The sequence below is a fragment of the Lytechinus pictus genome, unplaced genomic scaffold (assembly GCF_037042905.1).
Source record: "Lytechinus pictus isolate F3 Inbred unplaced genomic scaffold, Lp3.0 scaffold_19, whole genome shotgun sequence".
NCBI classification, from domain to species: Eukaryota; Metazoa; Echinodermata; class Echinoidea; order Temnopleuroida; family Toxopneustidae; genus Lytechinus; species Lytechinus pictus.
The window spans coordinates 11,303,319-11,567,608 of record NW_026974140.1 but is presented as its reverse complement, the minus strand read 5'-3'; the positions used below and the strand labels follow the sequence as shown (position 1 = coordinate 11,567,608).

The 264,290-nt window shown below is 36.5% G+C and overlaps 5 protein-coding genes and 1 long non-coding RNA gene across 9 annotated transcripts; 5 read left to right on the top strand and 1 right to left on the bottom strand.

The window, feature by feature from the left end:
• Positions 1-40,020: 40,020 nt before the first annotated feature.
• Positions 40,021-44,906, top strand: LOC129259964 (uncharacterized). 2 transcript variants are annotated; one of them, XR_010296689.1, is made up of 3 exons: positions 40,021-40,186; positions 40,889-41,119; positions 43,128-44,906. It is a non-coding gene; the product is annotated as an uncharacterized LOC129259964 (long non-coding RNA). The 2 variants fall into 2 exon arrangements; XR_010296690.1 differs by lacking the exon at positions 40,021-40,186 and adding an exon at positions 40,400-40,421.
• Positions 44,907-57,074: 12,168 nt separating this feature from the next.
• On the top strand, positions 57,075-99,625 carry LOC129260661 (sodium- and chloride-dependent glycine transporter 1-like). The gene is made up of 11 exons (XM_064114293.1): positions 57,075-57,455; positions 66,812-66,944; positions 74,647-74,781; positions 77,788-77,891; positions 80,551-80,675; positions 84,243-84,355; positions 84,805-84,945; positions 86,863-86,962; positions 91,870-91,970; positions 94,986-95,159; positions 95,702-99,625. The coding sequence occupies exons 1-11, from the start codon at positions 57,163-57,165 to the stop codon at positions 95,825-95,827; spliced, it is 1,545 nt and encodes a 514-aa protein (XP_063970363.1). The 5' UTR covers positions 57,075-57,162; the 3' UTR covers positions 95,828-99,625.
• An 8,228-nt stretch (positions 99,626-107,853) lies between these two features.
• LOC135157707 (uncharacterized) lies at positions 107,854-118,839 on the top strand. Of its 3 annotated transcripts, none has more exons than XM_064114369.1 (8): positions 107,854-108,039; positions 110,759-110,901; positions 111,515-111,599; positions 111,976-112,159; positions 113,863-114,056; positions 114,408-114,531; positions 115,112-115,248; positions 116,117-118,839. In XM_064114369.1, exons 2-8 carry the CDS (start codon positions 110,855-110,857, stop codon positions 116,396-116,398), a joined length of 1,053 nt encoding a protein of 350 aa, XP_063970439.1. In that variant the 5' UTR covers positions 107,854-108,039; positions 110,759-110,854; the 3' UTR covers positions 116,399-118,839. The 3 variants fall into 3 exon arrangements, with proteins under 3 accessions (XP_063970439.1, XP_063970440.1, XP_063970441.1); XM_064114370.1 differs by having other exon boundaries at positions 115,118-115,248; positions 116,117-118,163; XM_064114371.1 differs by having other exon boundaries at positions 107,927-108,039; positions 110,759-110,857.
• Positions 118,840-136,263: 17,424 nt separating this feature from the next.
• LOC129260662 (glycine receptor subunit alpha-2-like) lies at positions 136,264-162,691 on the top strand. The gene is made up of 8 exons (XM_054898616.2): positions 136,264-136,344; positions 137,032-137,099; positions 144,013-144,230; positions 153,733-153,815; positions 154,450-154,581; positions 155,265-155,516; positions 157,602-157,759; positions 160,059-162,691. Exons 2-8 carry the CDS (start codon positions 137,058-137,060, stop codon positions 160,437-160,439), a joined length of 1,266 nt encoding a protein of 421 aa, XP_054754591.2. The 5' UTR covers positions 136,264-136,344; positions 137,032-137,057; the 3' UTR covers positions 160,440-162,691.
• An 8,418-nt stretch (positions 162,692-171,109) lies between these two features.
• LOC129259965 (glutamate receptor 2-like) lies at positions 171,110-207,633 on the top strand. The gene is made up of 18 exons (XM_054898076.2): positions 171,110-171,633; positions 176,562-176,729; positions 180,220-180,474; positions 181,513-181,688; positions 191,969-192,022; positions 194,110-194,274; positions 194,731-194,931; positions 196,681-196,785; positions 197,321-197,437; positions 198,150-198,344; positions 198,826-199,041; positions 199,408-199,589; positions 200,102-200,300; positions 201,876-202,126; positions 202,936-203,047; positions 203,599-203,787; positions 204,712-204,843; positions 206,259-207,633. Exons 1-18 carry the CDS (start codon positions 171,543-171,545, stop codon positions 206,346-206,348), a joined length of 2,898 nt encoding a protein of 965 aa, XP_054754051.2. The 5' UTR covers positions 171,110-171,542; the 3' UTR covers positions 206,349-207,633.
• A 5,440-nt stretch (positions 207,634-213,073) lies between these two features.
• On the bottom strand, positions 213,074-247,386 carry LOC129260663 (gamma-aminobutyric acid receptor subunit beta-2-like). Its single transcript, XM_064114415.1, has 7 exons — positions 247,171-247,386; positions 242,493-242,575; positions 235,206-235,343; positions 232,681-232,746; positions 223,078-223,230; positions 216,534-216,793; positions 213,074-215,479 (listed from the first exon to the last, which is right to left on the bottom strand). The coding sequence occupies exons 1-7, from the start codon at positions 247,374-247,376 to the stop codon at positions 215,069-215,071; spliced, it is 1,317 nt and encodes a 438-aa protein (XP_063970485.1). The 5' UTR covers positions 247,377-247,386; the 3' UTR covers positions 213,074-215,068.
• Between the last annotated feature and the right edge of the window lie 16,904 nt (positions 247,387-264,290).

The window sequence follows — 264,290 nt, the reverse complement described above, 5'->3', positions numbered from 1 at the left end:
CTCGTATCAAAGGCATCTAAGGATATTGAATATTTTTGGCGAAAAAATGGTAGATTACCTGTAAATTAAAAAAAAAATGGAGATTTGATATTTTATTTGTCTTATGTATCTGTCTCTTCAAACTTATGTATACTTAAATGCTGCTCAGATTTTATTTGATTTATATTGTAATTTGTACGTTGATCAATCGAGTGGGGTTTATTTTTGCTTTAGCCCCTCACTTTTACTTTCGAAACCACAACCTCTCAAAACCGTTCAGCGGCCCTTAAACAACGAAAAGAAATGATTTATCCCTAAAAGAAAAATGAAAAATAATAGTTTATCCCAAATCATGGTGATCGATGAGTATCCCATTCAGTATCAAATCAGTTATGTTATGTTGTATGTTATGTTATACCGAGGTTTTTTACCTGACTGCTAAGAAAGCACGAATGCCTGTGAGCAAGCAACCAGGGGACCAACGGCTTAAGGTCCTCTCCGAGGGACCTGGTAATGAGGATAAATGCCTTACCAAAGGGCACTAGCGCACCACTTGGGAATCGAACCCGGGTCACCGGAATCCGAAACCCCCGCGCTCTACAGACTGATACAGTGATACAGTGATTTTTATTTCTTATACGGCCCCTTCAGGGGCATGCTGGAAGAAATACAATAGTGTAACAACAAATATAGATATACATTAAAAAAAATTAAAAGATAACAAAAGCTTAAAATATCAGACTCTTACAACAAACAGGTAAAAGGCAAGAATCGAAAATAAAATATATGGACTAATAACATGGCATAAAAATAGTCTGAACTAACTACGAACATGTACATTAATTTTAAAAACACCAATTCAACAACTGGAAGTGCATGAAAAAAAGGAAAGACAACAAAATTATTTGAACTTCGACATGATGACTTTACAAAATTTTGATAGATTCTTTAAGTGCTTAATAGATTTACATTGAATAGCTAATTAAACTTAATGACATTAGGTCTACGGTAATAATAAGTCTTAACATACTTTTTACGCTCATCATTGAAAAACGGACATACTAAAACATAATGAAATTCATCACCCTGAACTTCAAGGTTACACAATGGACATATTTCAAGAGGTTGATCAGATGAATAACGACATTTAGCAATTGGCAGATTATGGTTACCACATCGAAATTTACATAAAGATATTCTATCTCCTACATCCAACTTCAACAAATATTTTTCTAAAACTGTTTCTTTTTTAAAAATTCTATAGTTGAAACACAACCGATTTCTATTAACTTCTTCATTCCAGTTTTGATAATCAATATCACGTAATCTACGTTCCATAGCTAACTTAACCCGATTCAGATTTAAAAGATGGTCTTCTTCCCACAAGCTTGACATTCCACAATTGTCCAAAATACTTTTAATTTTTAAGATCCATCTTGAATGAAAATCAGAATTTACATGAAGTTTTCGTAACAAACTGTAGACGGTGTAAGAGAGTTTAGATTTGTTACCTTGACTAATCCTTGCCCAAAAATTGACCATTATACGCATCTCTATTCTACTTGCGAGGGCACTTCTACCAAGTTCACCATAATATATATACACCATGCATTTGGCAGTGCCACGATTTAGTTTAAGCAAACTTTTAAGAAATTTCCTATGAAATATTTCAATACAATCGAGTTTCTGGAAGCCCCACACCTCACTACCATACAACAAAATCGGAACAACAAGCTGATCAAAAAGCTCATACTGAATATCCACAGGTAAGCACAATTGTTTTGCTTTGCAAATTAAAGCAAACATAGCTCTCCTCGCCTGATTAACCTGCTTAGTGATAGCTTTATTAAAGAACCATTATAATTGAAAGTCGTTCCGAGGTGTATATAATCATCAACAACATTGAGGGTACTATCACCAAAAGTAAATTTGGGGTATTTACGCACTTTTCCACGAGAAAATATAACAATCTTTGTTTTGCTTGTGTTAACAGACAATTTCCAAAGATCACAGTACTGGTGTACAGCTGATAAAGCATTTTGCAGTTCATCAGCAGACTCCTATGGCGCGCCATTTGTTTCATAAAGGCGATAAACTCAGTTTATCGCCGAAAAACCTAGTTTATCAATCGAAAAACCTAGTTTTTCAATTGAAAAACTAAGTTTTTCGCCGATAAACTAAGTTTATCACTTGAAAAACTAAGATTATCAAGAAAAACTAAGTTTATCGCCGAAAAACTTAGTTTTTCGATTGAAAAACTTAGTTTTTCATTGAAAAACTTAGTTTATCGGTGAAAAACTTAGTTTTTCGCCGATAAACTTAGTTTTTCAATTGATAAACTAGGTTTATCAAAAAAACCTAGTTTTTCAATTGAAAAACTAAGTTTTTCGGCGATAAACTTAGTTTTTCTTGATAAACTTAGTTTTTCAAGTGATAAACTTAGTTTATCGGCGAAAAACTAAGTTTATCGGCGAAAAACTTAGTTTTTCAATTGAAAAACTAGGTTTTTCGATTGATAAACTAGGTTTTTCGGCGATAAACTGAGTTTATCGCCTTTATGAAACAGATGGCGCGCCATAGACTCTGCCATAACAATCGTATCGTCCGCATACAGCAACACATAAAGACGTAAAATACTTCAACATCATCATTACTGAGATTTTTCCTAATCTCTGAAGCACACATATCAAGACCTTTATAACGCCTACTAACAAAATATTCAAAATCATTCAAATACATTGCAAACAGTAAAGGGGACAAATTTTCTCCCTGCCTTACTCCTATATTCACTGGCGTAAATCCCGGGGGGGATGGGGGGGATATATCCCCCCCACTTTTCGAGGAGGGGGGGATGGCCTGTACAAACATCCCCCCCACTTTTTACGAAAGAAATGAAAAAAAAAATCACAAGAGATAATCGTTTTATTTGTGAAAATTCTTCCAAAAATACCGCTTAACAAATAAAATAATATTATTGAATCATAAAATGCAAATAAAGAGCCATTTCACCATTTCCAAACGAAATACTTCCAATTCATCAATGTTGGGGTCTTTGGGAAGGGATTAAGATGGAATGTCAAAAAACTTAAAATGTAATCTCTAATAAACCATTAAACCATCATGGGGTAAAAAAGATAATAATATTGGAGGGGTATTTGCCATATGGACATACAGTGGCGTAACTACGGGGGACATGGGGGGCACATCCCCCCCATCGGCTGACCAAAAAAAAAAACGGGGAAAGGGGGAAAAGGAGAAAAGAGGGAGAAAGGAAGAGAAACGTAGTGGGAAAGAAGAAAATATTATTCATTATAATGTTATATCATATTATAATTATGTTAAGTTACATTACATAAGAAACATTTTTATCATAACTTTATGAAACATAATTTGCCCAGGGCCTACGTCTCAATTGTTCCTGGTGCTCGCATTGTCTGTTTGACGAGATATATAATCCTGTTGTACCAAAACATCCCGTTTTCAAGTCAATATAAACCAAATATTTCCTAGCACTTGAGTTATCATTGTTTTATGTAGTGACATGTGCTTTTTTTTCATGACTCAAAAGTGATTGCCCCATGTTAAGGTCTTCGTATATATGAAACATTTCCTGTCCGTGATTACGTTCGCATTTTTCATGGATTGGTGAGATATGTCTGCTCTTCATGAATTCCTAAAATCAGTCCTTAAAATTTCCCTTCTTCTGATCTGAATATCAAAAATTTTCAGCTCGCGCTTCGCGCTCGCATCATTTGGTTAATGAAATACGTATGGTCCTGGTTAATTCCTACAAAGAAAACTTAGAATGCCCCACTTCAGGTCTGAATTATCTAAGTTTTCAGCTCGCGCTTCGCGCTCGCATTGTTAAAGGTCAAGTCCACCCCAGAAAATTGTTGATTTGAATGGATAGATAAAAATCAAACGAACATAACACTGAAAATTTGATCAAAATCGGATGTAAAATAAGAAAGTTATGACATTTTTAAGTTTTGCTTATTTTTCACAAAACAGTTATATGCACAACTCATTTATATGCAAATGAGAGAGTCGATGATGTCACTCACTCACTATTTCTTTTGTTTTTGATTGTTTGAATTATACAATATTTCAATTTTTACAGATTTGACAATTGGGACCAACTTGATTCAACCACAAACTGTTAAAATAATGGTAATTGCACATGTTCAGGGAGGAATAAAAATTTGTTCCACATGACAATGAGGAGAAAATTCGAATTTTTCATATTTCATATAACAAAATACAAAAGAAATAGTGAGTGGGTGACGTCATCTGTCTGCTCATTTGCATACCGACCCGGATGTGCATATACCTGTTTTGTGAAATTAAGCAAAACTTTAAAATGTCATAACTTTCTTATTTTACAACCGATTTTTATGAAATTTTCAGTGTCGTGTTTGTTGGATTTTTCTCCTTTTATTCAAACCAACTTTTTATTGGGGTGGACTTGTCCTTTAAGCGAGACAGGTGCCTATCATGATTACACAAATTTGATTATAATGTCCCTTTTTAGGTGTGAATATAAAAAATTTCAGCTCGCGCTTCGCGCTCGCATTATTTGATGAGTGAGATACATATCCGTTTAATTACATTGTCCTTAAAATTTCTCTATTAGGTCACTCACTCAGTCATTCAAAAAGTTTGCTGGTGCCCGGCCCCCCAATGCCGTGACCCACGGTACGCCACTGTGGACATATCAATGACAATTCCTTGCATATCTAAAAACATGATTGCAAAAAAATGCCAAAATATTTCAGTCATCCCCCCCACCCATCAACACGGATTTACGCCAGTGCCTATATTACAAGCAAAAGAATTGGACAAGCTGTAACCAAGTTTTATACACGATTTTGCATTTAGATACATATTATATATAACCCTAATGATGTTACCATTGATACCATTAGAAATGAGTTTATACCACAAGGATGACCTATCAACTAAATCAAAAGCTTTCCGATAGTCTATAAAAGCACAATAAATTATCTTACTCCGGTGTAAATATAAATCAATTAAACCAGCATGTAAAGTGAAAATATGATCCATTGTGCTATAGCTTCCTCTAAATCCAGCTTGTTCTTCACCAATAATCCCGGCACAATTAAAAAATTCAGTAAGTCTAGTGTTTATGCAAGATGTAAATAACTTTCCCAAACAACTTAAGAGTGTAATACCCCTATAATTGTCTGGGTCATTGATCGAGCCCTTGTTTTTATACAAAGGCTTTATTATACATATATACTCCATAACGAAGGAACTAAACCAGATGACAAAGTAATGTTAAATAGTTTCACAATAAGTGATATCATTACATTTGGACAGTTTTTCAAGTATTCATTTAAAATATTATCTATACCACATGCTTTATTATTTCGCAATTTACCAATCATCTTTACAACTTCTTCTTTGGTAAAATCATTATTAATAAACTCATTGAGCTATCGCGCCTCTAATTGGAACCCGCGGGGGCCACTTACATTGACGAATGATACCATGCGCGACCAAAAAAACACGTAAATGGGATGTCTTTTTCAAGTCAGGGCACGTTACGTACGTAACGTGATAAGGGTGTCAAAAACACAAAAATAATGAAAAAGGGTATCTATTTCGCTAGGAAAGCTACGTGTTTAGGGTCAAATTGCGGGGATGATAAAACAAACTAAAATGTTTTATAAAGATGTCCTTTTTGCCCCAACACTACGATGTGTAAAGGTAAAACCGACGACCGACGGACCCGTGACGTAACAATAAAATATCGCTGTATTTGTTTAGGGGTTCATTTCAGGGAATACTTGCCAAGAGTATCGTTTTGTTTCCAATACTTGTTAAGGGTAGGGGTTCACGCCAATACTTGTTAATGGGTGCATTTTCAGAATATGGAAAATACGTGTTTAGTGTGCTTTTCGAGACCCATGGTCGCGCATGGTATCCACTCGATCGCCAATGGAGGCGGCCGGGCCGGTCCTCCGTTCTGGGGTCCGTTGCAGAGAGAGTTGCGTTTTAAGGCAAGTCAAAAAATCAATCCCAAGTCCCAAATGCGCGCTGTTGATTGGTTGAAAATCACGTTGCGCATGATTTTTAGAGTTGCGATCGATTACAACTCTTTCTGCAACGGGCCCCTGATTGACACGGTAAGTCGACCAATCGGAATCGAGAGCGAGGGAGACTGGGCTCAGTGGGCGGAATATCAGTTCCCTTGAATCTGACGGGAATTGCCTATAGATTCACTGGACTGTTGTTTCATGTGACTATGCAGGGGGTGTGTGTATGTAGTCTGCTGGGCACACCCTTCACTCGAGTTAAGGGTCTGAATGTGCAGCCTATACTCATGCCTTGTGTACTGAAGGTCGTATTGGAACAGCAAGCTTTGTATGTGCTAGTCTTTGCGTGGAGGCACACTTATTGATCAAAGTTCCAATCAGGGTCTGTGCCTGCAGACTAGTGTGTATGCGTGTTCTGGGGCCCGTTGCAGAAAGAGTCGCAATCAATCGAAAGTCAAAAAATCAGGCGCAACTTGATTTTCAACCAATCAACAGCGCGCATTTTGGACTTGCGATTGATTTTTTGACTTGCGTTTAAACGTAACTCTTTCTGCAACAGACCCCTGGGGATGTAGTGTGTTATGTGTTTGGTAGTCGTACTGTACCAAATAACAACAGTCCTGGGTGGTGTTTCATAAAGCTGTTCGTAAAGTTACACACAACTTTACGCACGACTGAAATCTGTTCTTTGGTGCGAAATCGGTTACACAGGGATATCATCTAGCACAAGAAAGGATCCCCAGTCGTGCGTAAAGTCATTCGTAACTTACGAACAGCTTTATGAAATGGGCCCCTGGGGCCCGTTGCAGAAAGAGTTGCGTTTAAACGCAAGCCAAAAAATCAATCGCAAGTCCCAAATGCGCGCTGTTGATTGGTTGAAAATCAAGTTGCGCATGATTTTTTGAGTTTCGATTGATTGCAATTCTTTCTGCAACGGGCCCCTGGTGGGTGTTTCATAAAGCTGTTTGTAAGTTAAGAGCGACTTTAAGAACGACTGGTGATCCTTTCTTACTGCACATTCAAACAGAATTAGATTAGTGGTTGATGCAGCCAAGCGATGCTTAGACATCAACGAGGTGTCTCCAGAGATGATCCACGATCGTCTTCAGTAATAAAGACAGCTCAAAGACTATCAACGCTCGGACTTTCAATATTTTACAATGGAATGCCCAAAGCATGAATGCTCACGGTCCAGACTTTTACAAAGAGCTAATAGAAAGTGTAGAATTAAACTCACTCCCTGCCTTGATATGTTTACAAGAAACATGGTTCACTGATTTCAATATATATTAGCAATTCCAGATTTCATCCCAGTAATAAAAAATAGAGGCCAAGGAGGAAGAGGAGGAATTGCAATATATGTGCATAAAACAGTTACTTTCAAAGAAGTTATTTTCCCTCGAATCAAGGAATATCAAAGAATTGACATTTTCACTTATGACAAGGTCATTTCATTAATCAATTATTATAATCCCTGTCAAAAGATAGAATATTGCGCGATTTAGAAGATTTGATTGAAAATTGTTCAAAAAACATAATAATTACAGGTGATTTCAATTCACACAACCCTCTGTGGGGTAGCATAAGGCGAGATAGCAATGGGACATTAGTTGAAAACTTTATAACAAAACATGATTTAGTAGTATTGAATGATGGGACACCTACAAGAATGGACATCCATACAGGGACAAGGTCTTGCCTAGACTTAACAATTGCTTCGAAGGAAATTGCCAGCAAACTAAAATGGAACGTGCTAGGAAATTTCGGGAGTGATCACAATGTCATCAAGTGCTCACTGCACGAAATAGAATATGTAGATCATAATATCAATCCTCATGAAAAGAATTGGTCTTTCAAGCATGTAAACTGGGAAATATATCGGGAAAAAATTAAACATAAATTTAGTAAAATAAAGATATTACAATTTTCACACGATCTGAATATTCCAGATAAATACAATTTGATTTTGCAGATAATTAACGAAGTGGCAGAAGAAACCCTTCGCAAAGCAGGCCGAAGTCGAAAAGCCAAAAACCCAGTTCCTTGGTGGACACTAGAATACCAAGAAGCAATTAAAGAAATAAATAAATATAGAAATCGATTAAATAGACATTTTAGAAAGGAGGACTTTGAAATGTATAGGAAAAAGAAAGCATATGCCAAAAAAATAAAGAGACGAACACAAAAGGAATACTGGTTAAATTACTGTCAGTCTTTGAGGAGAACATCCAACTTAGGAAAAGTATGGGAAATGGTAAAAGGACTACAAAATGGTTCTGTCTCAAAACATATATTTCCCAATTTATCAACAGAAAACAATACACCAGTAGCTAATGCTCAAGAAAAGGCAGAATTGGTTGCTAAGGCTTTTAAAACGATAGACAATCGATTAGACAATGACGAGATTATTAGAAGAAATTCATTTGAAAATTTAATACAAAATACGAGCAAAGAAAGCTGCTCCTCTGAATCACCTCTTGATGATGAATTTACATATGATGAATTAACAAGCGCTGTTAAAGAAATGAAAAATTCTGCAGCAGGAACAGATGGTATCAAATCAATTATGATACAACACCTACCGAAAATAGCTCTTCAGTTCATATTAGTTTTAGTAAACAATATTTGGAATTCCTCAATTCTACCCTCAGATTTGGCATTATTCTACCCAGATCCCTGTACTTAAACCATGCAGGTAAAGACCCAACAAACCCTTCTTCATATCGACCTATTTCCTTGACATCAACTTTCTCCAAAACTGATGGAAAGAATGGTTAAAAATAGACTTGTATGGTTCATGGAGCGATGCAGTATCCTGACACCAACACAGGCAGGATTTAGAAAAAATAGAAGTTCTTTAGATCAGCTCCTTAGATTAGAAACGGACATACAGAAAGGATTAGCTAACAAGGAGTATGTCCTAGTTATTTTCATTGACCTTGAAAAGGCATACGACCTTTTATGGAGAAAGGGAATAGTATTTAAATGTCATCAAGCTGGTATAAAAGGAAAAATGTTACAGTGGATTAATTCATTTTTACAAGATCGATATTGCAAGGTAAAAATTAATGGCCAGTTATCTTCACAATTTGTTCTGGAAAATGGAACGCCCCAAGATAGTGTTATTAGTCCAATTTTGTTCAATTTAATGTTGAATGATCTAAAACTGATAGAAAAATCTGTAAAAATCTCTATGTATGCCGATGATAATGCCGTATGGTGCTCAGGCAGAAATTTTGACTTTTTACAAAAGAAAATGCAGAAAGCTATAAAAGAAATTGAACAGTGGTGCTCAACCTGGAGTATGATTATTTCACCTCAAAAGTCTGCTGTTATGATTTTTACCAATAGGCAGCATATAGAGGTAAATATTAAGGTTAAAGATAACTCTATACCACAATACAAAGAATATAAGTTTCTGGGTATTTGGTTTGATGTGAAACTCACCTGGAAAAAGCACATCGATTATATAAAACTCAAATGTTAAAAAAGAATCAATTTGTTACGGTGTATAGCAGGAACAAGTTGGGGAAATAATAAAACGATTCTTTATATAATATACAAAGGTCTTATTAGATCCATATTAGACTACGAATGTGAGTTATACGACTCGGCTAGCCTTTCGCTAAAACAAGAATTAGATTCAATCCAATATCAGTCACTGAAAATAATAACTGGTGCAGTATATAACCCTGCCCTTGAAGCACTACAGGTAGAATGTGGTGAAAGACCTTTACAACTAAGAAGAGAACTGTCTGTTGACAAATACATGTTTTATCTTTTAACAAACAGAGATAGTCATCATCCTACTTTAGAAATTATTGAACCTTCCTGGTATATTGATCAATTTACTTGGAAATCAGGTCGTGGACCCTTTGTAGTCAGAGCATGTAAGCCAAATGAAGAGATCCAAATTGAACAACTTAGCCAAAGAATATTACGAGAACCTTTTTGGTCATATGAAATACCTAATATATCTTACTATGTCCATAAGATTATCAATAAACAACGTAACTTAGTACAAGATATGAAAAACTGTGTCTCAGAAAGGATACATACAAGATGGAAAGGTTACTAAAATATCTACACTGATGGATCAAAACAAGAAGACAAGAGAACCGGCTCTGCTTTTTATATACCAGAACTGGATATTAAAAGATTCTATAGATTGAATTATGTAAGTATAATGAGAGCCGAATTAACAGCAATGGTAATGGCACTTGATTGGCTAGGAGATAACAGAGGTATGTCCGTTGTAATTTTTACAGATTCGTTGTCTGCTCTTCAAGCACTTGAAAACAATCGTATTCAAAACAATCTTATTGTTGATATCTTGTATGAAATCAAAGTTTTACAATCATCAGATATTTATGTCAATTTGAATGGATACCATCCCATTGTCGTATTCACGGGAACGATGTGGCAGACCTTTTAGCAAAAAAGGGATCATCAAAAGAACAAGTTGAATTAAACATTCCATATATCAAAGAGGAATGGAAAACCCACATGTCTTAATTGATTTATAAAGAAATCTGGCAGGCTCAATGGGTATCCTCATCATCTAAAGGAAGACATTTATTTAGCATCCAACCCAACGTGGCAGATACAATTGGTTATCAAGGTCTCATTCGGTTTGAAGAGACTATGATACACCGTTTAAGACTCGGAAAATGTAAATTGAATTATTATCTGTATAAATTTAATCAACATGAAAATGGTCTTGTCAGGTTCCTGAGACAATTAAACATTTTTTACTACAATATAAGAAATATGAAAGAGAAAGAAGAATTATGCAAAGAAGCCTGAAGTTAAACAAGCCAATATCAGATCTAGCAACATTATTGGGAAGAAATGCAGATTATAAAGTCATCCTGAATTACGTGAAAAAACAAAGAGATTCGAATAAGAATATTCCACTGATCTCTCTCCATCTCTTTCTCTCTCTCTCTCTTCCTTTTGTTCTGATGATTAGTGATGATTCTTAGACTATACTAAAATTGAAACCTTGAAACCTTGAAACCTAGCTTCTAATATAAGTTTGCATACTATGAAGTACAAAAACGCACAATTTAATGGTGGTGGTAACTAATCATAATTATATTGCACCTCGCTATATGACAGGTCAGACTAGTCTAACGCCGAGGACATTGATGCGGGAAACTAACTCGGAAACGACCTGGCGCCATAGAGATGTATACTAATCTTTATGCCTGGCGCAGATCATCTACCAGATTGAAGAGCGCCAACTTAACTCCAACACCAACCAACCAACCCGCCTGAGGTATACTAGGTGCATGCAGTGGACTACATGTACAAAATTCAGCGTTTCATTGCTTTGCATGCTGACTTGAGTGTCTGATCTTCCCCCATGTAGTACCGGTACCGGTACGGTATCTCTGATAATTCACGTGCAGCTAGTAGTAGCTAGTCAAGCTCTGGTCAGTTTTCCTTCCAAGTGTTGCATTAGTTCAGTAAGTTCAGTTCCCGTTACATTATAACGTTTGGGTTTTTTTAATGAGGAATTGAAGATTGTATCTGCTGGCTAGTTCATGTACCGGTAGTTACGGTATAGTCGGTAGGCCTACCAATTATGATTAACGTTCATCGCCAAGACCAAGTCGTATTTCGGCGAGTGAAGCCTACCGTGAAGTATTGACTTGAACTTGAAGTAGACAGCTGGCAGCCGTCTGTTTCGAGGAGTTTTTAACATTTTTTTATTTTTAAATTTCTCTGTATTTGGTGAGTGAAGCCAACGCCGGAGTTCAGCTGAACAACCAACATAACAGAGACCGAAGCTTTTGTGGTCTAGACTTGAACTTTGAAGATGCTTTATTTTCCTCATGCAGGCCCATGGCCATGCCCATGCTAGACCAAAAGCTTCAGTCTCTGTATTTTGGTTGTTCCGCTGAACTACGTTGGCTCCACTCACCATACATAGACTGAAGGGGATGGGGCCCCGTACCTACAGCCAACGTATAGTGAACTAGCGTTTTATAGATCGCGATTTAAAACTGTTTTTTAAGCAAAATTGAAAGTTTCATGGTTTCCATTATCAGGGAAATAGGCTTAACTGCAGAATACCCCGACACTGCTCACTACCCAATCGTTGGTCAGCCAACACAACGATGTCAAGACCTATAGCTATATACTAATTCAATGGTATATAGCCTAGATATATCCATACTATTATATACGTACATGCATTACTGGTACTACTACTACTACTATACTACGTACGTACGTACGTATGACGGTACGTACGAGCAATGCATCCAGGCCATACGTAATGACCTTTGCCCTTTGACTACTACTAGAGCTATAATTAAACATCGTTGGGTGCGCTGCTAGCCAACGACCCACGTTGTGACGGTACGGACGGTGCAATATAATATTCAAAACATCGTTGGCTAACCAACGACCCACGATGTGAAACTGTTATATTATAAAATAAGATTAATACACTCTTTTAAATTACCTACTAGAGCTATATACATCGTTGGGTGCGCCGCTAGCCAACGACCAACGATGTGACGGTGCCATGTAACATTTAAAACATCGTTGGCTAACCAACGACCCACGATGTGAAGGTGCAATAGTACAAGATTAATACACTCTTTTAAATTACCTACTACTACTAGCTATTGCTATACATCGTTGGGTGCGCCGCTAGCCAACGACCAACGATGTGACCGTGCAATGCAACATTCAAAACATCGTTGGCAAGCGTTTCAAAGTATGGTTTCACAAAACAGTTTAATATATGCATATCCTGGTTAGTGAGGTGATCGATGTCATTCACTCTCTATTTCTTTTGTATTTTTTATACATGAAATATTTTCATTTTTTCTTCATTAAAATATGAAATAAAGTTTTAATTCCCATTGAAGGAATTCAATGGGAATTGAATTCAATGGGAATTGAATTCAATTAGGGTTAGGGTTAGGGTTAGGGTTAGGGGTTAGGGTTAGGGTTAGGGTTAGGGTTTAGGGTTAGGGTTAGGGTTTAGGGTTAGGGTTAGGGTTAGGGTTAGGGTTAGGGTTTAGGGTTAGGGTTAGGGTTAGGGTTAGGGTTAGGGTTAGGGTTAGGGTTAGGGTTAGGGTTAGGGTTAGGGTTAGGGTTATATTCACATCGTTGGCATCGCCGGCAATGTTGGCCTCTACAACAGGCATATTCACATCGTTGGCATCGCCGGCAATGTTGGCCTATGTAAGATACATTCACATCGTTGGCACTGTTGGCATCTACTACAGGCACCAACACATCGTTGGCATCGCGGGCGCTGTTGGTATATACATACTAAACATACATTCACATCGTTGGCATCGCCGGCAAAGTTGGCCTATACTTACTAAAGATACATTCACATCGTTGGCATCGCCGGCAATGTTGGCCTCTACTACAGGCATATTCACATCGTTGGCATCGCCGGCAATGTTGGCCTCTACTACAGGCATATTCACATCGTTGGCATCGCCGGCAATGTTGGCTTATGTAAGATACATTCACATCGTTGGCACTGTTGGCATCTACTACAGGCACCAACACATCGTTGGCATCGCGGGCGCTGTTGGTATATACATACTAAACATACGTTCACATCGTTGGCATCGCCGGCAAAGTTGGCCTATACTTACTAAAGATACATTCACATCGTTGGCATCGATGGCAAGGTTGGCCTGTACTACAGACACCAACACATCGTTGGCATCCTGGCCGGCGCTGTTGGCCTATACGTACTAAAGATACATTTACATTGTTGGCATCGTTGGCACTGTTGGCATCTACTACAGGCACCAACACATCGTTGGCATCGCGGGCGCTGTTGGCCTATACATACAAAAGATACATTCACATCGTTGGCATCGCGGGCAAGGTTGGCCTATACTACAGACACCAACACATCGTTGGCATCCTGGCCGGCGCTGTTGGCCTATACGTACTAAAGATACATTTACATTGTTGGCATCGTTGGCACTGTTGGCATCTACTACAGGCACCAACACATCGTTGGCATCGCGGGCGCTGTTGGCCTATACCTACTAAAGATACATTCACATCGTTGGCATCGAGGGCAATGTTAGCCTGTACTCTACAGTACAGACACCAATACATCGTTGGCATCGCGGGCAATGTTGGTCTACATAGGAAACTACAGATATGATCGCATCGTTGGCATCGCGGGCACTGTTGGCATGTACTACAGACACCAACACATCGTTGCCATGGCGGGCAATGTTGGTTTACATAGGCAACTACAGATATGATCGCATCGTTGGCATCGAGGGCAATGTTGGCCTGTACTACAGACACCAACACATCGTTGGCATCGCGGGCAATGTTGGTCTACACATACTACGGAAATATACACATCGTTGGCATCGCGGACACTGTTGGTCTACATACTACAGAACACAGATATAGATCGTTGGCATCGAGGGCAGTGTTGGCCTGTACCGACTACAGACACCAACACACCGCTACCATCGCGGACTGTGTTGGCCTACACGTACTACGAAAATATACACATCGTTGGCATCGCGGGCAATGTCGGCCTACATACTACAGATGCACACAGATATATATATAGATCGTTGGCATCGCGGGCAGTGTTGGCCTGTACTACGGACACCAACGCACCGCTAGCATCGCGGACTGTGTTGGCCTACACGTACTACGAAAATATACACATCGTTGGCATCGCGGACACTGTTGGTCTACATACTAATCGCGCGCGCTCGCATCGTTAGCGTTACAGTGCAGTCTGAACACTTAGAATCTATTCAAAAAATACTTGTAAGTTGTAAATCATTCAATTATTTATTATAGCTGATTTTCTGATTTGATAGCTTAAGTACATCGTTGTGCGTTGGCTCTCCAACGATAAGGTAACGCAGTGTCCGGGTATTCTGCAGTTGTTCCGGGAAATATAAATAAATTAAGTACCTAATTGCATACCTTGGGCCGGAGTTATTGAAAAAAATCCTCTGGATGATTGAGAAATCTGTCATCTAAGACATTTTCACCTGACCTGACGGTTTTTCTTGCAAGTTGCCATCTTGAATGACGTCATTATCGTTATTAACTTAATGTCTCGAATCGATATATCGCGATTATAACTAGAACTAGTACTAGTATAACTAGTATCGTTTATCTTCGGTTTCGTTCGCATATGGAGCAGATCGTATAATATCGAAAGCAATATCGATATCACATTCGTGATTGTTGACGTTCGTTTGTAAATATTTTATAGTTTGGCTGCCATTTTGACCATTTTTATCGTGTTCAACCCAATTAAACATCGGTAAAGTATATTTTTCATGCCTTTTTCATCTATATCGTTTAAAGTATTCAAATGTTGGAATATCATGAATTAAAAGTTTGTTGTTTATACATCCTTAGATTGTAAATTCGATGTGTAAAATTACATCAAACTTTGGACTGTGAATTGACAAAAGGGAGGGAATGAGAACACATGCGAGCCCACACGTACACCCTACCGTCGGTAAATGGGGATTACAGTAAAATGTCAGAAATTGTTGAATAAATCCCCAGAAACGACGGTTATTCCTGTCTATGCCCATGCCTACCTCGAGTGAAGTTCGTGCAGGCTCCACCCTACTTCACCACCGGTACCGTACGCTGCCCAATCGTCGCTCAGTTTACGTATTTTCCTTTATGTTTCATTTAATTAGCTATGATACCCTTACTTCTATATGTCACCTGGAAGAGAAAATACTGGAAAATTGTTTCATAGGATTTTTTAGGTTTTTGGCACCCCTTGCGCTAACCCAGGGAGCCCAGGGGCTTACCATGTATTTGACCATACTCACGGGACTAGGGTGATTTATGGTCTAAATATTTCTCAAAATGAATTGTGAAAACAGAAATTATGCACTTACCACGATTATATGGATGAAGGCCTAACGAGTGGCAGTTTCCTGACATCTGGGTACAGACTGGAACCTCAAAAAACGAAAAGTTCTCTCCTTCTACCCCCGTCTCGATCGGCCATTTTTGTTATGAATTGTAACAAAATGGCCGATCGAAACTGGGGTAGAAGGAGAGAACTTTTCGTTTTTTTGAGGTTTTGGGTTACCTTTGCGCCTGTCCCATTCGCCGCTCACCACTGCCCTAACTCCGCTCACTTGCGCGCATTCATACATGTAGTTTATAAGGCCTACTACTGTCTAACTCTTTTTTCTGCCCTTTTTTCTTGCACTTTTGAGTGAGAAAGTGTGTAATTTTGCTGTGATTAAATGTATTGTTTACAAGTTTTATAGTACTATACACTGTATAAAATGTTCCTTTCGCCAAGTGCAATTATTTTTAGGGCCTCAAACTTTTTGTTACTGATCTACGCCTATATAATTTTTTTTAATCCTCCAAACTTTATTCCATATTTTTTATAAAATATATATTTTCAAAAAACCTTTCCCGACAAACTTTTAACTGATTTCAATTGTCTAATAATATGAATATGATTCTAATCCATTCATGAATTTTTTCGGAAATGAAAAGTAAATGAAATTGGAACAATGTAATACAACATTAACAGAGTATAGATTGAGCACCCACTGGGTCAAATAAATGACTGTTGTCAATAAAGACCATGACCCTAACCAGTGCTATAACGGTGCTTGGAAACATAAAATCGGAAGCGGATAAAAGAGTCAGCATGAACAAAAAGGTTTAAAGAACAATATATATAATAGAATAACATGCTTGATATAGAACTTAATTAACTTAAAATATCAATATTGATGAATTTACATCTTATAAATAAAATGCTATAAAGCTCTTTTAGCACATTCGCCATTCAAAGTAATCATTTTCGCCACTCATCCAACTTGAATGCCCCCCCTTGTCCCTTCCGCTCATTGCCCCCTGATGCCATTGACCATTGATTTAATTTCCATTATTATTATTTTTTTACTATTAGAAATGATTATTTGCATCCTCCAGGTTCTAATTCAAATTTGTTGCTTTTACACTGTCTTGACTCATTATTTACAAGTATGTATTCGTGTATCCCACTTTTTTGTTTACTCTTTATTTATTCCCCTACTTTTTCTTGTCGTATTGATATTTTATGGGATTCTCACTGCATATTCTTTGGAGCCTTCAACCAACAAGCTTTGCTTTTCCTTTCAGCTCCCTCATATCCACATCTCTCATTTTCTTTCTTTGTCATTATTTTAGAACCAATTACAAGAATACATTCTAGTACTTTTTTCTATTGTTATAATTATGTATACATTTCATATTTTTACGATGTTTATTTAAATGCTTATCTATGAAAACTTGTATTGTATAATATTATTGTTTGTATTGAATTGTTGATTTTTTGAAAATGTGAAATGTTGATGTGAATAGACCTTGAACCCTAAACTCCGATATTATTTTTGGGGGATTCCCTTATATTGACTTTCATGAAAAAAAGCTCATCTTGAAAAACAACAAATATTTAATCACCTCGCTGGTTTAAGTTCATATTCGAACTCCCGTCAATAATAGGAGAGGGGAAAAGGCACTCAAGAAAATTCTATTTGTTCAAAATAAATTGGTCAATTTAAATCCTGTTCCGTTTTAAAACAAAACATAATTAAAAAAAGGAAATCTCCAGAAACATGACAAAGTTTCATCTATTCAAATCAATCAGGAAACTACTGACCGAGTTCAAAAGGCCTATATAGGCCCATTAGTGGCAAAATTTTTACTTATTTAAATTCTTTATTTTATTTATATTTATAGATATGAATCAGATAGGCATGCAGATAATGGGCCTAATATAAAATATATGTATCATTAGGCTCATAAGTTATCACCTAATTACACATCTATTTGAGGTGACGTGTATAAAATCCTTGTTTCATTCCAATTAAATTATCCCTAAATTTCATACTCAGAGTAAATAATATTGGTGTGATCAAAATATGAATAGGCCGCATAAAAAACAGCATTACGATCGATAATAGCCTAGAACACATGCCAGGGGCCGCGGAACCGGAGGAGGGGCTTCACCCCAGAACAAAAAAATACCTATCCCTATAAATTATCTCCAAGTTGTTTGTACGTCGGTATTGATAAACATCGAAGTCTCATTTTTAGCATTGATGACTCTACGATTCGTTATAGAGCAAGATAATTTTTGTAAAACTTTTTCCCAAACACTTTGGGCCGGGACAATGATTACAATTAAATCTCGAAATATTTCTGGTGAACAGTGACAAACTCTTTTGATCATCTTTCAACATTTCTGTAAACGTCAGCTTATCTGCCTGCTCCATGATAAATCGTTGACGACCGAGGGGCTTTTATTTACCGTCACCCTCAGCTAAAGGGAGAGCGGCGGAGAGAGGGGGAGATAGAGAAGAAATCGAAGGACAAGTGAGAGAGGAAAATGTAAAAGAGTATAAAGAAGAAAAAATGACCGTGTCGCAAAAAAGACAGCAACGGAAGAGATATCAATCAAGGTCGGAATAGGAAAATAATGAAATGAAAAAAAAGATTAAGAGGAAGGAAAATAAAAGGATGAAGACAAGACGAAAATGAGAGTTGGGGGACCGACAAATACCTGTACCCTTCATTTAGAACAAAATAACTATTCAGCCTGCGCTTCGCGCCCACATTGCCCGTTTGTTTCATTATTCATGTCTTGTTTTCAAGTCATTCTCGGTTTGTAAGATAAAACATCATTACAAAAGTGCTTAAAATGTCTCGTTTTTGTCTCACCTGCACTGCAGAGTGAGACTATAGGCGCCGCTTTTCCGACGGCGGCGGCGGCGTCAACACCAAATCTTAACCTGAGGTTAAGTTTTTGAAATGACAGCATAACTTAGAAAGTATATGGACCTAGTTCATGAAACTTGGCCATAAGGTTAATCAAGTATTACTGAACATCCTGCCTGAGTTTCATGTCACATGACCAAGGTCAAAGGTCATTTAGGGTCAATGAACTTAGACCATGTTGGGGGAATCAACATCAAAATCTTAACCTAAGGTTAAGTTTTTGAAATGTCATCATAACTTAGAAAATATATGGACCTAGTTCATGAAACTTATACATAAGGTTAATCAAGTATCACTGAACATCCTGCATGAGTTTCACGTCACATGACCAAGGTCAAAGGTCATTTAGGGTCAATGAACTTTGGCCGAATTGGGGGTATTTGTTGAATTGCCATCATATCTCTATAAGTGTATTGGTCTAGTTCATAAAACGTGGAAATAAGAGTAACCAAGTATCACTGAACATCTTGTGCGAGTTATAGTAGTTTTCAAAATCAGCACTGCTGCTATATTGAATCGCGTGATGCAGGTGAGACGGCCAGAGGCATTCCACTTGTTTCTCTGAATCGGGGGCGGAAATCTCTCCCAAAAAGTAGGGTGGGGGGGCAAGGGGCTGAAAAATTTGACAAGCAAATAAAAATTTGTTCATGAATTCATCTCTTTTAAGACTTACTTTATTATTCATGCATTACAGTTATAATCTGCCCAAGCTAACATAATGAGCATAATATTATAGGCTGATCAATCGAGCTGATTTTTCTTAGAAAGTTGTACTTTTAAGCAAATATTACCACTATTCTTATTGAAGCAATGTTTCTTATGAGGTATAGGCCTACATGTATACTGAATTATGACCTGAAATAAATTCAGACATTCCTACATTGTTTACACTTAATTTTCATCTCATATTAAATTCACGAGTTGAATAAGTAGAGTAATCAGGCGTTACCATGGCAACATACCATTACCATGCATTCAAATGAACTTATCCATGCAGAACACTGTTGTTTTCGAAATTTTATTTAGATGAGTTGGTCAAACCTATGTAGATTTTGGCATTTTCATTGTCATTTTCCACCACTCATCTTTTCCCACCATAATGTTGGTTTATGATGGCAATTCAATAAATGCCCCCAACGTACATGGCCAAAGTTCATTGACCTTAAATTACCTTTGACCGTGGCATGACATGAAACTCACTATATGATTTTCACTGACTCCCTTATTTCTAAGCAACCAAAAAATTACTTTTTTTCTTTCCAGGGCTCTTTTTGGAGAAACTTAAAAATTTTCCAGGGCTACTTTTTCATTTTCCAGGGCTCTTTTTCATTTTCCAGGGCTCTTTTTCCACTTTCCAGGGCTACAATTTCTGGAGCTATTTCGCGGCTTTTTTGCGTTTGTGTGTGTGTGTGTCTGTGTGTGTGTGAGGGTGTGTGTGTGTGTGTGCCACATTGAAGGGATGCTGGTCAGCAGTGCAGGGCTGCTCTGCTGCAGGCTCTGCTTTAACAAGATGTACTGTACATGCGGTGCGTTCAACGCTAGCGGGCGTGTATATTTTGCTTATTACATGACGTCATCCAGCCACTGCCGAGAGCCAATTTATGAATGAAAATATAGTAAGCATGCGCAGTGCAAGCCTTCCATAGCCCCACACAGTATTCCACCAAAACAAGTGTGCAATACTCTATCACCTCGTACCAAAATCGACCTAGAATTTCACTTTCCTATAATTTATATGAATTATGAAAGGTATTCTCGGAGGTTCTATTTTCTCACCGATACCGAACAGGTAAGCGAATTTCGATTATAAGCGAATTTCGATTACTTCTTGATTTTCGGTCAAAATCTTACGAATTAGCGTTGATATAGCATCGTGTTCGTTGGAGTTTGTAGAGTCTATCGCAACGTGTACAAAGTCAATTGATTTCCGGGTTTCGGAGCGTCGCGTGAATATGCATGAAATTGCCGAGTCTCGATAATTTTCGATCGATACTGGAGCGATCCGATCACGAACCAAGACCATTTCTCGCGTAGACAATGTGACCGGATATCGTTATCGCTATCGATACTTTCGCACGCAGTCCGAAGGAATTATTTTGGCGACCACGTAGTCATGACGTGATCTGCGCGATTGGCCAATCAGCGGTCTCCGATTCGCTGAGCCGAGACGGTCTATTCGTTGTACACAGTCTATGGACAATTTGCCACTGTGAAATATACAGTGTTGACGGGGGCGATTATGAGTTTTGCAGTCGCCCTCGTGTGAATGTTTTTAGCCCTTTTCCGGGGCTCTTTTTGGACTTTCCGGGGCGAATTCGCCTGCCGCCCCCGTGTAATTTTTTGGTTGTTTCTAAGTTTCATAATAGCTATAGAAACCTATAGGCCTATTTCAAACTTATGATTACATTTCACAAACTTGTCCTGTTTTAAGATTTCAATGTTTACGACGCCGTCGGAAAAAGCGGCGCCCTGTCTCTGCAGGCAATCAAGACAATTGTATTTTTCTGCGGGAAAGATAAGCCGTTACCATGGCAATGGATCTTTTGCAAATACTTTGATGACTTGATAGGCCTATATCTAGAAATTGAATTTGGAAGGCTTAAAGGTCAAGTCCACCCCAGAAAAATGTTGATTTGAATAAATAGAGAAAAATCAAACGAGCATAACGCTGAAAATTTCATAAAAATCGGATGTAAAATAAGGAAGTTATGGCATTTTAAAGTATCACTTATTTTTCACGAAACAGTGATATGTCCAACTCAGTGTCATGCAAATGAGTCAGTCGATGATGTCCATCACTCACTATTTCTTTTGTTTTTTATTGTTTCAATTATACAATATTTCATTATTTTACAGATTTGACAATAAGGACCAAGTTGACTGAAACATATAGTATTAACCAATGCTAATTTCACATGTTCAAGGAAGAATTAATTGTTGTTTCACTTGACAATGAGAAGAAAATTAGAATATTTCGTATTTCATGTAATAAAATACAAAAGAAATAGTGAGTGGATGACGTCATCAGTCTCCTCATTTGCATACCGCCCAGGATGTGCATATAACTGTTTTGTGAAATTAAGCGAAACTTTAAGATGTCATAACTTTCTTATTTTACATTCGATTTTGATGAAATTTTCAGTGTTATACTTGTTGGACTTTTCTCTTTTTATTTAAATCAACTTTTTGTTGGGGTGGACTTGTCCTTTAAGAATGATAGATTGGACCTTTTAAATTGACAGGGTAATATGCCATATATAGGCTCAATATGTTATTTTTTAAAAACATATTAATCAGTTACCATGGCAACGGCGGAAGGAGGCATTTATGAAACTGGCAAGTTAAGCGGATTAATGTTCAGCACCATCAAAATAGAGGAAATGACACAAAAATCAGATTCTAAAGAAAAATCTACGGTACTTGAAAAATTATGACAATTCCGTTTAGGCCCTATACTCTTACAATGATTATCATACTACAATCAGGGTGAGCGAAGTTAGGGCAGGCTGCTATCTCAAGGTATGCCCTCGCTAATTCATTCACACAACAAATATTCATTCTAGAAAAATTTGTCATGAGGACATATCAGGACCTCCCGCACCTGCGACTCTCACATTTTCATTCATCATATAAGAATATAACGTGGAGTGGAGCCTGCACGAACATCACTTGAGGTGATGCCATGCCTGGCCCTGACGCTTGCATATATCAATCATAAGTTGGTTGCCCGATTCAGGCTTTCTTATTTTAACCATGTCCAAATTTGATGAAATTTTTTGTGTAATAATAATATGCTTGTTAGATTTTTCTCCTTTTATTCAAATGAACTTTTTGTAGGGATTAGACAGGATTAACCGTTGTTTCTGGGGATTTATTCAACAATTTCTGACATTTTACTATCCCCATTCACCGACGGTAGTGTGTTAGTGTGAGCTCGCATGTGTTATCTCATCCTCCCTTTTGCCGATTAACTGTCCACGTACACTTCGATATGCTTTTTTACATCGAATTTACACTCTAAGGATTAATAAACTACAAGATATCAATCTTTCATTTATAATCAATGAATAATTTTCAACGAAATAGATTAAAAGGTACGAAAATGGTACTTTACCGATGTTTACTTGCGACTTGGACACCAGAATCACTCCTAAAATGGCAGCCAAAATATGAGATATTTACATGTACAAACGAACGGAGAGTGCATCAACAATTTACGATGTGATGTGATATCGATATTGCTTTAGATATTAATTATTATGCAATCTGCTCCACATGCGAGCTAAACCGCTACGATCACAGGTAGCAGACGACATTCGATATATCGAGACATTAAAAAGTTAATAACGATGATGATGTCATTCAAGATGGCAACTTGCAAGAAAAACTGTCAGCTCAGGTGAAAATGTCTTAGATGAAAGATTTCTCGATCATCCAGAGGATTTTTATCAATAACTCCGGTCCAAGGTACGCAATTACTTACATTTGTACGCAATTACTTATACTTAAAGTGATTTATATTTCCCTGATAATGGAAACCATGAAAATGTAAATTTCGCTTAAAAACAGTTTTAAATCGCGACCTATAAAACGTTAGTTCACTTATACGTTGGCTATACGTACGGGCCAACAACTCTTCAATCTATGTATTGGTGAGTGGAGCCAACGTAGTTCAGCGGAACAAGCAAAATACAGAGACTGAAGCTTTTGGTCTACATGTAGTTGGGATGGACTTAATACGGTGGACTAGGCCTACTGCCAAAAGCAGTAGAGTTGGCAACTATGAAAATGAACTATGCATGTTTGTCGTTGGCATCAGAATTTGGAAGGGTTCAGTGTTTGGCTATTCATATTGTAGAAATTGTTTATGGCATTTTCTCTACATGTATTTCTGTTTAATTGATGATGCAGCTGATGATTTCAACTGTTTACCAGTTATATTTGTTGTTGTTGGTCAATTCTGCAATTTACCTTGCAGGGCATTAATTAATCGTGATGCCCTTACAAAAAATCATCAATTCACGGCCAAAAAGGGTGTGCCCTGGCCAACGTGCCTTTTTTTCTAAACTGGTCATGCCCTTTCTCAGTGTAAGATTAAAGTTTACAAAGTTCTCCCATATTTCACAAGCAAAAATACAGAAGAGAGAGAGAAAAAACAAAGTTTACAACTTCCCTCAATTCAAACTGCAAGCCATTTTCTGTGATTTTCAATGATCTACACACACGCAAAGTCTATGGCGAGCCAAGTGTCTGCCAGTCAATTCCGTCCAATTCACGGCATTCCGTACACAAAATATGTTTTTATTCAGACTAATTATTCAGACGAAAATCATTTCGTCGTGACACAGTTTTATTTCGTCTATGAAAGTTATTTTTTGTCACACAAAATGAATTTCGTCGAGACGAAATGTAATTGCGTCTACAAAATTTATTTCGTACTATACGAAATGAATTTCGTCGAGACGAAATGTAATTGCGTCTACAAAATTTATTTCGTACCATACGAAATGAATTTTCGTCGAGACGAAATGTAATTGCATCTACAAAATTCATTTCGTACCATACGAAATGAATTTTTACTATAACGAAATGTAATTTCGTGTACAAAATAGGTGCGCCAAGTGTCATGTGGAAAATTCCGTCGAATTACGCCATTCTGTACATAAAATTTGTTTTTCTCATGCGAAAAACATTTCGTCATTACGCAGTGTGATAGCATTAACAAATTTTATTTCGTACCGTACGAAATGAATTTTGCTACAACGAAATGGATTGCGCCGACGAAATGAACTTCCTGTGGTACGAAAAGTCTTTCGTTGCGATGCGAAGATTCTGTAAACGAAATGATTCCATCGAACACTTGGCGTGCTACATGTAAGTGTCCGATGGAAAAGTCTGCCAAGGGTAAAAAAAAATTATTTCGTGTCCGAAACGGCATTTACGTTCTGTCAAGTAGGGGTATAAGAAGGGCACTGATTGGCTGCCTTGCTCAAGCCCTTTTTGTCCACCTCAACTTACTTTGATTTTAATTGATTGATTGAATTCATTGTCATGCACAAACAAAAGTTGCATAAAAATCGTCTTGTGGCTCCCATTTCATAATACAGAATTAATAAAATATAACAAAAATACAAAGTAATCACAAACAAATAAATACAAATTGAAAACATAACAATAAACATTTCATATTTCTGTTGAGGGCTAGAGGAGAGTAACCTACTAGGTTTGATTTATTTATTTACCAACAATATTCACATGTTTACAGGTTATAAAACAAATTGCATAACAGTTACACATACATAAAAATACGCTGGTAAATGGGACCAGAAAAAAGAACAAGTGCTAATTGAGCCTGGTCAGCAAAAAAAATACACGGGGGCGGCGGGCGAATTCGCCCCGGAAATGCCTACAGTCGCCCTCTAAATCACCCAAAATCATGCTTTCGGGGGCGACATAAAATCTTAATGTCGCCCCCCGAAATTATTGCCGAGCGATAACAACTCAGCGGCCCACGAGCGCCATATGCTCGAGCTCCGCTTACCATTGAAAAATCAAAAGTCCGCACTCAAAATCATGAACAAGCCTTGAAAATAGCGAGGAGCACAGTTTCAAATTCCAAAGTTGCGTCATTTTTTCTGTACCACATTTTCCCATACACATGGTATGAAAAAAAAATCAACGCAACGGTCGGGAAACGGTTGCATGTATAGGGGTCCTTTATGACTACCACCATGTGCAATTTCTAATGCACACTGAACTCTGTCTCTCTGCCAGAGCTCTGGGGGACAATTCGCTCAGTAAAGGCCTCAATGATGGTGATTTTCTGTTTCAGACAGAGTTTACATTTCGGGTATATTATTAAAAACTGCCAATAAAGTTTGATGATTTCTTCATTGTCATGTATATTTAAGTTATCAATGAGTTCATTCTCACCAAATTTAGACTCCCCATAGAGAAATGCAATTTTCATGGAGATCTGCGTTTTCAAAGAACTTTAGGAAAAGTTAGGGTATGTGGGCCTTTATTATAATATAACATGGCCAAGTACAGGTTATTGTACTGGAATAGGTAAAGTAGAAATTAGATATTGAATTCATTTATATCTAAGTTCAGCTCACAGTCACACCCACACAAACACACACACACCCACATCCAAGATTCTAAGCATGAAATAAATAACTTTAAAAATCATAAAATATTAGCAATAAGTAATAATTCATTAATAAGTGAACAGGTATTCCTCAAAATACAAAAAAGTAGCATTTGAAAAGAGCCCCCGAAATGCAAAAAGTAGCCCCCGAAAGGTAGAAATGGAGCCCCCAAAATTTTACAAAAAATTGAAATGGAGCCCCCGAAAAACAATAATTATTTTTTTCCCTGAGCCTGGCCCCTAGGTTAATGTCCCATGCCCCCCCCCCCCCAGTAAAACTAACTTAAATGACAAGTCCACCCCAACAAAAAGTTGATATGAATAAAAAGAGAAAAAAATCCAACACTAAGTATAACAGGGGGGGGGGGGGGGGGCGACCTAATTTTTGCGACTCTGAACTTTTGGAAAATTGCGCCCCCACCTCCCGCCTGACACACATTGGTGCCTTAAATGCGTGTTGAATTATCTTATTTCATAATGACGTGAAAAAGAAGGGACAATCGAAGACCACTTTTTTAATGTGTTCATTAAAAAAATATCCATGAATATGTTGTCATGCCACTTTTTGAAAAGAATAAATGCAACAGGGTGGGTGTTTCATAAAGCTCAACGTAAGTTTAGAGCGACTTTTAGATTGACCGGTTAACCCTTTTTTTGAGTTCTAAATGATCACCGATGAAAATTAAATGTTCAATATCATTTACCACAAAGGATCACCAGTGGTTCTTAAAGTCACGCTGTTAACGTGCGATCAGCTTTATGAAACGGCACACTAAAGACATAGATTTTTATTAAAAATCTAAAGCACTTCGGGGTTTCAACTTTTCATCAGAGTAGGCCCTTCTAAAATTATGTGGTGAGATCGAGCTGACATTTCTTTTCCAGGGGCGGATCCAGCTTTCGCTAATGGGAGGGGGGGTGGAAAAAATTCCATCTATTATGTTTCCCGATCAGAAATTCTAAGCACTTTTTGTTACCGTGATTATGACAGGTAGACGTATATGCGAGTGCGATACGCGACCGGAAAATTGTTGATATTTTGACCTCAAATATGGAACGTCTGTAAGCACTTTTGGTAATCGAGAACTGGATGGGTATCTTTATATCTCAACATTAATGCAAGCGCAAAACGCGAGCTGATAATTTTTGTCTCACCTGCATAGCAGAGTGAGACTATAGGCGCCGCTTTTCCGACGGCGGCGGCGGCGGCGTCAACACCAAATCTTAACCTGAGGTTAAGTTTTTGAAATGACAGCATAACTTAGAAAGTATATGGACCTAGTTCATGAAACTTGGCCATAAGGTTAATCAAGTATTACTAAACATCCTGCCTGAGTTTCATGTCACATGACCAAGGTCAAAGGTCATTTAGGGTCAATGAACTTAGACCATGTTGGGGGAATCAACATCAAAATCTTAACCTAAGGTTAAGTTTTTGAAATGTCATCATAACTTAGAAAATATATGGACCTAGTTCATGAAACTTATACATAAGGTTAATCAAGTATCACTGAACATCCTGCATGAGTTTCACGTCACATGACCAAGGTCAAAGGTCATTTAGGGTCAATGAACTTTGGCCGAATTGGGGGTATCTGTTGAATTACCATCATAACTTTGAAAGTTTATGGATCTGATTCATGAAACTTGGACATAATAGTAATCAAGTATTACTGAACATCCTGTGCAAGTTTCAGGTCACATGATCAAGGTCAAAGGTCATTTAGGGTCAATGAACTTTGGCCAAATTGGGGTATTTGTTGAATTACAGCCATAAATTTGAAAGTGTGTTGGTCTAGTTCATAAAACTTGGACATAATAGTAATCAAGTATCACTGAACATCCTGTGCGAGTTTCAGGTCACATGATCAAGGTCAAAGGTCATGTAAGGTCAAAGAACTTTGGCCACGTTGGGGGTATTTGTTGAATTGCCATCATATCTCTATAAGTGTATTGGTCTAGTTCATAAAACGTTGAAATAAGAGTAACCAAGTATCACTGAACATCTTGTGCGAGTTATAGTAGTTTTCAAAATCAGCACTGCTGCTATATTGAATCGCGTGATGCAGGTGAGACGGCCAGAGGCATTCCACTTGTTTAATGTAAGACCTAAAACTGAACATTCTAAGCACTTCTGGGTTAGCTTTATCAAATAATTGATGCGAGCGCGTGTGAAGCGCGAGCAGAAAATTTATGATATAACCTAACATTTGGACATTCTATGCACTATTGGTAATCATGAAGAAGAAGGATGGGTATCTAACAAAATCATTTGCGCTCGCATTAAAATTTTTGATATTCCGACTAAACTGGACATTCTAAGCACATTTTGTAAATATGAATAGTATGGTATCTATCTAAAAAAAACTGATACAGGTTGTGAATATTCTAACCTAAAATTTGGACATTCTAAGCACTCTTGGTAATCATGAACAGAATGGGCATCTAACGAATAATTTTATGCGAGCGCATAGCGCGGGCTTAAAATTTTATGTATTACGACCCAAAGAAGCTGGACATTCTAAGCAAATTTGTTAACCATGAACAGGGTGCGTATCTATCTAAACAATTGTGAGAACGCGAACCATGAGCTAAAAAATGTGATATTCTGACCAAAAATTTTGACAATCGAAGCACTTATCTAACCATGAACAGGATCGATCTTCACTTTTATACTAAACAATGCATAGTTTTCGCCAGATCAGACGTATCGCTTACGTTCAGCATAACAGCAAAGACAATAACTGCAGCCTCCGCCTAGATTATAGGCTCCATTTAACGATGCATTTGATGCGAGTGCGAGCGCCAATCTCATGACTTGGTAACATGAATTTTGCACCTCCCGGTCAAACATCAAATTGGCGTCTCCAAAGGTCGAATATAGGCGCCCCCTGCCCAGGCTAAATATCAATTCGGGGCGCCCCTCCCCCCATGTTGAAGATCAAATCGGCGCCCCTATGTCGAATTTCTATTCGGCGCCCCCAAGTTCGAACATCAATTCGGCGCACCTCTTACCTCTTATTTTTCTCTCTCTCTTTCTTTCCCCTTTTCTCTCTTTCTCTCCTTTTTCTTCCCCTTTTCTTTTCCTCTCTTTTCTTCTTTTTGGCGCCCCCCTTTTCGCCTACCCGGGGGCCCCGAAAGCCCCCCCCCCAGAATATGCGCATGCATAACAATGAAAATTTTATCAAAATTCGATGTGAGTGAGGGACATCATCGACTGTCTCAATTCCATCTCACAGAGTTGTGCATAACTGTCTTGTGAAAAATAAGTGAAACTTTAAAATGTCACAACTTTCTTATTTTACATCTGATTTTTGATGAAATTTTCAGCGTTATGCTCGTCTGAATTGTTTCTATTTATTCAAATCAACATTTTTCTGGGGTATACCTGACCTCTAAATGTACATGTATGTATTAATCGGGTAATGGAAATAACTATGTGGATAGACAGTAGAAGAGCGACCATATCATCAGGGGGAGGCAAGAAAGAAACAACACAAACGAAATGAAAATAGAAGAAGGGAAGATTAAAAAGAAAGAGAAATAAAATAAAGTGATAAAGAGAGACAGAGAAAGAGGACGATTAAAGAACCACAAAGGAAAGAAAAGGACAAAAAGTAAAAAAACAAACATGAAATGACATTTCAAAGCGATATTAAATATTTCACTACAATGTGTCTCATCGCTTTGCCTGTCCCACAAATGACACTACCCTTGACACCCACTCGACAGAACGGGTGTAAATGCTGTTTCTTACACGAAATGAATTTTTTGGACACTTGGCGGACTTGGCGTGCCAAGTGTCCGATTCTGTAAACGAAATGAATTTTCCATCGGACACTTGGCGCGCCAAGTGTCCGATGGAAAATCATTTCATTTACAGAATAAATCTTCGCATCGCAACGAAAGACTTTTCATACCATAGGAAGTACATTTCGTCAGCGCAATCCATTTCGTTATAGCAAAATTCATTTCGTAGGGTACGAAATGAATTTCGTCTCTACGAAATTCATTTCGTGTGGTACAAAATACACTGCGTAATGACGAAATGTTTTTTGTATGAGAAAAACAAATTTTATGTACAGAATGGCGTAAATTCGACGGAATTTTCCACATGACACATGGTGCGCCTATTTTGTACACGGAATTACATTTCGTTATAGCTAATTCATTTCGTATGGTCCGAAATTAATTTTGTAGACGCAATTACATTTCGTCTCGACGGAATTCATTTTGTATGGTACGAAATAAATTTTGTAGACCCAAGTACATTTCGTCTCGACGAAATTTATTTCGTATGGTACGAAATAAATTATGTAGACGCAATTACATTTCGTCTCGACGACATTCATTTCGTGTGACAAAAAATAACTTTGTCATGACGAAATTATTTTCGTCTGAATAAAAACATATTTTGTGTACGGAATGGCTTGAATTGGACGGAATTGACTGGCGGACATTTGGCCCGCCATACAGTGTACATGTACTAGCTGCTGCACGTGAGCTGGCCTGCCTGCCTTTGTGGTGTGTGGCAGGCATGCATGGTCAGAGGAGATTTGCAAACTCTGAATCAAAGTGAACAATCTCACCTGATTAACAGTTTTTCCAACAAAATAATCACAAGATCGGCAGGAATTTTTTATAATTACATGTATATGGATTCTTAGATTAATGATTTGGTGATGTAATCGGAGGAGCAAGTTATTGAGTTTTCATTACTAGATCGATCTACCAGGTAGTTGTTTCAGCTTTTGTTGAGTCTTCTTGTTATCAGTGCGAACAGACAATGGGAAGAGAGATGCCTAGCATGTGTACGTTTTATGCCGCGATGTTTAATTTTTAAAGTTAGACAATGTTTCAGTTTGAAATTTTATTCGTTTCTAAAACATTTTAGTTTTCTAACAATTTTTTAATTATATTATAAAAAAACAAATATCAGTAAGATTTTTGTTAGATGATTACATTTTTTTTGTTTTCTTGAAGTTTGATCTTTTTTCCTCTTTAATTTCTTCTTCATTTCTTTCTTTCTTTTCTATCATTTTTTCTTCATCCTTTCTTCTATCCTTCCTGCTTGCCTTTTTTTGTTCTATCTTATTTCAAATCTTTCCTAGCTTTCTTTCTGGATCCTTTCTCTCTGTTCATTTCTTGTTCTTTCCTTCCTAATTTTCTTACTTTCCTTTAATTTCCTTTCTTCTTTCTTTCCTTATTTTTTTTGCTCCCTTCCTCTCCTTTATTTCTTTTCATTCTTTCTGTCATTCCCTCTTTCTTCTTTCCTACTTTTATTATTTTCTTGCTTTCACTCTCTTTTCGCTTTCCTGCCTTTCATTCCTTTTCCTCTTCCTTTCCCTTATTCTTTATCTTCCTTCCTGATTTTTTTTCCATTCCTTTCTTCATCCTATCTTTTCTGAATTCCCTTTTCCATGCTATCAATCTTTATTTCTTATTATTTCCTAGCTTTCCTTCCTTTCTGTGTTCATTTATGTTCTTCATTCTTTCCTTCTTCACATGTCCCTCATTGTTTTTTTTTTCTTTCTTTCTCTTACTTTCCTTCTTTTTTTTATTTCATTCTTTCTTTCCTTAAATTTCTCTTTGCTTTCTGTCCCTTTCTTTCCTTCCATTATTTCTTTTTTTTCATTCTCTCCCTTTCTTTCATCCTCTATTTCATTCTTTATTTTCTTTTTCCCCTTTTTGCTATTCCCTCCCTCCCTTCCTGTTTTTCTTCTTTCTTTTCTCAAAGAATGCAGGAAACATTTTTCTTTCCTTCATTCATTCTCCGTTTTTTTTTCTTACTCTTTTTTTTCTTTCTCTCCTTTTTTTTTTTCAAACATTCTTCCATCATCCATTTCTTTTTCTTTCTTTTTTTCTTTATTTATTTCAAAGAATGAAGGAAACCTTTTTTCTTTCCTTTATTATTTCTTTCATCCTTCTTTTATTCTAACTTTCTTTCTTTTCACTGTCTACTTTTTTTCCTCATTTTCTTACGTCATTTTTCCCCTTCATTTTTTTCTTCTCCATTCATCTCTTTTCTTTCTCTCCTTCATTCTTTATTTCACCTATTTGTTCACCCTCCCTTCCTTTCCTTTTCTATCTTTTTCTTTCTTTCTTTATATTTTTCTTTCTTTCTTCTTATATAATTATTTTCAGTTATTCCCTTTTTTATTTTGTGCCACGATGACAAAAGTACATGAAAATATATGAGAGAGGAAATAATTCAAATGGCATATCAACACACTAATTTTGGTCATGGCCGGTAAGATAAAATCACTTTAAAAAAAAAATTAAATTTTATAAAATTAATACAAAGTACATCAGTTCATACATGTATGTTTAAGAGAGGAAAGGGGCAATGGTACATGTACATGTTCATAGAACAGCACTTCTTTCCTTTAAATGGTAAAATCTTGTTTTGAAATATTTTTTTGGGGGGCAAGTGAAATATATATTCGGGCAAGTATTTTCCAACTATTTAGATATTATACAAAAAGTTATGTAACACCCTGTACAAGATTAAGTACATTTGACATCTAAAATAAGGATACCGAAAAAAACAGCATTTGATGCCCTTCTTGGAAAAAGATTTTGGCCTTGGTGCCCTTTGTAGTGGCATTGGTGCCCTAAAAAATACGAGGTATTTTAAGGACAAACTGGCCTTGCCCTAAAAATGATGAATTTAAGGCCTGACCTTGGAGCTACACTGCAGACACAGAACTATTTTTTGACTCTTAACTTCTTATCAATTTATTTAGGTAATCTATTTAATAAAGGGATGGCCTGGGCTGAAATTATTTATAGCTTAATAAATAGAGTAGAATTCAATGAGCAAAATGCCACAAATTTCATCAAAATCGGATAACAAATAACAAAGTTATTGAATTTTAAAGTTTAGCAATATTTGGGGAAAACAGTCGTCATGAATATTCATTAGGTGATGATGTCACATCTCCACTTGTTCTTTTGTATTTTATTATATGAAATGAGGTTCAAATTTTTTCCTCCAAGAAGTAGAAAAATTGGAATGACAACTGATTTAGTGTATTATATATTTATTGCTGCAACTTATTTCATTATAAGGGAGACATATTATTCACACAAGTATGAAATAATGAAAAAATTATGATTTTATGTAAGAAAACGGAAAGTGGAGATGTCAGCCCATCTAATGAATATTCATAACGACTGTTTTCACAAAATATTGCTAAACTTTAAACTTCAATAACTTTATTATTTGTTATCCGATTTTGATGAAATTTACGGCATTTTGCTCAGTGAATTCTACTCTATGAATAAAGATATAAATATTTTCAGCCCGGACCATCCCTTTAATGTTTATTAAACTTTATTTACACATGTAGTTGCTTTAAGTGTAACAAATGTTAAGTGGCTCACCTTCAGTATCATTAAATCAATTTGAGAAGAATGATAGGCCAAAGAACTGTAAACAAATTGTTTGAATGACTCTTGATTGAGTACCTGGTACATTCTCATTACAGCAGAATTTTGTGATGATAAAGCGGTTTCAGTGGGGATTGGCATGGCAGTTCATCCAAACTCATTGATACTCTCATTTGCATCACTGAGTTGTCATATACTGTTTTGTGAAAAATAAGCAAAACTTTAGAATGTCATATTAAACTTTCTTATTTTACATCCGATTTTGATGAAATTTTCAGGGTTATGCTTGTTTGATATTTCTCTATTTATTCAAATCAAAATTTTTCTGGGGTGGACTTGGCCTTTATTATTGTTTTGACCTACTAGTTCATACCAGCCAAATGTGAAAAAAGTTTAAAATATGAAGCAATGAATGCTTTTTAGCTGAAAACAGATCATGGTGAAAAATAACAGAAGGGTGAAATAAGAATTCATCACAGATACACTACATACTGTAGGCCTATATTTGTGTCTTCATGAATATGGAATGAGCAAGCTGATGATGTCACATTCCTGCATTTTGTACTTAAATTGTATTTCACATGTATTAGGCTTATGAAACTATACAAATTTCGTCCAAGAATGAACAAAATTTGAATGACAGCTGAAAGATACTAACTGCTGCAACTGATTTTGTTATTAGGAAGACATCAATCATACTCACATGTACTCTGTATGAACATATAGATGGGGTCAATATACGACCAAAAATAGCCTTACCCGGAACAAATTGCAACAAATGATTTTTCAACGGTATTTTGTACTATTTGACTTCAGGAATAACATACTAAAAATCTACCAAAATCCGCATCCGGGAAAGTGGTTATTTTCAAGATGGCGTCCAAGATGGCCGCCATTCATTGAAAATGGATACAACTGACACATTATCCACCCTAGAATACTATTTCGGTTCATATTCCATGGTCTGATGGTACAAAAATTGATTTAGGCTAGAACGCATTATAAGCCCTCCAGTGTACCAGGCAAATCCAAGATGGCGCCCAAAATGGCTGCCGTAGGCTGAAAATCCACAATTCATCTAAATTTGTTTTTTATTTAATGGTTTTAAGGGTGAAATTAGAGTACATTGAAACAAGTTACAAGGACAGCCAATGGTCTGGTGTGTCCAAAAATCCAAGATGGCTTCCAAAAATGGAGTTTAAAATGGCTGTTGATAATTAAAATGGACATAGTTCATTTCATATCCGCCTGGGACGTAATGATTTTGGTGTCTAGACCATGATTTCAATGGTCAAATAAGACATTGGGATAAGTTACAAGGACAGTCAGTGGTCCAGTATGTTCAAAAATCGAAGATGGCTTCCAAAAATGGAGTCGAAATTTGCTGTTGCTACTTAAAAAAGCCGACATAGTTTGCTCAATGTCCAGAAATATGATTTTTGTGTCTATACTAATGTTGTAACCCGCACCTGTTGCGGTACGGGTTAACCTGCCGGTATGCCCCCGATCGCGGGTTGCGGGCCGGGCCGAGTTCATTCTCAAACCTGCAGACCGTCATGCGAAAAAAAAGGGAGAAGTAACGACGCATAATAAAAACATTAACAATGAAAATTGAGTTAGGATCATGTGCTTCTTACGTGGCGGATTCTTTTAGAGACGTAGATATTTCCTTTTAAAAAAATGCTGGCGTATTTTTGTCTTGTGAACAGTGAACAGGACTGAGACAGTTCGACATAAATACATCGAGTTGCTCTTTCGAAGAAGGAGCGCGCGCCAGTGCAGCGCAGCACAGTCTAGTCAAAAGCAATCGCATAGGCCAATGAAACTCGATGTCGAGTTTCCCGTCCCATTTTTTCCAGCTCATAATGAGGATTTCATTATTCATTATTTTCCAGAAGATTTGACCTTTTGTACCTTTGAACGCACTTTTATTCTGTGGAACTGTCTTGAAGCCAGGGAGCAAATCAATCATTTTTTTTGGGGGGTTCCATTTTCATTTTTTTGTAATATTTCAGGGTCTCCATTTCTACCGTTTTGGAGGCTACTTTTTTCATTTCGGGGGCTCTTTTCAAATGCTACGTTTTTGTATTTTGAGGAATCCCTGTTCACTTATTAAATTAATTATTACTTATTGTTTAATATTGCATGATTTTAAAGTTATTTTTTTCATGCTTACTATCTTGGATGTGGGTGTGTTTGTGTGGGTGTGACTATGAGTTGAACTTGGATATAAATGAATTCAATATCTAATTTCTACTCCATCTAATTCCAGTACTTGGCCATGTAATAAAGGCCCACATACCCTAACTTTTCCTGATGTTCTTTGAAAACGCAGATCTCCACGAAAACTGCATTTCTCTATGGGGGAGTCTAAATTTGGTGAGAATGAACTCATTAATAACTTAAATATACATGACAATGAAGAAATCATCTAACTTTATTGGCAGTTTTGAATAATATTCCCGAAATATAAACTCTGTCTGAAACATAAAATCACCATCATTGAGGCCTTTACAGAGCGAATTGTCCCCCAGAGCTCTGGCAGAGAGACAGAGCTCAGACTGGCTAGCTAGTACAAGCGCTAATGCGTACGTGCGTGAGCCTCCGTCGGCCTTGTAAGTTGTAAAACAGATTGAGTTTTGTTTGATGATTTTTTTTGTCTGATATGCCGTATGACAACTCACCAATGCGAGGTTACTAGACTATGGGATTTATTGAGGTAGCTCGACCAAACCTCGAGCGATGTTCGTGCAGGCTCCACTCCACTTCACTACCGCTACATGACATCGGGTAGGTAGAGCGTAGTGTAGCAGAAGTGAAGTTGAGTGGAGCCTGCACGAACATCGCTCGAGGTGTGGTTGAGCATGCAGTGTCATTCCATTCACAAGAAAAAAACAAGAAAAGAATTACAGGTATTTACATGATATACAAGTAATTGTGACTGAAAAGCTTATATTAATGTTTTATATCAGTTCTGAATCTAGATCTATGTCAAAATAGTAAAATAATGAATTATTTTCAGAATTTGATTTTTAAACGCGGTCCAAATTTCATAACGCGGGCGGGCGACGGGAAACTGAACATCGAATTTGCTGGGCAGCCTGGGCTACATGTAGCTAGCGCGCGCTGAGCTGCGGCTCCGATCCGGCCGAGGAGTTAATTGCGCAATGCTTTCGATTACGAGATCAGAGCCGATCCATTTCGGGTACAAAGTAACCCCCAAAAACATTTTCTCTCCGGAATAAAAGGCGAATTTGCAAATTGTAAGTAAATTCACTCTAGGCTAGGTTAGTAGTTGGCATATATTTTCGTGATTTAAGCCTGTATAGTGTGGGGATTGCAGAAATAATTTTCATTTTTCAAAGATAAATTTACTTGCGGGTTAAAACCCGACGGGTCAGCGGGTCCCGCTTGCAAATTATTGGATTATACGGGACGGTACGGTTCGGGTTTTCACTTGCGGGTTACAACATTAGTCTATACCATGGTTAAATGGGTGAAATAATACATTGGGACAAGTTAAAAGGAAAGTCAGTGGTCTGGTATGTGCAAAAATCCTCGATGGATTCTGAAATGGCTGCTAATACTTAAAGCGGACAAAGCTCATTTCATTTTGGCCTGGGATATGTGATTTTGATGTCTAAACCACTGGTTTCAAGGGTCAAATAATATATTAGGATAAGTTACAAGGACAGTCAATGGTCTGGTATGTCAAAAAATCGAAGATGGCGTCCAAAAATTGGTCTTAAAAATATGCTGCTGATACTTAAAGCGGACAAAGCTCCTTTCATATCCGCCTGGAAATGTGATTTTGGTGTTTAAACAACTAGTTTCAAGGATCAATTAATACGTTAGGGCAAGTTACAAGGACAGTCAGTGGCCTGGTCGGTCAAAAAATCTAAGTTGGCTTCCAAAAATTGATACTAAATTGACTGCTGCTACTTAAAGCGGACATAGCTTATTTCATATCGGCATGGGAGATGCGATTTTGGTGTCTAAACCACTGGTTTAAGGGCCAAAATAATACATTAGGACAGGTTTTAAGGCCAGTCAATGGTCTGGTATGACCAAAAATCCAATATGGCTTCCAAAACTTGATTCTAAAATGGCTGTTGATACTTAAAAGTGGCATAGCTCATTTTAAATCCGCTGTGAGATATGATTTCGGTGTCTAAACTATGGTTTCAAGTGTCAAATTATATATAAGGACAAGACAATGGCAGTCAGTGGTCTAGTATGTCCAAAATTACAAGATGGCTTCCAAAAATGGAGTAAAAATATGTCTGATGTTACTTATAAAAGGACATAGTTTGTTTAATATCTGTCTGGGGAATATGAGTTTGGTGTTAAAAGCATGGTTTAAAAGGGTCAAGTAATACACTAGGGTAAGTTACAAGACCAGTCAGTTGTCTGTATGTTAAAAAACCAAGATTACTTCAAAAAAATTGGGTGTAAATTGACTGTTGCTACTTAAAAGTATGCATAGTTTATTATAAATACACCTTGGAGGTATGATTTTGCTGTCTATACTAGAGTTTACAGGGTCAAACAATACATTGGGTTAAATTGAAAGGACAGTCAGGTGTCAGGTATGTCCAAAAATCAAAGATTTAAATGCATGGGGACAAGTTATCATATTGTTTCATGAGTTGGTAACAGCACCCATTTTGATGAAATTTTAGGATCCATCATGGATTATTTGACAAAATGGAGTACTTACCATCCTTGTTACTTGTCCAAATGTATTATTTGACCCTTCATACCACAATTTGGACACCAACATTATTTCTTGCAGATGAATATTGTAGAACTCTGACCACTATTGAATGATATGAGTTGTTTTAGATTCCTTTTTTAAAAACCCTCTTGTGTTTTAGGCGAACTGGACAACTGCATATCAATGTAACCAGTCCAAACGTATGATTTTAACCATGAAACCATAGTGCGGACACCGAAATCATATCTCCTAGGTGGATTTTAAATGAACTATGTCCATTTTTAAAGTAGCAGCAGTCATTTTAGACTCTGATTTTTGGAAGTTCTTAGATTTTCGACATAGTGGACCACTGACTGTCCTTGTAACTAATTTGCTGCCTTTTGAAACCATGATATAGGCAACAAAATCATATGCCCTTGACGAATAAAACATGAACTATGTCCATTTTTAAATACCATCGCGGCTAATTGATACTATTTTTTAAGCCACCGTGGACTTTTGGACATACTTGACCACCAATCGTCCTTGTAACTTATCCCAATTTATTATTTGACCCATTTAACCATGGTATAGGCACAAAAAATCCTATTCCCGGATATTGAACAAACTGTTTTTTTTTTAAGTAGCAACAGCATTTTTTACTCCATTTTTGGAAGCCATCTTGGATTTTTGAACATACCTGACCACTGACTGTCCTTGTAACTTGTCCCAATGTATTATTTGACCATTGAAACCATGGTCTAGACACCAAAATCATATCTCTCAGGTGGATGTGATATGAGCTATGTCCATTTTAAGGATTAACAGCCATTTTAAAGTTTTAAACTCAATTTTTGGAAGCCATCTTGAATTTTCGGACACACCAGACCACTGGCTGTCCTTGTAACTTGTCCGGACGTACTTTTTCATCATTAAAACAATCGGATGGAAACCAAATTAAAGCCACTTAAGTAATAGATGAATTGTGGATATTTTAGACTACGGCAGCCATTTTGGGAGCCATCTTGGATTTTCCTGGTACCCTGGAGTGCTAATGTTCACTCTAACTTGTATAAATAAATTCTTTTACCAATTGGACCATGGAATATGAACCCAAATAGGATTCTAGGGTGGATAATGAGTGAGTTATATCCATTTTTAGTGAATGGCGGCCATCTTGGACGCCATCTTGAAAATAACCTTTTTCCCGGATGCAGATTTCGGTAGATTTTTAGTGTGTTATTCCTGAGGTCAAATAGTACAAAATACCGTTGAAAAATCATTTGTTGCAATTTGTTCCGGGTCAAACCATATATTGACCCGTCTAATATGACAAGAGAAAGTGGTGATGTGGCATGACCATCAGCCCACCTTATTGCATAGGCATGCATATTGCCAAACTTTAAAAGTCATTTGTTATCAGATTTTGTTGAAATTTTCAGCTTTTTGCTTGGTGAATTTTACTCTATTTATAGCCCAGTTCCCCACAGGGTCCAGAATACCCTTGAAAACATGCATGTGTATGCCAACTCCACCATGACTTCTCAGGCACATGCTTCGTTACACTTCACAAAGTTCTTATTTGCTCAGTAAACTGTATGGACAATTGTCCTGTAATGAGGACTATCTAATATAATGTCATTGAATTGTCTCTTTATGAAGGATCTGGAGTGTATTACCTCCTTTAAATTCAATGATTTCTGGTGTTTACTTCATTCATACAGTGCATTCTTTAGGCAAAGCTTCCCAACAAAAAAAGAAAGAAAAAATCCTTTCTTGCCTTTTGTGGCCAAAAGAAAAGAAAAAATCTTTGTCCACGGTTCAATGGAGCATACATGTATGTACATGTAGATGCTTGTGAAGGCTATATATGTCCATATAGTGCTTCTCAGCTCTCATAGATGTATCATTACATGATTCTCAATTGTTGTTATGTTGTATGACCTTTAAAAATAATAGTAGTGCCGTCATAATAAAATTATAAAACAAATTGGGCAAGCAGTTTTTTCTATCGGGCAAGCAAATTTTTTCATCACTTGCCCGACAGGGCAAGTGACAGAATTTTTTTTTGTAGAGGCCTGGATGTATGGACCACTTTTTGAGTCTCTGGTTTTTTAAAAGGTGCTACATGGTACTTGTATGTATTATCACTGAAATTGACTGCTTGCATTTATTTTTTTTTAGATGAATATTGGAAGTTTTCGTCTTAGAAGCCAAAATGTTATTGTAGGGCATACATGTAGGATTGCCAATGTTCACATGAATTCAGCTTTGTGACTTAAAGGGTTGTGCAAAATGATTCTTCGTTGCAAAGGAAATGTACATTGCTAAAAGCCATCAGAAGTGACAGAATACAGTATGGGCATGTTTAATAATACCAAACTACATGTACCACTATTTGTATTAAAGCTCTTGTGATTGAAGTTGGAAAGTTAAAAACCAATTTTCACTTGTTCTTGTCTACGGTACATACATTTACATGTACACTGCACATGTACATGTAGAATGCATTTAAATTGCAAGCATGTTACAGTGATTTTGAATTAATAACGTGAAATTTTATTTTTAAAACCTTGTTTATATTTATATGTACATCTGCAATAAAGACCACTTTGAATTGGGGACATCTGGTAATGTACATTATTCAATAATCATTTATAGTGAAAATATTGTCTAGAGTGCTTCCCTTCCAGAATGTCCATGTCTACATGTACATGACTTGAAGAATGGCAACATGTGAAATCCTTCAATGTACAAACTTTTATCCAAATTCGCCATTGACTGTTAAAAAAACTACTTAATTGTTTTCTTGTTTGTCTATAGGCAACCCTAAAACAATCATGAATGGAAAAGAAATGGAGGAAGTGAAGTATGATCTGTCAAAGAGCGCAGAGAAGACGGTTGATGGGAGCTTACCTGAGAAAGAGGGTAAGGCTACCGTTAAAAGGGAACATTGGAGTAATAAAATGGACTTCATTCTCTCCTGTCTTGGATGGGCGGTAGGTCTTGGTAATGTCTGGAGATTCCCCTATCTTTGCTACAGGAATGGAGGAGGTAAGCAATTGTCATGAATATGAATCATTTTTTCCATGCCCCTAATTTTAACTATAAAATCCTTCCCATTTCACTCTTTTGATAATTTAAAAACACACATCAATTTAAAACTTGGTTTAGATAGTCTTCAAAAGTCAATTATTCAAGTCAAAGTGATTGTTCAGACCTGGTGTGATGGGTTGAAAGTTGACTTTCAGCCCAGGTGGAATATATATCCCAAGACAATACACCTGTATGTATGCAGAATCATCAGTAGTACATGTACATGTAAATTGGCCTTTTGACAACTTTGGGCAGGGGACTCTACATTGCATTGTACATAAACAAACTTTTGTTTTCATTGTTTTATTTTTTCATTCTGGAGTTTTACCATAATGAGTGCAAGACATTTTGATATACCAAACATCTTTTCATTTTGGTTTACATTTGATATGTTGCTAACACTTAAAACATAAAAATGTTCAGGTCATGATACATTGTCTTTATTGTTTTGTATGTTTCGTGTGATTGGGAAAACCTGTGGGTTCAACAAAAATCTCAGATGGCAGCCATCTTGAAAAAAAATTAAATAAAAAGCCCCTCTCTAAAAAGAAAGAAAAGAACTGGATGAGAACATCAATATTATTACACCTGGCTTTTAATTCATGTGTGAAAGAATCATTGAATATTCACACTAGAATATAAAGGAGCATTGTCTTTTTTTTTTTATTGATGCTTAATATACAGTACCACTGATAACATGCATGGGTAAATAAATAAAGACACGACTAGATTCTATTTTTACCAAGCTTTGCTTTTGGTGAAATGAATTGAAACTGATCAGTCAGTAATACCCCGGTCACATTTGCTCTACGGCGGCCGTACGGCGAGTCAAAAACAGCCGTTTTAACAGTTTTTGTTCCAGCTACATATAGGTGGTTTGAATAAAAATAAATAAAACAGCTGTTTTCGACTCGCCGTAGAGCAAATGTGACCATGGTATAAGCCTAAATAAGGAATAGAAACCTATTCAGCCTTGTGTTCATTAACATAGCTAACAAAAGGGGTATATACAAACTAATCATGGCCATTAACAGAACATTATTGAAAGGTATTTCTCTTACAACCAGAAATGCTGATAAAATTTGTGAAGTAAAGTTATTTACTGAAATCACTCAGATGAGGCATTGATCAGTCAAAATTTCATCTTTAGCCCTGGGAACAAATTGAATTTTCCCTGATGTTTTCATCATCTAGGTGATAGATGAGTGGTGTAATAGAGACCTGTACAAGTAGGGCATTATCAAAAATCTGAAGAGTTGCTCTTTCATATTTTGGTAATTACTATTTAGATGTAGGGTTTTAGAGGTGCAGATATTTATTGACGTCTTGCGAGGTTGTTTCAAGAGACAAAATATTAAACCTGATTCTTAACGTGTTTGCCTATGAAAACCATCCAATATTTTCCGTATTGGATGAAATGAATATTTTGCCCCACCCACAAGATTATAATTGGTTAAGAAATGATTGTGCGTATGAAGCGATTGTTACGTCACAATGAAAATGCATTGCATAATAATTGTTGCCAGGCGGTGTGGCAAAGGAGCGAGATTGCGTAAATTTATTGAATTCAAATGCGCTTGCAGTGCACTGTACGCTAGCGCAACTTTACAGAGATTTCTTTTTTTTTTAAAGGACAGTACTCAGTCGCCATGCTCATGATTTACAGGATTGACATAAAATGAACATTTTTTTTGCTTAATTAATTTATGTTAAGCTTTGTGTGGGTATCTAAATAATAATAATAATATTGGATGATCAATTTTCGTGGGATGCGTAGAAATATTGTTACTCGCTGAAGAAACAATATTGGATTCGTCTCCGACTCATCCAATATTGTTCTTCAGCTCGTACATTATTTCCACGCATCCCACTTAAGGCCATCCAATATTCCCTAAATATTATATATCTTGAAAGCTGGATTACATTTTTTGTATGCACTGTACATATGATTTCTACCCCATTACAGGTGCTTTTCTTGTACCTTATTTCCTCATGTTGGCATTGAGTGGACTCCCTTTGTTCTTAATGGAACTTGGTCTTGGACAGTTTGCTAGTCGGGGTGTCATTCAGATATGGTGTATGGCTCCAGCGTTTAAAGGTATGTGTTAACACACAGTCATCAACCACACCAGTTATAAAATTGATAGGGTACATGTATTTAATTGTTTTATGCAAAATTCAAGGGTAAATTTGCAACTTTGATAACATGGAATGGTCAAACAGTCAGAAAAAATACACAGTGACAAGATTAGCCAAATCACAGTGTATGAGCTCTATCTGACTTGATCGCGCAAGCACAAAACTAACCGCACATAGAGTTGAATGACACTACTGTAGACACACTGTAGCTTTGTTGTCTTCCAAATAAAAAAAATATTTTGTTTTAATTATTGCAGCTATATGCAGAGTAAAATTATGTACTTTTAGTAGGACTGTTGTCGATAACCTCTTTATCGCTAGTCTTGTCGTTAATCGCTTGTTTTTTGCCACTTAGCGATATTGATAACCTTTCTCTCGTTGTCGATAATACCCATTATTATGTACATATAGGGACATGACAGGGATTTTCCGCGATTTCACGGAAACGGCCTTTTGAAAGTGGCTTTTCAAGCGGAAAATGTATTTTTCCTAAAAATGCACAGAATAGCAACGGATATTACTCCACAATCTCAACAAAATATGAATATTTACTAGCCACAAAACACGATCTCACTTAGCTATATAGCAATCCAAACATCGTGACTGCACTCGACTCCATTCGATCGTATAAAAAAAAATTCACAAGCGCGAGCTCAATTTTATCGAAGTACCAACGTAGAAGGCAGCACAGATGTACAGCACAATATCAAAATGGCGGATAGGCGAAAGACGTTGACTGCTCAGAACAATGTCCAAAAAGCCCCAAAATCGATATCGGTAAGATATTTTTAGCGATTTTAGCACAATTATAATGTTGTACAGAACTACACGCCAAGCCTTAATATGTAAAGGGGGAAATTCACTCTAACTTCATAAAAGCATGGTTTTGATAAAAGCAAAAAAATTGGAGGAATGAATTAGGATTTGGCAAAAATTCATGAAAAAATATTAGTTTTTGTTTATGACGTGATATGGGACCAGCTCCCCAAATGTTGAGTGATTATAATTTTGATAAAGTGATATCGTCAGAAAACTGAAAATGATTTTCCCTGTTAGTTCAATCTGTCACCAGACAACTGATATCAGACACACTTGCATGATCATTTTTTTTTTTAGATATCCTGAGCCATCAGAAATTTGAATTTATCATAATTATATCACATGATATAAGGGGTAGCTGCTCACAGGTACATGTAACATCACAGTATAAACATTTAAATACAATTCTAAAAAAGAGTATTTTCTTTTCAAACCAGGCAGTCAGTAATACATGTTTCCATCATTGTGTTTTCCACCCAAATATGCATCCTAAAGTTATTCAGTTACTAAAAAAAATGAGTAAGATCCACAGCAGACATCGTGAGTACCATCACGCTCCAGTTGGGTGGGGGGGAACAATGTGTATTCCTATTCTTTAGGCCTATACATTGTTATTCTCCTTTCACAAGGGGTTCACTTCCATTGACAAGTGATATCATGCGTGTCCGAAAAAACGCTTCAAAAGTGTATCAGTGGAAGATACAGCACGTTACCGTAATACAGGTGTCCAAAACATAACAAATTCTTTTTGTGTGGCAATTATGTGATTGGGGTTTGATTTCAAGGGTATACAAATAACCAGAATTTGAAAAAAGGGTTAAACTTTGTTGTGGTCGTAGGGTGTGATTTACCCCACAACCGATAGGTATCATCTGAGACTCATTGCAAGTGAAAGGGTAAAATATAAGGTTAATTTTTTTTCTTGTTTTAAAAAGGTTACGTTTCCTACCCAGTACTTAGGGTGAGGTTCAGTAGCAAGTACTTATAAGGGCAAGATTTTTTGGTCCAATGCTTTATTAAGGGCAAGTTTTCACTTTAAGATCTTGTTAAAGCGACCTTTCAATAGGTAGTTTTAAACCGCCTCGATCACAAGAATCCCGTTAAATTACGAGAACATTTACATGCTCAAAAATACCAGATAATTATTTTTGCATTCAGACCGCCCCGAAACACACTCTTTGCGGAAATTTCTCGAAGTTATGAGCATGCGCAGTACTGTCTGGTAGCAGACGACGAAGCGCGCGCTTTTAGCGGTACGATTGGGGGACGGCTGGGGAGGGAAATCCGCCTGCGGCCGGCCTAGCTCTAGCACGTACAAACTATACTCGATCGTATGCGCAAATCATTTATTCCCTTGATCATCTGCAATTGCACTAGATTTCTCTCCACATTGAAATTAAGGCCTTGGTGGCCTCCTCACTCCAGTGCGATGTCATCTGGTATGAAAATTTATAATACCGGTAAATATCACCCTTAATTCGTAAAACTATATTTTAAAGAAGAAGAATCAACCGCCTAGTTAAAGTCGAACCCCGAGTCAGGTCGCATGAAAAGTGTACGTATGTTTATCGCTGCATGCACTGGCGCTAGCTTGCTCGCTCGGTAGGCCTCGCATATCCATGCATATCGAACAGCGCGGGCTATGAACCGGAAATTCACTTATCGCGGTGATCGATGGGATACAAGTTCCCGTAGTTTGCTTTCAGATTGCCAAAATACCCACAACCTTGGAAAAATCGCCGCGAAAGTTCTCTTAATTTCGCCAAGTACCTACTATTTTAATTAGCGGGTATTTTCTTTCGGGGATATTATGCGTAGTTTGCTTTCACATTACCAAAATACCTGGTATTTTCTGATCGGGGTAAATTTCCCGATCAGAGAATACCTGGAACTGACGAACATCGAGGCGGTCTGAAACCACCTATTGACAAATCATGGGGAAATCAAGGCTTATATCAGAACAGAGAAGGGATTCAAGTCTTTCACTCGGCTGCATGCCTGGGGGTGTTATGTAATAGACGCGGGCATGTCTGGGAGGTCTTTAGGAGAGCATTAGTTAGTAGACTAACCAACCAGAAGTAAACTGCATGTTTTCACTTTGAAACATGTAACTTCACAGAGGTTATTTATTTTTGTTTAGCAATCAAGAGACCTGTTATGAGTCTAGGAATTGGGATTGTTGGAAACTGGAACTGCCACGATCCGAAGTAAATAACCATCATGAGTTCGGTCAAATTCGTGCTTTCCAAACTTTTATCGCAAATTTCGTATTGATTCAATTTCCCCATGATTTGTCAGTGGCTGGGCCCTTTAAGGGGTGCATTTTCAGATAATTGAAAATGTGTTTAGGGTGCCTTTTGAAACCCCTCGGACAAACCAGACAACCTCTAGACAATAGAAGTGCTCCCTAACCTCCCAAACATTTTCTTCTTATAAAGGATGAGAAGAATGCTGTCCCCTTTGCTTGGTTTGTATTTATATTTTATTGATTACTGACTGAGTAAACAGGTAAGTAGTTTGATCCACTTAAAAGCAAAGTATATTGAGCTCCTGTTGATACTGCTCAGTGAGTTGAGGCCTGGCCAGGGGACTACTTTATTCTTGGTTTCTGTTTTAAAGAGCAAATGTCATTAAAAAGGGAATCTTTATCATTTCTTTCCATAATTAATCCCACTTTTGGCTTTACAGATTTGTTTTTAGGAATTCTTTATTGTTTGATTTTTTTGTCTGTATGAATTTATCTTTTCTATCCTACACAGTGGTTATATTCATCCCACTGATTCAATCAAAGCTATATTAAACAAATATATGAGGCTTTGAGAAAGTATAGTGGAATTATTTATCCGAGGTTGGTCTGGTAATTACTATTTTTCCCGAGGGGCAAAGCCCCGAGGGAAATATAGTAGTTTTGCCAGTCCAACAGAGGATTAATAATTCCCACTATGCTTTCAAATGAAATGCCTGGTACATGTATATTTGTTTTATATCCTACTTTTGATAATTTACAACCAAAATCTATGTGTTGAGCTTGCAAAGTCCGGTTACTTGAGTTGAATTACCTACTTTTCTCCGAGCCACCGCGCTCAGCGGAATGCAGATTAGTGCCTGCGCTGACGCATCGCTGGACTTGCCCGGGAGAGAGCGCGCGCTGGTCGGTGCGCCCGAGAGTTTTGCTAGATATCCAGTTTTGCGAAATAATGACGTCAGACCTCGATATATCCAAAAATATATTGAGGTCTGACGTCACGCAACATCATAGTTGAAATATATTAGGTCACATGATGCTACTTGAACCAATCACTATGCAGGATTTACTCTATGTAGGATATAAAAGGTATTATAGAATGGATGGGAAAATCCCTGCAATCTGATTGGTTTAGAGCTATGCAAGAATTTTTACTGGGCTGCATGAACGATATCCACTGTAAACAAGCTATCGTCCGAAAAGGTCATTGTGATGTCATTGCGCATGTACTGTTACGCTTGTTTACGTCAAAATTTTGAATTTTCGATCAAGGCAGCATGAATCAAATAAAGGATGCAAAATGATCTGTAAGTACAAAAACGGTACCGTATTTGTCATAGGGATTAAAACTGCCTGCATATACTCGTTAGTTGAGAAGTCCAGACATACGATCTAACGTTATAGATCTACTGCCCTGCGCTGGCTGTGCACAGCCAAATCTCCACTGCAGGCCCAGGCAGCCGTAGGCACTGGCCCCCGGCGGCCCGGGCATACACACACAGCTATTGGAGGTCTGAGGCTGCCTCATAGATCTAGTCAATGCAAAGCTGTATCTGGCATTTTGGGTATAATAATGCCTTTGTGCCAACATATTATCAAGTTAGGCATACATATTTATGTTGTCCAGGGTTATCAAAGGGTCTGCATTACATTTTAGAATTTTCATGCATCCGGTAATAAATCATGCGTCCGGTAAAAAAAATCATGCGTCCGGTAAATTAAATTTACCGGACGCATGAAATAATCATGCATCCGGTAAATCATTAATTTTTGTGGTTTATTCAATAAATGTTTTCCATTCTATAAAACAGATGATGCATGGGTTTCTTTCGTGGGTCAGTGGAACTGTGTGCACGCGGTAACTTTGGCATTATGGTCTAAACCATGCCAAAGTTACCTTGTGCACACAGTTCCTACTGACCCACTCTAACCCATGCATCATTTGTATAATATAAGTTTGCAGTCTGTTTATTTAATGTTTGCATGAATTTGAAGCATTACAAACAGCAATTCAGCTTGTTCTCACAGGGTTCTCAGTCCATCAGGGAAAATAATTTTACTTTTTTTCCAGTTGGAAAAAGCAGGAAATTTGATTAAAAATACCTCATATCAGGGGAAAATGCCTCAAATGAGGGAAAAATCAGGGAAGTTTGATCAGCCCAAAAGTCAAAAGCAGGTAGTATGTCAGACTGTGATATTTTGTTGCATATCAAAGAACATCCATGGAATGACTGGTTGTGGTGGTACTAATTAGTTTTACATTGTTTTTATACTGAAAATACATGTAATTCACTGCAACAACTTAGAAAACATGTGAAACTGGGAATGGGTTTGAATAATTATCAGGGAATTTTAAAACTTCATCAGGGAAAAATAAGGGAATTTTGTTTTCTTGAAAAGCTGGGAACCCTGTTTCAGTTGAGAGCAGTTTTTGTTTTGCCTTCCGGAGGTGACGGCAAGACTTCAAAGTGCCGTCCGTCCATCACAAATGTCTTATGATTCATACATGTTTAAACTTGGGCAACTGCTTGTTCAATTTCAACCAGACTTTGGTAGTTACATAAGGGCTAGCATGATGTGCTGTCAGGGACCTCTTTTTTCTGCAGGACTCTCATTCCCACCCATTGCTCCTGTGATAACTGCACTTGGTACATGTACTGTGTGCCATTAGTGCAATGAAATGGCATGAGTCTAACCGGGCGGTCCACCAGTGCCCACCAGACAATTATGGCCACCGTTGCAATTTTGTCTAGACTGAACATAAGGTTAATCAAGTATTAGTGAACATCCTGCCTGAGTTTCAGGTCACATGACCAAGGTCAAAGGTCATTTAGGGTCAATGAACTTTGGCCAAGTTGGGGGTATTTGTTGAATTACCATCATAACTTTAAAAATTTATGGATCTAGTTCATGAAACTTGAACATAAGGTTAATCAAGTATTAGTGAACATCCTGCCTGATTTTCAGGTCACATGACCAAGGTCAAAGGTCATTTAGGGTCAATGAACTTTGACCATGTTGGGAGAATTATTTTCAAAATCTTAACCGAAGGTTAAGTTTTTGAAATGACATCATAACTTAAAAAGTATATGGACCTAGTTCATGAAACTTAAGCATAAGGTTAATCAAGTATTAGTGAACATCCTGCTCGAGTTTCAGGTCATGTGACCAAGGTCAAAGGTCATTTAGGGTCAATGAACTTTGGCCAAGTTGGGGGTATTTGTTGAATTACCATAACTTTGAAAATTTATGGATCTAGTTCATGAAACTTGGACATTAGGTTAATCAAGTACCACTGCATATCCTGTGCGAGTTTCAGGTCACATGACCATGGTCAATGGTCATTTAAGGTCAATGAACTTTGGCCGTGTTGGGGGTATTTGTTGAATTACCATCCTAACTCTGAAAGTTTACGGATCTAGTTCATAAAACTTGGACATAAGAGTAATCAAGTATCACTGAACATCCTGTACGAGTTTCAGGTCACATTACCATGGTCAAAGGTCATTAAAGGTCAATGAACTTTGGCCGTGTTGGGGGTATTTGTTGAATTACCATCCTAACTCTGAAAGTTTATGGATCTAGTTCATAAAACTTGGGATATAAGAGTAATCAAGTATCACTGAACATCCCCTGTGAGTTTCAGGTCACAAAACCAAGGTCAAAGGTCAGTTAAGGTCAATAAATTAGGCCATGTTGGGGTAATTGTTGAATTGCCATCATAACTTTGAAAGTTTATAGATAGAGTGAATGAAATGTGGACATGGGTGTAGTTGACAAGTCTTAAGTCACCGTTCAAATGTCATTTATGGTCAATGAACGTGGTATTATGTCATTATATGAATGGTGTTTTCTCCACTGCAGGCCCAGGCAGCCGTAGGCACTGGCCCCCGGCGGCCCGGGCATACACACACAGCTATTGGAGGTCTGAGGCTGCCTCATAGATCTAGTCAATGCAAAGCTGTATCTGGCATTTTGGGTATAATAATGCCTTTGTGCCAACATATTATCAAGTTAGGCATACATATTTATGTTGTCCAGGGTTATCAAAGGGTCTGCATTACATTTTAGAATTTTCATGCATCCGGTAATAAATCATGCGTCCGGTAAAAAAAATCATGCATCCGGTAAATCATTAATTTTTGTGGTTTATTCAATAAATGTTTTCCATTCTATAAAACAGATGATGCATGGGTTTCTTTCGTGGGTCAGTGGAACTGTGTGCACGCGGTAACTTTGGCATTATGGTCTAAACCATGCCAAAGTTACCTTGTGCACACAGTTCCTACTGACCCACTCTAACCCATGCATCATTTGTATAATATAAGTTTGCAGTCTGTTTATTTAATGTTTGCATGAATTTGAAGCATTACAAACAGCAATTCAGCTTGTTCTCACAGGGTTCTCAGTCCATCAGGGAAAATAATTTTACTTTTTTTCCAGTTGGAAAAAGCAGGAAATTTGATTAAAAATACCTCATATCAGGGGAAAATGCCTCAAATGAGGGAAAAATCAGGGAAGTTTGATCAGCCCAAAAGTCAAAAGCAGGTAGTATGTCAGACTGTGATATTTTGTTGCATATCAAAGAACATCCATGGAATGACTGGTTGTGGTGGTACTAATTAGTTTTACATTGTTTTTATACTGAAAATACATGTAATTCACTGCAACAACTTAGAAAACATGTGAAACTGGGAATGGGTTTGAATAATTATCAGGGAATTTTAAAACTTCATCAGGGAAAAATAAGGGAATTTTGTTTTCTTGAAAAGCTGGGAACCCTGTTTCAGTTGAGAGCAGTTTTTGTTTTGCCTTCCGGAGGTGACGGCAAGACTTCAAAGTGCCGTCCGTCCATCACAAATGTCTTATGATTCATACATGTTTAAACTTGGGCAACTGCTTGTTCAATTTCAACCAGACTTTGGTAGTTACATAAGGGCTAGCATGATGTGCTGTCAGAGACCTCTTTTTTCTGCAGGACTCTCATTCCCACCCATTGCTCCTGTGATAACTGCACTTGGTACATGTACTGTGTGCCATTAGTGCAATGAAATGGCATGAGTCTAACCGGGCGGTCCACCAGTGCCCACCAGACAATTGTGGCCACCGTTGCAATTTTGTCTAGACTGGTGCGCCGCTATTAAAATAAGAAATTCAGTGTCGCTATCAACCACTTGAGTTAAGGCCTATATTATTGTGATCAATAAAAATATTTTCACCGATACTATCATTTATAAACCTTGGTCAACCAAGTATAGTAATGAAATATTTATAGAACGAAGCAGGATTTTTCAATTTTATTGCTTAAATTCATTGGCCTGAAGCGTAATACATGTAATCTTGTTGCTTATGTGCGCGCAGCCATATTGTTCTTTGTTACCAATGAACGTAGAGGGTGTCAACACTTTATAGCGTAAATGCAAAAAAAAAAACAGAATCAAAATGGCTGCATGCACAAAAAATGCTTGGGGCTAATTATATTCAAGAAAGAAAATTGAGAAATCCTGCTTTAACTATACTTCATCAACCAAGGTTTGTGAATAGTTTCGTGTAACATTTTTATACATTGATCAAGATAGGGAAATATAGGCCTAAACTTGGTTGATCATTCATCCATTGGTGACTCTGAATTTCTTATTTATTTAAACGACCCACCAGTGACCAGTCTCTGCCGGAAAAAATCTGGGCAGGTACCGGTAAAAAAAAAAAAGACCTTGCTAAAAATTGTTTCACAGAGGAAACACAATGAAGTGGTACCACAGGCATTGCTGTTTGATTAATGATTGTTATCACCTATAGTATCTTCTTATCGGAATTGATAAAGAATCATTAGGTCATTGATCTTGTAAGGTCATAGCCATGCAACTCAATCATTCCAATTATAAAACTGTTTTTCACAATTGAAACAGGGAATTTATACCAACCTCTACACAGCTGGTACAATTCATCTTCCACACATATGGAATATCTTTTCAATAACGGTTTTAAGATGAACTGTCAGTTTATTCATTTGGCTCAAGAAAGATTTGAATCAAACATAGTGATTTTGGCCTTTAGGTGTGCAGTACCATTTTACTCAATAATGGTTAATATTCAAAACATCAATTACTCAGGGCCAAGAAGGTACAGAGAATTCCTCTCAGTTATTGTGATATCAAAATGACCATATCAAACAAACTTTGGGAGACATTTTCAATATGTACATGTATGTGAACCAGTATAATGACAGTTTTGTGGATGTTTCATGTTTCAATAAGAAAAAACAAAACCTGATAAAGACAATTGCAATGCATTGCTATACATACTCATTGTAATCAATAATAATCATATCTGAAATAATAGTTTATCTGGGCAATTCCAAGCAAAAATTGACATTTTCCAAAAATGTATATTGGCTCTATTTCAAATCTGGATCATATTTTTTCAAAACTCACATGGGATTTCATGAATACAAAAAGGGAAAATAATTAGCCACAATTTTTTTTTGTCTCGCCCACCAGAGGCGAAGGCGAGACTTACATGTACATGTAGGGATCCAAGTGTCGTCCGTCCGTCACAAACCTTATGACACATAACTCCACAACCGTAAGTCACTTTTCAACCAAACTTAGATGGTAGATGGGCTTGGGGGACCTGCATGTTATGCTGCTGTCGGAGGTCACATGGTAAGGTCAAAGGTCATTTTCAGGTCAACATTAAAGTTTACATGCAAGACTCTTATGACACCTAACTCCGCAACCGTAAGTCACTTTCCAACCAAACTTGGATGGTAGATGGACTTGGGGGACCTGCGTGTTATGCTGCAGTCAGAGGTCACATGGTAAGGTCAAAGGTCATTTTCAGGTCAACGTTAAAGTTTACATGCAAGACTCTTATGACACCTAACTCTGCAACCGTAAGTCACTTTTCAAACCAAACTTGGATGGTAGATGGACTTGGGGGACCTGCATGTTAGGCTGCAGTCGGAGGTCACATGGTAAGGTCAAAGGTCATTTTTAGGTCAACGTTAAAGTTTACATGCAAGACTCTCTTATGACACCTAACTCCGCAACCGTAAGTCACTTTTCAACCAAACTTGGATGGTAGATGGGCTTGGGGGACCTGCATGTTATGCTGCTGTCGGAGGTCACATGGTAAGGTCATAGGTCATTTTCAGGTCAGTGTTAAAGTTTACATGCAAGACTCTTATTACACCTAACTCCACAACCGTAAGTCACTTTTCAACCAAACTTGGATGGTATATGGACTTGGGGGATCTGCGTGTTATGCTGCAGTCAGAGGTCACATGGTAAGGTCAAAGGTCATTTTCAGGTCAACGATAAAGTTTACATGCAAGACTCTCTTATGACACCTAACTCTGCAACCGTAAGTCACTTTTCAACCAAACTTGGATGGTAGATGGACCTGGGGGACCTGCATGTGATGCTGCAGTTGGAGGTCACATGGTTAGGTCAAAGGTAATTTTCAGGTCAATGTCAAAGTTTACATGCAAGACTCTCTTATGACACCTGACTCCGCAACTGCAGGTCACTTTTCAACCAAACTTGGATGGTAGATGGACCTGGGTTAGGTCAAAGGTCATTTTCAGGTCAATGTTAAAGTTTACATGTAAGACTCTCTTATGACACCTTCACAACCGTAAGTCACTTTTCAACAAAACTTGGATGGTAGATGTACTTAGGCGACCTGCATGTTATGCTTCAGTCGGAGGTCACATGGTTAGGTCAAAGGTCATTTTCAGGTCAATGTTAAAGTTTACAGTATGCAAGACTCTCTTATGACACCTAACTCCGCAACCGTAAGTCACTTTTCAACAAAACTTGGACGGTAGATGTACTTAGGCGACCTGCATGTTATGCTGCAGTCGGAGGTCACATGGTAAGGTCAAAGGTCATTTTCAGGTCAACATTACAGTTTACATGCAAGGCTCTTATGACAAGTGTTATTCCATCTCAGTCATTTCACAGTAAAGTTTCAATACAATTCTGTTGCGTGCCCTCGCAAATCATGATATATCTGGTTATTTTCATAAGTGGGCGAGACACAAAATCGCTTTTGCCTTGTTTTCATAAGTGGGCGAGACACAAAATCGCTTTTGCCTTGTTTTCATAAGTGGGCGAGATACAAAACCGCTTTTGCCTTGTTCATACGCATTTCCTTATAGGAGAATCTAAACCATACAAAAAATTCTATACATGGGACTACATATATTTTTTTTACTTAATTTCAATTTCAATTTCTTTTTTGCCTCCGACGAAGATTCTGCTAGGATCGAAAGCTTAGGCCCCTTTTGACTTTCTAATTTACTCCATTGGCTCTCTTTTATTAGATAAGCAGTTTTCAGCAGCTTCCTTTAGCCATTAATTTCAACTTAACAGAAAACTATTGCTTGTTTTTGTCTCGCCTGCATAGCAGAGCGAGACTATAGGCGCCGCTTTTCCGACGGCGGCGGCGGCGTGAACATCAAATCTTAACCTAAGGTTAAGTTTTTGAAATGACATCATAACTTAAAAAGTATATGGACCTAGTTCATGAAACTTGAACATAAGGTTAATCAAGTATTACTGAACATCCTGCCTGAGTTTCAGGTCACATGACCAAGGTCAAAGGTCATATAGGGTCAATGAACTTTGGTCAAGTTGGGGGTATTTGTTGAATTACTTTCATAACTTTAAAAATTTATGGATCTAGTTCATGAAACTTGAACATAAGGTTAATCAAGTATTAGTGAACATCCTGCCTGAGTTTCAGGTCACATGACCAAGGTCAAAGGTCATTTAGGGTCAATGAACTTTGACCATGTTGGGAGAATTATTTTCAAAATCTTAACCGAAGGTTAAGTTTTTGAAATGACATCATAACTTAAAAAGTATATGGACCTAGTTCATGAAACTTAAGCATAAGGTTAATCAAGTATTAGTGAACATCCTGCTCGAGTTTCAGGTCATGTGACCAAGGTCAAAGGTCATTTAGGGTCAATGAACTTTGGCCAAGTTGGGGGTATTTGTTGAATTACCATAACTTTGAAAATTTATGGATCTAGTTCATGAAACTTGGACATTAGGTTAATCAAGTACCACTGCATATCCTGTGCGAGTTTCAGGTCACATGACCATGGTCAATGGTCATTTAAGGTCAATGAACTTTGGCCGTGTTGGGGGTATTTGTTGAATTACCATCCTAACTCTGAAAGTTTACGGATCTAGTTCATAAAACTTGGACATAAGAGTAATCAAGTATCACTGAACATCCTGTACGAGTTTCAGGTCACATGACCATGGTCAAAGGTCATTAAAGGTCAATGAACTTTGGCCGTGTTGGGGGTATTTGTTGAATTACCATCCTAACTCTGAAAGTTTATGGATCTAGTTCATAAAACTTGGGATATAAGAGTAATCAAGTATCACTGAACATCCCCTGTGAGTTTCAGGTCACAAAACCAAGGTCAAAGGTCAGTTAAGGTCAATAAATTAGGCCATGTTGGGGTAATTGTTGAATTGCCATCATAACTTTGAAAGTTTATAGATAGAGTGAATGAAATGTGGACATGGGTGTAGTTGACAAGTCTTAAGTCACCGTTCAAATGTCATTTATGGTCAATGAACGTGGTATTATGTCATTATATGAATGGTGTTTTTGTGAATGATTATTTTATAGTAGTTTTCAAAGTTAGCACTGCTGCTATATTAAATCGCGTAATGCAGGCGAGACTGCCAGAGGCGTTCCACTTGTTTATAATTTTCTTTTGGATAATCTGAAGGTCATCATTTTACATCATATCAAAAGAAAATTGTAAAAATATAAGTTCATTTCACGTTGCCTGTGTGTGAATATTTTAGATGTCACTCTGTAACCGGGTATGGGTTTATGTTTTAAGTTGTAAATAATGAAAACATACACCAATTTTTTATTGTAATGCAGCGTATTAAAGCTAGAACAACATATAATCCAATCAATAATTCAACATTGTGATAGCCATTTTAAAGTTCACAGAGTTTGAGCAATATGTTTTCTCCTCAAATATGCATGTCCATTTTACGTCACTCCGTAACCATGTTTATGAATATTTATATCTCATTAATTCAGTGGATCAAAATAACACATGTTATTATTTTGAAAAGTGGATTTCAGCAACTACTGTCAGGTACCATTTCTTTGCAAGTAACTATTGAATATCTGGGTGATATCTTTGTTTGAATGCTAAAACTTTTATCTGAATGTCACTCTGTAACCTTGGAACTGCCCATCTGTTTTTTCCCATTCTACGTCTACCCTCATTCCCTATTAAAACTGAATTTGTTAATACTTATGGAATCCCTCACATGTATTAAATAAAAAACAACAAAAAACTTTGATGTTGAAATGGCAACTCCACTGATTGAATTTACCCAGTATGTTTATGTTAAATGGTAGAAGAGATTGGGTGGGTGAGGGGGGGGGGGGTGGATGGGTGTAGGGATGGAGGAAGGCGCAAGAAAGGGGTTGTTTGGTGAAATGGAATTCACAATAGCATGCCCACTACGATTAATAGCACACAACCCAATTCCTTTTTGTATTTCTTGGTGCAATAGACATGCTTCAGAATCTTGTCCAGCACTTTTTCAAGAGCAAATACAAGTATGGAAAACAAGGAAATAATAAGTGGAGTGGAATTTAATATGAAGGAAAATGGTGTGAAAGATAATGAGCTTTGATTATAGTTTCTGTTTATTTGTGATTAATGCTACATGTATGACTGTTTGGATATGATTGTGCATTAATTGTAACTGTTTCGTTGTGTTCAGGTATTGGCTTAGCCATGTGCATGATTAACAGCTTAGTAAATATCTACTATCCTGTCATCATTGCCTACATCTTCTACTACTTCTTCATCTCCTTTGCGAGAGAGTTACCGTGGAAATACTGCGACCCTGCCTGGGCCACCGAAAACTGTACCGACCAACGCACTCGGGCCACGATGAATGAAACCCTTAACGAAACCGTTGGAGAGTACAGTGTTAGCACGTGGTCAATGACCACCATGCTTCCAAATGCCACCAACGGCTCCGATGTTGAGGATTATGCCACACGACCTGCTCAAGAGTTTTGGGAGTATGTTTTTTTTTTTTCATTATTTTTTTATTGAGCTTGGTGTGTGTGAGAGGGGTTGCCGTGTTAAGAAGCCTCTTTTACCTGTTCATGGTGATTAGGGGATACCCACACCTTACCCTCTCACATACATGTCGCTCTACTGTTGAAGGAAAGGCACTCAGAAGATTTGGACAAATTTGAGCTACTTTTGACGATATGACTTTTATCATGGCAATTACATGTATATTGCCATTTAATAAGTTAAATATAATGTTTTGAGGAGGACACTCTCCTATGAAAATTTAATGTGTGCAGTCTAGCATAACCCTTTTTTCACTTTTGTCTATTAGAAACTACAGTAGAATCAGCACATGATCAGTTGCATACATCACTAAAATTAAGTAAAAAGGTTTACAAAGGGTTTTTTGTGAATATTAATATTTAAATGTATTTGTCTACTTTAAAAGGAGGCTATGTTTGTGTTTATAGTGCAAACACACTGTATTGTGTGATGCACATTTTATTCTTCTAATAATCAATTTCAGAAGGTAAAGGACCCTGGTGTCCCATTACATGGTTTTATTGTCATTCATTCTCATATATTTGTTTTATGAATACTCATGGATGACAAGTTCAAAGTTGGAGAATGTATTTGCTCTATGGTCTACGCTACCAAACATTTTGGCAATTGTATTTTATATGAAAAAAAAAAAAAAAATCAGACTGTGTAAAAGAGTTATTTTTTTTCTTGGCCAAACAATAGTTCTTTATCATTACACGATTGAAAAGTTAGAAAATATTGTTTGAATTAGACCATGAAATTTGGGTAGAATACATAGAACATTGATGAGTTTCCCCAAACTCATCTTGTGTTTTTGCTCCATGGTATGTTTGTGTACTCATGTTTGTGGATCAATGGTGGAGGTATTGTTTGATATTTTTAGGCAAAGACACAAAATAATTTGTTTAATTTGGACCTAAATCCAGAGCTTGTGTTACATGCCTGGTGAGAGAAGGATATTGAAATTACATATGGGGATTTAAAAGAGCAAGTCTATAATCAGTAAGTTTGATTTTCCATTAAAAAAAATTAGAAAAAGAAAACATGCTCACAAAACCCCCCAGAACATTCTATTTACTTAAAAGTCTTGAACAATACCTATGTGTGATTGAATATGTGTAAAACTGTCATTACATGAGTTGCTTCATATTTCATATGCAAATGATGCAACCATAAAACCATGTACAATTTAGAAACTTATAGCAATTAAAAACAAAAAAACGATCTTCCCAATTTTCCTCCAATACTGTTTGTAAATTCATAAATATTACACTTTTATTTTGTCTTGGAAGACTTCAACGCCTTCAGAACAAATGTGCACGATTAATCTGTCAAAAACCAAAATGTCATGCTGCCCCTCTTCTAAATGAACTACATTGGCTACCTGTTTCTGATAGAATACATTATCGAATACTTGTTCAAACCTATAAATCTCTGTCAACCACACTACCTTCTTACATTTCTTCATTATTTCAGCAACAAAGATCTACATACTCCCTTCGTTCTGCAGCTGCTCCTTCCTATGTCTTTCCAAAATCCAGAAAACAGGCCGGTTTCAACTCCTTTCAATCTCTTGCCCCCCGTCTTTGGAACAAACTCCCTCCATCTCTTCGAAACCTCTTCAAAAAACATCTCAAAACACACTTATATAACCATAAACCTTAACTTGTCTTATGCAATCAACAGCGCTTTGTATCCTCTGGAAAAAGCGCTATATAAATCCAATTATTATTATTATTATTTTATTTAATTTTGATATTTTTTACAAATTAATAGTAGCATTTGTTTATTTCAGACAATCATGTAACAGGCAAATACATGTATGCCTGTATGAAATGTTTGGATGGTTATTGCCTATTGTGTATAATTGGCAAAAAATACAGTGAATGTTCCTTATGATTCTTGAAAATGTTAACAAACATGAAATTTGTCTTGTATTTATCATTTGATTTAGTTTTTAAAATGATTCTGTTAGGTTTTTCATCTGATTATACTCTGATTGCACAATACATACAATGTGCTTGATGAATCACCATGTTTTCATTAGCAAATAAAGAGGATTGTCGGGAAGAACAAAATCAATTAAGTTTGGTATCGCGTTGAAACATTAAAGTGATGTATGCATGTAATATCTGATCAATGTATGCTTAGTTTGAACAAAATGACAAGTATGAACTCCCTTTTGTTTAAACTACTCTGGGTAGCCTTTTCTTAACAGTGTTTCATTTCATGCCATATCATCTGAAGAGAACTGGAAGCAATACTCCTATCATGTATCCATCCTATAAAAGTCTCCATTAGATGTGGCTCAGAATAATAAATAGAAATTGCATTCAGGAATTCAGAAATGGTTTGCATTATTTTATCAGAGTGCAGCTAATCGTCATGATGTATTGCAGTGCCTGCATGTGGAAAACGGTAGCATTCATGTAGGTTGCAGAAAACCGCATTATTGGAGAATTCTGTTGATAGGATGCAGATTGAGTGCGACTGGAGTCCTCATAAAGGACTGAAAGTAATAGTTCTGGTCTTCATCCTTTCATGAATATAAATATTCTGAGCTGCATCTATGGATTTATGAAAGGGGTACATTATAATATCAATAGGTTACACCTATCCGGTTGTTTCCAGACAGTATTGGTGCTAATAATATTTTTCTCTATTTTTCTTACGTGTACCTTCAATATAATATTGGGTACAACATGTCCAGTATGAAAGATTAATTGAGTTATCAATTACAGACCTAATCTGGGTGGAGAAATTAACTTTAATTTCATAATTATATTTAACCATGTATACATATTTTGCACAAATGATAATTGAATTGTTAGGAATTCAGTCAGGAAATATTTCTTGAAAAAGTCTGTTATAGACGGCACATTATGCTCTGTGTGATACATGAAGGAGGCCTTAATTTGACAAATCATTTAAATATTTACCAAGTATAAAAGTTTATTAGTGAGATTATAATACACTGTACCTTTAAATCATTTTTTGCATGATTGACAAAATCACTGACAAATTATTGACAAAATACAATGATACATTTTTTAAAATGCAATATAATTGTTCAGCAGAAGGTAATATTTATCTTGTGAAATAAAAACAAGGTACCTCACAATATGAATTTTTTAAAGTAATACATTTGGAATCATTAGATGCTATTATATCTGCCTGACTCTTACATGTATACAATGGCTACATGTTCTCCTTCCCTCACATCTAAACATTCACACTGCCGAAATACCAGTGACTTTGATGATGTCCCTTTCAAAAGTTGTCATGATTTTCAAAAGTATTTTCAAAAGTACCTTCTATAAACTTATGGATACTTTGGGGATTTTTTTTAGGGAGGGCGGGATATTACAAGTACCGGTAGTGTGAAAGATTTCTTTGGTTTCATGCTGGCAACACATTTGATTTTGGTGGAATCTCTGATTGGAAAACCCTTTTCTGTGATAGGGAGGGTATAAAATCACCTAATAATTTCATCCTGATAACTGTCACAACTCTATATATACATGTATACAACAACAGCATATGGCTTGAGAATCACACCATGCTTCATGCAATCCATACCTACTTCAAAGTATGATACAGACATTCATCATCGATCTCTCTCTATTGAAGCATGTATGAAAAAGAGTATACTTGAAAATGGACCTTACATATTCTTGTGATGATTGTAGAAAGGGTATAACTCCTTTTCGGTCATATTGAGGAAAATAACCTCTTACTAAATTAGTAATCAGATCCTCTTGAGTAGCTAGCCATACATGTTGTCAACTTTTGGCTGACCGATATCTTGATATGAAAATGTTTTGTCTACATCTACATGAAAGTGATATTTTGAGTCTGATCAAGATGGGCTAATGAGAAAGGTTTCACAGAGCTTCAGCCAGCCTAACAAAAGTCATGTCTTGCATCAGGTAATTTAACACTAGCGGTGCCCTGACTGGTCTGAATTTTGACAGTATTGAGAAGTGTTTGGCAGACCTAAAGCTTGGCATTTTGAAGAAACCTGTGCCAAATAGATTTTGGCCATCCAAAATAATCTTTTTTGCTGAACGTTTTTGTTTTAATTTAACCTGATAGGAAAGGGGTATGAGGGTAGGAAAACAAAGAGCCGGAAGGGAGATAAAATCAAGAATGAAACAACAAAGGATGTCCAAACCAGGTCATGTAGTCATACTGGTAAAGCTGGTAAAGTCCCTGAGAAAAATTATATCACATAGTGGAATAATATGATGCTTCTCGAACATTGAATTTTTCTAATTTTCAAAAGTACATGCAGAACATTATGTATGTATTTATGCATATTTGTTTATACATTTTAATTTATTTAATAGTTTCGTTATCTTCAGTGGCGTACCGTGGGTCGTGGCATTGGGGGGGCACCAGCAAAATTTTAGAGTCACTTAGTGAGCGCGCGAAGTGCGCTCAGTTGCCAGGTATACCGACCTAATAGAGACATTTTAAGGACAGTGCCATTAAACGGATATGTATCTCACTGATCAAATAATGCGAGCGCAAAGCGCGGGCTGAAAATTTTTGATATTCAGACCTAAAAAGTGACATTATAAGCAAATTTTTGTAATCATGATACGTATACGGTACCTGTCTCGCTAAACAAACAATACGAAGCGCGAGTTGAATTTTTTGTATAGACCCCAAACGGATATTTTAAGGACTGTTTAGGAATCCATTAAGAGTACATACATCTCTCACCATAGTCATCTAATGCCAGTGCCAAACACTTGCTGATTTTGTTAGAATTACTTTTAAACACATGAAGCACTTGTGGTCATTGTAATCATGATTAACATACGCATCTCACTAATGAAATATTGCGAGCGTGAAGCACGAGCTGAAAATTTAGGAAATTCAGACTTGAAGAGCATTCTAAGGCTTGTTTGTAGGAATTCACTATAAGACAACACATATTTCACTAACCAAATGATGCGCGCGTGAAGCGCGAGCTGAAAATTTTTGACATTCAGACCTGAAGAGCATTCTAAGGCTTGTTTGTAGGAATTCACTTTAAGACCACACATATTTCACTAACCATGATGCGAGCGCGAAGCGCGAGCTGAAATATTTTGATATTCAGATCAGAAAAAGGGACATTTTTAAGGACTGATTTTAGGAAATTCATGAAGAGCAGACATATCTCACCAACCCACTAATGCGAACGTAAGCACGGACAGGAAATGTTTTGAATTAAGACCTTAAATTGGGACAATCACTATTTTTAGGTAGTCATGAAAAAGAAGCAAATGTCGCTACATAAAACAATAATAACTCGAAGTGCGAGGAAATATATTTGGTGTGTATTGACTTGTAAACGGGAGGTTTTAGTACAACAGGATTATATATCTCGTTAAACAGACATTGCGAGCACTAGGAACAATGAAAAGAGGCCCTGAGGCCCTGAGCAAATTATCTTTCGTAAAGTTATGAAAAAAAATGTCTCTTATGTAATATAATTATAATATAATATAACATTATAATGAACAATAAATTCCTCTTTCTCCTTTTTCTCCTTTTCCCTGTTTTTTTTTAAATTTTTATTGCCATGCCCCCCCCCCCCCCGTAGTTATGCCACTGGCTATCTTGAATGAAAATGAAGGTTAGATCCATTCAAAAAGCATGCTTGACAAGGGAATCCGGCTGACTTAAATACAAGTAATCATCTATAAAAATGATGTTTAAAATGAATTGGATTACCACTTTTGAGGATCTGATAGGCTTACAAAACCAAAAAAGGGGCCCACATAACCCCCCCAAAAAGAAAAAAAGAAATCATTCTGGCTGTACTTCTTGTCCTTTTAAGTCTGTCTGGATCATACATGCTTCATGTTTGCTATGGTTCATACTCTCTACTGACAGCATGCATTGACCCTTCCTTTGTGACAGAAACAAATGAATTTGTTATTTTGGCAATTGTGGATTTATTGGTCTCCTTATTAACATTCTTCTTTGAGGGGAAGGGAATTACTAACGGATAGAGAGAACTCCAATAGATCTTTTATTCTGAATGAAGGGCCTGGGGAGTAAGACCATGGAGGAGAAAGATCATCTCTTTCCCCTCATATAAACCTAGAGAATCACCAGGCACCATTTCAAACGAGTGTTATCAATTTCACAAGGCATTATTTACATGCGTCACCTTTTACATTCACATAATCCTCAAGATTATACACCATATATCATTGAGTGAACTAAATCTGTTGACTCCCAGTATTTGCATCCTTGATCTTTATATTCAGGATCTCTTTGTGTACAGTAAAATATTTATAGTTAATATTGCAATTTAGGAATACACAGGCATACGAGACAGTACATTGAAAATGTTTTTTTTTTCAATCAACTTCTCTAATAGTTCATGCGTATCCCCCAGCCCCCCCCCCCCAAAAAAAAGGTTTGAAAAAAAAAATTTATTAACAAAGTTGGAGCACATGCATGTTTTAATATGACATGTTGCTTCAGTCATTATTGGTGAATAGAATCTTTCAAATCCAGGCAACTTAGAAATTGAATGTTAGAGAAATCAAATAATGTCACAGAGTTTTGGTCTCTATTGAAATGGAACTCTTTTTATAGTTCAAATGGTTGTTTTTAGAGAAGGATGTCATTCCTCATTATCTACTAGCAAAGAAAGAAGAAAAATCATGATTGCTATTTATAAAAAAATGAATAAAGAAAAGCTGAGCCAAAGCTCATTAATGTGATTACTGGATAGAAATACCCTATTGTATCAATTTCCTCAAGGGCAGGGCGTGACAAACCCGCTTGCCCGGGGCAAGTGAAAATGACGTGCGGGCAAGCATTTCTCAAAGTCACTCCACTTTTGATGATTTTTTTTTTTTTACAACATAAAACGATCTTTTTCAGAGTCAATAAAGAGCTGAATATTTTTCACTGGCTTTCTTTATAGTTTCTAACTAAATCAAAAAAATTCTAAGGAAATATGGCAAACAGATGACCATTTCGTGGATTTAAAATGCAAAATATAAATTTTAGCAACTTTTGGTGAAGGTTTTTTTTAAACCTTAAACGCCCATTTATAAATAGCGAAAAGTTTTCTTCAAAATAAACATGACTTAGGCCTACGTTGCTGAAAATAAACTTTTAAATGTGTGTTCTTTTATACTGTACATGATTCTCAATCGTTGTTTTGTATGACCTTTAAAAATCATAGTGCCGTCATGATAAAAAATTATAAAACAAATTGGGCAAGCATTTTTTTCTATCGGGCAAGCAAATTTTTTCATCACTTGCCCTGTCGGGCAAGTGATGAAAAAAATTTATGTAGAGGCCTGCTCAAGGGCCCAAGATTTTAATCTGATTCATGTATGTGACAAAAAAATTTATCTAGTATAGTAATATTATATTTGTCGTCAACCAATTTAGACTACTTCCACTTTTATATTGCTTCTTTTTGTTTGAATCCCTTTTTCTGAACAATCTGAGCACACATTTAATGGCAATGTTGATAGAAGAAAAGCTTTTAAAACACCAACCACACTCCAAAATATGCGAAAATACAAGTTATGATAATTGAACTTTTCTTGTTGAGAACTTTCAAACATACGCCATTGAAAATTAACATTAATTAACCAATATCAGCTGTCATAATGTACATGTAATTAAGTTTTCTACCAATTGTTATGGGTAATTCAATGTCAGTTGTATCCCAAGGCAATTTGCGAATTCAATGAAATAGCATTTACAAGAGAATTTATCCAAATATGTGTATGTCACTCTTGTTTTCAGAATGAAATATGCTGGAATTTTTATCATTCATCATCTTCTATCAAGACGGCCACATTGTCACACTCACACAACCTGGCAACATTTCATTATTCAAGGGGGAAGGGTTTGTTACATACTACTAATCATATGAATCGTTGTTTCTTTCTTCATAATCGCAGTAAACTCAAATCACCTTTACTTGCAGCAGCGGTTCCAGGTACTTGTGAAGCCGTTGTCTCTGTGGTGAGATTATCAATGAAATAATGGAAGAGCTGATACTGTGTGCTCTCGGGTGTTCATAGTTGTGGGAATATGTATCATGAGTTTGCTGTGGTGTGTGTGTGTTTGTGGGAGGTTGTGATGCAGTGTTTGGTGTGTTTTCATGTGTTCAAGTCCTGTGTTTGATGGTGATGGCAATTTTCACTTATTTTACATTCATGCGGAAGTCATTGCCTCATGACAAGCTTATTGCAATTCAAAGTGTCACTAATTATGCATTATGGTATCTTTCAATTTAATCTTCTTTAATGAATACTGATATACTCCTGATATCCATCTTTGCATACTTAACGTTAACATTTTTTATATCTTCAATCTATTTCTCCCAATCAGTTCTATCTTACAAATCATTTGGTCAGGATTGTTATATATGATTGGAAAGTATGCTTGAAAATAGATTTGCAGATTATTTTCTCCCCATGAAATATTTTATTGTGCTTGTGATAAAAGAATAAAACAGGGGTTGCAATTATTTCAAATAGACTTATAGTTTTATAAGATTTTTTTCAAACTTTGGTGCAGTATTCTTAAAACAATATATCAGGGGGAAGCTATGATTTAGGCCTACATTTTTAAAGTTAATAAGCTCAGTTTTTGTACGATAATTTTTTTTTACTTTAATGTATATACAATTTCTTTTTGGCCCCCCCCCCATTTTTAAATATGAACAACCTTGGCCAGATATTCTGAATGTAGAATATTCTAAAAGCCTTTGAACTTGCTAATTACCTTTTTTTAGGAATCGAATGAGTACGCCATGGAATGTAATTACAAATTTCCCAAAAATTTCCAACATGTATGAATTTTCTTTAAATAATAATGAAAAGCGAGGCTATATCTGCTTGATTTTTTTTTTTTTTTTAAATCTTATTTCTCCTTATTCTCTAAAATGTTGATTGTCCCAGATGCTTTTTTCCTTCTATCATCACCGAGCACTCTTTCTCTCTCTTTCTCTTGTTCTTTTCCCCATCTTCTTCTTTTTTCTTTTTTTTCCTCATTTCATTTTTTATGTCTTTCACTTCTCTTGGATTTTTTGTCTCTTTAAAATTTGTTTTTAACCCTACATGTAGGTCCTTTATAGTAATTATTGTGTCCCCAAGTTATATCTGCATAATAATTTTTTTTGGCTGACCTGAGGCAATATTCTTGCATTCTCTTTTGTCAATATTTTATAGCCCCTTTCACACTCTTACTTTAATCCCATGCTAATGCTGGAACGTTTTCATCTTCTTTTTCTCCAAACTCTTGTGGGTTGTGTGTGCATGATGTGTGGGTGAAACAGCAACTTTGTTCTGCAGCGTAGCTCTGGCCTTCATGAGACCGGGATCGTCCGATGGCAGCTTTTTCTCTGTTTGGCTCTGGTCTGGATTCTGACTTTTCTTGCTCTTGTCAGGGGTGTCAAAAGTGTTGGAAAGGTAAGATATTCATTTGTACATAGCACTATTTTATATGCCTCATTTACACTGAACTTAGTTCCTGCTACCTTGTTTAGATTCAGAAAAGTTTGTGCAGGGCCTAGTACAACATTCATTGCTTTTCCAAGGAAATCCTGTTGCATGCTAAACGGATAAACGGATTTATCTTTCAAAGTAGTTGTACCATTCAAGTAATTAATAAAAAGTTTTGAAATTATATACTGTTTTTTATAGACTGTTGCTGATATACTTTTCTTTAGCAAAATGCAGCTTTTGTTAAAAATTTTGCACTGCATTGTGCCCCATGCCAAAGATTACATGAGGTTGATGGGAAACATGTTATCCTGGAAGTAATTTAGTTTAATGACATTTGCTCCAGGGATAATTGCTCTGCTATGAATTCCACAAACTCAACGAATTATCAACTTCAACCCTCAATTATATCCTACTATAAAACTAACCTAAATCCCACATAAAACCCTATTGCAACCCTAACCCTAAGTTATACAATCTCCAAGACCAAATAAAGCCTAGAGTAATTTTGGCCGGAGCAAATGTTGTGTCACCAGCAAATCACCCAAAGAGACGATTAGACATCCCTGGTTTACATGTTGGTTCTCTTGCGCGTGCCCCTGAAGTTTGATGCAATCAGCCGTTTATTACAGAGTTTGGCCAATTTGTTTTAGTGGCTTTAATACAACAAGGCATTTTATGCTATGGTAGGCATGCACAATTTAAACGATATTGAAAGCGAATAGGCCAAATTTATAATAATGGTATCTGATTGTATCCATCTTCGGAATTCAACTATGATGAACCACATCTTAACAGGTTATGTGTGATTGTCCCTAAGAAGAGAAGCTAGGCTTTAAACTAGAGATTTTAACATCATTGTAATAACTAGTTCTTTTATATTGGAGGTGGAACCTTGTACCTAACAACAGTATGACTTTCGTGTATGCTCACAAAAACAGGAAATCTGATTAGGTGAGAAGTCTGATCCTGGGTAGATTCTTTTAAAAGAGATGGGGAGACAGTATTTAGATGACTAGCTGTTTGTCATCATTTTGATAGTTACTATGGTTTTTTTTAAAACAAAACAGATAAAATTTAACAGGAGATCTAATCCTTACATCCTCTTGGCAATTAACAGTTTTATAATTATGAGAAGAAAAATAAAAAACCCAATTATATTACCTTAGAACCAATATGCAATTGCCAAATATATGTAGAATTTTATCTACATGTATTAATTGTATTTAGTGTTATTTTTCAGGGAAAAGTGACACTAAGGATTTTCCCTAGAAATAAGATATTTTTCAAACTTGCAAGATTGATGATTTTTTTTGTATGTTTTTAATTTTTTTAGGATTCTAGGCTTGAAAATAGGATAAAAAGAAAACATTTTTTTTTGCAATTGATGTTGGCAGTTCTAAAAATGTAGAATTGTGTCGAAAGTTGTTATTCTAGTGACCCTCTATTACCAAACTCGTAGGATTGTATGGCTAGATAATCTACTAGTAATGTCTCCTTTCCATATTTATGCTTTTGCCAACTCATTTTAGCCAAGTAAATCAGTTTAAGCCTGCATTGAAAAAAGTACGCTAAAAAATGTTTTGTATTAAAATGAGAAGAAACAAATCATGTGAGTAGGATAACCGATATCGAATGAAGATGAAGTGTACATGTACAAATAATTGTTTTGACAAAAATCTGTTGGTGAATAAAAGGACCTAATTTTCTGAACGTCAGTAAAATAATTCAATAGATCACCGATATGATTTGGTACACTGTTCGAAGTTCACTATATACTTCTATTATATATGGATATCTTGGTCACTGTTTAAGTCACTGAGTTGAACCTGTTATGGTATGAGTACTTGTAGATAAACTTTGATGTGGTTTAAAGATAAATGATTACAATTTCAAAATGAATTACCAGTAGTACAGAATCCATTAATATCACCACCCAAGTGTCTATATGTATTAATAAAAATGTGTGCCAAAGAAATTTGGAAGAAATTATGTAATTGCTGAGAAAGTACTGAGAAATATATAGCAAAATAAGCATGATCAATTTCAAATATGTTCTAAAGGCATTTCTCAGTTCCGCTTAAAAATGTTTTACAAACAAAACAGAAAAGATCAACATTTAAAACTGTATAATCACTACAGTATGTTTATACTTTATGTTCTTTCAGATTATTTCATTTTTATAGCTTCTTTTATAAAATAAAGAGCTCCTCAGCCCTCACTTGTTCACAATAAATCATTTAAGTTTTTCATTTTCTATGAGGAAATAATACACCAAAGTTAACATTATTGGATGAAAAATTAAAATGTTACATTTGTAACAGGTTGGTTACATGTGTGTTTTAAATAATATACAAAGTACAATGTAGATAGTAAGTTTGTGACATCATAACTTCTCTCATTTACATACTGCTCATAATGTGCATGTTACTGTGTTGTGAAAATGAGCAAGAATTGACAATCTTTAGCCTCCTTCTTATCTGATTTTTACACTATTTTCATGGTTGCTTTGGTTGTATTATTCAATTCAATATCATTTTGTTTGTGTGGACTTGACCTTTAACTTATTTAATACCCCTCAAGGTTTTGAGTGGAATTAAAGCAAACAAAGTTTGAACCAAGGATAGTCTACCAACCAAATACAGTTGAAGTCCTAGAGTTGGTAGGCAAAGATCTGTATCGGCCGCACAGAAACGCTGTTAGCGTAACATTTCGCTAACACTGCGCTAACAAAGGGCCCTGTTACAACCGGTAATGTCGCTGCAATGACTATAATGCATTATTTACATCTGGGATCAATGCTTGACATCACAATCTGTATTGTATTAGCCATTAACAAATCGGCTCCTAACAACATGGGTTAAAACAGAAGGCACAGAAAGCTGTTGTTAGGGGATTAGAGTTAGGTAAAATCTATAATTTGTGCATAGTGATCTAGATTTACATGTAGTTATGATCATTTGCACATCCTACAAGTTTAACATCTTGTCTAGGAAAGGGTAAAGGAATGTAATTCATTATCATGTAGGCCTACAAAATTGAATTATTATTACATTTTAAACATGAAATGGCAGCAGGTAGTAAATATATTTTTACTATTTAAAAAATGTCAAATAAGCTTAAAAAAGATCAAGAAAATTAGCCTATCATGATATTACGATGGAGATTCTGTAAAAAAAAAATGCAATCCCACTTTTCATCAGTTTCTTGTTTGAAAATGCTCTTCACAGACTTCACTCAGCATGCTCATGATAGAGTACATGTATGTATTTGCAAATGATGGTTATCATGCGATAAATTTCATCAGCTATTGTTGTTCTTTCTAATGTAGGGTCTATTCATAAAAATGTCTTCAAACACCTAAATAAATGATATATCTTGGAAGAAAAAAAATCTTTGAAAAGGATCATATCTTGGCACTAATCAACACCCCCGCTATATACTTAAGAATAAAGGGGTACTCCAGGCTGAAGAAAATAATACGGTTTGAACAGTAAAGTGAGACAAACAAAACACTGACAAATTGATAAAAATTGGAAATTAATACAAAAAATTATGGTATCTTAAAATTTTACATTACATGTAGGCCCTATTTCGGTGAAATTCATATTCATGTCTTCAGGAATATGCAATGAGGGTCTGTTGTATGATATGAAATTAGGTTTATTTAAATTTTGTCCACCCAGAATATTGCTTCAAAGATCATCATTTTGTTACTCGGGCGACATACACACATTTGAGACAATCACGAGTTCATTTCAATAAAATCAGAAAAAGGGGAAAGAGCTAGAGGAAATGGCATCATCGTTCCATTTATTGCATATTCATGGCCACATGCTGCTCAGTAATATCATTTGCAAAATACAGTGTTTAATTTTTAATGTTCAAGAATTTTGTTATTTTTTATCAGATTTTTAATGAAATTTTCAGCAATTTGCTCATCTAATTTTTCTCAATTTATTCATATATTGTTGTTTGGGCCCAGAATACCCCTTTAATTTGGTCGAGGTATATTTTAAATTACTTGGTATAAGAAAGGGAGACAAGTTTTAAAGAGAGAAATTATTCACTAACATCGTCACTATTAGCGCCGCTGTTAGCTTCTGCTAAGCCTTTTATTGTTAGATTATTAGGAATTCGGCTAAGCTTCTGTGAGTTCATCATACTTTTAGTGCTCTGTTAGTGAAAACAATGCGTCAAGGCGGTGGTCACCTGTGAAAGGTGTGACTGGCCCTAATGTTAGCGTCCTGTTACGCTATATAACAACACTTCTGTGCGGTCGCCACAGGTCAATTGTTAAGTGTAAGGAATCCTATAGAAAGCTCCTCATTCATGGCTTTCAGCATTCTTTCCCTGATCCCATTAAAAGGGTATGAACAAGATAATGACCTGCTATTGAAGTTTAGAGTATACAAAAATACAATGGATGCTTTGTCTAGATGACTTAACCCATCAAATATGGGTTGCTGTGTGTATTGAAGCATCATTGGTTTATTGAAGATTCATGGATGTGTTTACTGATTTTCTATATATCGTTATTATTTTATTAATAATTGATTCAGTTATAAGTATCATACATTATTTCAATTACAAGCGGATTTACATGTAGTATTGATCTTTCATCTCTTATATGTCACTGTTATAGTCGATGTATGATTATCCAAAATGTTCAGAGAGAACATAAATCAAGGTGTTGAAGGATTTACAAGAGCGATAAGCATGAACTCCCATATAGGGAAATTTGAATGCATTGATGAAAATAATGCTAACATGCATTAAAAGTTTGATTTAATCTTCTCATATGACTTATGTTTCATTTGACTTTATAATTCAGAACAAAATTACATTTTGCAGGGGTATTTTCAAACGAGATATTACTGATCAGTAACTTATGTATTTCATTCAAATCTATATGTCAAATGTAAAATGCTGGTTAACATATAAAGCAAAGTAATTTTTTCCAGTGAGAATGATACTGGACTACACTATTAATGTGTAAGGAATACCAAAATTACATTGTGCGCTCCAATGTTAGAGTAATTCACCGCTTTGTGTATAGCATGAATATAAAACAAGTTTGAAAATACTTGAAGTGACCGATATAAGACATCCAAGCAAATTTGGAGTGAAACTCATACAGAGTAGGATGATTTGGTTAGTGCGTAAACTATTGTTTATATACTTCAGAATTGGAAGTGGAAATAGATGCACATCTCCCTAAGATATGAGGATGCCCGCAGCTCGAAAAATTATTGATTTATATGATATTATAATTGTTGAGTAACACTTAGCTGTAACATATCATAATGTATACTGTTCTGAGACATCTCAAATTGCCCAAATCTTATTGACGAAATAGTGTAATTGTACTTTGTAAGAACAAAATATTGTTTTATAAACTTTGTTGAACATTTGTTCCAATTAGTAATCAAACATTTCATTGATTATAATCTGAATTCAAATTCAAAGATATTTAGGTTTATTAAGGTAAAAATTGATGTGACTAAAGTTATTTTTGTGTGTAATATTTTACATCTTGTATTTTTGTCTCGCCTGCATAGCAGAGCGAGACTATACATGTAGGCGCCGCTTTTCTGACGGCGACGGCGGCGTCGTCAACATTGAAATCTTAACCAAGGTTAAGTTTTTGAAATGTCAAATCGCGTAATGCCGACTGCCAGTGCCGTTCCACTTGTTAATCTCTTGTTTTGTCTGATTGTCCGTTCCCCAAAACTGTAATGCTATATCACTCACATCGCATTCAGTATTCCATTATTTTTTGGTCTGCACCAGGCCTGCACTGAAATAGTCCGCGTGTACCACAATCGTTTGGTAACTATTGCAGAGCCACGCTACTTCTACGATCACCTATTCAAGAACTGAGTTACACAAGGGATAACTGTAATGATAACCGTTGTTACCTTTGTCCGTGCGAGGAATTTTGGCTGGGCATGTTCATGCTATCATTTATAAACTCTTTGGTCGGAGCACGGAAATAAAAGGAAGGGGAAGGCTTATACCCGTCCACAATGCATGCACCGGTCTGTCGCCAATTCAATAGCCCTACTCTTCGCTTGAGTGCACTGGGCGCCATCTTGCTAGTCCCTCAGTTTGTTGGATAGTACGGTGCATGCACGTAGCTCGGAATTCAGCGCAGAATTAGAAAACATTCTCCAGCGAAGATTTCTTATTTCATACATTTTCGAAAGTTAAAATATTTTATTTATCACTGATATCACTATTATATCGTTTATGTTTTCTTCTTTGTCTAATATCAAGCTGTAGGCCTTTTATATTTTGCAGGATATGAAAATAAACCAAACTGAAACACAAACAGTCAATTCCCAACACTTTCTGCAGTATGCGGGACTACACTTTTTAAAATAGTTTTTCTGAATGACATTCTAAGAAAATCCGTCTTATTTATAGAAAAGTTGACTACATGTATAAACACTTGTGGAAAGTCTTTCCACATCATTTCCGTTGTATATTAATGCAGTTAAATGCAGAAAAACATGACATTTCCGTTTCGTGTAGTAATTTCATGGAGCAAATGACACGGAAATCGCACTCGTTTGCATTGCAAATGAACGGTAAAGGGACTAGCAAGATGGCGGCAGTCACGTGACTACATACGATCGCGGGCGACACTTCTTCACGCACGATCAGCTTTCCCCTTCCTTTTATTGCGTGGTATTGGGTGCTGAAAAAAGCAACACCAAAATGGCCGGGCCTGGCTTGGGCCATTTTAGCCCACGTCATTTATAAACTCAATATTTTACACTTAGCCCAGGCCTGGTCCAGACCAGAGAGTTACTAAAAGCAGTAATAGTGATTTGATGGCTTAGAACATAATCTGATTACGTTGAACGGAGTGCAAGCTTTTAATAACGGAAGGTCAGTCATTCAGCAAACACAAACCAACACTGAAAGATTAGTGTGGAGTTTTGTTTACAGTAGTTTCCTTTTTGCTGAAATGGGCAGTTCACGGTTACGGAGTGACATTCAGAAACAATTTTTTGCATTCAAACAAAGATATCACCCATATTTGAAAAGTTATTTGCAAAGAAATTTATTTGAAATTTTTTGTTTGATATGATGTAAAATGATGACCTTCAGATTATCCAAAAGAAAATTTTACAAAACAAGCAATAGTTTTCTGTTAAATTGAAATTAGGTAAAAACAATATACACTGTATGTAGTCCCATGTATAGAATTTCTTGTATGGTTTTGATTCTCTTTCTCTTTCAGTACTATCAATTATTGAGTTGTAATTGTAAAGTGAGAAAAACTCTCTGTCGTGTCCGTCTTCTGGAGTGAAGACGGACAGTCAACCTGCCTGAAACATTGAGTCTTGCCTCCTGCTCCTGCTATACAACTCCATTCGCTGACTCAAGCCAACCCTCTCTCATCTTCTCAAGCATCTCTCACCTACATGCACACTCATTCTAAAAAGAATATTCTACTTCCTAACCTCCACTTCTTGCCTTTCCATTTTATTTTACTTCTACCTCTATCCCTGTATTATCTAAGTCCTTCTAGGACTTACATGGGGTACCGTAAACCACTTCCATGAAGTAGAACTACGGAAAAAAGGACTGACCAGTACGACTCGTGCCTCGTAAAGCAAAAATAATTCTCCTTTTCCTACTTGTCTATGTTGTTTAGGTGGTATACTTCACTGCTACCTTTCCCTACGTTGTGTTGACAATTCTTCTGATCCGTGGATGTACATTACCAGGATCTCTAGATGGTGTCCTTTACTACATCAAACCTGATTTCACCAGACTACGAGATCCAAGGGTAAGTCTAAAACCTTGCTTGCATTCAAGCACCAATCCCTATAATCATGTTTTCACAAAGTTTCTTTTGAACGGAGAGCTCTGCATTCCAATCCAATGTAATAATGATACAGGAATTGTAATTTGTAGTTTTCTAAAAGCACTGTTATAATTGTTTCAAACGATGGCTATTCCAAAAATAGCAGTGCAATTAATCCAATGTTCTGAGTTGTTACTTAAAAAAAAAAACATATAAAAGGTAGATCATAGTGAAAATACATGTATATACAATAATGCTATGTTATTATTTCATATTGCTGTAGATGACTTGAAATAGATGTTTTAATTGGATAAAAATCTTTTGGTACATTCATACAATAGAAATCAATGAAAATATTTATAGGGCCCCAATATCAAAGATGTTCACGTTAGGAAAAAAAACAGGAAAAATGTCTTAATGATTTTAACAAAATTATTGACTAAGATGTACTGACTGATCGAAGTTGGCTCAGTCGGTAAAGCGTCTGTCTGACGAACCATAGTTCGTGATTTCTAGTCCATCCCAGGCGGATGACTGAAGCGTGCTTGGATAGGACGTTAAATGGATGCCCCGTGTAGAGGAGAGTCACCGCCTTAGCCCTTAAAAAACCCACTGCACCATTCATATAAGAGTAGAGAGAAACCCTGTATGTACATGTAGGAGTCTACCTGCACTCCCCCAATCAGTTATTTTGGAAGGAGAGACCTGGTCATTGTGATTCATTTCGCTTTTGCTTGCCAGGAACAGGTGACGCCAAACAAATAATGCTAATAATAAAAATACAATTACATTATAGCAAAGGTGAATATTTTAGGTGGGCTGCTTTTTCATGTTTTGAGAGAAAGAATCACCATTGATGAGAACTAGCTTAAGCACTCTCCACTCCATGGCATGATTATCTCTTGGTATTTGTGATTTTATTTGGCTAAAATTGAATTTATCTTTTTACCCTCTCACTCCCCTCTTGAAGAAAAATATGATACGAATGATTTGAAGAATGAAAGAAATTATTTAAATTTAGGTATTTTATGGGGTAAGACAAGGTGATTCCTTTCTTATGTTTTTTTATAATCTCAGCTTCCTTTGTTTACTTAATGGCCCCATTATAAGAAGGAAATTCCAACTAGATACATTTCTTTCCTGAAAAAAACATACCTGACATCTTAAGCACCAATTTATTTCAGTTTGTGTACCGATAATCTTATTCTAAGAAGAGAACCCTTACATCCGACCTATCAGATGATATTTATTTTTATTTCTTTCGGTTTGTTATCTTACTTTTCCAGTGTTGCCAACTCTTCAGTTATTGAATTTTTTATTTCCCTAAAAACTGCACGTTCAGATTTGGGTGCATATATTAGTACATGTATGTCAATAATACAAAAAACTTTCATCAGTTGGGGATGATTAATTAAATAAACTTTAAGCTTCAACCAAGAAATAAGGAGAGACAGACCACCACAGGCAGCAAACTTTGTGACTGATCAATTGGCTTGAGAAAGTCCACAAGAGTGGACGAAAGCTTGCCCCATATAAATGAAAGTTTGGTTGAAGCTTAAGAATTATTTAATTTGTGTGTCAATTATTATTATTATTATTGTTTAAAAAAAATGATAATACATAACATTTATAAGGCGCTTACTACTGGTGTTTCTAAGCGCACTGTGTTCTGTGCGTGGTTTGTACTTGGGATTAAAAGAAAAGAAAGAAATAAAAAATGTGGCAGGTGAAAATGACACAGCAAATGCAATTATACTACTAATAAAAAATCAAAACTGGTGTGCACCACCAATTGACCCACCCACAACTGTGAATCATCTATTAAACGGGTAGGTTTTGAGTAGGGTTTTGAACTGATTCACAGACTTGGCATTATGAATGTAAGATGGTACATGTAGTTTATTCCAAAGGAAGGGGCAATTAAGAAAAAGCGTGGTCACCATACTTTGTGGAGGTTCGAGGTCTAGGAGTTAACTGGACTTAGAATATATTAAATTATCAATTTCTGCATCCTGGTTTAATAGCAAATCATAATCCACCCAGATTCTTGAGACAAAACTTACTCTCACGGCATGCACCAGAATGTATAATTCGTCGGTCATTCTAACCGTCGTATCACACATACGACGGTGCAAACACATTGCAGAGAAATCAACTTTAAAGTTTACTATAATTTTCATACTTGGTTCCCCAGCCTCACAACATGTTTCTTTTTGTTACATGTAGATTATGCAGTACTTAAACAAATAGCGAAAGCAAACATTCATGTATGACCTCTTAAAACAACAAATTTTGAAGCTGATTTCAAATTATATGTTGATCTATCCCCCATTAGCTACCCTGTTTATTGTTTTTACAAGCTATGATGTGAAAAAATCCTATCAATCTTATAATGAATTGCAATTGTATGGGCGAGACTCAAAGTGATATCATTCAGTTGAAATATTAATTGAATTTTTTTCAGTCTCGAGATAATTTCCTTTTAATAGGCTATTGTCATTCAGGAAGCTTGAATGCAACCCCCTAGAATCCCATTCACATATAAACATAGATCCTCAAGGATTGATACAGCAATGCTTGCACGATCCGGGGAGGTCTGGCATACATGTAGTTGTGCCATGGATTGAATATCAGTGAGCATTGATGACTGTATTTAGGGCATCTATACAGTATTTACAATGTACACACGGACATGCCGACAGAGCACATCGTCAACACGAACCAACATTGCAGCTACACGGACACCTCAATTACCACGGATGATGCCGGATGTTTTTGACCTCCCAAAACTGCCGTGTTGGCCTCCAGATGTTCGTGGACCTGCATGGACCTCCAAGGAAGTGCAAGATGTCTACACAGATTTCTCTCTAGACCACGCTTGATCTGATCCATGTGGTCCTGCTTTGACTGGCGCTATAAATTTGTCAATTAAGTGCAACTTTAAACTGTTTTGAAATTTGATTGTTTTTCTCATATGTGATCACTAAGGTATGGAAGGATGCTGCAGCTCAAATCTTCTACTCTCTTGGACCGTCCTGGGGTGGTCTTCTCACAATGGCAAGTTACAACAAGTTCCACAACAACTTCTACAGGTAATATTGTGCCTCTCCAATCTGTGAACTTTTTTTTTTTTTTAGAATTTCTGATGATAATTCTCATAATAATGATAATGATGATGTTGATGAAGGAGGAGAAGGAGGAATGGTAGGAATATTGTAATAATAATAGAATTAATAATTAAAGTAACAAACTACATTTAAACAATAATGCAAATTACATTGCACCAAATCCACTTGCTAGAGTGCTTGAATTGCCTACAAAGTATTGAATATGGAATGTATAGTTAAAAATACAAATCGGAAGAACTTATCAAGCATTTTGTTTTGAGAGTACTAGTAGGGAAAATTGGGATTAGTTGGAACGCGGGGTAAGTTGAAACATTGTAATTTTATTTAACTCCTTTAAATAAATTTATGCAATACTGCCCTCTGTTTGTTGCCATAAGCAACAGCCATTCACCATATTACAAACAACACATGTTCCACAAGCCTGGTGGAGTTAGAAAGGAATGTTTATTTTTTTCACCTTCTGAGTAATTTTTTTTCTTCAGAAATGTTTTATTATCTCAGAGAAGCTTATAAATCAGTTGGCCAGTTCGGGGGTATAATAGACACTTGTACCAAGCTACAAAATAAGAATATCAATATGCCATGGTGATGTCCCTTTTTTGTGCTGTAAGCTTGTAAATGTCACATGGGCCTCTGGGGTTAGTTGGAACAAAATTGAAGGAGATATTTGGAACAGCAAATGTGTTGGTTTAAAATCTTAAATGCAATATATTTAGTAATTAGTTCCCAAATTAATTACCCAATGTATTTTTGTTTTACATGCTAGGTGCATTTTATAGGGTACGGTACCACACATTTTTTGAATCTCATGTTTGACAACAATGTTCATTAGTTCTTTCATTCATTCAGTTCTGACCTTTGATTGTTATTGTATGGTACAGTTAAATAGTTCAAAGTTCAAAGTACAGTTAAAGGTGTGCGTTCCTATAATCATCCCCAACCTAATGAGTAATGAGATTTTGGCATCATACATTTGCCATGAAAGCCACTATTTATATTTCATATATATACATGTACAGTGTCAGCCTCCTTATCCATTTTATTGTCTCGCCCACCAGAGGTGAAGGCGAGACTTAGAGATCCAAATGTCGTCCGTCAGTCACAAACCTAATGACACATAACTCCACAACCGTAAGTCGCTTTTCAACCAAACTTGGATGGTAGATGGACTGGGGGACCTGCATGTTATGCTCCAGTCGGAGGTCACATGTTAAGGTCAAAGGTCATTTTCAGGTCAACGTTAACGTTTACATGCAGGTCAACGTTAAAGTTTACATGCAAGACTCTTTTATGACACCTACATGTAACTCCGCAACCGTAAGTCACTTTTCAACCAAACTTGGATGGTAGATGGACTTGGGGGACCTGCATATTATGCTGCAGTCGGAGGTCACATGGTAAGGTCAAAGGTCATTTTCAAGTCAACGTTAAAGTTTACATGCAAGACTCTCTTATGACACCTTCGCAACTGTAAGTCACTTTTCAACCAAACTTGGATGGTAGATGGACTTGGGGGACCTGCATGTTATGCTGCAGTCGGAGGTCACATGGTACGGTCAAAAGTCATTTTCAGGTCAACGTTAAAGTTTACATGCAAGACTCTTATGACACCTAACTCCGCAACTGTAAGTTGCTTTTCAACCAAACTTGGATGGTAGATGGACTTGGGGGACCTGCATGTTATGCTGCAGTCAGAGGTCACATGGTACGGTCAAAAGTCATTTTCAAGTCAATGTTAGAGTTTACATGCAAGACTCTCTTATGACACCTAACTCCGCAACCGTAAGTCACTTTTCAACCAAACTTGGATGGTAGATGGACTTGGGGGACCTGCATGTTAGGCTGCAGTCGGAGGTCACATGGTTAGGTCAAAGGTCATTTTCAAGTCAACGTTAAAGTTTACATGCAAGGCTCTTATGACAAGTGTTATTCCATCCCAGTCATTTCACAATGAAGTTTTGATACAATTCTGTTGCGTGCCCTCGCAAATCACGATATTTCTGGTTATTTTCATAAGTGGGCGAGACACAAAATCGCTTTTGCCTTGTTAGTGAGTTACAGTTGAAAAATAAACAATTGTCCGATCAATGTCATGTAAATTTGGTTCAGAAGTACATGAAATTTCTGATACATTCAATTGCTTGTAAAATCAAACGCACACAAATATGCAGAATTCTACTACACAGTCGGCTTGCATGAGTGGCTGTTTATCATGTGTAATAGAAAACATACAGTTCAACAAATCAGAATACACACCTTTAATATTTTGAACTTGAAAAAGTAAGCAAATAAGCTATAACAATGTAGTCCTTTTACTAATATTCTTGATTGACCATGCAGTGTTCCAACTTACCCCGTATATGGGGGTAAGTTGGAACACTTGAGATGGTCTTATTCAAGGTAGATTTATTTCAGTAACAATCATAGAGTTTAAGAATGTTATGGGTACATTTGTAGCCCTTAGATATATACTTTAAGCTGATATATTGATTGAATGATTGTGTCTTGAATAAAATCAATTTGGACTTAACAGCCATTTTTATCAAAATGTTCCAACTAACTCCAATCTCCAAAACAGAAATGACTAACTGAATGATTTATAATTATTTCTTGTTTTCTATAGAGATGGTATCATCATCGCCATTCTCAATTGCAGCACTAGCATCTTTGCAGGGTTTGTCATTTTCTCAGTCGTTGGTTTTATGTCATATGACTCTGGACTCCCGATTGAGAAGGTTGCTACTTCAGGTCTGTACCAAATTAAACTTTCTTTTTTTTTCATTTTGCTTTATTGTAAGTCAGATTTGTTAATTAAATTTCCTTTTTTCAGGGTTCCCACAGTCATGAAAAATCCTTGAAAATTTTTTGGTTATGGAAAGTCAGGTAATTTGGAAAATTTGTGATAAGTCATGGAATTGCATTTACCTCTTGGCTATGGCAGATTTACAGTTTGTCTTGTCTTGCAACTCTCATACTCTGTGATCATACTCTGCTACAGTAATTGGTGTTCATGATTTCCATTTTTCCCAGTTTTGTGACATCCCAAATTCTACTTAACTCCTGTCACAAAAAGTCATGGAATTCTGTTTTCAAATTTCTGTGGAAACCATGTTTTCTGTACATAGTGCTATGAGAATCATGCCGTGACATGTCATGTGCCCGCTAGAAGGGTCCACCATTATTATCATTTTATTGATAATTTCAGTCATTTCAATTCTTATGTATATTATTTATTTACTTGTTCATGATTTTGCTTAGTATTAGAAAAGAAATTCGAGTATAATTTTTATGATTTTCATCACATTTTGTGGAATTTTTTAAAAGAAAACTTTGCTTGAATATCATCCAAAATATTTACCTAAAACAAGTACTAACAGTATTTCGAACTATATTTTCAGAATAAACTGCCTACATTTTTTTTTTGCATAATTATTTCTTTGAAAATATAAAATGTAACAGAGTTTGAAATCTCAAGGGATTTTGTATTTTAATACAATTGTTGAAATAATGTTGATTAGTTCTAAGAAAAGTTTGAAAGAATCACAGTTTTATCAGGTAAAGGTGCCTTGTACCTCAGAATTCGATTACAATTGGTTATCAAATATTTGCTCACTGGGCTATAATTAGCGCAAGGTTTCTCTCTCAGTTTCATTTTGATAATGTTCATACAATTCAATAAGCCAGTTCGTAGTTCCATTCTGCGCATGATCAGAGGAAGGTCATTTGTACAAAAGTGACATGGTGGTTTAAAATCTAATGAGATAAGCACCATCTTGGATGTCTTGATTATTCATATATTCTTTTGAATTGTGTTTTTCATTTACATCCACAAAAAACAATGCGTCCACGAACGACTGGTATTTCACAGTTTGCCAAGTACATTGTACAACATGCTCTAATATGCATTCAAAGTAGAAATGCAACAAATACCTTCATAGAGTGTTCAATGGTGTGCTATTCTAGTCACCTGGTCTATTCAATTTCTTCAACCTGCTATGTAAGGCATCCTTACATAATATCTTGCTTTGAAATATGCCTATCTCAATGAAAGAAATTAAAGGTCATTTGACCAAAGTTGTCCATGAAGTAACTACGAACTGGTCTATACTATACAGTGCGTATCAAAAAAAAGTTTACACTTTGAAAAAATCCTGTAAAATTATACATTTGTAATATCCTGAAGATTTTTCCATATTGTAACATTGGTAAAGATCCATTTAAGCATATGAAGATATAACTATCGAAAAATATTTCCGCTTGAGTGAGCATTACTTACTTTTGAAAAGTTAGTGAAAAATTATTTGCGCAGTTATGCGAAAAAAAGTAGACCTTAATCATGAAGAACACGTGGAATTTAGCTAGTAAAATTGATTTGAAGATATCTTTTACCTTTTTAACTTATTTCCTTGCCCAAAACACTTCGAAGAGTGCATTGCGCCCCACCCCACCCCACTCCCCCACAATCCGAGGCCATCAAGACGATATTTGCTTTACACTGAGCTGTGATTTACATGAAATGGCTTAGGCTTGATTTTCATTTTGTTAATCATTGTCAAGCTTGGGAAAAGTGTGGAGAAACAAGTATTATATGAAAAATGAAATGTAAACCCACTTTAAATGATAAAAACTTAGTGAAAAAATGCTGGACATGTCTGATGTAAACTTTTGTTCAGATGCAGTTATGTCCTCAGATCCAGCTGACACAAAAAGGGTAAAGGTTGTGCTTACTAAGTGTTGAAATCTTGATTTGGGTGGCAAAATTGTTACAAAATGCTTGAATGTATCCGTTTTATCTAAATTGACTAAAAGTGCAAGGGAAATGTATGAAAAATGTTTCGCAGGGTAAGTTTGATTTTGCCCGTTCCCCTTGACACAGCGTGCAAACGAGCGTTTCTGCGCAAACAGATTTCTGCAAGCTTTACAAAAATGGACAGTGCTCACTCAAGTGTAACATTCTGTCAAAACTTTTACTTTCATTTGATAGATGAGACCCAAACCCAAGATTATATGTGAAAAAATTACCCACATGTTGTATATTTTTTAATTTCCAGGGCTTTTTCAAAGTGTAAACTTTTTTTTGATACGCACTGTAGAAGATGAGATATAACAGAGTGAATAGTTTGAGAGAATATGAACCACTTGACTAGTTTTGAAAGCTGAATGGTGAATATAACCTGTGAAGCATACCATTCTGCCCTAAATGGCACTTGCCCGTGTACTTTGATATATAAGCCAGTTCGTAGTTCCACTCTGCGCATGATCAGAAGATTCTGCGCATGATCAGAGGAAGGTCATTTGTACTAAAGTGACATGGTGGTTTAAAATTTACAATGTAGTGAGAAAAGCACCAAATTCGATGTCTTGATTATTCATTATATTGTTTTGAATTGTGTTTTTCAATCTTATCCACAAAAAAATGCGTCCACGAATGACTGGTATATTTCACAGTTTGTCAAGTACATTGTACAACATCCTCTAGTATGCATTCAAAGTAGAAATGCAACAAATAACTTCATAGAGTGTTCATTAATGTGCTATTCTAGTCACCAGTCCTGGTCTATTCAATTTCTTCATCCCGCTATGTAAGGCATGCATACGTAATATCTTGCTTTGAAATCTACCTATCTTAATGAAAGAAATGAAAGGTCATTTGACCAAAATTGTCCCAGAAGTAACTACGAACTGGTCTATTGTCAAAATATTTTACAACTGACAAAAAAAAACCAACCATAATCCCCATTGTGAGAATATAAACCAATTGGATAGCTTTGAAAGCACTGAATTGAAAGCAAATCATCATGCACTAGATGTGTGCTGAACCTAACACTTCTATACATTGTCAAAATTTTTAATATACCTGATGAAAAAACCTAAAGATTTTGTGAAAATAGAAATGATTTGCAGTTCTGAAAGCACTGAAAATCAATGCAAAAATTTGATCAATGAAAGGGATATGTGGTATGAACTATTTGGATAGTTTTGAAAGCACCATACTTAAAGCAAATTATTTAACTGATCCATTCTGCTGTGTACATACCGTATTAAAGAAAAAAACAGCTCATTGTAAAAAGAGAGATTTTTAAAAGATTATTTTAGATTTTTTTTTGGAAATTATAGTATTATATAGAATAGACATCCATGAATAAACCATGTATTCTTGAAATAGCTGACCATTAAAGTTTGGTAATTTTTATTTTAGAAACACCCTTTATACATGTATATATATGCATGAATATCAAAATCACTGTCCACTTTGATACAGACATTGAAATATTTGAAAAGATTTAAGGTATTGAACGTAATTTGTTTTTACAGGGCCTGGTTTGGTGTTTGTTGTCTATCCTGAAGCATTAGCTCGTATGCCTATTGCTCCACTGTGGTCTGTCTTGTTCTTCTTTATGTTTATCACTATTGGTATGGACAGTCAGGTATGTTATAACACACTCAATTGGAATAACATTTTATTTCAATTTTAATTCCAACCCCACTTCCAGTTTCAGATCCGATTTCAAATTCAAATATGTTCAAATTCTCTCTTTCTCCTTCCCCCCCCCTCTTTTTCTATCCCTTCTCCTTTCTCCATCTTTTCCAATTCAATTTCTTTTTATTTTTGTTTTCATGTTTCATTTTTTCCCTTTCCCCTTTCCTAATACCTTCAAACATTTTGTTTTTCTCCTTTCTTTTTTTCCTTTTCCATCCTTATTTTTATTTTTATTTCATATACCAGTATGATTTATTACTTTTGCCTATAAATGACCTTTCTATTTTGTATTGGAAACACGTAATATCAGCGTATTGACTGTTTATCGGTTTTAGATACTCAAGAAACTATTGATTACTTATGTAGTTAATTTTTTTTTCATTGTATCCATTCTAGTTTGTTGATTTAGAGACTGTCATATCTGGTCTGTATGACATAGTAGAAGAGAACATCCCGTTCATGAGAGGAAGAAAGACGTTATTGACTGGAATTGTCTCCTTTATCACTTTCCTCATTGGCATCCTCCTCGTAACACAGGTACAACATACATACATACATTCATTTTGATAACCATTTCCATAACATCTGCAAAGCCATGTATTGAAACAGAATTTCTGCTAGCTTCATGTAAAGGAGCAAATTTGCTGAAGATAGGCTCATCTTGCAATCCATAAATATTATTTGGGGGGGGGGGGCTTACTATTCATGGTTGATTGTAATAAATACAATTTAAATCAGTGAATAACTAGGCATGCGATGTTCAGAGTTACGAGAAAAAAACAATGAATTGGCATTTATAAAAAAGGAAAACTGGGATCTCTCAACTTGACTCTTTAATTGCATTCATATAGTAGAATTGTAGAATCAAGGTTAATGACTGATAGATTTGTCACATAACGGAACTATTGCTTCCTTTTGCCCTTTCCCATGACCCAAATTATGTATTCCATTGTCAGATTCGTTTTAGGGGAATCAGGTCCATGTTTCTTGAGTGGAAACCTTTTCTTGTAAAGCATTTCCCTGGGACAAATACGATCAGTTCCAGGTACATGTAGATAGAATCCTTTCTTTTGGTCAAAGAATTTTGAAAAGAAATATGTTCAACTTTCTGGAGCTATCTTTTTAATGAAATGCTGGATCTGCTTCAGAAAAAAATGCAGTTAAATTCCAATTTGATTGCCACATGCACAGTAGATTTTGAAGTTTGCTAGCTCAGCAAATTCATATTTAGTAATTGTGAGATGATTTATCTTTATTGATTCATAAATGAGAGATTGATAGCGTCTCCCAACAAATAAAGTTTACATTGATATCAACATTAGGCACTTCAATATGGCTGTGCTAAATATTTGCCAAATTTATTAGGGGGTTTCATAAAATAAATGTACTTAACCTTAAAATGATTGCACTATTTTGATTGCAAACAAGGATGGCTGAATCAGCCTACTCTATTATAGATAATGTAATAATGATGATAATGTTCAACATTTATATAGCACTTTTTAATACAATGTTTCTAAACACTTCATATTGCTATCCTGGATCTAGATCTAGCGTAGATGATTAAAAAAAACACACCTTATCTGTGATGAGAGGGGAGCTTGAAAGATTTTGAAGAGTACTTTAAAGAAATGTTTCTCATTTTCAGATCTATTTAGTCAACTCTTTGGCAAAGGATGTTCTATACCTCCACCCAGATGCATTATATATCCTTGCTGTTATTCATGTCTGATGGTCTATCTTGGGGGGGGGTGTTCTTGTGATAGCTTAAAGAACTGTTTGAGGGATCAATTTAAAATTTGGTTTATGTCTATTTATAGGGACAATAATCTATTAAGATTTTGGGTCACAAGGTTCAAATGTTACAGATGACGTAAGGGACAAACTTCAGACTTATATTCATAGCCGGGATCTGATAAGATTACAGGTCATGTGAAGGCCAAAGGTTCACAATATTTTTTTTTTTTACAATTTCAGAAAGTGGATTAGGTGTGAAGTGTATCTGGCAATGGTGGAGGCATTAAGTTTGACTGCATAGTGTAAATTGCATCTACTTTAGTCTGATATGTTAATACTGCAGTACAAATCACCCAAGATACTTTCTAATCTTTCCTATTGGTCTGCACTATGGCTAACATTGGGCTGTGTATTGACATAGTTTTAGTGGAACACCAGCCATTTCCATAAAAAAATAGCAGTGCAGATTATTGAATTACAATGATACGTTTCTTTTGATAAGAAGAGATCATACATGATGTATGTAATAGAATAAACAAATTCTATTGCAAAATAAGATTGAGTAAAGGAAGATGGAGCTGGCTAAATGACACTGCTAGTTGATAGAGTAATCTGTACAGTTAAAGATGGCCAGTTGGACAGTTGCTATTTACATGTAGTTTTATATTTCATAATTATGGCTGTGATGCTATTAAAGTAAATGATTTGTTTTTACAGAGTGGAATCTATTGGCTTACATTGATTGACAATTTTGCAAGTACCTTTACCACGCTATTAGTTGCTGTGTCAGAGTGTGTCGTTATATCTTATGTGTACGGTAAGTACATGTAATAATGATGTGATATCCTCACTAGTATGTAAGCTTGCTTGTATACATGGTGACAAATTTTGTAAATTTAATCATCAGGGGTTTTTTATCCTCTGATTATGATTTTATCTTAAGTCTGTTTACTGGTGCATTTTAAAAATAGAATTATTGTCTGGAGTTATTATTGAACAAGTGTCAAAAGCAAATTAATCACTCTTGTTATATTCCTTTTTGGCTGAGCTTTAATCTGCCATCATTTAGAGTAGTAGGTATAGTTAAGGAAATAAAAATGATCATGTAGTATAAGGGAGAACGTTCAAATTATCATCAGTGGCGCGCCCCGGGATCCCGCGGCGATCCTGCTTGATCCCGATTGCGCGATAGGCAGCCAACGCGTATCACAAAAGTGGTTCAGGGTCCTGCCGGAAGACGCTTTTGTGTTCTCGGACACTCTCAGCGTCGGGGGAAGCTGCTAGTGGGATCCCACCGGATCCTGAATCTGCCTCGTGGACCATGCTAGATGTGCGCGCATTAAAGTAAAATGTGCGCTCGTTCATGCCTATAGCTAGCCTGTCGGTCTTGGCCTCCTGAATAGCCACTTCGACCTACCTGAAAACGATGTCTTGTTTTCGATATATGCAATTGATTTTCTTCTCTCATATTCTTTATTTCCCGAACATGAATGCATCTATATTTGTCTTTTATCTTTGCACTGTATACTGTATCGTGAATTTCGCTTCCCTCATTATTTTTAATATTCCCTAAACAGGAATAAAATACGTGATTTATATTGGCAATCGTATCTTTTTGTTTTACTAATGTATTATATCGTGAATTTCGTTTCCCCTCATTATTTTCTGTGTTCCCCGAACATTGAGTATCTATAATTGTGTTTTATGTGTGCAATGTTATTTTTGTTTTTACTTTATGTTAAGATCCGCATATCGTAAAAATATGATATTTGATTTTTTTTTTAATGTAAGTTTATATCTTCACTCATCTTCAATGATTTGTATTACCTTAAAGGGGAATCCAACCCAAATAAAAACTTGTTTTTATAAGGAAAAGAAAAATCAGATAAGTTGATGGGTGAAAGTTTGAACAATATTGGACAAACAACAAGAAAGTTATGAATTTTTAAAAGTTGCAAATAATGGTAATCACTATACCCATGGAGACTTCAAATTGGCCGCATGTGGGATGTCATAGTGATGTAAGGCAAGGACTACTCTTCCACGTACTCCAATACATATTATGGCTAAAATGTCATTTTTCCCAAAAGTTTTATTTCAAATTATATTTTTCTTTCATGAGGACATAACAAAATATACTACCTGGGTTATAATTAGATTAATGCCCCAGGGGAATAGGTACTTAGGAGAAAACCACAAATCCCTGATGATAAAGTACATGGCCTATGGGAAAGTTGTCCTTGCCCCTTGTCATAATTTACTTACACAGTTGCCAATTTGAAATCTACATAGTATTAGTGATCTCAATTTTAAAGCAGCTATAACTTTCTAATTGCTTGTCCGATTTCTTTCAAACTTTCACCATTCTGTTTGATTTATTTTTCTCCTTCCCAACACAACATTTTATTGCCAAGGCTGGATTCCCCTTTAAAAGGTATTAATCGTGAAGAAATATTAAAATGGGGTGAAATAATCCCTCCTTACCTTTTTCTTATTTTATGATATTCAGTATATTTCTTTTTTTATATCGTTAATTTAGAAATCCTTAACCAAAGTTATTAAATTTTATTTGAACCCTTTTTTCAGATTTCGCGGGTTAACTAATTTTATATTTCCCAGAAATGTTACATTTGCAAATGTTTGTTTTCTTTTCAGATGCATTTATTTTCCTTTCATTCATATGGGAGGTCTAATCAAATTTGTGTGTTTTTTCAGTATTTTTTTTCATATTTCGTTTATTTGAAATGCCTTTAACTGAAGTTGTTAAATATGCTTTTAACTTTTTTAAAAATTTGTATGCAGAGATAGTTTTATCTCCACTCTTACTCAGGTCTGCTCTTACTCCCTCCGTTCTTCATCGTCTCATTTTTTCACCTTTTGATTTGAATTTGTTCAGCAAATATTTCATACATTTGTGCCTGTATGTTGTTCAGCGTGTTCCTGGTTTATTTTGTTAATTGGAATGCCTTGAAAAACTGAAATTATTTGATTTTACTTCCAACTTTTCTATTAAAAAAAGACAGACATGGTTAACTCTTGCCTGGGCACCAGGAACGTTTTTTTTTTTTTTTGTGTACTGGTGTTGCTGAAGTAAATTTGACAATCAAAATGTCATTTTTTGGTAACATTTCTGTCATTTGTCATACATGTACCTACCAGATTTCCAGGGAGTGCTGCTGTTGGAAAAAATACAAACACACGAAGCACCCCCGAGGAAAATCTTGCTTTAGCACCCTTGCTTCCTTTGGCCATGAGTCTTTCCCTCTTACTCCATCAGTTCCTCATCATCATTGTCTCATTCGATCTCCATCTCATTCTCTTTCCCTATAAATGTTGTGGGGTTTTCCAGATGCATGTATCTTCCTTTAATACATTTGGAAGGTGTAATATAGACCTAAATGAATTTTATTCACTGAAATGTATTTTTAAAATGCTCATTTAGTCTTTCTTCCCTTTCCTCTTTGCCACATCCCGCCCTTGTTAATTTGGACGCTTTCCCGAAGTTCATGACAAATCAAGGTGTGAATCATGTCTTGCACAGGGGATGAGATTTTCCTTGCACCCACAGTAATATTGTTCCTACCTCTCTTTCTAATGTACCCTATTCAATGCATCCTCCTTCAACAATGTTACTCTAATCTACTTCTTCCATGTCTTACATGTACTTCCCTCTGACTGACTGACCATCATTCAACCCAACCCTCCTACTTTCCTCTGACCATTCAAACCAACCCTACTACTTTCCTCTGACCAACTGACCATCATTCAACCCAACCCTCCTACTTTTCTCTGACCAACTGACCATCATTCAAAACCAACCCTCCTACTTTCCTCTGACCAACTGACCATCATTCAAACCAACCCTCCTACTTTCCTCTGACCATCATTCAAACCAACCCTTCTAATTTCCTCTGACTGACTGACCATCATTTAAGCTAACCCTACTTTCCTCTGACCGACTGACCATCATTCAACCCAACCCTCTACTTCCCTTTGACCAACTAACCATCATTCAAACCAACCCTCCTAATTTCCTCTGACCAACTGACCATTTTCAAGCCAACCCTCCTACTTCCCTCTGACCGTCATTCAAACCAAACCTCAACTTCCCTCTGACCAACTGATCATCATTCAACCCAACCATCCTTTCCTCTGACCGATCAACCATCATTTAAACCAACTTTCCTTTGACCAACTCACCATCATTCAAACCAACCCTTCTAATTTCCTCTGACCGACTGACCATCATTTAAACCAACCCTACTTTCCTCTGACCGACTGACCATCATTCAACCAACCCTCCTAATTCCCTCTGACCAACTGACCATTTTCAAGCCAACCCTCCTACTTCCCTCTGACCGACCGACCATCATTCAAACCACCCATCCTTTCCTCTGACCGACTGACCATCATTCAACCCAACCCTCCTACTTTCCTCTGACCATCGTTCAAACCAACCCTCCTACTTTCCTCTGTCCAACTGACCATCATTCAAACCAACCCTCCTAATTTCCTCTGACCGACTGACCATCATTTCAACCAACCCTACTTTCCTCTGACCGACTGACCATCATTCAAACCAACCTTCCTTTCCTCTGACCGACTGACCATCATTTAAACCATCCCTACTTTCCTCTGACCGACTGACCATCATTCAAACCAACCCTCCTTATTTCCTCTGACCAACTGACCATTTCGAGCCAACCCTCCTACTTCCCTCTGACCGACCGACCATGATTCAAACCAACCTTCCTTTCCTCTGACCGACTGGCCATCATTTAAACCAACCCTCCAACTTTCCTCTGACCAACTCACCATCATTCAAACCAACCCTTCTAATTTCCTCTGACCGACTGACCATCATTTCAACCAACCCTACTTTCCTCTGACCGACTGACCATCATTCAAACCAACCCTCTTAATTTCCTCTGACCAACTGACCATTTTCGAGCCAACCCTCCTACTTCCCTCTGACCGACCGACCATCATTCAAACCAACCATCCTTTCCTCTGACCATCATTCAAACCAACCCTCCTACTTCTGACCAACTGACCATCATTCAAACCAACCCTCCTACTTCCCTCTGACCGACTGACCATCATTCAACCAACCATCCTTTCCTCTGACCAACTGACCATCATTCAACCCAACCCTCTACTTCTTTTTGACCAACTGACCATCATTCAACCCAACCCTCCAACTTTCCTCTGACCAACTGACCATCATTCAAACCAACCCTCCTACTTCCCTTTGACCAACTAACCATCCTTCTCAACCCTCCTTTCCTCTGACTGACTGACCATCATTCAAACCGACCATCCTACTTCCCTCTGACCGACCGACCATTAATCAACCCAACCCTCCTTTCCTCTGACCGACCGACCATCAATCAAACCAACCCTCTACTTCCCTTTGACCGACTGACCATCGTTCAACCCAACCCTCCTACTTTCCTCTGACCAACTGACCATCATTCAAACCAACCCTACTAATTTCCTCTGACCAACTGACCATTTTCAAGCCTTCCCTCTGACCGACCGACCATCATTCAACCCAACCCTCTACTTCCCTTTGACAACTGACCATCATTTAACCCAACGCTGACCAACTGACCATCATTCAACCCAACCCTCCTACTTCCCTCTGATTTTCTGACCATCATTCAACCCAACCATCCTACTTTCCTCCATTAAACATTTATCTTCCATGTCTTATTGTTGAAGGTGCTGGACGATTTGTGTCAGATTTGAAGGTAATGCTTGGCTATGGCATCCCTATTTACTGGAAGATTGCATGGATGTTCATTGCTCCATTTGTCATCGTGGTAAGAAAAATAACCCCAAAGCTCTCTTCATACGTAATAATGATAGTAATAATAGTGATATTAATATTAATGATGATTATATTGACGACGATGCTGATGGTTATAATGCTTGAGATTTATGTAGGCATTTTTCAACCTAATTAAATACTTGAGGCACTTCTAAACAAATCGGGGGGTGTGTAATGAAAATGAATAAGTGACTTAACAAATGTAAGAAATAAAATAAGCTCAGCAGGCAGTTTGTAAGAAAAATGATTAGCTCACTTAATATGTTGTGTTTCATCAACGCTTTTGTTTGAAAAGTTGTCAGATCTGACACCTTTCCTTGATGTTGATTTGATGAGAAGCACTGTAACTATGGTATAGCAGACTTTTAGCAGTAGATGAAACAGGACTTGTCGGATTAAACATCTAACAAGTCCTTTCATGAATGGTTCTTTCAGCGGTCTTCGTGGTCTTCATGGGCTCCAAAACTTTTTGAAACGGTTCAAAACAGTCTTACAACGGTCTTACAAGAAAATGGTCTTTCAGTGGTCTTTCAGCGGTCTTTCAGCAGTCTTTCGATGAACTTTCAAAGGTCTTAATAGTCTTTTAATGATCTTTCGGCAGTCTCTCAAGATTTTTGCGGAGATGACTAAGACTCCTGAGAGATCATTGAAAGACCATTGAAAGACCAGGCAAAGTCCATGGAAAGAATTCTGAAAGATCACTTGTTGCATAAAAGATCTCTGAAAGACCATTGAAAGATCTCTGTAAGACTACTCTAAGACCAGTAAGACAAGAAATATCCATCAGTCTTTCAGAGTTCTTTGAGGGGTCTTTCTGAGCCATTCCACAGAGCTGACAAATTTCAGTGATCTTGAAGACCGCTGTAAGACCTCATCAATTTTAAGTCTTTCAGTGGTCTTTCAACCGTCTCCGTTCTGTGGAATGGGGGCCTAAGCAACACTTGTTAGTTATGCAAGTAAGCGTATGAAATTTTCCCTCAATTTTTTGTTTGTTTGTATGTTTTTGCCTTTAACTCAATTTATATAGCTAGTAGAATGCTAATTTTTGGTGAGAGTATCAATTTTTACATTTCTAACAAATATCTACAAAAAATTGCAAAAATATGATTTCTTATGTATTTACTGTTTTTTAAATTCTTGTAACATGTATTTCTCTGTTTTTTCAAACCTTTGTTTTTTATTGTCTTTTCCGATGAAATTTGTCGGGGACCCTTTTGCGATCATAAATAGCATAAAATAAATCCATTTAAACCAACAAAAGTAAAAATAATCAAATATTTATATTTTTTGTTGAAAAACACAATTTGCATTGACTTAGTACATAGAATCCTGTTTTTTAGCAATTTTTGGTCTGACATGCACTTACAAAATGTTGCGTAATTTCAGAACCGCGTACACGGGTGTCACAAATTTGGTCTCAAAAGATGTGCAAGGCATGAAAGTAAAAAGTCAGTGAGCAGCGCGGTCAAGAAAATTTGCGTGACGGCGCAGTGACGAAATTTGTCAAGGGGGGGGGTCAAATTGACCCCTCCCCCCAGTTTATCAAGGGTTAATGAATGAAAACAGTATAGGATACAATGAAAATAAAATGTCTTTTAAATCTGAATACATTTTTTATATCATGTACTTTCCTCTAGACTAATATAAAGTTTATTAAGATTGTACTATAGTTTTAAGGGACATGAATTTTATTGTTTTGCTAACCATTAGAAGTAAACTCCAGGAAGGGACTTTGGAGGTGGTGGGGGATAGTATTGTGACTTTTTACTTTCCTTTTCTTTTCTCATTCCATAATCAGATCAGGGGGTGTTTCACAAAGATATAAGTGTAACATACTGCCCTTTAACACAGTAAAAAAATTGTAATTTGATTATTTGAATGATGATTCCAGTGAAAAATAAGGTTCATAACAAATTTTTAGCATGTGTGAAACCAAACTAGAACATGATTAGAATCATGAGTGCCTGCAATCATCATTACAATGATGACTCAAGTGTGAAAAGGCCCTCTGTTAGGTGATATGAAGAGAAAAGTAAGCTAGTTCAGAGTTCATTTAGGGGATAAAACAGTTCACACAGACTGAACTAGGTTAATGGTTTTTTAAATTATCTGTGATGAGCATTGATTAGGCTGGGCAAAAATAATTAAGATACTTTTTGATAATTAAGAAAAGCCAAATGATAGCCAACTTGCTTATATGCCCTCTTTTCCTACTTATAACTATTTTTTATTGTGTATAAGAAGATATCTCTCATTCTTTTCATTGGAAAGTATTCTTTTTGATGTAATGCCTGCCGTGTAGGAGTAAAAGTTGTTCATAAAGTTAATTTCCTGAGGTATATCCTTTATTGAGTTTGTACAGCTTGGAAAGTTTAATTTGTTTGCTTTCCTGTTTACAGTATTTACCCAGAGAGATTTTCCTGAAGGTCATTATTCCAAAGATCTTCTACTGTCATACCTTAAATGGGCAACCATATCACTATTTTTTCTTCACCAACATTTTTTTATTTATTTTTTATCTACATTATATTACTAGTAGTCCAAATAAATAAATGCAAGGCTTTAATTAAAATTTCCAATATAATTGATGTTGGGCCTTCTCCTTCAAAGGAAAATGGGATATTTATCATTAATAAACCAATCCTATTCTTTTTTTTTTCTTTTTTTCATTTCCAGGAATACAACTGTGGCAATAGCAAAGATGTATTCAGTAAATTGATATTATGATTAATACAATATGCAGAATAAAGTAACAGAAGAGAAAGATAACTGACACACAAACACAGTGAGAGAAAGGAACACCATCTAATGCCCGTGGATTATCAAAATAAATCAAGGTTCTATTTAAAGACTCCCCCTTATTATCTGGATCAATATTAATAGAACATAAAACTGTTTGATGAAGTAGCCAAACTGGAATACCATATTCTATACCATATTCTATACAGAACTTCCAAGAGGTGCAATAGCAAAACATTTGATGAAATTTTGTTTGAATTCCTTGCAGTTTATTTTCATCTTCTTCTGTGTTGTGTATCAACCATTGATCTATGATGCAAGCTATACATACCCTCAGTGGGGTGAGACCCTAGGATGGCTAATGGCTCTCTCTGTTATGATCTTCATCCCGGGATACTTCGCCTTCTACTTCCTATTCAAAGCAGAGGGATCAGTTCGTCAGGTAAATAAACTCATCTTTAACATTTTAATTTATTTATTTTTTACAGAGTTCTTCACTTGATTCTTTGTGGTCTCTTTTTTGCTTGTAGATCAATGATATTGTCTTTGATAATAAAGTTTCAACTTCAAGAACTGCCCTTTTGTAGTAAGACAATGAAATTCTTGAAACAAGTTAGCTTGTGTGAAAAAAAAAATCTAAGAATTAAGATCAGTGAAAGTTTGTGAAAAATTGAAGTAGCGATAAGAAAATTATAGCCATTTGAATGTCAAGAATCCATCTGATGTGTAAGAGATCTATTAATGAGATGAATAAATACGACCAAGTCATGTGTTGTCACACATGCATAACTCTTCACTTTGATGGAAAAAGAATAACCCATGCTCATTCTAATGATAGCACAAACTCTTGATCCAAGATTACTTTATGAAACCTGTATTCCATGTTATCCCATAAACCTGATATACATTTGATAAAAGAGACATTTCAAGTGAATAAATGTACAAATGTAATGTAGAATGTTTAATTTGATTGTTTGTGAACAGAGATTGAAGGCATGCACCTCACCATCAGAGAAATGGGGACCGTTACGTAACGAGGATCGGTTGAAAGCAGGTTATCCACTCCTTGAGGGTCATGATGCTGAGGATATCAACCAAGCTAATATTTAACAACCTCTGCCTACACTTTCAGCAGTGTGTTCACATTGTATTGCACTGGATGTAAAACAGAGTACAATTATGGTTTCAGCTATCTGTGACTTTGGTCTGCATTTTATATGATAGCTGTGTAGACATGTTGCTGTAGTTCCCTTACAATTTTTCTCAAATGACAAGACCAACAATATCACAATGAGGTATTTCCATTATCATATTTTAATTCTTTCCTCTCCAGCAAAACAATCATTCTTGATGGATAGATTATACCTTTCATCTATAGAGATGGAAACTACAATTGTAACACCCTATGACTTCTGGTCAAATTCATATTGGACACCCTTTGACTTCTGGTCAAATCAATATTTTGATTGTACTTAAAATAGACTTCAGTATAATCTTCTTAAATCACTCAAGGTCATTTTGATATGGCATATCCTTTAAAATTCATTCTCAGGACTATAACCCTTTAACCTTTTTAAGATGGGGTCAAGAGAGCTTGAATAATTTAGCACAAATATGTATATTTATTTTCTTTAAAGTTTAATGTGTCATAAGAGGAGGCTGATTTAGTTCTTATACTGGACGACTTAATCCATCACCTTCAAAGTCTTTTTTTTTCTTCAGAGTGTCCATCTTCTTTTTGTTTTGGCGATACCTAAAGAATTGTTTACCAGACCAACTTCAGACTTGGTCAAGTATACATATCAGAGTGATGATCCTTTTTTTTGGGGGGGGGGGGGCAGAGCTGCCAACCAGTACGTTTTTGGCGTGTTTAGTATGTTTTTGCAACCAAAATATGACAGTACGTTTTTTCTTTAAAAAATATGATTTTGTAAAAAAAAAAAAGGTGAAAAAAAAACACAATATGGTTATTGGATCAATGTAATTTCAGGTTACTTGTTTTTTTTTTCAATCATTTTGTTAAAACCAGTGCTCATTATAGCTTGCCTGCAGCTTGGGCGCCGCGATGAGCGTGCGCACAATGTATTTTATTATGAAATACAGTTTTTTGGGGGAAAATTCAGTTTTTTTAATCACAGAATACAATTTTTTCATTCCCAGAGGTTGGCAGGTCTGGGGGGGGGGGGGGGGTGTCATGGTTATGGGTCATTATGATTGGGTATCTAAAGAACCAAAATGCATGCTAAGCAATAAACTATTTTCAGTAGGACTTATTCACACTATTATTCTATAGCTTGGTTTGTACAATGGCAATAAACCCAAATAATGTAGAATGATGAAAGTTCTGAAGTGCAATTCTTCCATTCATAAAGCATTTGTAGGCCACTGCTTTTTCAATGGTAAGCAGTTTTACTCATTCTTCAACAATTATTTGGACCAATGGATAAATGATTCCAAATTAGTGATATGAGACCTTAGTAGTTCTATTGCCTCTTGGTGCTTTGTGCTTTTTTTTCTTATTTATAAAACCTTTGCTTCGTCCAAGGTATTGGCAAATGTGATTCTTAATACCATCTTCTAAAAAAAAATTGTTAATGTCAAATGATAATGTATTATCTTTCAAACAAAACAAGTGCTCTAATATTATGTGCTTTTGAATACCATATGTGGTCTTTCATGGTGAATTAATTGAATCAGTGTAATTATTCAGTTCATGTGATGCAACAGTTACTTACTTCACCAAAGCTAAGCCTGAGTCATATCGATTATTTTGAAAACCGGTGTTCGACAGCTTTAATTCGATCGAACATCGATGAATCGAATTTTGAAGGCGCGGCGGGGAAAATCGAGTCAATATTTTTTTTGCTCCGGCGCCGTCGCGTCGATGCAATATATGCACGCATTGCATGCACTGACGGTATGCGCTGGCTGGGTACCGGGTGAGCGTTGCACAAGCAGATGACAGAGCAAAGTTCGTTTGTATTTTCCATGATCACAAAACACAAAAAAGCCGGGACCAATGCAGAATTCTTCCCAAAATATCATCAACAATTATATTTGCAGATGACAATGTATAAGTTTAAAATGAAACAATATCAAAGACATGAATCACGCAGAGTCGATCCGAACGATTTTCGGTCAACTAGCATTCGCGGTCCAGACTCGCACACACCACCCCCGCCCGCAGCCCCGGCCAGCGCCAGCAAAAAAGTGCAACCAGCGGGAGCACTGTAACTTGCCTTAGATTGTGTAGTTAGATCCAAAATGAGCTCCAAATTGACGGGAATAAATACGTAATTTTCTCTGGATGGTCATTTGAATTGGTATTCAATGCTGATATAACGATTGTGAGGAAAGATTGTGGAATATGAGTAATGACGATGTTCGATAATTAATCCTGATATGATAATCCATATTTTTTAAATTTTAGACACGTCAAGACAAGAGCATGCAATCGAAATAAATATGTCTCGGATCGAGCACTAAATTCATATGAATTATTATTGGATGTTAAATAATTACGATTTAATAAGATTTTATGGCCATATTAAAGATAATGACAATGTCAGCAAAGCATGTCATTTTATAGTATTTAATATACTGGCATTATTTTTTATTTTAATTCCATCTCTGGCCTGGACGTCTCCGGAGCTAGCTAGCTAGCTCCGAGAAAAAGAAGCACAATGCGCATGCGCGTTCGTTGACGTAGGACATATTTTCCATTAATGAAAATCAGAGCTCGAAGTTGGGCACAAATTAGCTTCAAATTGATGGAAAAAAAATATCACGCAATTTACTCTGTTTTGTCATGTTACATGATTTAAAATTTTATTATATGGAGATATTACGATCTTGAAAAAGTTTCTGCATGTTGACAATTATGTTCGAGAATCAATCCTGACGTGATAATTTTTTTTTGACAAGTGTTCTCGCTCAAGTCGATCGTCATGTGATGTCCGTCATTGAAAATTGAAACGAAATACAAACGTTTCACATCAAGCTCTAAATTCATATTAATGATTATCATATGCAAATTATTGTCAAATATTACGATTAAATAATGTTCTATGGTCATGATATTAATATTGTTCATGATAGCAAGGTTTATTTTATGTTGATTGCGTCAATTTTCCGGCCATTTTCTGTTTTGATTAAAGCACAGTACAGCGCATGCGCTGCACAATCGATGATTTCCATTCATGAATTCATCGTGCATAAATTATCTCGGCATGCACGAGCAGACGAGTAAGACTCGAACTATGATCGAAATAAACTTCAAATTAATGGTGAATAGGCATCATAATTACACAATCGGTTTCATTTTGGGGGGAATACAAATCAAGTAAGTAGTACTAGTAGTCAAGTTGGACATTTCTGTTTATTTTGATGATTGATTGTGTGAATCAAACGAATCTGCCGGCCGATGTATTTTTTTTCTTTTTTTTTTCGATGCACCGATTTTGCAAAATCTGCACCGGCGCTCGATGACATCGATCGAACACCGATTTTAAAATCGATTCGACTCAGGCTTATTGGCTATTGATAAAAAAAACAATTTCTTTCACCAGTTTGAATAGCAGATCTTGAGCTTCAAAGTGTTGAGTCATAACTCACCACCATCTACTTACACCATATAATAATTTGATGGAACATTCAATTTCAGGGGGATATTCAAAGCTCAAAGAGAAGAAAAAATTATCTTCAAGAAATTCTTGTATCCAGTGTTTGGTTGTATTTCTCAGCTTCACATTTTAAGGGAAAGTAGAGGAAGAGTTCCTCCTTCAAATCAACATATTTCTGAATTTTTACAAACTTAAAAAACATCCAAAAATGATATGTCTATTCTCGTGAAGCCTGTGCTTTCATCTAGGTGGTCCCAAATGTCGATATATTAAATCATTATGCAATGAAAACTTGTATATTTTGACAGATCTATTAAGATACCTTTTATTATTTAACGTGTACTTATCATCTTGTACTTGCCCTTCATCCACTACCTGATATAATATGTTTTGGTCTTGTTTGACATTGGCATATTTTCATATTTTTTCCCAGATATTTTTATAGATCTTTATCCCCTTATTTCCATTAATCAAAAGGGGCATGTAATCAAATTGTTTATTATATAATTGAAGTGGGTATAGGGGGGGGGGTTATGATTACTGGGTAGTATACGATTATTAATCTGCTTTTTATTTTTCTATTATGCTTCATATTCATATGTAATATAATGTATTGACATGCTCCATGTATTATTTTCTATGTTATGCCTTTTTGTTAATTTAACAAAGATTGAGTGCAATGGATGAGATAATTTATGAAGGTTCCAGCACTAGTGAAGATGACCTTGGCATATTTCATGAAATATTATACAAATATATCAGGCTTTGTGAAAGTATAGTGGGAAATATTTTTCCAAGGTTGGTCTGGCAATTACTATTTTTCCTGAGGTATATTGCCAGTCCAACCGAGGATTAATAATTCCCACTATGCTTTCGAAGGAAACGCCTGATATATTTGTTTTATATCCCTTCTTTAAGTGAGAACTGTTGTGTAACCTATCTGGACCAAAACGTTAGATCGTCCCGGCTAAAAAACAGACGGTCTGGACCTAGCGCCTGACCTAATGCTATCCAGCTCCTGGCTGGGTAGGCTGCGCGCGGCTTCTACCAGACTCCGGTTAATGAGAGGTCCGCTGCGCTGCGCTCCTGATGCTTTTTTCAATCAAGTCAAATTGCAATGCGCTGGCCGGCTAACGTTATCGGATCTTCATTGACTCACCTTGTTATGCTTCTTCACAATTTAATTATCCTGTATTGAGTTGCAGAATAGAGCGATCTAAAACTCTTGGTCAAAAGATGGCATTTTCTGCAAGCGCCAGTGCATACGTACCGTCCCAGCGCAGCTCACCAAAAGCAGCGGGTACCGGTCTGGTACTAGCGCTAGCTAGCCAGCAGCTATAGCGCGTCACACAGCTCGGAATTGAGGGGGGGGGGGTAAAAAAAAATGTATTGTTCATTTTTTCCCTAGGGAAAAAAAAATTGTACACTCTCAATGCAACAATCTTAGGTAAGGGATATAATTTCTATTATTCAATTGTTGGAAATTTGGACCCATAGCATTCTTGTTATTTTGAAATTGGAGGGAGGGAGGCCATCATTGGCATTTGGCATCAGAATTAATTATAGATTGCTATTTAATGATTGATTGATTGTATCAATGTGGTCAATCGTAATTAGTCACTACTATGATTAAGTGTTGATATGCATTTCTGTTGGTGAGCTGATGGTATATTTGCACCTGCAATAACTCATATGATATATATATCTTTATCTCTTTTCTTGATCATGATTAACCATGGTGGGGTGCTACTGACTAAAATCAACTCAACTGGTCATGGTGATTTATTCAATAGCTGAAAGGAAATTTTAATTGGAATACTTTCTAGAATACATGTTCTCACCACAACATGATGTTCATTTGACAGGAAACTGAAATTTTGCTGTATGTTAGTGGCTGATATAAGGGTATATCTTGCTAATACATGGAACGATTACCGGTAATATATTCGCAAATCAAGGCAAAAGGCTGATGTTTTGGGAAATTTGGTTCTTTGATTTTGATTGGGGCAGGTGGTGCTGCTTCGTATATGTATGAAATTGAATACGGTAATACATTAGAAAAGTCATTGATTTTAGTTATGCTTGTAATGAGGTTCTATTTGCTGTCAAGTCTAGTATGATATCGCATGTACTGAAGTATTTATTTGGTTAATAGTTTTCCTGTATACAACATGCATTTCCCATAATTGACATCTTTGATTTGCTCAATTTGAATTATACACAGAACAATTGAGATTGTAGAGTATTATTTCAAAATGATAATTCAGATAAAATGCAAGCATTTCCAGTAAAGTTAATTGATTGAGAATATAGTGAAGCATTTGTGTAGTATATTGTTTAATTGTGAAGGAATAAAGCCCTTGATATAATCAGCTATTTAATAGCCCCAAAACATTGATAAGCATGTATTTGATATTTATTTCACTATTATGAAGCCATCAATAACTTTTTTTTTTTAAATAGCTGATTATTAAGTTATAAGGCAGTCCTTGCGCCAGTTAAAATGAAACTTTAAAATCAAATGAAAATTATAAAATTTCAAACTAAATAAGAATAATTGCAGGTTTACAATCATTGCATGTTGATTTAAAGGGCATGAGTTTAGAGTGAATGTTATCAAATCAATAGAATTTGGTAACTTGTCAAAAGTCACGTCTGCTATCAGTTATCTTGCAGGTAACACATCACATCATTCCTATACTCAGTTAGTTTTATCTGGGGTATTGTGTATGGAAAGTTGCTTGTGAGACAGACTCATTTCTGTCTTATGGCAAGTTGACTTAATTCTCCATTTTAGTCAGATTTGTATAACTTTAAGTGTACTCTTTAAAACCAAATGTAATGATGAAAATGTGATAGCAATTGTAAATTCATTTTTTTTTACTTGATGGTAGTTGCAGTTTAAGGAAAAACATGAGAAAACATGTAAGCTCTTGATATGGATATGTAGTCTACTGCAGTGCTGTATTGTGATACTCATTTCTTTGAACCGTCTTCATGTGGATTTAAGCTGGGACCAAATATAGATTATGATTACCATGCACACCCAGTTATTTAGTATGTTCTGCTCTCATCAAAACTCTGGATATTCTGGGCATTCAATGCAATTTTATTAAAGATGTCTGGTAAATTTTTGATAACTGATTCAAGTTATAAATTCAGAGGGCCTTTCCATCATATTATTATAGGACAAGTCCACCCCAACAAAAAGTTGATTTGAATAAAAAGTGAAAAATCCAGCAAGCATAATGCTGAAAATTTCATCAAAATTGGATGTAAAATAAGAAAGTTATGACATTTTAAAGTTTTGCTTAATTTCACAAAACAGTTATATGCACATCCTGGTTGGTATGCAAATGATGAGACTGATGACATCATTCACTCACTGTTTCTGTTGTTTTTTATTATAAGAAATATTCTAATTTCTCATTGTCAAGCGAAACAATGATCAATACCTCCATGAACATGTGAAATTAGAATTAATACTACATGGTTCAGTCAAGTTGGTCCTTATTGTCAAATATGTAAGAAATGAAATATTGTATAATTAAAACAAAACACAAAAGAAATAGTGAGTGAAGGACATCACCGACTGCCTCTTTTGCATGTCACTGAATTGTGCATATCACTGTTTTCTGAAAAATAAGCAAAACTTTAAAATGTCATAACTTTCTTATTTTACATCCGATTTTGATGAAATTTTCAGCGTCATGCTAGTTTGATTTTTCTCTATTATATTCAAATTAAAATTTTTCTGGGGTGGACTTGACCTTTAATTAGTCAAAGGGCTGTAAATGGATTATAGCTGAAGCGTAAATGGTAAACTGTGCAGTAGCTATGTTGATTGTTGGTAATTGGAACTGGTGAATGATAATTAGTGAATGCATGGACTAGAGAATTAGGAAGTTTAGGTAGGAACATATTGTTGCCTTCGTTGGTCAATTTGATACCATGTATGAAATAACTCGATGAATACAAGGCATTTCAAGTCTTACAACTTTTTTATGCATGTGCATGTAGTAGTAAAATTACCAAAGAAAATCCCTATAGTTGTCTACATGTGCTCAGTATAATGCAACTTTGATGTCAACAAAGATTTGTAATATGTGAGAACAATGTTTTACAGCCAGTTTAATGGTGGAATAAATACTGGCTTCAATGAAGCTTGATTAACTAATCAGTCGCAGTTTATTTTGCTTCCAAATAATCCACTCAGGGAAAATAGGACTATTGACCCTTATCTGTCAGAATTGCTTGTAAGAAAAGGTGACATGGTTTATACATGGACCTATTGTAATAGGTTCATGGTTCATACGCGAGTGGGTAATTTTGAATCATTGCGACATTTTGAATTTAGATGAATGAGATTTAAAGGCGTTAGTGTTATACTTAATCTCAATCAACCATAGTAAATGTAAAATTATGAATATTGACAACCATCAAGTAATAGTATATTTTGTAATACCACAGGATCTTGAATTACAATGATTTATATCCATTCCTACAATTCAAAATCTTCATTTCTTGGACGTTGCAGACCTGGGGGAGGTTTCACAAAGAGTTAAATGTTTCATACAGTCATGCCTAAAGGCTAAATGCATGCATAATACTTAACAAATGATCTGATTGATGGATGCACAGTGCGCACTTAACCTTTGTGAAACACTCCCCCCCAGAGACAGTTAAATATTACCTGCAAAGTATGTTTCCATATGAATCAAATGGAAACACACAGTAAGCAAATAAAATTAACTTTAAATTTGAACCTTTTAAGATATCAAAATGAGGTAAAGATTAATGTATTAAACCAAAGTAAACAAATCATCTATGCTTTAAATTTGTTCCGATCCATAAACCGAAGTTGAATGTACATAATTTTTTTTTAGATGTTTGTTGTGATTTGCAATGGCATCCTTAATTTAATGTTGCTTTTTTTAATAGCAAAGATGGTCAAATATAAAAGTCAAATATGTGCCCTTTGATACACACTTGTAACTAAGTTATCATTTTGCATTTTCTTTTGTATACAGCTAGGCAGATCTTGATTTAACTTTCAGTTGTGCTTGTCACTTGATCTTAACTCATTAACTCATCAGTAAAATATTTAGCAATAGGAAAAAATGAAATATTGTGCTCTTAAAATCTGTAAGTTGTTTTCATTTTGAGTCTTCTCAGTTTTGTTATTTGGCATGCTGTTGTCATGTATATAGTCATGTAGGTGCCATTGTTTCTATCTGCTTTATATATTATTTGTGTATCACGGATATAAAGCGGTAAACTAGTCAAGAAACATGTTTGTGTGCTGGAATAGTGATTATTCTGCGTTAATAGAGTGGGTTATTTGTAAGGAGAGCTGTGTGTGTGTGTGTGTGTGTGGGGGGTGTGGGTGGGTGTGTGTGTGTGTTAGTGGGAGGGGGTGGTTATGGAGATGAGTGTATCTTAGGTAGCAATTATATCAAACCTGGGACACTTTTTTAGCCTCTCAAATGGCTCCAAATCCAAATAGATGGTACTACATGTTAATTTTTTTTAATGTTGCAAAATTTGTATGCACCACAAAACATTCTTGGTTACCGTAAACTTTCACAGCACACTTCTCCCCCCCCCCCCCCCCCGGATCGCCGCCCCTGACTGATGATGACATATTTCCACTTTTTCTTTTGTATTTTATTACATGAAATTGTTTAATCAACTTTTTTTCCTCCAAGAACTAAAAATATTGGATTGGCAACTCATGTAATACATTAGATATTCATTGTGCCAACTTATTTTATTATCAGGGAGGCATATTCACAAGTATGAAAAGTGAAATAATTATCATTTCATGTAATAACATACGAAAAAGGAAAGTGGGGATGTGACGTGTATGTAACTTTTTTTTTATACTAAATATTGCTTTACTTTAAAATTCAACAACTTCATTAACAGATTTTGATGAAATCAGCATTTTGCTTGGTGAATTTTACTCTTATTTTCAGCCCGGACTACCCATTTGATCTCAGACAAAGGTCCCTTTTTATGAAGAGATTATGGGGCTGTCAAAAAAAGGGGGTTATGACACAATACAGTACATATTATGCAGCAGTTCGTATAGCTAGTGACGTAAAAACGGCATTACCCCTTTTCTGCTGATTAATTTTAGTTATTTCTTCTTATAATTATTTTCCCCCTTATCGCATGCTCTTTCGTCGAAAGACAAAATTAGTCATGGTGGTCTCTCTATGCATGCACCCCCCACGGTGACCTTGACTTAGGTTGATCTCTGGTCGGACCTTTTGATGTAGAAGAAGATGTGAATTACATATTCGTTCACGATTATCCATCAAGATATTTTTATACCTTGAATATCTCATGTTGGAAATTGTCACAGGTTAAGTAGACGTTGTCTATTCATTACCAATACATGTACCGCAATGGATGATCGGGCAGCTAGGTAACAGGCCCGATTGTCTGTTGTATCAAACTCATAAGTGATGCGCTGGCCGGAGTGTGCGAGGATTATTTTGTATCCCTTAAAATCACACCTTTCATGGTGTTTATGGCTTAGGTCTGCTCCCGAATCTTCTCAAATTTGCAACCCTAAACGGCGTAGATCTATTCATATTTGCACCCCTCAATGGCGTCATCTTCATGACCAAATTAGCAACCCTAAATGGCGTGATGAGAAAGAAAAGGCTACCCTAATCGGCGATTTACCAGCGAATGGTGCTGAAATGCAACCCTTTTTGCCAAAGACGTCGACGACGCCTAAGTGCCTGAAATGGGACCCTTTTCGACGCTTTTTCTGGACGCGGGTGCGTAGCAGGCCATGTGGAGAGTGACCCCCCCCCCCCCCCCCGGTACAAACATCATCTCTAAGGCCGCAGTGATGTATTGATACACAGTAAAAAAAAATATACAACGCTGTTTACTATATGAACCTTACAGTAATTGTTTAAACAGTTTAAACAAGTGTTTAAATCTTAAACAACAAAGTTTAATTTTCAATATCTAATCTTCAATAAATTAAACACGATTGTTTAAACGAATACAAATACTGTAAGGCTCATATAGTAAACAGCGTTGTATAAAATCTTGAACAGCCTTTTTACTGTGTAGAATATGATAGATTTTTCTCTCTCTCTATTAAACAAAAAAATACCTTTGTGTAAGAGTCTTGGCGACAAAATGCTACGACTGCGTGCATGCCCTTAAAAAAAAGAAAGAAACTTTAATATACTACGTGCCCAAGCAGAAAACAACGTCAAACTAAAACTGAAACAAAATACGTACTGGTGGAATTTGATAATTTTACTTTTCCAGTCAGACACGTTATAAGCTTAAACGAAATGTTAAGTTTGATAAATCATATCATATAAATCATGGGCGTCGATTCCAGGACGGGGTGAGAAGGAGGGGAAGTGGAGGGCGGAGGTCCCTTCGACGAATTCAAAATATAACGAAATCGCCGCTAACTGTCTAAACCACTTGCCCAAAATATTATGTCAAATAGGTTCTGTAATGCTTATTAAAAAATGAAGATCAACGATGCTGAATGTTGCTCTTAACAGAAAATGTTGTTGATGTTGTGCCATTAAATAGAAAGTTTTCGTATCGCGACGTACAACGCTTTCACTCTAAATTCGAAGGATTTAAATTAAATCCAGATCGGCTGTGATTAATGACCAGCCGAATATTAGATTTAGATTTAAACCTTGCAAGATTTAGATATAAATCTAAAAGATTTGAATTTAAATCTTTTTATATTTAAAAGTCAATCCTTAAGATTTAGAATAAATTCAAATTTCGGCTGGTCACATTTCACAGCCGATCTGGATTTATTTTAAATCCTTAGAATTTAGAGTGTTCAAAAACATAGAAAATGTATTGTCAAAATTCCTTCATGATAAAGAGCAACCGAGCAGTCTTTGTCTAAAATTTGTGAATCAGAACATCAGTTTCGTTCTGGAATCTGGGCAGACGACGTATTCGATTTTTTTTTTCGTCAGTTCCGAAACTTACGAAACTGCTGTTCTGGTTCACAAATTATCGACAAAGACCTCCCAGCTGTTCATTGTCATTTGACGAGCATTCCCAATACATTAACTGTGTTCTTGAATCCGTTCTGCGTACACACTTAAAAATAGGTAGTCAAAATTTGACTAGTTTGGGTGGTCATTTCAAAATAACCCTGGATGTAGTCAAATTTGACTGCATATGGGGTCAACCTTTCACTGTTTACTTTGCCTTTTGGCTTTTTGACTGCGCCGGAAGTTAAAAATGACTAGGTGTATGAAGTGGAAAAATAACTTGCCTAAAGAGTCATCATCAAAATGACTGCAATGCAAGTTGAACGGCGGAGGGATATATTACTGTGTGCAGTGTTCAATAATCAATAGTTATTTTGCTAATACTTGTAATGTTGTAATAGCAAACAAATTTAATCAGTGTGAAAGAAACAACATTTTAAAACTTTCCATGTATTTCACTTCATTTGCGTTGTGATATATATTATTTTTATCAAAGAACTATTTTACTTCAGGTCGAATCACTCAATGTATGGTGAGTATGATTTCGAATTTCCCGCCGCGCCGCGTCGCGTCGTCTCGATCAAGTTGCGAATATTTTACTGCAGTCTGCATGCGACCGCTTAGTTGGTGTTGATGATGGAGAGGCTCCTAAACAAGTGGGGATTAGGTGGTTTAGTTGCTGTGTTTGAAGGTAAGAAATTTGTCTTGAGTGTCAAACATATTTGTGTCTTTACTATGTAAACTTACATGATTGTAGTATTTCGTTAAGCTTAAGTAATTTCACAAAATAACACGTTGACATTGGCATTGCCATTGCAGTGCATGGCATCATGTAACCCAGAGAGCTCCCGCCCGCTGCGCGGGCGGGAGCCCAGAATCTAAGACTTAGTAACACTTAACATAACAGACATTAATGCTAAGTCAATCGTATTTCAACACTGATTATTCTGAAGTAAAGCGTTCCTGAATAAAATAAACTGCTGAGAATTATACTTATTCATATGAAGATGAAATAGAGGGGACGGACTAGGCCTAAACTTCAACTTTCAAGCTTGAAGTTTGGGCCTAGTCCGTCCCCGCTATTTTCATACCCCATGACTACATCGACAATCTTGCTAGCCGGCTAGCACCGGCGATATCAAAGGCCGGATCCCGCTCTGACCATATCCCTACATTGACCTAAATTTGAATAGGCCTAAAATCGTTTGTCGTTACTAAAAAACAGGAGGTCGGAAACAAGTCCACATCTACCCCTGATAATTGTCTAATCACAATAAAAGTAAAACTGAAATAAAGGTTTACTTTGGACCTACATCACATGAAGCATTCCGATGAATGTCTAGATCTACGACAAACTATATAGACCCCTAGATATAGTATTTTTTGAGAAACTCAATGATCACACTTATTTGGAAGTCAGGCAAAAGAAATATTGAAATTGAGGTTTACATAGTGCGTAATACAGGATGAGCCCCGAACCCCGGCAAACACATTACAATTTGCAAGTGAGATCAAAACATGAAAATGAGCGTAACTTACTTTTATTCCTATGGAATGTCATTAGAATAGTATTGATGTTCCCTCCAAGATTTTCCGCTCCAATGAAGTTCACTCAGAAACCATGATTTCGAACATCAATTCTATAAACAGATAATTAGTCTAGCTATTTCGTTTCAGAAACTTCAAATTCGCAGAGTCCAAAAGAACGACACTTCGCACAGATATCGTAGGGAATTGTGGGACGGAAAAAAATGTTTAATGCATGAGTACATGAATAAAACATTAGCGTTTAATCCAATCATACAAGCGCATTATGCGTATTTTGACGTCATTCTCATGAATAAAACATTGACCCTCCAAAATCATCCTTCAAATTGTCCGCCGGCAGCCATGTTGGCTATGTACAAAACCTATGGGAAATAAAAACACGCGGAAAGAGTTCCCTCTCTAGTATACGTAAGATCGTATCTCTGTGCCTACAACACACAGTACAATGTCCCATGCAATGTCTATGTGCTTGTGTGCTTTACGCATACACACAACCCAGTGTGTAAGCACTGCGCGCATATCATATGCAAATAGGTAGACAGGCCAGTCTATTCTCAAGCAGGGTAGAGTAAGTTACTTACAAAGATAATCAAAGAGTTGCCTAAATTTTAGCAATATCAGTTTTAGGAAGAAAACAAACTGAATAATCATGCCTTTAGAATCTATTATAATGCAATGAAAATGATATTTAGCCACTGTATCTTCTGTTTGACATATTTCCCCATTATGTTGATACCCCTATTCCGAAATTGATGAACCTATATGGTATGATAAGTTTATTGAACTTTATTGAACCCTGTATGTCTAGACTATTCCATTTTCAGTTAGGTATGTGGTGCATCATAAATGACTTGGAAGTACTAACAATTGTTTTTCTCACAAGTAAAATGTATTCTTATAACTGCAGGAATTTATTTTTTCATAAAGATGTTATTTCTTAAGATTTATGTCTATCATTCATCCCATGTAAAGCTCCTACAGGTTGCATAGGGCCAATGTCTTATTACTCTGAAATCATATATCCCCATAAGTAAGGGCTGTATTCCACACTAAGTATAGATTAGACTCTCAAGTTGCCAATGGGAAGAGTGGTCATTGAAATCCTCTCTGACAGGCCCTCTGTCGCGAATGAGAATAAATCGTAAGCACAGCTTACATCGCAAAATTGGATGTTCAGTTGAATTTTTGGACAGTTGAAAACTAACGCAAAAAATTGCATTTTGAAAATGAATAGAGTTTTGTGTCTGATATGAAGACAAATATTGGATTTTGGACCCTGAAATTTTTTTTTGATGTTAAGCCGGCATGTACAATTTTGTACGCCAATGTTAGAAAAGACGCGCAAGCGTCATTTTAAATCGTAAGCACAGCTTACATCGCAAAATTGGACGTTCGGTCAGATTTTTGGACAGTTGAAAATTAACGCAAAAAATTGCATTTTGAAAATGAATAGAGTTTTGACAAATAGACAAATATTGGATTTGGGACCCTGAAATTTTTAGAATTGGATGTTTAGAATTGCAAAATTGGACGTTCATTTAAATTTTCGAGAGGACTGCCTTTCAATAAAAAAAAATACTAATCAATAATAAAAACCCAATATTTTGAGCAAAATAGGAGTCATGCTGAATAATAGGCCTACAAAATCAGAAAACTTTTGATAACAAAAAGTATTTTTGTCAAATCTCAAGAAAATGCCTCACATGGTATAAATTTAAACAGTTCTGACAAGAAGTAAATTCTAATTCCCATGTACTTTAACGAGTAACAAATAATTTTTTTCTGGCCTAACTGAAAAAAAAATACTGGTATAATAAAAATAACCGTTCAAATATTTGTTTTTTTTCTTTACCAAATTCTAGGACATAAGTGCTATTCTGGAAAAGGCTGCTGGTGGCCAGTCCATTCTCGGTGAACTTGAAGAAGGTGGACCACAGAGTGCCTCTAACAGACAAAGAATGGTGAGAATAGTTGTATTCCACCTCATGGAGAAATATGGAAACAAGTAAGAAAATACTCAAAAATTTCCAAACAACTAACAAAATCAATAGACCAGGGTTGGAGCTTAGACCAGTCAAAAGCTATTTTTCACAAAAGTGGTGAAATGCAGGTTTGCTGCCAGCTTATGCATGCCCTGTCTGGGGATATATGAGGGATGGATATAAGTTCTCAACCTTCAGGTAGAAGGAGAAAAGATAAATTGATGATTTTCATATCCCTGATATGACTCAACAACTCTTAAAATTGGGGGGGGGGGGAAGTTTCATTATAAAAATTAACTGAAATATTTGCTTTGTTACAAAACTTTGACTGTTTCAGGTTTCTGAAGATAACTTTTGAATAGAAAATGAAAAGACAGTTACAATCAATATTCATCTCCAAACTTGTTCAGATGCATGAGGGTCATGGTGCAGTGACATCACTGGAAGATGATTGCCCTTGCTGTGCTGCTAAAAAGTATGCAGCATAGTTTAAAGGCAGCAGGGAGCATCTGGAAGATGAATGAGTGCAAAATCTATTTACTAATAAAAGACAAATTTGTTCTTATATATTATCTTATAGGTATCTGTAGTAGATCATTATTTTTTTCCTTTCTTCTTCGATCTTTATAATAATAGACCATCTGCTGAACAGAAGGTGGGCATGGCAATATCCATGATTCAACAATTTCCAGCACTGAAAGATGTTGAAGGACCTGGTTATGTAAGTATAAGTTTAATCACGTTAAAAGAACATCATTTGAAGCAGAAAATTGTGTTGTTATCAACAAGTTGTTTTTGTCCCATTGTACCATATGGCTTTCCCCATGAACAATAACTTTGAACAGAAGAGAAAATACCGGACTCATCTAACGCTTATTGGTGGCATTTCGGTTTCTCTCGTGCCATATTCTTTCTGTTGTTCGATAACAACAATATGCGTTGTCAACTATTTTGCACCATCATAAGTGTTTAAATACTGAATTGAACAAAACTTTTACACTTAAATGTTACACTTTTTTAGGTTGTACTGTAAAGTAGGTGCTGTATATTCACTCATTGCTGTTACATGTATTTCTTTGTATAAATTTCGCACATAGGAAGCATGGTATACACCAGCAGTAGAGGGTGAACATGCAAAGGGCTTCATCGAAGAAAGGTTGAAAAATGTGAGAAAGAGAATGCCAAAGCAAGGGTGGACATCTTTGGAACCTTCAAGTTCAAGTGAGGAGAACCAGAAAGAACCATCAACCAAGGAAAAAATTGAAGAACTAAAATCTAAAGGTATGTTAATGTGCCTAGTTTAAGTTTTGTTGCATGCTTTGTGAACATTGAATGTTTAATTATTACTGGCTCATCTTCAAGTTCAAGTTGGGTTTGGTAGGCTTACTTGATTACAATCTTCAGAATTATCAGATGATTTATAATGTTCCACATTCCACAGGGACCAGTCTTTGGTCTACCAATTTTCACCTCATGATGCTCAGCAGATTGCTTGTGATCAAGTTAGCTCAATCGGTAGGGCATTGTACTCCAGATCTTAAGGTTGTGTGTTCAAGTCCCAGCGCAGCCATGATTTGTATGTTTGATTGAAATTCCCTTGGCCACGGAACTAATTGCTTATTGTCTCAGCTACCGGTATAATATTCGGGGACTCCGAGAGCTGGTCCCAGTTGCAATATTGTTCTTCTAGATGTAGGCTGAATAGGGTTCTGTGCCCAATAGCAGCTGCATCCCTGGATGATGCTAAATGGAGTGTCTTTTGGGTGAAAGTGATCAATGCCATTTCTCTCAAAGTGTGTTGAGGCTGTGAGTTTACGCTTTAAATTTGTAGAGCGCACTTTAAAATCATCTGCATGTTTTTTTGTTTGTTGTTGTTGCTTGTAACACTTAATCAACTTGCATCAAAGGCATGTTCCAACCTCTTACAAGAAACCTATAACTAGTTTAGATGAATTTTTACAGGAAGCTTAGTCTGATTCCTGCAGTGCATCTGGTCAGGAACTTACATCCCAGGGGGGGTCTGTCCTCATTGAAAGGGGGGTATCATGCATGACCAAGGACTTGCCAAAAGCATCCTAAACAAGTATTTACAAATGCAAAAATATACACCCTAAATAAGTATGATTATCGGTAATTTGCTACCCTAAGTAAGTAATCCCCAAAGCAAGTAATAACTATTTTCAAACCAAGCAAATAGTGATATATGTTTTGCTTTCCGTGCATGAGGTCGGGCTAATTCAAGTGTTTGCGGGCATGTGCAAAGTGTTTTTGGCTGGGATTTGGGTATATTCCATCATTGTGATAAACTGTAGTGTTAAATGAACATGCAATTAGCCCTAAGTACACAGGTAAGGTGACTTTTTTTTAAAGACACTGAATGCGTAACTCATCGGTTTAAAAAAAGTGACCCTTTTTCTTGATTTTTTTGTGATTTTGAGACCCTATTTAAGTTACGCACGTAACGTGCATGATTGTAAAAAACACCCTTTTTACGTGAATTCTTGGTCAAGCATGATACCCCCCCTTTCAATGAGGACAGACCCCCCCCCCCCCCGGGACTTACATCAGTGCACTAGATCTTAGGATTGATTGCCGTCAAATTTTAGAGCCTTAAACAGGTGTCACCGGCATGGTGGCCTAGTGGTTAGAGCGTCCGCCTCATGATCGGGGGGCTGTGGGTTTGAACCCCAGCCGGGCCATACCAAAGGCTTTAAAAATGGTACCTACTGCTTTCTTGTCAGGCACTCGACATTAGAAGAATGGAGTAGGGAAGTTAAACACATGGCTACCAGTGGACTAACCCCCTGCTGTAGTTTCTCTACTTTCCAGTAGACATGTGGCCTAGGTTTATTGAAATGGAGATAGGCGCCGCTCTATGGGCCGAAAGGCTTGAGAAGGACTTTAACTTTTTGTAAAAGGTAGTTTAGGGTTTGCTGTAGGTAGCCTACTATTGATTTTGTTTTTTATCACCTTGTCTTTTTCAGAAAAAGATATGGAGCCGGAGAACTTGGAAGAAATGAAGCAATGGCTTCAACGTAATAATAGCCCTATCCCTAAAGTGGTGGAATTCATGAAGAAGACTGCACTGAAAAGACAAGAAGAAATTCACTCAGAGAAGAAATCTACCGTGCATGACATCGAGTTGCAATGGCCTCGACTCTTTGATGTCCCTAACATGGTATGGGGTAACTTTTGTTTTCTTGGTTTATGTCAAAAGTACAGTAAAGCATTAATTCTTGTGGTGTGCTTCTCAAAAACCCAAATAAAATTCCTCATTGATCTTTTTTGCCTGCCAGGACCAGTAATAAAAGTCTACCAAATTCTGCCTGATTTTATTTGGTACTACTGATAATAATATACTTCCCTACATGTATCTTTTGCCAGGTGTCATTAACATAATCAAGGCCTAGCTCCTTGGTTGCTGGATATTCATTTTGCAATTAGACATTACACATGTGCCCACCCCAAAATTACCATACTGAATCAAGGTTTTACAATCCTTCTTTATGCATTTTAATTTGCATCACAGATAGATGGTGATTTCAGAGCAGTTCATGGGGATGTGTCTGACAGATTAATCATGAAATGGACTCAAGAACTGGCAAAAAAACTACTGCAGTATGGAGAAAAGCAAAGTCCACAAGTGCAAGCCGGTACATATTTTCCCCGGGGGGAGGGGCACTCAATATGAAAGTGACGTACGAGTAAGATCACACATCTCGAACATAGGGGTCTTTCGGTGATGCGTTCAAATGAACAATAGGGGGTCTTTGGGTGACAAATGAAAAATAGGGGGTCTTTGGGTGACAAGTAAAAAAATAGGGTGTCTTTCAGTGACAGTCTAAAATCTGGGTTTTTCGGTGACACCAAGCTAAAAAATGGGCTCTTTTTTTAGTGTGATTAAATGGCATTTTTCTGAAAATCAAAAATTTGGGCAATTTTTGGGTCAGAGAGTGCAAAATTCATGGGTCTTTGGGTGACAGAAAAAAATTGGGTCATCAAATGGAAAAAACGGGGGTCTTTGGGTGACAGCAGTCCAAAAAAGGGGGTCTTTTTGATCGCACATGGTGCGAACTTCAATATTGAGTGCCCCCACCACCCCCACCCGGGGTATTTTCTGTAATATTTTGCTTTTCAATAATTTTGTATACTGTTGTAAAAAAGATGCGATTCAGTGTTAAAATATTTACCATGGAATTGCTCTATTTTAATTGAAGTTTGTTTTCCTTTCAGATATAGATGATCAAAGTGCACAGGATGCAGGTCTGACAGCACTGCCCTTGATACTGCCTACAGGAAAACTGTCAAACGCAAAGAAATCCAGGGCTACGGTGAAAGAAGCAATGGAGTCCTTCATTGATTTTCAGCCGGTAAGTATGGAGTAAATTTTAGTGCCTACTAAATGAAATGTTTGGGTATAGAGGTGGGATGCAGATGGGATATATCCAATTGGAGGATGTTTTTGTATATCTTCTTGCACATAAAATGAAAGAAATGCCTCAAGTACTCCATTTGGTTGAAAGTGATATGTAAAGAATGGGACACGTTCATCAAGACAACAACAGTTTGGCTGATGTGATGCTCACACAGTTTGTATTGCATAGATCTGTTTTACTTAATTGTTATCATCGGAGATGCCAGACTTCAGGAAAAAAATTTCAGCATCTCCAGTACAAAACAAGATTAAAAATTCATATTTTCAAGAAATTTTATTAGCGTTTCAGGAAAATGTGACCAAAGTCACTGGCATCTCTGTATCATTTTGATTATGGTTCGATTAACTGCAGAATTTGCATGCTTGTCGCACTACAACATTTGTAGCACATCCCACATGCAGCCCAAACTTTCCATGTTTGCTAATTGAAGTTCAGCTGACAGGTCCCTAATAGAACTCGACTCTCACTCTACACCTAGATCTGTGATAGATCTTTAGAACTGTGATATAAAGAAAGGTTAAGTTTATATGACAACTTCTATCATGATCATGGTCAAGTTACAGTAGTTACCCTCACTATATAGATTTGACAGACTGACCCATGATGTCAAACGCCAGGCAGTATAGTCAAATATTGTTCCTCGACCAGCAAAGTGTGTGCACACAATGTACATCAGGACCATGCTAAAGCTATATCTATCTACAACCCACTTACCAGTAAGAATTAAGTACGCAGACAGAAAATATCTAGATTTATTTTTTAAATGTAAATTAATCAGTAGATTTATTTTCTCTTTTTACAGATAGGGACAAACCTCCCTCAATACTTGGATGGACTCGTGTCAAAGAGGCGGCAACCATTTGTCCTGGCCCTTGGCCCACAGAAAGCGCCAGCACAATATTTTGCTGTGGTTGAGGGCCGTGCCCTTAAGCAAGACAGCCTTCTGAAGGCTGTTGATGTGTGTTTCAAGTTGTTTTATGTACTTGACCTGGAGTATCCATCTGCGTGCTATACTACATGGGAGTTTATTCAAAAAGTTCTGTACCAGTTAATGCCAAAGACAGGAACACCTCCTCCTGTGTGAGGTCATTAAGGACATATGTCCTTCATACTTAATTTTCAACCATTTAATGGTCAATGTCAGTTCAGCAGAACTCAAAATTCTGATATGTCTCCTAATTTGGATATGTCTGTATGCCATGTATGAAATTCAATACTAAAATGGATTTTACAAGTTCAGGTATCGAGATACGTCAATTCCTCAAGGCAGCAGCTCCACGTGCGTACTTAAGCAGCATCTTCAATTGCTTGCGTGTGTACGCATGCGCCTTTAGGGTTCCTTTGTGACATCAGATAAATGCGTATCAATTTCACTGCCTATCCTTTTCAAATCTATTTTAGTCATTCGTATAAAGGGGGGTACAAAGGGTATCCAAATTCCAATACCACATTTTGATTTTAAATATTGCAAGCAACAAAACAAACAAAATTGCAAAGTGGCAAGTATGCCAACATTTTCATTTTGTCTGCTAAATACCTCTGCGTTTTAAATTGTATCTCTGCAAATTAATGCTAGTGGCTTTAGAAGATGGGTTTGTGACAAAAAGCTCAAACTTGTCATTTTTGTGGCAAATTATGGTTTTTCGATCAGTTAAATTTATAGACTAGGTTTAAGCCAAAATGTTTGCACAGATAACATTTAATGTACATAAGTTAATATATAGCAGACACATTAAGCAAGTTTTGACATAATTACCACTGTGTGATATTGTTTTCTTGACATTAATATTCTGGTAGCAGAATTCAAAGACCTTAGCCCTCATTCATTATACTATGCCATTTATTATACTATGCCATAACCAAGGCGCATATCCAAATTGTGATTCGTATTTTGAGTTCCGCGAGTTGATGTTATTTATACCACTGGATGTACTGAACTACATAGGCCCTTCAAACTAGAATTTAATGAAAATGAAAATAATATGCTGAACTGCACTAACCTTGGTGTGATTGTGAGAGGAGAGGGTGGCCACTCATGTGTATACTTTCAAAAATGACCCCAAGCTAGGATTCACCAAAAGTGGTCAAATTTACCCCAAACAAGGATTTTAATTGACAAAAAACACCCCAAACAAGGGGTAAAATACCATGTGATCACAAGGTGTGATTGCGCCAGTGAAATGACTAGAATCTATGAATAAGTGATGTAATGTGTGGTAATTGAGTTGTATTGCCTTTTTACAATTGAAGTGTTACAAATAGCAAGTTTTACTTTTACTGATGGAATTATAATACACGGCAAGTTTAAATTTAACTGATATTACTGCAAATAGCAAGTTTGAATTTAACTGATACATTATTAGAATTTGATTGATTTCAACTTTGAATTTAACTGATAGAATGACAACTATTAACTGATTAAAAAAAATGATGTAACTGATAGAATTGTAAATTATAGCAAGTTTCAGTTTAAGAATTGGTGTGACCCTTGGTACATTGCTGTTTGCTGACAAAGCATTTTTCAGATGTTGGACTTGCAGCTACTGCTCCCGAGTTGCAATAGAGTTACATAGAATGTGTAGAAGTATTTCTTTGAAATAGTTACAAATAGAATTTTATAGAGGGAATTTTCCAAAAGGTCCTTCCTGTTCAAAAACCCAATGTAAATACATTAATATGACTTTAAAATGGTACATGTGTAAAACCCATTGAAATGAGCCCGATACATAGTGTTTATGGATCGATCAGCAATACAGCTTGATTGGTGGCGAACACAAGTGAAGAAATTCATGTTTTAATTCGTACTTTTTCGATATGAACTGAAATTGAATTTGTTTTAAATTAATTAAGCAAATTGACTTCCATGTTATCCTGTAACTTATTCAGTATTAATGTACATCAGTGTAAAAAAATTGGGTAAACAGGAATGCAGATGATATGCAGCTTTTCTTGGGGACAATTCATGTAATAACATCTAGGTGTCAGATGTGGTGTATCATATGCGTGTGTAAATGCCATCATTCCATGTGAATCTGATGTAGACACTTTGTAGATGGCATACAGATCTTCAATAGAGAAGATTCATCTTGACAAAACCAATATCAATTACTGACCTGACAGTTTCGGCCATCCTGGTCGAAAGCCATCTTCTCTAGAGGGCGTTCCGACGAGAATTGGATCATAACTGTCAGGTCAGTAATTGATAATTGGTTTTGTCAAGATGAATCTTCTCTATTTATGATGTCAATGCAGTCAAACCAGATGAATTTATTCAAGAAAAAAGCATACAGATCAGATATTTGGCCTACTACCACATCATTGATCAATCAAGGTCAATTATTTGAAAAGCAAATTATAAAATCTGTAATGTCTTAATAATGTTAGAAAATGCTTCAGTGCTTTTCAATTTGACAGTGTACTTTTTAGGATCAAATTTTAAATGTTACCACTCTTGTATTGCTATTTAGTGTTTTGGAAGCATCTAATATGTTCTTTATAAATAAATTATTTGTTTATGCACAATAATCTTTTAGTTTTTGTGTCTAATTAATGTGTTAGCTTACAAGTAGTCGGATACAACTAACCACTGAAGTCAAAATCTGACTACATTGAAGTTGAAATTGACTACATTGAAGTGAAAGGATGGAGGAATGAAATGACCCTACTGTCTATTGCATTTGACCCCTTTTCATTTAAATGTAGTCAAATTTTGACCTTTTTGTAGTAATTTTTTACTTCATTTGGGTCATTTGTTGACTACCATTGTAGTCAAAATCATTTGACTACATCTAGTGGGTCATAAATGACCCCAATGGGTTCGGTGTATAGTTGACCCTGAGAATGGGGTCAAAAATGACTGTTATAGGGTCATTTTTGACTACCTATTTTTAAGTGTGTAGTAGTGTGAAACTCTAATGTATGTGTCACAAGACGGACGGAAGTAGGATATACAACGCTCTTCACTCTTGAATTATATATCAGAATTATATATAGTGCAAGGTGTTTGAGTGCATAAATGGCATTCTCAGAAGACGAACAGAATCAATAAATGGATATAATCTAATAATAGGGATACTTTGGTATTGATTTTGCTTCTTTCTCCCTGTATCTCTCTCACTTATCTTGCAGCTGTAAAAACAAACAAGTTGCAAACTTGAAAATTCAGGGAGGGAGGGGGTGACAAAATTATTGTGGATATTCAGAAGGGGGGGGGGGTGTAATACAATGTTTATTCGACTACGCTAATGCGGCTTGGTAAGGTAGTCTGGGTGTGATGGACAAGAACAAGTTAAGAATAATTCAAAATAAGATTGTAAGATTCATTAAATGTTTTAGGCCCAAGAACACACGTTGAATGTAATGAACTTGAAAATGCAGGATTACTCCATCTAGATCAAACATCTAAACAACTAGTATTGCACCATGTGCATATAAAGAATATTCTATTCAGATACATTAGATCGTTACATAGCCGATAATTTCACCCGTTTCTCAAATATCCATAGGTACGATGTAGTAGTTATAGTAATTTTGATTTTGTATTACCAAATCGTGAAGGTCTAGGGAACTTTTTTTTGGTCAGTGGCATCCATTTCTTTTATTTTCTTCCTAATCAAGTTTAAAATGTTAAATATTTTCTTCACTTTAAGAGTGCGTTAAAGAAATACCTTAACTGGATTATACTCGAGAATAGTATTCCCAATACTAACACACACACACACACACACACATTTTGTACAGTGTTGGTTTTCGATATTGTAGATAACTTAGGGTGCGTTAAAATATAATCCTAATAAAGTAGATAATTGTTGTTTGCTTCAGGCTTTTGCAATTTAATTAATTGATTGGTGGATATGCCATCTTTTAACCATGTTCTTGTACTTATTGTAGTCAATACATTTTGATGTTATGATAATAATGTTTTTTATATTATAATAGGACCCCATCGAAAATAAGCCTTCCGGCTTTCATGAGTTATCCTGTTAGGTATTATTTCCATTTATTCTTATATCTTGTGATATTCTTGACGAATGAAATCAACCAATCAATCAATAAAAAACAGACAATGAAAAAATATTACAATAATCCGTATGACAGTAATGGTTACTAATTAGTTGTTAATTATCATTCTTCAGTAGATCTTCTCTCCTCTCCCCCTAATTATGCTAAATCATGAAGTAAGAAATAGGTGTAGAGAGAGAAGGGAAGGGGGTCGTGGTTGGAAAAAAGAGAGCGTAAGAGATGAAAATGGAGAGCTAATAGGTGTCGGGTTCGGGCGAAGCAAGGGGAGAAGGGACGAGAATGGGAGGGGGAGGGGGGCCGCGGGTTGGAGCAAGTAAGGAGGCTGAAGGGGCGTATCTAGCCTTTTTCCAAGGTTTCAAGGGGGTTGACCAGAAGGATCGTCACGCACGAGCCGCGAAGCGACGAGCCGATTTTTTTTTCTATTTTCAGGGGCGGATCCAGCTTTCGCAAAAAGAAAAATTTTGAAATCTTTATAAAATACACGAAGTGGATAGGTACTTTACAAATCAAATAATGCGAGCCCGCAGCGCGAGCTGAAAATTTTGAATATTCAGATAACAAAACGAGACATTTCTCAGAGCACTTCTTTTTAAATCAAACGAAATTATGAAAGGTCAATGTCCGAGCTGAAATATGTTTTGTGTTTTGACTTCAAAACCGGATATTTTACGTTTCATGTCAGCCTATTGAGTAAGATCTGTATCTCATTGAACAGGCAATGCAAGCGCGAAGCGCGAGAGAAAAATTCACATCGTGGCATGAAAGATTTTTTTTCAAAGTCTTTCCCTCACATGTTTTATTGTTTTCCTCCTCTTTTCATCTTCTCTTTTTTTCTTCTCCTTTCCCTCCTGGTTTTTTTTTCTTCTTCCCCTTTTTTTTGTACTTGGCAGCCCAAGGGGGGGGGGGGTGTTAAACCCCCTACCCCAGTAGATCCGCCACTGGGCAGGGAGGGAGGGGAGGGTGGAGTCATGATTATAGTCGAACTTGTCGATGCTTATCGAACCACCCTTCTCATTGATTTTCCTTTGTTTTCCGTTCTTCAACTGATTACGTCTTAGATGGGATTCTCTACACAGTTCTTATTGATTTTACAAACCGTCTTTTGTAATAAAACCTATATGGTTCAGTATGGGTTCAGATGACAGTCTTTTGTAAAATCGATTGGGTTTTCACTAACTACAGAAATGGCCTTAAAATAAGCACGAGCTGTATTATGACGTTATTACTGCAGCTCTATATGCAATCCATTTTCTGAACACACTACTGGTGGAGGATTGTAACTATGAAGTTTGAATAAATTTTTTTCTTCATAAATTTGCCATTATTATCATGGGCCCCGGTATGGTTATCAAAGTGGTGGTGGTGGTGGTGGTGGCGGCCGGGAAGCTAAATAATGTTTTCCTACATTTCTCACCGGCGTCAGAATCAGGTTTATTTAGGCAAAGACTGCACATTTTCATGAACACGAATCTACAAATCATAGGCAGTTGGCAACGATCTGAGGCAATGCGCCAGCATGTCCAAATGGGGTAATCCTTGTGCTTACAATGACAAGGTTGTGGGTTCGAGTCCCAATAGGCAAGGACTTAATGAAATATTTCTACTTTTTCAAATAATATTGAACAAAAAACAAGCCAAAGTCTTGTATAACCTAATTCAAAGCGGATTCAAAGACTCCAATACCATGAATACGGCTTGATACTTATCTTCTGATATACGGAGAGATAAAAAGGCCGAAAGGTTTAAAGATTTAAGAAGATGAAATGAATGACTGACTGAATGCATCATGAATAATCATTGATCAATGTGTTTGTCAAACTACCCATGATTCGGGTTTTATTCTGGTATGGTCAGGGTTGAGGTTTACTGTCTGAACACGAACCCCTTGCAATTAATAACTGAATGAACTTAAGTCCCGCTAAAGAAAGGGGGCAGGGATCAATACTATTCTTGTATACCGTTATATACGTAGATGTTACACTGAGGTTAAATCCAGTTTCTGAAACATGTCAAATAACGAAATATAGGAAGGCGATTTTTAATGTGCAAGTCGATCGCATGTATACTAAACACAAATTATAGTTCGAACAACTATACTATAGTTGATGATTGTCTACGATATCGCCTCTATGCTGTAGCCGCCTTTTGTTGCCGACATCCTTAAATATCGGAGCCCTCCTTCGAAAAGGTCATTTGAGACACTTCTAATTGTTTGTGTTGGAAACTCCCGCCTGATTCATCGATTTAGACGTGTGATTACATTGTGACACATTGACTACAGAGAGCGATATAGTCATATACCAATTCAGTCTCATCACAAGCTAGTCAAATATTCTAGTTAAGGAATGAACTGTTGCAATCATTTATAGGAAGAGTTAGCATTCGAAACATCGAACCCGACGATGAAATACGGAGGGGTGACGTATGTCTTCTTATTTCTCGTCGTCGTGCCCCTGATCGAACAATGCCAAGCAGCTTCGAAAGCAAACGATGACGAGTAAGTATATCATCAGAGTCATTTTATTTCACTGGTGAATACATTTTGTAGGCTTATATAATATGCAAAAAACAAACAAACAATCCCTCAATCGCTCTGTCATTTAGACATCGGATACTTTTTGGAGTGGAGACAAGTCAATAAAACCATGGTTCGACCCATAAGCAATACTTTTGAGTATATCGGACTTCACTCATGGAGTCCAAAAATGTAGGCGCCTCATTCACGTTCATGCTAAATCTTAGCATATTGAAGATATGACATTAATACATGAGATATGACATTCATTTTACGATTTATGTCAGTATTGGGCAAAAGTTAAATGGATATAGTAAGATAATAATGATGAGCGTTGCTTGTATAGCACACATATTGTATCAAAAGTGTTTCTAGGCGCCTACAGCTTATATATAAAGGTTAAAAATTTGGAAAGCATGTTTGGTATATGGAGATTAGAATGAAAATAACATTCACAGAGATATTTTATTTGAATTGAGATTGATTGTATATCTTTAGGTTTACTTAGCACTGTGAAAGTGACATCTATCATGCATCTATATAATCATAATCTGTTGATATAAGCATGACACAAAGACAACGTGCGAGCTCATCTAAAAAAAAATTGGAGATGATTATAATCTTTTATCTATAAAATATTGGTTCGTTTATCATATTAATTCAAAATTTTGTTAAAATGAATACGGTGTGAAACAGAAGACAATTAGGTGAAGAGGATAAGTACACAAAAAAATGAAAAGATTTAGTATTGCTTGGCACTGGCATATTTTGTGAGGGGGATGGGAGGGGATTTCTTAAAACCTTTTCAACAGGATAAAACATTAATATATTATATTAAAAATAAAACATAATGGTCCTGTATAAAGAGGGAAATACACAAATTGAAAAGTAAGATTATACAAAATAATAATAATTACAACACAACAAAAGAAAAGCCAAGAAAATAATTACAAAAAATAAATCACAAGGAAGAAAAAAAGTGAACAAACAGTAAGATTTAGCTTAGTGTGAGATAAAGGCGTGAGGTGAAAAGAAAGAAAATTTATTCATCGAGGTTCGTATGATATCATGAAAGAATTGGGTATTCTTTCTTTGACTTTACCAACGTGGGTATATATCTGGAATTACTGAGGAATTGAGAAGAGAGAAAGAGAGGAGAAAGAAAGGGAGAGAGAGGGGGAGGGTGGTGGGGGGGGGGGGGCGTTTAAACTAGTCTATACAAATGCTCCTCGTGCTACTTTCATTCTGGCAGTATTAAACATTATCAAACAAAGACCGAATATGTACTAATAAGAAAAATAAATCAAACCTCAATAAATGTAAATATGGTAAAATAATGTAGAGAATGAAAAACAAGGCATCATCCAGTCAAAATTTCTTGAATAAAAAAATGGTTGTTTAATTTTTTTTTTAAGTACTACAACTCATAGTAACACTGACACTAAACCAGTGTCTCGCCCAACATTTCATTATTGTTGAAGATCAATATGTGAGAAGCCTAAAATGAAAAGGACACATATGCATGAATTCGCCAAGAATTTCCAGTTAAAATTCACGTAAGTGAGGAGATTCTCAGATTTAACCTGCTACAATTGGACCATCCTAACTCACTAACGAGAAAGTAATAACTTTCACTACCATAAAATGTTTTATCTTTGAACATGATAAATAGAATATTCTATTAGGGGAAAACTTCCACATACCCTATACTGCTGTGTAAGGGAGACAAAATGAGAACTAGGAATCAAAAGAGTTACTGAAAAGGACTCGAAATCAGTCATCAAATTGCTTCCAAAGTTGGCATACTAAATAATCACACGATTATGAAGGAGAACGAATGTAATAACATATACTCAACTAACAGAAGTTCAGAATTGGTGGGTAGTTTGGACATACATAAAATAAACAAAATTTGCGTCTTACCAAACACAGTAAAGAATAGTACATTGTGTTTTATTGGAACATCTAATTATGCACAGTATGTACATAAAAGAAAGTATAACCCTATAAGAAAATATTGGAATCCGAAACTGATCAAAACCACTCTTGGTGGCCTCTAATGCAAATCATATATTTGGTTGCAGTCTGGTCACGTGACATTACATAGATCACGTGACAGAGTCCAACATGAATTGATGGATATCCCGCTATGTTTGAAAGCTTATTCATGTTTCTATCCGTATCTCATGAACACGTTTAATAATGGGGAAGGTTGGATTCCTTAGTGGACGGGTAAGACGAGGACCCCCCCCCCCCCGTATAGAAACTGACGTGTGCAAACTTTGTGACTTTTAAGCTGTAGCATTCATAAAAATCGTCAATATATAAAAGTATTGTATTTTTATGTAATTTGTCACCATAACCACCGGCATCAAATCAAATCATCATCATCACCATTATCATCATCACCATCAGCATCATCATCACGACCACCACCACCACCATCACCACCATCATCATCATCACCATCATCACCATCATCACCACCATCATCATCACCACCATCATCATCACCACCATCATCATCACCACCATCATCATCATCATCATCACCACCATCATCATCACCATCATCATCGATATCATCTTCTTCTTCATCCTTACCACCACCTCCACCACAATACTTTTGTAATAATAATTTTGCACGACCATTTTATTGCTTTGTAGTAAGGGATGATGAATTAAGCCAGTGACGCTTCCAATACCATCTACGCTACCTCATAAAGCTTTATTCACCATGGATATACCCAAAATAAGACCCCATGGATTGTTCTACCCTTCATCATGTGATGTGTTAATTAAGACATCCAGCGATCATCATGCACCAAGCTTGCTTGAGGTAGCACCACACATTGGTTTGTTCATGCTTTCCCGAGGCAATATTATAATTTCCATCTCCAACATTCTCGCATAATGACCTTTGAAAATAAAGGCCATGTGCAAAGTAAAACAACTGCTTTCGAGGTATTATGATCTTTGGCTTTATTTTGCCATGTCAATCCACAATACATTTCTGTTTTTTTTAAAGAATAATGAGTAAAAAAAAAGCACATTTCCTTCATCATAATAATGAACTAAACACCCTGTAATCCGATATCTTAAAAATACAAAATGCCAGTAATTCTTATTTTTATATCATTTATTCCTTTCCATTTTCAATATTATGTACAGATTATTAATAAAGGACAATATGAAGTTTGTTAAACCGATTCATATTATGCGATATTGTAATACTGCCTAGAATTAATAAAGTGAAAATGAGCAAAACAACAATATGAAAGATGGACTGGTAAAAACCAATGGTACAAGGCAAATACAAAAGACGCATTGCAGGGATTGTATAATAAGACCGTTCTCCCAATTCAGAATCTATGTACTGTCCACGAAAATGCAAAATGAATATTTCGAACATGATAAAAATTATTGCAAATGTCAAATCATTGTGGGTTCTCTATCCTTTTATTTTTAAGTTGAATGTTGGAAATCGGTTTGCATGAATATGTTATTTCAAATGTTATGAATGTGTAATTGATGACGATGATGATGATGATGATGATGATGGTGATGAGGATGATGATGATGCTGATGATGACGATGATGATGATGGTGATGATGATGATGATGATGATGATGATGACGATGATGATGATGATGATGGTGATGATGATGATGATGATGGTGATGATGATGATGATGGTGATGATGATGATGATGATGATGATGGTGGTGGTGGTGATGATGATGATGATGATGATGATGATGACCTTGATGATTATCATGACAGCAACTATGGATATAATGGTTGATCAATCAGCAAACAGCACCCTGGAATTGATGATGACGATAATCGTGACGATGAAGACAATGATCTGGACGACGACAAAGATAATGATGAAGCCAATCAACAACCTACAATACATGCGTTGTGTTCTCAGAGCTATAACATATATGTTATAGCGCTTGTGGAAAGAATAAACTGCTAAGACAATGTTTCATAAAAACAATATGCTAACCCTGACCCGTCACTTTGATACACAACCATCAAAACAAACGAGATAATCGTCTCCTTCATGTCCTTAGACAAGACACCTGTTTAAGAAACATGTTTGTGTCATTTCTTATTTACGACATCATAATAGGCTTAGCATCATTAAGCCTACAAACATACAGGGATTTTCGTTCCTGATCAGATATTTAAAAAAGAAAGAAAATTTAAATGAAAAAAAATCATTTAAAATACATGCAAGTGAAATTGTCACAAAATGTAAGTAAGGAATTTGTAAAATAAGACATATGAATAAATAAGATTTAGGGTAAAAAAAAAAAGTAGACGAACGGCCTCTCATATTGAATTATTTATGTTGATAAGTTGAAATAAATATTGAATACTGAGAATTGTTATCGAATAGGAGTGAATGGATGGATGAATGAATGAATGAATGAACGAACGAACGAATGAATGAATGAACGAACGAACGAATGAATGAATGAATGAACGAACGAATGAATGAATGAACGAATGAATGAATGAATGAATGAATGAATGAATGAATGAATGAATGAATGAATGAATGAATGAATGAATGAATGAATGAATGAATGATTGAATGAATGAATGGATGAACGAATGAACGAATGAATTAATGAATTAATGGACGAATTAATTAAAGAATTGATGGATGAGCGAATAAATGAATGAATGAATGATTCAGTAAGTGATTAGTATTATATTACACATAATACGCCTACAGGAATATGTATAAAACTCACTCATGCTAAATTACTTAAAGGTATAAAACGATTTGATTTAGAAAATCTAAAAAGCATAATAAAATGTTGCCGCTAGTATTGGAGGACGGGTTTCACTTTCAGTACTTCGGGTCCCTATACTGTTTAATATAAAGATCGTATACCATCGCCCTGGGAAGCAGTGGTGCTGGGGACACCCTCTAAGATTTTTTCAGGGGGCAGTGTGTGTCACCATAGCCAGCACTCCCTGAAAAACAGATTGAAAAGCAAAAAATGAATGAATGAATAAATAAATAAATAAATAAAAAACAAATAAAAAGGAGAGTATTGTTCCAAAATATTCGTCATTTGGGAGCAATAACTTTTTTTTTTGCTTTTCAATTATTTTTTTTTATACCAAATTTATAAGCATCTTGGAGTGAAATTTTTTTGCTTTCATTTTTTTTCTGAACAAATATCCAGTACCTCTATTTTGAAAAAATCGCCCCCAGGGCCATACATTATGAGCACTGTGATTTAGATTTAGTGGGTCAGGAATCCAATTTTAAACACGTATATCAAGGCAGTCTTTCATTTTATCTCTAACATTCCAAAGAGATCGATTAGACACCGGTTGATTTTTCCCCTTAAACGAACGTGTTGGCAGCTTATGTATTATGTGTTCAGTGCCACTTACTGAATGCAGTTACTAACAATAATATTTTACACTTTTACTTTAGATTTAGTTCATTAAATTGCATTTTGTACAGCATCCACTCCCAGCGGAGCATTTTTTTCCATACGATTACCGTCAGGGTTTGTGTCATGCATCCATTGTAGATCCGAATTTCCCACAGTAAAAGTAATATGATAATTATGATATCATCATTTAAAGAAATTCATCTTTGGAAACAGACACGCGCGCTCTTTAATTTCTCACTTATATCTACATTTACGATCTTGAGATGACTCTTCATATATATAGAGAAGATGTTATTTACGATTTTTAACCGATGCATTCTGACAATGACTGCAAAAGGAATCCATGTTTATACATTTCATTCTGATATCCTTTAAAACCCTTCCACAAAACAACATTAACAGCAAAACATATTTTATTGAAAAATTTAGGCCTATATAAAAAAGAGGACCTTTTCCTTCAATCATACTCTCAAATGGCTCTGTTGCTTGCAGGCCGTTTATGAAGGAAATCAACTGCTTCATAACTGTACTTAACAAAATGGTCCAGGCTGGAGATATTTGTATCTCAATAAATATAGTAAAATTCACAAAGCAAAATGCTGAAAATTTGATCAAAATCGGATAACAAATAAGATATTGAATTTTAAAGATTTACATTATTCCGGGGAAACAGTTCTCGGCATGCCTTCATGAATATTCATTAGGTGGGCTGATGATGTCATATCCCAACTCGTTCTTTTGTATTTTATTATATAAAATTAGGTTTATTCAAAAATTTTCCACCAAGATAAAAAAACAATTGGATTGACAATTGATTAAGTGCATTAGTTATTTATTGCCGTAATTTATTTCATCATAATGGAGACACATCATTCACACATGTATGAAAAAAATGAATCAATTATGATTTCATGTAATAACAGAAAAGGGAAAGTGGGGATATGACATCATCAGCCAACCTAATGAATATTCATGGCGATGTGCATATAAAGGTTTTCACAAAATATTGATAAATTTTAAAATTCAATAATTTCGTTATTTGTTGTCCGATTTTGATGAAATTTTCAGCATTTTGCTCTGTGAATTTCACTTATTTGTTATTTATTTAGATATAAATATTTTCAGCCTAGACCATCCCTTTGACAAATTCGTTGAAATGTCTCTTATTTTTCTATCGGTAAGCTTTTCACATGAATAATTATTAATTGATCGATAAAAATAGTATAACGATAAAACGAATATTAAACAGGAAATCATAGTTTATAAAAACTAAAACGACACCTATTAGGTTTCATTTGTGCATAGTCATTGTGTAGATCTACTCATAAGGTCATTTTTAATACTACGTTGGAGGCGTTCATTATATAAAATGAGTTAGCCGGCGCATAAAGAGACAATTATGATTTGATAAGATATGGCATGGTAAGAGAGTCTGGGAGACTTCTGTGAGATTATCAGTGAAAGGTTAAATGGATATCATTTGGAAGCCGTGTGTTATTTTTTGCAAACTTTATTACCCAGTTCATATCAGCGTGACAAGATAATATCTTTACATCTTCAATAATTAATGAAATACGATTCGTTGAAAATCAGGCATGATAAACAATGTTTTCTTGCTTTAAATTGTCAGTATTCATTAAAGGTCAAGTCCACCCCAGAAAAATGTTGATTTGAATAAATAGAGAAAAATCAAACTAGCAAAACGCTGAAGATTTCATCAAAATCGGATGTAACCTAAAAAAGTTATGACATTTTAAAGTTTTGCTTATTTTTCACAAAACAGTGATATGCACAACTCAAATGAGACAGTCGATGATGTCCCCCACTCACTATTTCTTTTATTTGTTATTGTTTGAATTATACAATATTTCATTTTTTTAAAGATTTGACAATAAGAACCAACTTGACTGAATCATATAGTATTAAACAATACTCATTCCACATGTTCAGGGAGGAATTAATCGTTGTTCACTTGACAATGAGGAGAAAAATAGAATATTCCCTATTTCATGTAATAAAATACAAAAGAAATAGTGAGTGGATGACGTCATCAGTCTCCTCATTTGCATATCCACCAGGATGTGCATATAACTATTTTGTGAAATTAAGCAAAACTTTAAAATGTCATAACTTTCTTATTTTACATCCGATTTTGATGAAATTTTCAGTGTTATGCTTGTTGGATTTTTCTCTTTTTATTCAAGTCAACTTTTTGTTGGGGTGGACTTGTCCTTTAAGCATGTTTAGATGATTATAAGAAAAAAAAATGATGAAGAAAGACATGAACAGATGAAAGAAAAGGAAAGAAGGAAGATGGGGAATAGTGAAATACGATAATGACTATTTATTTATTTATTCATTTATTTACTTATTTATCTATTTATTTTCATTTTTGTTTTATTTTATTTATTATTTTTTTAATGTTTTATTTATTGTATACTCCCGGGTAGGCCTATTCAGTTTTGAAAAACTGCTTTACAAAAGCGCCCCAACACAACAACATCAGTCATATATGATATTGATGGAAAAATACTTTGAGGAAACAATTTATTCGGCTCCTTTTTGAATGTTTCTTTCTTGATTCATAAACTGTCTGGGGTTCTTTATGAATTAAAGTCAGACTGGTGTACACACATATCTCCTAAGTTCGACTGCTGAAATCCATTAATCCTCGTGAATTTAGTTTTTGATTTATGTAAATAGATATTTATCCATTAAAGTACCAAATTTCGCAAGTTTTATTCTCCTCTGCAAACTGTAAAAAAATGAATCTGTAATCTATAAATCACGAGAATATTATGTTCTTATCCACTTGCAAATGTATGAAACAAAAACCCCACCTGGCATAATTATTATACCGCATAAATTGAGACTGTTAACAGTTAAGATTCAAAATAAAGCCGATTTTTAAAACCAGCTAATTTGAGTTTTTCATAAGCAATTAGATAGTTGGCAAGCGACTAGCATACATAAAGCTTTTGCATTATTGTGTTTTTGTAAATAATTGGTTTTCGATCGGTCAATTTCACTTCTAACTTCCTTATACGAAGAATATTTTGTCAACGTTTTTTTCAAGGGCACTGGGAACGATTTTTTTTAGCAGGGGGTGCCGATTTCAATTTGACAAGGAAATTCAAGTTTTCACTACAAAATGAGAGTAATTTTACCTCTCACCTCCCTCGCTCCTTCCCCATCCATTATTTGAAAATTCATGGATCTGCCACTGCCAAACATCTATTTAAAAATTGATTACAGTTTGATATGTCAAGCCTTTATTTTATATGTTTAGATCAGATCGAATGAAATTTCGCATTACGCCCAGCCCTCTCTTCCCCTTTATTAAAGTATTTGTTGACTGGATTCGTCCTGTAAACAGCAATTGACAGAGAAAACAAATCAAATTTGACTAGCAGATAAAACATTCTCTTGACAACATTAATAAATTACGCAGTTTGATGAAGAACATAGCCCCGCTGGAATACTTACGTTAATTGTACTCTATCTCTCTCTCTTATTTTATTCCATTCGTTTATTGGTTTTATTTACCTATTTGTTCATTTTGCTTAAGGCAACCAATAAATCATTTTACCCCCCCCCCTTCTCCACAGACGCTCGATATAAAATCATAATAAATTATTTCAACAAAATATAATGTTATCTGTCATGCCGTGAATGGCTCATAAAGTGTGTGGGAGATGAAATTCATAAAAGGGTGATTATTTCTTGTTCTAATTGGTCTGGTTAATTAATATAGGTTATAATTTCGTTGTTTAATGGTCTGTAATAATTTTCATTGAAAAAACAATGAAAAAAATATGAAAAAACAAAGAAATACTAAAGAAAATCTAAAAGCAAAGAAAATAGAAGAAAATGTGGCTTTCCCAGTTTTTTTCTGATCTCGACCGCCGTTCGCACGATCGCGATCTCGACCGCCGTTCGCGCGATCGCGCCAAATTTTGGCGCGATCGCGCGAACGGCGGTCGAGATCAGAAGGGGGGCCATCATGCCCCCCCCCCCAGTCCTCAGTACATCTCAAATAACCCAGTCCTTTTAGGGTTAAGTGAACATGGCATATTCACGTAAAATTCGTTTTCAATCAAGAATCATAAGAATTTAAAAAACACGATACAATGATTTTAAATGTCAATTAGACATGTTAGTCACCCCAGTGGCGTAACAGGCGGGGGGGGGGGGGGGGGGGGGGCAAGCTGCCCCCGTGGCGGATTTCACCGGGAAAATAAATAAAAAACGGGAAAAAGAGAAAAAGGAGGGAGAAAGAAAGGGAAATGGGAAGGAAGGGGGAAAAGAAAAGGAGGAAAGGAAAGGGAAAAGTTAAAAGAAAACGAAGATTTTTTTTTAATGAAAAAGGAAGGAATTAAGCGGGAAGAGGAACGAAAGAAGAACATTTGAGAAAGAACGAATCTTTCCGAAATAGGCCTATGTAATGCAATAGCATGATGGGTGGCAAACAATAGCGGGAAACGAAGGTAGAATGGAATTAGTCAAAAGCTAAATTTGAAAACAAAGAAATGGGACAAGAAAAAAAAACCTTAATAACACGACCGGGCTGCCGAGGATTGAAAGTAAAGAGCGGGAAGAAAGATGGACAGTATACAACATTGTGGTATAAGCTTGATAAAAATTATATAAATAAGCTACCGGGGCTTTGCCCCAGACCCCACGCAGTAGGGGCTCTTCATCTATAACATTCTAGTGGCTCTATAACTCCCCCCCCCCTGTAGAGACCCTTCCTACATGAAGCTTTACGTTCAATCACTGGCATATAGGCGCGGGGGGTCGTAGTTCCACACCCAAGAGGAAATAATTGTAAAAGACAACGTATAATGAAATTAATGAAAATAATGAAATGTGTTATTTGCTAAATATAATGGAAAAATCTATCATATAATTATAATTTAATTTCAATAGGTACTTTTTTGCAGCTTGCTTTGCTCGCTGGCGACTTGTTACAAATTTTCCCGCATTGCTTTGTTTTGCCCCCTCAAAATGTATAATTCATTACGCAACTGGGTTGAATAAATGTGTTGTGTAAAAGCTATATTCTGTACCCGCGATTTGATTAAAGATAGCAGCAATCTGCGAGGCTTAAATGGCTTTGATATCAAGACCCCAACCGCATTGCACTGCCGTATATAAGGGTTGGGCCATGGCCCCAAAAGTTCTACAACCAAGAGAAAAAAAAAAGGAGGAAAGAAAAGCAAAGGAAAAATGAAGGATATGATTTTCTTTACTGAATATAATGTCAAAAAAATATCTCAAAGTTAGATTCTAATGAAAAGGCGATTTTTTTTCCTCGCTCGCTTCGCTCGCTCGGGACTTATATTAGATATTAAGCAGCTTCTTAGCGCATGCGCCATACTGTGCCCCTAGTTTTTTTTTGTACTCTTCATGCTACTGTCGCAAAGAATCCTGTACACAGCTGGGTACAGACCACAAAAAAGGAATGGAAAGAGAGAAGAATGAAATATATTATTCTCTGTATATCATGTCAAAATCTATCACAAAATTTGATTTTTGTATTAAAGATATCAAAATTTTTGCTCACTCGCTTCGCTCGCTCGCAACTTTTCTTCAAAGATAAATTTTGCCCGATACGCAATATCTGACCCTCTCAAATTCGTCGCCTCATTACACCATTATGCCTGTTCATACCATGATATGACCGGGAAAATGTTTGCTCTTGCCCCCCCCCCCCCTGGCCACCGAACCCTGTTGCGCCGCTGAGTCACCCCAATCACTTTTTCTTATGGTGATACAAACTCTGTATCCATACCACCACGCGCCACTATATGCAGGCTTATCTTATGACACCAACTTTTCATTTTGAATGAAGAGATTGAGTAAGAGTCAAATTATAACGTGTTGGGAACCCTTCAGGGTTGAGAAGCGTTGACTTAATTGCAGACTGAAAAGCTCTTTGCACTGCCCAATATCATACTAAATGGATTTTTCAATTAAAGTGGTGAATGGATTTTTACTGGGATTGAGTAAATTCACTATCAGGTTAAATACAATATCAAGGGATTAATAGTCATTGCCGTATTCTTGAAAAGCAGAGTTATACGAAACATGCTAAAAGTGGTTGGATTGCTTGCTTTGAGACAACCTGGGGGCCGTTTCATAAAGCTGTTCGTAAGTAAAGAGCGACTTTAAGAACGACTGGTGATCCTTTCTTACACGCTAAACCATCGCCAATGAATATACCATTTACCACAAGAAAGGATCACCAGTCGTTCTTAAAGTCGCTCTTAACTTACGAACAGCTGCCCACCAGGAAGTGGAACTAAATAACGAATTGTTTTTTTTTATATTTATTTCTGATATTTTGACAGGGTAGCTCATTCACCAATAAGTAGTGGTCTTCCATAGGGCCCTGAATAACAATAAACATATTTACAAAATGCATAACGTATGTACAGAATGTTACAGCATTAAGATTCACATTAGGATTTGAATGTAAAACGAAACATTAACAAACTTAGCAGCAAACAAAACGCAGACGGGCACTCGTTTGACGTATAATAAAATATCAATAAATCAAATTAATTAAGAAGGACATCTTGAAAATACTGATAATATACACCAAATCATCAAGGTCATGCTAACACAAAATAAGCACAACAGTGGATGTTCCGCAAGTTATTTATAAATTACAAGTTCTTTTAAACATTCTCTTAAATGAAATGACAGAAGGAGCTGTTCTAATTGAATTATCAAGCTTATTCCATTCAAATATTGAAGATACGATTGGACTACACTTATAACAATCAGTGCGAAACTTGGGCACGCGTAAATATCCACTGTCTCTCTGTCTGGTATGATGTTCATGTACATCATTTGGATTGGTTAAGTTTACCTGAAGGTAAGAAGGTGCTAAATTATGAACACATTTAAATATCATCAAAACGCGACTGAGCTCAAATCGTTTGTCTAGTGTCATCCATTTAAGACTTGTGAACAAATCAGCCGACGGTGTGTCGTATGTCTTGTCCGCAATGTATTTCAATTTAGAAAAGATTTCATCGTGTTGAAAATTATTTGGATTGTCTTCCTTTCAAAGATCCCTACAAACATTATTATGTCTTAGAATGTCACTATAAATTTACAGAAAATGATATTAAAGGAAACAAAAGGGGGAAGGGACAGTGAATTAAAGAGCGAGAGAGGTAGACAGATAATGAGGAATAAAAGAGAGGTATGGGGCATGGGGAGGGAGTTAGAGAGAGGGGGAGGGGAGGGGTGAAGAGGAGAAGAAGAGAGTATGAAGAGAGAGAGAGAGAGAGAGAGTGGCAAAGAGAAGTAAAGAGGGGGTATTGCATTTATAGGGGCTTCTAATCGGGTTATACATATTCACATTCCAACATCACGAACAATGCCCTCATAGTAATTGCAATTATTTTAAAACAATAATATATGCAAAATATTTGCACATCTTGTCTTGTAGAATATTTTCTATAATATTTTGTACAACGTGGGAAAGAAATATTTCGAAAAAAATCGAAAGTTTAGTAATTTTCAAAATTAGATAATTATTTTTGTGTCGTTGATTACATAAGTACAATAAAGGCCAACTTCATCCTTCTAGAAAATCTGTATATATAATTTTGGATTGCAACTTAATATTACTTAATATTTGTTTACTTACTTATGTACCGATCTCGGTTTCTTTCAGCGTTACAATATATATTACCTTTGAATAGCATTAAGTTACAATGATTAATTATCTGTCTCATGAGAAATAAAATCATTTACTTTAGGAAAAGTTGAAATGTTTCGAATTTGATATGATTAAAAAACACATTTTTGACATCCGACTTTAGTTGAATTCTCAGAATCATGCTTAATATCTATTGTCTATTTATTCAAGTCAAATTTTCGTTTTTGTTAACTTGACCTATATTCTTTTTTGCGGTATTTTCAATTTTATTTTTACTCTAATTTTCTTCCATTTTCTAGCGTAAGAGAATTACAGAACCAAACGGTCACAGTTTTAAACGGGATACTAAATGGTTATGATAAAAGGTTACGGCCTGGGTTCGGAGGTAAGTCAACTTTGCTAAAGAAAAATAGATTCGTTTAATAATCACAAAATGTTCGGCTTTAATTCAATGTTGGAAATGTATTTTTAATGAAAAATAAATTCCCACCACAAATTTTACAAATGACTGAAATATATAAGGCAATCTAAATGTGATTTTAGTATAAACATTATAAAACAATAAGTTGATTTTTTAATATATTAATAGTCCTACTGTAATTTTCATAAGGTTTTTATTGGTTTTCCCCTTTGCAACTAATGCTTTGAGTGTATGCATCATTTTCAAACAATTATTGATCACCTAATTATGCTTAGTATGATTGACGTACAAACGTACATTTGCTTATTTTCCAACATTAAAAGTCAACATCTAAAACCCATTTAAAATCACAAACTGACAAAGATGTACCAACAAATTTAGCCAGGACCTCCAATCAGCAACTTATGCTTGTGGATGAGTTATTATTACCTTTGTATAGTTTGTTGATGTTTCATTAATGTGCTGAATTTCATTGTCTATTAATTTGTTTATATTGGAACTATTGGAAATAAATATTGAATGGAACATGACAAGTGCAATTATAAAGCTAATTTCTCCAGCTCATTTTGTAGGAAGAAATGACATAGACTGAAGCAAAAGTGAATTATAAATTTGAACATTCTGTTTAATGTAGTACGTTTTCTTCTACAGGACCACCTATTACTGTTCGTGTTAGCATGTATGTTTACAGCATGGGACCAGTGACAGAATCCAAAATGGTAAGAATAGGGTCTACACATCACATTACTAAATACTAAATTAACAACACGGAATTGACTAATTGTAATCCTCCTTTATTCGTTGTCTAACTTTAATAATCCTATTTGCCCATGAAGATGGAACAGCATAAACAAGATTGCAACGTTGCTAAGATGAAGTGATCTAAAAAAGAATATTTTTGGGTTTGTTTGCTGTGGTGAGGGGCAGCACAACGGGGTTCCATTTTAAGGGCATATATAATAATACATTTGATGACTACAGTTAAGTTTAAAAAATCACTCATCATGATTTGGGTAAATAATTTGCGGAGGTATTATCAGCTGTATTATTTTTGTGGAAAATATAGAAGCATAATTTAATTCAGTTAATAGTTTATTGAAAAGACATGCTTCAAATTGCGATAAATAAATAGGGTTTTAAAATCAATTATAAAATTACCAAGAATGTAGAGTTAACATTAAAGATTTTTCAAACTAGTTAATTTGACTTTATGTTATTCATTGTCATCATTGGCCACATGCGCAGTGTTTGGGAGGACACTGTTTCGTAATCTTTGAATCTTGAATTGAATTTTAGGGGACATCCCGATAGACCGCGGGTCCGATAGACCGCGGGTCCGATAGACCGCGGGTCCGTTAGACCGCGGGTCCGATAGACCGCGGGTCCGATAGTCCGCGGGTCCGATAGACCGCGGGTCCGATAGTCCGCGGGTCCGATAGACCGCGGGTCCGATAGTCCGCAGTGTGTGTAAAATTATGATCAGATATATCAAATGTCATCGAGAGGTCCAAAGGTAAAATGATACGAGGCCATGGGGTTCTATCAGGTGCGGATCCATGGGGGGCCAAGGGGGAACTGCCTCACACCCCCCCACCCCCAGCTCAAAAAAGAGGGGGGAAGAGGGGAAAAGGGAGAGAATAAAAAAAGAGGAAGATGGGAAAAGAAGAGAATAGAAAAGAGAGTAAGAAGGAGAAAGGAAGAGAAGAAAAAAAGAGAAGAAAAAGGGGAAAGGAAAGACAAAGAAAAAAATGGAGAAGAAAAGGGGAAAGAAGAGTAAAAAAAGAGGAGGGAAAAGGAAAAGAAGAAAAGAAAGGAGAAAGGAAAAGGAGGAAAAAGAAGAAAAAAAAGAGGAAGGAAGAGAAGAATATTTAAATAGAGAGGAAGATGGGAAGAAAGATAAGAAAAAAGAGAGAGAGAGGAAGAGGGGAAAAGAAGAGAAGAAAGAGAGAGAGAGGGAGGAAGGGGAGGGAGAGAAGAAAAAGATTAAAAGAGAAAAAAGAGGGAAAGGAAAAAAAAAGAAAAAGGGAGAAGTAAAGGGGGAAAGAAAAGATGGGGGGAAAGAGAAGAAAAGGGGGAAAAGAAGAGGGGGAAAGAAAGAGAGAAAAAAAGAGAAAGGAAGGAAGGGGAATGAGGATAAGAGAAAGAAAAAAGAAAGAAAAGAAGATGGGAAACGGAAGAGGGAGATGTTGACCCGGACGTCGATTTGATGGCGCCAAAATGACGTTCGAACTATGGGGCGCCGAATTGCTGTTCGATCTAGCGGGGCACCAAATTGATGTTCGAACTTGGGGAGCGCTAATTTGAATTTTGACCAATACATGTTTCAGAGAGGGGGAAGGAGGACAAAGTTATATTTCACATGGGGGCGCCAAGTTTATGTTCAACCGAGGGCGCCAAATTGACCTTGAACTTAGGGGGCTTCATGCAAATTCATTTTCGACCGGGGGTGCAACATTGCTCGTATTGCCTGTTTATAGTGATATATATGTCCTGCCCAAAAAACTTAAATTAATACGGCTGAATTAAAATATCCCGTTTTTACGATAACAGAAAAAAACAATGTTTTCGAGTTTTAAGTCTGTTTAGCGAGATAGATACACTGTTGAGGGTCACAAAAAAGTTTATGTTCAACCGAGGGCGCCAAATTGACCTTGAACTTAGGGGGCTTCATGCAAATTCATTTTCGACCGGGGGTGCAACATTGCTCGTATTGCCTGTTTATAGTGATATATATGTCCTGCCCAAAAAACTTAAATTAATACGGCTGAATTAAAATATCCCGTTTTTACGATAACAGAAAAAAACAATGTTTTCGAGTTTTAAGTCTGTTTAGCGAGATAGATACACTGTTGAGGGTCACAAAAAAGTTTATGTTCAACCGAGGGCGCCAAATTGACCTTGAACTTAGGGGGCTTCATGCAAATTCATTTTCGACCGGGGGTGCAACATTGCTCGTATTGCCTGTTTATAGTGATATATATGTCCTGCCCAAAAAACTTAAATTAATACGGCTGAATTAAAATATCCCGTTTTTACGATAACAGAAAAAAACAATGTTTTCGAGTTTTAAGTCTGTTTAGCGAGATAGATACACTGTTGAGGGTCACAAAAAAAGGTTATTATCAAATTCAGCTCGCGCTACGCGCTCGCAATATTTGATTAATAAGGTATTCATCCTCTGCTTCAATCCCACATGAAAGTGTTAGTGTTTTTCAAGTCAACATACATAGGCCGATCCAGGGGGCAAAGATTTTGCCCCCCCCCCCATGGTGGCGCAAAAAAGGGGTAAGAAACAGAAAAAAAGGAAGAGAAAAAGGACAAGCAATTAGAATAGGAATTATACCTTAGTCCTTCTTAAGTCAGTATATAAAAAATTGAGCTCGCGCTTCGCGCTGGCATCAATAAATTGTTTAGTTATATACGCATCCCGACCTTACAGTTTTTTATGCGAACGAGAAGCACAAGTTGAAAATATTTGATATTCTAACCTGACAACTGAAAATGTATTTTTCATTTCATCATTATAAAAGTTTTCAGCTAGCGCTTCGCGGTCGCATTCATTTCTTAATAGATATGCATCGTGTTCATCATAAAAACTACTAACATAGGCGGATTGAGGCGGCCCGAGGGTAACCTCCCCCCCCCCACCCCTATTGACAGAGCAAATAAATTGTGAAAAAGGGGGAAAGAAAGGAGAAAAAAGAAGACAAAACATAAAAGGAGGAAGACGAGTGAATAAAATAAGGTCAGGAGAAGACTTGGAAAACAATTTTTAAAAATATTTAATGTCACTATATTAAAGTTTCGCTCGCGCATCGCGCTCGCATTGCCTGTTCAATGAAATACATATCTTGCTCAATAGGCTGATATGTAGTTTAAAATATCAAGTTTTGATATCAATATACAAAAAAAAATTCAGCTCGGACATCGATCTTTCATTATTTTGTTTTATTTACCAATTTATGTTTTTAAGTGCTCTGGAAAATGTCCGTTTTATGGTTTGAATCAACATTTGCAACATTTTGTGCGCTCGCGCTATTTGCCAAGTAGGCCTACCTATTGTCTTTTTATATTTCATATAAGATTCTCTAAATATACCTTTTCAGGTGTCTCGATTGTAAAAAAAATAATAAAGGCCTATGAGCTAGCGCTGTGCGCTCGCATTTTGATTGGTGAGTTATGTATACCTATATATTAATTCTATAACAAACTACTTAAATCCCACCATTTAAAAATTCCGGATCGCAATTTGCGCTCGCATTATTTGCTAGAAATATATCAACCAATGAATCCTATTCATGATTACAAAAATACTTAAAATATCCAGTTTTCAGGCCTCATGCACTGTCAACAAATTTCACACATTCATTAGGCTTAACAGATTAATAAATATGAAATAAAATTTGTATGAATTCATAATAACTAAATTGTCCCTTTTTCAGAAATAAATATCAACGAGTTTTAGGAAAAGAAATAGAAGATAGTCATCATTCTTATATGATGACAAAATGTCCTTAGGCCTAAAATTTCTCGATCTCTAGGTCAAATAAATAATAAAATATCAGCTCGCGCTTCGCGCTCGCATTATTTATATAGTGCTATCAAATTTCCCTATATACACAGTGCTGTAAACAGTGCTTAAATTGACCCTTTTCATATCGGAATTTCAAATATTATTTTGAGCTCGGGCTCTGCGCTCGCATTATTGATTTTTATGATGAAGAATGAAATGTATTCAGATTGCCAGGATTCTGCCTAACTCTAAAACACGCGCACGCATGTTTTTTGAGATACAAAGCTTGATCTTATTCAAAACGTGCTAAAATTATCCAGTTTCGAATCAGAATATCAAAAATGTTCAGCTCGCGCTTTGCGCTCGCATTGTTATTGTAGGGAGATACCAAAAATTACCCATCCTTTTTCATGATTTACAAACATGAATCGAATGTCCCATTGGGGGATTTGAAATCTCATCTTTTTAGGTTGGAATATAAAAAATGTTCAGCTCGCGCTTCGCGCTCGCATTATTTAATCGTTGAAATGTGTATCGTCTTAATGGCTAACTGCAAAACATCCTTAACTGGTCCCTTTTCGACCAGGCCAGAACGAATATTTAACATTTCTGCTCGCGCTTCGCGCTCGTGGTAATCATACGCGTCCTGTTCAGGTTCACAAACATTGCCCAAAACGTTCAATTTTCAGGACAAAATACATGAAATTTCATTTTTAGATTACATAGGGCTTAAGAGATTATTACACATTTATGTTGATTATAAAGTAAAGCTAGGAAATGACTGTTAAAAAAATAGAGAGAATCAAGACTAAGAAAAATAGAGAGAAAAGGAAAGGGATTAGGATGAAATATAATATTATTTTCCAAATATTATGTCAAAATCTATCACAACCTTGTATTTTTGTAATAAAAATGTCAGGATATTTGCTTGCTCGCTTCGCTCACTGGCAACTTCTTATTAATTTTATGCGATACACCATGTCGAGCCCCCTCGAAATTGTTGGCTCATTACGGCACTGGGACAACCCCTTCAAAGAAACAAAAAAAAAATCAACTTTGAGCGGCCGATCGGGGAAAATATGGGTGAAAAAATGGCCCCTCACCCTATTGGCGGAAGCTGGGTCCGCCCCTGCCTTAGGCTTTCAGGATATAATACATGAAAAATCTATAAAAAAAAAAAGATCGCGCTTCGCGTTCTCATTATTTATTTAGGCCTTGTGAGATACCTCAATTTGTTTTTAAGAATGAAATCTCAGATTTTCTTTGACGTCTACCACCCCATTTCATTTATTTTTTTTAACTTGGTGCCCTCGCCACCCCCCCCCTCCGTGCACCCATGCTGAATAAATACGTCATGATGAGGAGAATTAGTCGATTGCTTCGAGATTGCATTATTCCCAAGAGGTTATCATTAATATTATTGAAGGGTATTCTAACACAACAGTACAGAAACTACAGCTCCCGTTCACACAATATTCTGACTAGTAGGGCCTACTCTGGTTAGAAGTTAAACCAAATTGAACCCCCCAAAAAAATCACTCGTGCTTCGCGCTCCCATTGATATTACATTATATATTTATGGATTTTTTTTTCAAGAACACATGAAAAAGTGGTCTTTATTTTTTTTATTGTGATTATAAGATAATTCAAAATCCATTTAAGGCACTTAAGTTAGCCTTGCCGGGAGTCCACCTCAATTTAGGGGGGGGGGGCGTAGAAAACAAATTGACAAGCAAAAAAAAAGGTTCTCAACTAAAAATCTAGGGGGGACCGTCCCCCACCTCAAATTTAGGGGGAAAGGTCCCCCCCCCGCTTCCGCCGCCTAAGTAATTAATACGCTTATTATTTCGACATAGCGATATATTCAATCTTGTCAAGTCGATATGTCCACATGGCGAGATATGAAGTGTACAAGTCCCGGCGAGAATCCCGATATATCGCTATGTTGACATGTAACTTATTTAAGTCGACTTGGCAAGGTAAAATATCTCGCCATGTTGACATATAACTTTTTATAAGTGGCAGGATAACGTATCGCGCCATGCGGACATAATAAGCTTATTTAGTCGACATGGCAAGATAAAGTATCTCGCCATGTCGTCAAGTCGATGGCATTTTAGAGGCTCCGTTGGGCGTCTAGAGGGTAAATTTCCGGGGGGGGGGTAACAGTCCCTGACGATAAAAATATGGGGATAATATTTTCCTTGAAGTAGATGTCAGGGGGCGATTGTCCTTTGGGTCATCGTTATAGAACCCCATGGACTCGTATCATTGGCCTTTTGACCTCTTGATGGCATTGGATCTCACTATATCCTTATCATAATTTTACACACACCGCGGACTATCGGACCCGCGGTCTATCGGACCCGCGGTCTATCGGACCCGCGGACTATCGGACCCGCGGTCTATCGGACCCGCGGTCTATCGGACCCGCGGTCTATCGGACCCGCGGTCTATCGGACCCGCGGACTATCGGACCCGCGGTCTATCGGGCTGTAACCGAATTTTACTATAGTTGGATTGTAATTCGTAGAACTAGCAATTCTTTTTCAAATTCTGATCAGTGGCTGTTGATTCAGATAAATATATTATAATTTGTATGTTCAATAAGATAGCTTGGGGCTTAATAATCCAGTGTTCAAGTCAATATGTACAAATTCTTAAGGACCCTTCACCTTCAGATGAGGTCTCAAGTCATATCCCCAAAGACCACTTTTAAGATCGATCTTTTGAACGACTTCGCTAAATCACAACCAAACGGTTTGGACTATATTTGTTATATTCCGACTGGACAATCATGGTAATTAACATGATAAATGCGAATTAAGACACTGGCTTGCTTTCATGTTGCTGATGGCAGGGCCAAGTATTTAATTTCATTTTAGTTTATCTATTACCATAACTAAAAAGGAAACGAAATTTAATAAGAGTATATGCAGCAACATTTTTGCACTCGAGAAGACAGGTGGTGGGGATTTGGGTATTTCTATCTGATTGCTAAGAGGGCATGAATGTTTACAATAAAGCAACCAGAGGATAACATCTTAAATATTATTAATAATAGAAATAATAATATTAGGTGATCACTATCATTATTGTCATTTTCATCCATCCTTCAGGAGTACACAATGGACCTTTACTTCCGTCAACAATGGCGTGATGAGAGATTACAATTCAATGCTGACTTTGGTTTGGCTCTAAATGCAGAGATCCTCGATAGTTTCTGGATACCTGATATCTATATTATAAATGAGAAATCGGCCAATTATCATACCATCCTTTATAAGAATTCTCTCCTTCGTATTGAACCCAACGGAGACATGCTATTCAGTACAAGGTAAATATATACATCCCTGCTCCCTCCCCCTCTCCATTTACATTTTATTAACCTCTTTCTGCCTCTTTGTCTCTCTCTCTCTCCCCCTCCCGACCCTCCTCTTGCGCTTTCCTCAATCTCCTTTCCGCATCCCCCTCCCCCTCCTACTCTCTCTTATTTGCAGTTTCTATCTCTCTTACTTTCTCTTTCTTCTCCTCTCTAAACTACCTCTTTATTTTTTATCATTGATAATTGTCTACTTTGATATCTCTGGAGTCTTATATGATTACACTCATCTGTCATTTTTACCTCTTCCTATCAAGTTTCTCCTGCCTTTGTGTCATTGTTGTTTATGTTTTCATTCCCATCCACTTCATTCTTCATGTAAATCAAAGTTAATTTATCATGTATTCTCAGACACTTTTTTTGTAGCATTTCATTCCAACGGTCACATCAACAAAACGACCCTCAACCTATCAAAGCTATAATACCATTGATGAGTCTGACTGGAACATTAATCTTCATTTGATCTAAATATCATTAGATGAAACGATGTAACTATCGTTATGGTTAATATGGTAATGATATATGGATGAATCATTATTTTGGTTTGATAAATAGCAAGTGCATGTGATATTACAAGTGAATAAAATCAACATCTTCTGGGGACTTTCACACGTCGAGCTAGTCTCTTTTTTTAAGCACATGCACTTTCATCGTTTACACTGGGCAAAGATCGTCAGGATCTAAACCCCTCAAAAAAGTTTGGAAATTTGAGTTTGGCCATTAATTTCTCTCAACTCCCAATATTATTCAAAAGATCATTTAATTTTCTTTAAAATGATACCATGCTTGTTATGATCATGCCATTACGAAAAGAGCAGGATTTAAAAGTTTTGGATGAGGTCTGAATTGAAAAGCTGCAAAACGAGCAGAAATCATTTTGAAGGGTAAATAAAGAACGTGATTCTTTTTTTTTTTGTCAATAGAGATGAAAATCCATTCAAATCAAGCCCCTGCTTCTTCAGTTTCGATGTGATTGTTGTGATTTATGTAGTGAAGGTTCTGTGAGATAACATGGTATGAAATACCCATGTACATAGGCGGATCCAGGGGGGGGGGGGCCGAGGGGCCGAGGGGCCCGGGCCCCCCCCCCCTATTGGCGGAGCAAAAAAAAAGAAAAAGGGGAAAAGAAAGGAAAAAGAAAAAGAAGGGAAAAGAGAGGAGAAAAGAAAAAGGCAAACATAAGAGGAGAAAGATGAGTTAATAAAATAAGATGAGGGGAAGACTTGGAAATTTTTTTTTTTAAATCTTTCATGTCGGGATATAAAATGGAGCTTAATAAATCAAATTTTGAAGTCAATATACAAAACATATTTCAGCTGGGAAATGTAACTTTCATTATTTTGTTTGATTTACAAATTGATTTTTAAAAAGTGCTCTGTAAAAAATTCTGTTTTATGGTCTGAATATTAACATTTTCTGCTTGCGCTGCGCGCTCGCAAAATTTGATTTGTCAGGTACCTATTATTTTCCTGTATTCCATAAAATTCTCAAAATATCCCTATTCAGGTCAGATTGTTAAAACGTATCGGCTAGCGCTGCATGCTCGCATTTTGATTAGTGACTTATGTATATATCAATATTAATTCTAAAACAAACTACTTAAAATCACCATTTGATGACATTTTATCAAAAATTTCGGCTCGCGATTTCCGCTCGCATTGATAGATATTAATTCATGCATCTAAAGCAAGGTTTCCACTTTGGCGAGTTGGAGTTGCGAGTCATACGCGAGCTGCGCGAGCTCTAACTCGCCTTAGCTCGCACAAGCTCGCGCGAAATTTACATTTTTTCCTGGAATTTGCTTCAGTGACAAAAGACTTAACATCGAGTTCACTACGCTCGCTGTACGAGTGAACCGAGCGCGAAACGAGTCAGGCCGAGCTTAGTACGAGTTGCGGTGACCTTTATACGACTTAAAGCGAGCTATGAACGAGTTATAAAGATTTTGTTACGAGTGATAAGAGTTTCATACGACCAAGGGGCGGGATATGCACATTTTTGGCACTCAAAGATGGATGCCGGCGGCGGCGTCAACACCAAATCTTAACCGAAGGTTAAGTTTTTTAAATGGCATCATAACTTAGAAAGTATATAGACCTAGTTCATGAAACTTGACCATAAGGTTTATCAAGCATTACTAAACATCTTTCTTGAGTTTCAGGTCACAAGACTAAGGTCAGAGGTCATTTATGGTCAATGAACTTAGACCATGTTTAGGGAATCAACATCAAAATCTTAACCTACGGTTAAGTTTTTGAAATGTCATCATAACTTAGAAAATATATGAACCTAGTTCATGGAACGTGGACATAAGGTTATTAAAGTATATAAACATCCTGCTTGAGTTTCAAGTCACATGACTGAGGTCAAAGGTCAATTAGGGTCAATGGACTTTGGCCGATTGGAGTATTTGTTAAATTAACATTATAACTTTGAAAGTTTATGAATCTGATTCATGAAACTTGAACATAATAGTAATCAGGTATCACTAAACATCCTGTGCGATTTTCAGGTCACATGTCCAATGTCAAAGGTCAATGAACTTTAGTGATGTTCGGGTGATCTGTTGAATTACCATCATAACTTTGAAAGTTTATAGATCTGATTCATGAAACTTGGATATAAGAGTAATCAAATATTACTGAACATCCTGTGCGAGTTTCAGGTCACATGACGAAGGTAAAAGGTCATTTAAGGTCAATGAACTTTGGCCATGTTGGGGGTTTTGTTGAATTACCATCATAACTTTGAAAGCTTATGGATATGATTCATCAACTTTGATATTATAGTAGTCAAGTAACACCGAAAATCTCATGCCAGTTTCAGGTCACATGACCAAAGTCAAAGGTCATTCAAGGTTATTGAACTTTGGCCATTTTGGAGATTAATACTTTATTGCTGTCATAACTTTCAAAGTTTAGATACAGTTTATAAAATGTGGATATAGGGGTAATCAAGTCTTAGGTCACATGATCAAGGTCAAATGTCATTTATTGTCAATGAACGTAGTATTGTATCATTGTATGAATGGTGTTTTTGTGAATAATTATTTTATAGTAGTTTTCAAAGTCACCACTGCTACTATATTGGATATCGTGATGCAGGTTAGACTGCCAGAGGCGCTCCACTTGGACCTTATCTAGTTTGATGTCTTGTTCTTTTACCTTGGCTCTGCTCGTCATTGACCTCCTCTTCCGTTTCAATTGTCTCTTCCTGCACTTCTTCTACCCTTGTTTGAATGTCATCTTCTTTCGCTGTTTCCCTACCTGAATGGCCACAACTCTTGGATCTTTTGGATCGAGGCATATTTCTCTCCTTATTTCTTGAAAGTTGTAATAATGCAGTGGCAACAGCCTTTTTAAAAGTACGTGTACATTGCGTGGGTCAGTTAAAATGTGCTCTCACTTTAAAATAAACTCCTCAAAAAAAGTTTGGAAATCCGACTTTAATCAAAACTCCCTCCTCGGTTTTAGTAAATATCAATGGTTATTGATATCAATGAATAGATCATTTAACTTTCTTTAAAATGATACCCTATATGATATGATTATGGTTCACATGGAGGTGCAGTGCCGTGAAATGTGGGGCAAGGTCAAAATTCACAATTAAGTTGCAAAGTGACACAATATTGAAAGTCACTGTTCCTTTTTCCGTGGTGATGAAAGAGTTTTTTAAGCGGTTTCTAGATAATAAAATAAATAAATCCATAATTTATTGTTCGAAATAGACATGAAATGAAATACTCCGAAAATTTGCTTTGCCCAATTGGTCGTGGGCCCGGCAGCCACTGTGCAGCGCCAGATCGACGAGGCTCTATCCCTTTAATCGTTGAACGCCAAACAGGGTAGCAGCAACTCCCATCTTTTAACGTCTTTTGGTCTGACGCGGCCGGGGTTTGAACCCCCGACCTCCCGGTTGTGAGACGGACGCTCTACCAACTGAGCCAACACACCGGTTCTTTTGAGTTTGATCGATAATCCCGCCTCGGTTTTAGTAAATATCAATGTTAAATTAATATCAATGAATAGATCATTTTATTTTCTTTAAAATGATACTTTCCATGATATGATTTTGGCTCACATGGAGGTGCAGTGCCTTGAAATGTGGGGCAAAATCAAAATTCAAAAGTTGCAAAATGACACAATATTGAAAGTCACTGTTTTTTTTTCTTCCATGATGATGAGTGAGATTCTCAGCAATTGTTTTCATGCACCTTAACATCAACATTCAAATGGAATCATACAGACCTCTCCACAAGCAAACACACAACAAACAAACATAAACCACAACAAAACATTATAAAATGAAAAAGCAGGGGTTTGATTTGAATGGATTTTCATCTTTATTGACTCAGACAAAACAATCATGTTCTGTATACCCTTCATGATTATTTCTGCTCGTTTTGCAGCTTTTCACTTCAGACTTCATCCAACACTTTTCAATTTTGCTCTTATTTGATGGCATCATCATAACAAGCATGTGATCATTTTAAAGGGAATCAAATGATCTTTTGAAAGATATCAAATATGCATTGACTTTTTGTGTAAAATTTGGAGTCGGGAGAAATTAATGGCCAAACTCAGATTTCCAAACTTTTTTGCTCGTTTTGCAGCTTTTCAATTCAGACTTCATCCAGCACTTTTGAATCCTGCTCTTTCGTGATGGCATGATCATAACAAGCATTGTAGCATTTTAAAGAAAATTGAATGACCTTTTAAATGATGTCACAATGCAATGTGTAAATTTTGGAATTGGGAGAAATTAATGGCCAAACTCAGATTTCCAAACTTTTTTTGAGGGGTTTATATGTGGGGAAAATATAGATCACTGGACATTTATCATTCAGCTGGCATGCCTCTGAGCACTTGCAACGCACTCGGAATAAACTCATACGAAACTCGCTGTAACTCGGGGTGCTCGATCTAAAGTCACGCTAATCTCGTGGGCACCTCCACTTGACTCGTAAAACGATCGCAATGCTCGTATCTCGCTCTTGAAAACTCGGAACGCACTCGCGTATACTCAGATGTGGCTAGTTATTACGAGTTATTGCGAGTTTATCTCGAGCTTCTTACGAGTTATTGCGAGTACTGAGAGTATATAACGAGTTTAGGTGAGTTCAGCACGAGTTACAGCGAGTTAGCAAAATTTTTGAACATGTTCAAAAATTTTGAAACTGCTCACGACTTCAAGGAGAGTTGTCCCGAGCTTGAACGAGCTCCGCCGAGCCATGTCGAGTTGTCGCGAGTTATCCCGAGTTTCATGGTGAGCTTAATGCGAGTTATCGCGAGTGCCTCATTTTGGCAACTCGCTATAACTCGCCATAACTCGCGATGTTAACTCGCCAAAGTGGAAACCTTGCTTATAATTACAAATTTAGTGCTTTAAATGTCCAGTTTTCAGGCCATAATATTAACATATTTCGCGCTCTCATGCTTAGGAAGAGAAATAGGAAGAGAGTCATCATTTTCATATGATGACATAAGGTCCTTATAGAATGTCCCGGTCGCGAAATTATTTTTCCCACCGAGTTCTGGACCAACATATGAATATTCATGACTTGCGTCTTCGGATTGAGAGAACGCATGCGCCTCGACCAGTGCCGATCGTAAGCATTCACGTTGCTCAGAATGAATTAACATCGTCAAATTACCGGTACCCTTACATCGTTACATAGGCCTTATAGGCTTAGATCTATATATACATCCAATTCTTAAACACTTATCAAACTAGCTGCCATTAATGACAAGACATGTGCTAGGGTAGGGCTAGCTTAGGCTAGCGCATTAACTTTACCTCAAATCTGGACCTGTCTAATGCCTAATACTAATAGGAATAGCCGACTAATGCCATGGTTAACTTCGAACTTGTTAATTCCGAACTTTACGTTTGATTAGGTTTGGACCAATATTAGCTTATTTACCATGGTTTAATATGTCTAGTCCGTATACAGAACCAGTCCTAGATCTAAAATAAATATCTTAGTTCTAGTCTAGTGTCTAGATCTAGACTCTGATCTACGCGCTATCAGCATGGAACCACTAGTGTACCAAAGGGGGGGGGGCAGACTGCCCCCCTGACGAGTCACAACTGATCCAGGGGACGTGCCCCCCCCCCTTGAGAAGCCAAATTAATAATTTGTAATGTCAAAATGCAACGAAAAAAGACGTATGTCCCCTCTTTTGAACGTGAAGATCTTTTTTTTTCTTGTCAAATTTTTTTCAGCTACGAAATCCTTAATTTTGGGTGAAGACGGGGATCAAGATCACTGACGTTAATTTGTGCCTGACGTTAGAATACGTTCTGATTAGATTCCTATCCTGTTCATATTCTTTATAAGGCGCTATGAATGTCCAGTTGTTAGGTTGGAAAATAAAATCTTTCAGCTCGCGCTTCGCGCTCGCATTCTTTGTTTAGATTCCTATTCCGTTCATTATTAAGTGCTAAGAATTTCCAGTTTTTAGGTTGGAAATCAAAAACTTTCAGCTCGCGCTTCACGCTCGCATTAATTGTTTAGATTTCTATCTTGTTCATATTCTTTTTAAAGTGCTATGAATGTCCAGTATTTAGGTTGGAAAAAAAAGTCAGCTCGCGCTCGCATCTATTATTTATTTAAATTCCTATCCTGTTCATGATTTGAAAAATGTGTTACGAATGTCCAGTTTTTAGGTTGGAATATCAAAAACTATCAGCTTGCGCTTCGCGCTCACATTAATTGATTAGATTCCTATACTGTTCATATTCTTTTTAAAGTGCTATGAATGTCCAGTATTTAGGCTGGAAAATCAAAAACTTTCAGCTCGCGCTCGCATCTATTATCTAGTTAAATTCCTATTCTGTTCATGATTTGAAAAAGTGTTACAAATGTTCAGTTCTTAGGTACTTCCTATCCTGTTCTAAATTTGAAAAATTGTTACGAATGTCCAGTTTTTAGGTTGGAAAATAAATATTAGCTTATTTGCCATGGTTTAATATGTCTAGTCCGTATACAAAACCATTCCTAGATCTAAAAAAAATTTATCTTAGTTCTAGTCTAGTCTCTATATCTAGACTCTGATCTACGCTGTATCAGCATGGAACCACTAGTGTACCAAGGGGGGGGGGGGAAGACTGTCCCTCTGACGAGTCACAACTGATTCAGGGGACGTGCCCCCTTTGAGAAGCCAAATTAATAATTTGTAATGTAAAAATGCAATGAAAAAGACGTATGTCCCCTTTTTTTAACGTGAAGATCTTCTTTTTTTTTTTTTGCTTGTCAATTTTTTTTTCAGCTAAGAAATCCATAATTTGGGGTGAAGACCCTTTTTTTTTGGGGGGGGGGCGCTTGTCACATTTTTTCGCGGACGAAATATCCTCTAAAATATTTGCCCCCCTTTTGGAAAATCCTAGGTACACCAGTGCGTGCATGGAACGTATTCTAACGTCAGGCACAAATTAACGTCAGTGATCTTGATCCCCGTCTTCACCCAAAATTAAGGATTTCGTAGCTGAAAAAAATTTGACAAGAAAAAAAAAGATCTTCACGTTCAAAAGAGGGGACATACGTCTTTTTTCGTTGCATTTTGACATTACAAATTATTAATTTGGCTTCTCAAGGGGGGGGCACGTCCCCTGGATCAGTTGTGACTCGTCCTACCCTAGCCCTACCCTAGCACATGTCTTGCCATTAATGGCAGCTAGTTTGATAAGTGTTTAAGAATTGGATGTATACATAGATCTAAGCCTATAAGGCCTATGTAACTATGTAAGGGTACCGGTAATTTGACGATGCTAATTCATTCTGAGCAACGTGAATGCTTACGATCGGCACTGGTCGAGGCAGTCCACGCGCATGCCTACTCTCAATCCGAAGACGCAAGTCATGAATATTCATATGTCGGTCCAGAACTCGGTGGGAAAAATAATTTTGCGTCCCGGTCCTATATGATAATAATAAAACAAATATCAGCTCTTTTTTAACTGTGATCCATATCCACCTCACAATTTTCCCACAAAGTGCTTGCAATACAAAGCTTAAATTGACCCTTTTTCAGATCGGAATATAATATATTTTTAGCTCGCGCTTTGCGCTCGCTTTATTGATTTTCATGATAAGAAAGGTATTTAGAATACCCAAATTCTAGGTCGCAATCTGAAACACACGTTCATTCAGATCCGCAGCTTGTTCTCTATTTAAATCATTATCCAGTTTCAGATCACAATATCAAAAATTGTCTGCTCGCGCTTTGCGCTCGCATTATTAATGTATGAAAATTTCCAACTTATCCTTTTCATGATTTACAAAATATGAATAGAGTGTCCAGAATTTTTCCGCTCGCGCTTCGCGCTCGCATCAATAATGTTTAGTTTATATATCCTTTCCACGATTACAAAAAGTGCTTAGAATTTCCATTATTCAGGTAGAAATGTCAAAATTTTTCAGCTCGCGCTTCGCACTCGCAATATTTGAATGTTGAAATATGTAACGTCTTCATGGCTAAGTGCAAGCAGTCCATAACAGGTACGTTTTCGATCAGTTCAAAACGTTAAAAAGAATTTCTGCTCGCGCTCTGCGCTCGCATTATTAATGTAAGGAAGATCCCCACTTACTCATCCTTTTCATGATTTACAAAACTTGAATAGAGTGTCTCGTTCAGTAGGTCTAAATCTCGAAAATTTTTGCTCACGCTTCGCGCTCGTATCAATTGTTTAGTTATATACCTATTCTGTTAAGTTACAAAAAGTGCTTAGAATTTCCATTCCTTAGGTAAAAATGTCAAAAAATTTCAGCTCGCGCTTCGCGCTCGCATTATTTGATTTTTAAAAACATGTAACGTCTTCATGGCTGACTGCAAGCAAGTCTTCAACAGTACTTTTTCCATCACTTCATTTCTGCTCGCGCTTCACGTTCGTAGTAATTATTTACTTGCATACACGTCTTTTTCAGGATAACAAACATTGGCCAGAATGGTCAAAATTTTAGGAAAAAGTACATAAGATTTCGAGCGGCCGATCGGGGAAAATATGGCTGAAAAAAAAAATTCCGGGCCACCCCCCCCCCTATTGGTGAAGGCTGGATCCGCCCCTGCATGTATATTTGTTTGTCGTTATGTGTTTGCTTGTGCAGAAGTGTGTTTGATTCCATGTTAATCTTGATGTTAAGGTGCTTGAAAACAAAAGAAACCGCTGAGAAACTCACTCATCACTACGGAAAAAAGAACAGTGACTTTCAATATTGTGTCGTTTTGCAACTTTTGAATTATGACATTGCCCTACATTTCAAGACAGATCACCTCTACGTGAACTGTCAATCACCTATCAATATTCACCAGAACCGAGGAGGGATTATCGATCAAAGTCAGATTTCCAAACCTTTTTTAGGAGTTTATTAATATTACATTTCTTTGGTTTTCAAAACGGCATAAGTTTGGTATATTGTTTTCCAGTTCCTTATTGTCAATTTTTATTTCTGGTTTAGATTGACTATCACGGCTAGCTGTAACATGGATCTTTCAAACTTTCCCTTTGATAAACAACGCTGTTCTCTTGACATGGAAAGTTGTAAGTATATTTTCTAGTAAATTCCCTCATAGGGCTTCGCTTAAAGAGGTACTCCCGACTGAAAATACTTATATCTAGGCAAATAGAGTAATATTCATCGGAGAAAAATTTATCGAGCAAAATGCTGAAAATTTCATCAAGATCTAACACCAAACAACAAGGTTATGTAATATTAAAGTTTAGTAATATTTCGAGAAAACTGTTATATGCACACCGTCATGAACATGGACTGATGATGCTATGTCCCCACTTTCCCTTTCTCATGTAATTACATAAAATCATGTAAAACAAAAAATAAGTTGCAGCACTGATTATCATACACATTCAGCCAATCCATTTTCTTTCATTCTTGGAGGATTGAATTAATGAAATTTCATATAATAAAAAAAACGATACGTTTCGTTTTTTTCTGGGACGCACTGTATATTGGACACTATTATATAACTATTCATATTCTTATTAGAAATGTATTAACCACTTTGCTTGTACTTGGAAACTGACCCGGTAGAATGCCTTAGAAAACGAATGTAGTTTCAAGGTTAATAAGTTATTGCAGATCCTTAAAAAAATATATTTTAGTAACAGTAAATCATTTTTCTTCATCATTATCATTCCCCCTTATTGTTTGTTTCAGATGCATATAGCGAGAATGATGTTAAATTCATTTGGCTTGAAAATAGTCCAGTCTACGTTGATCCTGCTATTTCACTACCTCAATTTAAATTCCTAGCCTCGAGTACCCGTTCAAGAATCGCTGAATACTTTGGTAAGCATTCTACTTCGTGGAGGGGGGGGGGGGGTGGAAGGTGAGGAGGGGTCTTAAAGGTGACACATGATGAGGGGGGAAATGTTTTATTCTAACCAAGTAGCCGAGGAACCCCCCCCCCTCCCCCTACCAAAGTGTAATTGGGTGTTCGCTCAATCCCTGGTTAATGCATGTCCAGCAGATCAAATTTCCAATGACTATACGAAGTGTTGCATTTGGGTGGCTCGAGCCACTATGTTGGTTGATCAGAGATAAATTAATTCCATTAATGAATTTTCATTTTTTTTTCTACAGATTTCCTTTTTCTCCCTTCGTTCATTTGATTTTCTCGATCGAGCCGCCCGAGGAAAACTCGTTCTATTATAATATTGGATAATTTTGGTCTCATGGATAGAGCGTACATCAGTCGCTTTTTCCTTGTGTTTTCCGAATTTTCGTTTACTGATATTGTATACCATAATCGTTTTACCCCATAAAATATAATATTGGATAATTTTGGTCTCATGGACTGAGCGTACATCAGTCGCTTTTTCCTTGTGTTTTCCGAATTTTCGTTTACTGATATTGTATACCATAATCGTTTTACCCCAGTCACAGTTATTCAGATGTAATACTCGTCAAATATAATTTATGTATTAAGTAACAAGGCAATCCTATATCTTGACACTTCTTACAACCTGCAGTTGGGAACTACACGGTCGTCAGCGCCGACTTCTTCCTCGGGCGTGACATCACCTATTACGTCATTCAGACATACATTCCGTCATCAATGATCACGTGTTTATCATGGCTATCATTTTGGATCAACCGCAATGCCGTACCGGCTCGTGTTGCTCTTGGTATTACTACGGTACTGACGATGACCACGCTGGTTGGCAATGCAGGCAACTCCCTCCCAAAGTTATCTTATATTAAAGCTATCGACTTGTTTCTTGGTAGGTTTCTTGAATTTTTTTGTCGCATAACTATACTAGCAATTTAATTGGCACTCGGATTGTCTAATTTGTCACTGGTTTTGATTTGGACTTAATAGGTTAAATTGAATTGAGTTTCTTGGCCACACCCTCATCCATATACCCTGATCTTATTATTTCTAATAGAAACTTTATCACTTAGTTTAATTATATATTAAATTCATTTTCTTTAACATCTATAACCAGTTTCTATATTTCATAACTACATCTGTACCCTTTCTTCCTGCTACCCATTTTGTTTTGTATTCTCTTGACTCGCACTCCTTCGTACATAACATTAATGTATCATACTAGCCATCCCGAGTTGACGCTGAACTACAACATTATACTGCACAATAAAACAATAATTGGATTAAGCGATCAGCAGGAGTGTAAATTATGTAACTTTTAAACAACAGAGCATTTAATTAGGATTACAGTTGGACTCTACATGTGGTACCAGCAGGATCATTAGTTTATTTAGATAAATGAGCAGTTGCAATTTATGCACCGGTACGATTTGACCTTTATGAAGTCTATTAGAATAATTGGATTATACTGCATAAGGTTCATAATAGTCAGAGAAGTGCAATGTTGTGCAACTATTTTAAACAGCGTTTTACTGTGTATGAATAAATTGATTAAAAAGTCAATGAATATATATAGAAAATCGATTAAATAAATGAATAAAATAAAAGATTAATGAATCTATCAGAACAATAAAATGAGCAAACAAACGAATGATATATAAATAAGTAAATAAATACACAGATAAATCGATATATTATGTAAATGTACTTATGGCTTTAGTCTAAGCATTTATTATGCTAATATATAAATGGACACGGAACTAAAGGTTTCTCTAAAATATTAATAACCATGCTTATTATCGGTTTATAGAAAGGGGCCTAAATTGTTCCCTTTTCTCATACAGAGTATGGAATGCAAGCGTTGTATAACATTAACGCAGCGCTGTGAATTGTTTCAACCATATTGTGTGTCGCAAAAATTAGGGTTTGAACAATGTTTATAGGGTTTCTCTTCTACATCTCCAACGATGTGCTTGTTATGGGTAGGAGAAATTAAAGGAGAATGAAACTCTTGGAGCAAGTTAGCTTTTGTGAAAGCAGAAAAATCAAAGAATAAGATCAACAAAAGTTTGAGTAAAATAGGACTAGCAATAGAAGAGTTATGAGCATTTGAATGTCGAGATCACTAATGCTATGGAGATTCTCCCATTGGCAATGCGACCAAGATCTATGATGTCACAGATGAACAACTCTCCCCTTTTGGACACTGAAAATATACCCCAAAACATCTCTTTTTGCTCATTCTAATCATATGACAAACGATTCATCAATGATATAATGTTGTGAAACCTCTGCACTTGTCCTCTCATATAAAGAGAACACCTCACCTTGTGATAGACTCTATAAAAGTGAGAATATAAGTGAAATAAGTACTAAAGTAATGAGGGAGTTGTACGTGTGTGACATCACATATCTTGGTCGCATTGCCAATAGGAAGATCTACATGGCATTAGTGATCTCAATATTCAAATGCTCATAACTTTCTTATTATTCATTCAATCTTCCTCAAACTTTCAACAATATGTTTCTTAGATTTTTCTCTTTGATATGGATTCAGCTGGTTTCAAGGGTTTCATTCTCCTTTAACAGCCGATTAATAAATGGAAATAATGAAAGACATGAAAATTTGTTTAATCATAAAAATTTGATTTCTTTCACTTATTCTAATACATCTTAATATTTTCTAAAATTACATTTACATATAATAATTGTCTTTTTAATTTGGCTACCCTTATTTGTCAATGAATTATCGTTATTTTTTCTATTTCATGTTTACTTTATATCTATTTATGTTATATTCTTTCAGTTTTTTTTTTTTTTTTTTTTTTTTTTGGGGGGGGGGGGGGGGGGGTCGGGATTCTGATTTCGGGCATTGTCTGCACTCGGATTTGTAATTCTATTAAAAAGGAAATGAAACTCAATCCTGGACTGAAACTCATGTTCTTGCATTCATCTTTTTTAATCAATCTCTCTACAGGAATGTGTTATATTTTCGTGTTTGCTGCCCTCTTGGAGTACGTAGTGGTCATTTATTATGATCAACCTCGTTACCAGAAAGCTCGTCAACTCATGAAAGAGTTCTTAGAGAATGGACAAGCTGCAGCAAAAGAAGATGCAGCCAAGACAAATGACGTGGTAAGTCACTGTGATTTCAGGGGAGATGCAGTAAAACAATAGAGAAAGACATCCAGTGAGAGAGAGGGGGGGGGGAGGGGGGGGGAGATAGAAAGAGGGGAGAGTGTGAAATGGCAGTCCCTCTGAAATAAATTGCTAAAATGCATTGAAAAATAATAAGGGGCTCACATCATATTGCATTTTCAGATATATCATATCTATTTGACCCTACGAAATAGCTAGGACACCGTCAACCTACTCCGCAATTATTTTTTCATTCAACTCACACATTTATTTTCTTCAATTTCATAAATTTATACATTTTTGTAAACATCATATCATACAAGTATCAGTTTGTCGTGAAGAATAGAAAATATGTACATGCTATGTTAACATATACCCTGAAAGCAAAGGCTTGTGGCGGTTGGTTGGGTGGTTGGTTTTAGAGATGATGGCGCTATTCCATCGATATCGATGATTTACGCCAGGCTATGTCTATATAGGCGGGATACGCCTGTAGACATAAATACAATACAGTAAACAATACAATATATATTTTTTAATGTTAAAAGAGAAAGATAAGTTGTTTACATTACATAAACTTCCCAAGCTTTGTGCGAAGCGCAGAAAATGAAAGAAAAGTACAATTAAAAATCGGAAAAATCAAAGCAAATGAAAAACATAAAAACAAAATAAAACAAAATATACCCATCATCAAAGTTGATCACTTTGTTGAAACTGTTTACCATGTGCCTCCTAGCTTCATCACTGTACATTAGAAACTGGTAAATATATTTATGTAAATAAAAAATCACTATTCTAGGCTAAACCTGCATCATTGTGTTTTAGTTTTTGTCACCGAAAAACGTAGAATGAGGTTCAGAGTACCAAAGAACACGAAATTGGCATTTTGGAAAACAGAAAACTGGGATCTGCATCATTGTGTATTGTTTAGCGTTCATCTGAACATCATTCCATGTTCTTCGGTGACAAAAAAAACGATGATGCACTACAACATACTTCTTCCCATTTGTTGTTTTTAGTAATGTCCTACAATTTGAGATAAACACTAAATCATTAGTCATGTCATGAATTTTCGGCAAGCTCAATGTAACCGCATTTTTTGGTAATTCTATTAAGTGTTTCAAGCTCACAAAGGCTGGTTTTCTTGCAGCGCTATGAGTACTAAAAGGTGGACCTCTGTGATAAATGAGTAGCCACTATTATTATTATTATCATTATTATTAATAGTATTAGTATTATTATTAGTAGTAGTAGTATTATTTTCATCATCATCGTCATCATCATCATTACTATTATTATCATTATTATTATTATTACTATTATATTATCATTATCATTATTATTATCATTATTACTGTTATTATTATTAATATTATCATTATCATTATCATCATCATGTTCATCATCATCATCATCATCACCATCATCATGATCATCATCATCATCATCATCGTCATCATCATCATCATCATCATCATCATCGTCATCACCATCATCATCATCATCATCATTATCATCATCGTTATCATCATCATCATCGTCGTCGTCGTCACCATCCTCATCATCATCATCATCAACTAACCCTGCATGGCTCCTCAAATATATATAGTTTTCCTAAAGCAGATGGATAGATCATTGTAGATGGCGTTTATCCAATCTTATTTACGTATTGATAAATTATTTTCATCATCATCGTCATCATCATCATTATTATTATCATTATCATTATTATTATTATTACTATTATTATTATTATCATTATTATTATTATCATTATTACTGTTATTATTATTAATATTATCATTATTATCATTATCATCATCATGTTCATCATCATCATCATCATCATCACCATCATCATCATCACCATCATCATCATCATCATCATCGTCATCATCATCATCGTCATCATCATCATCATCATCATCATCACCATCATCATCATCACCATCATCATCATCATCATCATCGTCATCATCATCATCGTCATCACCATCATCATCATCATTATCATCATCGTTATCATCATCATCGTCGTCGTCGTCGTCATCATCATCGTCGTCGTCATCATCCTCATCATCATCATCATCAACTAACCCAGCATGGCTCCTCAAATATATACAGTTTTCCTAAAGCAGATGGATAGATCATTGTAGATGGCGTTTATCCAATCTTATTTACGTATTGATAGTTTGAATATTCCCCCAAAGTACTTAAATATTTCTTTGTTTATGATTTTTAAGAACTATGTATTATTTTCTTCCTTGTATTTTATCCTCCGACTATTGAACTTTAGGCTATTGATATAGAAGACGAAGGAAACTCACGATTACGATCTGAACAAAATGGACGAACGTCGAGTCGACCTCCTACATCACAGGACATCTCCCGGAGCCTGCAGGCGGATGCCAAGCGAAAATCGGGCGACGATTACGGGTTCATTGAGGGCAAGGTATCTAAAGAAGAGCCAGATTGCATGGAAGAGACTCTGTGCTCGTACACGCAGTCGTTCAGGGAAAAGATCTGCGTGTTTGGGTTCAACCCGTACTCCGTCGATAGGGTATCTCGTATCATCTTCCCGCTTGTCTTTTTCATCCTCAATCTAATATACTGGTTGGTCTATCTAGTCTTTGATAACATTACAGTTGAAGATCTTAAACACGCCGACACATTATGATAATAATTGATTGGATTACAAGAAAAAGGGATGAATATTCCCGTTGCTTTGACTGTGATTTGAACCAGGAACCCTGGCTCGCGCTACCAGTACTTGCTGAGTTATTTTGTTTACCCGTCGATTGAGCTACAGTCAACAGAGCTGCTTATCATGCAAGCCAGGATCCCTGGGTTCAAATCTCGGTCGGCGCGGTGGAATTTTCTAGAAGCCTGACTTTAGCTTTGGTAATAAATCAGTCACATTTGCTCTACCATGTCTACGGCAGCCGTACGACGAGTTGGAAACAGCCGGTTTTTGTTTACATTTTTTGCAATACAGGTAGCTACATATACATGTAGGTGGTTTGAATTCAATTGAGTAAGACGACTGTTTTCGACTCGGCGTACGGCCGCGGCGCACCGTCGAGCAAATGTGAACTACAATCGCGTATCATCGAACATTACAATATTACATTAGCGTATACTCAATGAATACATTTTTTTTTACCTACTGGAATTTGAAATATGGCATTTTCCAGCGATTAGGATTGGAATATCTGCCCCCTCTGTCAGTTATGTTTTTATTTTTTTATTTTAGATAGCCGTTTGAGATCTTACTTTACATATTTATTAATCGGATATCAGAAAGCTACTGACAAAGATTGTATCCTGTTATTTCCATCTCATCCTATGGTTGAGAAGGTGTTTTATATAAACAAACGCAGAATGATATTCTTTTATGATCGGGCGCCCGCTCAAATGAAAATCTGACGTGAAATCGGTAAATTTATCAGATGAAACATATTTTTAGTTTTTATCCTTCACAACCGTTTTGGGGCACATGCATTGATGAAATGGAATAGTGACATTCACTTTTTGGGGATACGCCAAACCTAAATATACGCCAAACCTAAATATAGGCTTTAAATGTTCCTACTTCTAGAATAAGTTCATTAAAAAAAATCCAGACCCATTTACACTCGGTTGTCACCAATTGCAAGATGTCCTTCTCTTAAAAAATGACAGTGAATCCCTTGCATTTGATTGACTGACTTTTTAAAGGGAATTATCATTGAAATAAAAGGGTTATTATTACACTTGTTTGAAAAGTGTTTTTTCATTAATCTCTTTAATTAAAACACACAGCATGCATTTCTTCGACTAAATGAAGTCCTTGGTAATATCCATCGACTAAAGCTTAAATCTAATCGTTTATTTGAGATTTCGTTGTTTGCCGATCCTAGCTCGATAAGGCATAGAATTCTCGTTTGTATCCCTCATTTTTAAACAAGTGCACGCGTTGGTATCAATAATGTATAAAGCCTTTTCATTTATTTGATACAAGATAAAATAGCAATACCCCGGACTTTAATGGTGTAGTCGGGCGCCTTAGACCTCCGCTCAGACCACTCGGCCACGGCAATTCTGCCAATAATAATGAAGTCAATAATAGTTCTAGAGCGATAAGATTATTTGATCATTTGACAGTTCTCTGGTCATTGTATTATTCTTTGTACTAGAAAGACTTTTTTCTCTGTTGAAAATAATGCATTTGAAATGATATTGCATGTATTTGGGTCATTGATTAACAAAATCTATGATTGTTTTGTTTCATCAGTTTTCTACACATTAATTACATTTGCAATCGGAATTAGTCATGATAGTCAAACACGTTTTTATTGACCTGCTAAAAGAATGATAATATTCGATATTCAAGACAAAGGCCTATATACGTATGAATAAAATACAAGTATTTTACACTCATTTATGTTATTCAAGCAATATTATTTTTCCACTGCTGCATGAATGCAATTATCAATATAACTGAGATAAAACATGAAAAAATAAGGTCTATACTATGAGAAACCTTATGAATGGGTGCATGTATTTTTATGTTTCATGCTGGACTATTTTTATTCGTAGAATATAAGCGCTTAGATGAATCTGCTTTTAATGATAAACGCTATATTGTCAATTAGTATGATTATTATTATTATAATTATCTTTGTAGTGTAAATAAGTCAATGATGATAATTATGTCTGCATTGAACAATCAGGGGTCCGTTTCACAAAACTTGTTAGAATAACAAATAACAGTTCAAAGCTACTGAAATCCTTCAATCTGATTGGCTGATAGTAAATTTTTCATAGAACTTGAGCATTTGTTATTGTGAAAAGTCTTTGTGAAACTTGTAGTAGAGTTATTTAGAACATCTTTCAAAACAAGTTTATACATTGTACTTTTAAAAAACATGACCTTTCATAAGAAAAATACATGTTTCATTGTTGTGTCTTGTTTTTCTGTGTCTGCTTGAAAAGAAGTAGTAGAGAATAGACTCTGTAATCTGAGAACAAAAGTTCTTTCCAAGGTAGACGATATTTTGAACTGAGGATAAATTATGCAGATCACTGCAAGTGACGTATTCATTACCCGGGCGTCGCATTTTATTTGATCTTAAACGTTCAGCGAGACTTTCAGGAGACGTGATGGAAAAATCTTTTCGCGGGTTGGACTTGCCACGCTAAACATGGAGGGGTGGGAGCTAGGGCTACTCGGGCTAATACACATTTCCCACTTGTAAATACGATAGAGAAATCCAACTTAGAACTCTTGACAGAAAGAAAGAATCTTACTGATGGGCAAAATAGCGCTCTCCTGCTGTCTGCCTCAATTTAAAGGCAGGGGGCTCCCCCAAAAAGGCAAAAGGGAAAAAAGGCTTAAGCTCCCCTACTGTGAGCCACTTACAACCCCCCCCCCATTTCACATTGTCCGTGATACAGGAAATATATACCCTCGCTCGAATTTTAACTATCCCAACCAACATGACCAATGACAAATGTATTTTTCAAGAAATATAGCATTTTGCACAGCTCGCTTAGCCCTCTCGCAAAATGGCGCGGTTACAACTTTAAAGTGCCCCATTATTCTTTTTCAAGTAAAAATTTCCTCTGCATTATTTGAAGCAAAATTGTGTACGGTTGAAATTGCCTAGATATGAGCAGTAAAAATAATGTCCCTCCCTACCATCCTGCTTATTGAGTCTTTAATTCAGGATTGAATTTCTACACCCTTTCCCCGCAGTCGGTGATATTCCTCATCAGTCATTCATTATACAAAACTCATTCATATACAAAAGAAAATATATATAACAAATATAAGTTTGATGTCTTTACAAATTGATAAATACCTTGACAACTCATAAATTTAACACCATTTTTTTTCTTGAGTGTTACAATAAAACACAATGTCAGACATCTTCCAATACATAATTATAAAAACATTGATGATATTAATATGCATTAAGAATAAACTTCTACAATAAATTCAACATATTGAATTTTTTTCCAGTGTCAAATGTAAACATAAAAAAGAGATTTTCCAAATACACAAAAATAAATCATTAATAAAACCTAAACGAATTGAAGCCATCAGCATATTTTTTAAACCCATCGCCTCGGCCTCTTCACTCAAATAAATTCAATCTCAACAACAAACTCAGCCCTTGACCCTACCCCCACCCTCCCTAAAACACCCCCATCCCCTATCCGGTGGAAAACGGGCTCTGGGCTCCAATAAATGGTCCAATGTTTAAGTTTTCCCATTTAGAGAAATGGATTGTAAGAGTTGCTCTTTGTTGCTAATTTCTTTTCTTCTCTATGATCCCCCCAAATACTATTTTTTATTTCATTCAATGAAGGTAGTTTTTTTTAATTCTCGGTTTTTGTAAATAAGATATTTAACTAAAATCAAGACATGAATAATTAATTGATATTTACCTTTACTTCTCTCCTGCTTCCCGAAAAGAATTTCCTGCCAACTAAATTTATTTATTTCAAAATTTAAAATTCTTGCACACAGATCCCAAAGTGATTTTGAAAATTCACAAGTATAAAATAGATGTTCATACGTTTCTTCTTCCTTTTCACAAAATGAGCATAAATTGGTCGAAACAAGACCAAAACGGAAAAGGTGGTGGTTAGTGTATATAATATTATGCAAGAGTTTAAACTGAAACTCCCTTAATCGACTATTCAGTGTGCTATATCTTAGTCTTAAAAATATACTTCCTATTTCCTTATTAGTAAGATCATAATTCGTTCTAATTCTGTCGAAAATAGAAGGTTTAATTTCATTTTTATTCAACAGCTGTTCGTATATTTCTTTTGATTTTAAAAACATTTAATTAGTTGTTTTCTTACCCAAATTGAAATCGATTCCAGAGTTATGCTTTGCATTTATTTCGATATTGTTCTTCCAACTAACTGGTAAACAGGCATATATATACTTGATCTTTTCAACATCATTTGCATCTTAATTCAAATTAAGAAAATATCTATCAAATTAACAGCGGAATGTATCGATCAACAAAATACCAGATCGGTTTTCAGGCCAGAATGGGGGAAAAAAATCGAAAAAAAAATCGCATAATATTTCTGTGCCTCTGATTGTTTTTTTCAATGAAAGTGCATTTTTTGTCTCCCTTAAACCAAATAATATTGAATTGCTTGAGTAAGGGCACACCTTCTTCGATGTGATAAGTAATACTGCTTTCACGATTTTTCAAAGGCGCCGTCAATACGTTAAAACATGGGCGCCGATCACCCGCACCCCCCCCCTCCCTGCCAAAACCTGGCTCCCTCTATGCCCTGGATGATCCATGGAGAGGAAGAGATATTGAGGTTCGGAAAGTGAAGCTCATCATTCACGGCTCGTTTCATCTCATCTCTTATGATCCGCTGGAGATAGGAAGAGAAAATTATAAGGTGATGGAGATCGAATGTGAGAGCAAGTGACTGGAATGATTCACTTTCAACGCGCTCGTTGTTTAGGAAAGAGGGAAGCAGGGAACTCATGAACTACCCCAGTATTTTTTACCAAGTGCAAATGAATATCTAAATTTTGCGCATCATTTTCATCACCACCATTTTCTAGTTGTTACACCATCACATCCATTTCAATACCCGATTCACGGTGAATATTCCTTGGGTCTTCATGAAATATACCAGGCACGGATTGGGCGCACCCCGCTTAATTTGAAAATGCAGTGGTCCACCAAAGGATACCATCATTGCGCACCTCGTATCGTTTTTGTTTTTATTTATATATTTATTTTTTGTTTTTTATTTACTTTTTTGTTGTTGTTGCTTTTTTGCTTTTTTTGTTTGCTTGTCAAATATTTCAGGAGACGATATTATGTCCTTCATTTGACTGATGACCTTTTTCTTTTTTCCTTTTTTTTTCTTTTCGGACAAAATTCTTACCCTGTAACCCCCCCCCCCCCCCGATCCGCGCCTGAATATACCAATTACTGTAAACTGAAATATTGCTGCAGGTTTTATCGATTATGGTACAGTATAAGTTCTTTCTTTCTGCCGAACACAATTCATCAATACACGTATTGATGCAACCTCGAATTCAAAGCTATATATCACAAAGTAAGAACGATATTCGCAACATTTTTAACTTGCTGACGTTCTTACTTGTCTGTACAAGTCAGATCGTTACAAAGTTAAAGAAAAGTTCCTTTTCCAAACGAAAGTACGTTCCGAGAAGGAAGGAGGCAATGCCAAAAAGGCACGGGCGGCGATCCTGGGGGGCCGGGGGCACAGTGCCCCCCACTTTTTGAAGCACTGAAAAAGTGCCCTTTTTAAGCAAGAAAATGCCCCCTCACGAACGTGTACTGTGCCCCTTTCACCTGAGAAGGACCCGTTATAGGTGTTACCAAGTGCCCTTTCTTGCATATAAGTGCCAATTTCTATAGCAAAAATGCCCCCTCTCGATCGTGCTCTGTGCCCCTTTCACCTGAGAAGGACCCGTTTTATGTGTTAACGAGTGCCCCTTTGAAACAAGCAAACAATATTCACATATTTATATGTTACAACAGATAAAAGAGGCGTACAGATGGGGGCTCTTGCCCCCTCCCCAAATTTTTCACGACCAAGAAAAAGAAGAGAAAAGGAAAGAGAGAATAGTGAAATATAATAGTATTTTTTTAATATAAGTTGTCAAAATGTATCACAAAATTGGATTTTTCGTTACAAAAATGTCAAAATTTTTGCTCGCTTGCAGCTTCTAATAAATTAACGTGATACGACATATAGCCCCCCAAAATTTTTGCTCCATTACGACACTTTAGATAAGCAATTATTTAGATAAGTAATTAGATAAGTAATTATAAGATAGTGTCCTTTTCAAAAGAAAAGGTGCCCTTTTCCCCCTGTGCCCCCACTTTCAACTTCGCTCCGCCGCCCCTGCAAAAAGGGAACTTATGTGTCAAAAGGACTTTTGCTTCAAACAGGTATTATCATTATTAGATTAAGTAACAGTGTGTTTCATTGTAATTTACGTCGAGCAAACATTTTAGGAGATTTTTTTATTATATAAATCTGAAATATCAGGCCCGTAGCCGAGGGTTCCGGTGGTTTCGCAAGCCCCCGCCATTTGCCAACAGCCAAAAGAGGGGGAAAGGAAAAAAAGTTAGGAGTGGAGAAAAATAAGAAAAGGAAGAAAAGTAATAAAACAAGGGAAAGGTATAATCATTGAAAAATCTCCACGGTGCCCCAGTGCCTAGTGTCTACCCACAGCGGACAATTGCCCCACCCCCCCCCCCATTGATGAACTATAGAGAACAATTATCGCCCAAACTAAGTAGAAAAATAATAAAATGTATTTAAACTCAAATTTGTGTGACAACCGTGTTATGAATTCGACACAAGTCAAAGTGTCAAGTTTTCCATAATGTATTGTGTAAAACAAGCTTGATATTGCCTCAAGTAGCTGAATATCAGTTGTTTATAATTTATGACCAGTTGTCTTCTAGTGCTGCTTCGAGCAGAAATAAACAGCTAGCGATGGCAAACTTGTGTCCAAGCAATTTTTTCTTCAAAAATTCTCCTACGAATGGCCTTGTATTGTACGAAGAGAACATAAACATAGGGCCTGTATCACGGACAATGTGAAATGGGGGGGGGGGGGGCTTGAAAGTGACTCACAATAGGGGAGCTTTATATAAGCCTTTTTTTTGGGGGGGGGGTGCCCCCTGCCTTTAACGTGAGGCAAACAACAGGAGAGCGCTATGTTGCTACTCATCAGTAAGACCTGGGTTCCGTTTCATAAAGACCTGTCATAAAAACAAATCCCCAATTCCTATAACAAGTTTACTATCAGCCAATCAAATCGAAGAATTTCCGTAGCTTTAAATTTGTTATTATAACGTTTTTTTATGAAACGGGCCCCAGATGATAGATTACCCTTTTATGTTCTTTGAAAAATTGAATGAAAAAGACGGAAATGTTTCGTGATGAATTACATAAGATAATGAGAATCAACTTCACGGACAAAAAGCACATATTTCAATAGTTTTACTTAAAAAAGGGCACATTTCATTTTGAAAAACAAGACATTGAACTGGCAATTGTCACTGTTTGCAAAGGGTGCATTTACTTGCAGCTTGATACATAGGGAGGTACGTGTTAGGAAGGATCGAAAACTCAAGCACAATGCATTTGATAATCTATTGGCAGGCGTAACCACGGGGGGGGGGGGGGCACGTCCCCCCACCAATCGACTGGCCAAAAAAAAAACCGAAGATAGGAAGAAAAAGATGGAGAAAAAAGAAAAATCGTAGTGGGGGAAGAATAAATTATCATGAAATATTTATTATATAACATATTTATGTAGATTATAAGAAATATTTTTTCATTACTTTATGAAACATAATTTGATTAGGGCCTCCGCGTTCATCATTCCTGGTGCTCGCATTATCTGTTTAATGAGATATATAATCATGTGGCACTACAACATCCCATTTTCAAGTCAATATTTACCAAATATCTTTCCTCGCACTTCGAGTTATTATTGTTTTATGGAGTGACATATGCTCCTTTTCCATGACTACTTAAAATGATTGCTACCTTAAAAGGTGTGAATATAAAGCATTTCCAGTCCGTGCTTACTTTCCATTTAGTGGATTGGTCAGATAAGTCAGCTCTTCATGAATTCATAAAATCAGTCTTTAAATTGTCTCTTTTTCTGGTCTGAATATCAAAAATTTTCAGCTCTCGCTTCGCGCTCGCATCATTTGGTAAGTGAAATACGTATGATCTTAGTGAATTCCTACAAACAAGCCTTGAAATCCCCTCTTCAGGTATGAATTTCAGAAAGTTTCAGCTCGCGCTCGCAATATTTGATTAGTGAGATACGTATCATGTTCATGATTCTAATGACTATAAAAAGTGTTGTATGTGCTTAGGTGTAATTCTAACAAAATCGGCAAGCGCATTAGATGGCTATGGTGAGATATATATGCTCTTCATGAATTCCTAAAAAATAATCCTTTAAATATCCTTAGTTGAGGTCAATATATACACAAAATTCAGGATAGAAGAAAGAACGATAGAAATAGAAAAAATGAAAGAAAGAAAGAGGGGGAAAAAGTTCAAACTTCAAGCAAAAAAAGAAAAATGTAATCATCTAACAATAATCTTACTGATATTTTTTTGGTTATATATTTCTAAAATTGTTAGTAAACTAAAATGTTTTAGAAATGAATAAAATTTGAAAGTGAAACATTATCAAACTTAAAAATTAGGTGAAAAATTGCAGCATCATAATGATCGTTTAGTGAGACAGGTACTATCATGATTACAAAATCTGCTTATAATGTCCCTTTGTTTAGGTCTCGATATCAAAAATTTTCATCTCGCGCTCGCATTATCTGATCAGTGAGATACATATCCGTTTAATGACTCAGTCCTTAAAATGTCTCTTCTACCTGGCAATTGAGCGCGCTTTGCGCGCGCCCACTAAGTGACTCAAAATTTTTGCTGGTGCCCCCCCAATGCCACGAAAGCCTTTACCAACGGATATCTATAGGAATACAAAAGCATCCCAATCATTGACAAAGCAGGGGGTTTGATATTTCATGTGGCATGCCGATGTTAACCCTTCGGAGCCGACTTGCTACTGCAGAAGTGAAATCTAGAAGCATTGTCTTTGATCCGTTTCTTTTGCAAATTCCAAATTAGTTATGGAAAAAATGGTAAACCCTTTTAATATTTTTATGTCAATTTAGAACAATCGTGAAAAAGATATACAATTTTATGACTTCTTACAAAATTGACTAAATTCTGCATTTTCCGATAATTTGCGCTATTTTAGAGCCCACACATTATGAAACATGTATAAATATTTTATGCGTGTTCTTGCATAAATCTGAGGTAATTAACTTTTTGATATTACTCGATTTATGGTTGTTTCTGTTCGCTGATATTTGTTATGCCCACAAAACGTACTATCATTAAGAACTTGATAAGCCAACTTAAGTTAGAATCTATGGTGGCCCTGAAGGGACATCGCAAATAGACCAAATCGCGAATATTCACGACGAAATTGGCGACGAAATTCACGACGTCACCAATTTCGTCGTGAATTTCGTCGTCAATATGAATATTCACGAAGAAATTGGCGACTAAATTCACGACATTGTGAATTTCGTCGCGAATTATTTACGACGAAATTGACGACGTCGCCAATTTGAATATTTTCAATGGTTTATTTTCAATTGGTCTAATGCCAACTCGTCTGCTATCATTTGGTCTACCAATAGTTCGTCCACCATCCACATGGTCTAACTGCCATTTCATCTAATAGCCAGTTGGTCCAATTGCCATTTATTCCATATGCCATTTGGTCTAATTGAACTAAGTGTTAATTGGGCGAAATTAAGGAAAATAAAATTGATATTAGACTTACTAGTTATGAGACGAAATGGTCATAGACGAACTGGTGATTAGACGAAGTGATGGCTGGACCAAATGGTTATTTGACCATATGGTTGTTAGGCGAAAAGGTAATGGACAGAATTGCATTAGACTAAATGAATGTAGACCCTGTTGTGAGTGGAGGAATTAGCAGCAGACGAATTGGTTTCAACCCGCATACCGCCCAGGCAAGCAAAACAAATTCACGACGAAATTGGCGACGTCGTGAATAATTCGCGACGAAATTGGCGACGAAATTCACGATGTCGTGAATTTCGTCGTCAATATTCAAATTGGCGACGAAATTGGCGACGTCGTGAATTTCGTCGTGAATATTCAAATTGACAACGAAATTCACGACGTCGTGAATTTCGTCGCCAATTTCCTCGTGAATATTCGCGATTTGGTCTATTTGTGATGTCCCTTCAGGGCCACCATAAGAATCTGACTTTATCTCGTTGTTCCGAGAAAATGTCGCCAAATAAAAATGTCTGTATTATTGAAACACCTGAAACGAATTGTTAAAACACCTGTCGTCGGCTCGTCACATGGGGTTAAAGCAGCCAGGTACTAAGCAGGTACATTCCTATTATTCTTAACACATCCCTGATAGGCTCTATGACATTTTCTCCGGTGACAATTGCTCCACTCTAAATTCCATACACAAATCGAATGACTAACTTTTACCCTGGGTTTAACAATATATACCCTATACCCTAATCTTTACATAAAACCTTATTGCAACCCTAACCCTACATCTTCGACGAAATCAAGCCAGGAGCAATTGTCGCAGGAGCAAATGTCGTTTCACCCCTGATGTGACTAAGTTTGATGAAACTGTGTCAACGAATGTCAAGCATACTGATATTGAGTATGTTAGAATTCCGACCTGAGTACGCCTTGTAGTTCGCCTTGCTCGGTGTTCAGTTTGCTATAAGTTTGATCATATTCACGTCATTAACTCCGTTGATAAAACGTGCTGTGGTATGTACATTTATCAGAAGGCCAAATAAAGAAGTAACGGTGTTGGCTGAGAGTAAAAGGGACATTGTTTCTCACCAATCGATTCACTTCAAGAACAATAAAATATTAATATGCATATTGCATACTCTACAGATTACCTGAACGATTTGGAAACATTGGCAAATATAATTGACAACTAACAATTTTCACTGGTGGCGTGCACCAATTCAACTTGAGACTGCGGAGATTCGCATTGCATCTTTCCTGGAGAAGCCGCCGACGCAGCATCCAAAGTTTACGTTCATTGCAGGATCTAGATAATACAAATTGATTGATTCAATACTGCATTTTAGGAACATTTCTAAAGAGATTGATTCTAGAAGAAGAAACATCGAAGAGTATGGCAAATCAAGCAAGAAAGCTTCATTTTATGATGTGTGTTATATTGAGTCTAGTCTACGTGACATCTGCAGGTTACCAGATTACAATATGTAAGTATTTTATTTTGGGATTAATTTCATTACTTTCTTCATTCATGATCAAAATCAATAGTTAATGGTTAACTGTTCGACGGAGTCCATCCAATCCACAGAAAGTTATTATAGCACTGAAAATAATATAAAAGCTGATTTAACAGTTTAAGCAGGACATTTTTGGGCGTTACCGTTTTTTGTATATAAACATTGATGAACATATATATTTCGTGTCTAGTATGCACGAGGAATCCAAAATATGTCGTTTTTTCAATTAACACTAACTTACATTATGATCATCAATAACAACCTCCCCCAATGACATTATAAGTTACCTGATTAATTGCGATTTTAGTGGCATAATCCATTAAGAGTTGAATCATATTTTAAAGGCCACCGCACACCTTACGACTGGTCCACGACCAGTGGCGTACCTAGGATTTTCCACAGGGGGGGCAAAACCGTCCGCCCAAAAATTTGACAAGCAAAAAAAAAAAAAAAAAAAAAGGTCTTCGATCACAAATAAAGGATTTCGTTCCAGAAAAAAATTTGACAAGCAAAAAAAAAAAAAAAAAAAAAAAAAAAAAGGTCTTCAAGCTCGTCAGGGGGGCATTACAGGTCTTAAAGCTCGTCAGGGGGGGCAAAAAAAATTTTTCAAGCCCGTCAGGGGGGGCAAAGATACGTTTTTGCATGGGTTGTGACTCGTCAGGGGGGGCAGAGTGCCCCCCCTGCCCCCCCCCGTAGGTACGCTAGTGTCCACGACCCGATTTTGGAACTAATCACATTTTGCTAGTTTTCTGAAAATGAGAATGAAAAGTACTTTTTTAAATTTAGGATCAAATTAACTGAAAGGATACTAATATAACGATTTTCGATGACTGCAAGCTTTTATTTTGGAGTATGGCCAAATTAGTTTCAAATAGTAGCGAATCGTCCGATTGCTATGATGTCATCACGACTAGATATTATTCGCTTTTATTCTAATAAGGATGATAGCATAGTCACATATTTGAACATATGTATTCGTACGATGATTTAGAACATTACACAGTAAGATATTCCATGTCTCAATATTAGCATCAAATTCTACTACGTTTTATTTCCAAAATCGTGTCGCATAGCAATCGTAAGGCGTGCGGTGGCCTTTACATATTTCAAAATCACAAATGAACAGAGGCGTCGATCCGGGGGGGGGGGGGGCGATCGCCCCACCAATGAATATATAGGGGGCAAACATATCGTTTTGCCCCCCAAATAATTCCGCATGTGCAAAAATAAACAAGATTGTAATGTTACACAGAAATCAGCAAGCGAGATTGAGATACACAACTCATTCTTTATTTAAAATTGTGCTCAAAATGTCCGCTTTTTCAGATTGGAATATAAAAATATTCAGCTCGTGCTTCGCGCTCGCATCATTTCTGTAGCAAAAACCCATACTTTTCATGATTAAATTTGGAATAGAATGTCCCGTTTTCAGTTCTAAACCTCAAAAGAACCCGCTTCGATTTGCAATATATCTTGTTCTTTATTAAAAACGTCCATTAAACTGTCAATTTTTTTCAGATCGAAATATCAAAATTTTCAGCTCGCGTTTAGCGCTCGCATCTATTGTTTTAGGGTGCGTTTATCCGCCACTTTTTCACCCTAGAATCATGATCTGAATCATGATTCAAATCATGATTCTGCAGAATCACGATTGCGTTTAGTCGAAATTGAATATAATCATGATTAGAATCACAAACATGAAACACGAAAAAAGGGGCGTTTGGAAAGACGTTTCTGCAGAATCACGTACGAAAATGTTCGAATAAACGATATCGTGATTTGAATCATGATTATATGACCTCACTGTGTCGGGCTACGGCTTTCGGTTTGACTCTTGCCAAGCTAAGGCTCTCTATATGTTCATTGTATGTACATGATTACTCTGCATGCATTTCTTGTCATGTTCAAGTTCTGTGTTGGTCTTCGCATCGTCCACTACTTTTCATTTTTTGGTCATGTCTTCAACTTCAAGTTCTAGTAAATGAATTAACTGGACAGACAATGATGAGTATAGAGTGTCAATATTAAATTGGATCTACGCTGAAATTCACTTCCGAACACCATTTTGGATTAACTAACAAGATGAATAGAAGCATATGGACCCTATATGATAGAAGTAAACAAATAAGGTTGAATTCTGGAAGCAAAAGATTTTTCGAGAGCCGAAACACGTGCGAAAAACTTCCTCTGTCAAACTGCGCACTAGTGATGCGCTTTGGATTGGCCCGAATCTGAGGAGAAACAGCATTGGAATGACGGTCGTCTAAACGCTGATTCTGTGATGTCGTGATTCATGTTTGTGTTTTGAATCATGATTCAAATCATGATTCAAATCATGATTCTGGCTTGAGGTCGCATAAACGCAGCCTTAGATACCCATCTTAATCATTGGTACCAAAAATGCTTAGAATATCAAGCTTTCAGGTCAGAATGTAAAGAAATTTAAGCTCGCTTCGGCACTCGCATTATCTGTGTAGTGAGAGTGTTTCCTCCTCATGAGTTACTACAAACAGTCCTATACCTTTTTCCGGTTTTCAGGTCAGTATACTAATAAAATTCAGCTCGCGTTTCGCCCTCGCATTAATTTGTTGGTGAGATGTGTCTCTTTCTCATGAGTTATATATATATATATATAGACATATATATATACACATTTATACAGGCCTATGTGTGTGTGGGGGTGTGTTTTGTGTGATCGAGCGCCTTTGGAACGGGAACGTTGATTCATGATTTTGCCCCCCCCCCCATCTGAAAAATGGATCGACGCCCCTGCAAATGAAATACCATATTCATGATATTTCCACCAAGGTGTACGGAGCCATTGATGTCGTCGAACCCATTATTCACTAGCGCATATCACTTTAAAAGCACAACATTACAATTTTCATAAAATCATTACATTAAGTTCTTTCTTTAAATCGTTCTTTTCTTTCTTTAGATTATAAATGTTTTCATAAATATTATTTATACCTTAATGATTTCCAATATTTTCCCAATCAATAGGATATTTATTTAGCGAAGGGGCCGGGGAGAGAAAAACGACCACTATGAGTTTTTTAGTGGAGGGGGAGAAGGAGAAAGAGTACAAGCCGTGGAAACGCAATAATATTTTTATGATAAAAGAAAAAATATGCCATGAACTTAAGAATATATTGCCCACTCCTATCAAAACATATTTATAAAACAAATGTAGGAGAAAAAAAAGGAAGGAAGAAAGACAGTGAGGAAGAGAAAGTATTAGCAGGGGAGAAAAAGATAAAGAGACGAGGTCTGGGAAAGAGGAGAAATCGAAGGGTCGGGAAATAACAAGTGATATAAGTAAGGGAGTGAAGCGTAATATGATTTATAATATGCTACCATTCTAGTCAATCTGCAGTTAAGTCACGTTGAGACAGTGGGAATAAACCCTTGATTAGTTCATGAATAGTTAATGTTCCCGTGGGAAATCATAAATCTTTGCCAATGCCTACCGAATATCAATTTACCCGAATATAATTTGCAAACAATAATGATACAGCGGATATAGGAAGAGTAAGCTCGTAAGGAACTGTATTTAGAATGTTCGAAAATATACTCATATAAGAGCAATCTTTCTTGATCTCGCTCTCTTGTAGACTTGTAACCTTCCATTTTAATATGATAAGAACTTCATTTGAAAAGTATTCGTTAAAGGGGGTGCTCACATATCTGTATAAAATCTGTTAAAGATCTAAAAGAATACATACTTTATTATTTACCTGTTTATTGTATTTTTCATGATTGCCTATGATCACTCATATAAATAGGGCAAATCAGGTCGTAACAAAATGAGGTGGTCAAATTAATTTGAACAAGGTTGAATTATTTTCTATTCTCTATTCCCATTTCTTTCACAGTATTCCAGCCTATTCAAATAAAAGAGATTTCAAAGCAGAACTGTGATTACTTAGGTATAAGTAATCACATGTTTTGGCATAACATTTTCTGTCTTGTAATGTGGCGTATGGTTTCACCAAACCTTGACCATGTTGATTAGCCATTATAATGTTTTATGATTCAATCTAGATCGGTTTAATTTAAGTTTTCCCAAATCAATAACATACAAAGGAAATCGTACTAATCTGGAATCCGCTCTTTCGTTGCATAACATGCATAATGAACCATGATCTGCAGTTTTCTGTTTTTATTATTCTAAAATAAGTGAAACTTTCAATTTAACAGATGCCATTCCTTTCTTATTTGATATCCCATTTTCAATATTTTAAAATGTTATGCCAGTTTGATTTTCTCTCTTCACTTAACCCAATTTATTTTGGCTCATGGTGGGAGGGGTGGGGTACTTACATGTTCATTGCTTTAATTCTTCAAATTATGTTAAGGTTGGAAGTTTGAGGCCTAATAAACAATGCTCCTGATTATAGATCTTAGCTGCACGATTGATAGTTCTTCCGCATTTTACCAAACACAACATAAGCAATTTCACTATATTTGAAAATCAATGTACATGTACATAAACAAGAACGTTTTGAATGGAAAACGAAAAATTATGATATATGCATCGATGTTAACGGCATTTGATAATGACCACTAAAACTTCAAATGTTGCATTTTTTATGAATTTATTTACCTCACTTTTCAAACAGCCACAAGTCTTTCATTCATTGCTTGATATTTTCAAACGACCTTTATCCAGTTTCTGTTTCTGTTCTTTTTCTCTATGTTTATATCTACATTAGATGTCCCATCATTATATTTCCAATATTGGATTTACTTTGATATAGGAAAACGAACATGGAGCTTGAAATAAAGTTCAATATTTTTTTTGCATAAGCCTGCATGACGCTTATGTTGGAGAAGGAATGTTTCCGCTTAAATTAAGTGTCATTGAAAATGATTATTTGGGTTTTTTATTCAAACAGTCGGGATATTTGATGAGGATGTGACGGAGCATGACCCGAAGAGTGTTGGCTTCAGAAGGGGTATGATCAAGTACAACATTCAAAGTAATAGCACCGGAAGTCCTTTCCAACTGATGGGGTTTGAAGTTCGAATCCCAGTCAACAACAGTTTTATTCTCACCAATCTAAGTAAGTAAAAGTAAAAAAAACTAAACACTGCAGATGAAACTTATCCATGCATGGTAATTATTTATTCAGTAAGACCAGTCCTAGTAATAGGCCTACATGAAATTGTGTTCAGTTTTGAAAATGCCACACAGTAAAACAATCTTCAAAATTTTATACAACGGTGTATACTATGTACACTTTTTTCATTATGTATAGTAGTTGATTAACGGTTAAAAGAATAATTATTGAAGATTAAATATGTAACAATTAAGCTTCGTTATTTAAATTTTTTTAAACTGTGAAATAACTACTGTTGAGTTTATAATTTGTAGTACACAAAGTTGTATAATTTTTTTTAAACAATGTTATCCATTCAGACTCAGAATTTACATCTGTCAGTAGAGGCGGCACCAGGGGGGGGGGGGCAAACGAATTTAATGTTGTAAATGGTACATAATCAATTATTAAGCAGTAATGTGTGATCAATACTTAATATTGAGTTGATTTGATGGAACAAAGAAACAAAGTTGGATTTCCATTTTAAGTTTCTTTAAAAACAAGTTGGACCTGACGTGAATGTGTTCAGAAAAAGGGGTATAGGCCTATGTGCATAATTATAATCAACCGGTCTGGTACTACTATAGTCACTGATATATTGGACACAATCATATTTATTACTGTAAGTAAAGGCTATATTCAACAGCACATAATCTTCATCTTGCAATTTTTGAAACTTTGAAACTCTTAAGCTAAAATGATTGGGTTCATGTGTACTAGACCTAAAAACGACACATTTTAAACACCTTTGAATTTATGAAATTAAGAACGCGAAGCGCGAGATAAATTCATTTGATAAATTGACATAAAATGATAGGCATACAGCGGAGTTTTTGCTCAACATTAGTTCAAATGAAGTGGAATATAAAACATTGCAGGGAACTCACAGGAACAGTTGTAAATGGATATTATAGAACCCATTATACTTTTAGTGTGCGAGAGGGGGAAAAACTCGGGGAATATGATCACTTAAAATGAAATAAAATCATGTTAGATCTCCCTCCTTCAAAATTAACTTGACCATTGTTTTATTTCACATTTTAAAACATTTTATATTGCACAGTACTTGAGTACATTTTGACTCAAGAATAGACATGCACATGTATATAAAAAAATCAAGTACCTTCAAGATCGATTATAGGGGTCGAAGTCATTGTAAATTCCTCTTTGGGTATTATTTTATTTTGTTCACCCATTGATAGTGCAGTTAAAATTAGCATACAGTCATGAAAATTCATGTTTCCAAACTGCGGGTATAATAAGTCGTTAACAGTATGTCTCTTCAAAATTCCATAAACGAAACAGTATTGATGAAAAATAAAAAAGTCTGTAAGCAAGAAATGTTTAGATGGTATATATACTTTGCTTACAAGCAATGCCTTTTCTAGAGAACTTTAGTCGTGTTTTCAAGGTTTTGCAAAATTATATCGTTCAAAATATACCTCACTACTAAAGCATTCTTAAAGAATGTGAAGTTATCCGACCCCTCACAATTATGCAGTCGACAATTTAACAGTTAACAGTGTGCACAAGAAATGTGATAAGAAAAGGATGTGCATACTTATTAACAGATCAGTGATTCGATGGTAATGTTAATATCAATGGTATTTCTATTTGTAGTTTTGTTTTTCTATAATAATTATCTAAGTATCTCTAAATGATGTAATTGATATTTTGATGAGAGCACGAAAATTGTAATATCTGTATATAGTAAGGTCCCAAGAACGTGTTAAGGAAGAGCAATGTTAATTTTTGCATAATTTATAAGAGGCCGCGGAAACTGGGGGGGGGGGGGAGCTGGGTGAACTTTAACCCCAACTTTTTTTCCCAAAACCATGTACAGAAACGTAAAAATGACCATCTGATTGCGATTTTTTGCATGGACAGCCCACTCCCTACTTTTGGCTCAGCCACCCCCCCCCCCCGCCCTCCACTTTCAAAACCGTTCCCCGGCCCCTGTTTATGACGTGTTTTTTTAAAGGTAATTTGCAATAACATTCAACATTTCAAAGCTGGCAACTTTATAAGAAAGTACTGAGAAAAAAAGTGTTCATAAAACATGATCATGTATAGGACACAGCACCCAAGTTGCATACCGGACGAGGGATCATGTTGGATAGGGTTATTATTCAGAGAGACAGAGTGATACACCGCAAATCTCAAGTGGTTTAGAACCGCTCGAAATGTCACACCATCAGTGCTGTGACACCATTCATTATTCAGACCGTGCCCCGTGTGTCATGGAAGACTTGATGAGACAGATCAGTGAATACAAAACAAAACAAAACAAGCAGAGGTATAATAACACAGTCAGACGGATAAAACTGACTCCAAACAGATCAAAGATAAAACGTTAATTCCAATGACATCCTATCGATCGGTGTGGAGTCGGTTTCGTTGGTGTGACTATAGGAATAAAACAGATTGAGAGGTATATGTTCATGTTGTTATTATGGACACATTAATTAATATCTTTCACGTATATCCCTGCTGGATAGAACAGTACACTGCAGTTTCACACAGTGTGATCACAGTGTGTTCACATAGTTGACTATGTGAAAATATTATACATACTGTTAAAATGTTCAAGTTCAAAACAGTGTGTGACTGTTCACATCATGTTCATATGGAAACTTTGTGAATATGTGATTCACAATGTGTGAAGGTGATTTCACATATTATGTTCCACACCGTGGCACACAATAACTGTGGGACACTTTATTCTAAATGCGCTGTCGAAATATCAAAACCCGACAATACCTATTACGTGATGAATGTAATCATTACGATAAAAAATCTTAATAATCATGCAAATGGCTGGCTTGCCATTTTTTCATCGTTTTCTTATATAATAGTCAGTATAGGCAAAGAAATTTGCATTCCTGTTTTACTAACTATCATCAATTTTTATCAACAATGACTCTCTTTCCATATACATGTAGGCCTATTCATTGAAATAAAACACAAAAATCACAATATTTAAACAGGATTTACATGATTGAAAACATAAAATCAAGAAACATAACGACTCTTGGTCGATAGCAACTATTATGGAAGTTATTCGATTCTCCAGAGCTTAATATTTCAATATCTATCAAATATTTTTTTACTGGTCAAATTTTTGCTCACTTGCTCTCATTTTTTAATCTATCGCTCCATCCGCCTTGCCCTTCAAAATTTCGGTTCATGATAATGGGTGGGTATTTTAAGGGGTCGAGACAAACAGGTGACCTCATGGTTATTTTCTATTCAACATATAGATTTATACGACTCAGACCTTTTAGATTCCCTTCTCCTTTTGTCAATTTTGTTACAATTTGATTCTTTCTCCTTTTATTAGAACCTGAATATCAGCCACCTCGCTTGCTTTCTAGCGCCGTCCATGTTAACGGTTGAATTTTAGAAAATAAAAGATATATTGGCTCACATTATTCATAATTTTCATTTTCTTTAGTCTGTGGTGCATTGAGTGATAACCGAATGCTAATAGCCGGTGATGCTGACGTGAATACTATCTACAACGCAGCTTACGCCAGCCGAGAGGTAAAGATCCCATACTTCGTTACTAGTTTTGCCCCTCGGGACGTCTACCCGGACTTCTCCGCTGAGTATCTACTAGCCATGCAGCCTCAAGTCTTGCAGCCTTTAGTTGATTACATTGGATATTTTCATTGGTCCAGTTTGGCATATATTTACGAGGGTCAAACAGGTTAGTATAGGCTTAGGACAAAGCCATACCAACAGAATTGAACCCACAGCGTCCCACGGTGCGTCATTGGAAATAGCACAGGTCGGTCTTGGGTCGACTGAAGCATATTTGAGTAATACTAAAATAAATAAATACCTGCAACTCAGTTGGAACCAGGGCAAGAGGGAGTCCAAACAAGAAACATAATGTTTTGCTGACAAAGCAGTCTTTGTCGAAAATCGGTGATTCAAAACAGCAGTTTCATCTTGGGGAGCGTTTCCTTGATTTTGATTGGCTGGGTGTTGATATACAAAACAGGACTTGTCGTTTAAATCGTCTGACAAGTCCTTTCATTAAACGCTTATTTGCAATATTTCGTCAGCTGAGAATCTTACGACGTTCGGCTGTCCCGGTTCACCAATATTCGACAAAGACCTCTCAGCTGTGTGATTTGACGAGCATTTTCAATAGAATTTCTATGTTGTCGAACCCGTCCTCGTTGCTATTGCGAAAACTCGATATTATAAACCTCTTTGTCCTAAATTGTGCAAGACATAGTTGGCTCTTCGTAAGGTGCCTATAATAAAGGAACCAATGAATACAGGTTATATTATTTCCAAGGGATAAGGGAATTAAACCTCTTAGTAGCCCTGCATAATTTGTATCAATCACTAATCTTGTTTGGCAATGCAGTGTATGAAAGGAAATGGCATTCTTATATTTCAACAAAGTCAGTAACATATTTTGTGCTATTGATTCTCAGATTAATAAAGTATAAATCCCAAGAACGACACATGATATTAAAGACAAAGTAGAGGCTAGCCTCCTAACATCTTAGTTTCCCTTGATAAGTTGATATCACTGGCATATATTGCTCAAAGATGTAAGATATAAGTCGAGTATGAAACCTCGACAAACCTATGGGTCGGTCACATTAACGACACTGACTTTGATCAACTAATAGTCTGTCTTTCAAAATAACCTTATATAATATATCGGCCTGAAGTTGGTTTAGCCAACAACGCATCATTGAGTTCATGATTTCCTCTTCCAATCTAGGGTTTCTCCGGCTTCATAACTTCTTGGATTTGATACGACCTCTGGGTATCGAAGTGACCCATCGACGTATCGACATTGATTCGGTAAACGAGACCCTGAACGAACTCAAGGATACCGGTAAACATAGAATCATCTGTGATGCCAATCTACCATTGACCGATGCTGTTCTTCGAAATGTAACTATTAGTTTTGATTATTGCTTCACATCACTGATTGATGGTAACCAGTGAAACCGACTCCATAGACAAGATGCAGACCATCGACCAGCATATGGAGTCGGTTTCACTGTAGTGACTGTAGACTGATAACGACAAAGTACTGTAACAAGGTCAATACGGGTACATACTAAGAAATTCGGGTTCATTTTTACACCCCTAGGGGTGCACAGGCTTGTCCCTACACGAGTACCCCTAGCGGTGCACACGTACACCCCGAATGGGGGTGTACAGTGTGCACCCCTCTTTGGGGGTGTCCATCTGCACCTAAGATGGTGTACACGTCTACCCCTTACATGCCTTAGGGTGCATAATGTACCACCACCTAAAATAACAAGATTGTCGAGACTTCCGGTCCAATCACTTTCCGTATCGATTTTTTAGTTACCTTAGTTGGGACTCGAACTCACCTCGTTTTTTCTGTAGTCAAGATTCTTCCCGCTATGCCAGCGAGAAGCGCTGAGACCGGATGAGGTATCTTGCGACATGATCCGATTCTTTTTTGACTTGTGCTGATGGTTGTAATTCAAATCATTAGCTCTATTTACTTTTTCTCAAAATGTATACGTAATCAAATGTGTTTTTGAAACAATTATTATCATCACATAAACATTAAATATTTAAAAAATCATTTCACTTAGGTTAAGTGTGGCGTTAGTGCATTGTTATTTCGGGTAATCTTCGATCACAAATCAACTTTATCTATACCATATACGTCTATCAGCGAGACTGGTGAGGTGCACACAAAGAGTACAGGGGTGTACAACAGACACGCACTCTCGCATAAGAGCTAACTTGCACCAATGGTTTTGCGAGGTGTATGCACGTATCGTACACCCCATTTGCACCGGGATTTCTTAGTGTGTACAGTGAGAAATATTGATTTAAAAAATAGACAAGACTCGCGATATGAATTTTACATAGCAAGTTGGATATGGTATAACAGGGATTATTCTCGGCAAACAAAATGACAAAACAAAATAATATGCGATTATGTCGTGGCTTTATTCAATAGAGATGAACGCTTCCCGAAATTGGTGTCACAATCACATAAGTATAAAACATAGATATGAATACCTCTGATTAGAGACTTACATTCATGTATATCTGAAACCAACCGATAGCCTCGAATTAGCTCCCCGAAGGGGGGTTAAACCCCCGGCTAGAAGGCCCCCCTCCCAGAAAATTCAACGTTAAATTTCGCGGCTGCTTTCCCACTGGTTCTCTGCTAGCCGGACAGGAATACCAGCACAGCTATGAACTACATTTATGAGCTACCGGCAAATCGGTGGATTACAGATGTCATACTTATATCATATAATATACATATATATATATACCAGCCTTCCCGCATGAGAACTTGGGTGAGGCCTAAATTTCACGAAAAATATAAATGTATACAGAATACCAGCCTCCCCGCCTATGAGATCAGGTGAGGCCTAAACTGAAAGTTCGAGCGTGACACCCTTACATAAAATATAAATGTATACAGAATACCAGCCTCCCCGCCTATGAGATCAGGTGAGGCCTAAACTGAAAGTTCGAGCGTGACACCCTTACATTCAAATCTACAATTGCGTTCTTAAAGTACTATGTAAAGTTATAAATAAATCCCCTTCGTCTAGGTACCGAATGAGGACCCGATTCAATATGAAATATTAATCAACGTACATGGCATCAAAGTGGAAAATCTAATAACTAGAGGCGAAAATATAATTCACTGCTTTAAACACCTTGCAAAAGTGACCATTGTGGATTAAAGAACATATGCCATGACAATAATATGACAATACAATTCATGTGAATTACCAATATATAACGAACACCCAGCCACAAAAACGGGTAAGGGCGAAAACCCACCTGACCACAGTCCAAAATAGATCAGAAGGATAAAATTCCCTTACGGCCCACATTTCTAAATGCACGACGATCTTGGTATTGTTTTGGTGTGCGACCAGGCAAACTGCCTCCGGATTTGAATTCGTGTTTCGTTATATAAATCAATATTATATTCATGTAAGTAAACTAATTCAAATGTCCATTATCGACAGTTCTACATCCCGTTATTCCATCCTGAACGAGCTGTACATTCCAATAAAACACAAATCAACTCTGAATGATACGTATTGCGTATCTTCATTCTCGACCTTCTCCAACGCATCTGTTTAAACAATATTCCAACATCGTTTGACCCAAACGTACCGTTTACATGGGTGGTTGTTGGGGAGGAGGTGGGAAAATTACAAGCGAATATTTTGGACGTTCATCTCCGTTGAAAGCCAAGACTAAAATGAAGGATTTTTCGCGCCTTCACACCTAGGCGCGCGCGCGCGCCAAAACATGCGCGCTCCTTGCGCCCAGTACAAATTATTGTCATTGTGGGCATAAACCAAACAGGCTGGCGCGCCATTGTGACGTATCACCTCGTCAACCGCGCCATTCCAAATTACAAATACCTTCATGACCTGGCATTGTTCACCGACTAATAAATCATTTTAAATCGCCGAGTCGTCTTTAAAATACATTATTCTCGGCAAACAAAATGACAAAACAAAATAATATGCGATTATGTCGTGGCTTTATTCAATAGAGATGAACGCTTCCCGAAATTGGTGTCACAATCACATAAGTATAAAACATAGATATGAATACCTCTGATTAGAGACTTACATTCATGTATATCTGAAACCAACCGATAGCCTCGAATTAGCTCCCCGAAGGGGGGTTAAACCCCCGGCTAGAAGGCCCCCCTCCCAGAAAATTCAACGTTAAATTTCGCGGCTGCTTTCCCACTGGTTCTCTGCTAGCCGGACAGGAATACCAGCACAGCTATGAACTACATTTATGAGCTACCGGCAAATCGGTGGATTACAGATGTCATACTTATATCATATAATATACATATATATATATACCAGCCTTCCCGCATGAGAACTTGGGTGAGGCCTAAATTTCACGAAAAATATAAATGTATACAGAATACCAGCCTCCCCGCCTATGAGATCAGGTGAGGCCTAAACTGAAAGTTCGAGCGTGACACCCTTACATAAAATATAAATGTATACAGAATACCAGCCTCCCCGCCTATGAGATCAGGTGAGGCCTAAACTGAAAGTTCGAGCGTGACACCCTTACATTCAAATCTACAATTGCGTTCTTAAAGTACTATGTAAAGTTATAAATAAATCCCCTTCGTCTAGGTACCGAATGAGGACCCGATTCAATATGAAATATTAATCAACGTACATGGCATCAAAGTGGAAAATCTAATAACTAGAGGCGAAAATATAATTCACTGCTTTAAACACCTTGCAAAAGTGACCATTGTGGATTAAAGAACATATGCCATGCCAATATATCTTATGTCAACAGTGTTTAGGCGGCATAATTTGACAAATTACCGCCAAACGAGAATATATTTTATATATATGATCGGCCGCCAAACACTTCATTCATTTTTTAAGCCTTCGTTCATAATTTAGTCTAGTTTTGCATTAGCTGGCCAAGCTAAATCAGTTATCATGCATATGTAGTCAAGTAGGCCTCCAAGCCCTCCAATAATTTTAAATGAATTTAAAATATATCATCTTTGCATAAAATCTTTGTACAGCCTTGACGTCGCTGTCTTACATGACACAGTTACCTGAAGGCTGGCATTCTTTGCCTCTAGCTATTCTGGCTGATATAAGAGTGATCATTTTATACGCAGTATACCTGTTTTCTATTCTTGACCAACATACCAGCCCGTTTTAAACCAGCATGAAATGACAAATACTTTGCACCTGAATATTTCACTTATTGCATTCCAAAACCAGATAGAAAAATTCAATTCAAGTATATGAACAAATATCCATCTCAAGTATAATGAGAGCATGAAAAACACTTCAATGTATTCAGCTGTTGGAAAAATCTCCCAATAGAAATACATTAAAACATAACCGTGTCAGAACTTCATTCACAATTAAAATCTGATTACCATGCGCAAAACTAAACAAAACATATGAAGGAAGACAAGATAATATGCCATTTGAAGTATCATGATTTTGATACAAATCTATTGCAATCTTCAAAATTGAAATTCATTGCATCACCAATTTTGATAAGTTATCAATGGTGGCTGAACGCCTTCAGCTTGACCATATAATTAACAAATACTGGCATCCCAACATTGCTAAACTAGCAATGCATGCCGCACTGAGGTACTGCCTCTGTCTTGTTGTCCCATTTGCCATATGTATAACAGTGCATAATCTAACCCTATGCACACAAATAATTCAATTGTGTACAATCGATCGATAAAAACCAAACACGGCATTTAGCTAGTCACTTCACACTTAATTCCAACAAATACGGTACATACCATACTTTATTTTATTCATTTTTTCATTATTAGTATTTTTTTTTTTTAAAGATAAAATAAGATAAAATCTGAAACTGAAAACTTGAGTAACATCCACAGAACAACCCCATATAACCTATGGGGTATAACCATGTTAACTGAAGGCACTAAAACCAATTAGATGGCCGAAAGCCATCAGTTTGACCATATAGTTAACACATACTAGCATCCCAACATAGCTAAACCAACAATGCATGCCGCACTGAGGTACTGCCACTTTCTTGTTGTCCCATTTGCCATATAATTATACCAGTGCATGACTTAACTCCATGCACCCATATGATTCAATTGTGGACAATCGATCAATTAAAATCCAACCACAGCATTTAGTTAGTCACCTCACTCTTAATGCCAACAAACAGACATCATACCATTCCTGAGTTATAATGGATTTTGAAAACTGTTCTGTTGGAAATGAGATAAAATAAAAACTGAAACTGAAAACTAGAGTAACATCCACAGAATAACCCCATATAACCAATAGAGTATAACCATGATAATTGAAGCACTAAAACCAATTTGAACATGAACCCTTCCCGTCAGAACTACTCCGTTTATAGAGCTACACCCCTCATGCAGCTAAACTAAGAACCAGTGAACATAAACTGGAATTTTACCGGGGATGTTTCATTTTTTGATTATGTATTCACATATCGACGTGAAACATGACTGACTTTTTGTCTTATCATCTTCACCACATCCATGAAATAATTGTTTATTTCAAAAATAAAATAACATCCGACGAGTAGTCCTTCAAAGGATAATGAATAAAATTGAAGTGCCTTATACATTTATACATGCACATATATATATATTTGTCCTGAACAATATGTTACATTCTTGTTGGCAAAAGCACAAAGAGGCAAAGGGCTTTCTTCATATGTTCAAGTTCCAATCCCTTCCAAGTGAACAATATGGAGGACCTCATAAAAAGTCTGAAAATGAAATCATAATGAACTCATCCTCATATCATGGACTCATTATTCAAGATAGCCCACTGTATCATGATGTTTCAAACATGAAATTGTTTTCCCTGCTGCAATACTGTTCCTTGAAGGCTAAGATGTTTGTTCACCAGTTTTTTTTACTGAAGAAAACCTCTATTCCTTGGACTACGTATTATAAATCCACACCTGTCGGTAAATTATTTATATGAAGATGAAGACGTTGACCACTGCTCCAATTAGGGTGATTTCCGGCAGCATAGTTCTCAGGCTATACCCAGTTCATTTCTATTTATTACAAGAGCGTATTAACGCCACAATTGACATCCATTACCATGGACTCTAGGCTATCTGGTCAGGAACTAGATCCAACCAAAGGGAAACTCTTTGGCAGCCAGACTTGGAGCGTTCTAGGTTATACTATAGTAGGTCCAATTGTCATCAAACTTTCCTGCCAGCCTACCTTGCCTCGCAGTAGTCAGCTTGAATCCATTTTATCCAAAGAGCCGGCTCTGCAAAAGAAAACAAGAAAAAAGCCTGGGCAGAACACCTAAATCTGTATCTCGTACCAAAACGGGTTTGTCCCTCTGCTTTCCCTTTCAATTTATCACTCAATGAATTATGAGCTTAACACGAAAGGAGCAGCTTCCCGAAACATCTGAAAACCGCCTTCACGGAATAATCAGTAGTCCTGCTCCTTATGTTTCATTTTTAACTTTAATTTTCCAATTCCCTACAGTACAACCCCAACCAGCGATGCAATATCATCTGCATACATGTGCGTGTCGCAACTTAGAATATATTTCAAAACCAGATTAAGCTTCAAATAATCTGTTCCAAATGACTATAACTTGTATTATTTTGAAATATATTATCATTATTATATCAGTATTCAGTTTACCTCATATCACTGCAGAAATAATCGAGCCAAATTATTGCATCCAGCCCATTGGAAACATTTTCATACTCAACGGGCCACCAACAAAATATTTCACACGCTGTACAATTCCAAAAAAGAAGATGTACTTTTGTAACCTGGTTCCTGATTGTGCAATCGGTAAATTTCGTTTGATTGGCCATCCAGTTTACCTACATGGCTCATTGCATTAAAGGCATCCGTATTGTGTCCCCCGAAAGCAAAGGGGGGGGGGATGACAGCATGGTGCATCTACAAGATTTCAGACTTTCCCACACATGCCCCTTTACATAATTACATAATTATCATTCTTTTTAAAATGATATTATCTCAGTTCAAATCATTGACCAGCCAAATAGGCCTATTTGATAAATACCTTGAACCATGAGGTGTAACTAGGTTCAATTGTGAAGCGCTTTGAGCAGTTCGACTTCGAGGTTGATATAAAGCGCTATATAACAACCAGTAATTAAATTCAATTCCAATAGGGCCTAAGCATTTCTACTTTTTTTTTTTTTTTTTTTTTTTACACAAAATAAAATCCACACAAAATCATCGCACATAAACGACTCCTATTACATAAAGGTTTCTTATTGGGAGGCCTATAATATTATAACAAACTGCTCGTTGACCCCTTGACTTCAATCTAAACTAATTTGGGGATTCCAAGCTAGTTTGAAATTACATCCGACTATTATGTGCATGGTAAGTCCACTTTTACGTGTACCATGTTTCCTCGAAATGTGAAGCTCACATTTCCACCAAGCATCGGCATTCAATTCATGCAAAGTGAATTCCAAAAACCAACCCGTTTCAAGGCGTAAATGTATAAACAGAACTGCTTGGTGCAAGGTGGAGGTATTTATATTTAATGTATAATCATTATCACACTGTATCATCAACATCAGCAATAAATAGTATTATTTTCAATACTATAAACTCTAGTTATTTTCCTTTAAAAGACTGTAAGAAATCCATACAATCGCATGTCATAATGCTAAGCCACATCCGCTACTTTTCAAGTGACTGATTCAACAATAATATCATGCCCGTCGCAGTCTGTAGATGTTCATTTAAAAACTGAGTAGACGTATAAATATCTAGTATAAGCTCTTCCACTACCGGTCTATCCACATAATTTTTAGACCGAGAACACAGCTCATGCTGGCCCATATCCAGAAAAAGTCACAGAGGTCAAATACTACTTTTATAGGCCTAACTGAACCAGCTGATTTATCCCCAAAACAGACATGTAAAACCGCGTCTACTGTTAGTAGATCTAACGTTGGACTTAGCCTAATTTCCTCTGTGGTGTCACCATTAAATTGTAGTCCGAGTACCTGTACTAGTAGTAGACTACTTGTAAATTTATAACAAAGACAAAGTGACATTTCTCACTCAGTTATTTATCAGCACCGAAAAAGTTCGAACTTTTTGCCAATCACTAGTAGACCCTCTGCTATTCTCACCATTTTTGCCAAAAACGGCGGCTTAAAATTAATCATGGTCTTAAATACATCTTAGCCTAGCCCATCACTAGGCCTAGAATAAGCTGTAATGGCTGCTAAAAACAATTTCATATCGGCCTCTATAGACTTCATTTTTCTTTGATTTTCCATCGTAAATATACATCGATTCTGGCCGAAGCTTTAGAACCTCAATGTAGGCATATACTGAGGAGACTAACCCCAATTTCCAAACCACCGGCTGTGAAAATGTATTTACATCCATATTAACCACAGCCATGAACTAGGGCCTACACCTAATACGATACGGTAATTAACGTTAATAAAATTGTTGAACTCATTTTAAAAATCACCATGACACACCTAGTGACCTAGTTCAGACTCTAAAACAAGTCAAGTAGGAACAGGCCTAGCTAGGCCCGTGTTTGAATTATGACGACAACCCCTCCCTTTTCCATCATGATCGTATAAACCGCTTGGACCAAATTAAAATTAATTCCAGGCCAAGTCTAAGCTATGTCTTATTATGGCTTGACATATGATTATGACCTACATTCAAATCTAAACATTGTGTTGACAAGCCAAATAGCCCCCCCCCCCCCATCGAACCATGTTTGCCTGACTACCTTAACTAGTCTTATGCCTGGCCTATGGTTGGTAATACTAATAGGATCTTCGCGTTCTAACGTGAAAACCGGGGGGGGGGGTTGACGGGCCATGAAATTGAAATGAAAAGGACTCAGAGCCTATTAACTCCTGACCCATAAGAACATGATTTTGTTCGAAATCTAAAGCCAGGCCTAGACAGGCCTACCTGCTCGTTACAAAGCAGGCCTCTTCTACGATTCATTTAAGCCTAACTTCTACTCTAAGTTAGCACTACAGTATACTAGGCTTAACGTTAGGCCTAACGTAGACCTAGTACTAGGCCTAGGCCTAGGTCTAGGATACTATTTGACACTAAACCGTAGACCTAAATCTAGACTGAGTCTAGCCTAGATCTATTCCTGCTTCGTACTCACCGGATAGGCTAGGTCTTGTAGAGACTGGAACTTGTGAATTCTCTGGTAATGGTCCGACCACGAGTACCCCGTTCCCCGTTCCGTCTGCCAATCCAGACCGTCGCCTCACCTCCCACAAGCAGACTCGAGAGCTCGGACTCAGGAGTAGGACCTCTGACTTCCGACAAACATTAAATACTCATAGTCATACTCATAGTCATATCATTGGGTGATCATGATGAATCATAGTCGACTGTATCATGGCGTCGCCGACAATGTCTAACTTATGCATGATTTTGTTGCCAATGTAGGCCTAACTTAGGCCTAGTCTCTAACCTTGTGCCAGGGTCCGTGCTCAAATGTTTTGTTGGCTGGGTTGGCTGTTGCCAGTCCCAAATCCTGCACGTTAACGACAAGACTCTCAGACTCAATAAAAATTCCAGGCTTATGAAAAGCCGAATGAACTGAATTCCACCTAGCAGCTTGAGTCACATTCTCATCATTCGTTCCCATCGTTGCTGAAACCAAACAGCTCAAAAGTTAGGGCCCAGCCGATCTGCTGACTGCTGTAATCGATACAGTCGCTCCCCGTCGTATTAAACTTGGTTCAAAGTCAAAGCAGACGAGTTGTTGTTAATGTTAGGCCAGGCAAGAAATAGAGTATCATCAAGTAATTCGGACTGCATTTTCAGCTTCATAAGCGAAATTGTTGTGAGTCCCGATCGATGATGGTTTCAACAAAAAATTCTTGTAGATTTCGTTGCTCTTTGTAGATTACGACGTCTTCAAAAATGCAAGGTCGTAAGAAAAATTACAAGCGAATATTTTGGACGTTCATCTCCGTTGAAAGCCAAGACTAAAATGAAGGATTTTTCGCGCCTTCACACCTAGGCGCGCGCGCGCGCCAAAACATGCGCGCTCCTTGCGCCCAGTACAAATTATTGTCATTGTGGGCATAAACCAAACAGGCTGGCGCGCCATTGTGACGTATCACCTCGTCAACCGCGCCATTCCAAATTACAAATACCTTCATGACCTGGCATTGTTCACCGACTAATAAATCATTTTAAATCGCCGAGTCGTCTTTAAAATACATTATGTTTAATGTAGGATAGAATACCGTAGCCTGTGTAGAAAATGCTATTATATTTTGGGAATATGCGGAGAATTGTAAGGGGCGATACTATTCGAACTTTAAACTGACATTGCATTTCAAAGCATCATTCTCAGGACCCCCTCCAAGTGGTACATGTATTTTTAAAATCCTGAAATGGTTACCAAAATCATATTTGAAAAACTGCAAACTGATCTAATTATTATCTATTGGTTTGAGCTATTGCCTGACTTTGGGGTGTAAAAAAACAGTACTGATGCTAGGGTGTACTTTAAAACTGATATGTATAAAGTTGTCCCTGTGACTAATGTAATGGTGTAACAATCTATAGAAGTAATTGTTGTGTTAAATGATTGCAATTGTGACTTGGTTTGCATCGTTTTCTTATCTTTATTCAACAGTCTATAGATCTGGAAATGACAACTGCATCTTATCACATGGTTTATCTGAATTTGGTAAGATGTCATTTATTTTAATTTGTTGTTCCAATACGATGAATTCAAAGCAAGTCTAAAGTACTTCACCAGAATGAGGAAAACTAGAGGACACATATAGTACACTCTTAAAAATGTTGGGCAACATACGGTCCACACAACAATTGGTTAAAACTTTATCCAATTCTGGGTAGTTTTACACCAATAATGTGTGCTTTGGGTGAAAACTACACAGTATTGGTGTAAAACTACCCAGAATTGGATAAAGTTTTAACCAATTGTTGTGTGGACCGTATGTTGCCCAACATTTTTAAGAGTGTATAAGGAAAATTATTTTGGACGGAAAACGTACGCAATGTTATTCTTTATAGTACCAAATACTAACAATAATTATTAGTGATGATTTTTCATGAGCTATTTACTCTGCTATATCAGAAAATTAAATAATGATGATGATAATGATAATAAGTTGCAAAGCGCTATTTACATTTAAATTTTGAACAATTGACATGTTGAATTATAATTGTGAATATTGGAAAAATCTATTGATATATACATGCGTGTCACATGCGACTTCAGAACAACTTATGACAGCCCTAACTATATAATAGGGGCTCCCAAAAAGAACAAAACAGTCCCATCGGTTATGCAATAACAAGATGTCTTGCTATTTCAGTTAATGAATTATATTTTGATAGGGAGGCTTACCAGAAGGTTCATGTTCATTATCATTAAAAGACATCCTTGTAATCAAAGAGGAAGCACACTGAGTTGTCAAAACAACGATGAATGTAGAGTATGCATTATTTCCTAAAAAATAAACCCCTCAAAAAAAGTTTGGAAATATGAGTTTGGCCATTAATTTCTCCCAACTCCCAATTTTACACAATGCATATTTGATATCATTCAAAAGATCATTTAATTCTCTTTAAAATTATACCATACTTGTTACGATCATACCATCACGAAAAGAGCAGGATTCAAAAGTATTGGATGAGGTCTGAATTGAAAAGCTGCAAAACGAGCAGAAATAGTCATGAAGGGTCAATTATACAAAACGTGATTCTTTTGCCTGTGTCAATAGAAATGAAAAATCCATTCAAATCAAGCCCATGCTTCTTCATTTTCTTATGTTTTGTTATGGTTTATGTAGTGATGGTTCTGTGAGATAACATGGTTTGAAATACCCATGCATGTTTGTTTGTTTGTTTGTTTGTTATGTGTTTGCTTGTGCAGTGGTGTGTTTGATTCCATGTTAATGTTATGTTAAGGTGCATGGAAATAATTAAAAGAAACCGCTGAGAAACTCATCACCACGGAAAAAAGAACAGTGACTTTCAATATTGTGTCATTTTGCAACTTTTGAATTTTGACCTTGCCCCGCATTTCAAGGCACTGCACCTCCATGTGAACCATAATCAGATCATAGGTATCATTATAAAGATAATTAAATGATCTTTTCATTGATATTAATTACACATTGATATTTACTAAAGCCGAGGAGGGATTATCGATCAAAGTCAGATTTCCAAACTTTTTTGAGGAGTTTATTTTGAACAAACATGCGTTCTAGATTACAACGTTGCTGGCGCTCTGTAGTCTTGGTTGCACAGAGACACGATCTTACGTATACGTAAAGGCCATCGCACACCTTACGACTGTTCGCGATCCGATTTTGGAACAAATCGCATTTTGCTCATTTTCTGAAAATGTGAATGGAACATATCATTTTATTTGAGATTAAGATTAATTGAAAGAATACTAATATAACCATTTTGAAAAATTGCAAGCCTTTATTTTGGAGTAAAGGCCAAATTAGTTTCAAATCGTAGCCAATCTTTCGACTCCTATGACGTCATTATGACTAGATATTAAATTCGCTTTTATTCTAAGAAGGATGATAGCATAGTCACAGATTTGAACAAAAGTATTCGTACGATGATTTAGAACATTACACAATAAGTTATTCCAAGTGTCAATATTAGCATCAAATTCTACTACATGTTATTCTGAAATAAAAATCGTAAGGTGTGCGGTCGCCTTAAGCTCCCGAAGGGAGCGCTTGGTTGATCGGATCAATCGCTGTTAAGACGGGCCTTGTTTTTCAGGATTTCGACACGATAGATACAAGTAACATGTCTTTTGGAGGAATGAACCTGACTGGATTCTCATTGATCACCAACAAGAGCAGTGAAGCATATCAAGAGCTATTCGGTGATTGGTCAGACAAGTTTAGATACTCTCATCCAACGCTAGCAAATACAGAAGTAGGGGTAAGCAAAGAAATAGCAAGGAGGGGTAAGGAAGTGGCTGCGTCAACAGTCATGGTCAAGCTGTTTTCCTCTTACGCCAAATTATTTTCAACTGTAAAAATACTGAAAACACATACGGAAACACGCAAAAACAAAATAACTTATATCGAAGATTGTCAATCATTGATTAAATGACAGGACATGAAAATGTGAGCAAATGATCTGAACTTCACTACTGAAATGTTGAATTTTGTAAGAATCTTTTGATCGACTCTGATACACAATTTATGAAATGGGCATGATGCTAAATTTGATTAACTTGCTCGATGTCCATTTAATTATACATCATCATTTAAGTGTTAAAAAGGGAGCAGGCGAAAGGAAAAAATAGTTAAATACACTTTAACGAGTTATCGATTACTTTTGTAATTACCAATTTTATGCATTATTTATTTTTCCTTTCTTTTGATATAATAGTACGAGGCGATCCTTGCCCATGATCTGTGTCGAGTAGCCGTAGCTGCAGCTCGTTCAATACATGAAAGTGGTAAACAATTACCGCTTCCAAAGGTCAACACCTTTCACACTTGTTTTAAGCATGTCAGGGATGGCACAGACATCATGACAGAGACAGTATCCTCAACGGTCGGACCGGAACTTCTTGATGCTATCAAAAGGGTATGAACTAAAATCTTTCTTTGAACCAAAAGATAATGTATTATGGGTGAATCGGAAGTTCAGTGGTAAGGAAATAATTGTAGTTTAAAACTAAAAAGGAGCATGCCTGAGAAAGGACGAGGAGAATTAAGAGATGGAGTTACAACAAAATGTAGACATGGTACATTAATTCATATAGCTCATACTTTCTAAAGACGTACAAAACAATGCACAGGTGCACTGTAGCCTTTGGTGGCGACCTATGCTGCCAGTTTCAAGGAAGAACTAAAAAGTGAATCGTGTAGAAAATAGATAATTTGTGAATGAATTATTTCCAATTTTATTTGATAACAAAACATGTATATTAAACACATGACGAAACATATCTCAAAGCCTTATTTTCTCCTGAAAATGGGCGAAATATTATATGATAACAGTTTACAAATGAGAAAAACTCTCAGAATTTGAAAATTTTCAATCATCGTTTTATAGATTTCCACACACTTCCACATTACCCAAATCATTTTAGTTTGTAGGAATATGTCTATATGTGATGTGGTGTGTCACAGATGCCGTCACATGCCGCCAGTCGAGTGATTTGTATATTATATTTCAAGATGTAATGCCACATTTATTTTTGCTTTCCCCAGTAAAAGTTAGCAGTGTGGCTGCTCATAACATGTGCTAGGGGCAGTGAGAAGTAATTATTATTTTACAATAGCATATTCCCCTTTGTAGCTGGTCAGTAAGTCCGTTAAAAGGCAGGAATCTTTGTCTAAAATCGGACAGTAAAAATCAAATAGAGCCTGACATATTCTATCCTCGTGGCGTCAAACTGGCTTTAAAGGGACCGCATTGGATGGTTCTCTATCTTTTAAAGCTACTTAGGACTGACTATTAAAATATAATATAAATTGTTTTCCATCTTGTTTGACGTGTTCAGTCAGAGCTGGGTGGAAGAGCGTTAAAAACGTTCGACTGTTGCAAGCCCTTTCTAGAAAATAAAATATGGTGTGAAAAAGATGTGAAACCGCTTTAAGCGATAAGTGGTCATTTTATCCATCTAAGGATGATGTGAACTTATTTTTTTATTTTCTATTTTTGGGGGATCGACTACCAGAAGTTGCTATGGTAACTTCGGTCGCTGTCACGTGACTATGTATCTTATTTATCAGATTCCGGCAAACCTTCTTCCGAAATATCAATGATCGGCTTATTGCGATAATATTATTTTATCCATCTAAGCATGATATGAACTGATTTTTTGTTGTTGATCGACTACTGAGTGGATATTCGTTTTCATAATATTCGGGAAGACAATTCGTATATAAAAGGCCAAACAATTCTTGCAATTATATTAGTCTTTAGATTTTCTAGGATTTCTGTAGAAAGTGTTCATGAATGACCTTTGTCATGTGACCTGAAACTCAAGCAGGATGTCCAGATACACTTGATTACCCGTATTTCCATGTTTCAAAAACTAGGTCTACGACATTTCAAAATTTTAACCATAGGTTCAGATTTCCATGTTGACGACGCCGCGGCGTCGGCAAAATGGCGACTTGGTCTCGCTTCTGTTATGGAGGAGAGAATAAAAGCAACTGAATATATATAATTCAGTACCAAGGTAGATAATGTTACTCTTTTATTCACTGGGTGTATATTCAGGAGAACATAATTCATATCGTACTGGATGGACAGCGGCAACAGGTCAATTCCTAAACTTGCAAAAAAAAAAAAAAAAAAAAACATTTTTTTTTGTTTTACCAGACTGCAACAGATCAGTTGAGTGGACGGATACAATTCGATGAAAATGGATCGAGGACCAACTATTCTCTTCAGATACTTGGTCTTCATAATGGCGTCCTGGACCAAGTAAGATACACAATTCCCTTTATACGATACAATCACCAATGCAATCGACTCCAACCCGAGTAATGATATGTCATTGGAAATAATGTAATACTTTAAGAATATCTGGAATCGGTTTAGCCGGTGAAACTGTGGTAACTTTAATTCAATTTTACATAATTTGCACTTCACATCTCTGTTTATAATAATGGAGTGAAGCCCCCCCCCCCCCTTGATACGTTTTTCTGCAGTGCTTTCGGAATTTCAAGCTGTCATACACGGAAAAAGCCGGTAACGTTAGAGGTTAACCGGTGTACACAGAGGATTACACCATTCATTTTACTCTATAGTGTTAAATTTACAGTATTAGTTCAACACTAAAGGTGTTATTTTTATATGGATGTAGCTGTATCTCCTTTTTGTTATGTCCAATCTTTAATATTTTTTCTAAGATGTAATAATGGTGACACCTTAGGGAGGTGTCCTTTGGAGACACGTTTTAACACCCCGTTTTAACGGTGTTAATCTTTGCATCCCTCGCTCCGTCGTTTTACTCCAGGTTGGCACATGGAATCAGAAAAACGATCCTCCAATATCCTTCTTTGATAGTGACACCCACGGCCGAAAAGGAAGTCATGATTACGAGAACCGAACTTTCACTATTACATCAGTTTTGGTAAGTGGACAGATTAAAGAAGTAATTCTACCAGGGGCAATAATATTTTTCTGGAGTTTGCTGTAAACATAGTGATTCTGTTGGTAAATATCGCATTTAAATTTTATGTGTTATTTATTGAGCGATGGAGAGTTTCTTAGTGACACAGTCTCCGGACTTTGAAACAGAGGGTCGTGGGGTCGAATCCAAGCTATGGCATAATTTCCCTAAGCAAGAAATTAGTTTACCTTGTGCTGCATTCAATTTAGGTAAATGGGTAAAAAAGAAAGAAAGATGTATTTTGACTGGAGACCTAAAAAAGGGTGAGTGATTCCAGGTGGCTCCTGAAAGACTCTGTTGACAGAGCCAAAACCACTGTTGCGGGCAGGACATTCCATAAGCAGATGGTACTTGACTCTCATCTTTCAGTCACAGGCATCTGGTTTCGAATCCCTGCCAAAGCGTATTTTACTTCAGCAAGAAATATACCCACATTGCCGGTGCTGCACTCAACCCAGGTGAGGTTCATGGGTACCCGGCAGGATTAATTCCTTTAATGCATCAAGCGCCTTTAGCAGCTGAAGCTACAGCCGGAGTGACATATAATGCGCCATTGAATAGGGAACTAGATAATCAGCACCTCATAATTACTATATATTGCTCATTAAGTTTGAGAAGCAATTAATGTACATTTTCTTTTATTCTCTCGATGTAAATTCTTATATCACCCTAGGATGATCCTTTCTTGATGAACGTGACCCTACCGGACGGAACGAGTCGCTATGAAGGATTCTGCGTTGATCTTCTTAAGAAGATTGTTGAGATCTATCCATTCAAATACCGTATACAGCTAGTCAAAGATGGAAACTATGGAACACAGCAGAAGAATGGAAAATGGGACGGAATGATTGGGGAGCTCATGTATGGGGTAAGTACTGGAATGAATTCCGCTACCCCCTGTCTCTTCCCCATCACACACTCCCCCTCCTTTTCTCTTTGGTGTGTGTTGTGGAATCTCGGGGAGGGGGTGTTTCGTCAACACTGGTCATCTGAAAATAAAAATCGAATCTGATAACTTCCTTGGTTTCGATTGGCTGAAAAGCACAGATGACTGATTATCACTGTCGAGTGAAAGATTAAAGATATGACGAGTTATTTTGCATGAAATGCTCTCATGTCCTGATCACATTGACTTACTCTGCCTTATTAATAAAAGCTCTTTGCCAAAGATCTATTGTTATTTGTCGTTATTACATGTATTATGAGTGTAGATGATTTATTATTTCAGAAAACGATTGCAAGCGAACGCCCATAATTCAAAAATGAGATATAATTGTGCTTTCCGCCCCTAAATGAATACACTAAATAATTATTGAAGTGATAACATACTGAATATTTTGCTTTTATAGAGTGCTGATATATCGGTTGCTCCTCTAACAATCAACACCGACCGTGAGCGTGTGGTCGCTTTCACCAAACCGTATATGAGTTTCGGCATTAGTATCATGATCAAGAAAATGAAGTCACCTCGACCATCGGGTTTCTCATTCTTTCAGCCGTTTACCAATGAGATATGGATTTGCCTTGCCTTAGCTACATGTGGTGTCAGTATGATAATGTTCCAGGTAATCATTAACACAATGTGGTTTTATTTTAAGTTTTGGTATTATGTCCCCAAATTGAATGCCACAATAAGAGCCAAACAAAGATTGTTTTAAGGGTAAATAGTTGTATCCATCAATCTGAGCACTGCGTTATTGTTAGTGCCATTTTCTTCTGCAAATCGAAAAAAAGCACTTCATAATCCGAATCTTACAATCTACTGCAAATTATATCATTTATTGGCTGAAAGAAAACTTGTCATTTTGTTAGTGTTAAAGCATCCATGTAAATGATCTCTTTGAAAAGTCAAATTCACTCATGTCAATGGGTTAATTACTTTATGACGTTTCCTTTCGTAGGTTTATTCTATCTTTTTTTGTGTCACATAGATATGTCGCTTTAGCTCATCAGAATGGCGTATCGAAACAGATAATTCTGATGACGTCTCTAACGGCAACAGAGTAGCAGGTGCCGGTAAGGGAGTGAAGTGGACGAACGACTTCTACATCTTGAATAGTCTCTGGTTTGCTTTGGGCGCCCTCATGCAACAAGGGAGTGATATTCTACCAAGGTAACTATCATCATCATTTTACGTTTTATTTCGGAGCTCCTTATCATAAAATTCAATGCCTGAGAATCTGTTTTCATCCTCAATAATAATGATAACTTGATTTATTAAGCGCTTTTTGTCTGAGGATACAAAGCGCTGATATTATTACCCCGGCTTTAGCCGTGCTACGCCATATAGGCGCTAAAGCATTCAAGGAATTTCTTCCTCCCAGGTATCCATTCACCTCACCTGGGTTGAGTGTATAGCACAATGTTGGTAAATTTCTTGCTAAAGGAAAAAACGCCATGGCGTGGAATCGAACCACGTCCCTCAGATTGAAAGTCGAGATATGACTCTAGACCATGACGCCCTACATCCTTCCCTTCATCAGACCAGAAGAGGGAATACCCTATACTTGCTTCCTCAGGCGACCTTGCTCTGCAAAGTGAACCTCCCTAACGACTACTATGCAATCATCAAGTCTGGCAATAACGTTATTTGCACAATTTTGTTGCCTCCTCTGAATATTGTAGGTCTATCTCTGGACGCATTATGGGAGGAGTATGGTGGTTCTTTACTCTCATTATCATCTCATCATACACAGCTAACCTAGCAGCCTTCCTTACAACTCAGAGCATGCAGTCACCTATCAAGTCTGCTGAAGATCTGGCTGCTCAGACTAAGATCCAGTATGGTGTCCACAAGGGTGGTTCCACTGTCGAGTTCTTTAGGGTAGGTACATGTATAGTCCATAAAGGTAAGGAGACGACGAGGAGGTCTGTCTCCAGGTTATCATTATGGTAGAGTCTCACAAAGGCAACCGACTCTATTGACTAGATGTGATGTGATCGAACTGCCTATCTGTTGGTTTGAAGACAATGTGACTGTAGCATATCAAGCGAGGTCATCTTCGTCTTTGTCCCAAATGACGATTGGATTAACTTTAACGAGCGGTCTCGTGATTCGGACTCTTAGCTTCGACTCGAAGTAAAACATTTGGTTTAATGGGTTAAGAAGCTTTGATAGAGTTTGATCGGACTGAGGCACTTAAGAGTTTTGAAAGTTTGATTTTGGACTAACCATAATATACCGCCACCTACGAGTAGTTTCCATTTTGCTATTCATAATAATATACAGTGAAACGAGGATTTATGATTGGCCAAATGTGTGCGACGGTTGTCAGCTGCACTTAGTATCAATTGATATTCTCAACACTCATCATAGCAAATGTCAGTCATTCATCATCCATAAATTGCCTCCTGTAAATATTACTACCAACTAAAACTAGATAATAATATTTAACAGCCAGCTATAATTCCTTTTCTCGTTGAGACCGTGTAAAAACTCAATAGTTTCCCCCACATCAGCCATAAAAAACATGATGAAGTGTGTCTATTGGAATCCCAAACGCACCACCAAGCACCTAGGTGACCAGTAAATAATCATTATACAACTCCCAAGAATGTTCGGATCACATGATATTCAGCGAATTGCACTATTGCATCTAAAATGCACTATCCTGCATTCTGACGTCATACCAAAAGTACTATCCTGCACTCTGACGTCAGAGTGCAGTATAGTGCGAGGTCTGGAATTATCTAGAATTTAGATCAAATATAGCATTCGGGGCAAATCAGTAACATGGGGGAGGGGGTGTATAAACCGAAAAACGCACGCATTCCTGTGCATAGAGGACCTAAATAATGAACTCTGTGCTCGACTCGCCAAATGGATATACCGCACTCGGTCCTGCGGACCTCGGTGCGGTATATCCATTGGCTCTTGTCGCACATCGTTCATTATTTGGCCCTGCATGCACGCACTTCCGTGCATTATTTGTATATTATCATACAACTCCCAAGAATGTTCTGTAATCTGATTGGTCCAAATCAGATCAGCGCATTGCACTATTGCATCCAAAATGCACTATCCTGCTTTCTGACGTCATACCATAAGTACTATCATGCACTCTGATGTCAGAGTGCAGTATAGTGCGAGGTCTGGAATTATCTAAAATTTAGATCAAGTATAGCATTCGGGTCAACTCAGTAATATGGGGAGGGGGGTTGTATAAAACAAATAATGCACGGATTCTTGTGCATAGAGGACCTAGATAGTAAACTCTGTGCTCGACTCGCCAAATGGATATACCGCACTCGGTCCTGCGGACCTCGGTGCGGAATATCCATGGGCTCTTCTCGCACATCGTTCATTATTTGGCCCTGCATGCACGCGCTTACGTGCATTATTTGTATACAGTTTGAAATACAAAATTATGTTTGTAATATCTTTCCTGTGAACCTTCAGAAATCTAGCCATCCGCTGTATCGCAAGATGTGGTCTTTCATGGCGAACACTGAGCCCTCCCCTTTGGCAGAGAGTACGGAAGACGGAGTAAATCGTGTCCGGGAGAGCGACGGCAAGTACGCATACCTCCTCGAGTCTAAGATGAACGAGTACAGAGAAACACAGAAGCCATGTGACACAATGGCTGTAGGAGATCCAATAGGCACAAGTAGTTACGGCATTGCGGTGTCCAAGCATCTTGTTGAACTACAGTAAGTTATACCAGGGTTCCAATGTTTCCGATGGGGGGGGGGGGGAGCATTATCATGAAACAAATAGTGATTTTCTCCCAATATTGTAATAAGCTACTGGAATTCTTGCACTGATAGCCTTAGAACTAAAATGTCGGTGAAAATCACGAACAATTTTTGTCATGAAACACTTCCTGGATATTATAATGAATGATCGAGAACCAGTCACGTTGATCGGTGAGACTGTTCTAAGATGAAGAGTTGGTCAAATTTTGTTCATGTGGATTAGTAGTCCAGATTCCGACCTTTTCTTCTTTTAATTCTCCCCATCCACTGGAAGCCTCCAAAGAAAGCTTATCAGACGAGCTACGAAAAAAAAACTCCCAAGAGACGGAAATGGGATGCAATCTGGCGGAAACCCCATCTTTAGCTTGTACCAATCAGAGAATGACGTAATACGGAAGATCATTGATGAAAGATATGTCCGAACATATGGTAGATGGTGGGTAGTCTGATACATTGTGGAAAAAACCATTAAACTCTAAAATATACGATTCAGTGAGTCCCTATCCATAACCTTGGCATGAAAATCCGACTGTGGTAGTATAATTTTCAAAATATTTTTGACATAATTAATATTCCCTCTTTTCCTAAATTGAAAATGATATTTGACAAAACGTTTAGGTAATTATCGGTAAGTTATTGATATACACCCATATCCAAAGTAGTATTTTGCCGATAGGATGTTCCGCCCCCCCTAAAAAAGTTAATTAAACTAATAAATGATATAAATATAAATTTATCATTATTAATTTATATTTTTCTGCCAGGAAAGAACTGACTGTGGCTATTTTGGAGTTACGAGAAAGAGATATACTCCGCCGACTGGAAGAGAAGTATTGGGTGAATAGATCACAATGCGTCAAGGATGACACAGATGGAGTGAGTCAGTTGATCTATATAGACCTATATCACATCACGCAGCTCAATCAGGGATATTAATTTTATACTTTTTAATTCTAAACGAAGTTACCAACTGACTACAGTTATGGCTTTCATATAAAAAACATTATTTTCAAAGTGGGGACTGCAATTTACACTGAGCAGAGCTTTTCAGCAGTACCGTCCATACCAAACCTGTAACATGAACTGCATATTGGATATTATGAACTCATTGTTTTATTAAGTTTAATGTTCTACATTGTACAATACCTACTATGTCACTTCTTTATTTGATTGTTGCATATGGAAATAAAAGTGAAATGAAATTAAATGGTAGTGTTCTTGGAAATAACATTTTGTTGGCTTGAACTCAGTACAAATGCCTTCAAAGAAACTTTGCTATTTCTTGCAAATCTCTGAATTGCACTGCGAAAGAATGTTGTCATTAATCGCCATATAGGACATCAGGATGTGGCATCTGAAGTCTTTATCGCAACATTATAAACATGATAGACCTAAAATAAACTTCTGGTTTGATGTTTTTCTTACAGACGGACACACGAGCCTTAAACCTGGACAAGCTGGCTGGAGTATTCTACATCCTGCTAGCAGGGACAGCTGTAGCGCTTTTGGTGTCCATCGTTGATCTCATTTATCGTTCTAAAAAACAGATCAGGGAGGAACTTGGCTCCTGTGGGCTTCGAAGGATCTGGCTTAACGTCCGTGCCCGCATCGCTCATGTATGTATAGATGGTGACAGTGGCTATTTAGTTTACTGGATAGTTAAGCATTTTAATGTTTGTTAGGAAGCAAGCATGGGAAAAACGGCTCATGGTCCTCTCCGAGGGACCTGGTAATGAGTATAACTGCCTTACCAAATATTAATTATTCATTTAGCTTACTTTGGAGTTTACAATCACCTGAAAAACTTAAAGCCCTATTGAAAGTGTAAGGTAACGTAAAATTATTTTGGTAGACAAAATGATAACAGCTCGTGAGTAAGAAGGAAAATACATATTTAGCCACTCTATCTTTTAGGCGTTTTCTCAATGGCATAAGAGAGCAGGAAGTACAGCCTCTCCTCACACGATGTTGTTACTTCCGTGTAAAGAAAATGCATTTATTCTTGAAATATCTCTTCCTCACAAAGTCCAAAAACCAACTACGAAATTCTTTATTCAAGAATTAAAGCGCTTCTGATTTATGAATAATGTTTTGTATTATGTTTATAATTCGAGATATTAGCATGAAAAGTGAATACTACAATAAAGTAGAAACCTTCCTTGAACAAATTGACCTCTGAAAATGTGAATCACAGTGAAGGCCTATTTAAGGCAAGGAATTTATACGTTTTTTAATATATGCTGATTTTTTTTTTCCCTCTCCTCGACTTAACAAGATCATTTCCCCGGTTTATAAAGCGTTACATCTACGGTAATTTTGCCATTATGGCAACTTCAAACATGATAAAAGGTAACTACCATGGTAACAGGGCTCAGCCAATCACAATCGAGGTTTCGTTTCCTTGGTAGTAACAATAATAGAAAAGTTACCATAGTTGTAACTTTTTTTGAAATGGGCCCCATATTTCACTGTATAACTTTCAACACCGTCAAATATATATTTTTTCTTTTTCGACAACCATGAACTGATGCGGAAAACAGGAGAGGCTGGTTGCTTCTCTCCGTCGTCGTAGCATGCCTGCTCCTACGAAGTCGCCCTCTGACGGCACATCTGAGACAGGCACAGATGAACTATCTACCCCTGCCACTGCTCAGAAGTCAATTGTCCCCTCGGTTAGTACAGTGTTACCCCCCCCCCCCCCATCGCTATTCTAGATAGATTTTACCTCAAGATATGCCACTTGTTAAGTAATATTCATCACATTTGCAGGCTTCCACAATCAGTAACAATTTTTTTTTTCAAAGACGACTAACAAACGGACTAACTATTATACATTCCACATAATGTTCATTTCAGGAAGGATGACATCTTACTAATATCCCATGCTGAAAGGTTAATCATTCTCACGTGCCCCCTTATAAAAATTGGAAACCCCCACCTCCAAAAAAATGCATGACAACGGTATGAAGTGGTGGATTCAGATGGGGTCACATTTGGCTAGTGCCCCCCCTCCCTGCTTTCAAGGGGGGCCTTGAAAGCAATAGAAATTCGGCGTGCATACTCAAGTGAATACTTTCTTATCATTTTTTTCGTGACATAAGTCACTTTCGTTTGGGAGTGAAGACTTTCTTTTTTTGTTGGTCAAACATTTTCTCTAGAATAATGTGCCCCCTCCTTTGGGAAACGCTGGATCCTCCCTCGCCAGTACGTCAATGGCCAGTGCTCTGACCAACGAACGTCTTCTACCTGTTGGACACTCTCATATACCCTTGTGAGTAAAAAAAAAGACACCTCACAAATCATCAATTAGGGAATGAATATGTCATAAACACATAATTATTATTTCTGGCCTGAAAGAGTATGTTCTCCCAAATAATTTGATACCATATTTATGTGTTATGTAATAACGCTTGGATGACCAAGAGGTATTCTGTGCAGCGATGTAAATTTTGATTTGTGCCAAATTAAGACATGGCTGCAATGAATGAATCCATCTGGATTCATTCAGTGATGTCATAATCCTACAAAGGTTGCATTAACTTCCATTTCAAAACACCTTTTCCAATAATTTACAATATAATTTGTTTAATAAACACATGTTAGTATCAATTCTCAAAAATGGATTAGCAAATATGTTCACTAACTCGTGTAGGATTATGACATCATTGGCATCTGGTTTTATTCATTGCAGTCATGCCTTACTTTGGTGCAAGTCAAAATTTACATCACTGCAAAGAATATCTACTGATTATCCAAGGATGAATACATCAACATGAATATCGTATCAAATTATTTGGGAGAAAACACTCTTTACAGCCATATATAATGATTATGCATTCATGACATATTTCCCCCCTAAAGTGGGGATTTGTGAAATGTCAAGGTTTTTTTACTCACATGGTAATCATGTCAAAGTAAAGTAGACAATTTAAGGAGAGTAAAACAAATATTCAATTGGTCAGTATAAAAACTTCAGAAGCTCCTATATTAGTCCAATGCGATATTTTACTTTCTTTTTAATTATTTAATTCATGACAATTTTTAAATTTGAATTCCCTGTTTCAAATTGTCTTTCTGTGGATTCCAGATTGCCTCTGAAGAAGGAAATGTAAATAGCGCCCTCTGTAAGAAGAAATCCGGCAGTCAAGGGAGTGCAGTGACCCACACTGATGTTTGAAGAATAAAATCAAGAGAAGATAGTTTACAATAATCTCTTACCTACAACTATAACAATCAAAGATAGAAGAAGTTTGAATTCTAAAAGTACATTGTACATTTCTGAAATTATTCAGTCATTTCCCCCATTGCATGCATTATCCTAAAATTATTCGTCAATGTTAAAAAAATAACACAATTTTTCAATCGGTGTTAGTTTAAATTGTTTACAATTGACTGAGTCAAGGTGCAATAATTACTCGGCTTAATTCGCTTTTTCAAATGTATATTATTGATTGATTGATTTTATTCGCCAGGTCACATATATACAGTAGCATTAAAAAAAAAAACAGACTTGGACGGGATAACTCACGAAAGCTCGAAAGTTTCCAGTGGGATCCTTTACATGTATAGATAATGAATTGCTTACAATATTTACTGTACGTAAATATCATTTTTTAATTCTGGTCAAATTTATTCTGGTGTCAAGTGAATTTCAGTAATGGTCTAGAAATAAGAAAACTTAGAAAGTAATAGCAAGTTGATTATGATTGCTGGAGGTGGTGGTGGTGGTGATGATGGTGATGATGATGATGAAAAAGAAGAAGAAGAAGGAAAAGTAGGAGGAGAAGGAGGAGAAGAAGAAGAAGATGATGACAATGAATATCATTCTGATGATGTTGATGATTGCAGTTAAGCGCAGCTTTACTCATATTAATGACAGCTGACAGATAAAATATTCGGTTTTTATAAGAAAAACATTTTATTTCTTATAGATAAAATCACAAGCATTGTATGTAAATTTTGTACATAGTTGTATAATATTGACACAATATAATGTGAGACATGGTAATATATATCATTCTATATATTTAATCATTTCAGGCTTAAAACCCCAATTCCATAAAAAGGTACAAAACGTAAATAAAATAGGATTTAATGCACTATAATCATGATAACATTCTAAACCATCGCGATAGCCCAGAATTAAAATTGTCGGGATATCTATTTTACATGTTCACGTTGTTGTTAATATCGAATCTTAGATATTTGGTTGTAAAATGGTAGAATTTCTTTTTTGACATGATTAGGAGGTAAATGAAGCCTTACGCTTCCGACAAAAAGGCAAAGGAAATTGAAATAAAACACAAACGAATGTGATTTTGCTTGTAACAATAATATATCCGGTAAGAATGGTACAAAAATATTGTAAATGATATATCTTTTGAAATATAATATGAAAAGAAAATGAACACATGATTCATAATTCATTATAGCAAGGAACATACAGCGCACCGCCCCCCCCCCAAAAAAAAAGCCCCTCTGATATACGGCTGAATAAATTCCTAAAAATTAAAATCATTCTCAATTACATGCGCGGATATAGGAAGTGCATTTCATTATTCTAGCTTCTATAACAAATTAATTGGTTTGGTTCCAGTGGTTTGGAATACACAATCTATTATTTAACAGTGGAACTTTTCAGCTCATTCCTAGTATGCATGCAACACTGCTGTAGCTTATGCACTGTATAGTATCATTCTCTATGCAGAATCTGACCAGGAAATTCCATGATCTGACCAGGAAAATGCCATCCTCTAAACTAGGCTCATCAATTCACATCCTTGAGCATGATCAGAAGGGCAACAGCAGTGCTTGGTATCTTTTTTTATAATAATAATAATAATTAGACTTATATCGCGCCAAATCCACTCTGTAGAGTGCTTAAGGCGCTTTTGTCGAAATTATAAAGGAAATTAAGAAGAATTGAAGAGAACTTATTTAAGGTATTGTTTGAATGTTTTAGAGGTCAAGCACTGTTTACTGTTTTCAGGGAGGCTATTCCATACTTGGAGAATGAGTAAACAAATGATCTGTCCCCCCAGGTTTTGGAAACTTTGGGGGTAACGAGAGAACTGGAAGAGGAGGAACGTAAGGATCTTGAAGGGGTATAACTTTTTATCAGTATCTGTGCTTAAACCTTTTATATTGTATCTACATAGGGTAACACATACATGTAGGGGAGGGCGGGGTAAGTTGTGACACTTTTTGCTTTTTCCATGTTAGAATTGATAAGATTAATGATCTTGTAGAAATACGTACCTTGCCTTAAAATTTAATTCTTCTGAAATATTTTTCACCTATAAAAACTTTCTACCCCCACACTGAAAGTCATTGTCACCTTTGAAAAAAGCAAGGTCAAATGGCTCAACTTGCTCCATCTGTGGGGTAAGTTGAGCCACCTTCTGGGGTAAGTTGAGCCACAAAAACTATGTACAAAATGTATGCGGGAAGAACCAGCATGTCAATTTTTTTTATTTAAAGTCTTTTCACTTGCTAATTCTCTATAAATACTAACATCCTCTAAGAGGAAAAGAACAGTCACGTAAATTTGCTCCTTTCTACCTGCATACGATGGCTTTTTAAGGTTTTTTTTTTAAATGCATTACCATAAGAATTACCATGGCTCAACTTGCCCCATGTTGGCTTGCTCAACTTACCCCAGTCCGAACTTAATGCGACAATTTCGCATCCACACATTTCTTATGCATCCATCATGAAAAAGATTATGACAAGAATGAAGATCCATACCTGGACTAAAATGTTGTTCTTATGTCTTTATCATATCTAAAGACGTGTGTGTGTAGAAAGCACTTATCTATTTTATACTTTTTTAAAACTTTTTTTGGCTGAAATTTGTATTTTACCCTCTAAAAAAGTGCTTTTTGTATCAAAGTTGAAAACAATGTGGTGGGGTTAGGGGTTATGCAATGGGTCATCAATACATGACACCACCACTATATCTGACTCATTCATTTTTGGCCTGGGGCTGGTGGCTCAACTTGCCCCTATGCTCAACTTACCATGCCTTCCCCTATATTGCATTGGTGCACACAAGTAATTTCGTTATAAATGTGCTTACATAGAGATGGTGGAAAATGTAACGATATTTGTCATGATTGATAAGAGTCGACTGGCGTACGCAGTAAAACAAAATATTCAGGTTACATAAATTTTAAACAACCTCGTTGGCCAAATCTTGGCCTAAAATGACTGGGCTATTATAGCCCATTTTTGTTCTTCTTTAAGAGCTTAAATAAAATTGAAAACGAATTATTGTCTTCAAATTTAATCGGATATGTTCAATTTTAAATATATATTGAACATTTTTGTTTAGCATGTATAATATTGAAACCGACCTGATCAGAGACTCGTTTCATAAATGACTTATCATCATGCTTACGTCACCAGTAGTGTAATTCCCATGGTAACAGTACTCAGTAGCCAATCAATCTTAATGTTACCAGTTTCTATGAATCGGAGACCCAGTAGGCTTACATTTAAAACCAGATAGGAGAAAGGGTATACTGTTTATCATTCTATCCAATGTCTAAATATATATTAATTATGTGATACTGATAGAAAATAAAATAAGATGGCAAAGAATTGATCATTCACTTGTTCGTTATTTACTGAATGCTTCTATGTGCTCGTATCATCTTATCTTAACCTTTTTTTTTGGTTGTCTAAGATGTAATTTAGTATAAGATTTCCCTCAATTTATTGGATTATTTTCCACTCCCCCTTATTTACCTGATTCTTTTCTTAAACTGCCACTTCTACCCTTCATTTTATCACGGCCCTGGGAAGCGGGGGGGGGGGGGTGCTGGGGGTGATTTACCTGGGGTGTTGCTTTTGTTATACAGCACATCCTAGAAATCTGGTAGATATGCTAAATAGCAGAAATGTAACAAAAATAACTTTCAATTTTTTTTTTGCTTCTCAAATTTTTCCTGGACCCAATCACCTTCATTTTGTAGCAAAACCCTTGTTTTGTTTGCTTGTCAAATTTATCGTGACCCAAATGACCTTCTGCAGTTTGTAATGAAAACCTTTTTTTCAATTTAAACCAGTACCTCCTGTTTAAAAAAATATTCCCGGGGCCCTTTCCCCTATCGTTCCCTTTGTATTCACTTCTACCCCTCTATATATGTTGTATTGTTTGTTCAAACTTTCACTCCCCCACCTCTCTCTCCTTGTTATATTTTCTCCTCAAACTCTCACTTCTACCCCTCCACCCCTCTTCTCTCTCTCTTTCTCTCTCTGTTGTATTGTTTCCTCAAGCTGTCACCCCCCTCTCCTTGTTGTATTCTTTCATCCGACTTTCACTTCTCCCATCTCCCTATCAATACTTTCCTCAAACTTTCGCTTCTACCCCCCCCCTCTCCTTGCTATCGGATTCTTCATGAAACTTTAACTGGTATCTCCTCTTTCTCTCTTTCTCTCTCTTTGTTGTCTATCCCTTTTTCTGTGACCCTCAGTTTATCTTCCTCTCCTCCTTAAACTCTATCTCTGTTTTCAATCCCACTAGCTGGCACACTCTCTCTCTCCATTGCTCTCTCCGTTTAATTCTCTCTTCTTCCACCCCCCTCCTTGCTCTCTCTCTCTTTTCCTCATTCCGTGTACAGCCTCAAGATACATCCATTTATTGTCTGATATAAGGGATAAAGCAGGGTCCCTTTAGTCTCCATTTAATTCAATTACTTCCCCCGACTTAAAATTGCAGAGGGATTCAAATCAGTACAATAAATCGACAATAGGAAATCTAAGGGAGGCCAAGAGTTAAGAGAGAGGAGGGGGAGAGAGAGGGGGGCGAATGTGAACACGGAAAAAAGTAGGCTCTCAAATATTACTTATTTCGAGAAGCGTTCTTGTCCAACGGAATGACGCCTCTTATTGCGGGCGGGGACACCATCTACTCTGTATAGGGCACACACGAGTAATTAATTAGCGCACAATGCATCAGGTAAAGATCACATGTTCCAAATTATCAAAACGATTCTTTTTAATTGTACAACTTGTTTAACTGAAAAATATTAAATTCTGTATTCGCACTCTTTCATAATCGTGATAATACGAACCTTTGGAGAATCTGTTTTATTTTATTTTAATTATTTTACTAATACATTCCCGGTTTCCTCGCTCTAAAATGTTTTGGTTGTTTTTTCTCGTTTGATATTAACAACTTCAGGTTTAGTTATAATATTTTTCCATATTTGGGGGTAAATGTAATTGAAAAATATATAATTATGATATGTTCATGCAGTAGGCCTAATATATTTTCCGTTCTTTCCTATTCCCGTCTTGTCCTTATCATTCCCTTCTTTTTTTCTTGGTTCCCATGATCTGTGTTCTTTTTTTTTCTTTCGTGATTATTTTCTTCTTATGGAATACAATTTTAGTTAGTCTTGTTTCATGAGTAAAGTTGGATTGGCATTTAAGTACTCATTTACATTCTTATAAATATTAAAAAATACCGGTTATTTTGTATGATTTATTATCAATTTTATTGTCATTTAATACGGGAATGAATGTTAGCATGGATCATTCTTGTGTGTACAATATTGTGGGGCATTGCACGTCCCATTAACCAATAGCGAACTCTCTCTACCTCGAATGCAAGGCCAGAAGAATAATAACATTTACTGACGTAAACAAAGTTATTAAGGCAATGATTATCTGAGATTTTTTTTCATCCTTTGACACGAAATCGGCTTTCCCGGGAAAAAAAAGAAAAACAGAACACAAAATTGCAAGGCGCTAAACGCACTTACGTATATCGACCGTGTCGAATAATTTAATAGGTGGATAAAAGCATGTAAAATGATGGCACTTCATAATTGGCTTTAGCGCTTGGTAATTCAATTTGCCGTATTGGGTTTGTAGTTTGAAGAGTACCGACAACCCAGGTAGCTCTTCATAAACCTATTGGGATGGAAAATGCTATTAGGATAGGTTAGATCTTGTTGGTCTCTCGCTCTCTCCCCCTCTCTCTCTCTCTTTATCATCTTGTTGAAAAGGGTGAGACGACAAATGCAAAGGTCAACATGTGTGAAATGTTTTTCCGCGTTTTTGCATTAAATCAGATGGATTTTTAAGGCAAAATATTGATTTATTAAAATAAACCATTATCTAACTTTGAAGTAGAAAAACAAACTTCCTCTGAACGAAAAATCAATCTGATATTGCAAAAATAATTTGCAGATTTTTGTTTTGACAATGATTCATTCTAAAACTTGAATAATAAAAAAAAATTAAAAGTTTTCAGTCTCCAAAGATTAATCGTGAAACAAACCACTCTCTTTCTCCTGACTCTTTTTCTTCCCACAAAACTACTACTTTCATCCATTTAACTGTGTCTTCGATTTCATCATTCTCATATACTTGTTCCCAAATAATTTTATTATATCTCCATGCTCTGTAATCTCATGTCCGCAAGCCAACCTTACATTACTTTTATTTTGGGCATTAACTCTATGCATTTTTTTAAACTCTCATTTCTTCCAAACTATATAAAAGTTATTATAACGATCTGTATATTTTGTTTATCCTCCATCTCTTTTCGTTATTTTAATAGTTAGCTTCTTCCGTATCATCGTTTTGCTTTATTCATCTATATCCGTCTACCATTACATCAGTCAATATCTTAACTTGCGTATTATCTCCCTCATACCTCCCCTTCTGCTCTCCCTTCCGCTCTCTCTCTCTCTTTCATGCACTGTCTTATCCCCCCCCCCCTCTCTCTCCTTGCTTTGCTTTCCACATATTTTACTGTTACATACTCTCCAACCCATTTGTGTTATGGCGCCCTCTTCCCCTTTCCTTCTTTCTCAATTACTTCCTTCTTTCTGTCTATGTTTGTATTCTTTCTTTCTTTCTTTCTTTTTGTTCTATGTTTTCTTTCTTCCGTTCGTTCATTTCTTCTTTATTTCCTCTCTTATGCGGATTTGCTCTCAATCCATTTGAATTGAATTTGTTTATCTATATCTTTTTTTCGTCGTTCGAAATATTCAATATTTTGCTTTGCTAACCAAACTTCTGCTCTGTTGTTTTACACCCCCTCTCTCTCTACTAGCTTTCTCATCCCTGAAGCGTTCCATCAACGCGTGCTCATTCCCCTTTGCATTATCTTCTTTCTATCTCTATCCTTCGAAACCTCTTCTTTTCAGATTTTTTTACACCCGATGCTAGATTTATTCATATCGACTCTGCCACTGCCCACTCTACACCTTTTGTCATGTGTTACTCTTGTCATGCCTCAATCTCTTCCTCAGAGTTTCTACCTCCCACTAATCTCTGCTCATATCCAGTCTCCATAAGAGAAGGCGAGAAAAGAGAAGACTGGTATATTGGTAAGCATATACTATACGCAAAGAGTAAAGATATGGTTTTCTGAACAAATACCTACTAACGTCTAGATCTAGACTTAACTCCCCCTCTCTTTTTCCCCTTCTCTGTATCTTACTCTCTCCTGCCTTTCTTCTCTTCACTCCATTCCTTATACATCAACCCCCCCCCTCTATCACTCTCTCTCCCATTTTTCTGAGTTAAAGTACTGAGATCGAGCGGACAATTAACTGGTCTTGTATTCACGAAACTCGGGTTCGAACGCTGCCGATAAAAAACAAAAATCCTTCTTTTTTTTTGTTAGAAAAAGATATCATATATAGAAATACTCCGAAAATTAATTTAGCCCAATTGATCGTGGGTCCGGCAGTCACTCAGCAGCGCCAGATCGACGTTGCTCTATACCTTAAATCGTTGAACGCCAAACAAGGTTTCAGCAACTCCCATCCTTTGGTCTGATGCGGCTGGGGTTTGAACTCCCGACCTCACTTTTTGAGACAGACGCTCTACCAACTGAGCCAACACACCAGTTATACTTGTCCCTCGGCAAGGAAACCAAATTTCACACTACATGATCTGATGCAATAAGGGGTGTGCCAGCAGAAAAGACCCTATGCATTGACGTTATCATAGTGCGATCTTAGAGGCAAGTATCATTGCCTTCTGTGCATTGGTGATCTGCTGCTGACGCATATCTCAAAACTATACCTTTAACCTCTGGGCACTATGATACTGTGACGTCACATGCATAAGCTCTATTGGAAATTCTATGATTTAGCGATATGGTGATGAGAGAGGTATGAGGAAAACTTTGATTTGCGTGATGTGAAATCAGTATTTGCGGAATAAAAACTTCAATTATTGAAAAAAAACATGTAAAAACCATCTAAATTATTAATAAAAGATAAATATAATGTATGGTTAAGGATATCATAAGACTATATCTGGATATATTCGAATTCATATTCGTCAATGTTTTCAACATAGATATGGTGAAAGAACAAAAAAGATAAGCTTATAGTGAAAACATTAGTTCCAAAATAACTTATTAGATGCATATTATAATATTTGTGAGAAATAGTGGTCAAGAACTGAGTTCAATATGATCAAAGATATCTAATGGTGTACAATTTTTTTAAGAGGCCCAAACGTTGCTCTCGCCTCTTTTAACATAATTATGAATGGTTATGATGTAGAAAATATTTAACATCTCTATTAGCTTGCAAATTCTGTATATGCTATGCTATATGTAGTTCAGGTGGGTGTTTCATCAAAGTTGTCAGCACTGACTAAATTGTCAGTGCTGACAATTTCAGTGAATCCTTGGTTTTGATTGGCTGAAAGGTACTGGCCTCTGACTGTTACTATGGTAACTGTCGGAGAAAGACAACTTGTCAGTGCTGACAACTTTCATGAAACGGTCCCCAGATGTAGAAAAATTAGGGATTGCGAGTTTATTCTTTCTACGCAATAACTATGCTGTGGAGATACAATGTAATCTATGTAGTTTGAGATAAATATATTTAATGCTGATAATAAGTGTAAATACAATGGCTATTCATGTTTTGACTTATTAGGCAATACGTACAGATACCCTACCCAATATAATACATTAAAAACTAAAAACACAAAAGGGAAGAGGATTCGTGACACTCGGTCTACTGTATTTACATTTCGGATCTTCGGCAAAACTCGGATCTTCTTCGGCTTCTTTTTCCGACGCCTCGTAAGACTCGGATTGACGTTCGTATAACGCGGTCCGTATGACGTGCTGTTTCTTGCATTATTTTGTGTTGTGCTTCTGTGCTGTGGTCTGTATGTCAGTGATGTTCGGCGATGACAGCGGTCGTTACCATTGATGGCGTCTAAACCTATGCTGTTTTTCATTTCGCCGTCGTCGACGTTATCCTCTTCGGAATCCAGTTGGGATAGTCGTAGCGCCACCTGGGGGTTGAACTGCTGTAACTGTTGAAAATAATGGAGTTTTAACAGAAAGAGCATGAATAACCATAAATAAAATTTTTATAAAATATTGCTGTAAGTATTCTGATGAGTACATATTCTCAGGGTTCTGATGTAAATCTTATGATTTTAGAAACGCAAAGGACAATGTTACAAACTGACTGAAGTATAATTTTAAATAATCATTCTCGTTTGATCTCGGGATGATGATTATTATTTCCTATTTATTTAGCCTCTACTTAGAGTGTAATCAAACTTCCCAGCTTGAAATTTTTAGGGAATCTTTAAAGATTTGTTCAGCTTGTATATTTTTAAATGGTATTTACGTGTCACCCTTTATTGTCCTCATTCTTCGCATTGTCTTAAAGAAGTATGTAACTGCCAATCCCTCGAGATTGAAGATTCTCAATGAAATATGTAGATCACTCCGAACCTTCTGATATCAGGGGTTTTCGTACTGTCACGCAAAACGCTTAAATAAAACATAGAAAATGTATCATATGCCCTTCTGGAGTGATAAAGAGCAACTAAGAAGTACTATTTAAAAATGGTGAATTAAAACGGCTGTTTCGTCGTGGACTCTGGAAAAATCACATATTTCCAATTTTTCATCAGCTCCGAAACGTAGGCCGTAACTGTTGTTTCGGTTCACCTATTTTCGACAAAGACCTTCCAGTGATCATTGTCATTTAATGGGCATTTTCAATACATTTTTCTATAGGTTCTTAATCTTATAATTCATGTAGTTAAAACAAAAAATTCAAAGATAACAGAGTCTACTTTTCCACTGATTGGTTCCAAAAAAGGGCAAGTTCCGTAAAGCCATACTTTTAGCACATAAAAATTCATATCCGCATTCGTCAGGTCACGTGACATTTAAAGTACAACTCTGAGTGACACTGTGTGAAACAGCACCCTCCTTTGACCATTAATGCTTCAGTCACATTAATGAAATCCCTACCAGACTGTTCAAAGCTAATACATATATTTTGAATGGCAAATCATCGGTCGGTTTGGAGTCAGTATCATTGGTGTGACTGTATCAAAGTGGACAAACCTGATCATATCTGACTTCAGGCTGTTTTTTATTATTGCTATTTGACGAAGGGTTATTCTTGATGCCATGCGCCTCCTTTACTTTCTTCTTCTGTTCAGACCAATAGTGGAAGTTGACGATGGCGTACTCGACCAGGGCGGCGAACACGAAGGAATAGCATGTGATGACGTAGATATCGATGGACTTGACATAGGAGATTCTTGGTAACGATTGCCTTACTGCCGTGCTGATCGTGGTCATCGTCAGGACCGTAGTTATTCCTAGGAAGATCAAGAAAATGGAATGGTTGTTAAAACACATACCTCTAAGTCACATTTGTCTAGCAACAAATAAATGATTACGTTATTTCTACTAGTGAAGCCCGACAAAACCAAAACAACAATGACTGATTCGTGATTGTTTCAATAATTGATGGATTCGATCCCCCTGTGTTTGCTTTGCTTTAAAAGAGAGAGAATAATGAAACGTATTAAATATGGATTTCAACCCATCATTTTTTTTAATGTAAATTAATTTTCATTGCTTACAGTATGATTTCGAATTGCTATTGATAAAATGATTCTAATTCTACGTATATATTTATTTATATATATAAAAACTACAGGTTATGTTTTATTTTTCTGATTTTACTGCTATCCTGATTACAAGAGCCTGATAGCTGCATCCTATAAGACCAAACAGGGTATCATTTGCCATGCTCGAACGGAAATGCACGTAGGCAGTCCCAACACTTCCATCAGAAATGCCTAACAATAATAGACAGAAGTCGCTGCCCTCAATTACATTTTCCCATTTATCAAAATAGATGATCAACGGATTGTAATAAATATGAAGTCAACGATCTGAAGGAAATGGAAACGTTTTCGAGACAATCCAAGGGGAGGGGGTGGGGTATATTGTGATAGCAGCAGAGAGAGAGAGAGAGAGGAGGGGGACGGCATAGAACGAGATGAGATTGAGAAGGGGAAGGGAGGGGGTCGATATGGAAATGGAGGCACAGGAGGTTAGAACGATCCCCAAACAAAATAAGACATTTGACAGATAATTTTTCATAATAGCTGAAGGAATTGACACCTACAAATTGGAATATTTTTACTATTGCCAGTTCGTACTCGGTGAAGCGGTAATTCTTACACGCTTGGCCACATCCTATGATAATTCCGATATTAGATCCTGGCGAACATTAGTCAATCCAGGCGCAAACAAAATGGCCCATCGTTGACATAGAGGTTACCAATCCTCAGTCGTGACGGTAGTAATATCCCCCATCAAGAATTTCTTTTAAACTTGACTGAGCTGGAACCCTTAGGGTTTCCTGATTTCCTTGGCCGACGTTCTTTAATTTCCCGTTGTGCACGAAGCAGGTGCCTATTCTGACTCTGGGATACTACAGTCACACTCCAAAGAAACCCACCCAAACCGATCAATGGTATGTCATTCGTAATAATGTTATATCTGTAATCGATCGTGATACGCTTTAGCTGGTGGGACTGAGCATAAAGAAAGCATTTTTGTCACACACCTCTTCTCGTCGATACTTTACTTCCCCGTCTCGAACATCATTAAAATTTGATGAAGATATCAACACGATTGTTTTCTTTTGATTCCCTTGTTATTATGGCGGGAAGAAGATTAACTTCATCGACTGAGTGGTCATTCACTCCTGTATAATTTTGGAATTATATTCAGAAATCGAATGTAAATATGGAGCAGAACAAAGTTTATCAATGCACTAAATCACTGGACCCTGCTGTTTCATCCTATTTTCAAAATGATTATGTCCGACAAAAGAAAGGAACGACACGAGGAAAACGTATTGGTACCCCTATCATTTTGTTGTTATGAGGGGTGCTTTCCTTCTAGTGGTAGAGCAATAGTCCCTAATCCTTCAATCAGGATTTGAGTCAAAATTGATGCACCAGTGATTGACTTCCATTTGCCCGGAAAAATAGATCCCCCCTGAAAAAAGGCATTGAATTTCTCCACTTTTGTTTCATTGCCAGTAACCCATCCATCGAGCTTTCTCAAACATGCTATAATTATGATAGCTATTCTTTGTAGCAATACTGATGGGTAGGTAGGTCTATACGTGCAGAAAATGTAATTTGAATTCCTAATAATAATAGTAATAATAGTAATAATATTAATACTACTAATATTATTAATAATGATAGTAGTAGTAGTAATATTAATAAATATAATAACAACAACAACAATAATAATAATAATACCCAATAATCATTACGCGCTTTTCCCAAATGGCCAAGAGCGCTTACAATTTCAGTTAACATAATTCATACAAAAGCAAATACAGAAAGGAATACAATAATAAAGGCAGTTGCCTAGAACAAAAAGTTTTTACTGTTGGGGATTTTCTTAATGTGAGCATGGACCTATTAGGTTCATGATGTGAGAGGGAGTTTGTACCATTCCATTGAGGATGCAAGAGTGAAGGTCTTCAGAGGATCTAGTTCTTCTACCTAGGACATAAATTTCTCAGCAATCAGACAAATATTTTGGGGCTAGGTTATTGAGTGATTTGTATACCAAAAGAAATAGTTTGATAATGATCTTTTGCCAGGTAATTATGTAACAGGGGTTCAGGAGGTGTGTTACGGTGGACTTCGATAACAAGACGGGTGGCCCAATTCTGGAGGCGCTGAAAACGATCTAAGTGGGCCGCTGGTATACTTAACAAAGAAGACTATTACAGAAATCAAGACGAGAAAGAATAAGGGAGCGTATGGCATGGTTAGTAGTTGACTGATCAATAAACCTACGAATTCTAATTTTGTTCCGATATGTGACGGTACAACAAACAGTAGAAATATGATCATTCATAGTTATGTGTTTATCAAAATATACACCTTGGTTCTTAAATCTTTCTGAAGGATTAATACTGAGATCATCAATTCTATGTTGAATCTTAGGCAATTTCTTCAAAAATTCAGTTTTTGAATCGTTCAGCTTTAGATTGTTTGCCGTCATCCACTGTTTGATGTCAAGTATGCATCTCTGCAGTTCCTACAGTTCAAAACTAAATTTATCTGACCTTAAGGTATTTCGAAGGATTGAGGTATCCTTTTCCTATACCATTGTATATTCACATCTATACACTCTAGTGCCGATTCACTTTAATCACGGGGAAATTACAATTTTATGAGCTAGATCCCGTTTTAACGAGAGACAATTTTCCTTTCCTGAAAAAAAAAAAATAATTTCAAAGAGAAACTAAAAAATGTCCATTTCAACAAAGGTACAGCAGTTCATATTTCTTGTCAAGTAACTTCATAATTTCTTTGACCTTGAACTTGACCATGAGGTGCGTTTCACTCCTCCTCGGCTGTGAGACCATTAAATGCATGGACACACATCAAGGGGAAGGACCGTGGAAAGAAATGCATATTTTAAGATTTTATGAAATTGGTGTCACGTATGAAATGGAGGTTTGCGGCCTTGTTTGCGCAATAGATTAGCAGCTAAAGCGCAGACGTGAAAAGCATAATTTGTTGTCACCTCCTTCCCGCGCTTAATCTGTGAAGATTTTACGATCGGAAGGGCAATCGATTCCATCGAGGTGATCGGCGATAATTGTCCTATTGGCCAGAACTGAGTGACTGAATGAAGGGAAGACAGTAGAAATGATTGAGCAACTGGATAATGTAAAGAATAATGATGACCCAAGGATACCGGATACATTTTTTTCTTGATTGGAAGCCCAAATCGAGGATTTGCTAGGAAGGAGGGGGAGGGGGGAAGCGGCTTTTGTCTTCATATTAAAAAGTGAGAACAAGCCAAAGAAAAGTTGGTTAGTCACCACCAAACGAAGGCCCACAATGTTATTAGACAGGTAAGAGTTATCATTACTCGGGAGAGCATTTTAATGCACTTTTTTTAAGTAAGTGAGCAAGCGGTAATGTTTATTTCTGGAAAGTAAGGTTATGTTTTTTCTTCAAGATCTATAAGGGTCATCTTTAGCACTTCCCTTTGAAAGAATCGGTTATAACTTTTACAAATCGAACACACCATTGCTTACTTTGGCCACATGAAATTGGGTATAACACTGTCATGTGATTTCTATGTGGTCACCAGTGAATATAATGTGATAATGTGATCTTTCGTAGAAAGCGTTCTTCGTGAGAAACATCGGATAATGATGAGTTCTAGAATAGCAGATTTTGATATCGCATGGTTTTTCGAGTGAAAGGAGGACGGCTCTTGAGATGATATTACTTGTATATGAACCCTTGATCTTAGGCCACTGATATCACCATACCCAATGGCGCGATATATACGTGTTCTGTTAAACGATTGGATGCGATTCTGAACAGAACTTTATCTTGTATAGGCGTCACCTTGCCCTACTTCAGATGTTTAAGAGGTTAAAACTCAATGCAATAATTTTCCTTGAACATTAGAAGAAAAAGGGTTGGAATTATAAAGATCTAATATAGTAATCAAAAGCAATCCACGAAAACAACGCTGACATTTGATAATTTCATGTTTTTTGTTTTATCTATTTTGTTTCTTTGAATTGTTTATTATTTTATTTATTCATTTATCCATTTCTTTCTATTCGTCATTAAACATTTTCAATTTTTTTTGAAAGACAAAGAAATGTGACAAAGATTTCACATAGTCCCGTTGAAAAAAAAGAAACTAATAATACACGATTAACCAAGGAAATGAATGCACTCTTCGCTTCCAGTGACTCCAAACCAAACATTTTCAAACTTAAGTATAGTTTACATACTTCCATGTTAGGCATTTCCACGTTTTTCTCCCATTGCTTTTCTCAAGATATTCAATCCACGCATTGTCCACTCGTTTGCCCAGTTCCCTCAATAATGTTGTTCGATATGAACCCATACGATTGTGATTTATTTCATTAAACCCATTCTTCGAAAATGTATATATTTCCTATCGACAACATCACATGTGACTATCGGATGAGCATTTTATCAACATTTTGTCATCTATCAAGCTGATAGAGACAACTTTCACTAGTCTTTATTGGCTGAGAAACACTCTTACTATGAATTTGTCGGATGAAATAGACTGTCTGATAACGTAAGCCAAGTCCTTTAATAAAATGCTTCCATTTTCATGAATAATATTGGCATGTCGCTCTTCATAACTTTTTTTTTGTTAGAACTTTACTTCAAACATGGAGGTATCTAAGTCAATGCTTTAAACCTCGTTGCACAATATAAAAAATCCATACAGGTTTAAAATCTCTTCCATCTTGTCCAACCAATTATTTCTGACATCATTCGCACACCTTTTTAACTTATTATTTTAACATTGATTCTTCCACATCAAATCTTTCAAGCCCCATACAACATTGTTACACTGTCACAAAATAGAAATGATGTACCTGGGTTTGTATATAATATATATATATATATATATATATGAAGAGCTCACTTGCAAAAGGGGTTAGGTCTATTTTTTTTTCAAATTTGATTTTTTTTTTGTCTCAATGTATAGATTTTTAGTAGCTCTAAAAGATGATACCAAAGAAAAGTTGAAATTCCCATTAAAAATTGAACTAAAAATGCCACAGAAAATTGATTTTTTTTTTCAAAAAGGTTTTCAAAAGGGTTTAGGTCCATTTCAGTTTGGTTGCAAAAGGGGTTAGGTCCACACAGATTTTTTGTGAAAAAGAATATCTTAAAGAATATGAAGACAGGTAGACTTGTTTTATACCCAATTTTATGTTCTCATGGTAGGGTATCATGAAAATTTAGTTTCGCATAAGAATATTGCAATATGGGAGAATTTTAAAAATTATTTTCTTGGAGTGGACCTAATCCCCTTTGCAACCAAACTCTTATGGAGAGCTCATTTTTCAAAAGGGGTTAGGTCCAATTTTCATAAATTTTATTGTTTTCTGTCTTAAAACCTCTAAATTTTTAGTCGCTCTTATGATACCAAAGAAAATTTGAAATTCAAATGAAAACGTGAATAAAAATGGCAACGAAAAATCACCTGTCTTATCAAAAGAGATTGGATTCATTTCAGTTTGCATGCAAAAGGGGTTAGGTCCACAATGATAATTTAAAAAAATATATATATATATAAAGATTGAAGACAGGTAGATTTCTTGTATACCCAATTTTACGTTCACATTATAGGGTAGTAAATCATGACAATTTAGTTTCTCATAAATATATACACGTAATATAACGTAATATCGTTATATATATATATATATATATATATATATATGTATGTATATATATATATATATTCATAATTATAAATCACACTCGCACAACGAATTTACTTTAACCGTTTAACTTGAAGATTTAACTCTAAAATATGGGGATGCAAACATTGGTTGGTTTCCCCTAGGGATACTACCCCGGGGTGTTAAGATCATTAGAGGTTTAACATAACACTTAAGAGTGCAAGAATATAACAACTAAAATGTGTCCGCATAGGTATTGAAATAACACTACAAACACAACACTGGATTAAAATGACTGGTGTGGATCAGCCAATCCACACCAATTATTTGTTACTGTGTGTAATCCTTTACCTAATGAAACTCTTGCTGATGTTGCTTCATGATTGATCCAGAAAGACACCCATGATAACATGACGAGTAAGATTGATGGAAGATATGTCTGAAGGAAGAAGAATCCCACATTTCTCTTGATTCTAAACGTTAAAGCTAGACGAGGATACGAACCTGAAATCAGAAAATCAATTCAAATATATAAGGTTATCATATGATGTCTTTTCTGATGGAGAGAAAACAGGGTTTGTTCAGTGGCTGTCCATTGCGATTTCTTGGTAACATCAATCTGCAGGGTGCGTCACGGCTCATGTTGGTAAATTGCACATTTTGGTAAAAGAAATTTGTTACCAAAATGTGCCGATAGTGCACCTATGCCTGACAGGATTTTTGGTTACCAAAATGTGCAGTTAAAACGTGATGTGCCTGCAAATTTTTGGACAATAAGCGCATTTTTGTAACAACTTAAAAAACATATTTGACGGTTATAATGGAGTGACGACTGATGATTATGGTATTGAGTTAGAGACAAAGTCAGTGGTAGTATTTTTCCGTGTGTGTGTGTGTGTGTGGGGGGGGGGGTGATTTGCCTTTACGTCCAGTGCTATCTCGTTCATTTGTAATGCCGTTTGGTCTAATATCACTTCTTTCAATAGTCATTTCGTCCGATAGCCAGTTAGTCTAAGAGCCATTTCGTCCAATTTCCACTTTGTCTAAGAAGCACTTCGTGCAAAGCCACTTCTTCAAATAGCCAGTTGGTCCCATTGCCATTTTGTTCCAATACCCACTTGATCCCAATAGCCACTTTGTCTAAATTCATTGCCAGCTGGTCCAATTGCTATTTTTGTCAAATACCCACTTTGTCCTAATTGACAGTTCATCCAATACCCACTTGGTCCAATACCCATTTGGTCCACCAAGGAGTGAATAGGCCCCCCCCCCCCCGGGTAAAAGAGGGTGGAAGAAAAAAACCCACATCACAATATATAGGATGAACGACAATTATTTTGACGCAAATAGCGATTTGTGATAAACGTCTCTGCGACACATTCAGCTTATGCCCAGTTTTCTCAAATTAAATAACTTGTAGTATTGTAATTTATTCTTCTCATGAACATTAAATCATGTGAAATTTGATATGACTTAAATTTGAGTCATATATGCATACATTTTTAAGAAAAAACATTAAAACAAAATACTTCGACTTTCCCCATCCTTTAACGTTTTATTTGGATTTTTTCAAAATTATCCAATGAATGTAATCAAATAAAGAAGATTTCATTATTTGTTTTGCCTCATTTGATTTCTTTTACTAGGGGCGTATTTTATGACTCTGATATTAAAGTAAAATCCAATGAATTGGGCAGAGTAATTAATGTTCATTAAATATTTAATATTTTTGAGGTACTGTAGTTTTTGGTCTTTTTGTGTGTGTGTGTTTGTTTATTGCTCTCTCCGCTTCCTTCTCTCTTTCTCTCCTTGTTGTGCAAGGGGTCAGTTAATTTGGACAAGAAATCATTATTATTTATTTGTTTTTTAATCCATAGAATTGTAACCTATTTTGTTCTTGTGTTTTTTAATTTTTATTTTGCATTTGAAACAAATGGCAAGCGAGAAATAATTCCACGAAAAGGGTGAATGTGTGCATATGTGGTGGCGTGAAAGGCAATAGCCGGGGCGTTCACACCTGCTATTGCTCAGACTTACACACGCATTAGACCAAATGGGCATTAGGCCAAGCGGGCATTGGACCAAATGGTTATTGGACTAAATGGGTGTTGGACCAAATGACATTATGCCAAATGGTCATTGGACGAAGTGGCTTTTGGCCCAACTGGCTATGGGATAAAATGGCTAGTGAACAAAATATTCATTGAACGAAGTGGCATTTAGATGAAGTAGCTCTTAGACGAAGTGGATTTTTGAAGAAGTGACTCTAAGACGAAGTGGCTTTTGGACAAAGTGGCTCTAACACTAACTGGCAATTTGAAGAAAAAAAATGTTTATTGAACGAAGTGGCATTTAGATGAAGTAGCTCTTACACGAAGTGGCTATTGGACGAAATGGCTCTTAGACAAAGTGGCTTTTAGACGAAGTGATCGAATCTTAGACGAAGTAGCTTTGGACAAAGTGACTTTTCGACAAAGTGGCTATTGGACGAAATTGCTCTTTGACGAAGTGGGTTTTGGACGAAGTGACTCTGAGACTACCTAGCTATTAGAGAAAATCTCTATTGAACGAAATGATATTGGACTAAACAGCATTAGACGATATGGTCATTGGACGAAATGGCACTAGACGTAGTGGGTATTAGACCATGTAGACCAACTAAAGATTGCATTTGCAACGTATTTTGTATCTTTTTTAATGCAATGAATGAGTACATATAACTGAGCAAATAATCCCAGAAGTTACCCAAATGTGCACATCTTTGTAAATTTACCAAAATGTGCAGTTACCAAGATTTTGGCAACTACACATTTAGGTAAATTACCAAAATGTGCAGTTACCAAAATGTGCCGTGACATAGTTACGTTACATTTTGGTACATTGCACATTTTGGTAATTTAGCAAAATGTGCCGTAACGGGGTGGCTGGGTTGGGAACATCCATTTCGTCTTACTAATCTGAGACATCAGGTTATTGTATGATACACTAGGAGGAATTATCGTATACCTCTCACTCAATCAAAAGCGTACATTCTCTTACTTATTACAAAGATAATTCATCATTTTAAAACTTTGTCAAACATTTGGAAATGAATAAATGTTGTCAATAATTTAAATTCAATCTTGATAAAGTATTTATTCCCTTCAAAAGTGTAGAGAACAAGAAAGAGAAGATGTATAATGGATTGGCTTCCTATTGAGATGCGTTGAATAAGATTACTGTCATATCAAGAAAAAAATAGTAAAATTCAATTTCGCAAAACAGATCTACATGGATTATATATTGATAAGAACATCGTGGAAGCAATGATAGGCATTCAATACCCTGGATGATAATAAAAAATACATATCATTTGAGATATTGGGAACACCCTAGCCAAGGCCCCCCTCTTCTGGTCGTCTCGGTAATACCTCTCCATCCTCAAGTACGTGATCGCTGTAAATGGAAACTTTCGAGGGGACCCCTAAGGAAGATGTGCAAAGAGCGTTTGCACACACAACAAAGGTGCGAAAGGAATGTGAAAAGAATATGAAAAGAAAGACGCCGCCCTCTCTCCTCTCCCTCTCGCGATTATTGATTGAGAAATTTTTTTCTTGTTGTCTTCATGTGTGAAAGAATGTTGGTGGATTAGAGAAATTGTCACGGAGAGCTTGTCCCAAGAGAATGAGGGGAGTAGAGTATTTGTCTTTATCGACGAGGAGATGCCTTGTCGGCAGCAACCGGTATGCCGTCATGACAGCCGGGTACGATGTAGCATCCATCTAACAAGAACCGTCACCGAAGGATGAAAATGGTCCCCAGGGGTGAGATGGGAAGGAGGATGGTGGTGGTTGTGGTGGTTTTGGAAAGTTTGCTGACTTTATTAATGGGATGTATGTCATGGGAATTATTGGGGTAAGAGACGTGACGAAATTCCGGAAGAGTGAATCGGTTGAAAAGTTATAAATTACTATTGGAATTTTTAAATTTCATGAATAACATTATTTAAACACAAAGGAGTGACCCCATTAGGCTGAGTATAGCCCTGATGACATCCCGTCATTTGCATTATCGGTATCAGGGCGACACAAAATTGCCTCTGAAGAAACGAGTTGTCTACAATAATTATTCTCACTTACATGTAACGGTCAAAAGAGAGGGCAAGTTTATTTGCTTTCGGAGACAAGATTGATTTTCGTCACAAAACTTCCTGATGTAACTAAAGGAGCAAGTCTGTGTGGCGCATTACTGTGCAATCTATTTAATAAATATTTCGAGGATACTCGCATATTTTGTTATTATGAAAGAGGACATTATTTCACACGAAAAGTGTTTTTCCCTCCATAAATTCCTTGTGGGAATCATAACAGCAGTAGTAATTATAGTAAATTGTGCTACTATACAAACACTAATGCTGCTACCACTGCTCCTGTTGTTGGTGGTGTTGCTGCTTTTTCTACTATTAACACTTCTGACATTATTTAATTTCGTCTACTCTACTACTTATACCACTATACTACTGCTACAACAACCACAACAAAATCTACTACTTCTACATGTACTTCTACTACTACTACTACTACTACTACTACTACTACTACTACTACTACTACTACTACTACTACTACTACTACTACTACTACTACTGCTGCTACTGCTGCTGTTGCTACTACTACTACTACTACTACTACTTCTAATACTACTACTGTCACTACTATAATTACTAGTAGTAGTAGTAGTAGTAGTAGTAGTAGTAGTAGTAGTAGTAGCTGTTGTTGCTGCTGCTGTTACTACAAGTACTACTGCTATTATACCATTCTGCATTTATAGCAGTACAATAAATGAAATTATTTCAAAGAAAAAAACGAAAGACATTGTAGTATAATTTCTACAGTCACTATATAATTCCCTCGACAAAGTCGCCGGTTTTTTGATGCATTTATTCTGTGCTATGTAAATTTAGCTTAATGTCAATCAATTTTGACGTACCTAATGACTTTATAAGTCAATCCCACTCTTTATTACACCCAAAACAAACTCCAATAAACATCGGATGTCTGCACCACATTCTAAATCTTGTTTGATGACGTTCTTTACACCTAGAATATAACCAAACATGAAAGTGGAATGCCTCTAGACTGCATTCCATGTTAACCTCATTTGGGTGCATGTGGCTCGAAGTAATCGTTGAAATGGAGGTGGAACGCTTGGGGATCACTCAACAAAAGCAGTATAAGAAGGGATTCCTAGGGTCATGATTTACACAACTGTTCCTCAAAGAAATTTATTTTCAACACTGCTAGCACTGATATGTCAACGCCAGCTCTAGCCATATAGCGTATTTCGTTCACGGGTGCTGATGATAAGAAGGCAACCTCACATGTCTTCCATTGATTGGAACGCCTCTGGCAGTCTCGATTATAGTTTATAGATTATAGTTATAATCGCGATTCGATATAGTTCAGTGCTGACTTTGAAAACAGCTATTGAATAATAATTCACAAAAGAAAATATAATAATAAAATACTATGCCCATTGACCCAAATGACCTATGACCTCATGGTAATTATCATTAATGTGAAACTCATTATCATCTATGTGATCATTCACACTTGATTGCCCTTATGTCTTTGTTTCATGAATTAGATCCTTTAACTTTCTAAGTTACAATGCCAACTCAACAAATACCCCCAGCAACGCCAAAGTTCATTGACCTTAAATGACCTTTGATCTTGGTCATGTGACCTGAAGCTCAAACATGATCTTCAGAAATACACCATTATCCTTATGTCTCAGTTTCATGAACTAGGTCCATGTAATTTCTAAGTTACGATGACATTTCAAAAACTTAACCTTGGTTAAGATTCCGATATTGATTCCTCCAACATGGTTCAAGTTCATTGACCCTAAATGACCTTTGACCTTGGTCACGTGACCTGAAACTCAGGCAGAATGTTCCATAATACCTAATTACTATTATGTCCAAGCTTCATGATCTATAGGTTGATATACTAAGTTATGATAACATTTCACAAACTTAACCTTGTTTAAGATTTCAATGTTGACGCCACCGCCGTCGGAAAAGCGGCGTCTATAGTCTTGCTCTGCTTTATGCAGGCGATACAAATAGCAAAGGGAAAATAAAAAAATCGAGGGGAAAGGAAGAGGGAAAACAGAAACGAAATGTCGTGTTTATGAAACTATATTATACACCTATCTTCATATTTTAATCGAATCTCCCATTCATGTAGGTCTCCCCCCCCCCCCTGTATTCCGGGCCTTTTGCAATTCCTAGGAGGAAACTCTTTACAACGCACCAATTCCTTTGAAAATGCAAGTCAAATCGAAATGGATAGCTGAGAGGCTTATGTCGAAAGTTGATGGACCAGGACAGCATCGGAATCTCTTGACTCTGGACAACGACATATTTGCAATTGTTCTTCCACGGCAAATCCTTGGATAATCTGCTATCCCAGTCCACCAACTTTCGACAAAAGCCTCAATGTGATTTGAATTGCATTTTCAAAGGAATCGACGCGTTGTAGAGAGTTTCCGCGTAGAAAAAGCAAAAACTTATTGTCTATTGCTGGGGCACATCCCTGAAACAATTTGTTTAACATTACCAATACATTTTCTTTATATTTCTGTCCAAAGAAGATAGTCTATCATTTATATTTATGGACTTGGACCACTAAATAATAGTAGGATGTGTTTCACACCAATCGAAGTCTTCGCTAGTATGTTTGTATCAATTTCTAGTCTTCTAGAAGCCTCCAGTTTCTCGTTTCTTCTTCAAAAGTTCATTTTTCGAAACATCCTAAATAACTTCATGATAATTAGCGTTTGTAAACAGAACACCGGTTGAATTGTCTCTTTCCTTCCCAGATATCACTGTCGTCTACTGAGATGGACACAGTCACTATTCTACATTTCAAAATACTCAGAATTCCACTGCCTCATTAAATCTGCCTATTATCACATACCATTAAGTGGACTGTTGTTACATTACTTAATTGAGACATCTCCAACATTATTTTTCACATGAATAGTACAACAGTTCTTAATTTGTCACTTCCTTCATCAAAGGTAATTTCCCATACGCAATTAATTTTTGTGTTTATGAATACCCAAACGAATGAAAATAATTTATTTTACAATTATCTATGTAACAACCAAAAGTCATGACTAAAGATGTTTATGAATGGCCCAGTTTCGGGCCGTGCACGATCCAAACAGAACAGATCAAATAATTGAAAGCATAACTCCTTCATTCATCACCTTGTGAATCATTAATGACTTTTATTTCATTCTCATGATTACCAATCAAACTGAACATATCAAAAAACCGTCTGCTTCGATAATGAGATCTAGAAAGTGCAATCAACTAACCATTAATGTTGGCCATATCAGTATGACGAACTTTTTTCAAAGAATGAAATAAAGAGATACGTCATTCTATGTCTTCTTGTGTCAGTTCTAGTCCTACTTGAACACCATATCATCCATGTAGAAAACGACTTTTAACGATTTTCACTTCGGGTCCTCTCCTCAGGAAAGCTGTTAGGTGTAAGCGAGTTAAACGATATGTAATAATTACCATGTTATCTTATACATCGCATTAAGCTGGTCCATTTATGCCGATAATTCGATAAATTTCGAATAATGTTCCAAGCAGTCCAAAGAATTTAAAGGATGTAAGTGCTGCACTGTTCAATAAAATCAGCTTGAGGTAAAGTAAAATAGGCTTACGAACGTGACAACAAGTAAAAAGATGAAGAGGCGAATATTGGGTTGATTTATCCTATGGCTTAGATTATAATTTACTCAACGTAATTCCTTAAACCATGACTTGCATGGGAGGGGTCATAATCTCGTTAAGGTATTCGATCATTTCCGGTATTAGAAAATACAACGCAACCCTGAATATCATTTTCTTTTTATTGATGGAAGTGATTCTAGATGTATCTATATCTCCTTAAAGGAGATATATGTACTATGCCCATAACAACCACTAATACAAACTTCTATCCCCACCACAATTAAGCAGCTTGGCAAAATGGAGCCAAAGTGAATTAAAAATCACTTCTTTACAGACATTTTGTTATGGTTGGACAAAATAGTTCTTTTTGAAATATATAAAAATCCTATCGTACTAATGTATTTATATGAAAATGTTTACAGGCTACTTATTATCAAAACAATTTTATAGAATCAGACCCTCGCATACTTACTTAGAACTAATTTACTTTTTAAAACATATAATGATTCGACCCGACCAGTGACTAAAACAATGTGGTGTGCAATAGAATCCTCTTGGTAACTGAATGTCACGATCACACCGTGGAGGCTAGCTCACAGTCAATGACCATGGTAACAGTGGGTAAGGATCTTTAAAAGACGCCCTCCAATTAAACTAAAAGGTGATTAAGAAAGGTAGCTTATAAATCTTCTGAGTAAAGGGATTAATGCGGTCAATAGTTCTGCATTTTATCGCAAAATAAAGTCCATGCCCTTCACTTTGATATCAAAAGGCATGTTGTGCGTCGACAATATCTTCTGAAATAAACCTGGAATTAAATACGTACCTAGAAATGAGGTGTACGTGGGAGACGCCCTCTAATTTCTGTTAAGTGGTGGGTCAAAATGGGAACAATCATCAGTGTAAGTGGTTTTTGGACCGTAATTGGGTCTTAAGTGCAAGGTATTAACTCGGTGAATAACCTTCATAACCTCAACGTTCCCTTTGCGACCTTATTTTTTTTTTCAAACTGTATCATCTTGTTTTATCTGATTTTGTCAGAAATACATCACTCTTGAAAGAGCCAGTTTTCTTTAACACGCAGTCCTCATACAGACTTGTTCCAAGAAGTACGGCGTCACCGCTTTTTTTTGTGTGTGTGTATGTACATAATGAATGAAACACATTATTTTTCTACAATATCTAGAAATTGACTACCAGTGGTTGTACAACAGTCACCATAAATGATGACTTCATCAGTATTTCCATAGCTTTTTCACGCAATCCATTGCTGGGATCTAATGACCCCATAGTACTGGTAATGTTACAGTCAAAACCGATTTCAAATCGACCAATGATATGCCATTTGCAGGGGCCGCGGAAGGGCTTCAGCCCCCCCTTTTTTTTCCCAAAAACGTACAAAAAACGTACAAAAACGTACAAAATTACCATATGATTGTGATTTTTTGCATGGTTAGCCCCCCCCCCCACTTTTGGCTCAGCCCCCCACTTTGAAAACCGTTCCGCGGCCCCTGATTTGAAATAGCGTAATTGCTTTGATCGATCTGGAGTCGGTTTTACTGGTATCATTGTAACATCACATGCTTAGTGTGTCTGTGTCAGTGGTGCAATCACAATATAAAGGTCAATTGTCTCTTAATTTACGAAATTATAATTTATCGTAATATTTTGTCTCCATTTTTTTACATGGTGTAAGGGATTCCAACATGGTCTGTCTCATTGGTTCATCGCACTGGTTCATCTCAATATCTATATTAGATAAATTGTTTCGTTTTACTTGAATTTGAAAAAAAAAATATTTGGAATTTGATTTGAATTTGAGAAAAAAATTGTTTAGAAAAAATATATGTAATAAAAAAAAGAAATGAGCGCAGACAAAGTATGATAAACGTTTTAATCTAGACGGCCCATGTGAACTAAAATTTCGTTTCTTCTGAGGGCAATTTTATTCATTTCCAGGGAAGGAGCCCCCCCCAAAAAAAAGAAAATCAAACAATATTGCATCTACCATGTGGCAAGCCACTAATTATATTACAGTATCTGATGTTAACATATTGGGAAGTTTTATCTGACTTTACATTTCACTTGCTAGATTAAAGATACTTAAATTTTTGGATTCCACTCCACTTGTCCCACTCAGCACAATACGTATGCGTATACTTTTATGTATCACATTTCTTAGAAAATGCCTCAAAAAATTAATAGAACAAACTCACTTCTTCTTGAACGTGGGTTTCTCGCTACCTCATCATACCTCTCCACGTGAGGAGACGAGTGTGCCCCTTTAATGAAAATAAATAAAATAAATGAATATAATAGTGAGGTTTAATGTGATTTTTCGTTTGTTTTCCTTGTTTCTATGAGAAAGGTTATAAGACGACACATTCAGGTCAGGTGTTGGATAAGCTGATAAGAGCATGTAGCGTTAGACCCAATATCATGTAATCACCAAACTCTAATGCTCCGTACTGTCAACATAAAAGGTGAATGGGGTGAAGAAAACTTCAAAGAAAGGAATGAAGCGAACGTCATGAGAAGAAATCAGATTAAAATAAGATAATGTTTGTTGTTAAATTACGAAATAAGGAATATGGTGATTAAATCAAAACATGTATGGGCTTTTCAAATTGGACGGACAAACGGTTACAAAAGTATATGACATCACTGTCATTTTCCCCCAGACTAACAATTAAATATTTCAAGTGTGTCAGATCTCAATTGATGATTTAAAGTCTGGTGTCGACTATCGACCTATTGGTGTTAGTGTTAGGACGACTTTCACATCGACCTACATTAGTTCCAATATGAAACTGATCTGGCACAAATCTCGTCAGGTGTCTTGGGTGTTGAGCTAACCAGAATGTGATTTGGATTATTACTTTTTAAAACTTTATTTGGGATATGAAGCTTGGGGAGGCAATCTCAATTACAACTCCAGCAACAACACCGAATTGAAAGACACCCTTAAATTACCTATTTCAGGATCAAACTTGCAATGCCAACCGATAAATAGGTTGTGCAATGATTTCTTATTTGGCAACATCGGTATACGGTAACAAGTTAAGTGACATCATGAGATTTGAACAAAGTGTGACGTATTGGGTGACGAGCATATCCTTCTTGTAATCAATCAAACCAGTCAGTCAGTGGAAGTAGACAGAGCTAATAGTATCATTAATTACCTTTTAATTCACAGCCTATATTAACCCAGTTCTGGCTTTTATTTTTTGGGGGGTGGGTGGAAATGTACCGCCGAATCTTTCTCAAAATGATGATGGCCGCATCACTGCCAGAGCACACACACTTCTGCATATTTCGCTTGTCTAATCCCGTCCCTAATTATCACTAAACTATTAATAAAGCCTGAGACACTAATTCCATTCATCTCTTCAAACTAAAATAAGATGAAAATCCAATGTCAGGCACTTCTCACATGTTCCTTTATTCAGTGGTTATTATGTTAAATATAAAATGTTTTATTACCATACTTTGAGGCTTACCCGACTTTTCTTCCTCAAATCCCTCAAGTCTCCATCTTTTCCCAATCTTCTTTATCTCTATACTTTGTTCTTTCGTCATTCTATGTGTTGGCATGATGACCCATAATTCCCCCGACATCCCTCGTGTCACAGAGAATGACGTCACAATGACGTGATTGAAGGGGAGGGGGGGGGGGGGGGAAGTGACGAAGCAGAACAGGTTCAGTGGGTGCTGTACCGGCCCACCACTTAACGGAATTGAAGTATGACATGGCAAGTAAATAATCGTTCACAAGTCATATCGATTAGGTCTTCAGGCCTGTAGCATGCAGCGGCTTAGGGGTAGTAGTAGGTACTCAGGGCCCTTATTGATGGCGGATCCATGAATTCGTATAGAGGAGGTTAAGGTTAAATATTATTTGGTTTCTTTCTTAAATTATTTTGTCAGTTTTCTGAATCCAGATGATAAAAAAGAAAGATACCAAATAAAAGCCAAGAGGAGTAAGCGTAAATGTGGGATCTGCCCCAAACTGAAACCTTGCGAGAAAGATGAAGTGAATAAGTTTTTGTTGCCCATTTCCACGACCGGGTAATGGTCACCAGACAGTTTTGAACTCAATACTAGAGCGTTTGCAAGAAGACTTACCGAAGGACTATCAACTGACACTTCATCTCATTTTTTTTCTTTGTATACAATCATGTAAAGACATCAAGAATGACGATTCTACCTCATGCAATTATGATTGTGATACACCAAGAACAATGATTTCACTATAATGTAATCACGTCGAGAGATGAGTAACAATGATTTCATCTTATTCAATCATGTCGATACATCAAAAACAATAAATCTGCAAGTAAATGAACTATAACATTTATCAGCCAATCTCCCTTTTCCATACCAAAAATATAACATGATACACTTGCTTTGGCATAGTTCTATACACGAACAAGTGGTTCACATTGTATGAAACTCACATTATTGTTACCCGTTCCCCGTCATAACTTACAGGGTAATAATGCTCAACGGACATATTTTTCATGAAAGTTTACAACAGAAACAAATCTAAGTAACAATAGCCCAGCACCCTCTATCGATTGTACTGAAACAGAAGGGGATTGTTTATTTGTTTTGTTATCGCCTTTTCCCTCAAATTGTACCAATTTAGATCTATTAGCTTTGCATGCATGATAGGGTTCACAAGACAAAGTGTAGTGTGATGCATCAGTCATACCTGTAGCAAGATTTGGGTTTGACTTACCTGTTGAAAAATTCTGCATTTTGACTATAAGTTTGTAATCGCTAAGTGTAAACTGGGCCATTTCAATATTGCTGACTCCCTCTAGTGAATCGTCGCCATACTTCCACACTAAGTTGACATCTGCTGTCGTATAGCCATCTGGGAAATAGAAAATCGATCAACAAAAATGATAATGTATGATGGAGAATGCCATATAAAGCATATTACCAAGCCAATTATAACAAATACTATTGAAACGGTTATGAACGATATTTATTTGATAGTGTTGAAGACGCCTTCACTATTTTTTGAATTTTTTTTACATGACTTGCAATGGTACTTTTGAATGCAAACTCATTAGAATATGAAAATGAATTTATCATAAGGGTATTAAGTCAATTTACATTGTAGTATGCGAATACTATAAATTTCAATGCGTTGTTTGCACTAAAGAGTTATGATACAATTTAGTTTTCTTCCAGGCTTTATCAATTATTTCTTAATCCATTTTGCACTGGGATTAAAAATGGGTAGTGCGAATGATGTATTCATTATGTCCATACAAACCCCCCAGTTTGTTGCATAGATTCGTTAGAAGCTGCATTTTAATAAGTTTGCTACCAATGAAAACGGCAATCGTATGAACGCAAATTTATTCGCAAAGTCAAAGCACTAGATGATGAGAGTATTAAGGTTGCATTTTCAAATACATACAACACAAAATTTAGGTGAAAGGTCACGGCGAGTGAGAGAAAGGGACAGAGAGGGGTAGAAACAGATAAAGGAATGGGATGAGGCCAGAATATAAGAACAAACATATTCGCCAATTGTGGATCGTAGAACTTGCAAGGCTATATCAATCCCCGGCTCCCCGCGATGTACCGATGTATAATACCGGAGTCCACGTGATGTTTACCGAACCAACAAGGATCATACTCTATTTTGTCGACAGAGTCGTGATGGTAGAAAGCTTGATTAGTCCACCATTCACGTTCCTAAAACAGGGAGCCCAATCGAGGCTTAGACCAGACTTTATTGCTACCACTGAGTCTTTCCTCGCTACGTATTCCCGCTGAGTCGCATTGTAAACTTCGGCATGTTTTCTTTTGTACGGCGCGTAATACTAATGATATTTTGGTTGCCGAAGCTCGCAAGCCCCGCGCTCGGCCATATTTGCAGAGAAGTGATGGTGGTGAAAGTGAATTTGACCCCTTCATAGCGGCAAGCCGAATGTAAAAAGGAGCGGCGGTAGTGAGCTGGTCTACTTTGTATCAAAGTATCCGTGATTTTTGGTAGGATTTTTGTATGACAGGATTTCATCTACTGGTCAGCAAAATAATTGAAACTGAAACACATGAAAAATATAATAATAATTGAAACTGAAAATATTTTGTAGCAGTTTGCATTATCATTATTCCTTCCACTGCCATGTATATTACGTATACAAATAACATACAGAAATAACAAAAACTCGACAAAGACTTCCTCACTAGTAAGAGATCTTTAATTACCCCCACCCCTCCTTAGCCACCTCCTTCTTTAAGTTACCAAGAGCATGGTGGATAGGTGAATAAAATATTAATAATAATAATATACAACAATTATATAGCGCTTAATACAAATGTTTCTAAGCTCTGCATACTATTACCCCGGCTTTAGCACAGCTACCCTGATTGGGTGCACGAGCATTCAAGGAATTCTTTCCTACCGGGTACCCATTTACTACACCTGGGTCGAGAGTGGCAAATGTAGATATTAACGCCTTGCCAAAGGACGCGAGTGCTGCAGTGGGATTTGAACCCCGGACCTTGTGGTGCAAAGTCCGGAGACTTATTCACTGAGCCACTACACCTCTACAAAAAGAAATGGTCTTTGGTATGGTTCCAAATCACTTTCAGCTTTATTTGGGAGGGGGGCACAAAATCGAGAATCACACTGGCTCCAATGTTGGTACCCTCCTGATGTCCTGTAGTATGTTGGTTAGCATATACCTATACTATGGTGTAATATCCTGAAAGTTCGGATTTACTTCTGTATAGGTGGAATGTATCTGAATCGAGGCTGATATCCTCATGAGATATTCAATACAAATGGTAATATGAAATTTATCATAGTTTTTGTTTACTTTCTATCAGTGGATGTTATTTTTAATGCCGACCTAGGCTGCCACCCCGCCCCCCACGTCCCCGCTCCCTCAGAAATATATCAACATATATATTACGCAAGGATCAAGTTTAAGAAGGAGCAAATTTACGAATAGATCGATTGGTATATGACAGTTAGACACTGAAACAGTCTGCCAGTCAACACATTCACATCTAACGTAGATCTAAGACTGTCCGTTAATGTGGTCGTCGGAGATCGTTGATGTCGGGGTGGGAGTGCAACTTGATATACTGTCTTACTTACTCAAATGCGTGAACAAAAGGCGTGAAAACCCATCATTATTTTTACTGGGACCCGACAAAGATATTTTCGTAAACGTACATTGCTAAGACAGCATCCATAATCTACGGTAGATCTGAACTAATGCAAGATAATGATATCTCTTATGAGGATTCGATTGAAAGAGATCGGATGGTAATTTATGCTTATCTTAATAAAACAAATACGATTGTGATAACCAGGTTTGGGTAGCCCCACCCTTCACACACACACACACACACACACACACCCACTCACATGATTAATTCACCGATTAACAAAATTTTTTATTGTAAATAGAATCGTTTGAATCTTGAAACAGCATCCATCAAAATACACATAGGATTAGATTATCCCTCTCCGGATACCTAGGTTAATAACAAATAATCATCAACCTAATCTTATCTGATAATCATTACGAGATAAGATTAGGTCGATGATTATTTGATATTAACCTTGGAATCCGAAGAGGGGTACTTTAATTATGTCACCACCAGTTCATAACATTGAGGTTATTACCAGACGTATCAAGGGATTATTTGTAATGAGACATATACATTCTGTGATGGAGCCAGTATGTGTTAAATCTTCATTAATTCACTGACACTTTTCAAGTATAATTAGATGCCTATAAAGTTCCAGCTCATCACCATAGATAACAGGGTTATCAATGGAAGCGTCATATTTCGATCAACAGTGACATTTAAAATATAAATCATCTGCAGTGCGTATTAGGAAGGTGGCACATATAATCAAGATTTTCATATTATTCATGCAAACGGTATCTTCAAGGTCAAAATGTGTGATAATAATTATTGTACATAAGATTCTTTCCGTTGAAACCAAGTCACTAGGACTTGCCCCATTTAAAATCATTGCTTTTTATGGAAGCTTCTTCCGTTTTGGTACTTCCTTTTGGTGGAAATCTCTCCCCAAAGGTAGGGGGACCAGGGGCTGGGAAATTTGACAAGCCAAAAACAAAGGCTATCACCCCAATTGTAAGTTCATTTCTACCAAAATAAGTTTGACAAGCAAAATAAAATGTTTTATTTCGATTTTGAATGATGTATTTTTTTCCATCATAAAAGATCAAAAATAGTAGGGGGACATTTGGCATTGTGCCCCCCTACTATTTTGAGTAGGGGGACGCGACCCCCCACCCCCGGGGATTTCCGCCCATGGTTAAAAGAGAAGGGAGTTATTAGGTAATCATAAGTAATTAACCATGTCTTGTGAAGTTCAATGTGAAGAACAACGAGCATGATTGATGATTGTCGATGCTTAAACTGGTTTGTTTTTTTCGTATCCTTTTTTAAGTATCGATAAATTGATCGAAAGTTTTGCTCATAGGATTAGTATCGATCTAAATGAATAGAATTCACTTGTTTGTTCAGACAATAGCATCACTTTTATGATATTTACGATGGTAATGGAAAATAATCGGCATAGAAATAGAGTGGCGTGCATCTTTTCATCTTATTGTGAATGTTGAATGACGATGAGGCGGGTATGGAGGAAAAGGAGGAGTAAAAGCAGTAGGAAGAGGAAGAGCAGTCGGAGGAGGAGGAGGAGTAAGATCAGTCGGAGGAGGAGGAGGAGTAAGAGCAGTCGGAGGAGGAGGAGGAGTAAGAGCAGTAGGAGGAGGAAGAGCAGTAGGAGGAGGAAGAGCAGTAGGAGGAGGAGGAGTAAGAGCAGTCGGAGGAGGTGGAGGAGGAGTAAGAGCAGTAGGAGTAGGAGGAGTAAGAGCAGTCGGATGAAGAGGAGGAGGAGTAAGAGCAGTAGGAGGAGTAAGATCAGTAGAAGGAGGAGGAGGAGGAGTAGTAAGAGCAGTAGGAGTAGGAGGAGGAGGAAGAGCAGCAGGAGAAAGATCAGGAGGAGGAAGAGGAAGAAGAACAGAAGGAGGAGAAACGGGAGGAGAAGGAGGAGGAAGAGAAGGAGGAAGGGGAGTGAGAGAAGGAGGAAGAGCAGGAGGAAGAGGAGGAAGAGCCTGAGGAGGAGGTAGAGCAGGACTAGGGGAATAACATGAGAAGGAGAAGATCAGAAGGAGGAGGAAGAGGAGGAGATGGAGGTAGAGCAGGAGGAGAAGGAGGTAGAGCAGGAGGAGGGAAAGAACAGGAGGAGCGAAAGAGCATGAGGAGGAAGAGCAGGGGGAGAATGAAAAAAGGAGGAGGAAGAGGAAGAAGAGCAGATGGGGTGATGAAAACAACAATAAGAATAACAAAAATATCAAGTTTTCTGAATTCTTTTGACCTGCCACAATTCATAAATCATTGCATCTGATTGGCTAAGAGTGGATGGGCCATTGGAAATCACTGACCATTCCTTTTTTAATATTATTAATTCATTTTATTTTCAGTTCAATTTGCAACATACAAATCAGGAAAAATGAAATATAAATCAATGGGAAGAGCATTGAGCATCGTAAATATATTTCTTTTTTTTTTAATCACAAAAGGAACCAGCAATGAAGCCAAGCTTGTCGAAACGCTGATCCGTGACATGCCTGAAACCCGTAAATTTTAGAAACACTTGGCCTTGATGCAAAACAAAAAAATACATATGAAAAACATGATATAGTAGACTTTAGATTTCAAAAAGACCGATGAATTGTTATAAACTACAGAGGAAAATAATGAGCACTTCAGCACCAGAGGGAGGGGGTCTAGATAATTATGAAGAATAAAGCAGGCGCGTAGCCAGGGGGCGGTCGCCCCCGCCTGAAAAAAAAGCCCTCGAAAAAAAAAGAAGAGGAAAAAGGCGGGAAAAAAGCGAAGGAAGAAAATTGTAGAAGGGTATAGCTTTATTGTCTTTCCTTCTAATTTTTCCAAAAGAATAAAAACCTAAACGAGACGTTCTTGTCTCTATTTATATATATAAATTTTGTTTTGATAATATCGAAAATGCCTTTCCCCTTTGCTTCACATACCCCTTTTCTACTCCGTTTTTCCTCCCCGGCAGTGGATCTCGTCTTATTTTTTTCTTGCCTGAAATTATAAAGTATACATTGGTATGAAATTTGTTTTAAGTGCATAAACTGGCACAAAATGTCCGCTCTTCTGGTCAGAGCGGGTAAACACTACCACCTCTCCCCGGGTCCGCATAGTTCTGCTTTTCAGCAAGCAATTTTTGGCATGTATCTGCTCAAGGGGGCAGGTATTAAATTCACGCCTTGTTATAAGCAAAAGTACATTCGATGAAAGCTTATTCTTCTTCGCTGCACATCCACCTTCTGCCCTCGCATAAAATTCCATCCTGTTCATAATTAAATGAAGTGCTAAATATGTAAAGTTTTCAGGTCGAAATATAAAAAATTTTCAGTTCGCGCTTCCCGCTCACACCAATTGATTGTTTTTAACTATCATCTTGTTCATAGTTTTAAAAAAAAGGTGCTTAGAATGTCCACTTTTCAGGGGGGAATATCTCAAATTTTCAGCTCGCTCTTCGCGCTCGCATCAATTAATTATTCAGTTAGAAACCAATTTGTTCATGGTTACTAAAAGTGCTTAGAATATCCAGTTCGTAAGTCGGAATATCAAAAGTTTTAGCTCGCGCTTCGCGCCCGCACGACTTGTTTAGATACCCATCCTGTAAAACTGCTTAGAATGTCTAGTGTCCAGTTAGGAATATCAAAATTTTTAGCTTGCGCTTCGCGCTCGCATAATTTATTAAGGAAGATACCCATCCTATTCATAATTAAGTGCACAAAATGTATTGTTTTAGGTCAAAAATTTTAGAAAAAATTCAGCTCGCGCTTCGCGCTTACAATTATTATTTATATATGGCTAAATAATAATTGAAAAAAATGTTCGCTCGCAAATTAAAAACTGTGAAGTTGATATTTGGGCAATGATTATCAGCCCCCTTGAAAACAATTGTGCCTATACGTCCATGCCTACTACCCCCCACCTTGCTCATCCTTGTCGCTTGCCCCCCCCCCCCTGACGAAATATGCCAGGTACGCCACTGGGCTGGTACCAAGCCTAACTTGTTTGCTTGACAGCCAATCACGGCTCGCCATTTAGTGTCCATTGTCTGGTTTCTGTTCTATTATATATTGCTTTGCTCTAGCTTCAGTATGTCCGTTTTTACGATTTTGCGGTACCAAACACTTGTTTAAAAACAAGTTTTTTAATCTCAGCATTTAAATTCGATTAGATTAGGATACTAGAGACGCAACAGGCGTCTCCTTTTGATTTGAATACTATGAGACATCCTGCACCCTCCCACCTATAGAGCGCGCTCTGTAAGTGTTGGCACACTTCGCGTGCAATTACCGCCCCTCCAAAACTAAATCCTGGCTACGCGGTTGGAATAAAGTCCAAAATAATTAGTAATAATAAATAAGAAAGGGCAAAGGATGAAGTGACAAGTAAGAGCAGCAAGGGATGGTGTTGTTTGATGGGAATTTATTCCCTGGAAGGGACCTCAATTAATAAATCTGTGTAGTGGAACATGCCCATTCAATAAATTTCTGGTATGTTTTGGCAGCAGCAGTTCTGTTGATAGCATGGTATCGCTGTATTTGAATCGGAATGCGAGGAAGCTCGACTACTATGTTTGGTATTTCTAGACGTCCTATAGAGCAGCTTTACACGAAGCATGATCGTTCATTATCCTTTGAGGTGGTTTGCCAGAACAATACGATTTTTAATGTGCTAAAACTATTATTCATGGAAAATAAAGATGCACTATAAAATATTTGTCTTTTCAACATGAATTAACGTCATTCTTTATAAAAAAAGAAAAAGAAAAAGAAAACGGCCGAACTCAAAGCAAGCACACCTCAGGACTGCCATATTTTTTTTTTTTAATTGTATTCGTGACACTCCATGGGAAAGTTGGGAATATTGAACAATTAAAACTGACATAAATCAGAGTACTTACAACTTTCAATTTCTAGAGAGCAGTTCTGTTCATCCATTGGGTAATGTATCAAATCCATATAGCACGAAGCAACACTTGTTATCCTAATATGAAATTGAAAGTAAATATTTACACAGAATTAGAGGATAGAAAGTGAATCTGAGAATGAAGAGGAAATTTACATTAAGTTTTGTACAATATTTAAGAAAACTACATTTTCAGAGGCCCATCAAACGAATCACAATAACCAACTTGTTTTTAGAGCTTTACCGACTGTTTACACGTAGAGAAATCGCCCCTTACCCAGCACCTCACACACACATCCCCTCACTTTTACTATTTCACTCTCTCTCTCTCTCTCTCTACCACTAGCCCCCCCCCCCCTCTCTCTCTCTCTCGGTAGATTTCTCTTTCATAATTTTTATTTAACAAGTTACAACTCCCAATATAAATATTGGACATGCATGAGACATGTCCTATAGTCATACGCTCTTTTCTGATTTAGCTGCCATAACTTGTATGATTGTGTTAACATAAAGAGCGAATGGTAGAATGAACTTTTTCGACCATTATGTATTAATAGAAAAAAAAACGCATGTGAGGCACAATGTTTGCATTCCCAAATATGTAAATATTGCTCAGCATTAGTGACTGAACACCTCACTTTTTTTTTTAACGTTTTCATAAGGAAATTTTTTATAGTGACTGGAGCCTTAAATCAAACAAATAGCTACATGTCCATTCGATTCAAGCAAAAATTGTTAGTTATTGATATTTGTATGTCTCTCTTTCTATTCTTCGTTTCCCTGCAATTCCGAACAATCTCCACAAAAAAATTCACAGAACAGATGAAATCGAGAGATGTGAGCACATAAAACCCAATGAAATTTCGACTAGTTTGGTTTACTCAGCGTACTTTACGTAAGTAAGAAAAAACCTTGGCCAGGTTTGTTTTACGGGTTGTGCAGCACGATTCCATTCAGATACGAACGAATGCAGGCGATAGCCACAAACAGAATGAAAAATAAAAATATCTTCCCGCCTTTTCTCACTTTCTCTCTCTCCCTCTCTAGTTCTCCATTTCTCTTACCGTCATTCCCTCTTCACTCGATCTCCCCTCCTCTCGCTCCTTGGAGTTTGTTCACAAGGCCCCATATGTCCCTATGGGAACGTCGGTACAATATTTGAAGAATCATTGAAAAGGGGGGCGTTTATAGAGACTTAAATTTCGACGACTGATAAAGTACAGAGACTCTCGAAAGATGAAACCTTTCACGTGAATCGCGTTCGTAATTTAGACGAGGAAACGGTCTTTCTTTCCAATCTCGTCGGAAAGTCATCCATTTCTCTTCCTTCATATCCGTTTTCTTGCTCGTATGGGCATCGAATCGCCAAAATGAACAAAAGGGATGTTAATAGAGTCAAGATTGAAAAGATTAAAGAGACCTAAATCGCAGTGACTGTCCCTTCTTAAGTTCTCTCGCTGGATGATCATGTGACTTAGGGAACTCTCATCTCAGTCATCTGACATGACATGGCTTTTCTTGAAAAGGGGAATATAAATTGAAGATTTTTATTTTCAAACAAGAGGATGGGGTTTATAAAACTGCACGGTGTACTGCTTTAACGGCACCATGAAGAATAAATATTGAAGACACCAATGAGTTGATTGTTGTTGCACATTTACACAAATCATATTCAGGGGCATACCCTCACACTATTTTATGCTGTCAAAAATAATTATTCCCATTTATAGATATCAAATTGACAGTAAAATAAGCTCAAATATTATTTTCTGCAGAGTGTAACGTAAAAAAAAAGTAGAGACTATGTTTGCATATTTCTGGTATAAGTATTATGGAAAACAAAGGCTTCATGTGTATTCCATAACTATAACTAGTCTATTAAATAAAACAAGTGGAACGCTCTGGTAGTCTCGCCTGCATTACGAATATAGCAGCAGTGCTGCCTTTGAAAAAAGCTAATGGATAATTATTCACAGACGAAAACACTAATATGATAATAAAATATTATGTCCATTGACCCAAAATGACCTTTGACCATGATCATGTGACCTAAGACTTGTGCAAAACAATCATTCATACTTGATTACCCTCATGTCGATGTTTCATGAGCTAAATCCATAAACTTTCTAAGTTATGATGCCAATTCAACACATACTCCCAACACGGCCACAGTTCACTGACCTTTAAATGGCCTTTAAAGGTCAAGTCCACCCCAGAAAAAAATTATTTGGATATATAGAGAAAAATCAAACATGAATAACGCTGAAAACTTCATCGAAATCGGATGTAAAATAAGAAAGTTATGACATTTTAAAGTTTCGCTTATTTTTCTCAACACCGTTCTATGCTCAACTCAGTGATATGCTAACGAGAGACTAGATGATGTCACTCACTCACTATTTTTTTTTTATTGTTTGATGAAATTTTCAGTGTTATGCTTGTTTGATTTTTCTCTTTCTATTCAAATCAACTTTTTGTTGGGGTGGACTTGTCCTTTAATCTTGGTCATGTTCGCACACAGGGTATTCAGGGATACATGCTGCTCTTATGTCCAAGTTTCATGAACTAAATCCATACACTTTTAAAGTTACATGTATGATGACAATTCCACAAATACCCCCAACATTACCAAAGTTTGTTGACTCAAAATGACATTTGACCTTGATCATGTGACCTGAAACTCGCACAGGATGTTCAAGGATACTTGATTGCTCTTATGTCCACGCTCCATGAACTAGATCCATAAAATTTCAAATTTAGGATGACAAACTCCTCAAAAACCCCAAACATGGCCAACGTTTGTTGACCCTAAGTGACCTTTGACATTGGCCATGTGACCTGAAACTCGCACGTGATATTCAGGGATACATGGTTGCTCTTAACCTTGATTAAGATTTCAATATTGAGTCCCCCAACATTGTCTAAGTTCATTGACCTTGAATGACCTTTGACCTTGGTCATGTGACCTGAAACTCAGGCAAGATGTATACTTGATTACCCTTATGTCCAAGTTTCATGAACTAGATTCATATATTTACTAAGTTATGATGACATTTCAAACACTTAACCTTGGTTAAGATTTCAATGTTGACGACGCCGCCGTCGGAAAAGCGGCGCCTATAGTTTCGCTCTTCTATGCAGGCGAGACAAAAATGACACCTCACAAATCACCACTTCAGGGAAGAAATATGTCATAAACACATGATTATTATTTATGGCCTGAAAGAGTATGTTCTCTCAAATAATTTGATACGCTTGGATGACCAGGAGGTATTCTTTGTAGTGATGTTAATTTTGATTTTGCGCCAAATTAAGGTATGGCTGCAATCAATGGTGTAATAATCATACAAAGGTTTCATTAACATCCATTTCAAAACACCTTTTCAAAAATGTATATTATAATTGTTAAATAAACACATTTTAGTATTAATTCTGAAGTAAATTTCATTGAAAATGGATTAGCAAATATGTTCACTAACTCCTGTAGGATTATGACATCATTGGCATTGGCGTGGGTTCGAGTCCCAGACATGGTGTGTTTCCTTCAGCAAGAAATTTACCCACATTGTCTATTTGTATCTTTACATTTGTGAGTTTAATGCTTTTCCCCATCGATTTCTATTCCATTTTCCTGATTTGTATGATGAAAATGATATCTGAACCCCATTTTTAATTATACACAAAAAATATTACTCAATTTGAATCAAACACAAATGTCACAGGCACATCCGTATAACATACTCCAGACCAATACACGTTTATTTTCAGTGATATACCATCGGTCCATACATACAGCCCATTCTGTTGGTGTCATTGTGAAATAACAGGTCAATGCATAATGTGACTTCCATTTAGTTTGCCCTGTCCATGAACTCATCCAAAATGATTTAATTGAGTTATATCAAGATAACTGTACAATTGATATTTATATATTTACACTGTTCATGGACAGGAATCTATGATAGGTAAAGCATAGCACGTTCTTCGAGGTACGGGCCACACATGAAGGTTTATATATGGCAAGATGATGAACGTAATAATGGGCAACGATATCATTTTGTACTTACGTCATACGACTCTTCAACATCATTTTAGTTTCAACTGACGCATACTATTTTATGATGAACTAAAACTGATGTGTAACATCAGAAGCACATCAAATGTTATATACAGGCCTTTGTTCGACAACAACACAAACATGAAAATAGTTTAGTTTCACTTCCCTTAGTCAGAGTAGTGTTTTAACATGCGCTCCGTTGCAACACACTGTCATACGATAAAGTTGAACTTTCCAATCCAAATAGCATTCAAATGCAGTACTTTGTTTAAAACTCGCCAATTATCAATAAGAATCTTTCTTTAGAAAATTGTAATTGATCTGAAATGTTTGCGTAATATGTCCCAAAACTAATAATGACTGTCATTTCAAAGAGAATATACATCATTAATGACATCCACACCGCTGAAACCAATATATAAGAACGATCAAAGGCATTACATTATTCCCATGCAGTGGCATATCATCGTTCGGTTTGGAGTCGTTTCGTGTTACTTACGCATTGGGTATAATTATGTTAAGGTATTTTCGTATAAAGGAGGCGTGTTATTCTGTTTCGCATTTTTCTGAATTTCTTTGTTTAGAATTATCGAGTCATATTCATAAAGTTGCTTACCTCATGCCGTATGTGATGGTACCGTCGTAGTGGAATCGAAGTAATCTGTTTGTGACTGTGACGTCATGAACGAAAGAACGCTTGTCGTTAGGGAAGTAAGTATCCGGTACCCAGATGCTGTCTGCTAGTCGGCCGTTGAGGGAGACATTTCCAAGACAAGGATCGTACGACAATCTTTCATCTTTCCAGTGCTGTCTGAAGTACATCGTTAATGTGTAATCCTGTTACGAAAACAAAAACATAGAGCCGGTTATAAATGGAAAATCCATCTTTTTGACAAAAAAGCCATCTACAAAGAAGTGACATGAATATGCAATCAATTATCTTAATGCCATACTATTTGTAATGATGCTGCAACTGTAGCACAGCCAGATCATTGAAACCGCCTCCAAACTGACCGATGATGTGTCATTAGTAATATCATAAATAACTTTGATCGGTCAGGGGACATCTTCGTTGATATGACTGTGGTATGCATGCTCACTCTCCTTCATCTATATTCGAGGCCAAAGATACAAATGACCGTTCCGAAACACAGTTTAAGCGGTGTTTCAAGTATAATATTCAGCTATATACCTCTGTTTTGCTCAAAACGGGTACACATTTTTTTTCTCTCTCTCACTTACTTCCAATACACCCTTTTCGGGGTACCCTAAGTTAGAAGTTACTTAATAGACCTTAAATGATAAAGAAACTAATATAGTTGCTCTCCGTAAATGTTACAAATGAAATCTTAGCTTCATGTTTTTTTTGCCTTTTATTAAACGATATGAATCTATATTTCGTCAAATTTATAACGCAGAAGACCAGGGATATTTAAAAAATCAAGCGTTCCTACAAATGTTTGATTGTTTGAGTGCATCATACATGAATGAAATAAGTCACGTAAAGTGAAGCATAATGTTCACATTATACCCACACCTCAGATGAGAAAGGGCAACGGCTCATACAATGTTCAGCCATCTTAATTCACCATAGTTAGACTAAACAATCTCGACCTTTTGGTCTTCGAGATTGATGTCCAATCTTTTCTCGGTAAAATGTATAACGGGACCATCTTGTTTAATGAAGAGAAGAGTGGCACCTGTCTGAGTGAGAGGGAGATAGTACCAACGGATGCAAAAATATATAGGTCTCTAAATAAAGGTAAATTGCCTATTCTCCTACTGCCAACTCGTCTACTCACCACATGGTCTACTTTCATTTAGTCTATTGCCACTCCGTCCATCAACATTTCGTCTAACAACAATTTGGTCCAAAACCAATTTGGTCCATTTCATCACTTCGTCTTATCACCATTTCGTCTATGACCATTCGTCTCATAACCAGTAATTTTGTTGGTCTAATTTTCATTTCATTTTCATTCATTTTGCACATTAACACTAAGTCCAATTAGACCAAATGGTATATGGACTAAATGGCTATTGGACCAACTGGTTAATAGACGAAATGGTGAGTGGACGAATTGGCAATTATAACACGTGGATAGAAGACGAACCGATGGTTGACCAAATGATAATGGTTGAGTTGGCGATTGGACGAATTGGCATTTGACGAATTGGAAATAAACCTAAATAAATGCCTTCAATATTGTCAATATTTAGTGTTTATTTGGACGATGTTCATAGTTCATGAAGAAGCATTTTAAGATTAATTCAGTCATTGAAAGCATCGACATTTATAAGAAGTCATCTATGTGACCAGCAGTAGATTCTATATCGTATTTAAGCATTCTCTAGATCATCATCATCATCGTAGACCTTAATAAGCCATTGCTACAACAGTACGAGACGTTCCTCAATGACTTATTTATTAATTAATGCATCTATTTATTTCTTTGTTTATTTGTTTTCTTTATTTCATACTGCATGGTAGGCCTGTTCAGTTATGCAAACCTGCTTTCCAAAGGCGCCCTGCAGTTTAAAGTATTATGCAATCATTACATCAAGTTATTCAGTGTAATTATATGTATATTAGTCAGAATTTTAATGATTTACAGTGTTTTTTGAAAGCATGGAGGGACATCACAAGGGAGCGAATTAAATAAGACGGCAGCTATATATAAAAAAGATTAATCCGTCCTTGGGCAGGGTACTTGAAGGGGACATTGTTCAGAATATCGTGTTTTATAAATTATATTACGTTTGCAGATAAGTGGTCCCAATTAGGCTGGGGCTAAATCGTTTTGTATTTTAAAAGCAAGAACACAATATTGATATGTGATACGTCCCTCCACTGTTTGCCATTTAAGTGTACAAAACAATTCATGTTCGGGAGTAAGATAGTCCTTATTTAAAATTGTTTTGGCATACTTATTCTGCAGTTTTTGTATCTCATTTTTGTTGGATTTTGCACAGTATCCCCGAGATGTACAACAATAATTATTGTAAGGTAAAATCATGGTAAAATATAAATTCTTTATTCTTTTTATGTAGTAGTGGGAAAATTATTCCTTAATTATTGTGAAGTATCAGTATGCTGAAGTTTATCGAGAAAAAAAAATCTTGAACTTGCTCGTGTTATACGAATCACAATAAGAGTGACGACGAATATTTTATATTCCTCTACATTTTGTTTGTGTCAATAGTGTGACAACATTAATATCAATCGCAAATGACCACAAACTTTCATGAATAGCGTTTGGGCTCTTTAAGTCTTCAGTCGAAGAAAATCATGTTCAGCATTAAATAGAAGAAGGGAAATATGTTTTTTCTATCCCAGCTGTGTGTGGCGCGCGTAAAACTACCTTGTTTATTTGATTTGGACGACTTCACGTTTCTTTAACAAGAACTTAATTCGTTTTCTATTTCGTAAGAACAATTGGTATCCAGCAGCTGATTTACCATTCTCTCTGATTTCGACACCACTCAATCGTCATGCAAAAATAATCAAACTTTAACAGGATTTTTGTGGTTCATGAAATGGGAAAGAATCCGCATAATGACCGAAAATCGTCAGGTTGTGCACGTGAAGAGCTTCTCCACAGTCCCCATGCCCTCTGGATTTCCAAATCAAATCATTCTTGACATGCTCGAAGACATGTTCAATTACAACCTGGGAAGGACTAACGCCATGTTTCTACCACAGATCACGGCCACATCAAGTGTTAATGAGTCCCCTACAAATGATCATGTAAACACGTCAAGGTCGTTACTGTCAAGAATCAATGAGGATCACCTGGTGACACATTAACAGTGTCACCTGTATACGTCAGGTACAGTATCCAGGTTAATGCATTAGACCGGTGTTCAATGCGGCACCCTTTCTCTGAACTGAGACATACACATGCGAAGAGGTTTGATAATGACGATTCTGAAACCATCACTCATGTAAAGATTTCCCCCAAGTCCTCTCGTTTCACCCTTAAGCAGTTTTCCAAGTGCGATATGTAATCAAGTCCTCTTTTTTATGATTCGAAATCAAATGCATCTAAACATCAAGGCACTTCATGAATCATAATGATATCAGCCTCTAAAGAAAATGGAGGTCCAGTAATAGAAGTTGTCATGAGGCAGCAGCAGTTGAAACAGTCATTGGTGTGGTTTTCATCATTGCAGTAATAAAAGTAGCAGAAATGGTAGTAGCAATATTAGCAACAGAAGTAGCAGTAGTAGAAGTGATGGTAGTAGAAGAGAAGAAGACTAGCGGTGTAAACACGTATATTCCTGATAGTAGCAAGGTCATTCAATATATTATCAAATGAAGTAGTGGATCTAGTAGTTGCAGGTGATGGTTGTGGTGGTGGTGGTGGTAGAAGTAGTAGTAGTAGTAGTAGTAGTAGTAGTAGTAGTAGTAGTAGTAGTAGAGTGTGTGTGTGAGAGAGAGTAGTAGTAGGGGGAGGGGAGGAGAAGGAGTACAGCACTGAGATTTAAAAACAATATTCGCAATTGTGTTCAAGCCAATGACATGAATTATTGATGTACTATCTAAAGCTAATCCAAAGAAAGTTAACGTGTTCACGCTGTAAATTTCACGACATCCTATATACTTCCTCTGTTATGGTTATCTGATCAACGAGCGCAGATTATAATTGGTGTAGACTTTATGACGTGTTTTAAAATGCGTTACCCGGTAGACCTTGAAATTCTCAATTTTTTTTCTTCATATTTTCGTCAATATCAAGTCAGTTACCATAGACCAAGAGCTTGACCTCGATATTATTAAGATAATCCATGGATAAAGTCAACGTTTTTTTTCAAGATACACTTATACATTATCTCGAAACTTTGATGGTTCGGCACCACTTAGTAATCTTCGCTACTGAATTCTAACAAAGCGATCCCTTTTCGGCCAGGAAAATATAGGTTTAAAGATTGATGCGTGTGCCAATTTAAGAAAATTGAAGTAACGACAATGCACTTTTTATTCTCGTTAGATGAATCACTACCATATTCTCAATTTTACTTAGATCGGTTATAACAAAGTGGAGAGGATATTGCTCTTAGCAGGTTAATTGTCTCGTATTTACAAGTGACGGAAATTATTTGAATTTAACACATTATAAGCAATAACACACACAAAATGTTTAAATCTTGTTCTTTTTGGACATCATGGACGTATAGCTCACGCACGCTCAGTTCAGTTGAAACTACATCCAATATTTACAATAACTCTGCAGTTTCAATGTATTTTTTTCTTTGATTAAACATTGAAACAATATATCATCCAACAGCAATAGTGGTAATTGTCAATTTATGTATGCCTTTTTTTGTATTGTATACTGTATAATGATATTTGTTATTTTACTTCGCTAGAATTTAATTGTGCAGAATTTATTGTATTTTAAAGAGATTTCATATAAATGAATTTGAATATAAAATTGAGTGATGCCAATTGATCAATAATTATACAATACATCGTAGACAAAATCTTACACAATCATTATTGCCCCCACAAGTGAACTTAAAATGACGCTCTTTTTCAAAGTGTTCTGTAGCGTATATTATGTTTGGGCATCACAGACCAAAATCTGAAACTTGAGACACTGTTACGTGCTCCTGGATTGTTCTGCATTTCTTCAAAGAAAGTTTAATTTATAGTACCGCCTTCCTTTTTGTATATATAATTATGAAAGGGCAAAGGGATGGGTGTAGAACTTTAATATTGCATATAGAAATTTCTGCGTAAATGGTAATAAAAATATACATTATAGTAAAAAAAAAATATGCCAATATATTATCTCGGAGGAAGGGAGTCTATGTTCGACAAGTGTGGTTGGTCATAATGGTCGTCTATACAAAAAAAAATTAAAAAGTAATAATAACGAGCTCGAGGAGACGGTGTCCCATCCTCGGATACTGAATGTGAATCCGGTGTTTAAAGTGTAGAGTCAAACCAATGAATCCGACTCCAAACCGACCTATCATGCCTATATGGTATGCCTTCCGTAATAAACTTTATGACTTTTGTCGGTTTGGATGCGGTTTAACCGGTATGAATGTAGCGACACTCTGCTGGTAAGACAATACCAAACATATTATATATTTCCTCTTTATCTAATTCATATTCCCCGCAGTTGACTTTCCAACGACCTACTTACAAATCTAGAACACAGCGCTTGGAAAGGAATCATATCAATTCGATTAATGGGAATGACATAACGAAAATTACATGTGGGGTGACTATAGCTTTGTACATGTAATGTATGTGTAACTCTGTTCATCTTAAAACAACTTATACAATTTTGTTACTTTACGATAAAAATAGTATAACATATATCGTATAATTATCACAAAAACATCGAGTACTTTTCCAAATTGAAAAAAAAAAAGAACCTAACAGATAGATAAATCATCAATGATAGATGGTCTAGCGTCCTTTGGCAAGGCGTTAATCCACACTTTGCCACTCTCGACCCAGGTGCTAAATGGGTACCCGGTAGGATGCGAAAGATATTGTATGTTTGAATTTGCCAGCGCCAAATGAGGCTGCGATGAATGCAAGGAATTCTCCCCAGGGAGTGGAAATTGTGCACTTTTCGTGCGGGATTGAAATGAATTCAATGACCGGGGTAATAATAAGCTGTAACGCGCTTCGAGCCATTCTGGGAAAAGCGCTATATAAAAATTGACTATTATTATTATTGTTATTATTATTATTGAAACAACAATTTATCGTACGTTGGCAATTTCACATAAAATGAGAAATGGGACATGAAAATTCGAAAGGGACAAAATGTCGCCACCCCCCCAAAAAAAGGGGGGTCCCGGACATGTCTACCCCAACCAAAATTTGATTTAAATAGAGAAAAAGCAAAAAAACATACATTTTATCAAAATCGGATATAAAATGAGAAGTTAAATTTCCTAAAAATTATGACATTCTAAAGTTTCGTTTATTTTCACAACACAATCATACACAACACTGTTGATATGCAAATGAACATCATATTTCTTTTTAATTAATGGAATATAATATAGAATATTCTCTCTTTTTTTGGCACAATTGGCAATAAGGAAGCTCTCCGTTCGAATCCCAATAGGTTTATAGGCCTACTGATGGTAATTCAAAAAGGAAGGAAACAAATCTTGTTCCACATTATTTCATATTTTACATAATAAAAACCAAAGGAACAGTGGGTTGATGACGTCATCGGCTCCCCTTTTACATCCTGACCGGTGTGTGCTTAAAACTGTTTTCTAAACTTAAGCCAAAATTTGAAATTTCATAAAATTCTTGATTTACATTTGATGGAATTTTATGGAATTTTCAGCTTTACGCTGGTTGATTTTCCTTACTTTTTGAAATCGAATTTTCTGGTAGGGGTGTTGGCATTTAAAGCTCCCACTTTATCACTATGACGTCACACCCTCATTTGTTCCCCTTTCTAGGCCCAGTATCCACCGCTACTTCCACCTATACCCTATCCCACCCCCCCCCCCCTTGGTCGAATCCCTCTGCTACGCCAGTGGTATCATACTGTAATACCCAATCGTCCTCCGCCAGCCAATACACGTTGACTTATGAAAGCAAACAATCATACAGGACAGAAAATTTATTTTGAATGGCGTTCTGTCTATTGACTGAACGATGGAGCAACTATAGCTCCTGTACTCAGAATAGTCATGAGTCAACAAACTTGGTATTGAACTCAGGTAGTGGTGGAACCCTGCAAAATATTATTCCCCAAACACTAGTTCAGAAGATAAGAAACTTGAAGGGTACAATGCTACCAGGCAACATGGTGGGGCTTTTGTTTCTTTTGTTTTGCTACAGACATGGCTAAGCCCCCATCTGACCCCACTTTCGTGGCGTTTTTTTTTTAGACAGTACCATTAAGATAAAACTAAATCGTATGATGTCTTCAAATTATCACGTTTTTCGTCAAAGCAAGCCAGTGACACCATGAACGTGTAAAATGAGTATGCGGCTTTACAATGAGTATCACTGTTCCTATCAGTCCAAACGCACTGAGAAATCATAATTTCGTTGAAATGTGGAAAAAAAGGTCGAATGTGCACCTTCATATCATTTGAAATACTCTTGCTTATAGTATTTGGATTAACTTGTTGTACATGCTAAATACTATTTTTAATTAACAGGCAAAATAAACGAATTGTTGAGTGAGGATTAAAACTGTCCATATTTTCTTAAATCACGGAATAAATTCAAATTTATCTTTTACCACTTTCCAAAATTATAGATACTTTATGTGCACAAATTTGCATGAATTTAAAGCATAGTTAGTATTTTTCTTTCCCTATAGTATTGCGACGGTGCCACTCACAAATCAATGGTACATGTATTTCTAATCGCGATATGTCATTCTTCGTCGTCAACGGCCACCAAAGACCAAGCGATGGTGACCTTTGAGTGAGCCAGAGTTATAGTGAGTGTCCTGCAACCTTGGTTTAATGGATGGCCAATAAGATCCAATCATGTTGAGATCAGTTACTGCAAACATTGGAAGCCTGGTATCTGTCGATATTTCATAATGCCATTCGATGACGGAACGAACAAAATAGTCAGTACACATCTACCCAAGATTGTGTCAACGTCATGAAATCTACAAACAGGTTTGGACGTTTAAACCCTGGTCGATGGAGAGGGTCAAGATCTGAATTTAAGTTGAGTAGTATTAGCTGATATCCTTTTGATTGACAATTCAAGGTCTATATTATATACATGACAGAATAGGACAGTCCCGGGAACGTTTCACAAAGATTTGAGAGTGACTAGAAATCGCACTCCCAGTTGCGTGTGATATAAAACGAATCACCGCATTGGTCATATCATGCTTGGTATCGCTGATGCGTATTAACCAATGAGATTGCATGTTAGATGTCGTATTCGGGTAAGCGTGGCCACTGGCATGGCATTACGTCACATTTTGTCACATACCCCTCCTGTTTTTGCGTTATTATATTTCGTACAACCAATTGTCCTTTTGATCATTTTAAGGAATGAATAATATTAGCTCTGTTGAAGAAATGCGGAACTAAGTGCATAATCAGCAATAAATGAACGAAATGGATGTCTAAACTAGGTAAACATCATCATTATTTTTTTTTTTTTGGCGTCATCTTTGCCAGGGAGACAAAAAGCGAACTGAATCACTATGACCCGCAGGTCTCTCCTCCTGATATAACTGATTGGGGGAGTGCAGGTGTACCACTACATCGGGTTTCCCCCTACTCTTATTCTAATAGTGCAGTGGGTTCTTAATGTGCAAAGGTGGTGACTCTCCTCTACACGGGGCCTCCATTTAACATCATATCCGAGGGACGGAGTGTTTTCCACTATAACATAGCCTGCATCAATGGAACAGGGAGAGACGATCACACACAAAGCAAGTTTCAGTCATCCGTCCGGGGTGGACTCGAACCCACAACCTTTGATTCGACAGGCAAACGCTTTACCGACTGAACCAACTCAGTCGTGGTATACACCGATCCTTAGATACCCAGCGGGCAAACCGCCTTGGTTGGCGGTGATCCAGCGCAGCATTATGCCACACATGAATACTATTCATACTGGAAAATGTGTAATGGTATGTTTGAAAAATCCACACATACATGTAGTTACAAAGAATGCTTAGGATTCCATTTGTTTGAATGTATGTTAAAGAGCACTGTTGATTAAATGCCTTGCTCAGGGAAATAGGTGCCGCGACCGGGGATCGAACCCCAGACTTTCACCTGTCTAGTCAGACACCTTAGACCACTCAGCCATGGCACATTACGATTATAGTGAGCTGGTACCTTTATTACGACATCTTGATGAATACTCGACCGCTTGGCATATAAAGTTCAACTCATTTCTATCTGAACTATAGGATAATGATTGGATTCCCAGCTTAACCAGGTATTTTTTTTATTTTGAATCTTTGACAAAGTTACTCATTGACTTTGATGACACCATCCAACTATTCATTTGGCAAAACTGTGATAATCATTATATTCAGCTTACATTTAAATTAGCCCTTTATCTTTTTATCATCGCAAGGCTTTAATATATCCTCACTTCCTATAATTCTCCTGCATGTGCTTTATAGATAAAATCATTCTCTCCTACCACCGACGTTTAAAAGGTTTACATCAGACATTACCGAAGGGCTGCAATTGCAGTCGAATCCTCTTATTTCAGAAGCTTGCCTTTAAATGTATTCCTGTCCCAATCTTCAAAATTAAAGACTTAGTTCTCAAGGGTGTTGGTTAGAATCGCGAATGACGCAATGGATTTTGCTCAGATATAAAGCAGTAGAATGTAGACTCAGCTGTGATTCGCTCATCAAGGTACGTACATCCTCAGTTTAGCATTTCACAATATACTGATGGATTAAGCTCTGACACAATCTAATCTGACTAGATCTACCCCTGTTCAATTACTTATACATTTCGATTTAAACCAATTATACTCATAACATAGTATCACGCTGAATTATCATGTACTATGATGGTTTGACCCTCCTATGTATCCATCTGGCTATGTTTGATGATATCATGATTCGGTAGAAGGATGCAAAAGTTATTGGTTACTCTACCACCTTTAAGTTATACTATCAAAAGCGTCAAGAATCACTAAGTATTTCTAGTGTCCCCTTCCCTTTCTCTCTATACACGTGTATATGCTTCAAGTTCAATATCATATATCCATACATTATTATACGAGTCTTTCCCCATCTTAACTCCCAAGAGACTGGAAAGCTTACCGTGCTTATAGAACATGTAAAAAAAGGAAATGTACAAAGAAAAGCTTTATTTTCATGTCTACAATGTCACTTTTTTTATATTTGATTAAACTAAGTAACACGCTGGGACATATTTATAAAAAAAGTGACAAAAATAAGATTTTGAATTCTTTTCAAATTGGTCGTATATTTGTAATTATAGAATCATCCCATTAAATTATACCTGATATCCTGCATTGTATTTAAATCCAGATCATGAACATTGGAAATTTACGGGGTCCATGATCCATTTCATTATTCTCTCCTCCTTTTATACTTCAAAAAAGAACTTCCACTTAGAATGTACCATTCTTAAGCACGTTTAGGGAAGGATACGAGTCTCTTTCACACCTTCATGATATCTGGAACATGTCATTCAAAGTCCTGGGACATGATCAATTACTCGTGAAAGCATGTCCATGACATGCCCTAGTTTCACCAACTTTCGAAGGCCCCAACACCAAAATCGCCCTTGTCTGATACCCCTGAGAATGTACATTTCTAGATCGATGTTTATTAACGTGTTTTAGGAAGGGACCCTCCCCGTTTCTGCCCTTCCTTACTGTTAGTTTACTTTGGATTTCACCTCTTCACCTAGGTTTATCTATGTCATTTTCGAGCGACGACCCAAAACATTGCAAAAGTTAAGCCCCTCATTTCGAACATTATGTCTTCTGTCATGTCTATGATCGGTGCACTCATCGAGATAAGATTTCCATTTTAGAAGAAAAAAATAGAACACCATATTTTGCTTTAAAAATAGCTGAACATGTACAATCGGAGTGTATGCGCTTTAAAATGTTTTTTTTTTAGAAAACACACAATCGGGTTTTAAATGCGTAAATGCACCACGAATCAGTTTATATTTATTTGAAAAACCCATGATAATATTACAGTCATTACAAAGTTCACATACCCCTTCCCCGGTGATTACCCCGATAGTAATTAAACAAATAAAAATCTGACGTGATTTTTGTGTGTGTGTGAGTGTGTGGGGGGTGAGTGTGCTGTGTGTGAGGGTGTGTGTGTGTGACTATCGTTTAAAAGGGCAGTGGTGAACGGGGGGGGGGGTGGTTCTTCTTTTTATTGGCATCCAGTCAATTTGACTATTTTCGCCATCATAAATATTAAAGTATTATTCACGTCTATTTTCTTTGGGAAAATATATATATATATTTTTTCTTTCTTCTACTTTTTTCTCTCTTATTTTTTGTTTGTTTTTGTTACGGTATCTACAATGATTTAAATTCGAGTAGGTGTGTCTCAAAAATTAAAACCATGGCTTTTACTGAAAATATGTTAGTTACATAGGCCTATATACTAGTATGCAAGTAAACCTAGGATGGAGATGACAGAGAAAGAACTGAGGAAAAACACAGCTCCAATCCTACACCACTACACCACACAACGCAACAGGGTGTACTAGTCTAGTTGAAGATATAACCTGTTGATTAAATAATCATTATAAAATGAAAAGTTTTCTATTCCGCACTTTAATAAATTATATAGTTCCATCTTCATCGGAAATTAAGCACGTCTGGTATTGTTCCTACGGTAATTTATGTGTTTTCTCCTGCAAAAAATTGGTGTGTGAATATTGCAAAGATCATTTACAGGATTTAGATAAAGTTGCATTCTGGAATACAGGTAACCAAATTGTTATCAACATAAGATTACATTTAGAGAGAAGTTTATGACGGAGTTGGTTTGTCGATAAGTCCTTGACAATGATGTATACTTTCCATAAACTAGGAAAGAGGAAAAAATATGACAAAAATAATACACGCGTAGGCTTGTCAGTCGTAATTTTTGCATAGTTCTATATTACTCTCCATTTTCAGTATATTCTAGTCGTTGAGAGCAATTGACCCCTTTGTTCGTCATTTTAAGGATTTACTGAAGAGCTGTATTCCCGGTGGCTATTCCATATGTCTCCTGTAATTTGATCGCTGTGAGCAACAAAGAAATGACGATAGGAGGTATAAGCCTATACTCTCTTCGTTTTTACTTTGTAAAACGATACACAATGAGATACGTTGGTGAAAAGAGTTCCAGAGGGCTCTACCGCTAAATGGTTGTTCGAGAAGCGAGTACTGTTGTCCTTAATATAGTCTTATCTTATTTTGCAAATCAAATAGTAATCTTTTAATGCTTTATCTTGCTTATTTCATGGCTAACTGAACAGTAGTGCTGCGTGGTTTATGTACCATATTTCCCCATGTTGGCATGTATTATCGGCCAGATTTTCGCCATGTATATGACAAGATGAAAATATTGCCATCTCATCAAGAACATGCACCTTAAAGTTTCGGTGGGTTACATTGAATGAATATTCAGCTTGTGCAAACATTGAAAGCAGGGCTAATGCCAAGGTATTCAAACTTTAAGTAATCTGTAAAATTATCAAAAGGATCACTGAATTAATCACATTTCCTTTACCCAACGAGCAATAATAATGTCAGCAATTTTCTTTAATGGCAGTAAAATGCACAATTTTATCATTCCAAAATAATGCACTATTTTAATTGCCTTGATCATTGTTTTAAAAGAAAATAAATTAACCGAAATCTTTGTTTTATTAATCGGCTTTTTAGTCTTGAAGTCTTCATATTTTTCTTCAATAAAGCACTGTCTCTTAACCTTTGAACGAATTCACTGATTCTTGATACCCAAATACGATGTATTCAACAAGCCATTCCCTTTAAACGGGATAGATAACATTTTCTTCTTATGCCAACCCGTATGGTGCAGATCAAGTACTCTCTAACCGCCCCCTCCCTGCCCCACTCGAGCCGGTGGAGTGGTATAAGGTGACCGTTCAGGACCCGTCTACTCTGAATGACCGTGACGAAAGCGACATGACCGCAGGAATCAGAGAGTCCTCTTCAACACCCTCTTGAGGACCTAGGGGTGTCTAGTATTACCCCCTGTGTTCCTTTACCAAAGCTTAAATTCTCTCAGCATATCGTATAGGGTAAACGAACATGCCTGATCAGAGGTGCTATAACATAAGCAATGTCTGTGGTATAGTTCAGCAAAATGTTGGATAATCTTATATAATAAAAGGAGCAGATAATACTTTAGATCAACTTTGCGCTATTGGAAAAAAAAATATCAAAAGTTTCAACTCGTGCTTTATTTTAAAATGTGCTTTAAATGCGCATTTTTCAGATTAGAATATCAAATATTTTCAGCTCGCACTTCACGATCGCGGAATTTCTTCGTTTTTATCAAAATGTGCTTAATTAATATTATTATTATGCAGAACATTAATTTTTTTCGCCCTATGAGCCACTGCAAACAGTCCTTAGGAAGTCCATTTTCAGGTCAGTATATTACAAATATCGACTTGCACTTGCATTAGTGATTAATTATGCTTTATGATATACCTTATCATGTTTGTTCATAAGAAAAAAGGTTTAAATGTACTTAAAGTTTCAGCCTTTAGTTAGTTTTTAGCAGCCGATCGGGAAAATGTGGATTAAAATATTTTCACACCCCCCTCCTATCGGGGAAAGCAGGATCCGCCCCTGGGAGTAACGGAACTGACCAAAGGTTCGGGTCTGATCATCAACTAGAAAGGTCCTCTTTTTAAAATTCACAACCCACCGCAAAAAAAAAAAAAAAATCTGGCTTCCGGTGTGATCATGGCCCTTATGTCGCTCACTCTCCCCATCTCTGTCCCTTTCTCTCTATCTATCTTTCTCAGTACCTTTGCTTTTGGTTAACTAACTTCGCAAAATTCTTCCTTGATCAAAACTAATCACGTGGATTGACGTTGGAATGGTCTTTTAAAACTAAGGATTAGAATGCCTCATTTACTCTACTTTTGTTTTATTGGTATGGATGGTATCTTATCAAGAACGAAAAAAAATGCTTTCTGCTTTTTGGTGAAAAAAAATTCACCCCTACTCCCGCCCCAAACAATAACAAAGCACTCATCGTGCAAGTAGGTAATACCAACGACTCTTCTACAGCTTACTGATTGGTCTATTGTCTTTTCTGTTGATTACTCTCTTTTGCCATTACCACTTACAAAGGAGAAAATTAAGAAATGCGCAAACATTCGGTTTTTATCAGCCATTAATTTGTATAGGGAATTATTTTTAAGACAAGTAGACTAAAATAAGCAAATGAGTAGTACCCATCATAGGTCCATCATGATCATTCGAAAGGGAAAGAGGTACAACAAAATACAGGTAGTACCGAACCAATAACTGATTACCAGGCAATCTGTCAGCGGACACATCAATTTCCCACTGCTTCCTCTAAGCTATATCCCTGATCTTAGCCTAAATAACTGAATAATACAACAATTCATTAACCGCATTTGTCAAATACATTAATGCCAATCGTTTCATTACCTTGATAATTTTGTCCACGGTACGTGCATGTCATACAGTAGCCGCGATTACCTGCTAGTTTTGCCAACAGACCGAGCAGATAAACCGTTTATCAGTCTACACATCTCCTATCATGCCTATTGTCATTAAATGTTTTTCACATTGGATACAGGCTGGGGCACGAGGTACGCGCGCCATCTCTTTACTTTAAGATTCACTCATTGAACATAATGCATACATAGTATAGTTAAATACAAGACAAGTTTCACCCCCCCCCAAGATTTTCAATATTGATCCTTTCGCCATGATGTTTCGGATGCCTTGATCCGTTATTGTTTTCTATCATTTGAGGTGACTGATTTTCGTAAGGATATTAGTTGAATTCTTTTCAAGTGAGTTGCAGAGATTTCATATTAATATCAGACCTACTTAATCATGAACCTATAGATATCCATTAATATCAGTCGTTTTTAAAGGGGCTTGATCTAAGTACGCCTGCAATATGCGTAAAATATGATATATAAATATGCGTAATGTGTAATACATGTTCATGTCCTTTTTCTAGTTAATCCTGATCCACCCTGTCCTGGCTTCTCCCCCTTCACCCCTCCCCTCTCTTTATCTCCTCTCCCCCTCACCCCCCCTCTCTCTCTTCATCCATACTGCTTCATTTCATCTGTTGATTGTGAATCTTGTAACGCGATACGACATCACACTTGTGAAAGCTAATTGCACATAATTACCCACATGTCTCGTCGTGGAAAGAGCATTAAAACATTTTTTCCTTACCATGTTTACGTGAAATCTTCAACACGTGATTTGGATCTGGAAAGTTCATCTTTACTCAGTAGTAGGCCTACTTAAAGAATTTAGAGTACTTTGTAATTGATTTGTCTGCGTGTCTTTGTATTTTCTCATATTACCAGAAAACGTGGTGTCTTATACGGTTTCTATATAAAACATGTATAAGTTCATGGAGCATATTGATATAAAATGGTGAAGGGTGGGGACACTCCAGTTTGGTTTTTTTTTTTTAAATAATAAACGACATTGAATCTAAGAAGATATTTAATCTATGCTTAATGAATTCGTTAACACCGATCTGACTGATATCATAATTTTGTCGAAAATTTATAGAAGAGGGTCCTTCTTCAACTCTCTCATGATAAAGGTAATAATTCAAAACAATGCCAAAAGCTTGTGCAATTTTTCCTCTAATTGGCCGTTCTAGTTAAAATTAGGACAAGTAGGACGGTGCAATTATACTGCAATATAATTCGGATTGTTCATGTAAGTTACATCTTTCATCTTCGTCAAAATGTCATTTATACATTAAGCCAAAGTGTAATCGGTTTATAATGGAATGTAAAGGAGGCGAATTATGGTAATGAATATTAAAGTTTTTTTAACTGACAAATAAAGACATTACTGTACTAAGTAAAAGGCTCTACTAAAGAGTCTTATTGTGACGTTTCACAATTTCCGCCCTGCCCTGAAAATAAAGAAAAATCAAGTTATAGTTGATCTATTTTTACCTTCATGGTTAAGAACATTTATAGACATAAAGCGCTATAATGTGCATTTGGGCGCGTCGTGGTCTAGTTGTTGTGACTCTCACCTTTCACACAGAGGGTCATTGGTTCGAATCCTAGCCATGGCGTGTTTTCCTTCAGCAAGAAATTTATCCACTCTGGGCTGCACTCGTCCCAGGTTTGGTAAATTGGTACTGACAGGAAGTAATTCCTCAAAAAGCTGTGCACACCAGCATCGGTATATAGACTATAAGCTTAGCCGGGGTAATATAGGAGCGCCTTGAGCACCTAGCAAGGTGGATATGTGCGCTATATAAATCCTATATTATTTTAATTATTATTTAATACATAATCATAGAACAATTTTTAAAAATCGCATATTTATTTTTACTTCATTACGATTAATTGACTATGAAGCATGTATAAAATAAATCCAAAATACTTACTCTACCATGCTTATTCTTTCATGGGATTCTTATTTCTGAGTGGGAAAATATTTTTTTATTTAAAAGGGTTGTATTTTGATGAATTTACCGATTTAACCCAGTTTGCCCAGCTGGAAATTATTCCCTCCTGTCTGTTTCTGCCCCTCTCTGATGAATGCTTTCTTTCCTGCTTCTTCTCTGTCCATATCCATTTTTTTCTTCTTGTTTATCTCAGTATCCCCTTGTCTATGAAGAATATCATTCTCAATTTCAGCTTCTCCAAACATGCCCAATCCAGATATATATATATTTTTTTTATTTCTGCATTTCACTACAAAAATAATGTAATATATAAAAAATTAAATAATGTAGTCGTAATACAAGCAATGAAAATAAAAATCAATGTATTATTCATTAATAGAATGACAATCTAAAGGAATGCAGGAAACAACCATCGTATGGTGGTTAAGCTTGATAATTAAGCTAGTCATACTATAGTGGTGTTCAATTAACCCTTGATCGACTTGTTATAGAGGCAATTGCCAGTGTCATAATAATTGTTTTTTATAATTATAAGTGACACACGTCACTTAAAAAAAGAGGTGCTATTACAAGTGAGAAAAAAATCTTTGAAGAAAAAGAATAATCTTTA

Bases quoted from the DNA above. Each gene is read 5' to 3' on its own strand.
- LOC129260661 (XM_064114293.1), top strand. From the start codon at position 57,163: ATGTGCATGATTAACAGCTTAGTAAATATCTACTATCCTGTCATCATT. The intron at 66,945-74,646 runs GTAAGATATTCA...TATGTTGTTTAG, and splicing joins GTGTCAAAAGTGTTGGAAAG to GTGGTATACTTCACTGCTAC. The intron at 91,971-94,985 runs GTAAGAAAAATA...AATTCCTTGCAG, and splicing joins TTGCTCCATTTGTCATCGTG to TTTATTTTCATCTTCTTCTG.
- LOC135157707 (XM_064114369.1), top strand. From the start codon at position 110,855: ATGGTGAGAATAGTTGTATTCCACCTCATGGAGAAATATGGAAACAA. The intron at 111,600-111,975 runs GTAAGTATAAGT...TTTCGCACATAG, and splicing joins ATGTTGAAGGACCTGGTTAT to GAAGCATGGTATACACCAGC. The intron at 114,057-114,407 runs GTATGGGGTAAC...TTTGCATCACAG, and splicing joins TCTTTGATGTCCCTAACATG to ATAGATGGTGATTTCAGAGC.
- LOC129260662 (XM_054898616.2), top strand. From the start codon at position 137,058: ATGTATGTTTACAGCATGGGACCAGTGACAGAATCCAAAATG. The intron at 137,100-144,012 runs GTAAGAATAGGG...TCCATCCTTCAG, and splicing joins CAGTGACAGAATCCAAAATG to GAGTACACAATGGACCTTTA. The intron at 153,816-154,449 runs GTAAGTATATTT...TGTTTGTTTCAG, and splicing joins TTCTCTTGACATGGAAAGTT to ATGCATATAGCGAGAATGAT.
- LOC129259965 (XM_054898076.2), top strand. From the start codon at position 171,543: ATGGCAAATCAAGCAAGAAAGCTTCATTTTATGATGTGTGTTATATTG. The intron at 202,127-202,935 runs GTAAGTTATACC...TTTTTCTGCCAG, and splicing joins AAGCATCTTGTTGAACTACA to GAAAGAACTGACTGTGGCTA. The intron at 203,048-203,598 runs GTGAGTCAGTTG...TTTTTCTTACAG, and splicing joins TCAAGGATGACACAGATGGA to ACGGACACACGAGCCTTAAA.
- LOC129260663 (XM_064114415.1), bottom strand. From the start codon at position 247,376: ATGTACTTCAGACAGCACTGGAAAGATGAAAGATTGTCGTACGATCCT. The intron at 235,344-242,492 runs GTAAGTACTCTG...TCTATTTCCCAG, and splicing joins CTCTCTAGAAATTGAAAGTT to ATGGCTATACGACAGCAGAT. The intron at 232,747-235,205 runs GTAAGTCAAACC...TTTTCATTAAAG, and splicing joins AATGCAGAATTTTTCAACAG to GGGCACACTCGTCTCCTCAC.